Source organism: Diabrotica virgifera, chromosome 4 (assembly GCF_917563875.1).
Source record: "Diabrotica virgifera virgifera chromosome 4, PGI_DIABVI_V3a".
NCBI classification, from domain to species: Eukaryota; Metazoa; Arthropoda; class Insecta; order Coleoptera; family Chrysomelidae; genus Diabrotica; species Diabrotica virgifera.
Genome location: NC_065446.1, coordinates 260,068,145 through 260,356,502, shown reverse-complemented (window position 1 = coordinate 260,356,502; position 288,358 = coordinate 260,068,145). Strand labels below are relative to the sequence as shown.

At 33.7% G+C, this 288,358-nt stretch overlaps 1 protein-coding gene across 1 annotated transcript; it reads left to right on the top strand.

Annotated features, from left to right (window-relative positions):
• The first annotated feature begins 108,067 nt into the window (after positions 1-108,067).
• On the top strand, positions 108,068-281,885 carry LOC114325680 (T-cell leukemia homeobox protein 3). The gene is made up of 3 exons (XM_028273813.2): positions 108,068-108,628; positions 202,544-202,772; positions 281,308-281,885. The coding sequence occupies exons 1-3, from the start codon at positions 108,175-108,177 to the stop codon at positions 281,522-281,524; spliced, it is 900 nt and encodes a 299-aa protein (XP_028129614.1). The 5' UTR covers positions 108,068-108,174; the 3' UTR covers positions 281,525-281,885.
• The last annotated feature ends 6,473 nt before the right edge of the window (positions 281,886-288,358 follow it).

The following is a 288,358-nucleotide window of genomic DNA, read 5'->3' as shown; positions in this document are numbered from 1 at the left end:
TTGCATCGAAATACTGGTCGGACTACGTGTTTAATGTTAAAGATTAGGTAAAATGTTTTCGAACTCACTAATGTCCCAGCGATTATGCCTAAAAGCAATTGCCTATTAATACTATTTAAATGCCTCCGAAGACATTCATTAATGCCCTGACAGGATATTACGAGGTCGGTAAGATTCGTATATTATCGTGTGTGGCTTTAAGGCATAGTAGAGGAGATTGTTCAAATATTGGTATAGCATGAGGTAAAACATATTTTGTCCACTCGGGCAGTCTATAACAGGCGGTTTGTACCGGCTTGTACTAAAGTGAAATTGTCTTTAGGTAGTTTTTTAGCATCTATCCACCTAATGTCTTACACATCCATCCTTGGAAATAGGCGTCCTCCTCCTTCTTGCATGCCTCTCTATCTTAGCCATTTTGCATTAATTTCGACCGGGCGTCTTTCTTCAGATCATCTGACCATCGAATTTGTGTGATGTTTTTAGCATATGTACTAATAAAGTTGTTTTAAGATAATGATGATCATTATTTTCCATATTTATTGATTATATTTATACATTCCCCATTTAACTTCTTAGATTATCCTCTTACCATAGTTAGAGGTGCTACAGAGAATAGAGATTCATAGAGGGTTCCTGAGCAGATCTGAACAAAATCTGACGTGTCTACTCCAATCATTATTGAACTAATCTAGAACTTATATAGAACTAATATTTTTGTGTGTGCAAACCAGTGATTTGTTTGGACCTCCTCATGAAGTAAATGTTACATTTGATTACTCTGCAGACAAATTAAAAAAAAAATATATATTTTCAAAATGTTCTTGTACTGTAGGATCTTCTGGTACGTGCAAATATTGTGTTATGCTTAGTAAAGCAAGTATTAAAATTTGAGTTTTAATTTTATTACATTATACTGATTATTTCATTCATAGGAGATTCTGACCAATAGAAAGCTACAGAAATGCAAATTAAGGTGATAATTTTTGATAATATCCCGTCGTTAAGCATATTACGTCAGATGCTCTTCGTTGCTACGAAAAAATACATTCAGTGACATTAATGACAATTAATGTTTTAAAAATTATAAAAGTGATGACTTTCAATCGTCATATTATATTTATAAAAACTGTGTGTTTAATGGTACTTTGTACTTACATAAATAAATTACAATTCAATTTTGGTTTTGAACAGTTTTATTCATGAAATAATCTCAACAAATTGCAAACGATCTCTGAAATGAATATAGAATTTTTGCTCTCGTGACACTTTGACATAATTTCACTCGCCTTCGGCTCGTGAAATTAAAACTGTCAAAGTGTCACTCGGGAAAAATTCAATAATTTCAGAGCTCTTGTGCAATTACTACTGATTATTTCATTCATAGGAGATTCTGACCAATAGAAAGCTACAGAAATCTGAATTAAATCGATAATTTTTGATAATCTCCCGTCGTTAAGTATATTACGTCAGATACCCTTCGTTGCTACGAAAAAATACATTCAGTGACATTAATGACAATTAATGTTTTAAAAATTATAAAAGTGATGACTTTCAATCGTCAAATATTTATAAAAACTGTGTGTTTAATGGTACTATTTTGTACTTACATACATAAATTGCAATAAAATTTTGGTTTTGAACAGTTTTATTCATGAAATAATCGCAACAAATTGCACTCGAACTCTGAAATTAATATAGAATTTTTGCTCTCGTGACACTTTGACATAATTTCACTCGCCTTCGGCTCGTGAAATTAAAACTGTCAAAGTGTCACTCGGGAAAAATTCAATAATTTCAGAGCTCTTGTGCAATTACTACTGATTATTTCATTCATAGGAGATTCTGACCAATAGAAAGCTACAGAAATGCAAATTAAGGTGATAATTTTTGATAATATCCCGTCGTCAAGTATATTACGTCAGATGCCCTTCGTTGCTACGAAAAAATACATTCAGTGACATTAATGACAATTAATGTTTTAAAAATTATAAAAGTGATGACTTTCAATCGTCATATTATATTTATAAAAACTGTGTGTTTAATGGTACTTTGTACTTACATAAATAAATTACAATTAAATTTAGGTTTTGAACAGTTTTATTCATGAAATAATCGCAACAAATTGCAAACGATCTCTGAAATTAATATAGAATTTTTGCTCTCGTGACACTTTGACATAATTTCACTCGCCTTCGGCTCGTGAAATTAAAACTGTCAAAGTGTCACTCGGGAAAAATTCAATAATTTCAGAGCTCTTGTGCAATTACTACTGATTATTTCATTCATAGGAGATTCTGACCAATAGAAAGCTACAGAAATGCAAATTAAGGTGATAGTTTTTGATAATATCCCGTCGTCAAGTATATTACGTCAGATACCCTTCGTTGCTACGAAAAAATACATTCAGTGACATTAATAACAATTAATGTTTTAAAAATTATAAAATTGATTACTTTCAATCGTCAAATATTTATAAAAACTGTGTGTTTAATGGTACTAATTTGTACTTACATACATAAATTGCAATAAAATTTTGGTTTTGAACAGTTTTATTCATGAAATAATCGCAACAAATTGCACTCGAACTCTGAAATTAATATAGAATTTTTGCTCTCGTGACACTTTGACATAATTTCACTCGCCTTCGGCTCGTGAAATTAAAACTGTCAAAGTGTCACTCGGGAAAAATTCAATAATTTCAGAGCTCTTGTGCAATTACTACTGATTATTTCATTCATAGGAGATTCTGACCAATAGAAAGCTACAGAAATGCAAATTAAGGTGATAATTTTTGATAATATCCCGTCGTCAAGTATATTACGTCAGATGCCCTTCGTTGCTACGAAAAAATACATTCACTGACATTAATGATAATTAATGCTTTAAAAGTTATAAAAGTGATGACTTTCAACCGTAAAATATTTTATATCAACTGTGTGTTTAACAGTACTAATTTGTACTTACATAAATAAATTACAATAAAATTTTGGTTTTGAACAGTTTTATTCATGAAAGAATCGCAACAAATTGCACTCGATCTCTAAAATTAATATAGAATTTTAGAGCTCTTGTGCAATTACTACTGATAATTTTTACTACTTGATATTTTTGCTTAAACCACAAGCTTCGATCCATAATACTTGTAACGTTTTTTTAACTGGACAATAATGCAGAAGTACTCCATCAGCAGATTTTTTTACAAGTTTCTATCATCGACGCCAACCTTTATTGAAACGTGAAGATTGCATGTTAATAATTTTTATATCAGCCACCAGTTTGTAAAAATATACAATGAATATTTTTTCAAAAAGAAGAAAAACACCGTCAATATTAGTTCAGCCGAAATCCACGAGAGGTCGTCATTGTGACTTCACATCGCGAATTAATGTGTCCTTTTAGCTTTTTGCTCTAATTTGTATAAAAATTTTTCCAATTGAATTTTCTAAAAAAACGGTTTGAATATAATATAGGCAGTTCCACTTTAAGTTTCAAGCTCAGAATATAGCCTAATTGGCAGCTAGAGTACCAACTCAAAATGTACTAGTTGTAGTCTTCCACTGTGATAACCTCGGGTGGTAAATTAGAGCCGGAGACAAGATTCGTTTAAATTAAGACATTCATTTTGATCTAAGCATCCAATAAAAAGAGATAATTACTATCGTTAATTACTTATTAACTGAGTTATTCAAATATAATCATGATCTACATATAGGGCTTTGGTAAATCTCAGAAGGTTAGTGTGACGATATCCGATATATGAATAATAAACCGACGACCGAGGAAATTAATTAAGAGAAGAATTAATTATGAAGGAAGGAAGCATCTAACAACGCGTCAGATAGTAAGGTAACGATAACGTTCAGCACACTTAGTTGTTGGGTAAGATGAAAGTCGAGGAATTTATCGATTTCGTTCAACGCACCAAATCGACTGGGTTCGGAACACGTTCAACTTACTTGTTCCGATGGTTAGTTATCCTCCGTTTAATGCACAGAGAATGGCCTAATGGATTTCTGTTCGGTCTTCTATACTGTCAGAATATGTTTTGTTGAATACATAGGAGTACTGTAGACTCTAGATTCTAGATGATAAAAGTATATTATCATCACACCCCTCTTAAAAATTCCCAAGAACCGAATTGTCCCAGAAAACGAGTTAGCTGGTCGAATCCTCCGAACTAACAAAGATTTTAGACAAAATCGAATTCTGAGTTGTTGGTAAGAGACTGTCGGCGGGCGCTAATGCACTTCGCATGTAAATGATTATTAATCTGGGACCGTTTAAGGCTAACAATACACCAACAACCAACAATATCGTTACAGAACGTTTTATACCTCGCTCTTTTATTAAGTTATTTCGCATATTTCGTTCAGACCTTTATGTTACTCATTATCAGCGATAAGTTCAAGTGAGTAAAGACCAGATAGCTGGTGTAAATAGGGCGTTAGAGGTAAAGCTTGATGATATTTTGAACCAGAATATAAGTTGGGTGTTATACATAATATATATTCTAAAATCTGGTACGTGGTAAAAATGTGACATATATGCCTGGTTGCACCAACATATCTTAAGCTTAAGACGTGTCTTAAGCTCAGTTTACTAAACATACGCATTACACCATTGAGTCTTAGATCAATTTTCAGATTGCCACAGTGGATTGCCACGTGGATTGCCATCTTATACTTCGTCTCAGTTAAGACGTGCTTACATAAAAATCGAAAATTATGAATCTACAAGCTGAGCTTAGCTAAGCTGGAGCTTAAGATTTGTTGGCGCAACCAGGTGCACACAAAATTTTTCCTGACGTTGATATATTGAATGTTTCTGTAAGTCAAATTAACTTTGCAGTTAAAATTCAGGGCAGTACTAGCATGGAGAGCTAAAATAAGAGAGTCCATGTCCATCTGTACATGAACAGATGATGGACTTGAAGGAGTACATGAAGTATCGACTCTGACGACAAAGGCAAGCCTCTATCAGCATCAAGAATGGTCATATCTGATTTTATCCATAGCCAGCATCGCCCTATTCTGATCAAAATCGGCATTATTAACATTCCGATTATAAGATCGTAAGATGGTTTCCACGCCTTAAATGGAACTTCAAGAAAGCTGACTGGCCTGCTTTCTCCATTAATCTTGATAGTATATGTTCAGGTTAGATTCCATTAAAAAGCTTAAACTGGGTACTGCAAAAAGTACATTCCTGGATGCAGTGGAGGTTCTAGCCCGGGGCAGCTGCCCTCCCAGTTGTTACAGGACTTCTGTACTATAATCTTCGTAACACTGGCAACAACGCTTAGTACTTTTAATTTGTAATCAAGCAATAACGCGTAGTAGTGCAAGAAGAATTTGATGAAACTTCATAAATACGTAATAACAAGAAAATAAAATGTCATTAACATTACTTACGTCAATTTCCTTGAAAGTTATTATCAGGTTTTCGATTGCTTCGAAATGATTTCAAAGGGAATAAAACGGGTTTTTATTTTGATTTATGTACTTACACAAGTATCCTGAGCTTCTAAAATTGGCCCAGCTTTATTTACATTACCTGTAACGAGTGCTGTACGCTGTAGCTGAAACAAGTTTTTCCACCTACCTCTACTGAAAGTATACTTTTCCGGACCTGATTGTAGGGAGCAAAGTTGTACTTTTCCTCCCTAGGGAGGACATAAAACCATATGTATAACATGGGAGTAAAGTGCCTTTTCCTCCCTTGAATGATTACTGCCCTCCGCTACGCGTCGGGCAGTAAACTTCATTCTCGGGAGGAAAAGTAGCACTTTCCTCCCTTGTTATACAAATAGCTATTTCCACAATGAAAATAGTCAAAACTTATAGATAGAAAGAGAAGAAAGTGAAAGGTTGATGAACAATCCAGACCAAATTATAGACATTTTAAGTAATGTTGGCCAGAGAAGATTAAATTTGTAAATATGTAAATGTAAACCTTGTCAATAAGAAGTAAATCTGTATAAAATAAAATGTCTTGTTACAATTTCTCATTTATGTATTGTTTAATATATTTTTATTTAAAGATATATGCTGAATTGATGTTTTTGGAGAAGGATTGATAGTTTTCATTTATCAATTAATCAATTTTATTTCATAAGTGTGCTGAAACGGATGGAATTTCGAAAATTCAATTAATAACTATCTTTTTGTAGAATTGATTTTTTTAATGTTTACATCCCCTATCAATGATTGGGGTTTTTGAGAACCAAACGAAACCACCGGTCACTCAAAATCAATTGTGACTTGCCCCCCACCCCCTCCCCGTTTTTTTGGTCTAGAACCGCTACTGCCTGCATGGTCTGAAGAGAGTGAAAAACTGGATGAAAAATTCAGAAAATTAAAAATCCACTTGTCTACTTAAAGAGTTTTTCAATCCTTTTACCTGTGAAGAAATCACGGAAGGTCTTAATAAAATGACTAGGGAAAGCTAATGATTTCGCAAAAAATTACCTTTCAATTGCACTTCTAAGTATGGTCTAAAAATTTTTGAAAGAACGCTATATTATTAGTCAAACAATACTCTAACGTATACCTGAGGAGCAGAGGAGAGGATTTTGACCAAACCAACAGACCAAGTCCTAGCACTGATTAACTATGTAGAAATAGCCTGTCAAAAGCCACTTGGGTGGACCAAAAGTCAGTTAACCGTTTTGTATATTAATAAAAGCAAAAATAACTGAAGTAAAAATAATGTTTATTGTTTATTGTAAATGAGTAGATACAAAGAAGTGCATGCTTTACATTTTATGTTCAAAATTGCTTATACACAGTGAAACAAGTCTTTCTACAGACTTCCAAGTTGGCACGGAGAACTTCAAATTGGCAAAAACTTTATTTTTAAGTACTCCCCACAAGGCAAAATCACAGGGTGTCAAATCTGGCGAACGCGCAGGCCATTCAATTGTGTCTCTTCTCCCTATCCAATCACTAAAATGCAAGTATTGTATCGAGCTTTAATTTAAATAACATTTGCACCAATTTAATATAACTACCAGAAAATTTAACTCATGTCCATCTCCTAAAAAAAGAAGTGGTTCCAACAGAAAATTTACTAAGACGTAAATTGGAGCTGGAGGGTCAGATAATAGAATAAATCATGCAGTTTAAATATCTAAGCTATCTAGCTACGGTAAGCTCGAAGCAGAAGTGGAAAATCAAGTAAATAGAACAACCAGAGAGAGCCGCATCTTGCTTAAATAAAACTACGATGAAATAAAAATATCGGAAAAGAAATGAAAGGCAGCATTTACAAAAGAGAAGGCCACGAAAACGATGGAATGACAACTTACTGGAGGCACATTGAAAAACACACAGAATCATGTCTACACAAAAAGAAGAACGAGAGAAAGAAGAAATGAAATAAAAATAAAACTTAGTTTTATCAATAAATCTAGTAAGAGTTTATCAATAAACTTACACATTTTATCCAATTTTTGCCTATCATTAGTAAAGATTGTCAGAAACGTTTTTATTAATAATTATTTCATAACATAACGCAACTTCCGCAACAAATGCACCTCTTTGTCGTCCAAACAGTTCTGTTATTCAGCTATAATTAATTGCGTAATCTCTCTGTACTATAATTATATCCGGAAATATCCCAAAAAACACGTAACAGTAAAATCCTGACATGCAAATTGCTCTCAAAAAACGAAGAAATGAAGACACATCTGCCTCGGATCCAAAACCAACAAATTCGACCAGCAATAATTAGGTACATACCTGGCCACTTTGCAGCAGTGTGACAGTTGCGCACATAAACAATTACGATGGAATTTTCGTGTAACTTTTACCGGTAATTCTATATATCTAAAAGGGGGCTCCGGGCCATCGGAATTAGAGTTATTTGTTCTACTAATTATGGGTTATAGGTTGTGAGTTGTGACATCATTTTAAAGAGATGGGAGAGACGAGAGAGTCGAATGAAGACTTTTTATTGGACTGTTTTTCTTTTAAACAATGTGTGGTGTGAAAAATGTCTTTCGTATTAGGTAATTGTTGAGCAGTGGCAAACAAAGGCAGTATTTCAAATGATAGCGTGCAAAGAATTTTAATTCAAGATAGGATACGAAAAAAATATGGTGCAATGGGTACCGAAATCATTAACACAGGAAAAATAACTGATTCCGTTTGGTTTTCTTCACAATTTTTTATGTATTTTATCTCTACATAAAAGACTTTTTGCCCTTCCATTTTCTTTCCTTAAAAAGAAAATGGAAGTTCTTCTTCGAGTGCCATCTCCGCGACGGATGAGGTCGGCAATCATCATAGCTATTCGGACTTTAGAGATGGCTGCTCTGAAAAGTTCATTTGATGTACATGTGTACCATTCTCTCAGGTTGCGCAGCCACGATATTCTGCGTCTTCCTATGCTTCATTTTTCTTGAATCTTTCCCTCGGTAATCAATTGGAGCCAGTTGTATCTCTCTCCACGTGTAATATGTCCGAGATATTCCAATTTTCGGTTTTGATTGTATTTAAGACTTCCATTTCTATCTTTTTTCTTTCTTTTTTATTTATCTTTCTCAGAACCTTTCTCAGAACCACCAGTGGCGCACCTAGAATTTTCCTTTGGGAGGGGTTTGACTTGGGCACAGAAATGTTTTTGGATAGTTTGTTAAAGACAAGTTATATTTTCCTACTATCCTTTATATATGTAAAAACATCTTCAGAGCTATATGGTCAAAAAGTTCAAAATACCACTATGAAGAAAGATGGATCCCATGTACGATATAAAGAGACTTGTATTTCTTATGCAGTTTTTAATTAAGTAGTTTCTATAATTAAAAACTGCATAAGAAATAGAAGTCTTTTTATATCGTACATGGGATCCATCTCTCTTCGTAGTGGTATTTTTAACTTTTTGACCATAGCTCTGAAGATGGCTTTAGAAGCCGAAAGCGCTCAGCTAGGAATTATTTATTTTACAAACTTCAAAAGTGCACTTCTCCATGTTTATCTGTATCCTTTATATGCCCTGGGAGGAGTTTTAACCCCCAAACCCCCCCTGGGTGCGCCAATCAGAACCACTGTCAAATTACATATACATAGTAATAGCATAAAAATAGAGCGGGACATGCTTTTAAGAATTTGGATTCGCTGTCAAAGGTAATAATAATACACTGGGGTGCAAAATTAAACGGACACCTTAAAAATGGGTCATTTTGATGTCTCGAATTTCCTAAACCTGTTGTCCGATATAAGTGATTTTTTTAATATATTGTAACGAAAGAGTTTCGAATCGGCGCAATAAACAGTCCCCGGCTTGGGAGAATTCCAACCGTCGGAATAACAGTAGCCGTGACGTCACAGAAGCGACGGCGCTGTGAGTGAAGATCTCCAGAATATTCATTAGGCCGAGGGATATGTAGACATTTCGAGAACAGGACCTATTGGCTATTTAAGCGGAGCGCGCTGTTATTAGAGTGGAGTCTTAAGCTAAAGTTGGTAAAGTAAACTTGTATAAATAAATAATAAAGTCGTATATAAATTACGAACCGCTAGTTTTATTGTAATTAGAAGTAATTACACTAGTCACGCTACAGTTGGTGTCGGTGTTCGGTTAACTTAGTGCGATATAAATAAGTGAATTACAGAGAGACTTTAAAAGACTTTTGAACTTTATTCGTCGGGAATAACCGGAGTGCGTTAATTGTTCGGTATTCGGAAAGACTTTAAAATACTTTTGGACTTTATTCGTCGGGAATAGTTAAAGTGCGTTGATTGTTCGGTATTCGGAAAGACTGTTAAAAGACATTTTGGAAAGTACGTGTGTGCCGACCAAAGATGTTGCTACAAGAACTTACAGTAAAACAGCTCCGTGAACAGCTCGAGGAACGGGATCTGGACAGCAGTGGGCTCAAGATAGTCCTACAAGCACGACTCGAGGATGTCCTCACGAAGAACGGAGAAGACCCAAAGACGTTCCACTTCCAGTCAGCAGAACAAGTAATCTTATCGAAATTAAAAACTGTTTCTGAAACGATCGATGAAACTTCTAGAAGAAGCGACGAGAAACTTGAAGAAGTTAGTAGAAGAAGCGACGAGAAACTTGAAGAAGTTAGTAGAAAAAGCGACGAGAAATTCGAAAATGTTGCTAAAAGATTCGATGAGACTTCTCAAATAATTAAAGAGGTCTGTAGGCAAAACAACGAAAAACTAGAAGAAGTTTGTAAACAGAACAATGAGAAATTTGAAGAAGTTTCTAGAACATTCGATAAGATGCAGAAAAGTGTAGAGACCGTAGAAGAAAAGATCAAACAGCTAGAGAGCAGGATAACCGATACAAAAGTACAACCATCAGTTAATGCAGCAACGTTAGATCCTTTAGTGAAAGATGAACTACCGAGAGACGAAACGTCGCATAATATGAGATTCAAATTACCACCATTTGATGGAAAGTCCTCTTGGTCCATATATCTTAGACAGTTTGAAGCTATTGCGACCGCCAATCATTGGACCGAACAAGAAAAGGCTGTTTCCTTGACTGCTGCTTTACGAGGTGATGCTGCAGATATATTAAGGTCAATTCCCAAGGGTCAAGAAAATTGTTACCAGACCTTGTTCACTCGTCTAGAAAAACGCTATGGAGATGCCCATCTACAACAAGTATACAAAGCACAACTGCGAAGTAGAAGTCAACGAGCAAGTGAGAATCTGCAAGAATTTGAAGCAGATGTGGCTCGTGTGGTGCGGTTGGCTTATCCAGAGGTGCCAGACAGCGTTTTAGAAGAAATTGCGGTAGACACCTTCGTCAATGGGCTGAAAGATAGTGAAATACAGAAAGCTTTACGACTAGCAAGACCGAAAGTTTTAGATGAAGCACTTGCTATTGCCTTGGAACACGAAGCAGCTAGCCAAGCTTCACGAAACAATGGAGTAATAGCCATGGAAAAAGGCGATAAGAGAAAAGATGAACGTTTGGTGGAAATGGTACGGAGGGTGATTCGTGACACGATGCCGAAGAGACGCGTGAAGAGGGCTGGAAGAGTTCGTTCAAATATAGATGCTTCCTCGATACGGCCATGCGGTGAAAGTTGTAATCACCGGCTTAGAGTAGAGGAACAGCGTTGCCCTGTGAGACGAACTACCGTAGTTAATGAACAATGGCAGCCCCAACAGTTACAACACGCCCAAGAAGATGATCCATGTATAAAAAGAGTATTGGATTGGATGCGTCGAGGTGAGAGACCTAGTTGGCAAAACATTAGTGCATGTAGTCCGGAAGTCAAGGCCTACTGGAGCCAATGGAATTGCCTGATACTAAAAGATGATCTTTTGTACAGAACCTTTGAGAACGATGATGGTACAGAATCTAAGCTTCAGTTGATTGTACCTAAAAGTAAAGTGTCAGAAGTATTGCGTCAGTTGCATGACGGTACATCAGGTGGACACTTTGGTATTACGAAGACTCTGCAAAAGGTTCGAGAACGGTTCTATTGGGTGAACTGTAAAGATGATGTAAGAAGATGGTGCCAGAAATGTGAACTGTGTGCATCCGGTAATGGTCCAGTTGGTAAAAAGAGAGCACCCATGAGACAGTACAATGTTGGAAGTCCTATGGAAAGAGTAGCAATCGACATTGCAGGTCCATTTCCAGAAACCGATGCTGGAAATAAATACATTCTGGTAGCCATGGACTATTTTACGAAATGGACCGAGGCCTATGCATTACCGAATCAAGAAGCTGCTACCGTTGCAGAGGTACTTGTTAAAGAATTCTTCAGCCGATTTGGTGTTCCCTTGGAGATCCACTCCGACCAAGGGCGAAACTTTGAGTCAGCTCTTTTCCAAAACGTTTGTAAATTGATTGGTGCCAATAAGACCAGAACAACACCCCTGCATCCTCAATCAGATGGAATGGTCGAGAGGATGAACCGAACGATGGGTAAACACTTGTCCAAAGTTGTATCTGAACATCAGCGAGATTGGGACCAACACATTCATTTATTCCTGATGGCCTACCGCTCGGCCGTAAATGAAACTACAGGTCAAACACCAACCTGCCTGATGTTGGGTCGTGAAGTTCGGTTACCCTGCGACCTAGAGTTTGGCTGCGGACCTTCCGAGGAACATGTTGCAGGCGAAGACTACGTTGACCGCCTGAAATTACGAATGAACAACATTCATGAACTTGCCCGACAACACATCCAGATAGCCAGTGACAGAATGAAAGATCAATATGATTCTCGATGCAAGAATGAAAGCTTCGAAGTAGGTGATCTTGTCTGGCTTTATAATCCGCAACGTCGTCGAGGCTTATGTCCTAAACTGCAAAGACAATGGGAAGGTCCATATGAAGTTAAGAAGAAAATAAATGACGTAATATATAGAATTAAGAAGTTGCCAAACGGTAAACCAAAAGTTATTCACATAAATCGTCTTGCACCATATGCTGGCTCAAATGAAACAGAAGAAGCACGAGTCCTCCAACAGGAGATGAAAGATGTCGCACAGCCAAGTTTTAATCAATTTATGTCAAATTACGCAGCGAGAAAGAGTGCTAGATTCGGCGTGACCACAGAAGTTCAGCAAGATCTGTTTGGTGTTCCAGAAAACGTCTCTCTGGCCCACTGTGTTGCCCAAGACCTCGAGATGACTAAAGGAATATCGTCCGTATTCAATAGAAAGTTCGGCCGCCTGGACGAGTTAAGAAATCAGCAGCCTAAAAATGGAAGAGTACTGCGACTGGAAGATGGTCCTCGATCTTTGCTGTATATGGTGACCAGGAAGTCTTATACGGACACGCCAAGCTACGAGAACATATGGCGTGCTCTAACTAATTTGAAGAAAATCGTGTGTAATTATGACATCAAAGATTTGGCTTTACCAAAAATAGGCCATGCAGTAGAAAATCTGGATTGGAAGATTGTGAGAAGCATGCTTGAGGTGGTCTTCAGAGAAACTGGCGTACGAATTACTGTGTGTTGCATGAACCCGAAGATGTCGGATCCTTTAAAGACAGTAGACTGTTATTTCTTCTTGAAGGGTGTATGCAAAGCTGGAGAGTCGTGTAGATTCCGCCATCCTGGGCCTTCATCTAGAGTTGCTGATCGGGACGCTCAGATATTAAGAGGGGAGCAGTGTAACGAAAGAGTTTCGAATCGGCGCAATAAACAGTCCCCGGCTTGGGAGAATTCCAACCGTCGGAATAACAGTAGCCGTGACGTCACAGAAGCGACGGCGCTGTGAGTGAAGATCTCCAGAATATTCATTAGGCCGAGGGATATGTAGACATTTCGAGAACAGGACCTATTGGCTATTTAAGCGGAGCGCGCTGTTATTAGAGTGGAGTCTTAAGCTAAAGTTGGTAAAGTAAACTTGTATAAATAAATAATAAAGTCGTATATAAATTACGAACCGCTAGTTTTATTGTAATTAGAAGTAATTACACTAGTCACGCTACAATATTATAGACCTATTCTTTAGCAATATCGTAATAGCATTGTTGCTAAACAGCTAAATTTTTATTGCATACGGGGTGTAAAAATCAAACTGTCTTTTTTTCTCAAAGTTCGCATCACCCTGTGGAATATTCTAGCATTTATAAAATACTGAAATTAAAATTCAACTAAAGCCTCATAGACAAAGCGAAAACGGCGGGTTCGTTGGAAAAAATATTCCCATGAGATTTTTTTACATAATCACATTCGTGCGACACCCCAGAATAAGGTTTAAGAAGTCGCCCACACGAAAAGTGGTCCAAATTTTTTTTAACAATTTTTTTTAACCAAATTGCAAAAATCAATATTTTTGGCCCGGACAATTTTTTTTTAGATTTTTCGAACCATTCCGGGCAAAAAAGATCTCTTGTAATTTTTCTCTAAAGTTGATCGTGTTCGAGTTAAGAGCAATTTGAAATTTGGCGAAAATGGCCATTTTTAAGACTTAATAACTCAGTTAAAAATTATTATTATAAAAGTCAGAAAGTGACTAAATCAAATTTAAAGCCACCCTACATGATTCTGAAGAAATTTGTATAATTAATTTATTACTAAGCTGTTATTTTTAATTAGTAATAATGAGCGGTAAGATCGTACTGAGTACTGACGCGGTTATTAATGTGAGTGCGAGTGAGATGCGCCATTGGACTGCCTGAATGACATCTCTTTCGCACTCATTATGGACTGCCGCCTATACGTGCATGGCGCTCATTATTATTACTTAAAAATAACAGCTTAGTAATCAAATATTGACAAAATTTTCTTCAGGATCTTGTAGGGGGGGCTTTAAACTTTCTTAGTTTTAGTCACTTTCTGACTTTCATAGTAATAACTTTTAACCGAGTTATTAAGCCTTGAAAATCGCAATTTTTCGTTTTTTTTTTTCAATTTTAAAATGCTTTTACCTCGAAAACTATTAACTTTAGAGAAAAATTATAAGAAACCTTTTTTATCCAGAATGGTCAAAAAAATCTAAAAAAAATTGGTCCGGGCTGAAAATATTGATTTTTGCAATTTGATTAAAATTGTTTTTTTTAATTTTGGACTACTTTTCGCGTAGGCGACTTCTTGAATCTTATTCTGGAATGTCTCACGAATGTGATTATGCAAAAAAATCTCATGGAAATATTTTCCCCAAAGAACCCGCCGTTTTCGCCTTGTCTATCATGTTTTCAAAAGATTTTGTTTTTTGATTCATTCGCTTACATTAGACCATAAAAAAGTTAGGTACTTTAACAACTAGCCATGTTTTTCATCAATACAGGGTGTTTTAAATAAATATGGGAACCTTTAAGGGGTAATTCTGCATTAAAAATAATGACAGTTTGCTATATAAACGGTATGTTCGCAAATGCTTCGTTTCCGAGATAGGGGTGTTGAAATTTTTCTTACAGACTGACGATTTATTTATTGCTTTAAAACCGGTTGAGATATGCAAATGAAATTATGACAGCTCATATTACCCGTATGCGCTCCAATGGTGAATATTAAACTTTTACTTGTATATCAAAAAATGTACAATAACTACGTCTTAAAACCCACCAAAAAAACATAATATATTACTTTTCAAAATTTCCTAGTCCCACCTCTAAATTTCATTAAACGTTCCAAAATACCGAAGATGTCAATTTCCTTATAATAATAATTATCAGTTTTGGTACGTAACAATAATTAAAACCTACCAATTTGGACTACATTATCATTACGATTCCAAGTCACTAACTGATGTTTGTTTGGTGTGGTCGAAAGAAAACAATTTCTTGCCACAACATTGGGGTCCTCTAAGGGTATTATTATTTTGTTTGCGTAATACTCGTAGCGGATGTGGGGCAATAAGATTTTTTTATTTTATTTTTAGTGTGTGTAACACAGTAGTTGCAAGCATTATCAAAATCCACATTTCAACTTATAGTGTAGGAAACAAAGGTTGAACCTTGCAAAATGGACACAAGTCCGGTTTTATTTTTTTTCTGGTATATCAAGGGGTGCTTATTATAAGACTAACTTTTTCTCAAAAAATTTTTTGGTATAGGTTTCACTTAAGGGTAATTGCCTTATTTTTAATTACAGGGTGTTACATTTTAAAAAACCCCTTTTTATACCATCTGAACCGTTTATGCTAGAGTAAAAAGACTTTCAGCGATTACCCATGTATTGGTGCTATTTACAAATTTGTATAATGCACCCCCATTTTTCCCCGGAACCAATAAAAAAAAAGAAGAATTAATAAATAAAGTGATTTTCTTGGAATCCTTCACACACAATGCCCTTTATTAATATGCTTTATACATCATTTTGTGCACGTTATTATTACCCATGCATAGACACCATGTATTTTAAAATGTAACACCCTGTAATTAAAAATAGGGCAATTACCCTTAAGTGAAACCTATACCAAAAAATCAGTCACTTATTTATAAATAATTGCCGCAGGATTTCTTCGTAACTTCCTTTACAGTTAGGGAAAAATATATATTTTTTAAAAACATCTTTTTTAAAAACTTGTCAACTTTGGGGCGCCACCCTCGCTAAACGTGGATGATAGACATATGCTGTCGGGAAATAAATCGTAGAAAATATAGTCCTCTTTATATTTCTGTAAAAAAAAATTTTTGGTAAAAGGTACAGAAAGGGCTACTGGGGTAGCCTTTTTGCTGCGCTACCCACATTAAAGAGCTGAATTGTTATTTCAGGCCTTACTGCAAAGGACTTGAGGACTGTGTTTCCAGTAGCGATGGTTCTTACAGGCTGAAGAATGGATGAGGTCACAGAATTTAGAGCAAAGAAAGATTACACAACTTTTTTATTTGCGATTGTTATATTATAATTAGATTTAAAACGTGAGGCTCAACATGGCCTTTTGCACTATGATTTATGATGAATCAGAAAACCTTTTCTTTCGTGATCATTTGAAAATAGAATTAGTGAAAATTCCCGCGTTTATAAGTGAAAACTATCGCGGACCGCGAGAGACGATCTAGTCTGGTGTGAGTAAGAATTACTACTACGTTGTTTTACATATATTTTTTATTAGCCGGAGGCTGACGAGCTTACAAGAAATTAGAGCAAATAATGATTTTACACTAAGAAAAAGATGAATGTAAATTAAAATTAAATATTCTTATTATTTTATATATTTTAAAATTAATATTATGTTTCTGGAACATAGACTGCCCGCGTTGAAGTATTTACTTCAAAATGAAAGAAAAAGTGATCTGAGAAAATAAGTAAACTTAACTTTAAAGTGATACAAGAAATAATTACATATTCTTAAACTAGAGCAATACATATAAAGATGTACTTAACAACAATGAAAATTTTAAGTTTCTACTTTGTCCACAGGAAGAGGACAGAGTTTTGTAATAGGTCTGTTAAAATATCCATCCCTAGTCTTTATTCTAACACTACGGACCTTACCGTCTTTACCAGTAAACAATTCTACAACTCTTGCTAATGGCCAGTGAAGGGGTGGAACTTTATCTTCTTTTAACAGAACTAAGTCGTTTACTTCAAGGTTTTTCTGTGGTGTTAACCACTTGGGGCGATTCTGAAGTTGATTTAGATAATCAATTTTCCAGCGTTTGGCAAATGATTGTTGAATCTTAGTGTAGTTTTGCCAAATCGTTAATCTATTGTCAGGTATTTCTGTCACTTCCTCTTCAGGGAATGACGTAACTGGTTTTAATATTAGGAAATGTCCTGGAGATAATGTGTCAAAGTCATTCGGATCATTTGACATAGCACAAAGAGGGCGTGAGTTTAGTACTGCCTCTATTTGTGCGAGAACTGTGCTAAAGGCTTCAAAAGTTAAAGTGGTATTGCCTAAAAGTCTCAAAATGTGATATTTGGCGCTTTTTATGGCCGCTTCCCAAATTCCACCTTGATGCGGAGAATGGGCTACAATGAATTTCCATTGGATTTCAGAAGAGGAGAGAAAATTTAGTATAGACTCAGAAGTTTCTTTTTGTTTAAGAAATAGTGCTACTTCCTTCAACTGATTTCTAGCTCCTAGAAAATTAGTGGCGTTATCTGAGTAGATAATTTGTGGGCAGCCTCTCCTACTAATGAATCTTTTTAAAGCAAGTAAGAAACTTTCAGTAGAGAGACCTGTGACTAATTCAATGTGCACTGCACGAGTAACCATACATACGAACAACGCTATGTAAGATTTTATTTTTGGGGCCTTTCTTAAATTAGAACTTTTTATAAGAAATGGACCACCGAAGTCTAGTCCAACATTGGTAAATGGAGGGGAGAAACATGAACGTTCCCGTGGTAAGTCAGCCATTAACTGTGTGGCTGTCTTTGCCTTAAATTTAAAACAATCGTGACATTTGTTAATTATTCTTTTTGTTTCCTTAAGACCATTTAGACACCAATATCTCAAGCGAAAATTAGAAAGTGTATTTTGAGGGCCTGCATGACATAATCTTATATGTTCTCTATGCAGCATTAATTTTACTATGTGATTATGAGAGGGTAGAAGTAATGGATACTTCTGGTCATATGGGACGTCTGAGTATCTTAGACGACCACCTACACGAATCATTTGCTGATTATCTATGAAGGGGTTAAGTTTTAAAATTGTCTTATTTGAAATTATTTCCTTATTTTCCAGACAAGAAAATTCTCGAGAAAAATGTGCTTTCTGCAAAAGTTTTATTATTAAATTTTCAGCATTTTTTAATTCTGAAACAGAGAAGGGTCCAAAACATTTTTCATTTGGAAACTTGAAATTGTGAATGTACCTGAGAATAAGTGCGATACTGCGTTGAAATTTTGAGAAATTTGAAAATTTGAGAGATACATTTTCAATGAAACTTGTAGTGTTTTCTTGTGCTACATGAACCATTTTCTTTTCCTCAGGTATTTTACTTACCTTTGGTTTTGAGTCATAACTAGATAAATCTAAGTCATAATTAAGTAGAAATGAGGGACCTTGAAACCAAAATGTTGAATTTACAAGTTCAGGAGCTGATAAGCCTCTTGACGCAATATCTGCGGGGTTTTGTTTTGACTTTATATATCTCCATTTAAACTGTGAGTTTCCTTGTATTTCAGAAACCCTGTTTGCAACAAACTGTGACCATCTCGAGCTATGTGAGCCTAACCAAGCAAGTACAATTTCTGAGTCCGTCCAACAGTTTATTGAATCTATGTGAGTTAATTTATTATTAAAAATTTCAATTATTCTTTTAGTAAGCTTGCTGCATAAAACAGCACCCATAAGTTCTAACTTAGGTAAAGTCAATGTTTTTAGTGGAGATACCCTACTTTTAGAGGTGATTAGTGTGGAAGAGACGTTTCTAGAGCTATAAGTTACTCTAATATATATGCAGCTAGCGTATGCCTTTTCACTAGCGTCGGAAAATGCGTGTATTTGAATACTACATATATTATCTTCAATAAAGAAAGGTCTATGAATTTTTAAGTGTTTTAGAGCTGAAATATCTTTGAGAAAATTTAACCATTCATTTAAGAGTGTTGGATCTAAGCTTTCATTCCACTGAATTTTTGAAAGCCAAATTTTTTGCATTATTATTTTTGCAGTCACTATTACAGGATTAATTAATCCCTTGGGGTCGAAAAAGCTTGCGATTATTGAGAGCACTTGTCTCTTAGTGTAGGAATCTTTTATTCCAATTTCTGGTACTGAAATAGAGAAGCTATCTAATTTAGAGTCCCAACAAAGACCTAATATTTTATTAAAATGATTTTCTGGAGATATAACATATGTATTGTCAGTTGAAAATTGTGAAATATTTTCCAAAAATTGTTGAGAATTTGAACACCATTTGTGAAGAGATATGCCTGCCTTTTGTAGCAGTGCAGTGATTTGCTCATGCGCAAGTGTGAGTGTTTCAATACTATTTATACCATATAATATGTCATCAATATAGCACGAATTTATGAGCATATCATGAGCGAGAGGATATTCTTCCTTATGCATGTTGGCGAGTTCAATTAAACATCGTGTACTGAGAAAGGTAGCTGGTTTCGTTCCATAGGTAACCGTTTCTAATTGTATACATTTTAATGGCTCCGAGGGAGAGTTACGCCACAAAATGTTCAACAAGAAAGTTTGGTTGGGGTTAATTCTGATTTGTCTAAACATCTTTTTTATATCAGATGTAAATACATACTTGAAAAGTCTAAAATTGACTAAAGTGTCAAATAGTTCTGGTTGTGTGGTATAACCCTTTAACATAATGTCATTAAGGCTAAAACCAGAAGTGGTTTTCATCGATGCGTCAAAAACTACACGCAAACGAGTTGTGAGAGAAGTGTCCTTTTCTACACTGTGGTGGGGTAAGAAATATTTGTTTTCTGAGTGTATATTTTGCAGAGACAAAGGAACATAATTTGCATGTCCTAATTCAACATATTCATCTATAAAAGATTTATATTGTTTATATAGAGAATTATTTTTTGAAAATTTGTTTTCCAAATTTAGAAATCGCTTTCGAGCCATTTGGAAAGAGTCACCCAATTTATTATTTTCATTAGGCGTGCATAGGGGTAAATCTACTTGAAACTGTCCATTCGGTAGGACTTGTGTGGCGTCTTCAAATATTTCCTCAGCCTTTTCATCGTCAGGGGTTAAGCGTTTTATTTCGGGAACTTCTTCAATGTCCCAAAATTTTTGGAGAAGATTATTTACGTTGTCTTCTTCAGTGTGAGATTGAATAAATAGGGAAATATTATTCGAGAGTGAATAATTGCAATTTGAGTGAGAATGCACGTTTTTCTTGGATGAATTTTGTGTAGATAGGTTGCCAAAAAGGACATATCCTAAATGAGTGTTTTGAAGCACTGGAAGACCTGCTCCAATATGAATTAAGCCATCTTTTAATAAATCACAGTAGATTTCTGCACCTAATAAGAGGTCGATTCTACCTGGGGAGGAGTAAGAGGGGTCACTGAGCTTTATGTCAGCTGGTATTTTTATTTTGCTACGATCTAGAGGTACCTGTGGTATTTTGCACGTGATTTCATCCAAAACTGCACATGATACTTTAAATTTCATATCTTTGTTTTTATATGGGAAAAATTCAATATTTACCATTTCATTTGAGATGGAACAATTTTGAGAGATTGTGGATATTTGTAATTTTTTATTAGTAGTAGTGTAATTTAGTTTATTTACTAAATCTTTTGTTACAAAGCTCGACTGAGATCCATTATCGAGAAGACATCTCGCGTGTACAGGTTGTCCACTTTTAGAGTAAATTGTTACCAGCGCTGTGGCTAGCAAAACTTCGGTTTTTGGAGTGAAAGTTGAGAGAGAAGAGATGCAAGATGAATTTTGACTTGGTGAGTTTGAGAGTTGACAATTTTCATTTGTCTGAGTGCTTAAGTGGGTAGAAGTGTTTGGTGATTCATTATATGAATGTGGAGTATTGTTTCTTTGAGTGACTTGGGCATTATTATTCCCTTGAGGAGCATTTAAATAATTTTGAGAGTTATGTGGTGTACTATGGCGAGTTTGTGAATCACCCTGTATACTTGAGGGTGATTGAGAGGTTTGTGGTGCATTAAAGCGCGTTTGTTGCCTATTGGGGTGACTTTGATTATCGTCATGTGAATTTGAAGCAGTTTGATTGTTTCGAGTGGGAGAGAATGAATTATTTTCATGAGTGCGAGAAAAATTGTTTTCATCATGGAGGAGTGTATTGTGTTTTTTATTGCAAATTTTACATGTGTATTTAGATATACATTGATTAGTAAAATGCTTAGTGCCAAAACAGTTTCTGCAAAGCTGTGCTTGCTTTACAAAATTAAATCTTTCTCGAGAATTTGAGTCTTTAAATAAGATACACTGATATATTTTATGACCAGTTTGTTTACAAAATATGCAATTTTCATATCTAGATTTATTATCATTTATAGTGGATATATGAGCAGTTTTTTGAGTGGTTTTATTATTGGACTTTGACTGAGTGTCAGAGTAATTAAGTTTTTCTAAAACATCGCATCTTTTTTCTAAAAAGTCAAAGAATTGTTTAAGTGTTGGAACATTCCTAGAACCTACTTCATATTCGAAAGCCTTGTGAGAAGCAAAATCTATTTTTTCTAAAAATATTTCTATTAAGAGCGAGTCCCAATGTTCAATTGGAACTTCGAGGTTACCAAGAGCTTGAAGCGTTTGCTTCGTTTGTACAAGAAAATCTCTTAGTACTTGTGGAGTGCATTTGACTAGAGATGGAGACTTTAGCAACTTTTTTATAAGAGTACTAATGACTCGTGATTTGTCATCATATCTCTCTTTTAGAGTTTTTATAGCGATAGCAAGATTAGCGTCTATTACCTCTAAACTGCTAATTAAGTTTAAAGGTTCTCCTTTGAGAAATGATTTTAAGTATATAAATCTTTGTATATTATTTAAACTTGAGTTATTTAAAATTAGAGTTTCGAATAGTTGAAAAAATTCATTAAATTGAGAAAAATTGCCGGTAAAATTTTTTATGCTTATTTCAGGCAGCTTAGCACTGGAAACAGCATTATTGTTTGAACTACGTGCTTCATTTTCTGTTGAGTTTAATTCTATTATTTTTCTTTGTAAACCTTTGAGTGCGTTAAAGTATTTTTCTTCCACATTTGCTCGATCAGTTGCTTGCTGTTCGCTGTCATCAATCTGTTCAATTTGTAATTGAATCTCTTCATATTGTGTGAAAAGATTGCAAAGTTTTTCTTTCCTATTTTCGAAATCCAGTATGTCGTTTTCTGTGTCTTTTTTGGCTGTAAGCCATTTTGAGATACGTGTAATTGAGGATTTAAGTGATTTTCGCGTTTTCTTTAAACCTTCCATTTTTTATTTAAAGTGAATTTATTCCGAAATAAATACCAAGAGAGTGAACAATTTTGTTCAGTGTAATTGTCTTTTTTAACTAAGACGTGATTCTAAATTTATATTTAATTTAAGAGAATATTTTAAAACAAAATTTAATAAACAAATAATGTTTTTCATAGAGAGCGTTACGCGAGACAATCGGTATAGTAATAATCAAATGCCGGTAAATACAATACTTTTCAGTGTCAGCTATCTTTAGCTATAATAAATACTGAGAAAGATCTGTGTCAAATCAGAGAGCCATTAGTTCATAAAAATCTGAAAATACATAAATAAATGCCGAATATTTACTACATAAATACGTGACTAAATACACCAATATGGAGCGTTTATATAATGATGTTTTCTCACTTGTATTTATTTAAAAAAAAGCTTTATTTCTGAATTTTACACTGAACTTATACAATAACTATAATTAAATGATTCAAACTAAAAGTTGACTGTTACAAGTTGAACTCTAACGTAAGAATGTTTGCATTTTTTCCTAGTTCCCTATTTTATAACATTCTAACTAATAAATTAAAAACTAATGGGTTCATTGCGTCTTTGCTGCGTCTTCCGTCCAGGTGGTCCAGGCGGGAGTCGTATCGCGTTGGTATCCATGAAGGGTGATATGGTTACATTTCTCCTCCTTCCTTGGGACTAAATTCCGACCTCGGAATTTCGAGAAGTTCTTGTAGAGCTGCTACTTGGTGTTGTGGCATTCTAGGTCCAAATAACAACTTGTAGATTCTCTTTTTCTTGCGAATTGCAATGTATGAGATGAGTGCTAGAACAGCCATAATTATTATTATGAAGGTGAGGCTGATGCTAGTGGTCATCAATGGTTGCAGATTTGGTAGTTCAATGGGCTCAAGTCTGTGATGGGTCTTTGGAATTTGCAATTTTTCCAATATAAGTGAATGTTTTGGATTAAGTTTCATTTGTATGATGTTGGGCATCTGTAGTTCTTGAATCGTTTGTGGGTTTATCTTTTGTCCCATAATAAATAGCGTTTCGTTTGTGGAAATCACGCTAGAGTGGTTGACAGTTGTTTCACCAATTCTGAGTGGGTTTGCTAATCCTAGCAGAACGACGTGGTCAGTCTCTATGATGAAATTTTCGGTGACGTGTGCAGTAAGGCATCTTTGGACGTCTGGTATTTGGCATTTTGAATATACTCTGTTTTGGCAAATAATAATGTTCGATTTTGGCGTGCAATCTTCGTACCATGTGTTGTTTGCGTAGTATTTCGCAGGTGGTATTACCATTGCTTGTTCGTCGTTAGGTATTGAATATATTTTGGAAGTTGGATAAGAATGGATGTGGAGAATAGGAATTTTAAGGATTATAAGCATTTTTGTCTGAGTTATACATACTACTGAATGTGAAGCTTCTAAGAGTTCATAGGGATGTTCTTCACTAAGTATTAGAGCGTCTCGAGAATAAATTTCAAGTAATTTATTCTGAAGATGGAATATCTCATGTAGAGTGAAAAGTTCAATATTTGGAATATTGGATTGTGAAATTGTTACTGTTCTTATTAATTTTTTGATATATTCGTTTATACTTTGGATTTCGAATATTTCATTAATTATGGCTAGCTGTTTGGAAAGGTGATCTAGTCCATTTGACAATAAGACATTGTTATCATTCAGCTTTTTAAGAAGTAGGTCGAATCTAGTATTAAAGGTTTCGCCATAAGAGATTTGATTATTATATTTTTTAATAATTTCATTTTGTTTAAGTTCGATTGCGGCGAGATGAGATTTGAGAAGTTCTAAGTCTGAGTCGTCAGGATTTCCAGTAATATATTTGATAGTAGTACCTAAGAAGTTGAAAAGACCTCGTTTTTGTATTCTTTTTCGGGTAATTTTGTGCAAATTATCTTCTGCTTCTTTGAGTAGGTGTGTGAATTGGTTGTTAAGAAGTTGTATCATAGGTACGTTAGGTGTGACGTTGTGGAAGTTGTTAGTGCAGTTTGTTAATGTTTGTTCAAGTTTGTCTAGGTCAATTTGTAGTATGTGTTTATGATAGTGAGTTATGATTTTTGAGTCGCCTATGGGTTCTGTATAGTAGCCGTTATTGGGTATCTCTTGGATTTTGACTAGTGCTTGCAGATGTTGAAGGGCCATCCTGCAAAAAGGATTTGTTGTAATGTTTTCGTTGTCTTTTAACGTATTTTAAGTGTGTGCTAGTTTTGTTATTTTTTGTTGTTAAACCAGTAATTTTTGTTTTATTTTGTGAAGTGGGGGTTATTGTCTGGTACAAAGGGTCTAATTTGGGTTGAATTTTCTTTTTTTTTTGCGTAAATTTTTTGTGTTATTGTGGGTATTTCTTCTGCGTCTTTATTTATTTTTTCTAGTGCTTTGTCTCTTTTTTCTTTTGTTTTTGTGTAAATGTGTTCAATGAATGGGAGTAATTCGTTTTTGTGTTGTTCATTGTAAGTGTCGTAAATAGGTAAGTCAAAGTCAAAGTTGATTTCATTTAAATAGGGTCCGTAGAGGATTGAGAATGGTGAATAGCCGGTAGAGCTATGAAGAGATTGATTGTACACAAGGACAGCTTGCGTAAAGGTATCGTCTAAGGAATTTTGTGGGTTTTGCGCTTTTAATGTGCGAATTTTTTCTAATAAAGTAGAGTGGAAACGTTCGACTGGGGAATTAGAAGAAGAGTTGTTAACGGTGGTTGTATGTGTCTCAATCTTATGTAGATTTAAGAATTCTTTTATAACTGAGGAGTTGAATTCTTTTCCACTGTCGAATACAATTTTCTTAGGGTGGTTATGATGTGAAAAATAGTGTCTAAGTTTGCTTAAAATTGATACGGATGCTTTATCTGGAAGTTTGTAACATTGGGCGTATTTTGAAAAGGAGTCAACTAATGTTAGGAAATAAGATTTGTTACATTGTAAGATGTCTATATGTAAAATATCGAATGGTTTTTGTCCTAATAGTGGGCCTAGTTGGGGTAGTTTGTAAGGTTGACGTTCGTATTTGTTTTGTAAACATATGTCGCATTTATTAATAAAATTTGCTATCGTGGTTTGCATTGAGGGCCAATAAAATTTTTGTTTTAAATGTTTATAAGTTTCAATTATACCGTTGTGATTCATAATGTGGTAAGTTTTTGTACATTCTATTTGTCTGTCTTCGGTTTCTATGTCTTGTAAGAGCTTTTCGCAAAAGTTTGCTTTAACACTGTTATCTATATGTGTTCTAAAGAAATTACATATAAAAGGTTGGAAATCGTGCGGAGCTTTTATGCCGAATTTTTGACTTGGCTTTAAAATAGCTTTAAATGCGTCGACGAGACAGTCTTGCCAATTTTCAGTAACTTTAACCGTATATCTGTATTTTTTAAATATTCTCTTGTAATTTACATCGTATTTTTCGCTATTAGGTATAATTATTATTTGGTTGGTTGATAAATTTAGAGGTTCTTCAGATATGGGTATGCCATTAATGGGGTCTTCTAAAGAAGTATGTTGTGTTTGAGTTTCATCGCAATTATTTTGGATGTTATCGAATGTTTCTAGAAATTCGTCTGCGTCAAAGTCATTGGTATTAGGTGGTTCAGCTATAACTGAAGATTTGGTGAGTGCATTTATTTGAATTCTAGATAGAGCGTCGCTAACTTGGTTATCACGACCTCGGCGATATTTGACTTCGAAGTCGTAGTCTTCTAATTTTAATCGCCATCTGGCTAAGCGAGATGTGGGGTCTTTTATTTTGTAAATCCATACTAAGGGATTATGGTCTGTTTCGACTATAAATCGGGATCCATAAAGGTAAGGTCGAAAATGTTTGCATGAATCTATGATCGCGAGTAATTCACGTTCTGTCGTGCTATAGTTTTGCTCGGCTGAATTTAGAGTACGAGAGTGATATGCAACGGGGTGACCGTCTTGAGTTAGGACAGAGCCTAATGCAACATTAGAAGCATCGGTTGTTAGTGTAAATTGTTTGGTAAAGTCAGGGTATTGCAGAACGGGGGAGTTTGAAAGTAATTCTTTGCATTTAGCAAAAGCTTCTAAATAATTGGAATTGGATGGGTCGATAGTTGCATTTTTTCTTGTGCATCGTGTTAGGGGAGAAGTGATTTTTGCGAAATTTGGGATGAAGCGTCTGTAATATCCGATTAGACCTAAGAAGGATTTTATTTCTTTCACTGTTTTGGGAAGTGGATATTCTCTTATTGCTTTAAGTTTCGCTGGATTTGGTTTTACTCCTTCGGGGGTAACAACGTGGCCTAAGAAGGTGACTTCTTTTGTTAAGAATTCGGATTTATCAAGTTGGACTTTTAAATTGGTTTCTTGGAATTTTTGGAAAATTTGTGAAATGTGAAGAAGGTGCTCATGTAGTGACTTGGAAAATATGATTACGTCATCCATGTAGACGAAACAAAATTTATTTAGAAAGGGGCGTAGGATGTTATCCATTAATTTTTGGAAAGTTGCTGGACTACATTTTAGACCGAAAGGCATTCGAAGAAATTCGAAATGACCATGGGGTACTGTGAATGCGGTTTTTTCTATAGAGTCGGGGTGGACTTCTATTTGATGGAATCCTTGGGCTAAATCTAGGGTTGTGAAATATATGGCTTTACCTAAGTTATCAAGAATTTCGTCAATTTTTGGAAGAGGGTATTTGTCTTCAATTGTATTTTCATTTAACTTTCTGTAATCAATTACCATGCGAAATTTCTTTTTACCGGAAGCGTCAGTTTTCTTTGGTACAATCCAAACTGATGCAGAGAATGGCGATATACTTGGACGTATAATATTATTATCTAATAATTTGTTTATCTGACGTGTAATTTCTTCTTGCATTGCTTTGGGGTGTCTAAAATTTCGGGAATAAATGGGATTTTCGTCTTTAGTTCTAATGTGATGTTTAATTTGGGATGTAAATGTTAGTTTGTCTTTTTCGTCGTAAAATATGTCTTTGTATTTGTGGCATAGTTTTAATATTTTTTCTTTTTCCTCTGGGTTTAAGTGTTCTGTGCGAATTATACTGGGGTCAAAATTGGAAGGTATGTTATTAGTTATTTCGTAGTTATTTAAATTTTCTACGTGTATGGGTTTCATTTGAATTGGATAGTCGAGAGTGATATTATCAATGTATCCGTTAGTGACGTGGTGAATGGATTCTGGGAAGATTTCATTATTAATTGTTGTCTCGGGAAATAGTACTTCGCCTTGTTCTATGTCAACGGGTATTTTAAAAGAAAGGGTTTGAAATGGTATCTCAATATTATAACGTAATAATGTTAATGTCTTATTGGTATAATTTAGAATGGCTTGAAAAGAATCTAAATCGTAATTTCCTAAAAGAATGTCGAAATCTTTGCTCCAGTCAGCGATGCGTGCGTCGATAAAATCGGGGATATTTAATTCTTTGAAAAGGGGAGTTTTGATATTGTCGGAATATTTAGTCGTTTTTTTCATTGATGTGAGCGTAAAATCTTTTTTGTAAATATGACGGGGATTGAAAAATTTGGAAGCTTTAGGTGAGATGATTGTATCAGATCCACCGGTATCAATTAGGATTTTTAGTCTGCTTTTGGGTAATGTGAAAAAGGGGAGTCTTGGATGATTTTTAATATTATTTAGATCGATTGAGGAGGAGGTTGTTCTTCTAATAAAGTGTCGTGAAAATTTTCGTCTTGGGGGAGCTCTTGGGTATTATCAATGTCATAATATTTGGTCTCTTGGGGGTCGAAATATTCTAATTCGTTATAATTATTTTCGAAAGGTTCAAGACAATTTTCGGATTCAACATTAAAATTTTGGGTCCATCTAGTAGATGTTGTCATGGGTTGAGCTTCTGTTTGAATGGTTTCTACACCGCTCATTGGTCTAGGGTAGTTTTGAGGGGTTTGTGGTTTTCTAATTGGATTCGGGTTTTGATATTTATTTGTTGGATTTCTATAGAAATTTTGATTGGGTGTAGGTCTTGAGTTAAACCTATTATTGTTGTTGTGCGTGAAAGTATTTCGATTGAAATTCGCGTTATTTTGTTGGGGAATTTGTCTATGTGGATTTGTGTTAGTATTTTGAGGAATTTGCCTGTTAGAATAATTTACGTTAGTGTTTTGAGGAGTTTGTCGAGTAAAGTTTGTGTTGTTATTATGTGGTCTAGGTTGAAAATTTGGTTTTGATTTCACTTGTTGGTTTTTCAAAAAGGTCATATAAGAAACTTGGTTCCTATGGTTATCGTAAGCTATACATTTTTGTAGAGCTAAATCGAGTGTATCTATTTGAAAATGTGAAAGGTATTCACAATAAGGGTTATTTATACCTGTACAAAATGTCTTAAGTGCTAAATTCTTAAAATAAGGTGACTTAAATTGTAATGTTTCCGCATTGTTATGCAGACAAATATGTTGCAATAAGTCGTTTAGATGGGTTGTAATTCTTTGATAGTAATCATCATAATTTTCGTGTGGTTTTTGAACTGTTGTAGTTAGTTGTGTGACTAGGATTTCCTCGGATCTCCTGTCGCCGTATTTAGCTAATAATGCGGGCCGAACATCGGTCCAAATGTGTTTATTTGAAAAATTCAAAAAATCTCTAGGTTCTCCTTTAATTCTAGAAAGGATATTTGCGTTTAATATGAAAGCTTGAACTTCGCTAGGATTTTGTCCTGCTAAAAATTCTATAAGTGCATCTACTGATCTAATAAAAGTCGATAAATTATAACCTGTGGTATATTCAGGGAGGGTAGCACATAGGCTGGAAATATCGCTATTTGAAATAGGCATTTTATCTTTCGGAATCTGAGAAATTTCTTTGACAATAGGAAGTCTACGTAAAGGGCTTCTATCGCGAAGATGATTTCGTGGGGATTCAGAGAGGATAATATTTAATTCAGTTTCAGTTAACTCAGAAAGGTTGCTCATAAAAACAAGTAAAAATAAAGATAATTGTAAAGGATAAAAGACTTACAGGAATACAAGCAGCTTCTGCATGTCTCGGTCCGTCGAATCTCGCTACCAAACAACTGAAGTTGACCAGGAATTATCGGCAATTCTGTGTAGGGATCCTGTTCGCAGCGCCAATGATGTTTTCTCACTTGTATTTATTTAAAAAAAAGCTTTATTTCTGAATTTTACACTGAACTTATACAATAACTATAATTAAATGATTCAAACTAAAAGTTGACTGTTACAAGTTGAACTCTAACGTAAGAATGTTTGCATTTTTTCCTAGTTCCCTATTTTATAACATTCTAACTAATAAATTAAAAACTAATGGGTTCATTGCGTCTTTGCTGCGTCTTCCGTCCAGGTGGTCCAGGCGGGAGTCGTATCGCGTTGGTATCCATGAAGGGTGATATGGTTACATTTCTATATAATGCGTAAATTAAAAAGAGTTATGACCTCACCAAAAGTGTATCCAATTGCACTTCACTTTCGGTTCGCGTTAAAGTTTCTGGGTCTACAGTACCGCGTACCGCGCACTTTTTACAAACACGTGTGTCTTATCTGGAGCAAAGCGAAGGCCGAACGCCAACTTTAATGGCTGTGTTTATGAAATATTTCCTGGAGAGTCCATTTTTTTATATGGGGTAACGGTTAACGGAATACCGGCTTTTGCAGTTCCTGTGCCTCTTCGGCGGTGATTTTTTGCTTCTTTGGTACCTCCTCCTTCTTTCTTCAGTCCTGTTTATCAAAGAATGCGGGATCGAAAGGACCACTAATGGGGTAGCCTTTTTGCTGCGCTACCCACATTAAAGAGCTGAATTGTTATTTCAGGCCTTACTGCAAAGGACTTGAGGACTGTGTTTCCAGTAGCGATGGTTCTTACAGGCTGAAGAATGGATGAGGTCACAGAATTTAGAGCAAAGAAAGATTACACAACTTTTTTATTTGCGATTGTTATATTATAATTAGATTTAAAACGTGAGGCTCAACATGGCCTTTTGCACTATGATTTATGATGAATCAGAAAACCTTTTCTTTCGTGATCATTTGAAAATAGAATTAGTGAAAATTCCCGCGTTTATAAGTGAAAACTATCGCGGACCGCGAGAGACGATCTAGTCTGGTGTGAGTAAGAATTACTACTACGTTGTTTTACATATATTTTTTATTAGCCGGAGGCTGACGAGCTTACAAGAAATTAGAGCAAATAATGATTTTACACTAAGAAAAAGATGAATGTAAATTAAAATTAAATATTCTTATTATTTTATATATTTTAAAATTAATATTATGTTTCTGGAACAGGCTACGTTCCGCAAAAACCACAAATTACTCCCTTTAAAGGGGTGAAAAGGGGGGTTCCGGGGCGAAATTTTTTCAGAAAAAGTTAGTTTTATAATAAGTACCCCTTGATATACCAGAAAAAAAATAAAACCGGATTTGTGTCCATTTTGCAAGGTTCAACCTATGTTTCCTACACTATTAGAGGTAAACAAAAAGCACAGTTTTCTCAATTTTTCTTATCTGGTTCTAGTTCCATATAATATACTTATCCTGTTCAAGTAGGTATTTCCCACGTTTTTATAATAAGAGCAACTTTTCTATTCCTTTTTGACCTTTCTTTTTTTTAACTTAAATTATAAATTATATGCAAGTGACTCCACCAAGAGTCTGGCTCAAGAGAATTCTGGACAAAAGGCGGCTTAAAATAGTGAAACAAGACACCATACATAATATGCGAAAACGAAATTTAAAATAAGCGAAAACTTGAGTAAAGTCAAAGAAGATTATAATTAGGAAAACTCTAACTATTGACCATAAATGGGAAAAAATCAATGCAAATCAAATCATCAAGATGCCCTTGCGTCAGTAGGAAAATGAACCCTCAAACCGCTTGAAGAAACAAGAAAACCTTCGAAGGCAGTGGAAATTTTTAAACTCGTGGAAAAAGGAAGACAACATATAAAGAAAAAGGCCTGAATAAATACAAAGAAATTCAGGGAAATACTGGAAAGAAAATTAAAAAGCCAAAAAGCAAAAGGCTCTCCGACAAATGCAAGGAGTCCTTAAAAATGATATAGGTGATATAATTACTGATCTGACGGAGAGATTGTGTTACTGGACCAATTACATCTAACAACTATTATATACAAGGGCAGCAGACAGAAATATAGACATGCAAACCAAAAAACGGTATGGACTTGGGAGTAGAACATAGACATTTTATTTTATATACATATTAAATGGAATATATTGTTGTGATCTCATTTATTTATATGTGATGATATTCTTATATGTAATTTAATTTAATTAATGCATTAGTGATAATCTAATTAATCAACCAGATCACATATCAATATGTTTTCAATCTCAGGGCGAATTATAAAATTACTTACTTACTTTCGTGACTTCTAAGTATTTCTTAGTGGTTCCTAATCGGGATAGGAAAAAAATAAAATAATACACACATATGGATTACAATTATAAATCAAAATTTTGTTTATTTTATATAAATGGCAATTACTGCTTAATATTTGTTAGATCTTATATTTATTTACTACAAACATTTAAAAATGGGAATCTTATTTCCTTTTGGTTTCCAATTTAAAACTTTTATTAATAATGAAACTATTAGGATTTATTAGCAACAAATTGATTTAAGTTTGATGAAAATCTTCTGATATTAGCGATTATGTTCTTCAATTTTTAATGTGGTATTTAATACAAAAACCCATACATTCATGTCTTGACAAATGAGACTGACCTTTATCTGGTGAACTGCGAATGTCCTCACACAAAACCCGTTTCCTCCTACCCTTGGTTGCGATGAAAAACTCGTCCTGGCCTCCAGTAATGTTCTCCTTTGAAAACAACCTCGTACAGCTCTCGTTCTTGCTTTTCTCGTGATGCCGTGTTCTACCTTTTTCGAACCACTTCAATCAGCCACCGGGACACTCTTTGCTCAAGGAGATTCTTTTCTCTCGACTCGGCCTACCTCTCGTTCCGATGGGTACTCAACACTCACGGAACTATACCGGCGTTTTCACTCTTCGTACACTACCGTCCACCACTGGACTTCACCTCTCTACCTCTCAAAACATTCTGATCTCTCATCCTCATTCATTTCCCTACTTTCTCAATATCCCTTCCAGATTCCTAAATCAACATTCCACCACAAATTTTAATTCGCCGTATTCCTCAATACCCAACTTTTAATCTTTCTAAATATGTTTAATGGATTTCAAGAAAAAATAATAATTTCCCAATTTAAACTTACTTTCTACTTTTTACAAAACTTAATGACCTATTATCTATTTCACTGAGTCTTATTTAGCGTAGGCTAATGATCGAATCTTCCGCGAACTCTATAATGGGCCGCGTCACTCAACTTGTTTATCTTATGCGCATTGTTATCGAGTTTCGTACACTTCTTCGAATCACTTTCTTATAAACTAAATATAATAATTTGTTGTATACAGGTTGTTCTAAACTTACATGCCCGTGGTTGAGAAAATTGAAGATCTTTTATATTAATTTGAATTTTGCTTATAATTATAAAATTTTAATTCTCATATCAAATAAGAATATAACAATATGTATACGGAGTATAGAATCGAAGCTAGGTGCAAATATTAAAATTGGAGAAGAATGATTAAATATATGATATCTAGTTAATTTCCTATTTTATTTGGGAAATAAGCCACCATTTAAGTTTAAAATTAATTTATTTGACGTTTCGACTTCCACTTCGGAAATCGTTATCAAAATACCTTAGATACCCAAAATGGGTATTTATTTGATAGAATTGTTGAGTTCCAACTATTTTTACAAGAAAAATATATTTTTCTTGTAAAAATATTTTTACAAGATAAATATATTTTTTTATTTTTATAATATTTTTACAACAAAACACAAATGTACCTATACAATAAAAAAATAATTCTTCTTGCGTTCGTCCTCTATATCGCCGCTTCGCAAGAACGTAGGCATAAGCCAAAAAAGACGATTTTAGAGGAGATGCATTTTAAAATTTTATAGATTATGATGATGGTCATAACTCCGAATAAGTTGTTACTTTAAAGAAATTACCTATACAATTTTGTTAGAAGTATATCTAAATACAATCTGTGATAACTAGATAAATTTATTAAATTTAGTTAAGATGGTCAAATTTTATCATTTTGTTACCCCTATTATAGGTCTGGATCCCGCGTATGAAAAAAAAGTTGATTAATAGCAAGCTGAAAATTTGTTAATAGCTTAAGGGTGTCTAGTCGGACAAACTTTGATATATGGGAACACTGGAACAGGGGAAGTTTTAATTGTGGAACAGGTTAAAAATTTGGAACGGTCAGACCTCGAAAACGGCACATGTATTTTGTCCGACAGAACAGACTTAAACTCTCCGAACAGAGATTAAACTCTCATGCAAAAATCAGACTGCTATTTATCACCAAATGGGCGTTTTAATGAGAGGAACATGTAGAATATGTCAAATGACAGGAATTATGACACGTGATAAATAGCAGTCTAATTTTTGCATGAGAGTTTAATCTCTGTTCGGAGAGTTTAAGTCTGTTCTGTCGGACAAAATAAATGTGCTGTTTTCGTGGTCTGACCGTTCCAAATTTTTAACCTGTTCCACAATTAAAACTGCCCCTGTTCCAGTGTTCCCATATATCAAAGTTTATCCGACTAGACACCCTTAAGCTATTAACAAATTTTCAGCTTGCTATTAATCAACTTTTTTTTCATACGCGGGATCCAGACCTATTAGAGTTGAGTCTTTTTTCCTGAGAAACATTTACTTCAATTTTGTTAAAACGCTGACCTAACTACAAAAAGGTTCCTTATTTTAGAGAGAATTTTGACAAAAATTAATCGTAAATATAAGAACAGTCGTTCTTGTCGAGAAGTGAACACACAAATTGCTTCATAATCTGCGGCGTAACTAACTTGGGTCTGTATTCATACGAAAATTTAAGTATTTAACTACTTTCGCGCCAAACAAATATAAGGTTTGTTCGTAGTACGATCCAAACGATCAGCAACCGTTGCCAACCATCAGACGCATGCTCAGTTAACAGTTGGCGCTGCGCAGTTAATAGTTAGAGTTCCTAGACTACGAACGCGCAAGCGTCTGATGGTTGGCAACGGTTGCTGATCGTTCTACGAACAAACCTATAGACACTTGGTGCCATAAGTATCGTTCGCGGTAACGATCCCGTACTTGTCCAGGACTACTTCGCATGCGCACTTTAAAAAAGAGCGGTCTCTTTTTTAAAGTGCGCATGCGATTTTTAAAGTGCGCATGCGAAGTAATCCTGGACAAGTACGGAATCGTTACCGCGAACGATACTATAGTAGCGTACAGACCGGTTTTCTCTCACTCGCTCTCTTACTCGGACCCAAAAACTTGGTTCTTGTTCTCAGTCTGGCTCTGGTATTTGGCCGTGTAATATCTAACATACGACAGTGGCTTGATACTCTTTCTAGCGTTGTTTTGGTTTAAAAGTAGTGAAGTTTTCATTACTTTTTATACTTTTTAACGACGGAAAACTGGCTGAAAAGTGGATCATGTGTTAAGAGATGACTGCAATCTACTGGCGAAGTTGATCTTATTCCTTCATCTTCTACCAATGACGCTAAAGTACCTCCAGTATTTTCAAATGTTAAGAAAGGGAAGAAAATGTTACGAAAATATTGTCCTGAATACCTTCAATGCGGTTTCACCTTCATAGGTACGGAAGAAGAACCTTTGTTTCAAAACCTTGGCTAAACCTTTCGAAAGTATGAAGCCTAAATAGCAAAAAATAGCGCTCCGCACACAGCAGGCGAGAAGCTCATTTTGCTCGGGGCAGAAATAATTTCGTCACTTCTGTTTGACGAAAAAGCGGATCAACAGATATGTAAAATACATCTATCCAACACAGTGAAACACAGTACAGTGAATTGTCGAATCAAGGAAATATCTGTTAACGTAAGGAGAGCTTATTACCGGCTATGAAAGAAATTGACTTTAATTCTTTACAATTAGACGAAAGTACAGATATTGCTGACAAAATTAATTTGTTATGCTTAGTAAGGTTAAGTTACAATGGATCAGTTGAAGAAGAAATGTTATGTTGAAGAAGAAATGTTATCTTGTCACACACTTCACACCACTACAAGTGATCAAGACATTTTCGATTCCTTGGATCGAACTAATTGGTCCAAACTTGGAACTAATTGGTCCAAATGTGTCGCGTTTACAACCGATGAAGGTGAAGGATGGGTCGCGAATATGGAAAAACATCAAAAGGTGGGTCGCCAGACATAAAAGGTAGGGAACCACTGCTGTAGATTAATCTTTGCAGACTATATTCATCTTGGGCTATCAGTATTGCATCGTCTGCGTTAACAGAGTATTTTTACTTCGCTGTTTCCCATTCTGTATCCGTTTCCTTTCATCCATGATTACATTGAAGAACACAGGGCTCAATGAGTCCCCCTGCCTTATTCCTCTGCCTATGTCTATAGATTCCGTAAGTTATCCTATTCTGACTTCCCTTGTATTGTTTTGGTAGCTGCTTTCAACAGTTTTTATGATATCTAGGGGATCTTTTCTATTATACAGAAGATGGATTACATCTTTGAGTCTTACTTTGTCAAATGCTTTCTTCAAGTCAATTAGACAAAAAAAAAATGAAACAAAATACTTATTTAAATAAAAATAACATATATGTAACGTTTATAACGTTAAAAATTAATTAGTCGCACATTGTCTACCTTTCTTCTTCTAACTCTCTCTCTCCAAAACCAAGAATTTCGTTTCAAATAATAATATAATCTACCGTTGTTCTAAATAACATAATTATCCATCAGACAAATCGTCCCACACTGTGGACGCGTACAAAATACGTCGAGAAACGCCAGAGTTCCCCAGATAATTGTGAAATCTTTTAAAATGACTGAGTAGATTGCGTTATTCTGCTCTTTTGAATAATAAATCGCCTGAAAATTAAATTGTAGTAAGTTCGTGAGGCAAATTAAAATATAAAAATGACTCTGGGGTCGATCTGGAGCGAAGCTTTGTATCTATTTCGTGGACAGGGACGGACTCACCCATTTAATTTCATCGTCAAAACAAATTATGAAATTTTTTTTAATCATACTTTATTTTTCAATCAGAATATATATTCTATAAGATTAAATCGACGGTTAAACTGCAAAACCTCGTAAGTCAGTTTTATGTAACTTTAGAGGGGAGACGAAAAACATTTTGGCTTCTGTATGTAAGATTCAATTTATTCGTTTTGTGTGTATAGGGTTCTTTTTAGGTAAAGATTCCATTACTATTAAGTAAAATTCAGTAATTATATTTTTTTGTCAAAGAGCAATTTACGAGGTTTTGTTACTTAAAATCTTAAACTATCATTAAACTTACGAAGTTTTGTCTCATAAAAATGCAACTTACGAGGATTTGTAACTTAAAATCTTACTTATGAGGTTTTTATAGATGTCGCTAGTACCATTAAATATAAATATTGACTTACAAGCTTTCGTAGTTTAAAAGATATGTAAAAGTATAAACCAATAGAGTATAAAAGTAATAATGGACCAAAAATCGACTTACGAGGTTTTGCAGTTTAACCGTCGAAATGTTGTTTTGGGAGCTGGGCTCCTCATTGGCGTGAAGGGATTACTTCCAGTGAATTATGTAAAAACTAGGAAATGAAATGAGAAAAACTACTACCCAAAGAATAAGTGATAGATGAAAAGAATATTCTTTGATAGTGAAAATGAGATTTTTAGACCAGATTGGGCATTTCCCTCATGTAAATTCTCATAAGAAAATCTAAGGTCGAACCTTTTTGTACCTCTAGTACAAAATCCAGAGGGCCCCGAGTCGGATGATCTGCTCTATGGATTCCTAAATCTTGCCTTTAGAATAGCTACAGGACAAGATTTAGGACTTCCTAGAGCAGATCATCCGACTTGAGGCCCTCTGGACTTTGGACTAGATGTACAAAAAAGTGCAGGTTGGGCCTTAGATTTTCATATGAGAATTTACATGGAAAACCTTTTTTTGTTCTGCGATACGTTTGCATATGACAACAAAATCTAACATAACCATGTATATAACAAACGAGTAGCAGAACACAAAAGGGCTTTCAATAATAGAAGAACAGAACCTACATACGCACCTCACCTTCTAGATCATAATCATTCTTTTAATGAACAGTATCAAATTCTCCATATTCAAAATAAACGTCTTAAGCTATCTTTATTAGAATGGATGAAAACTGCGAGTTAATTTGGAAATGCTCGATAAAAAGAGCCCTTGAACCGAACAAAATATCAATAACAGGGCTCTAAAGTATCTCACAACCAAAATCGATGTATAGAAGCCCATGTGACAATCATTCATAAACCAGCGAAGAACAGCATACAGAGACAGACCAACGTGGGAAAATTCCTGAAGCACAATTTGGCTTCACAACACAGCACTCCAGCGAACATCAACTACTCCGACTAACCGAATACGTTGCAGCTGGATTCAACGATGAACAATATACAGGAGCTGCCTCCATGGTTGTAAACAAAGCCTTTGACAAAGTATTTTATCAAGAGCAAGTCTTTAAAATGGGAGAACATGTATACAGCGAGGCCATGACAAGGCTAATGACCTCCTACCTCGAAGGCTCATTCTATCCAGTCCGAACACGGAATCCCTGAGGCCGAATTACCCAAAGAGGCAATATTGTCACCTATACTGTACAGCATATGCACAGTTGAAGTTCCAAGAAGACCTGGATCTCTACTCAGCCTATACAAGACGACGCTGCTATAGCGGCGAAAAATAGAAACCTGCATGTGGCAATGAGACAGCAATTGATACAATAAAGGATTGGTATATCCAATGGTAAAGCTAATCCAGAAAAGACCCAATCTTCAAAACGAGAAGGGATAAGCCAGAAGAATTAATAGTCCAAGACACACCCATCGAATGAAAAACCGAAGCCAAATAGCTAGGAATTACATTGAATAAAGGTCTAAGGTTTCTGCATATAACCGCAACAATCCAAAAGATTCACAGAAAGAAAAGGTAAATTGGTAACAAAAACAAAGATCAGACTAATACCATTGCTCACACGGCGACACATGCAAAACAAAGAGAAATAAGATACAATTAGTCCACAACAGAGAAATAGCAAGACTGTGCCCAGATATTTGCCTGAACGCTTACTGTTTAGAGACAGGAAGTAAGAGCACTGGAGATAATGAAAAAACAGCCAGGGAAAAATTCTGTAAGCTTGAACACCCAAACCAGATCCTCTCGAATCAATAGGGAATGATTTTTTTCATAGATAAAAACAGAGAAGACCAAAATGCTTAAACAAATAATAAGATGAAAAAATAACCACATAGCTCCATGTAAAGAATCTATGAAGTTCAAATCGCAAGAAGAGAAACACTTTAACCAGAATTAAGCATCAGGAAGATAAATAGATTTAGACACCTCCTACTGTACCACCACCTTATACTAAAAAAGTATAAAAAACAAACAAAAAACTAACAAAACAGCGCAAGTCACATAAAAAAATATTACTAACTAATAACAAAAACGGGACGGAGGGGTCCAAACTCTCGAGCGCCGACTAGCATCAGGAATAAAGCGCCTCAAACTCCCCAGGTAACTTTTAGAAGTATTTCACGTGGGAGTCATTTTACTCAGAACTTCCATCTGAACATCGAAGCTTCCATGCTCCCTAATGGCAAGCATTTTGCCGATTTCTAGCCTCTATAGCGCATCAGCATGCTATCAGGCTGTAGAAGATGGTCAGCATTGGGGTGAGGTGGAGTGATTCCTGATCTACTTGAATCAATCCCCACGTCCTAATGAATTCTAACAACCAAATGTCGTTCTCTAATAGGTGTGCATGTGTCACAGACTGGATTTGATTCTATTTCTTGCTGCCTTGCTTGAGACACACACTCTGCTCTCATCAACTTAACCAGTTAACGACTGTAAATGTAGGATAGAGCGTCTAACAAATTGCAAAACTATTTAAATTCACTTCAAACTTGGTTAACAAAATTGAAGATTAAAGTAAATGGTGAAAAGTCTTCACAAGTTACGTTCACAACAAGAAGGATCGACTGCCCACAAGTTCATATTAATAACATTCCTATCCCCTTAAAATCAGATGTCAAGTACCTGAGACTCCATTTGGACCGAAAGCTGACATGGAAGAACCATATCAAAATCACAGTATAAAGAGGGGCAGTAAAACCTCTTCCATGTCGGCACTTTGATCTCAAGAAGTAATACCGGCAGTACGCAATTGGTAATTCACCAGTGGTGGATGCGGGTTTTCCCTGTTAAAATCCGTACGTTTCTATGCGACTAGCAATGCGAAAGTGGGGCAAAAGCGACTGGGAACATTGCGCGGTCGCCATGCGCGACTAAAGATTTTTCCACGTACCTCTACCGAAAGTATACTTTTCCGGACCTGATTGTAGGGAGCAAAGTTGGACTTTTCCTCCCTAGGGAGGAAAAGTAAAAGTGACGTCATGAAATTATATAACTTATTGACGCCCTGTACAATATCTATTTTCTATTATGTAAGTATCTATACATTTTAACGTTTATTTAAAAACACCCTGTATTTTGCTAAATGGTAAAAACAGTAAATTATTATTTTGATTTAACAATATTTACATTAATAATTTGACTTATATTTGACAGTTAACAGTTATATTGTACCTACTTGTTAGTTTTAGTTTTAATAAATTGTGTTGGTTAGTTACATAAATAAATTAAGTAAAAATGAAAAATGACTTCTTATGTGAGGAAGGTGGAAAAACCATATGTAGAACATGGGAGTAAAGTGCCTTTTCCTCCCTTGAATGATTACTTCATTCGCGGGAGGAAAAGTAGCACTTTCCTCCCTTGTTATACAAATAGCTATTCCAATTTTTCGGAGAGTGGTTCTACTGTCCCTCTTTATACTGTGTCAAAACCAAGAAAACACATCTAAACTTAAAAGTCAGACAAATGTATTGGCTGCTAGGTAAAAGATCCCACAGTTATCATTAGAAAACAAAGTATTAATATACAAAATTATACTAAAGCCGATATGGAGTTATGGTATAGAGTTATGGGGCTGCAGCAAACCGAGCAACACTAAAATACTGCAAACTTTCCAATCAAAGACGCTGCGCATGATAGCGAATGCACCATGGTACGTTTCCAATATGTATTTTCATAAATCTATAATGACCTTGGGATACCATTCATCGAAGATGATATTAAACTACACGTAAACAAAGCCCAAGAAAAAAATTTCGCCCATGAAAGTCAAACTATTCAACAACTCTACCAGCCGCCACTTGTGGGAAGAAGACTGAAAAGGACATGGCCAGAGGACCTAACTGATTAGGTGTATTTTAGAACCATCGATGGATGGTGTCCAAAGCATGCCAGGATTCAAGACTGTTTGCTACTATTTGCTAAATACTCTGTGTTGTAATTATTAGTAAATCTGATTGTAAATTTGCACCTAATAAAATGATAAAAAAAAATGTAGACGCAGAGTAAAAATGCATGACTTGAGAAAGGCATTCTGCCGAAACAGCCATAGTGAATATAAATTGTAATAAATTTTGTGAAAACGCAGAACATAGAATTTATCGGTGTTTTAGAGTTAGATAAAATGAACTTCCATCAAGTAACAGTCGAATCCATCACTTACATTAGCTGAGATTTACTGTGTAGTCGCTTCGTGCGTTGTGTCCCAATCCGGCCCTGCCGCCTTGATTCCCCCATGGCAATGGCAGTCTAATTTCGATTTCGTATTCCGAAAGAGTATTGTGCAGTCGTTCTCTTGTTTTATTCCTGCCAGTTTGTACATGTGGTTGGTCTACGAGTCATAGCTCACTGGATCCTTGCTCGCCTCTATTTATCTCTCTCCCACCCGCTATCGCTCCGTATCCCGGGCCCGATCTGATTGTTAGTCTTTCGTCTTTGTCGACGTCACATCAATTTTTCAAAGATGGCGCGGAAACAAATGAGCAGCGCGGTAAATTGGAGTAAGAAATAGCGGTTAGCTTTTGTTTTATGCGATGCCAACTGCCAGGCTATTGTTATGTTTAAGGGTTTTTATAAATCTTTGAAAGGCACTGAATTGTTCCGAGTTGCTCACTTTTCTGTCTGCTTTTTATTACTCTGTGTGGAATTACTTTTCTTGCTGCTATCATTCAATGACGTACTTGCAGGAAATACGAGGAGAAATACATACAAACTTCATACCCATTCGGATCTTTTATCCCAAAAAAATCGTTTTATTTTGATATTTATAGACGACATCCAGCAAGGTAGTGACCAACTTCTTCTTCTTAATGTGCCTATCCATGACGAATGTTGGCGATTATCATGACAATCTCTATCTTATCTACAGCAGTGCAGAAAAGTTGCACAGATGTTGTGTTGAACCAGAATGTTTCTTCTTCTTGAACTTCGCTTTGCAAAGTTTTTTCCTTGCAGGATGGCTTGTACTAGTGCATATCTGGATTCATTTCGCATAATTTGTCCGAGGTATTGTAGCTTTTGAGATTTGATGATGGTTAGTACCTCTCGGTTCATCTTCATTCTTCTGAGGACCTCCTAATTTGTGGTCCGGTCAGTCCACAGGATTTTAAGTATTCTTCGATATATCCACATTTCAAATGCTTCCAATTTTCTCCACATATCGTCGTTCAAGGTCCAGTATTCAACACCATAAAAAGGAAAGCCAGCACGTAGCATCGTAACATTCCTACTTTTATGCCAAGAGTGATCTTGTGGCCCTTGAAGAAGGCCTCCATCCAATTGAAGGTGGATCTAGCTTTTCCCATGTTGCAGCTTTTATCTCTTGGTTGTTGGTCTATTCTTCATTTATTACGGTTCCTAGGTAGTTCGGTAGTTGTAGTAGTCCGCAAATACTACGGTGTCATCTGCATACCTGATATTGTTAGTGATTAACCAATCATATTGTATACCTATGAGGTGAGAATTCAAGATGGAACCTATGGAATCCTTCTTTATACCTATTACTTTTATTAGGTTTTTTATACTTAGAGGATATACACTGGACATAGTAGAGAAACTCGTGTATCTCGGCAGTAATATCAATGAGAGTTATTCATTTCTGTCAATGGGCGCAGAAATTAAAAGCCGAATACAACAAGCCCAACCTACCTTTGTAAAAATGAGAAAATTTGAGTACATTTAATGTACTCGTAAACGAGCAGTCACGGTCTTAGTATTGACCTTCAAGTTCGAATGACATATTGCTATATTTTTCCTGTTCTACTGTATGGAGTAGAAGCGTAGACTCTAAGTGAGGCTATGCTTACACGATTGACAGCCTTTGAGATGTGGATATACAGTATAAAGAGGGACGGTAGAACCACTTTCCGAAAAATTGGAAGTAAAATCTTTAGTGGCGCATGGCGACCGCGCAATGTTGGCAGTCGCTTTTGCCCCACTCTCATATTGCTAGTCGCATAGAAACGTACGGCTTTTAACAGGGAAAACCCGTATCCACCACTGGTGAATTACCAATTGCGTACTGCCGGTATTACTTCTTGAGATTGTGAGCGGCCGTGGAGTAACAGCAATACCGCTGGCCTCATACGCCAGTGCACGTGGGTTCGAGCCCTGCCAAAGACAAACCATTTTCATTTCCAATAATGACACGAGCCGTCTCACCGTGCCTCGGAGAGCACGTTAAGCCGTCGGTCCCCCTGGGCTAGTGTACATCGGCACTAGTTACTTGAAACAGGGTTAAAGATGTAAATGGCGCCGGAACTGTCCGAACGGATCTCCCAAGCAAAAATTCCATACGATATTATTATTATTATTACTTCTTGAGATCAAAGCGCCGACATGGAAGCGGTTTTACTGGTGCTACTACTAAAAATAAGCTGGGTCGACAGAGTGAGAAATGACGACGTTCTTTGACGGCTGAACCAAACAACACAACTGGTCAATATAATAAAGATACGCAAGCTGAAATACTTCGGTTACATTATGAGACGCCCTGAGTAATATGATCTTTTACGTCTGATCATTCAGGGAAAGATTCAAGGTAAACGTGGTCCTGCTAGAAAAATCACATCATGGCCGAAAAATCGAATGCAATGGTATGGAAAATTGACTACATCGTTATTCAGAGCTGCTGTCAATAAAGTCACGATAGCGAATGGTAGAAAACATGATATCCAACGATCGATAACGGTCATGGAACTAGAAGAATAAGAAGAAAATACGAGTACTTAGAGGCCCAATGCTTCAATAGTATTCTTGCATTTCTTTCTGTCATGTGCTAATTTTTTTAAATCTCTTTAAAACTGGAAGAAGGATTAGATCATAGTCAATTTGGGTTCAGAAACGGACTAGAAACTAGAGAGGCGTTATTTGCTTTTAATGTACTTGCCCAAAGATGCATGGATATGAATTACATTTCAAATGGTCAAGCAAAACATTTATTGTTTCAACAACTGCGTTTATTGATACCATGAACGCATTGATTGTGGTTATTAAACGCAGTAGTAGATTGATTAATGCATTCGTTGTCATAACAATCAGTTTACAGCTATGGAATAATCATATATTACTCTATATTATAACAACATTTGTACATTGTTTTAATGAAATCTGTACATTGTCACGATAAACCAAGGTAATTGCTTATCATCTACGAAATCAAGAAAGTGTTTTGCTGCCAGAATTACTATTATTTATTAAATATACGAAACTAATTTATTGGCTGAATAAATTAAGTGTTATTGATTAATGTACTCCAGTTATTTTAACAATTATTATTCAATCATTGTGACAATAACCAAATACATTGATCAATGTCTAAAAGTTCGTTGAAACAAAAAATTAAATTGTTGTTACAACGAAATACTATTTTTTAATAATCACTGTTAATCAATATTACGAACTAATTTTTTTTTGCGTGAATAATAATAAACCTGTACTGGAATCAAAGAGCACGATTGGATTTAACGTCGAAGAACTGTGGTCATCCACCAAGCCCGCAGGTCGACGCAAAAAAGTTTCCAAGATAAGCATAGTTTAATTACTGCCCCTACATTCACAAAAAAAGCCAATCGTTCCACTTTTTCCTCTAAATATCCATTTACTATCCTTTTATTTTCTTTCTGCCGGCGCGCCAATGTTTCCAATAATTCTTCTTCTTGGCACGGCAGTCGCTTTATGATCTCCAGTTGTTACGACTTGCCTCTTCCAAATTACGAATGACAGCTAGGTACATAAACATGCAGTTTCAATCTTATATTCTCCCTCTAATCGTAATTTACTGCTAGCTCTGCCTACATTTTATCCTTCTAGGATAAAATAGGGTACTTCTAGGACTGAAAAGGACTTTTCCAGGATATAAGGATATTTATGATATACGTTGTGAATCGTACGAAAATACTGTTATGAAATAATTTATGTTATATACCTATTTTTCCGTTAAGAAATGTCAGTTGTTTGTTTACTTTATAATACCGATAAATAATTATTACTAGACTAGGAAGGATCTGTTTTTAGGTGGATGTGAGAGGTGGCATTCGGATTTTTGCGGATAAAGTTAGGTGATAACTTCGTTAATAATAATTGATTAATCAATGCTCCTTCTCAAATATGCCCTGAACATTAATAAAAAAAAATAAAATATTTAAAAATTTCAAAAAATTTCGTTTCTTTTTTCTATTTTCTTCGTTTATAACTTTAAAACGATTCGTTTTGGAACAAAGTCGTATGGGAATAAAACAAAGATAATTAAATTTTCTATCAGATACGATTGGTTAAAAATGTCTTAATTTAAACCATTGCTGCAAAATAGCAATAAATATAAAATAAGGGGCAAAACAAGCCTGTCCTTATTCAATGTTTTTCCATCACTTAGGTTAAACTTGGAACCTTTCTAATTCGCTTACAAAATTTTTGTAATGTGCTAAAACAGTCCACCAAATTTCATTAAAATTGACTTACTAGATTTTGCATAATAATTTTGCAATCTAAACTTTTTTTAAAAAATTAAAATTTTTTAAAATTTTGCACAACAAAAACTAGAACATACAAAGATTTGTCAATTTTTTTACATAAAAAGAAGCACTCCACCTATCTAATTCACTTTACAGAATTAAAATCGGATTATTTAAGCAGCCTCAGCAATGTTTTAAAGTTATAAACAATGTATTGGCTTATAAACAAATTAGTGCTGTGTCCAGGAGGAGGTGCTACGGGCTCCTTTATTTAGATGGACTTACCCAAGTTTTTTTATGTATTTTGACCCGTAGAACACGAATTTTTTGAGTAACAGTTGATCCGGATGTCGATAAGATTGTTATAAACAAAGAACTTCAGGAATTACATAACATCGATTTTTCGCAAAATAGAACATTTTTTTGTATTTCTTGGGTAATTCTAAGCAAAAAATGTTCTTACAAGTTTTTTCGTAGGATGCATAGTTTTCGAGATAAACGCGGTGGAACATTCAAAAAATCGAAAAATTGCAATTTTTGAACGAGAATAACTTTTGATTAAAAAATAAAATAGCTATTCTGCTGACAGCATTTGAAAGTTTAAGTCAAAATGTACCGGTTTTAATTATTTGCATTGCTAAAAGTTAATTTTTTTATTATTAAACAAAGCTATTTTTTTATAAGCCAAAAAATTGTTTATAATTTTAAAACATTGCTGAGGCCCCTTAAATAATCCGATTTCAATTCTGTAAAGTGTATTAGATAGGTAGAGCACCTCATTATATGTAAAAAATTAGCCAACTTCTAAATGGTCTACTTTTGTTCAGAAAGATTTTAAAAAATTTGAACTTTTTAAAAAACATTTATATTGCAAATTTATTATGCAAAATCTATTAAGTCGATTTTAATGAAATTTGGTAGACCATTTAAGTAAGTTATAAGAATTTTCTAAGCGAATTACTAAGGTTCTAAGTGCCACCAAAGTGGTTAAGAAACATTGAATAACAACAGGCGTATTTTGCCCCCTTATTTTGTATTTATTGCTATATTGCAGAAAAGGTAATACCTTAAGACATTTTTGACCAGTCGTATATCATACAAAATTTAATTATATTTATTTTATTTCTCTACGACTTTGTTCAAAAACAAATCGGTTTAAATTTATAAGCAAAGAAAGCAGAAAAAAATCGATGGTTTTCGAAATTTTTAAATATTATAATTTTTTTATTAATGTTCCGGGCATATCTGAGAAGGAGCATAAGTCAGTTATTATTACTGTAGGTGTCACCTAACTTTATCTGCAAAAATCCGAATGCCACCTATTACATCCAAAAATACACGTTTTTTAAAGATTAGCCCTGGTCTATACCGAATTAAATATTAAATAATTATAACCGGTAATATAATTATTACAGAATTCACAATAAGTGTGAAGAATATCTGAGTCGTTCTCAATATGGTTTTAGAAAAGGCACAGGCACCAGGGAAGCAATTATGGGATTGACACTGAAGGCAGAAAGGTATCTTGAGGTTCAAAAACGGCTGTATGTGTGCTTTGTCTATTGGAGAAAGGCCTTCGATCGCATCAGACACGAAAAATTGATTGATGTGCTAAAAGAAGTAGGGTTGGATGGACACGACATAGCTACCATAAGTAATACATACTGGAACCACACAGGATGCGTTAGAACAGACAACGGAAACACCAATTATTACATAAACATAGAATGAGGAGTGCGTCAAGGGAGCATTCTGTCCGCTCTATTATTTAATGTCTATGCCGAACATATCATTAGACCTTCTCTTGAAGATCGCCCTGAAGGTGTCAGAGTCAATGGAATCATCATTAACAAATGTAACGTATGCTGATGATACCGTTGTATTAGCGGAAACAGAAAACCAACTAAAAATATTGATGAACATGTTATCAGAAAAAAGTCACAGGCTGGGCTTGAACATTAACTTTTCCAAAACCAAAATTATGGTATGCCACAAGAACCCCCATGAACAAATTACACCCAACATACAAATAAATGGTATAACCCTTCAGAGTTTCCAGAGCTTCACATACCCAACTTTGTTTAACGTGTACTCGGAAATAATATTTAACCAAGCCTTATCATGGCTGAAAGTATCGAAAATCTTCAGTTTCTTATAGATCGAGTCACTAGAGAATGCTCTAATAACGGACTTGGCCTAAATGCATCAAAGACAAAGTTACTTGTGGTTAGTAAACAAGATGTTGGACCTATGCAATTAATTTTCAGTGATGAACCAGTAACAAAACTTAACCATTTTAGATACCTAGGATGTTGAATAAACGAGACACTTAATCCGGATGAAGAAATTAAAACTCGTATAGAAATGGCAAGAGGAGCATTTATGAAATTTACCTCCTTTTTCTCGAGTAAACAATAACTAAGAATCAAGTTCGTAAAATATTATATGTATCCTGTGTTACTGTGATGTGAAACCTGGATCATGAAAGTTAATATTATGAACAAAGTAGAAGATCTCAGTGACCATATCGTAGAATGCTCAAAATATCATGGGTACACTCAATTTAAACATAGAAGTCAAACAGAATAGGAACAGAAAGGCGAAGGTGACTTGACGAAGATGATAAAAAAGAGAAAACTTGAATATCTTTCGAGGTAAAAGTGGAATTGGTAGGAAGCAATATTCATTACCCCGAAACCTTCGTCAATGGACTGGATTATCAGTGGATGAATCGTTAACATGCCGCGCAAGATCGAAGACAATATCGACAAATTGTCATGGAAGCTACCCACGCCTAAAATTTGGGCACAGTACTCAAAGCAGAGGAAACATTTTGAAATCTTCTCATTGAATAAGAGACATTGAAGAGATCAACATGCCTATTTCTCAAATATTTGTCTAATAGAACATAATGCAAATTTTTATTAAAATATCTCAAGCAATACCCTTTTGACCTGCCAATTTCCGTCTATATCAACTTTCGGATCTACTCCATTGTCAAGCCAGGTCAATTTCTTACTACACGTACATTATTATCCATTAAAATGTGGCAGAGGATCGCGTGACATTGTTGTTTCGAAGAAATAACAATCGCAATTATTCTGCGGCTTATCACACACAGCTACTTTAATTTGAATAATGACTTAATTAAAACATGCAAAAAAACATTTTAGTTACATTTTCATTTTGGTGTAGCGGTAGAACATTATTTGTAACAGTGTATGATTTTGATGATGACTATCGTCGGAGCGTGGAAAAATTCATTGTCCTTTCGTAAAGTCATGTCAAAGATACCGTGTTTTATATTTTGGTAATGAAAAAGTCGCCTTGAATTGCAATTATTAAAAATGAATTCCAAAGAATATTATTTTTATTGTTTGGTTCCGCAGAAGCTATAAGTCAAAATTTAAGTCGAAATTCGTTATTCGGTACTGACTATATTATTACTAGAAGTAGTCTAACTACTTCTTCTTTTAGTACCTTGTCCGATTATTGAACGTTGGCGATCTTCCATTAATAATTTGGAGGTCTTTGAAATGTGGACCTTGCGAAGAATGTTCCGCTTACCATGGACAGATAGGGTGAGAAACGAGGAAGTCTGAAGAAGATTAGAATACTGAGAGAGAATTAGATACCTGGGCCACATCCTGAGATGGCAAAAATACGCAAAAACGGTTACACGTAGGTATGCGCGCCATTGGTGAATATTAAAATCTTAATTGTATGTCAAAAATGCGTAATAACTACCTCTTAAAACCTACCAAATTTCATTCGCATATCTCAACCGGTTTTAGAGCAATAAATAAATCGTCAGTTTGTAAGAACAATTTTAACATCCCCTATTTCGGAAACGAAGCATTTGCAAACATACGTTTAAAAGCAAACTGTCATTACTTTTTCGTGCAGAGTAATTACCCCTTAAAGTTTGCCATACTTATTTTTTAAAAACACCCTGTATTGATGAAAAACATGGCTAGCTAAAAAAGTATGTACCTATTCTCTAACATATAAGCGAATGAATCAAAAAACAAAATGTTAAGAAAATATGAGGCCATAGTTGGGTTTTAATTTTAATATCTATTTTACAAGCTAAAATATTCCACTACTCCATTTCTTGGAGTAGTGTATATCACCAAACACAAACCAAAGTATATCAACCAAAGAGTAACAAAAGAACATTCGATTGATAAAGCAAATGACCAATTTAATTTAACTACAGAAAAAACTGTTATATATGTGCTTTTGTCTTGCATACATTTCACTGTAAATAATATTTCTTTGTTCAATGCCTCAGTAGACAGTATCTCGTTATTAATACTTTTAAGTATTAGCCGCATTCTTTCAGCAGATTTTGTCTAATAACTGAATGAGGTCATTGCACAATCAACAGAAAAAATATACATAATAGTCTTACTATTCTATATACCGATAAAATGTAATAGGTATATTTGTTATCAACTACATATTTTTAACGACATTATTGTCGGCATCGCAAGGTCGTAACGTAAGAATATTAATTTATAAATAAAGGCCGGCTATTCTCAAAACCTGGACAATTAATTTCAGAGCGAAGATGGGAAAGAATGTAAAAATATTTTATTTTTGCATTGTAATAACGATATCTGAGTACTTACGTCTCAAATGTGTCAAGTGTTATTTTAATAGATATTATTTTGATTCGCTATGTACGTTTGTGGTATTGTTCGTAATGCGCATAAGTCAAATTTTCCAAATTTTTGTTAAAAATTGTTTTTCCTCTCATAGTGTATCTAAGAATATACCCTAACTAATATACTCTCTAAAACGACCCTCAGTTCTAACTGCAAGACGCAAGAGTCTTGCAGGCTTAGTCTTGTTCTTGCTCAAATCTTGCACGGTAAGTCTTGGTCTTGGTCTTGCTCAAATTAGGCGGCCTTGGTCTTGGTCTTGCAAAAACGCAAGAACAAGACCAAGACTGCAAGACCAAGACCGATTTTGGGCAACACTATTCTGGAAGTTTTGCCATGTCTTATGAGATGTAGAAGTTTAGATCTCTCTGAACGTCTTATTACATAGCCGAAATTTTGTAACATTCGAATTTTTAAATGGGTTGCAGAAATAAAATTCAGACTTACTCAAAATCTGTTTTATTGATTCAAAAGGACGAACGGACCGGTCTTGGACACTACAATCTACTGTCCATCTTCAGGTCTTCGTTAAAGTCAACTCAAAATGCTAAAAGATGTTTAATCAAATTTTAACTAAAATAGTTTTAGCAGGTATATTAACAAGACGACCAAAAGTAGCAGATGTAGTCCAAAATATTCCCATGTTAAAATGGAACTGGGTAGGATACATAAGAAGAATGAACGACAACCGTTGAATCAAGCGAATTGTTGAATGGCGATCAAGAGCAAATAAGAAAAGTAGAAGGAGGCCTCAAACTAGATAACCTGATGACATCAAGCGAATGGCAGGTCACGAATGAATGCAAAGAACAACGAACAGAAATGAAGAGACACACCTAAGTGAGGTTTATGACTGACGATGGATGGAATATCCAGGGTGGGAACGCAAAATTTTGCTAGGTATATTTGGTCCTTGCAAGAACAGTGTGACAAATGAATGGAAGAGCAGATACAACAATGAGTTAGATATTTTCTTTGGGTGATAGACTAGGATGGGTACTATGGGCAGGACCCGTGGTATGGAGTGATGACGACAGACTGATTACTGATTAGCAATATGTTTTGGGAAAGACCAAACGGTAGAAGATCGGCAAGACGACCTAGCAAAAGGTGAAAAGATGCAGTCAGAGAAAACCTGGAGAAGATGGAAGTGAGAGCATGGGAAATAGTAGTAGAGATGCATCAAGTCAAACTAGTTTGATTTTATTCAACAAACTTGACTTGAAAATCAAACTTTTTTTGTAAAAAAAATTGACTTGACTTGATTTCGATATCTTTAGGTTGACTTGAAATCAAACTTCTTCAAACAGTTTGAATATCATATTGGCAACGTGTTTATTTCCAATTCTAATTGAGTGCGTAGGGATTGTGTTTTGACTTATTTGGATAGGTCTGAATGTGTACTCTGCTACTCCGCAAACACGAAACTACGGTTACTAAGAAAAACAAAAATAAACCAAGCGACATTCTGTCTATTAAGGGTTTTTAGTTTTGCATAACAAGACTATATTCATAACTGCCATTCATAACTGCCATATATTCATAACTGCAATTCATAACAGTTTCGCAATTGTAGACTAAGCGCCGACTAACCGTCTTTGGTCTGGTTATGCTAAACTAAGCGTTCGGTCAGAATAACATATTTGTACCCCTTAATAATGTACACATTAGTTTTGAAGTTTCGGTCAAAAAGTGATCGAATTTTTTTAAAGTGAAAATGTTATGTTTACGTATAATTAAATTGAAAAATACAAATAATCTATATAAAATATCTAGATTATATCTAACGTGCTACGTACTAGGAGTGTAAGTCATAAAAGGGACCTTTCGGGATTCTTCTATATTTTGAATTTTGAATGTTTAGTAATCATTTCTGTACTAAGAGTATAAGTCAATAGACTGTTTTTCATGTATAAATTTTATTTATATGTATAGATTTTATTCCAACAGTACAACTTTTAACTTCAAAAGTCTGCTTTGTATTAAGAGTACAAGTCAACTTATACTCTTATATAGTACCCACATAGTACAGTTTACTTTTAGTACCCACACCACACGTTATGAAATTCTCGGGCGTTTGTATTGAAAAAATGTAGATGATCCAAATTTGACCATGAAATTTCGAGGAATTAACACGCTTAAAAAGGGGTTGGTACAAAAACAGATTTTTGAGGTTCTTTGTTTCCTTCCTTTTTAACTTTCCTAAACCTTTTTTTACAACTTTCGTTCTGTCGTTGAAGACGGTGCCGGTGTTTATTGTTATCGGTTATAAAAGCAGAAAATTATAAAAATAGCTAGATTCCATTTAAACCAAAAACTGTTCATTTAGTATTTTTTTTTATTTAATTTTGTTGTGCGTGCTTAAAATAGTTTACTGTGAAAGTGTCAGTGTTCTATTGTACATACTTTTTAAAAATGGGTAGAGGGAAACAAATACTAAAATTATTGGAACTAAAGGATGATTTATATAACACTCAATGTATTATTAAATTTCTTATCTTAGTTGGCAACTGACATGTCTATCTCAACAAAAAAGTATATCTACGAAATAAATTATTTTTCCACCTACCTCTACCGAAAGTATACTTTTCCGGACCTGATTGTAGGGAGCAAAGTTGTACTTTTCCTCCCTAAGGAGGAAAAGTAAAAGTGACGTCATGGTATTTCATTCATGAAATATAACTTATTGACGCCCTGTACAATATTTATTTTCTATTACGTAAGTATCTATACATTTTAACGTTTATTTATAAAACAACCTCTATTTGGCAGAATGGTAAAAAACAGTAAATTGTTATTTTGATTTAACAATGTTTACATTAATAATTTGACTTATATTTGACAGTTGACAGTTATATTGTACCTACTTGTTAGTTTTAGTTTTGATAAATTTTGTTGGTTAGTTACATAAATAAATTAAGTAAAAATGAAAAAATTGCTTTTTTATTTGAGGAAGGTGGAAAAACCATATGTATAACATGGGAGTAAAGTGCCTTTTCCTCCCTTGAATGATTACTGCCCTCCGCTACGCGTCGTGCAGTAAACTTCATTATCGGGAGGAAAAGTAGCACTTTCCTCCCTTGTTATACAAATAGCTATTTCAAACTCTTTCAAACTAGTTTGACAAACAGTTTGAATTTTCAAACCTGTGCGATTGACCAGTTTGAATTGACTTGAATTATTTGTTAGAGGGATTGACTTGAGTTTGACTTGAAATTAAGTCAAACTCAAGTCAAGTTCAGACATTCAAGTCAAACTTGTGCAACTCTAAATAGTAGCACAGAATCGGACCCAATGGAAGACATTAGTAAACGCGGAAAAAAGTCACGAAGAGTTGTAAAAGCCAAATATGATGATAATGAATGGAACAGCTGTTGATCATGCTAATACTAATATAAATATGTGCTTCTAGATGTATTCTGACAAGGCCAGAATAGTCTAAGACCAAGATCAATAAAGTAATGTCATAATCCTGGCAGTCATAGACGTTCTGAGAAGAAGACAATATTTGCTCTGCAAAATTTACACAAATTTCGAAACAAACGAGTTACAAACAAACAATTAGGTAGCGTCCTGTTAAAGGAACAGGATATCGATACGTATTAATAATACTATTCAAACCAGAAGGAACAGATGTCAAAAAAGTATCTAACACCAGAATAATACTAGCCAGGAAAGCTGCTATATGATGATACCATAACGGAATTTTCTGGAACAAAATCTTTTACATCCGAAAATCCCGACAGTTTATTAGCATAAAAATTTAGATTTTTCAGGACACGATATTTTTACTATCTCTCGACTAAAATTTGGCCATGCCTGTTATCCCGCACATCTATACAGGGTGAGGCAGATAAAGGGCCTATTAGAAATCTCTCGAGAACTAAAGCTAAGAGAATGTTGAAAATTGGAATACAGGGGTTTTGAGGTATGAACTATTTAATGAAAATATTTTCTTCTCTTTGCTACTTCCGGTTATACCGGAAGTTGATTGTAACTTCGTTTTTTTAAATGGGACACCCTGTATATTTTTACATTTTTGGATTCTACTCGATTTCTTCTTTCTTAAAATATAAGGTTTTGTAATATTATACAGGATAGGTTAAAAGATAATTACGTTTCCTTATTAATTTCGTAGCAACATTAACACCCTGTAGGATTGTAGTAGATTGGCATAATAAACTATATTAATGTTAAAATGATTTTTAATATAGTCTACTATTGTTAAGAGTTATTGGTATAGTTAAATTTGTAATTTTAGTATACAGGGTTGGTCGAAACTCGGAATGAGTATTTTCTGAGTTTTTTTAAATGAAACACCCTGTATTTGAGTATTGTGAGTTATTGGTGATTAAACCAAACTCCTTTAACTCCTTTAATTTGTTTGTTATTGGTGATTAAACCAAACATTAATTGCAACACAAAATAGGTGAAATTGTATTAGGTTGGCCGTGAAAACATTCAGTCACAAATAATTTTTTGGAAATAAATACATATTAATCTATACTTATACTTAAAATTGCCAATAGTGGTTGAGGTATCAAAATACCATCGAAGTTAAGATTGTTGGTGCGATTAACAATTAGGCACAAACTAAAGCAGTTAGGTATAGGTAATGCTTAAGAAGTAAAAAGTACCATGAAATATCATTTCATTGCAATACTAAAATATAGGGTGTTCCATTTAAGAAAACTCAGAAAATACTCATTCCGAGTTTCGACCCACCCTGTATACTAACATTAAAAATTTAGCTACACTAATAATTGGTAACAATAGTAGACTATATTAAAAATCATTTGAACATAAATAGAGTTTATTATGTCAAACTACTACAATCCTACAGGATGTGAATATTGCTACGAAATTAATAAGAAAACGTAATTATCTTTTAACCGACCCTGTATAATCTGACAAAACCTTATATTCTAAGAAAGAAAAAATCGAGGAGAATCCAAAAATGTAAAAAGATACAGGGTGTCCCATTTAAAAAAACGAAGTTATAAGCAACTTCCGGTATAACCGGAAGTACCAAATAGATGAAAATATTTTCATTAAATATATCAGTCTTCAAAACCCCCTTATTCTAATTTTCATAATTCAGTTGTCTTTAGTTCTCGAGATATTTCTAATAGGCCCTTTATCTGCCTCACCCTATATAAAATCAATTTATTACAGTCGGATTTGTGCGAAAATTGCAATACAATAAGTGACTTGGATCATATATTTTTTGCATGTGAAAAATATGTGACACAAAGAAATCTATTGAATATGCAGCTAAGTGCAAGAAAACGTTTATCACCGTCACCGAAAACCGTCAATCTTTAGGATTCTTCTAGATTATGTTAAGTCGTGTAAATTGAAACTTTAGATCATAAAATTAGTCGTGTAAATTAATAATAGCCCTTATCCCTACTTAGTCTGTGGTTAGTCACCCTGAACGACATGGGTGCGAAAAGTTTTTTTTCCCTTCCCTACCCTTGATTGTTCGATTGGATTTGCTTTTAAGAAGTGTTGCTGGCTAAATGGGCGCAGTTCCCAAAGGCCAAAAAAGAAGAAAAAAAAAAGACAAAAAAGAGAAATTTTAATATCTATGAAACTCTGGTAAAATGAGTATGCTATTATACTATTGCCCTGTCCCTTAAAAGTTGAGAAAAATATTTTAGTAAGTTCTCATCAAATACAAATATTCTAAATATTCAAAGATTTTTAACAGCGTAGAAAGTATTTCCAGCAACAAATCCTCTGTAAAATAATCGTAGCAACTTTTACTACCCTATGTCCCTATGTCCGAATTTGGTCCAATAAAGAAATCTGGATTGTTTAGTGTCCAGTCCAGCGTCCACTTTTTCTGGCAGAAGCACCAACGCAGAGACGAATAAAAGTTTAAGGGAGGATAGTATGGCCCCCTGTGGCCCGCACTAAACTTTGATATTGTTGTATTTGCTGGCCTCTCGCGGGTCCAGCGATATAGTATCTGTCCATAGTATGGTACACAAACTGGGTTACAGCAAAGTTTTTGAGTAATGGGTTGCTCATTTGTTGTCAGAGGACCAAAAAAGCTTGCTATGGGGTTTTCTTTGCAACATCTTCCGGAATACAGGCAAAATGGTAATTACGTTCTTTCGTGAATAATTATTGCTGGCGACAATTTAGGCTGGCTTGTCATCAAGCAAGAAGACCAAGATGTCCAGATAAGTTTTCACATGTTGGCATTCTTTTGCACGACAATGCTCCGCTTCAAGTCGACAAAGTAGTGAAAGAAGATCTACAATGGAAGAGATGGAGAATTTTAGAGTATCCATCCTATAGACCCGATTTATTCCATTGTGATTTTTGCATCTTTGAGCCACTAAAAAAGGTGCTAAAGTAATAGTTTTCAGTCCGACGAAGAAGAGCAACAGCCACAAGAATTCTTTATGCAGATTAGTTATGCAGATGCTTTAACTGGAGTGGTTTTTATTTGTAGATATATTTATCAATAATTTGTTTCTAGACCAAGATGTGTTTTAATTGAACAAGCCTCGTATTGTTACTGTGTCACTTAAAAGATAATAAAACCTAGAATTACTAATTTTTTTAGTAAGACCTCATCAAATACAAATATTCCAAGTTTTTTTAACAGTGTAGAAAGTTTTTCCAGCAACAAATCCTCTGTAAAATAATCGTAGCAACTTTTACTGCCCTATGTCCGAATTTGGTCCAATAAAGAAATCTGGATTGTTTAGTGTCCAGCGTCCACTCTTCCTTCCGCCCTCTCCTCGACATTTCTGGCAGAAGCACCAACGCAGAGACGAATAAAAGTTTAAGGGAGCATAGTATGGCCCCCTGTGGCCCGCACTAAACTTTGATATTGTTTTATTTGCTGGCCTCTCGCGGGTCCAGCGTTAACAAAATTAGTTCGCTGGCCCTATTTGTATTCCAGAATTGCCTCCGTTTTGTTATTGCCACGGGAATAGCCCATTTTCGGTAAGAAATTGCTCGTCAAACCGATCCAAGGGTTTTTTCGGGAGTCTGAATGCGATTGTTTTTCGTACAAGTGGATGAATAGTAAAATTGGTCCATAGTAATATCATGATAAAATCATTTTCAAGAAATATATTAAAATACCTCAAATTTACTTAAGTATATCTTCTTTATTCCAGAGTTGAGCTTTTTGTTGCTTGTTCCGAAATAAGAACATCACTTAATTTTTTAAAGGGGCCTCCTACTCATCTTCTTTCAAAATCTCGTTTGAAATCTTGCTCTATTATATAATATTGTACAACAAAGAAACCTTTAGGAACTCCTACATTAAGAGTTAGGAGCGAAAGAATTAATCCCAGGAGACTAGTTTTGCACAGGTAGCCTTAAGATTTTGCACCTCCTTAAACCGTTCCAATAGCGCTGGATACTCCCAATGATTCTTCTTCTTCATGTATCATGTCCTTTCAGAACGTTGGTTACCATCATAGCTATCCTAATTTTATTCACTGCCACCCTAAACAGCATGCTTGTATCAACACCATACCAATCTCGCAAGTTCTTCTACCATGAGGTTCTTCTTCGTCCTGGACCGCGTTTGCCTGCTATTTTTCCTTGCATAATATTTTGTAGCAACCTATATTTGGGACCTCTCATTACATGTCCGAAGTACTCCAGCTTTCTCTGCTTGATGCTTTTTATGATCTCAGTAGTCTTGCTGAGACGTTCTAGTATTGTGGAGTTTCGAATCTTCTCCACCCAGGAAACTTTTAAAATTCTTCTATAGCACCCCATTTCGAAAGCCTCAAGGCGATTTAGATCGATTTTATTCACAGTCCAGGACTCGACACCATAAAGTAAGACCGAGAACACGTAGTAGCGAAGTAGGCGGATCCTCAATGCCAATTTTAGGTCTCTGTTACATAACACCTTGGACATCCTTCTAAAGGCGGCTCTAGTCTGCTCTATCCTAGATCTAATTTCGCCGTGACTTTCTGCGTTACAATTTAGTTGCTGTCCAAGGTAAACGATTTTATCAACTTGCTCAAGTTTGGTATTATTTACATATATAGACGGTTTTATATGATGCTGTTTACTTATTACGAGTATTTTGGTTTTCCGTATGTTCAAATCCAGACCTGCCTCCCTACAACTCTCAACGACACTATCAAGTAGTGTTTGCAGATCTTCTTGACTAGAAGCTAGGAGTACTGTATCGTCCGCATATCGCAAATTATTGATGACTTCACCGTTCACAAGTATTCCTTCTTGTTTTTCAGAAAGAGCTTTTCTGAAAATTCTTTCGGAGTAAACGTTGAAAAGCAGTGGTGACAAGAGGCATCCCTGTCGTACTCCTCTTTTAATATTAAGAGCCTGTGATTCCACACCATCTACTAAAACTGATGTTGTTTGATTCCAACATAAATTTGCAATTATTCGAACATCTCTGCCGTCCAAGCCTATGTCTTTTAGAGCTTCGATCAATGATTGGGAATGTGTAATCTTTGATGCACCCTTCTCAAGGTGGTTCTGTTGAAACTGAACTCGGCGGATCTAGACTGGAAATAGTCGATAAAGAATCCCCAGGCGAAGACGTAAGATACTGTGGTGAATGTTATAAGGCACTAAGTTAACAATGTCGCAAACAATTCCTTGGAGTCAGCAGGTCGCTTTCCATCGTGTTTTGACCTTACCCTCGCAAGGAGAGATCTGCGAGAAGTTCCTGAACCGTAAGATCTCTTCGTGAGGAATACCCACAGAGTGAGTTTCCTATAACTTAACTGTGAGGATGGCAAAATGTGAGGTGACTAAAGGAGGTGTTTCCAACCCTAAGAGGTAGGGTGAAGGGGATTCTGCCAGGGCTTTACAGGGGAAATATATACCCATGCCGCACTCATGCACTGTCTTCGTACAGGATGGATATTGGGAACGACTTGAGTAAAAAAAATGTTAATATAGACTAAGGATAGGTAACCATGGGCTAAAGACATATCTAGTGACATTTTGGGATAGCAAACCTTCAGACAAACGGGTTGTATATAGGGTGAGGCAGATAACTGGCCTATTAGAAATATCCCGAGAACTAAAGGCAACAGAATCATGAAAATTAGAACAAAGGGGTTTTGAGGGATGATCTATTAAATCAAAATATTTTCATCTCTTTGCAACTTCCGGTTATACCGGAAGTTGCTTATAACTTGGCTTTTTTAAATGGGACACCCTGTATATTTTTACATTTTTGGATTCTCCTCAATATCTTCTTTCTTAAAAGATGAAATTTTGTAATATTATACAGGGTATTTTAAAAGATATTTACGTTTTTTTATTAATTTCGTTGCAATATTCACACCCTGTGGAATTGTAATAGTTTGACATTAAAAACTCTGCTTACGTTTAAGTGATTTTTAATATAGTCTATTATTGTTAGAAATCATTAGTATAGCTAATTTTGAAATTTTAGTATACAGGGTTGGTCGAAACTCGGAATGAATATTTTCTGAGTTTTCTTAAATAGAACACCCTGTATTTTAGTATTGTAATGAAATGATATTTCATAGTACTTTTTTATTTTATAAGTATTCCCTATACCTAACTGCTTTAATTTGTGAGTTATTGGTGATTCAAGCTAAACATTAATTGCAACAAAAATACGTAAAATTTTATTAGGTTGGCCGTGAAAATATTTAATCACAAATATTTTTTCAGAAATAAATACATATTAATCCAGACTGATCCTTAAAATTACCAATAATGGTTTAGCTATCAAAATACCTACGTAGTTAAGATTGTTGGTGCGACTAACAATTAAGCACAAATTAAAGTAGTTAGGTATAGGAAATGCTTAAGAAATAAAAAAGTACCATAAAATATCATTTCATTACAATACTAAAATACAGGGTGTTCCATTTAAGAAAACTCAGAAAATACTCATTCCGAGTTTCGACCAACCCTGTATACTAAAATTAAAAATTTAGCTATACTAATGATTCTTAACAATAGTAGACTATATTAAAAATCATTTGAACGTAAGTAGAGTTTTAGTTGTCAAACTACTACAATTCTACAGGGTGTGAATATTGCTACGAAATTAATAAAAAAAACGTAATTATCTTTTAAAATACCCTGTATAACATTACAAATCCTCATATTTTAAGAAACAAGACATCGAATAGAATCCAAAAATGTAAAAATATATAGGGTGTCCCATTTAAAAAAACAAAGTTATGAGCAACTTTCGGTATAACCGGAAGTTGCAAAGAGATGAAAATATTTTCATTTAATAGATCATCCTTCAAAACCCCTGTATTCCAATTTTCATGATTCTGTTGCCTTTAGTTCTCGAGATATTTCTAATAGGCCAGTTATCTGCCTCACCCTATATAACTAATGGATTCTGAATCTCTAGAAAAGCTCCAGAATCTCCAAATGTCGCCCTTTTTTGAAGTTGGGATGTTAATTTTTCGGTCCAAGGAATTGGCCAATGTTTACTGCGGACCCACTAAGCAAAGACAGGAAAATGGTCAAAGCCATAGGTAGTAGGTCTACTAAGAGGACACTGTAAGCTGAATAGGCTGTTGAAGCTTATGGGATTGGTAGATGATGACCTATGCAGATTATGTCACCTAGAAAACGAAACAGCAGAGCACATACTGTGTATCAGACAGTTTAAAGATATCATCTACTGATGTGATCGGAATCGGAGCAGTTGTTTTTACTGTATTGGCATATCCATAAGGTCTATGATTTAATATGAAAGTTAGCCTGGAAGAATTTTTTACAAGCTTCGGAGTTCCTCCATTTAAATTTAAAATGTCATTATTTATCAACAGGTGTCAGAGTTTGGAGATTTGCAATCTTAATAGAAAGCTTACATCGGTCAAACCTGTACAACTTTTAGCAAACGTATAGCAGAACATGCAAGGGCTTTCAATAATAGAAAAATAGTTTCTTCACCTTCTAGATCATAATCATATTTTTCATGGCCAATTTCAAGTTCTTCATATTCAAAATAAAGACCTTAATAGAATAAAGACAGTTGTCCCCTCTACAACTTATTCAATTAAAGACTATAAAGTGTAGACTATAGACATAATGAAAGGTAGACCAGGCAAGGTATGGGTTGCTCTGTGCATCGAGGTGCAATGCTAATATTAATGGACAATATTCAGTTTGAGTGGTCTAGCCATCTTTGTCTGTCAAATGCGCGGGATCGCTTTGTAAAAAGAGATAGAGAGACAACCGATCGACTGCCCGCGCGTTACGCTATTTTGCTTAGTATGCCTTGTCTATCCTTATTATGTCTATGGTGTGGACGCAGAGTAAGAGTACATCACTTAAGAAAGGCACTCGCCGAAACAGTTGTAGTGACAATCTCTCTCTCTTGTCGTTTCTTCATTAATGAGGAACCATTCTTCCAATACTCCTAACAATGTTCCTCCATTGGTCTCTATCTTCAGCTGCTCTAAGAGCTTCGCAGAATGAGTTTCCAGCTAAATGTTTTATTTGGTCAGACCATCCAGTTGGTGATCATTCTCTTGATCTTCTCCCCGGAACGTTTCCAGAAACAATTAATCTCTCCAAACGTTCGTCAGCTCTGCAAACCACGTGACCAAAGAATTGCAGAATTCGTTGCAGACATATTGTGGACAGCCTTTTTTTAATATTGAGTTGGTTTAGAATGGAAACGTTTGTCCTATGAGCTGTGCAAGGTATGCGCAGCATTCTTCTCCAGCACCACATCTCAAAGGCATCAATTTTTTGGCGCTCGCATGCGCGAAGAATTTAAGTCTCTGCTCCTTATAGAAATATTGAGAACACAAGGGCATGCACCAATCCATCTTGATATTTTGAGAGATAGATCTGTCTTTCCAAACTTTAGTTAGGCGACTCATTGCATTTTTTGCCATACCAATACGTCTCCGAACTTCTGCTTTACAGTTACCATCGTTAGTTATACTAGACCCGAGATAGACAAAGGTGTTTACTATCTGGTTTTCCTGTATCATGTTAGTCAGTTGACTAGTGTCGAATCTGTCGACCACCATTATTTTTGTGTTAGCTTTATTGATTTTCAGACCAATTTTATTGCTTTCGTACTCAACTCTTCGCAGAAGATTAAACATTTCTTGCTCATTTACTGCTATAAGTGTAGTGCCATGTGCAAATCTTAAATTGGCGATTTTCATGGCGATGTCAACTGACTAGTGTCGAATCTGTCGACCACCATTATTTTTGTGTTAGCTTTATTGATTTTCAGACCAATTTTATTGCTTTCGTACTCAACTCTTCGCAGAAGATTAAACATTTCTTGCTCATTTACTGCTATAAGTGTAGTGCCATGTGCAAATCTTAAATTGGCGATTTTCCTACCAGCTACTGTTACTTCACCGGCCCATCCTTCTAAAACCATCCTCATGACATGTTCACCACAATTGTTAAATAAGTCAGGTGACAACTCGCATCCTTGTCTAACACCTGTCTCAGTCTTGAATTGGTTTGACAATAAATTGTAATAAATTTTGCGGAAATGTTGAAATTAAGTTTTCAGTGTTCTATTGTTAGACAATAAGGGTGCGTTCACTACGGAGACCAAAGGATGGTATCCTCGCCTAGAACAGAGTATCCTACTCTTTATATTAGTGAATTCTCGCATTTAAAGTAATGTATTTATTTTACATAGCGATCGATAATATAGTTTCGATCGCCAGGTAAAATAAATACATTATTTTAAATGCGAGAATTCACGAATATGTAAAGTAGGATACTCTGTTCCAGGCGAGGATACCATCTTTGGTCTCCGTAGTGAGCAAACCCTAAGAGTCTAACATCTGATTAGCGGATACAACAAGAAGAACGACAAGCATCATAGAGTAGACAAAACTTATTTTATCGCTGTACTCATAGTAAAATGTTCAATATAATTCAAATAGTAAATAGTCCTTCTTTTATTTATTCATATCGTTTTAAATAGATAATTTTCAATTAAAACTATTTCTAAACGCCGAAAAACCGATCAACATTAACACCTCCTGCAATATTAACCTCTCTCGTCCCTCTTGGGGATATTCTTTGCCTCGTCAGTGACTGACAAAAATAATTCTATCAATTCCCGAAGAAATAAATAACTAATAGGTAAAAGTTTATGAAATAGTAAAATTTGCCCATCCATCATTAAAAGTACCGAACAAAATGGTGGAGGACATTAAAACAAATCAATATTTGGTCGTTTACTAAACGGTGTTCTGGCCTTTCATCTTTTATGTTGTTTTATTGGATTAAACAAACTAAATAATGTATAGCATTCGGCTGTGGAGTAGACTGGTGTAGAAAAAGTTCTCATTTGATTATTTAAGAATGATATGATGTTAATTTCTATTTAAATAATAATTATTTAATTTAATTTCTATTACTATTACTATTTTTTCTTTAAAAAATAGTTGGCGCTCCCTCCTTTTCTTTTCTGTAGGCTAAATGCTAAATTGTCTGTTCTATTTTAACACAATAGCTAAATCAATCATAGACATGTATGTTCTATGCTTCTGTATCACACTTCATTTCAGTCACAATCCCACCTCCAATAATTCTGTCAGTCAGTCTCCCTTCTTAATTTCTCTAATTTTTGGTGACTACCAAGTCCACGTTTAGGCTGATAAATCCATTTTATATTCAACAATCAAATCTTGGGGTAAGATACTTTTTAATTTTAATACATATATTTAATGTTTCACCTATATTTTTGTTCTTATAATCATTTTTTTTACATAACCTCACTTTTCTCCAAAGCCACCTTTTCGATTTGATAATTTATAGGTATGCGTGTAGAAATCTTACAAAACTTTGCTTTATTTTATTTGTCCCAATCTGACTTTTCATTGTTCATATTTTTGATTGAGATAAAACGTATTTACACCTGAGATAGTGAGCTAGGCGACGCGTAGACGGTAGGCTCCCATAGTTAATTGAAGTATTATTTTACAATATTATTTCAATTCTTTATGGTAGTGTTGTTATCGCTACACATTGGCGCCCAACGTGGGGTTGTGGAGTAGACTGATGTAGAAAAAGTTCTCATTTGATTATTTAAGAATGATAAATAAAGAAATTAATTAAATTTTAACAAGTCTAGGCTCTATAACAAACAAGAATGTACAGGCAAATTTAAATCGACTTTTTATTTTTTATGTCAATAAATTCTTTAAATGAGTTGATGTCCATTGTCCTTTATTTTTACGTTATTATATGTAATTGAATTAGAGCAGATATTCGTACTTCAGAAAAGAGCTATTAGGATAATATATAAAATGAAATTTAGAGATTCTTGTAGAGGCATCTTTAGACAAAATAATATTCTTACAATTCCTGGTCTGTATATATTTTCGTATATAATGTACTATCCGACAAGCCAGAGGTGGCGCGTGACCTTGAGCGAAAATACACGGCGACAAATGCAGAATACGAGAAGGTCAGCCGCCAGTACTCGCTTGTCGCATTGTATTTACATTGCAAAATTTATGAATTCAATAAATTTCAATTTAATCATGTTTATTCAACAAGATTCAGAGACAATCACTTTATGCTTCCACAACATCGTTCTGTTTTGTTGGAAGGTAGCACACATTGTGCAGCCATAAGTTTCTTTAACAAATTGCCCATAGATATACGAATGAATTTACATCAGCCAAACTTTCGGAGGTGTGTACATCAATACATTTGTGACCTAGAGTCATATTCTAAAAATAACTTTTAAGTATGTTTTGTCGTATTTATTAATTTATATACTTTTAAGATGTACATTATATTATATGTCTGTAACTTTGACTTGTCTCATACATGTACAACTTTGTATAATGTCGCATGTGATGAATACATTTGACTTGACTTGACTTGATATACTTAAATTAATTACACTATAATTAATTAATATTTAAAAAATGACTTTTATAAATTCTACTAAAATTTCTTCGGCCCGGATAGATATTATTTAAAATTTTTTTGATCATTTGAAACAAAAAATGTCTTTCAATTTTTTTAAGTTGACGGAAAAAATAACGAAAAACGACAATTTTCAATGCTCAAAAAAACAAGTAAAAATATATATTTTTTTATCTTCAAGTACTTAAATTCAAGTTCAACTCTTCTTCTATCAGGCCCCGATAAGAATTCTGGCCATGTTTTAGTCTTCTTCTTCTTCTTCTTTTTATTTAGACATTACTCTGTCTGTTTTTCTATGTGCCTCCAGTAAGTTCTCATTCCATTTTTGTCGTGGTCTTCCCACTGATCGTCTTCCTATTGGGGAAACGTCTCTCGCCGTCCTTACTACTCTATTTGTTGTCATTCGGCTTATGTGGTCGTTCCATTCTACTCTTCTGCTTTTCACCCAGTTATTAATGTTGTCCACCTTGCATCTCCTTCGTATATCTGCACTTTTAGCTCTATCCCACAGCGTCTTACCATTGATTTTTCGCAATGTTTTCATCTCTGCTGTTTCTAGCATTCTTTTTGTCCTTTCTGTATCAGGTCGTGTTTCTGCCGCGTATGTCATTATTGGTCTGATGACTGTTTTGTAAATTCTGCCTTTCACTTCTTTTCCGATGTTTTTATTTCTCCATATTGTTTCATTCAGGCAACCTGCGGCTCTGTTTGCTTTATTCACCTGATCTTCCACTTCTGTTTCGAGCTTTCCGTAGCTGCATAGTGTGATGCCTAGATATTTACACTCCATAACTTGTTCTATTATTTGACCCTCCAGCTCTAATTTACACCTTATTAGATCTCCTGTTATAACCATGCATTTAGTCTTTTTTGGGGAAATTAACATGTTAAATTTTCTAGCGGTTATATTAAATTCGTGCAGCATACGTTGTAAATCATCTTCACTTTGAGAGATTAGTATTGCGTCGTCTGCATATTATGCATTTATTATTTTAAGTTGTTTTTCTTCCATTTGGTATCCTTTTTTGTTCTTACTTTTTTATTATTTCGTCCATGATCAGGTTGAATAACAGAGGACTCAGGGAATCTCCCTGTCTTATCCCATTGCCAGCTTTAATTGGGTCAGTTAGTTCCTCATCTACTTTTACTTTTATTGTGTTGTTCTGATAGATATTTTCGATCGTTTTAATTATTGCTAGAGGTACCTCTCTTGCATACAATAAATGGATAACGTCCTTTAATTTGACCCTGTCAAATGCCTTCTTAAGGTCCACGAAACATAAGTATGCCGGTTTGTTGTATTCTAAAATATAATAGTTAATAGTATAATAAAATATATAGTTTGTTGTTTTAGTCTAAAATATAATTTTTATTTTTAATGAGGAAGGTTCCTTATGGGACGACGGTTGATCCTGCATTAACACGTAAAAAGAATGTTTTAAAATAAAATAGACCCAAAATACTTATCAAGAACTGATAGAATAAGGTTTAAAATTATTGAACTTGAGGTTGAAGGTAACTTTAGTTACTTACTTAGGTAAGGAATTTCAAAAATTATATATTTTACTTATTTTTTGAGCCTTGAAAATCGTCATTTTTCGTTTTTTTTTTTCGTTTTAAATTATTTATAACTCAAAAACGATCAAATTAAGAGAAAAATTACAACAGACCTTTTTGTTTCGAATGATCCAAAGAATCTAAAATAATATCTGCTCGGACCGAAAACGAATTTATAAAAAAAGTATTTTTTTAATATTATTATTATTAAATAGTTTGGACAAAATTATATTTAGTAGCAGCCCCTTGTTTTTTACAATTTTTAACATACTTAATTACATATCAAATAATTTTCATCCATTGCATAAATCGGTGAAAGTCGTTCTTATATAGGATCTTAGACTATGTGGATTTTACGAAGAAATTCTTCCAGATTTATTTTTAAACTGTGTTTGCTTCTATAAAAATTAAACTGACAGCAGTCTGAGCAGTCCATTATTACGTGTGGTGTTGCCCAAATGCAAGACCAAGACGAGACTTGGACAGTCTTGGTCTTGGTCTTGCACCAGTACACCTGGTCTTGGTCTTGGTCTTGGTATTGCACTCCCAGTCTTGGTCTTGGTCTTGGTCTTGCAGCAAGAGTCTTGCAAGTCTCGCAGTTACCCACTAGCATATTGCTATTTATTAATAAACAACTCACATTAGGTGGGTTTGTACCCACGATCTAAACTATCCCTGCCTATACTCTAACTAACTGAGCTATCTACCATGTCCCACGGGAGTCAGTCTGTACATCTTCTTTTTTGGTTGACCATATCTACAATTGGTACGTTCCAATTAAACTGTTACTGCGATACCATTAGTTAAACACAGTGTTTTTAAACTTTTTTGCTTCTTTGTATTTTTTCGATAAGGCACCTTTTATCGAGATGTGGCTTCTTTTTTAATATGGTTCAAAATATACCTAAAAATGTAAATCATAAATAAATTTTCCTATTATTATCAAGTCTCCATAATCGTACTTAGCCATATACAAATATGTGGTGGATTTGACAAATATGCAAAATATCTCGATAAATACTGACTGTTCGAAAAAGTACTAAGAGGCAAAGAAGTTTTTAAAGCATTGTGTTTAACTAATGGTACTACAATAATAATTAAATTGGAACGTACACAAAAGCTAGGGGGGGTTTAAAGGAACAAAACCCCCATAAAATTTTTATGGGGTGTCTAAATGTCACTAGAATTTTTTCAATATACTACTGCCATAAGAATGCCACATGTTCATTTTCAATAAAAAATCTCCAATAGTTTTCGATATATTGGAAAAAATCGATTTTCATTTTGTAACTTCAAAGGGCTGTAACTTTTTCTATGTGCACATTTGTACTAAGGTAAGTTAGATTCAATGGAACTATTTTTGGTCCCAGAATATGTGATTAAATTTATGACCTGTATTTTTGTTACACCCTGTATTATTCCATAAAACAACACTCAATCCTAACTGCAAGATATAAGAGTCTCGCAGGCTTAGTCTTGTTCTTGCTCAAGTCTTGCACGGTCAGTCTTGGTCTTGGTCTTGCTAAAACGTAAGAACAAGACCAAGACTGCAAGACCAAGACCGATTTTGGGCAACACTATACGTGTTTGATGGAAAGTCGAATATTGCAGTGATGGCATACTGGAGGGTTTTCTGACGTCATAAGGTATCTGTGTGAGACGTCTATGCCCTATTCGTAGTGGGCGAATAACTCATTTTTCTTTCCTATTCATAAATGACATATTCAGGCGAGATAAGTTAGGTTCAAGTTCGTGAAGCTTAGTTTTTGTTTTATTCCACAGGTCTACCCATGATCTGACGATTTTTTGTTTAATCAATATCTTAAGATCCAAAGGGAAACTAAATTAATATACTTAAATTAAATAGTTTTATTAAGGAGTTAAATTTGATCACTATTAGTTACGATTTTTATAGATATTCAATCCCTAAACATTAGGTCCCCATATTTACCTGCCCTTTTAGTTCATAATTCGTATTTTGTCCAATTTGGCAATATCAAACAGTTTGTGAATAATTAATGATCGATCCTTAATTGACGTACAAATGAAACTGTCATTTTATTTTATTTTCCATTTGCGACCGATCAAAAAGGGGACTTTATTAAAAAGTATATTTTACTGTTAAACGAACTCCAGTCTGTTTCATTTTCATTGACAAATACAAAACGATGCGACTCGAGGGAGACGTTTCGATATAGTCGGGACCCCAACCCCGAATTTTTTACTCTGTTGCTGCTCCTGTTCAACTTGGCATTACCGTTTCGAGGTTTCGATATGGATATGATGGTAGGGGAGCAAAGTATGCTAAACTTGCAGTCACTCGAGCGTTATGGGGACCTATTGGGTTGTGATTATTAGGTCTTAAAACCAAAAAAAGTTAAGTAAAATTTTCAATTTTAGTGTGGACTTTCCATTTTTTAATTTAATTCAGTTCCAACAATCGTTTTTTTCGACTATAGCGCCTATCTATAATTTGAAAAAATTTCTCGGATAAAAGTTGCTTATTTTTACGTAAAGTAGCGATTCGACGTATGGGGTAGACCTGTTCAGTAGGTGTCGGTTTGAGGTAATGCTCTGCTCTATTATACGAACTGTTTCATTTAGAGCCACGTCGACGTTTTAAGCGTGAGCAGAGTTTGCCCACACTGGTGCTCCAAACTCCGCTGCCGAAAAACATGATGCTAAAGCAGAAGTGCTAAGAGTGTGTGGTTGTGCTCCCATTTTGTATTAGTTAGTTTACTGATGATATTATTTCTGGCACTTACTTTTTTCTTGATATCCTGTCAGTGGTATTGATAAGACAAACGTTTTATCCAGACGTACGCCAGCCAAGGTATTTTGGCGACTCGTTGTGTTTCAACATGTTTAAAGCACCTGGCTTTTGTGGGATTGAGTTTCAGTTGGTTATCATCGTAGTAGGTATAGTGCTGAGTCTCCCAGAGTATCTGGCAGTTTTAATTCGACTTCATTGAAGGTTCTTCCATGAGCTGCTACAGCTGTATCATCAGTGTCTTTACCTTTTTTGTTGGTTTATAGGTTGGTCGTTGGTGTATATGTTGTATAGAATCGGCGCGAGAACACTTCCATGTGGGAGCCTAGAGTTGCACAAGTTTGACTTGAATGTTTGAACTTGACTTGAGTTTGACTTAATTTCAAGTCAAACTCAAGTCAATCCTTCTGACAAATAATTCAAGTCAAGTCAAACTGGTCAATCGTACAGGTTTGAAAATTCAAACTGTTTGTCAAACTAGTTTGAAAGAGTTTGAAAAATAATTTATTTAGTAGATATACTTTTTTGTCGAAAATGACATGCTAGTTGCCAATTAAGATAAGAAAATTAATAATACAATGAGTGCCACATAAAAGTAACTTAATACGGAAAGCGATTATAATCAGAATAGGGTCGTAAATTTAAATTTCTTGAAAATGATTCCTGAATGCTTAAACTGCTTGCTGGCAAGTTTCGTTTTATCCATATAACTTTTTTATATCTAAGTGTTACTAGATTAAAACAAAGAATTCGTTGGATAGTTTTTTATCATACAAAGTGTAATTTAATCTACTTTGGGAGCGTTCAGGTTCAAGTATTACGTAACGCAAGTTGGGGGGGAGTCATGTAAAACGTTACGGCGCGTTACACGGGGAGGGGGTAGGATGGTTCGAACAGCGCATTACGTAATAGTGATGTAACAAATGCCATTTTTTGAACATTCGCGAATACGAATGCGAATGCGAATATCTAATAACGACATTCGCGAATGCGGATGCGAATGCGAATGCTCAGTTTTTTTAATTTGTTTTTATTTTTGAAATGTTTTCTAAATTTGTAATGAGAAGTTCATTGATATTTAGTGTAAATCAATCTGAATCTTAAGCTTTATTACATTATGCCAAATAATAAAACAACGTGAAGGCTGATAATCTGATTATACGAGGTTAAGTTACCTTTTTTTAATAAAAAAGATGAGAAAGAGAATGGATTTTGATTTTATTAATCTAACTTTATTTTCAAATTATTATTTCTCTTCTCTGATATTCATATTCGCAAAACATTCGCACAAATTTTGCGAATGCGAACGCGAATGCGAATATGCAAAAAGATGCGGATATTCCCGAATGCGAATACGAATACGAATATTCATTACATCACTATTACGTAACATTGTTTTTTTAACTTTAATAAAAAAAAAGCTACCGAATCACAATCTTCCACCTTTTCAACTTTCGTTTATATTTTACATAGAACCCCTGGATTGTATTCTATTGCCCCCTCACCTCCGCTCATGTTACAATTGGACAAAATAGTATTCAAGTGAAAAAATCTTAAAATTTGTATTTAGCAGTCAACAGTAACATGTGTCTCAATGGACAGCTCAAAATAAAATGATTTGGAATTTTTATGACTTTCTTTTATTAAAAAAGGCATTTAAGGGCCAGTTAGAAAAACATCTGGTTACATACCAATCTGCTAGTTCACTCAAAAATACAATACAAACGTATTGCTGTATATTTGTTGGTATTTCTTTAAAATTCAAAACTAACCATTGGGTTATTAGACCTGGATCCTGCGTACCAAAAAAAGTTGATTAATAGCAAGCCGAAAATTTGTTAATAGCTTAACGGTGCCTAATCGGACAAACTTAGATGTATGGGAACACTGGAACGGTGGAAGTTTTAATTGTGGAACAGTTTAATAATTTGGAACGTCAGATTACGAAAACGTCCCATGTATTTTGTCGGACATAACATCCAATTGATTTGTTACCCTTTCATTAAACTCTCATGCAAAAATCAGACTACTATTACTAACCAACATGATTCCTGTCATTTGACATGTTCTTCATGTTCCACTCATTAAAATGCCCAGTTGGTGATAAACACCAGTCTGATTTTTGCATGGGAGTTTAATGAAAGGGTAACAAATCAATTGGATGTTAATCAATCGGAAGTTCTATCCGACAAAATATATGGAACGTTTACGTAGTCTGACGTTCCAAATTTTTAACCTGTTCCACAATTAAAACTTCCCCTGTTCCAGTGTCCCCATACATGAAAGTTTGTCTGACTAGACACCGTTAATCTATTAACAAATTTTCAGCTTGCTATTAATCAACTTTTTTTTGGTACGCGGGATCCAGGTCTATATGGTTTTACCTACATTTATCTACAATTTAAATTTCTTTCGGAGACAGGCTACAAATGTTGGGTTTAAATTTTTTAAAAATTAATGTATAAATATGCATTAATAGTATGGTATAACTTATAACTAGACCCAAACCCAGACATTCAAAGTGAAAGTTATCCTCCAACACCAAATTGTTCTATATGGTCCACATAATGGTAAGAAAAAAGTCACACACACCATTTTCAGCGTCGGGTTTGGGGGGAGAGGGGGAAGAAATCGGTAAATTCGGCGATTTTTACGTTTTTCGTCAATATTTCTAAAACTATGCGGTTTCTAAAGGATTCTACATAAAATTTAAAACAAAAAGGTCCTATACATATATGTTATAAAATCAACGGTTCCAGAGTTACGGAGGGTGAAAACTGGAAATTTTCGATACTTTTTATATTTATTGGGAAATTTATAATATTATTATACTGACGAAAGAAATTTTCTTTAACAGGATTGTGTTTTGTAAATAAAATTTGCTATTTCAGTGGCATGTTAGTGATAAGCCCTCGAAGAAACGTCAACCTCACCACCCAAAATCATCATCAATTGCCCAAAAAATATAAAAAATATCGAAAACCTCCACTTTTCACTCTCCGTAACTCTGGAAGCGTTGATTATATAACAATTATATATAGGACCTTTTTTGTTTTAAATTTTATGTAGAATTGTATAGAACATTGTTTACGCTAAAGTATAGTTTTAGAAATATTGACGAAAAACGTAAAAAAAATACTAATTTACCGATTTCTTCCCAATCTCCACTCCAACCCGGACGCTCAAAATGGTGTAACTTTTTACTGCACAATATGTGGACCATATAGAACAATTTGGTGTTGGAGGAAGACTCTTTCTTTGGATGTTTGGGTTAGGCCTTTTTTTGACCAGTTATACTATACTACCTCCGTAACTTTGGAACCGTTCATTTTAGAAGGATTATGCAATGGGCCTTTTTTTATTTCAAATTGAATGTAGAACATTTTTGTATAAAAGGTTGTTCATGCTAAATCGCATAGTTTTAAAAATATTGACGAAAAACGTAAAAAACTACGAATTTACCGATTTCTCCCCCCTCTTCCCTTCAAACCCGACGCTCAAAATGGTGTGACTTTTTTCTGAACATTATGTGGACCATATAGAACAATTTGGTGTTGGATGATAACTTTAACTTTGTTTGTCTGGTTTATGCCATTCTTTGGATCAATTGTATCATACTATAAAACGCTATAAGCTTTCTTAATAATTATTATCCTAACTGGCGCGCTTATTGGGTTTTATTTGTCTGTCTGCGGTTTAAATATCATATCAGCCAATACATTTCTGTTTATTGAAATTTGTCAAAAAAATTTTTTTGGGCCTTGTTGGGATTGGGGGATTTCCCCTACCTCTCCCCCACCCATTACTCCCCCCCCCCGTTGATCCGCCACTGAACAAATAAACACGTTGCGTAATATTCAAACTTTTCAAACTGTTTGAAGATGTTTGAATTCAAGTCAAACCTAAAGATATCGAAATCAAGTCAAGTCAAACTTTTTTACACAAAAAGTTTGATTTTCAAGTCAAGTCAAGTTTGTTGAGTAAAATCAAACTAGTTTGACTTGATGCATCTCTATGGGAGCCCATTATATTGGTCCCTCCAGCGAGTGTTCTTGAACTGGAACGTTACGTATAAGTATCTATTCTGGAGGAGACATTTCACTAACCTTAAAAGTCGGATATCCTTTGTAGTTTCGTAGAGTTTTACCAGCAGATGTTGATGGTTAACTGTGCCATAGGCGGCAGTTAGGTATATGAACGCTACTCGTTATTTCTTTCCGTTCAAAACCATCTTCAATATGTTGGGTGGGATTAAGGATTTGACTGCAGCAGCACTTTCCGGATCTGAACCCTGCTTGTTCTAGAACCTTTCTGGAATATTTCTGTTGATTTAATGTTATTTGTTCACATTTTGTTTCTGGCTTTGGTACAGTGAATAATACGGGCTAAGTAATCCAAATAAGAATAGAAATATTAAAAGAGGAGAAAGGGAAATTCTTCTTCTTCTCGTAGTACTACAACACTATACACATGGACACAATAAATTCCATGAATTTAGCATAATTACAATGTGTAATTTCCATGTCATTTACCATAAAAAATTAACCAAAAAATACATAAGAAATAAATGAAAGACTAGGTTTTGACACTGACAACTCAAATCACAAACAAGCAAGTTGTTTAAATGCTCAAAAAAAAAGCAGACCACATCCTCTTGGAGTCCTTTTGGAGAAGTACAGAAGAAAAACCAATTATAAAGCAAAAAATATTGAAGGTATACCAGCAGAACGCACTAAGTCAATTTTTTTAGTTATTTAGCTATTAATGCAGTCGTATATAAAAAGGTATGCTCTATATATTGCAAAAACACACTAAGTCGTACTTATTATAATAACAGATAAAAATTTAATACTTACTAAGTCAGTTTGAATGTTTCATTTGCTAGCAGAATGCATTAACTCTTAATGCAGTCTGCTTGTACTATTTTTGCGAAAACCGAACATACAATACTGCATTAACATTGACTTAGAACATTCTGATTGTACAATATGTATACCTATCGTTAGGTTTAAATCAAAAGGTTAATGTACGAAAAAGAGAAACCTTTTACCTAATGAAAGGGCCATAAATGTGACAAATCATAGATCAAGCCGTGCTAATCAACTATTTTTGAATATTAAAAATTTTCCAAAATTGTACTCTACGACGATTAAAATTAGTTGTGTCAAAAATAATGAGTTAATGCAGTTATGCGAGAAGAAGGTAATACCAGAAGCCAGAAGTATTTCGCAGGTGGTAGGTACGAAGATTTGCCGTTTGATGAAAAAATTATCAATGTTCTGCCGGAACCTGATGTCTATGATTCAGATTAGATCATTTAGCACTAAAATCACCGGAGTAAATAGATTTTAAATACAGCACCTAGAGACTTACAACTTTTTGCATTGTGTTCAGGATGATGTCGGGAAAAAGTCTACAATAGAAAAACGGGTGGAAATGTATAATTGCATTTCAAACTGCATAAAATGTATTCAAAAGTGCATATATGTCAAGAAAATTAAGGGCCAGATTTTGTCACTCGGGGGCTTTTGTGGTCGCTGAATACGAATTCGTCATCAGCACCGACCCTCGGAGTACCTAGGGCACAGTTTCACTGCTAAGGCACATCATCTTCTGGAGTTTAGAGGGTTTTCGGCATTAAATTGATGCAAGCGGATTACTTATTTTGGTGTGCTGAAGACGAATACACCTTCAGAACGGACACCGGGTATTTAGGGTCACGCCACTGTCGAAGTTTCGAGGGATTTTGGCACTTAATGCATGCAAATAGATTACTAGGCGGTTTTGGAGTCACTTAGTATGAATAGCCATCAGAAACGAACCCGGACCACCTGGTGCCCAAGGTCACTGCTAGAGTTGCACAAGTTTGACATGAATGTTTGAACTTGACTTGAGTTTGACTTAATTTCAAGTCAAACTCAAGTCAATCCTTCTGACAAATAATTCAAGTCAAGTCAAACTGATCAATCGTACAGGTTTGAAAATTCAAACTGTTTGTCAAACTAGTTTGAAAGAGTTTGAAAAATAATTTATATACTAGATATACTTTTTTGTCGAGATTGACATGTTAGTTGCCAACTAAGATAAGAAAATTAATAATACAATGAGTGCCACATAAAAGTATCTTGATACAGGCAGCGATTATAATCAAAATAGGGTAAATTTTTTGAAAATGATTCCTGTATGCTTAGAATTGCTTGCTGGTAAGTTTCGTTTTATCGATATAACTTTTTTATATTAGAGTGTCCCTGGATTAAAACAAAGAATTCGTTGGATAGTTTTTTTATCATACCAAGTGTAATTTAATCTACTTTGGAAGCTTGAAAGTATTACGTAACGCAAGTTGGGAGAGGGTAACGCAAGTTAGTAAATGGACTAATTAAACATCTAAGATCTAACAACATCACGTGAAGAATCAAATGGAAAGTATACAAAACCCTGATAAAACCGGTCCTTATTAATGGATCAGAGACATGGACACTGTCGAAAAGCGATTATAAGGGGGTGAAAGAAAATGACGTATGGCGCAGAAGATATAATTTTGAACTATACGCAACATACAACGAACCCGACGTCATAACATCCTTAAAGATCGGACGTCTGCGCTGGATGGGCCATGTTAAACGGATGGTGGAGACCGAAACACCAAACCATATAATGAGGCAAACACCAGTAGGGAGAAAGTCAAAGGGAAGACCCAAATACCCAAACTTAGATACATGAAACAAGACCTAAAAACACTTGAGATTACCAATTGGAAGAACAAAGCAAGGAACAGAACAGAATGACGGAAAGAACAAGCCAGAACCCAAAAAGGGTTTTCGAGCTACTGATGATAAGTTGGGGGAGGGGGTCATGTAAAACGTTACGGCGTGTCATACGGGGGGAGGGGGGTTCGAACCGCGCGTTACATAACATTGTTTTTTAACTTAAATAAAAAACTACGGAATCACAATCTCCCAACTTTTCAACTTTCGTTTATATTTTACATAGAACCCCTGGATCGTATTATATTGCCCCCTCACGCTCCGCTCATGCAATATGACAATAGTATTCCAGTGAAAAGATCTTAAAATTTGTCTTTAAAAGATCAAGCACAGTAACACATGTTGGCAATAAATAGCTGGACCGTTCTTCACAACAAAAGATGAAAAGGTACAGATGGGATAAAGAGGTTGTAAAATTGTGTTACGATACTTGAACGGCCCCTTTAACAAAATTTGTGAAGGAACAACAAAATATTATATTTTTGATAGACTGGGTTTAATGATTTTTTTGCGACTTTGCAATGTCGTCTTAAAGAATTAGTTCACTATTTGTCATTTTATAACACTGTTCTTTATTTTTACATAATACAAGTATGTACTTTTCAATTTTCACTGTTTTGAAATCACCTGCCGCAATATCAAATAAATCAGCATATTTATTTTTCTTAATTAATTCTACTACAGATTTTTTTCTCTTAATTTTTGCAGTGGAAGAAAAGCGATACCTTCAAAATCAGACTCAATTTGATCTGGTACTTGTTCTGAGCCGAAAAATATTCAAGTTCAGATATTATTTCACAAAGCACACACTTCAAAACGAACGTAATAAACAAGCCAAGCACATACTTCTTAATATGAACTACAAACTAATTTGCGGAGTAGCAGAGTACGGATTCAGCCTATCCAAATAAGTCAAAACAAAAGTCAGTAGGTACGCTCTTAATTAGAATTGGAAATAAACACGTTGCGCAATATGATATTCAAACTTCAAACTGTTTGAAGAAGTTTGATTTCAAGTCAAACCTAAAGATATCGAAATCAAGTCAAGTCAAACTTTTTTACAAAAAAAGTTTGGTTTTCAAGTCAAGTCAAGTTTGTTGAATAAAATCAAACTAGTTTGACTTGATACATCTCTAGTCACTGCTAAGGCATGTTACCTTATAGATAGAGTTTGGAGGGTGTTTGTGTATCGGGGTCGGTTCTGATGTCGTATTCTTATTCAGCGGCCCCAAAAACCCTCGAGTAATCTGTTTGCATCAATTTGCCGAAAACCCACGAAACTTCAGATTATGTGCCTTAGCAGTGAACCTGGGCACCTGGTGCTCCGGTGGCCGGTTCTGATGGTGTCAGAGACCAAAAAATCATCAAGTGACAAAATCTGGCCCTCAATACACTTATTTGGATATGTTTATGCGCCTTTGGATGCATTCTTTGCACTTTTAAAATGCAAGAATTATGCATTTCCATCCATTTTTCTATTGTAGATTTTTTCTGACATCATCTTGACCACAATTCAAAAAGTTACAAGTTTCTATGTGCAGTATTTAAAAATCCTAAATGCCCTGGTCTAGAAAAGAAGACTAATCATCTATTTGTTTTTTGTATTTTTTTTGTATCCAATAGTTAAATTTCTGAAAATTTCTTTTGTTCTTTTTTATTTTTATTTTTCAACAGGATTTTTTTAATGCCGAAATTCTAGTTGTCTAAGATTATAGGATAAAACATTAATGGTAAAATTTATACAACTAAAATTAACATTAGAATGGGATTACATAGTTCTGTGTAAAATAGTAAAATTATGAACAAGCAGAATGAACTATAAGTCACTACTAAGTCAGTTCATTAAATATTAAAAAAATAATTAATAATTATTAATAAAAAACAATAATGCTCAAAGCACCAACGGGATGCCTCGGAACAGGACGGATACACAGATGACGAAAACGGCGAGAATCAGGACAAAGAATAGGAAAAATATACTCAGAATTGCAACATGGAATATAAAATCATTGAACAACAGAGACCAGGAGTTAGAAAAAGAACTGAGAGAAAATAAGATAGAGATATGCGCGATCCAGGAAACAAAAAAGAAAGGAAAAGGACAGATGTGGCTTGGGGAATACTTCTTGGTCTATAGTGGTGTACCAAAAAATATGAGAGCCAAAGAAGGCGTGGCCTTAATGATACACAAAAAATGGGCAAATAACATATATGAATGTCAATATATATCAGAAAGGATCGTAGTTACTAAGATCAAATTAGAGAAGCAAAAAATAAATATCATAGGAGTTTATAGCCCAGAAAACTGCAAACCTGAAGTCGACAGAGTCCACTTTTATAACGAGCTTCAACAAACAGTCGACGAAATACCAGCCAATGAGATAATATACATTTTAGGAGACATGAACGCAAGAGTCGGTAACATAATTATACCAGGAATAAAGCAACGATTCAATGAAGGAAACAAAAATGAAAATGGAGAACTACTTATTAACTTTTGCTCTCAGAACGAATTTCGAATAAACAATACGTTCTTCAGACACAAAGATCAACAAAAATATACATTCCAAAATACAAGAGGACACAGATCCGTTATTGATTATATATTGACAAACAGAAACATCCACCACTCTCAAGTACTAGACATACGATGTTTAAGTGCAGCTAATATTGGAAGCGATCACAACCTAGTACTTGGAAAAATCAGAATAGAGCTACAAAGAAACAGGAAAGAAGATCCTGTTGAATGTGAGACAAGAATAAAGGTAGAACAGCTACGAGACTTGTCAACACGAGATCTATACCAGAGAAGATTGCAAAAAGTACTGAATGAAAACTACATTACACCGGATGAAGACATAGAAGAAAGTTGGAGGAAGATCAGAGATAATATCAAAATGGCAGCAACGGAAGCACTTGGAGAACGTAAGATAAGTAAACATATACGAAAGAAAAGGAGAACTCCATGGTTCTGTGAAGAAATAAAAATAAAATGCCAAGAAAAAAAGAAAATCTACCTAGAATACAAGTCCAAAAGAACGAGACAAACATATGAAGAATATAAAAGAGTACGAAATGAATTAAACTCAATAGTAAGAAGGAAGAAAACAGAACATTGGGAAGCATTTTCAAAAGAGATGGAGCACGACTTTTATGGGATGCAAAGGGAAATGTGGAAAATGATAAGAGGTCAAAGAGCAGAGATGGAGGAATTGATAGAAGTAAAACATATTGATACAAATACATGGACAACTTACCTAAAAAACCTTTATCAAACAGCTAATCACAAAGAACTGGAAACACCACGATTAGAATCGGATGAGAAAACAGAAATTAAAGAGGAAGATATAAAGAACGCCTAAAAAAAGATGAAAAATCGAAAAGCTCCTGGGAAAGATGGAATAGCTAATGAACTTTTAAAGTACGGAGGAGATAGACTTCACAAAGAACTGAATATCCTTATAAGTAAAATAATAAATACAGGAAGAATTCCAGAAGAATGGAGAACCACTCAAATGATAGCGTTATTTAAGAAAGGTGATAGGGCAGACCCCAGTAACTATAGAGGGATAAATTTACTGAGCACTATACTGAAACTCACAACAAAAATACTTATGGAGAAAATAATGGCGTGCATAAATATATCGGATGAACAACAAGGATTTAAAAGTGGAAGATCATGTAACGATGCAGTTTTTGTGATAAGGCAAATAGCGGAGAAATCATTAGAATATAACAAACCAGCCTTTTTCTGTTTCATAGACCTAGAGAAAGCGTTTGATAGAATCCAATTAAAAGATGTGGTACACCTTCTATATGAGAAAAATTTACCACTGGATATCATAAAACTGATAGAAAACATATATGTAAGAAATAAAATAGAGATGAAAGTCAATGGAATAATAACAGAACCCATAGAAACAAACACAGGAATCCGGCAAGGAGATTCACTAAGCCCTCTACTGTTTAACATAATATTGGATGCAATAATAAAACAAGTGAAGAAAAAAAGAGGGTACAAAATGGGCAATAGAGAGATAAAAATACTCTGTTACGCTGATGACACCGTGTTAGTAGCAGAGTGCGAAGACGACCTACAAAGATTATTGCACGAGTTCAACATTAACGCAAAAGAAATGAATATGAAAATATCAGTCCAAAAAAACAAAAAGCTTAGTAATTGCCAAAGAACCAATAAGATGCAAATTGGAGTTAGACAATCAAATTATACAACAAGTAATGACTTTCAAATATCTGGGAATTAATCTATCAGCCGACAACAATATCGAAGAAGAGGTAAAAGACCAAATAATTAAAGCCAGTAGATCGGCCGGATGCCTAAACGACACAATTTGGAAAAACAAACACCTAAGATTGGAAACAAAGGCCCGAATATATAAGTCAGTTATTAGGCCAGTTATGACTTACACGGCCGAAACAAGACCAGATACAAGCAAAACACGAAGACATCTGGAAACCAACGAAATGAATGATCTTAAGAAGGGTTGCTGGAAAAGGACTACAGGACAGGGTAAGAAGTGAGGAAATCAGACGCATATGTGGAGTAGACAATATAAATACCTGGGTAAAGAACAGAAAAGAAGAGTGGAATGAGCACATGGAATGGAGAAGTATAGGACGCCCAAGGAAAAGATGGAATGACAACTTAGGGGCAGAATGAAAGGCACCGTTGAAGAAAAACAGGCAGTACTGCCTATATAAAAGAAGAAGAAGAAGAAAAAACAATAACTGTTGTTGTAATACATATACCACATTCTTTAAAATACCATTACTATTTCTATACAAGTAATAGAATTAAACTAAAAGTAATACTTTTTGTGTAATCTTGATTTATATTTAAAAATTTTACTAAACTTGATTTTCTCAAAACATTGATTTTTTACTTAGTGCAATCTGCTCGTATACCCTCGATATGTAGGTACACAAAATCAAAAATAATTAGTGAAATTTCTATTTGACACTTTAAAAAATCATATATTCAAAGCTCTTCATTAAAAGTCTCTTAATTCGTTATTTATTCAGAATTATATGGAAAACACTTAACACCTAGCGTTTGGATGCGAGGCATTAATAAATCCTTCTAACCACATCGCCATCGCCTCCACTTACCTCGTCCGAATAACAAAACATTAATTCAACAAAACACTTCATCGTAAAGCAGGTAGTTAATACTCCGGTGAATACGCAGAGAAAATTATTCAACCCCAAAAGTTTCCTAACGAGATTAGAAAAGAGTAATTCGTTTATTAAACGGTTTAAACGGGTAATTGGACGGACGATCTGGCACAATCAAAATGGCTGACACGAAGAAAAAGAACAATGGGTAGGGGATTAGTTGGAAAGGGAAGGATTAAAGTGTTTAGAGGGTAAATTAGTAGAAGATTTTTCACAACACTAAGCACACTGTTTAGCTGTCATTGTAAATATTCAGAACATATATTATAGGTATACTGAAGGCCAAAAAAAAAGAAGGTGTGTGTACTTTGTACGCACGTAAGAAGTTATACTTCTATTATATAATTTCAACGAAATTAATATACTTTAAACAGTTTATTTATATTTTATTTAAATATTAAACCAATTTTAATACTTACTACTTCTCAAAAAATTTTATTAAAATAGTGCCAAAAATTAAAATAATAAAAGAATAAAACACACACAAACAAACTCATTGAAAAATGCCATAAATGAGTTCTGAACAATGTAGGAAAAAATTTTAACTAAATACGTATTTTCTGAAAAAAATATATAATAAATAAACTTGCAATCATAAAATGTATAAAAAAAATAAAAAAATAAAAGTTTCCATTGGGGTTCGAACCCGCTTATCAGCGCAGTTAGTACTGAAATTCATTCACCTTAAACTTTTACCCACGGAGACCATGTGTCATCACGTGCGAAGATCAACTAACTAAACGGATTAAACTTTTGACGGTTCTGAATTTAACCAAATTATTTTGATTTTGAATTGAAATTATTTAGAATTAAATGAAATTGAAAGAAAATACAACAAAACATGAGTAAGAAAACAATATATTAGGTGAATATTGATAGAAATTTTGATGGTAATCAAATTATGTAAATCAAAGCATCACGTAGGTACTATTTTGGTAGGTTCTTTTTAAATTTTCCTAATAGGTAGGTACCTGAAATTTTTCATTAGGATACTGAAACATTTACAATTATTACGTACCTGTCGCTTTTAAAACTATTTAAAAAGTCACTACAATATTACTCGACTCTCTGATTCTTTAGTTTTGTATGAGATCGTCCCGCTTGATTGATGTTATTCACAGATCTCTACGCCTTCGAGATAATCGGTTTTTATCAGTAATTTTGTGATTGAAAACCGCAGTCACAGAATAAAACTCCACTTCTCTGTTTGATGGGCTTCCACACCTGGCATCTTTTCTATGTTAATAAGTCCAAAAATTTATATGAAAACTATTTAAAAAGGCAGTATAACTATTAACTAACTTTTGTCTGTTGTTTCTCTTTTCACACATTTTATAACACAACAGCCATAACCACAAAAATAGACCACATCAAACCACAGCTGTGCTACATCCGCCATATTGGATAATTTTTGACATGTCATTTGAACACCCAATCACAGCAAAAGTATAACGCGCGTGCGTCTGACACTAAGGATTTTAATGTAAAATTCACTCCCATCGCGCCTAAAGAAGTATAACTTCAAAAATCCAATATTCGTAATTTTCATCAAAAAATTTATAATGCGTGGCTCCTTTTTGATTTTCTATACACTCAGTTCTATGAGGCATTGATCGAATTATGTGGCCTATATCATATTACGGAATATTCATCCAGATTTTTCTGGATGAATAGTCTTCGACATACCCTACAAAATCGAAAAAAGACAACAAACATAGGGTGTCAAACGTGTCAAAATCATATTGCATCTACACTGATAGCCTCAAGGCTCAGGATGCGGTATATACTCCAGATCACTGAACATTGATATAAAGTGGGGTATGGGTAAAAATTCCAGCGTAATTTAAACTGAACTGGCTGGTATATCCATAGCTGCAAAAAAGATAATCCGGAAAGGTATAGCCGGTAAAACTATAATAATCTGCGCAGACAGCAGACAAGCGCTACTAACCCTTAATAGACCACGTTTCATATCAGGGGTAGTAATGGAGTGTCATGAGATGAGTCATTAGCCCAAACTTCGGATGGCAACAACATCATCCTGAGGTGGGTTATTAAAGGACACAGCGGAAATAAAGGCAATCGCCCAATCGCATTGTTGACCACACTGAAAAAAATATTGTACATAGTACCAATGAACGCCAATCATTGAATTTTTTTACATTGATTCAATGAAAATTTCGTTAATACTATAAACACGTAGTCATTAAGTAATGACCATATTCATTATTACAATGTAATTCTATTCATTAAAAAATAATGAATAGAATCTTTAATTCAACGAATCGTTTTATCTATCCAATGACTTTTTTCATAATATTAATAATTTGTTCATTGTCTATACGAAACTATGCATCAGGATTATGCGGTTAAATTAATGAATATAAAACGTTGCACTAATGTACAGTGTTCATTAAATTACGAACTCGTTTATTGAATCAATGTTTTCCTACATTAAATTAATGTTTTCGTACATTAAATTAATGTTTTCGACTTTGATTAATAACTCGATACATTGTTTTGATGTAACGCAATCATTGTTTTAACGTAATATACCTGAATCAATGATTAATACATTGTAACAACAATCTTGTACATAAACCGATACATTTCTTAAAACTCTATAAGTGTTTTTATTGGTGTAAAAAATCACGTGACAACAGTTGTAACCTCCTAGCAGACAGTTACCCTGCAGCTGCAGACTCTGAAGAGCGGTGTTTGGCACTAGTGATTTGGTTGATTTTTCTAAGGTATGTATTTACATATATTTTTAACTATTTATAAATTATTTTGTTGGATTTCTTTAAAAAAGAAGTTGTACTTCTATTTCCACTTTTGCAGATTGATATGGACTTTGGAGTGGCATTTGGAAATGGAAATGGACTTATTGATGGATGGGACAGCAATTTCGAAAGAATTATCTCCTTTCTTTAGTGTGAAAGTCATATCAAGGATAAAACAAATAAATTTTTATTTGAAAAGATTACCTGCCCATGAAGACATTACGGAATGTAAGTACCTATTTCATTATTCAATGCTACATATCTAGTATTAATTAATTTTTTTTTATTTACCTGATGCCTCGACAACTAATGGCCATTGGCATGGTAGGTACGGTGCATTTTTTCAGTCAGATACTCAGTGTCATGTGTAGTGTGTGTGTTGAGTAAGTGTCTTGTTACTTTGAAAAGTCGACGTCATTGACTTTGCAAAGAGACGCTAATTGTATCCGAACGTCTGCGGTCCCTCCGGTGAGTAATTAATTTTTGTTCTCTGTAAATTTTTTGAAAAGCTAATTCGACAAATGAATCGCTTATTTATGAAAGGACTCTTGTCACAAAATGTAAATTTTGGGAAACAAGAAAAAACTGTTTAGTTTTATAAAAAACGATTTTATACTTTTCTGATTTTTCGAAACATTTTAAGGACCTTAAAACTCAAAATAAATCATGTTATCACGTTATCAAAATAATAACTCAAAATAAATCATGTTATCAATCACTTTTTAAAATCAATACTGTATTTTTTTATTATTGAAAATAGCTGACAAAAGGCCTTTCATAAACAAAAGTGTTGTTTTACGGGAAAATTTTAATTGGTGGCTGAATGTACACCGTGTTTATTTATAATTAATATTACTTTATTAAATTCTAAGACAATACAATTAGCTAAAATTAAATGTCATTTTATACATTTTTGCTCATTTTTTGGTTGCAACTGTAGGCCATAGGGCAAGCTCATCGTAAAACCACTTGTGTTCTTGAAGGACGTACTGCAAAAGTTTCTTCAGGTCATTAATTTTTTCTTGATGAGTTGTTGGTACCTTTGATTCATGAATTTTCCTTGCTAATGACGAAGGGGAAGATGGCTCAGCAATAGACAGTGGATTAAATAATAACTTAAAGGTTTCGCTAAGAAATTCACCTATAAAATCAGGTACAACAACCACTCCTTTTTTAAATCTTTCGCAAGTAAATTCATAGTAGGAAGAAATAGTTAACATTTCCTTTTTTTGTTTTTCTCAATTTTACTTTCTTCTGAAACACTATGTTGCCAACAGTGCTTTTATTTATGAAAAGCCCCTTGTCATCGACATGAGGCTTTTCATAAGTAAACGATGTGCGAATATATGGGTTATCATTTTCTAAGTTAAACTAAAATTTGAAAAAAAGTGACACGAGGCCTTTCGTAAATAAGCGATTCAAATAGGTAAAATAAAATAGGAACCATTTGAAAATATTTCTAAATGGTATAATCTTAAAAAAGATTAGGAAATTAAATCTTTAGATGATTAAACTGTAAATGATTGAAAAATATTGTTAACTCTTGCAGTCGGCAGTATCTACACTGAACCAAAAAAGTACGTAAATATAATGAAAAAAACATTGATTCAAAAACGGGGAGCATTAATTTTCGTCCAAAGATCAGTATCGTTGGTCGAATGTAAGTAGATACATTAACTAATGCTCAAAAACATTAACTTCTATGAACTAGTACGTTCATTTAATGTACTTTCTAGTTAAGAATTAATGTACCGATACATTGATTCAATGTACCGATCCATTGATTCAATGTACTTTCTAGTAAAGAATCAATGTATCGGTACATTGAATCAATGTATCGGTACATTGAATCAATGAATCGGTACATTAATTATTAACTTGAAAGTACATTGAATCAATGGATCGGTACATTGAATCAATGTATCGGTACATTAATTCTTAACTAGAAAGTACATTGAATGAACGTACTAATTCATAGAAGTTAATGTTTTTAAGCATTAGTTAATGTATCTACTTACATTGGACCAACGATACTGATCTTTGGACGAAAATTAATGCTCCCCGTTTTTGAATCAATGTTTTTTTCATTCTATTTACGTACTTTTTTGGTTCAGTGCAGCTAGCTAGGAAGGCGGAAGGCCTAAGAATCTTAGGACCTGGTGATCTTTTTGGATGGTCAGCTGCAACAATCGCGGAAATTGCCAAATGTCACTCTAACACGCAAATCGTGAAAAGATGGGAAGAAGGGCCAGGATGTAGACTTGCCAAGGTAACACTAAGGAACCTTGGAAAGTCAGCATCAGAAAAGTACTTGAAAATGACCAGGAAAAACCTACGCTTGACAGTTGGTGTTGTAACTGGCCATTGTCAACTAGGCAAACACCTCCATACACTGGGGCTAGTAGACACACCTCTATGCAGGAGGTGTGAACGAGATGACGAAACTGTCGAGCGTCTTATGTGAATGTCCGGAGTTATCGTCAATATGAGAATAAGCGTTCGGCGAGGTTTGGCCTACACCTGCCGATATAAGGGAGATGTCTCCTAAGGCCCCTGGTGATTTGTACACCTTCCTAGAAATGGAAGGATGGACAATGAGCTAAGGACGACAACCCTCTGGGAGGATGCACAATGGGTCAATTGTGGCCCAAGTACTGTTGGGACTTGAATCGCCTTCCCTACTCTACAGATACAGATACAGATATTCAACCACAAAAGTTTCGTAACGTGATAAGAAAAGAGTAATTCGTTTATTAAACGGTTTAAACGGGTAATTGGACGGACGATCTGGCACAATCAAAATGGCTGACACGAATAAAAATAACGATGGGTAGGGGATTATTTGGAAAGGGAAGGATTAAAGTGTTTTGAGGGTAAATTAGTAGAAGATTTTTCGTTACACTAAGCACAATGACATTGTATACCCTATTCCACGAACATACGCCTATTTTGGATTAATTCGACAACGAATATTTTACTGTGCAAAATAAGAAGAACGAAAGTAAATTGCAAATTACATTGTTGTTTATTGGAATAATTATTAGCGCCATTTACTTTCGTACTTCTTATGTTGCACAGTAAAATATTCGTTGTCGAAGTAATCCAAAACAGGCGTATGTTCGTGGAATGGCCCATATATAAGTGTCATCGTAGATATATACAGAACATATATACTGATGGCCAAAAAAATTCAATATTCGTCATTTTCATCAAAAAATTTATAATTCGTGGCTCCTCCTTAATTTTCTCTACACTCAGTTACTTTAGAGGCCATTGATCGAATTAACTGGTCTATATCATACTGCGGAATATTCATTCAGATTCTTCTTATGGCATGCCACAAGTCTTCTAAGTTTGCTGGAGGACGTGGCTATTGATTTATGTTTCGACCTACCATATCCCACACATGTTCGGTGGGTGCCAAATTAGCTGGTCTTGATGGCCTCTTCAAAGTCTCTATACCAGATTCTTGTATAAACCCTATGATTTCTATGATTTCATGGCCAATATGAGGTCATACGTTATCCTGTTGAAAAATCGCATTTGAAATGGTTTGTAGATGATACAATAAACCCGTAAACAATACACCCCTAGAGGGAGTACAGATAATATATTATGCTATCTGGGCTGCAATATTAAGGATACTTGGGATCATAGCTAAGAAATAAAAAGAAATAATAAGTATTGAAAAAGCCAGAAGCTCTTTTAACAGTCTTATAGGAAAATTCTGTGCAACTTGTCTTTAAGTATCAATATGCGCATAAGAATTCTTAGATGTTACGTCTTTAGTGTCCTCCTCTACGGAGTTGAAAGCTGGAGCCTGATAGAAGATGCCATAAAACAGTTAGAGGCGTTTGAAATGTGGTGCTATCGACGTATGTTGAGGGTCTCATATATACACCACACAACTAATATAACTATTCTCCAGAGGCTAAGAAAAGACAAATAAATAATTAACACCGTAAAGAACAGAAAATTGGCTTACTTCGGCCACATTATGCGTAATGAAAAATTCCGACTGCTACAGTTAATTCTACAAGGCAAGATTGAGGGCAGAAGAGGCTCTGGACGTAGACGTATATCCTGGCTAGCAAATCTTAGGAAGTGAACTGGTCTAACGTCAACTGATCTGTTTCGAGCTGCCGTAAATATATAGAATAAGATGGGTCAGTGTGTTCGCCAACATCTCCAGAAGATAGGCACTTTTAGAAGAAGTAGATGATAAGTATAAAAACGGTTGCAGTATCGACGATATAAACCAAATATATCGTCGAGTTGTCAGAGTGACGTTAATAAGAACTAGAGGTGATCTGCTTCTCGAAAAATCCGAAAATATAGCACCCCATACCATAATGCTTGGTTTTGTTGCTATATGACGATCAACAGCTAAGGGCCGGTATTTTCAACCTCACTTAAGCCAAAGCTTACTTTAAGCCTTTGCTTAAGCTTAGATGCCTGTATTTCCACTTCAATTTGAGGCTTAAGCCTAGGCTTAAAGCAAATAATTTTAAGCTCGCGCGGGAGTTGGTTTAAGCCTTTGCTTAAAATTTGTTTTCCGTTTTTTGAGATTAAGTAATAACGTTATTATTGGATTATTAAATAATAATCTATTAATGAATTAATCGTAGATAATAACGATTATTAAAATTCTTACTACTTTTGGAAGGTGTAGGCATATGAAAATTGTTTATTTCTACAATGCTTGGTAGGTATATTTATTTTACAAAAATAAACTTACATTCCAATTTGACATTTTAAGGAATATATCCAATAAACAAAATTACAAAGACGGATCTATTGCTTATGCAAAATAACAATAAAAATATAACCAGAGAAAATATAGACAATAAACTAAAAACACATGTACCATGTACACAAAATTAAGTGAAGTAAAAATAACATTGATATAGATGACAAGATAAAATTAAATGTCAACAGTAGTGGTTTTTACCTCAGAACAGTTAGCTCTGGCAGTTTGACGTATTCAGAGGTACCAAACCAATTAACTTTACAGCTGAGCATCAGTTTAGTTAAGAGAATGATGGAAATACGGCACCCAGCTTAAGCTTCTCCTTAACTTTTGACACAGGCTTAGCTAAGCAAAAGCTTAAGTAGCTATTGAAATACCGGCCCTAAGTCTATATTTCGTCTCTCACCTCGAAAACGTCTTACCCTTATGCGTCCATCAGAGCCGCCAAAACAAAACCTAGATTCGTCACTAAAGTAGACAAAATTCCATTGGCCATTCCAGTTTTGCCGAGCTCTGCACCATTCTAAGCGTCGAACATTAGGCTGTGGTGTCAAAGTAACAACAAAAGCGGACGGTAAACTTTCCGTGTAATAATTCCAAGTAATCTGTGATTAACTGTTCCTCTTGAAAATAATCTTCCTTGGCTACAACCATACTATAAATATACTGCAACTGAATAATGATGATAAAATTACATTAAAAACTACTTCTATCAACATTATCAAACATGACTAAGTGGGTCAAAACTACGAGGAGCTACAAAGGGAAATACTAGAATACAGGAGGAAGATATAGAATATCAGTGAAAAACAGAAAACTGGAGTATTTTGATCAAATAACGGAAGGAAAGATAAAAGGCAAGCACAGTATTGAAAAAAGGAGAATTTCTTGTCTTAGAAATTTAGTATTCAGGATATCTGTGAATAAAAAAGTTAGAATGTCATGATTTCCAATTTCTGATTGATGGATAAACTAGCAGATACTCCCGCATACACTCGCATTTAGAGAGTTTTCAGTAAGTATTAACAACTTTTCACCACCCCTTTTTATAAGAAAGTCCTGCGCATGGTGGTAAAAGAATCTTCTTCAGCGTAGAACAGTGAATAAGAGAAAGCTGAAGGAGTATTTTGATCAAATGACGGAAGGAAAGATAAAAGGCAAGCACAGTATTGGAAAGAGGAGAATTTCTTGTCTTAGAAATTTATTGTTCAGGATACCACCTGTCCTGTGAATAAAGTTAGAATATCATGATTTCCAACTTCTGATAGAAGGAATGATGGATAAACTTACAGATACTCCGAAATACACTCGAATTTAGAGAGTTTTTAGTATTAACCACTTTTCACCACCCGTTTTTATAATAAAGTCCTGTATTCTGATTTATCGAGAAGTATTTTTTATTATATTTATCAATTAAAAATTCGTTGTCTTTCTAGGGAATAATAGAGAAGATAGGTACGAAAAATACGGAAGAAAAGAAAATCCTTCTTCTACTTTAACGAGAAATTTCAAATTAGCTATCGGAAATGATTTTTAAAAAAGGAAATCACATCTATTTATTCCTTATAAAAATTTCAGGAAGTCTTTCAGTTAAAAGCGTTCCTAATCGTTAGCAACGGCCAAAAAGAGTGACAACTTCCACGTTGCAAATTGAGACAAGGTCCCTAATGAGTTGGGCGGTATAAAACGTCATTCAAGTCTCAAAAACTTCTATTAATCCAAAGTGTATAAAAGTTTAAAGTGCATCTCTCGAACAGAGTTCGACTAGGCCCCTAAAGTCAACGATAAAATATTCATCCACCCCTTTTTTAGGCTGATCGTCATTTCCATTTTAATAATTAGGGGAATATCTGGTCGCAGGAGACTGAGACGAACCTATGAAGTCGACTCTTTAAAGGTACCGTTAAATATTAACCTGACCCTTTTTAACTTCAATTAGGAAAGTCTGGAGAGAACGGTATTATCGGTGATTTAAGCCGTGAAATTATTTAGGTAAGGGCGGGAAGATAGCGAATTCTGGAACGGTTACTTTTAAGATGTTCTAATTCGGCTTCTTACAAAACAATGGAAAAGATTAGAGGTAATACGAGACAAGTATATTAAAATTACTTTTATTAAGAAATTATAATAAATGGGCAAAATCTTAGAATGTACTAAGTCCTAAGTCTTAAAAACTATTGACTAAAGAGCTATAATATTTATTTTCCGCAAATCGCCAGGAAATTTTGACATTCCTGTCAAAATTTCTTGAAGAAAAAGTCAGGACTTCCTTACTGTAAGGAAATGTCATTTCCTTACTGTAAGGAAATGATATTTCCGTACAGTTGTTAGTGTTCTACATAAATGATAGAAAACACATTGCTATTAAAACCTTGTAAATTACCTTAATCATTAAATTTTCTTTATCTGGAGCTTCCTGGATAAATTTTTCAATTTCTTCCTTCGTTAAAATCTTAGATTTCTTTGCCCTATAACCTTGAGCTTGCCGTTTCAATAAAGAACGAAGTTTTGAGTATGTAGATATATCTACATTGTGTTTAAGTGTAAGGGTTGACTTCAGCATTGAATAATTGGCCCATAATGTTGAAGATTTCATCTTTAAACAAAGGTCTAGGAAGTATGCCATTACAACATTTTCTGAGAAAGAACTCGTATTTTTACTCATGCGATAATCCATAAAACGTCTGTATGCATTTTCGTACTTTTCTCTTGATTTCTTTGGCAATAATTCTAATGAAGCAGATTCACTGCCTCAACCAGCTCTGGAGGAGTCCCAGGAATGGAAATTTCATCATCACTTATCATTTTACTTTCGAGAACACCAGCAATTAAATTTATAAGCGTCAAGTTTGACAATTCAACCTCAATACGTTTCCATAGTAACCCAAGTAATTTTATAATTACGTATTTTTTTATGGGAAATAAGCCACAATTTTACTAAAAAATTATAAAAATGCCACAAGGAAATAGCTTCAGAACAACATCAAGTAATTTTATTAGGAATTTCAAAGCACTATTTATTTGGGAATAAAATTATCGCGTTTTTTTTAAATCAATCAATATCTGTCGAATTTTAAACGATTTGCGGAAAAATAGTATGTTTACCGGGTAGGAAAAGCTTAACATTCCTGGACGACTGTGAAGATTGCTAAGTCGAGGCGCAAGCCGAGACTTAGCAACACAGAGTCCAGGAATGTTAAAATGTACTATTAATATCACTGGTTGTTATATTATGACGAAATAAGTTATAAGTAAAATTTATTAATCAATAGGGAACTTGCATAAATTTTTAAATATTAAAATGATATTAAAAAACATAAGGTAACATGATCTTAAAACTCTTGCATGCAAAAAAACAAATATCTTAGGAGGCTCTTGAACGTCCTTCTATTGGTCCGACGTCACGGGCCACGGTCAAACGGGCTAGCAGTCGGAAACAACGCGATTAGGGTAGGTATCACGGGTATATTACATTTTAATCGTCTTTAATGGAAAATTCCTAGGTATTATTTATATTCATCTTATATATTGTAATAAGTAGTTCCCCAATCAGCTTAGTTTTAAACTGAAATTGATAAAGTTGAGTACTACTTTGTAAAGAGTTTAAAACGCATAATATGACGGACGAGGGTAAGTCTGACAACTTACCTACCGTTGATGTCTTCATGGTGGCAACTTTTATAAAAAGTAGTGAAAGCTATTCTATTGGAGAAATGCGAGGTGTCAAGGCAAATAAGTAAGAGTTATTAATAAGCATGTTTAAACCGTTTATAACAATAGTTTGCTACCATTATATTATAGTACACGGTTTACCTCGTGGGTTTGATCTACCTACCTCTAATCGAAGGTTTTCGTATATCCTGGAAAATATTACGGTGTAATTTGCATTATAATAAAAATTATATTTTATTGTAATGTTTATTAGTACCTACTGGAGCCTTTCATTATTGTGTTCAAAGCCTTCTGAGAAAAGATTATGGTGATTAGCAGACGTACCGATAGAACGTGTACATAGCCAACAAAATCCTTCTTTACAAAGTTAATAATACGCATAAATAAGAAGAATCATTATTGTAATTTTACAAGTTAATATCTTTATCATCTCAGCTTATACTTACACCGCATCCCTCGGTAGACCGCAAGCTATAGTAGAAACCCGACGGTAGACCGCATACTATAGTAGCACCAATACTTTTTAGTTACTCTTACTTTTATTACTAAAAGTTTTGTTTATTTTTAAGTTACTTGTTTCTTCTTTGTTCTTCAACACAAGAAACGACAAAAGTAATTTCATATAAACGAACTTTTTGATAAATGTCAACAGAGATAAAGTGTTAATATTTTGTCTGTCACAGAAAAAATCATTTTTGCCACAGAGTAAAACAAAATATTTCAACTATATTATTTATCTATGGGCAAACTGCAATAGTCCACCGAACGATACGAGTGGCCTATGACGTCAGACCCCACCTCTCGCTTTTGAAGTTGTTTGAAACGGAAATTTTAGGCGCTGAACTTTGATCAGATGTGGTACGTACACTATTCATTGTTAAGACGTAATATTTTGAATATAACATTTTAAAACATAAATTAACAATTTTATGCAAAAAAATTTTTTAGTGCAAGTTCCCTATTGAGTGGTATGTGTATGTAAATTATGTTACGGTACCTTTGATGATGAACGGATGCCTTCTTCGTGAAGCGACTTCGAAAAAGGACGCATTGTAGGCATGAAAGATGTCAGTTTTGGTTTACGGATAATTTCACTAAGAGTTGAAGATAATCTATCAACGGTGTTAAGAGTTTGGAAAATGTATTCCAGTGATGAGACTTATCGGATCGTGAAGTGTCTGGGCGTTCTAGAATATTGCAAATTGCAAGGCCGTGATTCGTGATTTTCGCCAGTTTAGACATCTTGCTCTCAGAAATATACAGAACAGTGTACCTACATCAAGTAGGAGATGATTTAGTAGCAGCTACAGCAAGGGTAGTCTCAATAAGAACAGTTAATCACATATTACTTGGAATTAGACTGTGTTTACTGTGATTACTTTTTGTGTTACCTTTGACACAACAGCATAAGACTTGATGCTTAGAATGGTACAGAGCTCGGCAAAACTGGAATGGCCAATGGAAGTGATGAATCTAGGTAATGTTTGGGTGACTCTGACGGACGCATAAGGGTAAGACGTTTTCGAGGTGAAAGACGAAATATAGGCTTTGTTGTTGAACGTCATCCAGTAAGGCAAGCAAGCATTGTGCTATGGGATGTTAATTTGTGAAGCAGATCACCGTTAGATCTCAATAAAGGCACTCTAACAGTTGGACCATATAATAAGTAAACTGTAATAATTTGAGAAAGTGAAAATGAGATGCATATAGGTACTCGCACGTTGAGGACAGAGATCAGGCAGGGTTGTATACCTATTTTTATTTTTTGTCATAAAAATAAAGTTATTTAGCAAATTTCAAAAAGTTAAATTGTATTTAAAAAATTTATGATGAAATAACGAAATAACGCAAATGTTCAATTGATATACTGGTGAGGCACTGCTTCACCTGGCTCATAGGACCAGCCGCCACTGGATAGGAGTATTTTTTAACGTAATTTTATCCTCAGCATTCGTCCTGATATTGTTGTAAAACAGAAGTCTTTTCTTCCCTTTTTCTTGTCAAGTTTTGTAAAATCTTGTCTGATATAATATGCTTTTTGTCACCAAGTAGGTACCTACTGCATAGTGCATATTCGACACTGAAGAAATATTTGCCGTGAACCACAGATGATGATGCTGGGATATAAGTATATATTTATTTACAATCGTATTTCCTGTGTATAAATTAAGAAGTTACTCTTCGACTTCTTCTTTCTTTTTTATTATTAGTAAAAAAAGTGCAAACAATAATTAGAGCTGTCATCAAGCAATAAATCAGTCAATGATTCTTCAAGAGTTGTAAAATATTTTATAGGTAGTTCACACCTGATAAACACCTATTTTTATTACCTATTAAATAATACTAGCGAACTACAAAAAGGAACTGGTATTTTCCGTCTTTTTTATAATAATATACAGGGTGTCCAGAAACTCTACCGACAAACGAAGACAGAAGATTTTTTAGATAATTTTAAGATAATTAAACCCAATTCACCTAGTCCGAAAATGCTTCCTAAGGGAGCTAGAGCTCTTTGAAGATGGCGTCATGTAATCAGTTTTTCTTAAATAACTCCAGAACACTTCTATTTAGAAAAACGAAAATTGGTATGCCTATTTACTTTCCAGAAATCAATCCATTCCATCTATTGTGAATTTCTAGTACCGGTCATAGGCGTCCGTTTTGGGTAGGGCAACGGTTATTTTATCGCATAACTTTTTTGTCTTTAACTTTTAAGCATTTTTGTCACTGTATTATTAAATTGTGAGGTATTTTAGTACTAAAAGGTACTCTTGATTTAAGTCGGTAGGACACACCGTTTTCTAGAAAAATGGATTTGAAAGTTTTTCGTTTTGGGAATTTGAAAAAAATGGAAAAAAAAATTCAAAAAAAGACGATGTATTGTTATATTTCTATTTGATAGGAAAATTAAATTTTGATAATTCTAAAAAAATACAATTTAATATAAAATATTTTCAATTTTCTCAACCACGGGCATATAAATTTAAAACAACCTGTATACAACAAATTGTTATATGTAATTTTAAGAAGTGATTAGAATAAGCGTACGAAACTCGGAACAATGTGCTTAGATAAACAAAGTGAATGACGCGTACCATTATCGTTCTTCTCGGAAGGTCGATCATTAGCCTATGCTAAATAAAACTCAGTGAAATAGATGATAGTTCATTATCGTTTTTCGCGGAAGGTTTCGATCATTAGCCTATGCTAAATAAGACTCATTTGAAAGAGAGAATAGGTCATTAAAATTTGTAAATAGTTAGAAAGTATTTTAGAATGGGAATTAAATATTTTCTTTTGAAATCCATTAAGCATATTTAGAAAGATTAAAAATTGGTTTTGAGGAATATTACGAATGAGAGTTGGTGGTGGAAGATTGATTTGTGAATTTGGAAGGGATATTTAGAAAGTAGGGGAATGAATGACAAAGTGAGATCAGAATGTTTTGAGCTGTCGAGAAGTGAAGTCGAGTAGTAGACGGTAGTGTACGGAGAGTGAGAAAGCCGGTAGTTCCGTGAGTGTGGAGTATCTATCGTGGAACGAGAAGTAGGCCAGGTCGAGAGTAAAAGAACCTCCTTGAGCCAAGAGTGTCCCGGTAGCTGATAGCAGTTTCGAAAAAGGTAGAACACAGCATCACGACCGAAGCAGGAACGAGAGCTATTCGAGCTAGTTTTTCAAAGGAGTACATTACTGGAAGCCAGGACGAGGTTTGATCGCAGCCAAGGATAGCAGGAACGGGTTTTGTGTGAGGACATTTTCAGTTCACCAGGAAAAGGTCAGTCTCATTTGTTTGGACATGAATGTATGGGTTTTTTCGTATTAAATTCCACATAAAAATTGAATAACATAATCAATAATATCAGAAAAGCTTCATCAAACTTAAATAGAGTTGTTGCTAATAACTCCTAATAGTTAAATGTTAATAAAAACTTTCAATTGAAAACCAAAAGGAAATAAGATTCCCATTTGTAAATGTTATGTTTAAGAATAATAAGAAATAGCAAATATTAAGCAGTGATTGCTTTTTTAAATAAAATAAAAAATATTTTGATTATAATTGTAACCCATATGTGTATTTTTTTTACTCTTTTCTTTTCTATCCCGATTAGGAACCATTAAGAAATATTTAGAATCCACGAAAGTAAGTAATTAATTTATAATTCGCCCTGAGATTGAAAACATATTGATATGTGATCTGGTTAATTAATTAGATTAGTATTAATACATTGATTAAATTAAGTGACATATAAGAATATTATCTCATATCAATAATCAAGATCACATCAACTGTCGTCCAACGTGGAAAGCATTGTAAAGTATTTCTAGTGGCAAATTTGAAGGATAGAAAGAGTAAAGCCGGTATTTGAAAATTTATATGCATGTGGTAAAAAGTGAGATACTTACATTTGATAACATAAAATTTTAGATCTCTTTAGGTACAAATTTACATAACTGATTTAATATTTTATTTTTACGATATTTACATTTGATATATTTATTGACAATTTATAATATTTGGGTGAGAAAAAGTCGTCTTGGTAACATACTAGTAAAATTTCATATTTGGCGGGCACAGTACTTCTTGAAAACAAATGTCTGTGACAAGAAGCCAAAGCAAGGACAACAAAAAACAAAAAGAACATTCAGACCAAGAAGATATTTTAGACAAGACAATCATGGCATCAGAACAGCAAGAATTATCAGGAATAGATAAACTATTACAACTGATGCAACTCCAGTCAAAAAAAATGGATGAAGCAAAAAGGACAATGGATAAAAATCAGGAGGAAACAAAACTAGCAATGGATGAAGCAAAAAGGACAATGGATAAAAATCAGGAAGAAACATCAAAGAAAATGGATAAAGTGGATCAAAAAATGGAGGAAACACAACAAAAAATGGAACAGAAAATGGATAAAGTGGAGAAAAAAATGGATGACAATCAACAGGAAACAAAACAAGCGATAGAAGAGAACAATAAGAAAATAGAGGAACGCATAGAAAAGTATGAAATGAAAATTAAAGATCACATGCAAAAACAAGAAATGAGAATGAAGGACCACATGAAAGAACAAGAAATGAAAATTCAAAATAAAATGAAGGAGTTAACGAATTGCCAGAAAAAAGAAATGGAAAGTTTGGAAAACAAGTTGCAAAACGCTATTCAAGCAGACATAGAAGAAGTGGAAAGAAAGATTGCGGAAATCAATACGCAACAAAATGTCGGAGAAAGAAGAGAAATGGTTATACATAGCACAGATGACGTGAAGATAAGGTTTGGCGGGGATGTAAGAAGATTACACCCAGTGCCGTTCATAAATAGCCTGAAAAAGAAAATACAGCACATCGGAAATTTCGAAACAGCAAAAGAAACTATCAGAAACCATCTCAAATATGAAGCAAGCCTATGGTTCGATTGCAAAGAAGAAGAATTTGACAGTTGGCAAGAATTTGAACAAAAATTTTTGAATTATTTCTGGGGAAAAGTCCAACAATTGGAAATTAACAAGGAATTGCAAAATGGGAAATACAATGATAGGATGGGTATATCAGAAAGGACATATGCATTACAAATTTACTATAACGCAAAACATTTACAATATAATTACTCATCGGAACAATTAGTCGAACTGATTGCAAGACATTTCGAAGAAACGCTGGAAGACCATATCACATTGCAAAACTACAAAGACATAGATAGTTTATGCCAATTCCTACAAATAAGAGAATTGCGTTTAAGAGAAAGAAAATCAAGAAGGTCGCGAGAAGATTACAGGTCCCGAGAAACACAGGAGTACAGAGATAGAAATGAAAACAGGAGGGACTATACAAGACGAGATTTTAATCCCAGAAGGGAAAACGAAAATAGACACAACGGAAGAGGAAACTATGAACAAAGAAATAGGCAATGGAATGAGGACAGAAATCGAGAATACCAGAATAGAAACACCACACGCTCAAATCAAGAAAACAGAAATAATGGTAGACAAAATGAACAGGGATATCGAGAAAACCGAAACAGATCCGACAGACCAAGAGAAAATAGAAGAGAAGTAAATAATACCCAGACAGATGGATATGACGGAGAGAGACATTATGACGAAAATATAAACAACGATGAGCAACCGGCGTTTTTTCACGACGGCGCTCACTAAAAACCAAAAATCAAACAGGAATCTTTTGTAACCCCAAGGAGTTTATTAAATTGGCAAGAAACAACGAAAAGAAAAATGGAGTTAATTTAAAATTTGTGGATGGATTTATCAACGAGAAACCAATTAAAATTATGATAGACACTGGATCTGAAATAACATTGGTCAACAGAAAACTAATAGAAGAAGTTAACTTAACAAATTTAATTTATAAAATACCTAGGGTAAATTTAGTGGGCGCAAACAAACGGACATTGGCAACTATAAATGAAGGCATACGAGTAATGGTACGACTGGGTAAGAAGATGTATGCACTACAATGTGTAATAATGCCAAACATGTCACATGACATGATAGTAGGAGTTAACGAATTGGCAGAAAAACATGTAGTGATAAATTTTAAAAATAATACGATGAATCTAACAGAAGAAAAAGAAGAAGAACAGGACAAGGAACAGGAGAAACAAAATACGGACGAATCAGGTAAAGAACAAACAGTGGAAATGAATTTGGCAACGAAGCAAGGACAAAGAAGAAAAGGGAGAAAAAGTCAGAAAAAGACAAAAGAAAATGAAACCTGTGGCTCCTCAAAAGAAGAGTTGAGCCCAGAAGAAGAAAATTTGAGAGTATCAGAAACAAAGGAAACCTGGGATTCCTCAAAAGAAGAGACGAGCTCAGGAGAAGAAGAAATAAAGCAAAAAAATGAAAGCGAAAAAGATATGATCGAAACAGTGGCATTTGAAGAGGAGGCATATGAAAACGAGGATGCAGAATACACGATAAAAGTATGTGAAAAATCTGAGGAAAAAGACAGAAGATTAATATGGGAAAAAGGGAAAGACAACATAATAGCCGACACTCTAACACAGGATGAGGACACTGAAAATAAGGAAACAATTACTCTACAGGTGGGACTAATTAGAGTAATACAAGAAGAAGGGGTATAAGACGTAGATTAAAGTAAGGAAATATACAGGGAGTTGGTTTTGCCTCAAGAAAATTTACTTAAAAATGCAGATAAATTTTATCGAATACAAGGCGGGGATTTGTTATATTTCTATTTGATAGGAAAATTAAATTTTGATAATTCTAAAAAAAATACAATTTAATATAAAATATTTTCAATTTTCTCAACCACGGGCATATAAATTTAAAACAACCTGTATACAACAAATTGTTATATGTAATTTTAAGAAGTGATTAGAATAAGCGTACGAAACTCGGAACAATGTGCTTAGATAAACAAAGTGAATGACGCGTACCATTATCGTTCTTCTCGGAAGGTCGATCATTAGCCTATGCTAAATAAAACTCAGTGAAATAGATGATAGTTCATTATCGTTTTTCGCGGAAGGTTTCGATCATTAGCCTATGCTAAATAAGACTCATTTGAAAGAGAGAATAGGTCATTAAAATTTGTAAATAGTTAGAAAGTATTTTAGAATGGGAATTAAATATTTTCTTTTGAAATCCATTAAGCATATTTAGAAAGATTAAAAATTGGTTTTGAGGAATATTACGAATGAGAGTTGGTGGTGGAAGATTGATTTGTGAATTTGGAAGGGATATTTAGAAAGTAGGGGAATGAATGACAAAGTGAGATCAGAATGTTTTGAGCTGTCGAGAAGTGAAGTCGAGTAGTAGACGGTAGTGTACGGAGAGTGAGAAAGCCGGTAGTTCCGTGAGTGTGGAGTATCTATCGTGGAACGAGAAGTAGGCCAGGTCGAGAGTAAAAGAACCTCCTTGAACCAAGAGTGTCCCGGTAGCTGATAGCAGTTTCGAAAAAGGTAGAACACAGCATCACGACCGAAGCAGGAACGAGAGCTATTCGAGCTAGTTTTTCAAAGGAGTACATTACTGGAAGCCAGGAAGAGGTTTGATCGCAGCCAAGGATAGCAGGAACGGGTTTTGTGTGAGGACATTTTCAGTTCACCAGGAAAAGGTCAGTCTCATTTGTTTGGACATGAATGTATGGGTTTTTTCGTATTAAATTCCACATAAAAATTGAATAACATAATCAATAATATCAGAAAAGCTTCATCAAACTTAAATAGAGTTGTTGCTAATAACTCCTAATAGTTAAATGTTAATAAAAACTTTCAATTGGAAACCAAAAGGAAATAAGATTCCCATTTGTAAATGTTATGTTTAAGAATAATAAGAAATAGCAAATATTAAGCAGTGATTGCTTTTTTAAATAAAATAAAAAATATTTTGATTATAATTGTAACCCATATGTGTATTTTTTTTACTCTTTTCTTTTCTATCCCGATTAGGAACCATTAAGAAATATTTAGAATCCACGAAAGTAAGTAATTAATTTATAATTCGCCCTGAGATTGAAAACATATTGATATGTGATCTGGTTAATTAATTAGATTAGTATTAATACATTGATTAAATTAAGTGACATATAAGAATATTATCTCATATCAATAATCAAGATCACATCAGTATTTTACTAACTTAAAGCAAGAGTAACTTTTAGTACTCGGATACCTCATAATTTAATAATCTAGTGTCAAAAATGCTTAAAAATTAAGGACAAAAAAGTTACGCTATAAAATAACTGTTGACCTACCCAAAACGGACGCCTATGACCGGTACTAGAAATTCGCAATTAATGAAATCGATTTATCTCTGGAATATAAATAAATGTACCAGTTTTCGTCTTTCTAAAAAGGTTTTTTTGGAAATTTTTTTTGAAATTTAAAGAACGAAAAATTTTCAAATCGATTTTTCTAGAAAACGGTGTGTCCTACCGGCTTAAAACAAGAGTACCTTTTAGCACTAGAATACCTCACAATTTAATAATGCAGTGTCAAAAATACTTAAAAATTAAAGACAAAAAAGTTATGCGATAAAATAACCGTTGCCCTGCCCAAAACGGACGCCTATGATCGGTACTAAAAATTCGCAAAGGATGGAATAGATTTATCTCTGATATTTAAGAAAAACTCATTACAAGACGCCATCTTCAAAGAGCTCTAGCTCCCTTAGGAAGCATTTTCGGACTAAGTGAATAGGATTAAATTGTCTTAGAATTATTTGAAGAATCTTCTGTCTTCGTTTGTCGGTAGAGTTTCTGGACACCCTGTATATTCTAGGCGCCAAATAGAGGTCACAGTGTCCTTTTCAATTCTGATGGACAAACTCAACGGTTTCTTATGGAGTTTTGGCTGCTTTCGATCCGAGTAGTCAAAAGATTGTTATAAACAATTTGATTGTTTATAAGGCTCTGGCTTATAAAATAAAACAGATAAAAAAAATGTTTCATATAAAATTTGTTCCTTAATAAAAAATGAAGAAAAAAATGTTTACCAAACTTAAATCCAGCAATTAGAACTCAAAATATTGTAAAATTAGTGCACAATGCAAATTGCAAATTGCAAAATAGGTATTTTTCGAAGCTTTACCCATCGTAACTCGGCTTCTACGCATGCAAATGAACCTTAGAATGCTAGGAGCTTAGGAGCCTTAGAAGACTATTCACCAATAACCTCAGCTATCTATTTATTCAAGTGGCCAAAGAGGGCCGCCAAAGAACTCTCGTACCTGGGCTCAGATAGGTACCCTAAGAACGACCCTGTATGACAGTGACTAACATTTCAACCAGAGGAACGTTTATTCCAAGGCCTGCTCTAATTATGATTTTTTTTCCTACACAATGAATGTGTAGAAAGGAAAATTTACGCACTACTTTCACCGATTATACTTCAAATTGCGCAAATGAATTAAAATAAATGTATATATAAAAAAACTAAGTAAATTATCTAAAACACGTGTAGTTTTCATTAAAACAAATGAATCATGCGAAAAAGTGAGTGTAACTTTCGAATTAACATTTGATAGAGTCACTTGCTCATTAACGCACGACTCGATTGATTGACAATGACAAAAATCGATTTTTTTATTTATAAAACTTGTTCGTATTATCTGTTAAGACATCGATCGTTTTAATTGTTCAATAAATAACTAATTACACAACATAGAACAATTAAAGCACTTGTTGTTTTATTCAATTATATTGCTATTTATAGTTCTAAGACCTAATAGACCAATACCTAGTCTTTTTGACATTACCACGTTTATTGTGACCATGCCAACGCTTTTGATTGTGTAAATCACGACATTTTGATAAAAAAATTACACTTCTACGGAAATCGAAGTCAGTATTTCTTGCATTGCCGGCGGGCGACCCTGTTTGGGGGGCGCCAAAATGAGCACCTTTTTCTGCTGGTGTTACACAAAATCATAGAAAAATTATTTTCTTTCAAATTTTTCAATGCAATAGAATTTTATTCACTGCTCCAGTATGCGTAGTGTGTGACAAACACTCATTTTCAAAATGCTATGGATTTTAAAATTTAAAATTAAAAATTTTAATCCGGAAAATAATTTTTTTAGATAATAAGAATTAAATAAGATATTTACATCCTAATTACATTTTGTACCATTGCCAGAAGATAAAATATCTAAATATAGGTACCTAATTAAACCGAAGGGCGCCTTAGCTAGTATTGCAGGCGGGCGCCGTATACCCTAGCACCGGCACTGGTTGGTTCCAATCTTACTTGGATATCAGGAAACAACACTGGTTAGAGCAAATTATTTACTGACTCTAGTCTCAATAACATTGTATGTGGAATGTAGAGTTCAGTATTGGGTCCTCTACTTTTCTTTATATTTATTCATGACATCACTAATGTAAAAATTGATGGAAAAATTCTTCTTTTTGCTGATGATACCAGTAGGTGTTACCTGAAGCAACTCAAATATTGCAACTCTTAATACAACTATCAATTCTGATTTACTTACAATAACAACCTGGCCCGATTTACTCTCTTTTAATATGGTTAAAACAGTAGCGAAGTAGACGAAGAAAAGTCAAATATTTGGGTCACCTGATGATAGGACATAAATATGCATTACTTCAAAATATAATGCAAGGAAAAATAGAAGGAAGACGGAATCCAGGCCGTAGAAGAATGTCATGGTTGTGGAATTTGAGAGAGTGGTTTGGCTGCACCACTAATGAACTTAGCTGTAAACAAGGTCAGGCTAGCCTTGATGATTTCTAATCTCCGATAGGAGTGGCACAAGAAGAAGAAAACAGTAGCATTATTCTATAAAGGAGCTCTTCAACCCTTATTTCTTAATAACAGCCGGATCAGTACCGTTGATTATGTCAAATTTCTTGGTATATTTTTAGACTGCAACCTTAAGTGTTCCCGTCATATCGATTTTAATGTCAATATCATGTCTATTAGTAAAGTAAGAAAGCTTGATATGCAATAATATCTGTTTCGAATGAGATGAATTTAGCATCTTCAAAAATAACATAATTTTTCTTTGTTCGAGTCTCATTTTCGATATGGTCTTCCTTTTTTGGCGGGGTTCTGGTCCAGCTGGCCAATCCGATGTTATTTTTAAATTACAAAGAACAACAGTGCCTGTTTGTCCTCAGAAGAACAACTACTTCAAAGATTACGGGATTTTAACACTTTGTTCTTTACCTATATGTTTTAGAAATTGTTTTCTCAATTCTTAAACACCTACTTACATGTTTTTCCAGCAAGATCTAATCATAACTACTCCACCAGAAATTTAACCTTTATTGTCTATTCACCGATCCCGTCCACTGAGTTAGTAAAGAAATCTATATTATATTATTCTAAGAAAAAACTATAGAGGAACTGGTCCGAATATGTCCGGTATTCATCATTTGTTTTTTTTATTGAAACTTGCTTATTATATTTTGATAATACTGTTTAAATGTCATGTATACATGCTATAAGACCTTAGAAATAAAACTGCTGACTATGTATTTTTTATTATAAAGCTTATTTATTTTACAGGTAATAATATGAAGTGGGGCATTTTTTTCTAACCAGGCCAGGCTGTCTGAAATATGGGCCCCATTAAAAAACTATCGAAATTTTTTTTGACAATAAAAATACGACATAACTTAGCCAACAATTCATGCTTAAGGAATAATAAATATCTCTGAAAAATAAAATACAATTATCTATACAAAAATCGCAAACGTAGATAAGAGTCTCTTTCAGCTCCGGAACACTGTTCATGTGCCCAGAGATTGCACATTAAACATTGAACCAGTTTCTTCTCCATTATCTAGTATCATCAGAAAACTGTTTTTTACATACATAATAGACATGTGGCTCCACTGCTTTCAGGAGATTACTGTCCTATCTGCGCTATGTCAAGGTCTTCATCAGCGGGCAAAAATTCCTCTTTATCTTCTTCATCACGAACTGAATTTGATTTTGTTTTTTCTCTGGGATTTCTTTATATTTTTCCCCTATTAGCTTCCCCTTTCCTTCCTTTATCTTTATATTTTCTTTTAATTCAACTGAAAATACTGTTCTTTTTTCCTTCCCTTCTTTTGATTGTCTTATATTCTCAATTGATAATTTAAGAACCAATTTATACGGAGATAAAGTTATAACTTGAGAACCGAGAAGTTTTAATTTCTCTTAAAAACGCTCGGTTCGTAACTGATGGGACAGGTGAATGAACGAATGGACTGATGAATATTTTTGAACAATGTTCTGGCATACTTAGTTGTTGCGTTCGCTGTGTTCCTTAATGGTCGATCTGGGTCTTTAGAATAACTTGGTCATTCATCTTCTGAACGAACTGTTATATTTTCTAAAGAAATGGTTTCTGCAAGGTGACCAGTCAATCCTTCCGAATAAATTCCAGTCGAGTTACAAGTTTTCTCAAATTCAAGTTTCTCAGCACCGAAATCAGCATCAGAAAAAATGGTTATATTTATTGTACCTAGTCCTGTTACTTTAAACCCATTCTTAGCTATTTCTGCCGTCTGGCATTTCAGAAAGGCTTTTTCCAATAGTTCTTCTAGATTCTAGATCAATGCGGGCGGTCTAAATATGAGCCCTAGCCCATATTTACGTCACACAAGGGGCCCATATTTCAAAATATGTACGTTCAAGAAAAATATTAGCTTATAATTTTGTAATTACTTTTTGGTCAAAATCTACATTAACGCCCTTTTCTTCCCTCTTTCTGTCGCACAAGCAAAATATATCAATTCCGAAATAATGTCCATAAACACAAATATCACTTTATATAAACTTACCCAATAAAATTTTTTCAAGAGTCAAAATCAAACGGTCTACACTGTGTTACAACAACATATGCACTGGTGAAGGAATCTGTAAATATATGACAAGAGAGGGGCCCTCTAGTATATTTGGGCATTTTCTAACAGATAGCACTAGGTACTTGTTTCCTAGGTAGTGTGGTGGCCCATATTAAATACATAGCCCATATTCGGACCAGTTCCTCCACAGCAATCTCTGGTTACTACTTAAATCTATACATCTTTTATAAGCTCTTATAGCAGCTGTAAGATATATGACAGCAGACGAAGAAAAATTGTTCTATCATGCATTTTCCAAAATTCCAAAAATTACACCATAATAAAAAAGTACTTTTATAATAACACGGTTTTGTTATATACAGGACACAACATGTTTCGAAAGAATAAAATATGAATTTTTAGAAAATTATAATTCCAAAAATTACACTAATATAAAAAAGTACTTTTTATAATACCACGGTTGTTTAAAATAGTAGGAATATATAATATTTATATATAATAATTAACTTATAAAATATGAAATTTAATTATATCAACTTTTAATTATTTATTAAAAAATTAAAAAAAGATACGCAATAGCCGTGTTCGAACTAGGGAACTCTCGATCTGCAATCTAATGCCACTGACCCACCATCAATTTGTAGATATCGATTTATTAACGTACTTTAAAATATCATTGCATTAGTCACATTTTTAAAATAGTTTGAAATAAAAAAAAATCGATTTATCCATACAGCGTGATTGAATAGTGGGGTAAAGCTCCGTAGATCCGTTATAGTGATAGATAGCAATAAAAGTTAATAACAAAAATTTTAGCCAACTTTGATTACAGTTTGATAATCAGTAATCGTAAATTGTCAGTTTTAGACAATTCAGCTATGGCTTCCCTAAAATTTGGATAGATTTAGACCCGTAATAATTATTAATAAATGAAAATATCTGAAAAATGAAAATATCTCGAAAACTAATAAATTTAGACATAGGGAATGTTATATAAAAATTAAAGTAGGGTAATGGTACTTTTCCACAGTGATATAAAATATAGGGTGTTTCATTTAAAATTGCTAAGAAAATAATGTAGGTATTTGCGTTTTGACTCACCCTGTATTCGATATAAAGAAAATTAGTAATATCAATCATTCATGAAAATTTTAACAATAAATAACAAAATACGGTGTCAATAAACCATTGCCGTTGTGCTAATTTTTATTTATACAGGGACTCAGGGAGTAAAACTTGTTACAATTTTCATATACCTTAAAATTGGTTATAACTTTGTAAATACCTACCCTATATAACATACTAAACCTTTATATTTTTGTAATGGAGAAGTTAAGAAGATTTCGAATATAAAATAAAATACAGGGTGTTCCATTTAAAAAAACATAACTTTGATCTGCCACTATGTTATCGAACACCCTGTAACATTCTAACTAATTTTGTAATGTGAAGTTCAAAGTTGGCTACAATTTTTGTTAATAACTTTTATCGCTGTCCAATATTATAACGGATCTACGGAGCTTTACCCCACTAATCAATCACCCTGTATAAAAGCAGTTAAACATTACATTGTTAGCTAGTTCTAAGCTATTCTGAAAATTTCAGGTACCTAGGTAGCCTAGAACTATTTTTAAAATGGATTACAAAATTTGCGAAGACCGTGACAACAACCAAGCCAAGTATATAAAAATGTTTTAAAAAGAGCAAGTCGTATTGTTTTTACTTTAATTGTAATGAAGCATGCACTACAAAAAACACAGTTGACTATTAACTAGATGATTTTTAAAATTTAAATACATATCTAGTTAAAAATTTAACATTTAAAAAAAATTAACGCAGTTTTTTTATGAAAGGTGTAAAATATTTACGGTCCATACAATTTTCCAATATTTTGACACCATTTAGACAATATTTGCGCCACAAAAACCACACAACATCTCGAAACAAACTTATATACCTACTTAATTAAATTTATTATCTTATTACTTCGTTAGTAGGTTCATCTATTTATTTAATTTTAATATATAATCGACAAAAAACACATCATCTCATGATATAACCAACATATTTCCAGAAGAGTTCTCTTTATGATAATACTAGAAGCCGTTTCTTTAATCTAATAGATATTACATTAATTAGAGTCTTCAACTCCCCGTCAGACGTACGTCTTTGTTAATAACATCCTCCGATAGCCTTAATGAGCCATTATTCCAACATTCTTTTTATTTCATCGAGAGTCCATGGCAATCGAATCGGCAACAACCAAGACGAGACCGACCGCTTCTTGATCCCCGAAAAAAAATTAAACAGGAAGATATTCAATTTAACCGGAATCACTTTGGTCCAATGGGAGCGATGGAGGGAGGAGTCGCTACCACCAATCTGGCCAATGATTGGACCGGAAAGCCCGACGCTGGCGATGCCATGGCAACCGGTTACTCCGTCGGCAGTTGTTCACCGATACGGCCAGCGGCAGAAGGGTGCTCGACTCGTAACTGACAGTTCACTTCATTTAGTCCACGTGCTTTGCGGGCTATGAACTCTCTGTAGTAGTGCTTTCCTCGCGATCTTTCAACATGTCAGACCACGAGTTAACCGAAGACGACCACGAAATCAACGTTCTGGACACTGACTCGCGGTTGTCGCATAGTGATAGTGAAGCACGGAGTTCCCGAAGTCGTTGCAGTAGTCCCGAAAACGTCACGACCCCCCACGGATCCTCCAGCACTCTCCCCTTCAGTATATCCAATCTATTAGGTAAAAACTTTGAACACAAACAGGACAATGAATCAGAGACTCTGTATCAGAATCCCGCGGGAATCTTTCAACATAGAAGTGCTCTTGGGTTGGTTCCGACGGGGTTTTACGGGCAGGGTGTTTTGAGGGTGCCGGCACATAGGCCTTTAGGGGGACCAGCGAGTCCTCCGGGGCCCATGTTCAGTCCTTGGTCGCTGGGGTTGGATCCGGTTCTACAGAGGTCTGCTGCTGCGGCGGCTTTTGCGACGCAAGTTGTTAAAGATAGACTAGCTGGTAAGTCGACAATATTTTTGGTATATTTTTAAACCCATTAGTGCATAGCATAGCCTGAACATAACCACATTTTTATGTCAACCCCCCTATGAATTTGTACCCGAAAATTAGAAAATTTTAAGTATAAACCATTCACAAATATAGTAGAATACCTATTATTATATTATAGTGCTTATTGCTTATTATCCTAAGGCCTCTTAAAAATTACAGTAAAAAATAAAAATAATCCCTTCTTACAAAATCTTCTATTGAAAATTTGTAAGTTATCAGAACCGCTTTAGATCCTAATATTAAATAATCTTCTTAAGCATCCGATTTGTATATTGATTGGTTTAACGCTTAAAAAACTATGCTCAAGCACTATAGGTAGGTATAGATGTAGAAGTGCCTTACAAATACTTCACGAATAGGACTTTTCATTCACAGTCATTTGTTTCGAGCTTCTGTCATAAATATATGTCGTATAATCCGTGTATATTAAATATACCTACACAGATCACAGATTATACAACATAATATGACAGAAGCTCGAAACAAATGACAATCGATGAAAAGCCCTATTTGCGAGTCCGTTGGATTAGAGATGATGACAAAGTTAATTGCAGATTCTCAAAATATTTGACGCACTGTCGAAGACAAACAAAATTAAGATTTTAACGGATTATGTACATTTTACATTCATTTAGAAAAATATACAATTATTAGTGCAATAATAGAAGAAAATTACAACTTCTGTTGTTGCTTAATTCTAGTTTCAGTGGCTGCTAGTATGTAGGTATTGATAAAATAATAACAATATAAGTCTGTTCGCTAAACTCAGACGCAACTTTCTAGATACGTTAGTCGGTAATTTTGCCAATTTTAGTAAAATTGGCAAAAAATAATTACTAAATAGTTAATAATCACTAAATAGTTAGTAATTTTGCCAATTTTTGTAAAATTGGCAAAAAACAAAAAAATTATCGACTAAAATATCTAGCCAGTTGCGTCTGAGTTCAACGAACCGACTAAACTCTCAAATACTCAAAAATGCAAAAATACTCAAAATTCTTAATGAGAAAATGAATACCTAATATTACCTTACAGTGTAATCAAGAATTTATACTTTGTTTTTAAACCAGGAGGAGCACCTAAACTAAAAAGACAGATTTAGTAGAGGATCCATTCATCCGATATAAGGTCGATTTGCACGGATCTGTTTAATGGATAAAAATTATTGGATACGTAATTTAGAATGTTAACAATTACAAAAAATAAGGGTTGCCCGATCTAATCTTGTTCTAACTATAATTAATTAATAATTAAAAAATTACATATTATTTATGAATTTAAAAAAAAATCGACCCGGGCAGATATTATTTCAGATTTTTTGGATCATTCTAAATAAAAAAGGGCTTTTGTAATTTTTCTCTAAGTTGAGTTATAAACAATTTAAAAATGAAAAAAGAACGAAAGATGACAAGTTTAAAGGCTCAAAAAGACAAGTAAAAAATATCATTTTTGTAATCATCACGTACATAAATTCAAGTTCAAACCTTTTTTTATCAGGTCTCGATAATAATTTTAGCCATGTTTTATTCTAAAACATATTTTTTTAATGTTAATAAGGAAGGTTTCTTATGGGGAGACGGGCATTAACAACAACAACTAAAAAACAATGTTTCAGAATTAAATAAGTCCAAAAGACTTATCAAGAACTGATAGAATAAGGTTTGAACTTGAATTTAGGTACTTCGTAATTTCAAAAATGATATTTTATACTTATGTTTTTGAGCCTTGAAAATCGTCATCTTTCGTTCTTTTTTCAGTTTTAAATTGTTTATAACTAGAAAACGATCAACTTTGGAGAAAAATTATAAATGACTTTTTTTGTTTAGAATGACCTAGAAAATCTGAAATAATATCTGCCAGGGTTGATTTTTTTATTTATCTAATGCCTCGACAACTATAATGGCAATGGCCATTGGCATGACAGGTACGGTGAATTTTTGCAGTTATGTACCTAGTGTCATGTATAGTGTGTGTGTTGAGTAAGTGTCTTGTTACTTTGCAAAGTCGACGTCATTGTCTTAGCAAAAAGACGCTAATTGTATCCGAACGTCTGCGGTCCCTCCGGTCAACTCCGGTGAGTACCGATCCCACAAGAACAGAAACTATTTTCATTTATTAATTTATAATAAACGAAAAATTTCTGACCCTGATGAGATTCGAACTCACGACCATTCGAACCTTTCCATCCAAAGGTAGGCGCTCTTACCACTGAGCCACAGAGGGGGTAATTTTTTTTTTTTAATTATAAAAAAATGTATTTTTTTAATTGTAAATTTGTAAATGTAAATTTTTTAATTATTAATTAATTATAGTTAGGACAAGATTAGATCGGGCAACCCTTGTTCTTTGTAATTGTTAGCATGCTAAATTACATATCCAATAATTTTTATCTATTAAGAGGATGGGTATTTTCGGCTGCAATGCTATTCAAATGGGGATTCATTTTTTTCGAATCCTGAGAAAACTAATTAGTATTTTTTGGAAAATTTAAAATCAGAATGAAAGATTACGTTATTAGCGAGGGCCGAAAGTCCCTGAGAACTTCTATATAATGTTTATTTTAATAAGTTACAGGGGTGAAAAACTAAGAGCAAATTTAATGTGATTTTTAATTTCAAATATCTCATTCAAAATAAACTTTTTATTTATTCTAAGGGATTTTCGGCCCTCGATAATAATTTAGGCTTTCATTCTGCGTTTAAATTTTTTAAAAGTAGTTATTAGTTTTTCAGGATTCGAAAAAATGGACACCATGTCCGTGGTAATATTTTCCAAATTTATCTTTGTCTTACAACGCACTCAGTCGAATAGAATATTGTCAGTCAGACATTGACAATCAGTGACAATTTTAAATATTTGACATGGCATCGGGAATATTTTAAGTTGTTGATTAAATAATATTGATATATAGTGTATTTGATAAATAATTTAATTTAAGACGTGAACTTAATAAAAAGTTATTTATTGTATATTATTTGTGGAAGATCCAAGCAGAGAATGCATCAGGATAATATATTCTGTGATCAAAGTATTTTGTTGTTAAAGATGTTCAAAATTGTAAGCGTTCCATAGTAACAATATATTATTAAAAAATCACTTAAATGTTTTTCCTCTTTTCTAGATTGAGTATTAGTTTTTGTTGTACATATATAAATTATTACCATCACTGAATATATTACAGTTAGTGAAAAAAATATCACATTTATTAACTGAACTAATAATTTGCAATTATATAAATAACAGTTATCCAAAAACATTCAAAAGCCATCTCTTTAACTTTTTTTTTTAGAGTTGTATGACTACGGGCCCTTCAAGGCTCATTCGCCGATTTACTCTTAACTTAATGATGACATTTTCAAGTAGAATGACATTCTAGTAATGTTTACATATCCATACCAGTGTGAATTTTACTACACGTAATTTGCCGTGTAAAGACAGAAAAAGTAGAGATAGCCGTAAAATATTTGCGAATTATGTACAAATCGGTGCAAATCGACCTTTATATCGTATGTTAGACTAATTCATACCCAAGAAATTCACTAGAAAAATCACCAAATACATCTTCCTTTTTGGTTGATCATGTCAGCCTTCGACGGTAATCCATAAATATTAAAAATATATTATACGTCGCTAACGAGTTTTAAAAATAACTGTTTTTTTTATACAACAGCAGACTAAAAATTAAAGGAATAACGCAGAAAACACAAAAAATCGCCGATATAATTTAGTTAACCTATGGAATGCTAATATTGTCAAAATTTCATAAATGCCAATCATGTCAAAATTTTATGGAGTAGGTAATGCTTGAGGTTGGACCACGCCAGGTACGATATTGCGCATGCGACTATCAGCTGACCGCGTTCTGTGGACGTCACAATGAGAGTAGCCGTTGCTGGAATACATACGTTTATATGGGAGTTTTACCGACTTTTTAGCTTTTGGGGAGATTTTTGTGAGATTTAAGTTGATCAATAGGCTTGTTAGTGTGAAAAAATTATTATTTACCCCTTAATGTATTGTCTCCAAAATTAGTTTATTTAAAAAACAACTGAAGGTTATCTTAAAATAAGTTTGTTGTAGTTTAATATTCTAAAATGTTTGATAGTTTAAAATTTATTGTTTATAAAGTATAGCTTTCTTAAAACTTTTGTAAATGGATAACGTTAATAAATAAATAATGTACAAATTAGTTTTTTGAAATTTCATTCGGTCAACAAATTATTCAATTTTACAGAAATGATTGAAATTTAAAGATGGATAACTAACTATATACTTATGTATAACATTAGTGATTTGATGGTTTGAAATTTTATATAAATTTATCTAATGTTCTTAAATACAATTTACGCTATATATGTCGGTAAATACCTACTCAATATTTTTCCTATTAGTCCTGTCGCCAAGGGGGGTACAACGGCCTCCTGTATTCAGATGGACTTACCCAAGTTTTTTTATGTATTTTGACCTGTAGAACACGAATTTTTTGGGTAACAGTTGATCCGGATGTCGATAAGATTGTTATAAACCAAGAAGTTGAGGAATCACATAACAGCGATTTCTCGCAAAACAAAACATTTTTTTGTATTTTTTGGGCCATTCTAACCAAAAAATGTTCCTACAAATTTTTTCTTAGGATGCATAGTTTTCGAGATAAACGCGGTTGAACTTTCAAAAAATCGAAAAATTGCAATTTTTGAACCCGAATAACTTTTGATTAAAAAATAAAATAGCAATTCTGCTTACCGCCTTTAAAAGTTTAAGTAAAATTTTATCTGTTTTGAATATTTGCATTGCTAAAAATTTATTTTTTGATTGTTAAAAAAAGCTATAAACACATAGTGTTTCCCGTGCCTAATACATGCGTTTTAATGCATGCTACGTAGAAATAGCGCCGCTTGCACTTTTACCTCCTCTACCTACTCATTCGATTTTAAATGAGAAATCATTGAAAACATCACTCAAGCACTAGGTGTTTATAGCTTTGTTTTAAGAATAAAATAATAAATTTTTAGCAATACAAATAACTAAAACCGATATAATTTGACTTGAACTTTCAAATGCGGTAAGCAGAATTGCTATTTTATTTTTTAATCAAAAGTTTTTCGGGTTCAAAAATTGCAATTTTTCGATTTTTTGAAAGTTTAACCGCGTTTATCTCGAAAACTATGCATCCTACGAAAAAATTTGTAGGAACATTTTTTGGTTAGAAAGGCCCAAAAAATACAAAAAAATGTTTTCTTTTGCAAGAAATCGCTGTTATGTGATTCCTCAACTTCTTGGTTTATAACAATCTTATCGACATCCGGATCAACTGTTACCCAAAAAATTCGTGTTCTACAGGTCAAAATACATAAAAAAATCTTGGGTAAGTCCATCTGAATACAGGAGGCCGTTGTACCCCCCCTGGCGACAGGACTATATGCTAAATATGTAGTTCAAATGTCAAAATTGCTGTGTATAGTATTTTATATTGAAGACCAAAGTAATACCTAATTACCTATTCATCAAATTTTGCCCTATCGCAAAACAAAATTCTGATATAAATTTGTATCAGTTATCAATAGTTCCGACTGAACGTTATTAGAAAAAAATTAATATCTTCTTACAGTGACTCAACCCCGGCTGGGCATTGGGCAATAAAAAAGGTACCTATTTAGATACTTCCACATGTATACCTATATTTACTGCCATTTAGGTATTTATATTATACGTTTCTAGACCTTCTTCGCAAGTGCTTGAAAAATTTTAGGATTAATAAGGATATTTTCTCAGATTTATCTGACGATGCAGAAAAAGAAGAAGTGGACGCAGACGTCGAAGAATTAAACCAATTACAATATGCATTGGAATATGTCAGTGGGTATATCTGCATCTGCAAGAAGTTAGATTTGCCTGAAAGTACGGATACTTCCACTTACACGTGGATTGACCAAGTCTCCGAAGGGGGCCTAAAGAAACCTCCAGAAGAATTGGTGGTAAAAATGCATCAACTGGATACTATATTTAGTAATTTTAATGGGTCTGGACTTCAGTTAAAATCAGGGAAAAAATATTTGCAAAGACTGATTGATTTGTCTGAAAAGATTGAATGTGATTACAAAACCAAACACCTGTTCTTTCGGTCGCGCATGTATTTTAGGATTAAGAAATTAAACTTAACACTTAATGAAAATATGAGAAATAAGAGAAAATTAAAGAAAATTGTAACTTAAAGTCTTGTTTTATTTGTTTTGTGATTTTGTTTCAGACATCAATTATTTTCATCTGTTTACTTGCAAATAACTGAAGGCTCGATTCATAGGCGCCCATACATATGGGTAGGGGGCATGGCCCCCCATGGCCTTTCGGGTGCTTTAAACTATATATTGTCATCCAAAGTATACAAAATGTAATGTGCAACATCTTCAAGTCTAGCCCCCCTACAAATTTTTATATGCACGCCCATGGCTCGATCCCCTCCTTAACACTGGAGCCAAATAAGACAAGCCAATCAAAAACAAGCTCGTAAAATTTATTTAAAAAGCGACGAATACAAAAAAATTTTTAAATATAACTCGCAAATTTATTTTAGAAATTTATTTTGTTCATTGTATTGTTAATAAATTTTTTAAATCAAAATAATAAAACACCTACATTTCAATAAATCCGAAATAGTTAAACATAAATTATATTAATCTATTAAAATGACTCTTTATGACCAAGTTAAAACTAATTGTGTTCCGAGCGCTAATGTTTTAATGGGGAATATTTAAAATCACTCTCATTGTGACGTCATGCGCGAACTCATACGAATGTCGGATATTCCGGCTATCGTAAATACCTGGCGTCTTTGTACCATGGGTTGGACCAATTACATACAAGCATGATGACGCGGTAAATTTGAATTACTCCTCCTGGTTTAAAAACAGAGTCTAGTTCCATACTAATCACTGTCGTCGGTATCTTCATTTGGATTGTATGTGTTTGTGTTTTATTGGATTGTAAATGATGACTTGGTTTACTTAATTGATTCGTTGCGATTTTCACACATCCAACACAGGTACCTACATCCATTAACTTTTCACATTTCCACACACTTTTTCCCAAATTGCAGGAGTAGTAGTAATTGAATGCTTGCTGCCATGTTTCGAATTCGTTGTGGCGTAGAGTGGACCATTGGGCTTCATTTTGGTTTTTTGAAAAGGTTTGTATACCCTATTCCACGAACATACGCCTGTTTTGGTTTACTTCGACAACGAATATTTTACTGTGCAAAATAAGAAGAACGAAAGTAAATTGCAAATTACATTGTTGTTTATTGGAATAATTATTAGCTCCATTTACTTTCGTACTTCTTATGTTGCACAGTAAAATATTCGTTGTCGAAGTAATCCAAAACAGGCGTATGTTCGTGGAATGGCCCATATGTGCTTTTGAACAGATAATACGGTGATTTTAAATCGCGACATTTTTAAATTCCGAAATCATTATTATTTCACTCATTCATTTTTTTTTTGAAATTTCCCAAAAAAGACATGATTACAATTATTCCGTGCGGTGGCACTGTTTTTCCTTCAGGTTTACGTAGGTACTAAAGAACAAAAAAATGGTCCCAAGAGTACCCTCAAAATTCAAAATCAATGTCTTTTGCATCAAAAAGGTGGATATTTTCTGTGGAATTCAACATATTTATCTATTCTTAAACAAAATCGATTTATAAACATACCAAAAATACTGGTAACAAAGGCAACAAACAGTTGCGACTAATTCAAATGATAGAATTATTTTAGAAATCGAAACTTTTATCACCGATTTAATAAATCACGGATTTAGAGCTGTCGATTATTTGAAATTTTGTCTTTTTGAGTACCTAATGACGATTTTTGAAGCTAAGTGGAACAAAATAACCATCACTTTTAGAAACATTTACTTTTATTAATGACCGTTCAAACTTTTGTATTAACTTAGCCAGTACAAACAGTTATTACTATCGATTGGTGAGACTAACAAAAGTTATAATAAAACAGGGACGTAGATACATAAATAAAAATTTTGATTGGACGGTAAATATTTTGAGTAGGTACCTATGCTAATACCTTGCTTTCCATCTCTTATGTCGAAAGCAACCGAGTTATGTCTTTTTTTTATTGAGAAAATTTGGGTGTTTTTCAATCTCAATAGCTTCTCGTATAATTAAAAGACTAAGTTTTCAATCTAATGGCATATAAAACAACATAATGTTACTCTACATCCCACCAGACTGAAAACAATGGGAACCTTCTCTGGTTACACCTCCGAGGCTTCTACAATTTGCAAGCCATAACGGATGCTGAGACTAAGGAAGATAAGGGAATTTTACAATTTATAATTCACGTCCCATCTGCTCAGCGCGGTAAAGTTCCAACGAGAATGGTTCCCTTCATACTCCAATAAGAGTAAACAGGTAAATCAAAAATTAATAACCATCTTCAATTTCTTTGCAAAACGAAAATACAGCCGCACCATATTCTAGTATTCTAGTCCAATCAGAGAGTGCAGTAAGCACCTCTACCGGTTTCGAAACTTATTAGTCTCTCATCAGGAGGCACATATGCTGCTCTCTCTGATCCAACCAAAACAAACCCCGGCGTGTAGTCACGGATTGCAACGAACGAAATAGCATAGATGCCCTAGCGGCAACTGCTAGCAAAAGACTAAGTTTTCAATCTTATGGCATATAACAACATAATGTCGCTCTTATTGGAGTATAAAGGGAACCATTCTCGTTGAAACTTTACCGCGCTGAGCAGATGGGACGTGAATTGTAAATTGTAAAATTCCGTCATCTTCCTTAGTCTCAGCATCCGTTATGGCTTGCAAATTGTAGAAGCCTCGGAGGTGTAATCAGAGAAGGTTCCCATTGTTTTCATTCTGGTGGGGTGTAGAATAGCATTATGTTGTTTTATATGCCATTAGATTGAAAACTTAGTCTTTTGATAGTAGTTGCCGCTAGGGCATCTATGCCATTTCGTTCGTTGCAATCCGTGACTACACGTCGGGGTTTGTTTTGGTTGGATCAGAGAGAGCAGCATTTGTGCCTCCTGATGAGAGACTAATAAGTTTCGAAACCGGTAGAGGTGCTTGCTGCACTCTCTGATTGGACTAGAATATGGTGCGGCTGTATTTTCGTTTTGCAACGAAATTGAAGATGGTTATTAATTTTTGATTTCGTATAATTCTTTGTTTATAGAAATCGATGGGGGCTATAGCTCTGGAGTTTTAAAATTGATTTTGTTACCTGTATGATGACGATGATCTAGGGCTAGGGCTAAAACTGAAAAGAAATTGCGAAAGAAACTGGGATGTTCATAAATTCTGTTATGTATTCTTCGATTAGTTTGGCCTATGTAAAATCGTACACAAGGAATTTCATAAACTACGTGCTATTCTTTTGATATGTAGCTTTTAATGTAGTTTGATAAGAAATTAAAGTTGTTGGTGAGGGGTAAATATTATTTCTATTCTCCATGGTTTGAGATATTCATCGATTTTGTCAGTGATGAGATATAAGAGTTTATGAATGTAAGAAGAAATTTTTAAAACGACTGTGGACACTGTGGTTTATCCTTTGTCAGCAGAAACAATAATTAGATTTGGATTGAATTGAAGGTGTTTTCTCTCGAATTACCATGTTTTTCAGTTGTTTCTATCACCTGGCACGCTTGATATTAAAGCATTTGCGTTGTGCAGGTGCTTTAATGACATGCATATTAATACATTTTGGTTAACTCTTGAATTTTCTCTCTATATAAGTACTACTTATTTGATATTCACCCTATTCTAATTACACCCCAAAGAGGCTACGCCCCTGTTCCAATCGGCATGCCACACAGAAGTAAATATTTCATGTAAATAAGTACTTGAGCGATCAGTTTTCGAATAATATTCTAATAAATGCCTTATTGCATGTCAAGATATAATAATAGACTACTAACGAAATGGCGTCTTCAAAATGGCTGTTCTACTCGATAATATCCCCCAATTATGTTACGCTTTTTTATTTTTATACTTGGAAAACAATCGATTTTGGAATTACGAATATCGAAGACCGGTTCAGTCTTGTAATTGGTGGATGAAAAAAACTAAACGAACGAACGGTAGGATTGAATGTTGAAAGATAAAGAAGAGTTCTTTGGAATGGTGGTTCCAAGAAATTAATTCTAATAATTTAAACGATACTAGAGAATATTTTTTAAAAAACTGTTGAACATTAATTAATATTCTTCTTCATGTGCAGTGCTCGATTATCGAGCGTTGGCTTTCAAATTGGCAATACCTAGTAATTCTGTTAGGCTAAGTGCTACGTTTTCTTGACTCTGTTTTACGGAATAAAAGCTTGGACCTTGAATGATGCATCAATGAAAAAAAGAATGTGTGTGTACTTTGTACGCACGTAAGAAGTTATACTACTATTATATGATTATAAACGGAATTAATATACTTTTTATTTATATTTTATTTAAATATTAAACTAGTTTATACTTACTACTTCTCAAACATTTTTATTAAAACAGTGTCAAAAATTAAAATAATAAAAGAATAAAACACACACAAACACATTAAAAATGCCACAAATGACTTCTGAACATTAATTGTCGGAAAATTTTTTAACTAAATACGTATTTTCTGAAAATAAAATTATATAATAAATATACTTACAATCATAAAATGTATAAAAAAAATAAAAAAATAAAAGTTTCTATTAGGATTCGAACCAACTTACCAGCGCGGCTGGTAGTGGCGTTGTATTGGGGTTCACTCGCATTAAACGCTTCGCCACGGAGACAGTGTGTCATTATGTGCGAAGATCGACTAACTAAACGGATTAAACTTTTGACATTTTTGAATTATGTAAATCAAATTATTTTGATTTTGAATTGAAATGATTTAGAATTGAAAAAATACAACAAAACATAGAGTAAGAAAACAATATATTAGGTGAATATTGATAGAAATTTTGATGGTAATCAAATTATGTAAATAAAAGTATTACATAATTACGTATTTTTTATGGGAAATAAGCCACAATTTTACTAAAAAATGAATTTATTAACGTTTCGAAGCCCAAATCGGGTTTCGTTGTCAAAATACAAAATACTATTAAAATAAAACAAACATGTTGCTAAGTAAAAAATCTTCTGCTAAGTCTTCTAATAATTTATTTAATCTGACTCATTTATATTGGCAATTCAGATTATATTTTGACAACGAAACCCGATTTGGGCTTTGAAACGTTAATAAATTCATTTTTTAGTAAAATTGTGGCTTATTTCCCATAAAAAATACGTAATTATAAAAATGCCACAAGGAAATAGCTTCAGAACAAAAGTATTACATACTATGTATTTTGGTAGGTTCAAATAGGTAGGTACCTATGATACATTTACAATTATTACGTACCTGTTGCTTTAAAAACTATTTAAAAATCACTACAATTATAAACTTTTTTGTTTCTGTCCTCACAACAATAAAACTAATATATTATACATTTGTTTACCTTCATATTGAACAATTATTTATTATTGACAGATCATTTCAACACCCAATCAGAATCCGTATAACGACTAATAAATTTCGCAATCACTTGCATCGTGCAAAGTGGCTATGTTTAAATATCATAATAAAATTTGATCAACTATATTTAAAACACTTACCAGTGTAAGATTCTTTAGCTTTGAATAAGCGAGATCGTAGATCGTCCCGGTTGATTGTTGTTATCCACAGTTCTCTACGCCTTCGAGCTAATAGGTTTTTTATCAGTAATTTTGCGGCACTCATACTAGTCACAGTTTGATGAGCTTTCACATTGGCATGCAACAATCATCTCTTCTATGTAAATAAATCCAAAAATATAATATGAAAACTATTTAAAAAGGCAGTATAACTATTAACTAACTTTTTGTTTGTTGTTTCTCTTCCTACAAATTTTAAAACGCAACAACCATACATAACCAAACCACAGTCCCACAGCTGCCATATTGGATAATTTTTGTCATGTCATTTGAACATCCAATCAGAACAAAGTTGTAATGCGACTGCGCCGGGATCAAAGGTTTTAATCCTATTAAAATTCACCCTCATATCGCGCGTAAAGAAGTATAACTTCAAAAACTGGAATCATTCGAGATGTGGGTATATAGAATTCTGAAAATATCATGGACAGAACACGTCACAAACAAAGAGGTTCTGAGAAAGATGAATAAAGAAATGGAAGTCTTAATTAAATACAATCAAAACCAGAAAATTGGAATATCTCGGACATATTACACGTGGAGAGAGATACAACTTGCTCCAACTCATTGTGCAAGGAAAAAGAAGCATAGGGAGACGCAGAATATCGTGGCTGCGCAACCTGAGAGAATGGTACGGATGTACAACAAATCAACTTTACAGAGCAGCCGTCTCTAAAGTCCGAATAGCTATGATGATTACCGACCTCCGTCGCGGAGATGGCACTTGAAGAAGAAGTAATTTTGTTGACGGCAGCTCGGAAAAGGGATGCAGAAGATCTGTTAAACTATTCATTCTCTAAGCCATGACATTAATCTTCGACCTGGCCCTTTTCTTCAGTATACCTTGCCTTGTATTATTGAATGGAGTATATCAAATTTCTCCGAGTAGCGCATAGCATGGCCAAAATATTCCGTAACTTTTTCCATATGATGCAAAACAACTTCGTTGCGAAATCTATCCATCCAACTTATTAGTAGAATCCCCCGATATTCTTAGATTTCAAAGGTTCCAGATTCTTAACAAGTGTATCCGTTAAAGTCCAACCTTCGGCACCATACAAAAGAGTAGAAAACACATACCTAACATCTCACTAATCTAATTTTCAGACTTAAAGTAATATTGTTTCCACATAACAGTTTCTTCATATTAAAGAATGCAGCTCTGGCCTTCTCTATACATATTCTAATTTATTTGATCATGTCCCAGTTCTCATTTAGATTTAGATTACAATCCAGGTAGATGATACTGTTAGTTCTCTTCGTCTTCAGTTGTTTACGATAAGCTGTTACCACTTCTGGTTGTATTGATGTTTTACTGACAACCATCACCTTTGTCTTTGCGGTGTTTAGCTTAAGTCCATATTCATTACATGAGGTAATCCTATTAATTAGATGTTGAAGTTCCTCTTAGTTGCTTGCAATCAACACCGTGTCAACCTCGTATATCTTACATTATTAATATTGATGCCATTCGTTTTGATACCACATCGAACATTGTGCACTGCTTTATTGAAAACGAACTCAGAATAGATGTTAAATATTAGTGTGGACAATATGCAACACTGGTTTACTCCTTTTTATATGTGAAGCTCTTCAAACGTGACCTCGCCAATCCTGATGTTTGCACGTTGATGCCAGTGAAGATTTTAATAATGCGTAGGTCTTTATCATCAATACCTACCTGCTGAAGAATCCAATCATTTCAGTAGATATGTTTAACTCAATCAAATGCCTTCTCAAAGTCAATAAAACACATATACACCGAATGTCCGAGATCTCTGCATCTCTGTACTAAATAGTCCTGAATACTAAATAGTGCTTCTCTGGTTTCAAGGTTTTTGCGGACCCCAGTGTGTCACCAAGTTGTTCTAGAATTCTTGGTAGGCACATCGTAGAGTGAAAATTCGTAAAAATTTATTTAAAACATGACTCAATAAGCTGATGGTTCGGTAGTCACTACATATTTTCGCATTTGCTTTTTTAGGTATCGTCACAAAAGTTGACAGCAGCCAATCTGTTGGTATATAGCCAGTTTCATAAATGTTATTAAAAAGATGAAGGAGAGATCTTTTACCTGAACTTTCGAAGAGCTTTATTATTTCACTCAGTATTTCATCTGGTCCCGTAGCTTTTCTGGTCTTTGCTAATATTATTGCTTGTTCAATTTCATCTATAGTTAGTTATGTTAGGTCCAACAATTTCGTTAATTTCAAGCTCGGACCTTTCATCATTAAACAGTTCCTCAATATATCTTTCCATCTATCTATTTTATCCAAATCAGTGATAATCAGTTTTGCGTCGCTATCAACGATATTATTGGCATGTTTTTTGTTTTGACCTGTCACTTCTTGTATTTTTTTTCATATTAAATGAATCATGTTTTCCCTGTAACTCTTCAGTTTCTAAACATTTGTTTTCGAAGTTTGTTTCTTTTGAAGCCCCTATTTTAGTCCTTCATCAATCAGCCAATCGCGTCCACTGCTGGACATGGGCCTCCTCGGTTCTTTCCAGTGTTCTTTACGCTGTCCTTATTTATATTTTAGTCCTTATCTCTTTAGTAATTCGTTTATACATTTCGACGTTTTGGTTCTTAAATTTAGTTACGTCTTTTTTCCATCAAAATTCAAAATCTCATTGTTCATCCACAAAGAGCTAATAAGTAAAAGAAGACAGCTGACGGAAAAGGTGTTTGAATTTAGATATGAGATATTAACCCTTGTGTGGGTTGATTTTTGTCAATTGTTTAGATTTTTTCGATTTGTTTATTTAATTTCGTTGTCTTTTATATATTTTTTCAATATATTTTTACTTCGGAAACATAGAAATACAACTAAAGCTTTTTTCCAAGGAAACGAAGGTTTCTTTTGTCCCTTTCCACCCACATATTAGTTTTATTTAATAAAAAGATAAATAAAATACGCTGGTCAATAAAAATAGCCTGATTATTTCTTGAACAAAGGCAGCACGAGACAGAAATATAGCAATTACCTCATACAGTTGATAGAAAAACGATACTATCTCGACCATGTTACTCTAATAAACTAGGTTTAGTGGCTGGAAAAAAATATGTACTTATATATTATTATACCGATGAAATGGTTTTGTTATAACCGGATTCGGTAATAAACTGGCTAGAAATAATTGTTTTTCACGCCAAATTTAGCTTCGTAATTAAACTTTCAACATTTTTAGTATACGTACAACAACGGTACGTATAATTGAGCCGGTTGAATTCAGTGTTAGTCCGTGTTGTGGGTTTGTGAGGCCCCTCCCATATGAATATTTTCCGATTATTCTTCTTTGCGAATTCCTGTTAAAAAATGCCCCCTTTAAACAAATCAGAAGGATGCCGAGCGAAATTTTAAACAAAGTTTTTGAATAAATTCAAAAAAACCACCTTTTTTGCTCCGAAATAATTATTTACGTTACAAGACCGGAAAGTGGTGGTTTTCAGGTCGAGCCAAGCAGGTTTCAGGGCGAGCTCTAGAAGCTTGGGGAGACCTGACAATAATTTTCGGTCGCGTGATTTTTTTAAACCCACCAGAGAATGTACACTTTCTGGTTAATTTTTTGTCTAGAAAATACCGTTTTGCCGGTCAAGACCGAAAAGTGACCGTCAGGGACCGTCAAAAGTTTTTCCCGGTCCCTAAATTTTATTTTCCAATCGGTAATTCATAACACAAAGTGCCTTGATTCCGTTACTATGACAACGACTTTGCGATTTATTATGAAGTGGCAAGTGACATTTGATTTTTAATTTGTTGGTTGTCAAACTTGTTTGGTGAATTTGCAAATTTAAAAATATGGATTCAGATTTTGAATTGTTCGGCACAGAAAATGAAATTCCAGAGGAAATATTGGAAACAGCAAAGAAAGCGACTTTTCAATATGTTGACAGAAAAACAAAACTCCGCTACGATAAGTCGTACGAAACATTTAAAAATTGTCCTTTTGTCACATTTTGCTCAAAAATCTCAAAAACTGGCATCTTCAACATTATGGAGCCTATATTCGGTGATTAAATCTACTCTGGCCATAAAAGATAATGTGAACAGTAATAATTTTGTCAAACCAATAGCGTTTATTAAAAAGAAGTCCATTGGCTATAAACCGAAGAAATCTAAAATTCTGTCAAGGGAACAAATTAAAACGTTTCTGACGAATAATTAAGACGAATACCACCAGAACATTTTTTATTGTAAGATCCGAAAAGCTTTGCAACTTACAGGAATTATTTGCAATTGAGACCAGAGCATATCAACCATAAACTTCTTCTTCTTCTGGTAGCACTACAACACCATTGTTCTTAGATCTGACCATATATTGTCTCTCCATCGCATTCGTGGGCGTCCTAAGGGCCTTCTTCCTGTAGGGGCTTCCTCCCAGATCAGTTTGGTAAGGCGTTTATTAGGGAGTCTATGGATATGGCCAGCCCATCTTAGACTCTGAGATTTAATTTCTTGGACTATGTTAGTCGCCCTATACATCTGGTTGATCTCAGCATTTATTCTCATTCGGTATTGGTTACTATTAGGGTCGTGCTAAGGTCCAAAGATTCTTCTGAGGATTTTTTCTCAAAACATCTTAAGTTTTCTTTCAATTGCTTTGCTCAGAGTCCACGTCTCACACCCATACATGAGCACCGGTCTAATTATACTGTTTTATATATTCTGATCTTTGATGCTCGAGTTAGGCTCTTAGATTTAATAGTATTGTGGAGGCTATACATACATCTGTTTGCTGCCTGAATTCTCCCTTTAATCTCTTCCGTGATATCGTTATCTGCAGTGATTGTTGCTCCGAGGTATTTAAAACTCTCCACTCTTTCAAAGTTATATGGGTCTATCATAACATTTAGCCCTCTCGTCAACCATAAACGACTATTTATTTTTTTTAACGGCAAGTGTTCAACCCAAGTAGTAGAATTGCATTCTGTGGGAAAAGCCCCTAGCAAAATCGCCTCTCATGTTAAATTTGAAAATCCACAAGAATTCAAAGGTCACTGCTTTCGTCGAAGCTCAGCAACTCTACTCGTAGGAATGGGAGGTGATGGCACGTAGGATAGAAATCCTCTACTGTAGCAGAAGGCTACCTTGAAGATTCAATAAAAAACAAAGTTGATAAAGCAAACAAAATCAGTGCAAGATATTCCAAAAGCAATGTAGATACAGGAAACTCCATAAAATTCCCTGCCCAATGGAAAGTTGCCGAGCTTATACTTATTCCAAAACCTGGAAAACCAATAAATGAAGTAATATCATACAGACCAATCAGCCTGCTGCCAGTTCTTGGTAAACTCCTAGAAAAGCTACTCATAACCCGACTGACTCCCATAATAGAAGAAAACCACCTGATTCCTGAACACCAATTCGGATTCAGAAAGGATCATAGCACAATTGAACAGATACACAGAGTAGTGGACGAAATAAATGAAGCATTTGAGCAAAAAAGTTACTGCACGACTGCTTTCTTAGATGTGAGTCAAGCTTTTGATAAGGTTTGGCATAATGGACTACTATTTAAATTAAAAAAATCACTCCTCCACACACTGTACATTATTATGGAATCCTACCTAAAATAAAGATATTTTACTGTAAGGTATGGACAGACAACATCAGAAATCACATTGATAAAGGCAGGGGTACCACAGGGCAGTGTTCTTGGTCCACTTCTCTATCTTATGTACACAGCTGATCTTCCAGTAAGCAACCAAACAATCACAGCTTCCTTTGCAGATGATAAAGCGATAATGGTCAAACACAAAGACCCAGTCATAGCCGCAAGAATTCTCCAACAACATCTAGTGAAAATACAGGACTGGACAAGAAATTGGAGAATCAAAGTCAATGAAGTACAATCAGTGCAGGTTACATTTACCAAATGCAGAGGTACAGTGCCACCTGTTACACTAAATGGACAAGATCTGCCTCAATCTGACAGCGTTAAGTATTTAGGGATGCACTTGGATAAAGGACTGACCTGGAGAAAGCACATTTTTAACAAACGAAAACAACTTGGCTTTAAACTCAGCAAATACTACTGGCTATTGGTAAGACAGTCAAAGCTTAGTTTAAAAAACAAATTATTGGTGTATAAAGTAGCCTTAAAACCAATATGGACATATGGTGTACAACTATGGGGTACGGCTGCAAACTCAAACATAGAGATATTGGAACGCTTTCAGTCGAAGGTACTACGGACGATAACAAATGCACCTTGGTTTATACCTAACAGAGAAATCAGAGGATCTTTAAGTAGCCACAGTAAAGGAGACAATGAGTGAATACAGCAGCCGCTATTTGGTAAAATTAGAAAACCACCCTAATAATCTTGCACTAAACCTGCTGGATAATAGTGAGCAGACTCGGAGACTGAGGAGGCACAAACCACTGGAGCTACCACATAGGTTCTAAGCAGCAGTGAAGTGAAGTGTCGTGCAGTGCAGTGAACTATTACTACTACTACTACTTACTAAGTGAACTACTTACCCTTTCAGGGCACAGTTCAATAATTTAAGAGGCTAGTGGAGTCTTTGTTATCATTGGATAACAAATCCAAATTTATACTTACAGCCCTTTGAACAAACAACTAACATGCTTATAATTTTTTTGTTTATTGATTGCATGTAGTGAATAACCTATAATAATAAAAAAAAATTTGCATACGAGTTTTTAAGCTTCAAAAACCATCAACACAATTTCTGCCCAAAAATTTCGCCCGGTACCCTTCTGATTTGTTTAAAGGGGACATTTTTAAACCGAAATCCGCAAAAAAAAAACAGAATCAGAATTTTTTTCATACGGAAGCGACCTCACATCTTGGACTAATTTTTATTATAATATGTACAACAACCAACGGCCGTTTGAATTGAGTATGACTATTAGTTGTCAACAATGGTGTCGTAGATTACGGGTTAAATTATAGAGAGTACAGTGCTGGGAAATTGTTTTTAAGTAAACCACAACTGGAATAATAGCCGGTAGGGGCGTTAGGATATTACAATGCATTTATGCACTATATAATCGGTCGGTTAAAATGTTTTACACAAAACAAAATGCCAAAACAAAATAGTTTGTTTTACATCGCGATCGAGCTGCTGATCGCGTGGTAAATTAAAGTTTATTGGTGGTTTTTAAACCACGTGACATTCGCCGGAGATACGGCTGGTGTATTTATTCATTTCTTGTTGTAATCAGGTTGTGACAAGTTTTGGTTATATGGAAACCGCAAAGAACACTAAAAGGAAGGTATCTTCGATATGTTCTGCCCGTCATCGATGTAAACCTTGACCGCGATCGCGACCTACACCGCGCTCATCCATGTATCTTCGGCATGTTCGTACCCTTAAGGATCGGTGTAGGTCGCGATCGCGGTCGAGGTTTACATCGATGACGGGCAGAACATATCGAAGATACCTTCCTTTTAGTGTTCTTTGCGGTTTCCATATAACCAAAACTTGTCGCAACCTGAACCTGATTACAACAAGAAATGTATAAATACACCAGCCGTATCTCCGGCGAATGTCACGTGGTTTAAAAACTACCAATAAACTTTAATTTACCACGCGATCACCAGCTCGATCGCGATGTAAAACAAACTATTTTGTTTTGCCATCGACATAGCTGTAAATCGCGATGATAGGTCGCGAGGGTGAACGGGTGACACATCCTTGGTAGGTGCGATCTCAAAAGAAAACGAAGGTTTGTTTTGACATCGATGTAGCGACCGCGATCGCACATCCATGTATCTTCGGCATGTTCGTACCCTTACAGTAGTAACCATAAAGACGTTGAAAATATTGAGACCCAAGCTGAGATAATTCGAAATATGACAGCAATTGTATGGGAAACTGGTAAAATGCGGTCTTTATGAATCGGAAAACGTTAAAAGAAGTTCTGAATCGATAGATCTATATAATATCGTTCATAACATCAACAAAATAGTATGTATTTATTATAAATATGTTTTACCACAGAAAATTGATAAGGGAATCGAGTGCGTGCAGGTAATAATCGTTTACTGATGATGTCGAAACAAACGAAACACAAACCAATTAAAAATGAGTTTTGTTATAACATAACATAAGTAAATCGTGTCGTGGCATATGTTGTATTAATAAAAAATAATAAATTACCTCAACCGTACAGATCGAGCATAATTACCTCGATTCGTTTGTGTTTTTATTATTGTTCTGTCGACTTTTTTGCAGTGGCGGGACTCACTTTTTTCTAAATCCTTAAAGGATATTACTACAATTTGCTCACACAATTTGTTAAATACAGAAAGAAAGTTGGAATACTTGGGTCACATTGGGTAAATATTGAGTACTTCAACTAATTATCCAAGGGAAATTAGACAGCACAAGAGGTCCAGGGCAGAGGAGAAACTTGTGCCTCCAAAATTTGCGGCAATTGCAATGGTTTCGATTGTCATCTTCCGAACATCTAGACTTTTAATATACACTTTAAACACTTTTTATGAATTTCAGGTGGTTTTGGCTTTTTTCGACCATTCTGACATTTTTTGACGTGTAAAGCATGTTTTCATACCTTTGTCTTTTCAAGGGGACTTAGACGTGTTAGAGATAGTTTAACGCCTTCTATGCTTCTCATTTCTGGTCCTTTTTGATAACTTTAAACATTTTCAGGCAAGAAGCATTTTCATGCTTTTGAAGCATTTTCGATGGTTTTTACATTTTTTAACGCTTCTTGATTCTTTTGGATGCCTCTGAATCTTTATAGATATTTTTGGTTGTTTTTATGATACGTTGGCGGTTTTCAACGCATTTTATTCGAAGAATTTGACACATTTTCGACTTTTCAAATACGATTTTTACCATTTTTAGATCCTTTTAACTTTTTCCGGCTGTTAAACGCTGTTTACACACTTTTTGTTACGTTTTCGACTTGCTGACGCTTGTTCGCGATACTTTTGACGAATTTTCGATGCTTATTTATCATTTTTGATATACCTATTTAACGCTTTTATACGCTTTTTTATCGTTTGAACCTAACTGGCGATTTATTTACGTATTTTCGAAAATTTTGATGCATTTTCGATTTTTAGGACACACTGATCGATTTTTATGATCTTCAGATGGTGTCTTTTTTCGACAATTTTTGACCCTTTTTGGCGCGTTTAATGCTTTAGCGCTTGGTTGACGCTTTCTGTGCTTTTCACGAATTTTAGGGGCTTCTTTTACTTTTTGGTGCTTTTGAACTGAACGATTTTATAGACTCTTGTTCATTGCTTCGACTTTTTTTAGTGATTTTTGAAGTTCATTTTGAAAGCGAATATTCGAATATTTTGTCCATTCACTTTTAATCTTCTCCGCAATTATCCAGAACTTAACTATCGTCGGTATATCTAATATTGTTCTCGGCTACTCCATTTTCCAATAATCGTTGTCTCCATTAAGGCTTCGTTGAATATTTCTTCTGATTACGAGTTAAAGAGTAAAGGCGATAGTATACAACCTCTCTCTCCTCGTATTATATTATTTATTTCATCCGACAGGTCCTGTTCAACTTTTATTGTTTAACTAGCTTGATGCCAGGATAAATTTTTAAATAAGTATTAAAAACTTATGCTAAAAACTAATATTTTGTTATGTTGGACATTGTGAAAAACCTTTTCAAAATCGATTGCGCAGATGTATACATTTTGACTTATATCTTTATTAGTATATTATTAAGTACTTTGATACTGGCTTCTCTCGTATCCAAGTCAATTCTAAATCCGAATTCTTCTTCTTGCAGTACCGTCTCCTATCGGAGGTTGGCTACCATCACAGCAATCTTAACTTTGTTAGCTGCAGCTCTGAACAACTGTATTGAATTGCACCCATACCACTCCCTTAAATTTCGCAACCAGGAAATCCTCCTACGTCCCATATTTCTCTTTCCCGAGATTTTTCCTTGGATTATGAGTCTTAGCAGAGAGTACTTTTCTCCTCTCATTATGTGGCTTAGATATTCCAGTTTTTTCGTTTGTATGGTTTTTATGACTTCGCATTCCTTCCCTATCTTCAGCAAAACATCTTGATTCGAATTGAGTATTGTCAATTCTCTTCCTGTCCCTATAATATCGTTTATAATATTGCTATATAGAAGGATCTTCAAAACGTGTTGTAGACTTATTGTCCAATAATCAATGCATGCCCTTGCATGATGTTTCTTTGGTATTGTGACAAATGTCGACTTCAGCTAATCAGTTGGTAATATCCCAGTAAACGCTGTTAAGAAGACCACACAATGCTTAACTCTGCATGTTCTCTTAAACACTTTAACATTTCAGCTCTCACGTCATCGGTCCCAAGTGCTTTTATATTTTTTGTAGTTTTTTGCCCGTGTAACCTCACTTTCTGTTATAGATAGCCCTGCTATGGCATGTTCTACTATTAATAATTCAGAAATGAAGTTTTTTCATTTATTTAACTATTTACTGTCATTGATATCAGATCTAATAGTCTGTGCCCGTTTTTGTCTTCTAAACTTTAGGATAATTTTTTCCGTTTTTTCTGGCCATCTATTTTACTTTCTGGTGCAGATAAAATGTATCGTGTTTCTTTCCATAATGTTCAGTTTCCTTACATTCTTTTCTATAACATTGTGTTTTCGGGTGTCTTATCTTTTGCCTGATTGTTGCGTCTTTTGTATTCGTTTTTACCTTTATTTTTGACTTGTCTACTTTGGTCCATGAGTCTCAGTATTTCTTCTCTCAACCACCCCTGTTTTCTTCTTGTTTTCACTGCACTTAATTTTGTTTCTTGAAGGGTCTTTAATATATCTTTAATTCTCATCCAATTTTCCTGAATACTTTTCTTTTTGTTGGATGTCAACGTTTTGTTATTTTTTGTAATTATGATTAAGAACAATAAGAAAAAAACGAGAATAATAATTCAGTGCATAATCAAAAATCTTCAAATGCTTTGTTTAATATAGTTTTATATTTTTTTTCTGTTTTGTGCCCCCTTTTGTTTATAATTCTATGCATTATATTTTCTTCTCTTTATTACGATCAGCAGTGTATGTTAAAAACTTATTAATTTTTTTGCTTTATTGGCTTAATTAATGTACCTATCTAATTATTTATCGTTGGTAGAGGTTGTTCCGTGTGATTTTTCGGTAAGAACCCCACCGGCGGCGCACCAATGGTTTCAATTGTTACGTTATGGGTTAGTTACATGCCTGTCAGATGGTTATCTAAAATTTCCTATTACCTCAAGCATTCCCATTGGCCGATTCCTTAATGATGTTTTTACGTGTGGTTGATAGAGACTCGGGGCTCGAAATGGTCTTTTTTATTATAAAATGCAATATGGCGGATAATTATATGGTGCGTTTAGACGTGAATGCTAGAACCTTTTGAAATAAATCCTTATGAAAATCGTTGCTTGGGCATAATTGGTAATGTTCGGACGGACGTGGCGCGTTTCGTTGGAGTCGTTGTAACTGGTCGAGGCGATTGAGATGGTGTAATTTTAGCTTTTTTTCTCTTATTTAAATGCAGACCGGTTGCATAATGATACGTAATGAGAGGGTAATGACAATTACTTTTCTTCTTATAAGCGATGAAGGATGAAGTAAACCTCGTTTTATACACTTTGAAATCACCCAGATATATCAATACGATTAGCGGAATAACGAAACCACTATGTAATTTGCTCTTAATTTAAGTAGAACATTACTTTCAATATTTGTAAGGCTTTCCGTATTCCGTATGACGGATGACCAAGGTTTTTTTTATTTTATTTAACAGATTTTCCAATAATGTAAGGAAAAAGTAGAGAAGAAGAAAGTGAGCAATATGCCATATTTGCAACAGGATAATGACGTAGAGCCGAATGAAAACTACCCAAAGATAAATGAGGAGACACCTGCAAAGCAAGAAATAACTGAAACAATCCTAATGGTAGGGGAGCCCAAGCGGGGATTTCTGCAGTTACTCGAGCGCGTCAAATTATTACATGAGGAGAAACCTTGTACCCTGAAAATGTACCTCTACCATATATTGGCTCCTAATGCAAGGGAGTTCGTTAAGGAGGGGCCGCAAAAAAAATATATCCTTAGAAAAACTCAAAATGGTCAGATTAAATAAGGTAAGTACATGCAAAACTGGGGAAATGGGTGAGTCCCAAAGTTTCACAAGAAAAATGAATGACATATCGAAAAACTAAAAAATACGTACTCAATATTTTTCAAAAATCTATCGAATGATACCAAACACGACTTTCCACGGAGAGAGGTGGGGAGTAAATTTAATATTTTAAATACGAATCCCGCGATATTTCGCGAAATGAACATCAGATCGAAAAACTGAAAAATACACTTATTCAGTATTTTTGAAAAATATATCGAATGGCACCAAACACGACCCCCCCACGGAGGTAGGGTGGGGGTTACTTTAAAATCTTAAACGGGAGCCCCCAATTTTTTATTGCAGATTTGAATTCCTTACGTAAAAATAAGTAACTTTTATTCGAGACATTTTTCGAATTATGGATAGATGGCGGTATAATCTAAATAAACGATTGTTGGAAATGGAAAATTAAAAAAATTCCCCACTAAAATGGAAAATTCTACTTAACTTTTTTTGGTTTTGGAACCTACTCTTCACAACCCAATGGCAATAAGTCCCCATAACGCTCGAGTGACTGCACATTTAGCATACTTTGTTCCCCTACAATAAATATGAAACTAAATATTTTATATTATTTAAACTTCATTGATTTATTTAATTTTTCGTTTAAAATTTCATCATCAATAAATGACAACGGCGGATCCGGCAACCTTGCAAGGTTGGGGCAGTGAAATAAAAATTTTCTCGTGACTGGCGTACGCAGGATTTTTTTTTCGGGATGGGCTGTTATTTTCTTATTCTTCATGTACCATGTCCTTTCAGAACGTTGGTTACCATCATAGGTATCTTAATTTTATTTATTGCCACCCTAAATCAACCATGAAATTCTTCTTCGTTCTGGACTGCGTTTGCCTGCTATGTTCACTTGAATAATATTTTGTAGCAACCTATATTTGGGACCGCTCATTAAATGTCAGAAATAATCCAGCTATCTCTTCTTGGTGCTTTTTATAATCACAGTAGGTAGTCTTGCTGAGACATTCTAGTATTGTGAAGTTTCGAATCTTCTCCATACAATAAACTCTAAAAATTCTTCTATTGCACGATATTTCGAGAGCCTCAAGGCGATTTAGAACGATTTTATTCAAAGTCCAACACTCGACACCATACAGTAAGACCGAGAACAGCAGCGAAGTAGTCGGATCCTTAATGCAAATTTTAGGTCTCTGTTAGCGGCTCTTATTCGAGGGGTTTTGTTAAATGATCAAATTACCATAACATAGCACCGGCAATTACTATTTTTATCTGGTCTTTGACACTGAATTGAATAGATGGCAATAAACAGATTTATTGTAAGTCTTTTTCATTTATTATGTTCCAAAGAATTTTAATTTTCGATTCCAAGGAATGCTGCCATATTTATGTTTCAGTTATTCAGTTATCAACAGGACACAAAATTCACTATTTATGTTCAATCGTAACATCTTTCTTAAAAACAGTATCAGTAGACACCAGGCGAGGTCTCAAGGAGGGGGCAATTGACTTCATTGACCCCCCCCCTTGGATCCGCGCCTGTCAAATGATGAAAAAGAGTTACAGTTCCTAATAAATAAAGTCAATAACAAGTCAAAACTATTGTCCTGTCAACATAAATATAGAGATCGAGAGTATCAAATAATCGAGTGTTAAAAAATTAGTAAAGATAAAAAACTATTGATAAAAGTTAAGCAAAGAAAAGTAGTTTATTTTGGCCATATCTTTAGAAACAATAACTACGGTTTTGCGCAGTTGATCGTTGAAGAAAATATCACAGGAAGACAAAGAATCGGAAGAAAGAAGTTCTTTTGGTTGCGAAACTTACGTCAATGGTTCGATATCAGTGAGTCCAAGTCCAGCACAATAATTAAACGATTAGCACAAGAGAGAGAAGAATTAAAGTTGATGGTCGCTAACCTCCGATATAACGCACACGAAGAAGAAGAAGAAGAAGAATGTAATAAAACTATTCAACAAGTTCGTTTAAAGTCGAAACTCATTTCGAATAACCTCAGTGGAACCTAAATATATGCTTAAAACTCACTCATATATTTATTTGTTTGTTTAAAATTTCACCATAAATATAAAGTTCTTGATTAAAGTCCTTAGATTATTGTTTAGTGGTGACATAGTCGAAAACGCCATAACAATAATTTAACAAATACAACACATGTTTTTCGAGCTAACTGGAATTTATTGCTATATTAGCGAATAGAAAACGTTGATAAGGTTGCTCAATCGTCGGTAAAGGTGATTTTTAAATGATTTCAAGGTTTTTGTTTAAATTAAAACCATATATCTTAAATAAAACTGTTACATAGTACAGTTAAACAACAAAGCATACCTGTCATGGACATTTTTTATTTTTTTTATTGAAATCTTTGTCTTTATTGTAGAACTGTTTATTGTGGCACTTTATAATATGAAACTAACTGCTTTATAATCGACAATAGGGAACTTGCATAAAATTTTAGATTCGAAAAAAATGTTATAAATCACAACGGAACATAATTTAAAACATGTATCAAAGATAAAAAAAAAGTTGTTTTTGTGTTCCGTTTGGCCCCTAAGGGAGCGTTTAAGTATTATGTAACGCAGTTTGAAGGGGAGGGGGGCTCGTAAAACGTTACGGCGCGTTACATGGGGGGAGGAAAAACAAAAATATACAGGGTGTTTAATTAAAATTAAAGATAATGGACTATTCTAGACTTGAGTGAATCACCCTGTATATTCAAATTTATGTTTAAATAGTCCATAGTTGAATTTAAAAGTTGACGTATCCTAGCGTTTTTATAATTTTCTAAAATAATGACACATGACAACAATTTTATTCCATAAGTGGTTTCCATAAATTATAATTTTAAATGATCACCCTGTATTATTCATAAAGACCATGAAATCAGATTGTTAAGCAGCTTTTAAAAATATGAAAATATACAGGGTGTTAAAAAATAAAGCTTATGGACTACGGTAGGCTTGCATGAATCACCCTGTACATTTAAATTTATGTTTAAAAAGCACACATTTTTATATATGAAAATCTACGTGTCTCAGCGTTTTTTAAAATTGATTAAAACAAGGACAGAAATAATTTTATTCTTAAGTGCCTTCTTATATGTATATACAGGGTGTTTCAGAAAAAGGTAACACGATCTCTAAGATAGGTGAAAAACTGAAAAATAATAATTGGGGTTTGCTTAGTATAAGATTTTTGTAACGGCATGCGTTTTCACGATACAGGGCGTTGAAGAACAAAAAGTTTTACTTATTTTTTCTCTATTTTTCCGACACTACTGGCAATATCGTATATTATTTGTTATACAAAAATTTTTACTAAGCAAAATAAAATATTGAAATAATAAATATGTTATTTTATTTTAAGTTTTTATTAAAAAAGATAAAATAGAAGAATACATGAGAAGAACAATAAAGGATGAAGCGAAAAATGTATGTAAGGATGGGGCCAAGCAGGGAAAATGTAAATGTAAATGTAAAATTAGTAATGAAAGATTATTATTCTAAGTTTTGGACATATTTCATGTCATGGGACATGAAATTACGATTGGCACATTGCCAGGGATAACCAGACACATGAACTAAAAAGAAAAATCGTTCTTGGTTGGGCAGCATTTGGAAAACTGAGAGAAACTTTTAAAAGTGAGTTGCCCACATGCCTAAAGAGAAAGGTATTTGATCAGTGCGTCCTCCCAGTCTTGACGTACGGATTAGAAACACTTACCTTACCTAAAGCCTCGGCTACCAAACTAAGAGTAACGCAGAGAAGAATGGAGCAGTCAATGTTAAGAATAACCCTGCAAGACAAAATCAAAAACGAAGAAATCAGGAGAAGAACAAAGGTGATTGACGTCATCAACAGGATAGCCAGGTTGAAGTGGAGATGGGCAGGACACACAGCCAGAATGACAGATGGGCGATGGACGAAAAGGTTATTGGAATGGAGGCCAAGGGAAGACAGGAGAAGCGTCGGTTGACCGCCTACAAGATGGACAGACGACGTAAGAAAGCTAAATAAAAACTGGATGAGAGCGGCGCAGGATATACGTGGTTGGAAACGAGGGGAGGAGGCCTATGTTCAGCAGTGGATTTTTGAGGCTGGATGATGATTGTAAGTTTTTATTATTACCTCAAATGCGATTAAAATTGTAATAACAAAGTTCTTTTACCGGATTTCCGGTACTTTTCGTAACCTAGTTTTCCATTTAGGTTCAAATGGTCACTTGGGTGTTACGTAACGTTTAGGTAGGGGAGGGGGGTACATAAAAACGTTACGGTGCGTTACATGGGGGGAGGGGGTCAAAAATTTTCAAAAATTGCGTTACGTAATAGTTGAACTCTCCCTAAAGACGATTCTAAATTCAAATTATTGCAGCTAGCCCAAAACGCGTCATGACGTCATATGATTATATGTTCACATTCTACACCAACAAAGTAAACAAAATTGTATATAATTTTAAATTAGACGTTATAAACGTTAGTAGAAAATACGTTTGATCGTTTAAACTATTTTAAATCTTCTTTCCTTTCCTTCAAAAATTGTATCAAACTCCAATCTCAACAATAATATTACAATGACATACGATAAATGTCATTAGAATATAAATATTTTTCTCTTATTCCGCAACGATGTACGTGGAGACCAATAAACTAAAGAAGAAGAAAAGGATACACCTAAATATAACCATAAAGATAAATATAACCGTAAAATTAAACTATGTGACGTCACGGGTCGTTTGAACTATTTTAAAATACAGAAGACTTTAAACTTGTACTTCTAAGTTACTATGAGTTTTTGAAGCGTTTTTTTAATCTCATTTTTAAACAAAACAGAACAATATTATATAATAAAAAAAATGTGCAAGTTCCCTATTAGTCGAAGAAATAAACCACTGAACCTCAGAAAAAAAAAACGGCAAGACGAATCTTATTATTATTATTGTATTCGATTCGTGAATGTGCCAGGAACCTTTGTGACCCCCTAGTCATGAGATAATATTAAAAAAACTGCATTTGCGCATACAAAAAATGCATTCTTAAAGGGCATCTCAAACAGGCAATAAAAAAAATTCAGAACTCGTCAGTATCAGCGGAAATAAGTTCAGTTTTGTTACTAGGGGGGGTTTTGGGGTCGCTGGGACGGAAGCGATCTCCGGAGAACCTGGTGCCGAGGGTACCTACTGTTTACCTCGTCTTCTGGAGTTTTCGACAAATTCATTAAAAAATTAGTCAAAAATCATTACTTGGGGGTTTTTGGGGTCGCTAACGACGAAAATGACATCGGAAGTGATCTCAGGAATACCTGGTGTCCACGGTACCTACTGTTGTTTTCATTACAATAGTACTATTGTAATGAAAACTGTAATATTGTGAAGACGTAAGTAAGTCTTCAAAGCTATGGTACATACCACCGCATCTTTTTTCTTTCTTCCCTGACCCCGTCTGATCCAAAAGATCTGAAGCTGAATATTATTTTGTTTACTGCCCATTGTTGTTTACTACACCCAGTCTAGAATTTTTGTACCCTGTAGAAGTTTATACAAATATCTTTTGCTAGGTCTATCTAAATATAGCTGAATATTCTCTTGGTTGCCCATATAGTTAACGTTTCTGGTTCCTTGTCGCAGAGTTTGCAGTTAAGGTCTCCATTGTAAATGCCTCAATTGTTTAGAAATTTTAGGACTGGTGCATGCCCGGTCAATATTCCTGTTACTGTTCTCAGTTTGTGCCTGGTCTCTGGTCCACCAATGAAAATCTTCTTATGTATTTTTTGGGATTCTCCCGCAATATTGCTCATGACTTTCTCGGAGAGTCCTATGAACTTCAGCCTTTGGTACTTCCAAAATCACAGCTGGTCTCTTTGATTCGTTCGATCAAGTTGTTATGCTTTTTCGTTACCTTCGATGCCCTGGTATCCTGATAAGCTGAATCTTGTTCCATTCTTTCAGTTCATTCAATTCTCTGATGCAGTCTAGACGTCACTTTTCAGTGCCATTTTATTGTCAGACAATATATGGATCTGCTCTTTTTTAAGTGATCTCTTAATATTATTTCCCTTTGCACATTGTAGTTTCGCATAAATCTCTGTTGGAAAAATGGTGCAATTCCTCCCCAAGACAAAGCTTTTGCTAATACTTAAATTTTTGGAGTATATTCCTACCACCATATCCTCTCTAGTCTTCATGCGCCTATGTACCAGATATTACCCTGTTTGTGTTGTGATAATTCTTGTTTCTATTTCTCTTCAGAAAGACATCTTTCGTCACAGTCGTCGTGATTCTCAGATGCCGTGGCCTTCATTGCGAAGTTTGATCACCATGGTGTACACCCAGTGCACCATGTACGGTTTTCCAGTTCCACCCAGTTCCAGCTAAGTTTCGAGTTTCATATAATCCCGAGATACTTCACCTCTCCTTTCTTGTCCCAGTAGCTTAAGAGAATCTGCTCGCTCAAATTTCCATTTGCTGTGAAAGCGACTATGGTAGATTTGTCGAGACCAGTGTATCCTTAGCTAAAAACCTACGTATATTCCAGAAGGTATCACGTGGACAAGCTTTATTTTTTTAATATTCCACGTGTTTTCACTAGTAATACCACTAGAGGTCAAATTATTTCCGGAAATTTTTTTGAGATCATGAATATTTTGAAAATTTCCCGAGTCGCAGACGAGGGAAATTTTCTAAAAATATTCATGATCAAAAAAAAATTTCCGGATATTAATTTGACTTCGCGTGGTATTCGGTAAGAAAATTCCACACCAAATTTGCATTTGAAAATCCAAAGCTGCATGAACAGATTAATAGCGCGCCATAGCTTTATCAGCAATTATTTAGGCTTTCAAATTCGTAATTTCTACTCATTGTAGTTGCATGGGAATACCATTTCAAGATAGAAAATAGTATATTCTTCAATTTTACATAAGTTTTGAGTAACTTACAAGTGATAGAAAATTATTTTTTGGCGTTTTTCTTAACGTGCGTTATGCGCGTTTTAATGGTATGGAATTCATAACCATAACCAGCGTCAGCAAGCATCAATCATAGGAGGCTGTGATCATTATATTTTGACACTTCAAAACATCAAAAAAAAAACTCGCGTTTTGTTACAATAAATAATATTGCACAGTCAGTAAAACCAATAAAATTTTTTGTTTAAAAAATGAATCGATTTGAAAATCATACAATATGCAAAATATGCGTGAAATTATCTGATGTAAAGATCAATCATCGTACCATGGCTTATTTATTTGAATTAATAGAGGATTGTGGCTTCAACTTGAAGAAAGAAAATCTGTTCCAAATTGTCCACGAATATTTGCGACTAAACTACGCAAAATTGAAAGTACTGAATGGGAAAAAGGTAAATAAATTAGTGTCTAAATATTATATATATTTTATTAGACATAGAAACTTAATTGAAAACATTCAAAGTCCTGCATTTTCGCCATTAAGAAGAAAGGAGGTGTCCGAAGAATATAGAAAACATCTTAGCTTTGTAACTAAAATGAATCAAAACTAAATTATGTAAACAAATAAAAACCAGTCTGTCAAAAATGTTCTGTTATTGTAAACGTCAAAAAATTTCAACTATAATTCGCTGTTGGGTACCCCACGAGCAAAAAATTTCCGATAAAATACCTCCGTTGCCATGGTGATCTGTCAAAATAACGTATTTTGATTGGTTAAAAATTACAGGTGTGGAATTTTCACTAGTAATACCACTACAGGTCAAATTATTTCCGGAAATTTTTTTGAGATCATGAATATTTTGAAAATTTCCCGAGTCGCAGACGAGGGAAATTTTCTAAAAATATTCATGATCAAAAAAAAATTTCCGGATATTAATTTGACTTCGCGTGGTATTCGGTAAGAAAATTCCACACCAAATTTGCATTTGAAAATCCAAAGCTGCATGAACAGATTAATAGCGCGCCATAGCTTTGTCAGCAATTATTTAGGCTTTCAAATTCGTAATTTCTACTCATTGTAGTTGCATGGGAATACCATTTCAAGATAGAAAATAGTATATTCTTCAATTTTACATAAGTTTTGAGTAACTACAAGTGATAGAAAATTATTTTTTGGCGTTTTTCTTAACGTGCGTTATGCGCGTTTTAATGGTAAGGAATTCATAACCATAACCAGCGTCAGCAAGCATCAATCATAGGAGGCTGTGATCATTATATTTTGACACTTCAAAACATAAAAAAAAACTCGCGTTTTGTTACAATAAATAATATTGCACAGTCAGTAAAACCAATAAAATTCTTTGTTTAAAAAATGAATCGATTTGAAAATCATACAATATGCAAAATATGCGTGAAATTATCTGATGTAAAGATCAATCATCGTACCATGGCTTATTTATTTGAATTAATAGAGGATTGTGGCTTCAACTTGAAGAAAGAAAATCTGTTCCAAATTGTCCACGAATATTTGCGTCTAAACTACGCATAATTGAAAGTACTGAACTGAATGGGAAAAAGGTAAATAAATTAGTGTCTAAATATTATATATATGTATTTTATTAGACATAGAAACTTAATTGAAAACATTCAAAGTCCTGCATTTTCGCCATTAAGAAGAGAGGAGGTGTCCGAAGAATATAGAAAACATCTTAGCTTTGTAACTAAAATGAATCAAAACTAAATTATGTAAACAAATAAAAACCAGTCTGTCAAAAATGTTCTGTTATTGTAAACGTCAAAAAATTTCCACTATAATTCGCTGTTGGGTACCCCACGAGCAAAAAATTTCCGATAAAATACCTCCGTTGCCATGGTGATCTGTCAAAATAACGTATTTTGATTGGTTCAAAATTACAGGTGTGGAATTTTCACTAGTAATACCACTACAGGTCAAATTATTTCCGGAAATTTTTTTGAGATCATGAATATTTTGAAAATTTCCCGAGTCGCAGACGAGGGAAATTTTCTAAAAATATTCATGATCAAAAAAAAATTTCCGGATATTAATTTGACTTCGCGTGGTATTCGGTAAGAAAATTCCACACCAAATTGTGGTGGGAAATCAAATATTTTTAAAATTTATTCCAACAATGCAAATTATTTTCTTCATCAAGTCACCAGTGAAACATAAAATGTGTGGTCGACTTGATTGTTGAGTTGCTATGGTAACTAAGTGAGAACCTAACCACGAAATTATTATTTCGGGAAGCTGCATGAACAGATTAATAGCGAGCCATAGCTTTGTCAGCAATTATTTAGGGTTTCAAATTCGTAATTTCTACTCATTGTAGTTGCATGGGAATACCATTTAAAGATAGAAAATAGTATATTCTTCAATTTTACATAAGTTTTGAGTAACTACAAGTGATAGACAATTATTTTTTGGCGTTTTTCTTAACGTGCGTTATGCGCGTTTTAATGGTATGGAATTCATAACCATAACCAGCGTCAGCAAGCATCAATCATAGGAGGCTGTGATCATTATATTTTGACACTTCAAAACATCAAAAAAAAAACTCGCGTTTTGTTACAATAAATAATATTGCACAGTCAGTAAAACAAATAAAATTCTTTGTTTAAAAAATGAATCGATTTGAAAATCATACAATATGCAAAATATGCGTGAAATTATCTGATGTAAAGATCAATCATCGTACCATGGCTTATTTATTTGAATTAATAGAGGATTGTGGCTTCAACTTGAAGAAAGAAAATCTGTTCCAAATTGTCCACGAATATTTGCGACTAAACTACGCAAAATTGAAAGTACTGAATGGGAAAAAGGTAAATAAATTAGTGTCTAAATATTATATATATTTTATTAGACATAGAAACTTAATTGAAAACATTCAAAGTCCTGCATTTTCGCCATTAAGAAGAGAGGAGGTGTCCGAAGAATATAGAAAACATCTTAGCTTTGTAACTAAAATGAATCAAAACTAAATTATGTAAACAAATAAAAACCAGTCTGTCAAAAATGTTCTGTTATTGTAAACGTCAAAAAATTTCCACTATAATTCGCTGTTGGGTACCCCACGAGCAAAAAATTTCCGATAAAATACCTCCGTTGCCATGGTGATCTGTCAAAATAACGTATTTTGATTGGTTCAAAATTACAGGTGTGGAATTTTCACTAGTAATACCAGTAGAGGTCAAATTATTTCCGGAAATGTTTTTGAGATCATGAATATTTTGAAAATTTCTCGAGTCGCAGACGAGGGAAATTTTCTAAAAATAGTCATGATCAAAAAAAAATTTCCGGATATTAATTTGACTTCGCGTGGTATTCGGTAAGAAAATTCCACACCAAATTTGCATTTGAAAATCCAAAGCTGCATGAACAGATTAATAGCGCGCCATAGCTTTGTCAGCAATTATTTAGGCTTTCAAATTCGTAATTTCTACTCATTGTAGTTTCATGGGAATACCATTTCAAGATAGAAAATAGTATATTCTTCAATTTTACATAAGTTTTGAGTAACTACAAGTGATAGAAAATGAATCAAAACTAAATTATGTAAACAAATAAAAACCAGTCTTAATGTTGTTCTGAAGCTATTTTCTTGTGACATTTTTATAATCAAGTATATTCAAATGGGAAATAAGCCACAATTTTACCTAAAAATGATTTTATTAACGTTTCGACGCCCAAGTCGGGTGTCGTTGTCAAAATACAAAATAATACTAAATAAACAAAAATGGTGTTGCTTAGTAAAAAATTCTTCTAATAATTTATTTAATCTGACTCATTTATATCGGCAATTCAGATAATAATTCAGATAATAAATCGGATATTCTTGAGTTGGGATTGATTTCATGTAATCGAATGAACTATCTTTTAGTAAAGTCGTCCCAGGAACGCGACTCATCAATATTGGAAATATCATTTTAAAGTCGTCTACTTTAAAATGTATAATACGTGTCTGAATTGCCGATATAAATGAGTCAGACTAAATAAATTATTAGAAGAATTTTTTACTAAGCAACACCATTTTTGTTTATTTAGTATTATTTTGTATTTTGACAACGACACCCGACTTGGGCGTCGAAACGTTAATAAAATCATTTTTAGGTAAAATTGTGGCTTATTTCCCATTTGAATATACTTGATTATAAAAACCAGTCTGTCAAAAATGTTCTATTATTGTAAACGTCAAAAAATTTCCACTATAATTCGCTGTTGGGTACCCCACGAGCAAAAAATTTCAGATTAAATACCTCCGTTGCCATGGTGATCTGTCAAAATAACGTATTTTGATTGGTTCAAAATTACAGGTGTGGAATTTTCAGTGTAACACATCTGAAAATTTGTTTTGTATTTGTTTTTCCGTGAGTGGATACATTACCGTTATTAATGTAGAGTAATGTGCCTCCCAATTTCCCTCACTAATAGCCGACTAAAAATAAATCCATAGAAATTAGTAATAATATGATTATAAGGCCAGTTATCAAATTATCGGATATTGCAGGCAAATTCATATTAAAATTTTGTTCAATATTGATATTTCATATATTCTCTTGGGCTGGAAAATTGTTCAATAAATTTCCCATTCAGTTTTATTACATATTTATATTAATTATTTTATTGGAGATTATTATTAGATTTTAAATAGATGTGACAATTAAATAATTGATATTGTGAGAATTTATTCATTATGCGAAATTTCATATTAAAATTATTGCGAATGTGACATCAAAAGACGTCAAAACAAATTATGCGATGAATTTATGTGACAAAAACCTTTGTTCTATGTTTTAACTATCTATTTATTTATATATCGTTAGTTCATTTATAAATTTTCAATGTTTTTGGTACAATTATAAAAATATAGTCCCTCAGAATAAATAAACACGGTGAGAAGAAAAGAGAGCTAAACTTGATATTAATAAATCTTGAGATGGCATACGACACAGTTATTAGACTAGAGCCATGGAGATATATGAGGGAAAAATAGGTTCTTAATAAAAACCATTGATTAATAACTACTACACATGGGTAGGTACTACATAATGGGTAGCTTTTAATCAATGGAAATTAGTCTAGTCGCAACATAGGGGGTCCCGTGGAAAATTCTACCTCTCCGTGATTTGATGGTGGTATTATAGGTTTTTTGGGTCGCTGAATCCAATGGAAGTAGTCTGGATGCCCAAATATGGTGCGTTGTTATTAACAAATTATGGTAAAATTAGGTGTTTTTCAGGAATTATTAGAAGCCCTGTAAATAAATTGATAGTGTTAAGGTCTTCTCTGGTGTATTTTGGTCGCTGAATCGAATGCGACTAGTCGCGATTACTCAAAATATGTTCTTATCTTTTTAATAACAAAATAATTGTTTATTCGCAGAAAACCTCGAAATAATGCGCTATCTACAGCAAGTTTGTAGTCTTTTTCATAGTATTTTTTACGTATCAAAAATTCCACCTCCTTGTACTGCTAAACAGATTGCACACTATCATACCTATTCTGTAACTCATTTCGATGATAGAAGTCAGTAAAATCGAATAGAAGTGACCAAGTCGAATAGAAATAGTCCAAATCCGTATTCCATAACTACTTCGGAATCTCTACAATCGTAATGTGAATAGAAATCACTTCGACAGCATTTACCCTGTCGAGATGAGATTTCGATTATCGGAATTGTGGTTGACGCAAGCGCATTTTGTTTTGTTTTGACGTTTATATTTTATATATAAAAATAATTAATTACATACTACTTATTTATAATTATTTATAGTATTTGTACCTTTTTTTAGCTGCTTAATTTTTAGTCTGTGGTGTTATTTGTTTAGAGAACTATATATATTTCATTTAGACATGTTGTACGAGTATGAATAATTGGACCTAACCTTATTTATTTGCTACTTGGCGTCTGAATGTTTCCCATTCACATTGTTGCCATATTTTGTTCGTATATTTCTTGTACAATTGCAATCAATGGTATAATGCACAAGAATAGCTTGATAAATAAATATTATACCAGTATACTTGTATATTTATCAGTCAACGCTCATAGCCTGAACAAATTATAGAAAAGATGCCATTTTTGGGAAAAGTTGTTTAGCAGTTATTTCAACTGAAATCGAATCTTAAAGATTGCATATTATTAGTAATATCAATTTTAAATAATTTATTAATAATAATGAATTAATAACATCAATTTAAATATCTTTGATTTAAAAGCATTTATACTTCTTATCTTCACTTATCTTTTTTATTTATCAGTTTATCTTCTTTTTTATATCAATTTTAATTAACTTTAATTTAAAACCATTTATCCTCTTTTAAGCTTTTTGCATTCAGTATTTACACGAATATTTTATTTACTTCTCAAAACTTTGAGGATAGTATGAAGAAAGTATGAAAACATTGAGGAAATGGCAACGGTGTCATATCTCAAGTAACAAAATAGGTCACAGAACACAATTTCGCTGGTTACTGCGCGGCTGCCACCTCCTCAGAACCGCGTGAAATAGAAGTCAGAGATTCCGATTACGATATGAGTTACAGAATACCGATCCAAACACAAAAATGACGCGATAGATATCAAACATTCCGATTTTGGGTAATTACGATTCGACTTGGTCATTTCTATTCGATTTGTTAAAAGTTACAGAATAGGGCTGTATGTCAAGGAGAAACTTGGTACCACCGATTTTATTCGATGCTTCCCATTGCTGAGGGATACGGATAGACCAGACTCTGACTTTAAGATCGGTGTTGAAAATCAAAGTTTCATCAAGTTGCTGAAAGATCCAAGTTTGTGGCCGCCTGGTACTGTAGTAGACAACCTTAATGACAATCCTCCAGCGCAGTGGCGGCTCGTGACCTCAGTATGCGGGTAGGCTACACATATACTTCGGGTAGGCGACAAAAAATATCCTACAGTTTGTAATACATTTTGAGCCGTCTTGCAATACTAAATGTAATCTATGAGCGCAACAATGTGTAAAAATTGCCTTTGGAGCATCTACTTTAATTTTTGATTGTAATCCGTTTAAAGAGCCAGCCATTACACTTGCACCATCGTAAAATTGAGCAATTAATTTATTTTTGTAATCATATGGCTCAAGCACGTTTGAAATTAAACTATATAGAGCGTCTGCAGATCTATTATCGCTAACATCAAAAAACCCTAAAAATATTTCTGTTACCTGACCAACTTTGTTAACAAAACGGATTGTTAAAGTACACTGTGATTTTTCGGTTATATCAGTAGTATCGTCAGCTAGTATAGAAAAAAATTGACTTTCATTAATTTCTGTTGAAATTTCATTTTTTACGTAATCGGCAAGACAATCTATTAAATCATTTTGTATTGTTTTTGACAAACCCGTGAACACCCCTTCTATTTTTTAACATGATCCTGGATTTCCTGATCGCGTTTAACTACTAAATTAAAAATTTCTTTAAAATTACCCATGTTTGAGGAATTGTGGCTCTCATCACGACCGCGAAATGTAAGTTCTTGTTTTGCTAAAAGAATTGTAACATCAATTTCTTCAACTTCTTCAATCTTTTTCAACTTCTTCATTATATATTTTATTAGATAGAGAAATATGTCCAGCGAAAGCACTGTCAGTAGTTTGTTTATTTTTTTCTAACCGTTTTAAATCTAAGCAATTGTTTAAATGTTCTTTCGAAGATTCATGTTTTTTTACACTAGCTGATAATTTTTTCAAATCTGAATATCCCTGACTCACCCAAACATTTTGCTTCAAATTTGAGAGCAACAGACAAGGCCAACAGAAAAGTGAATTTTTAAAATAACTTCCGCTTAGCCATTTATGATTTTCATACCATATTGTTTTAAACGATCTCGAAAATGGTTGATTGTCTTTTGTCTTATCTGTGGATAAAATTGTTAAATTTTGTAAAGGCCGGCCCATTGAAATAATTACTAATCTTTCTTGATTTTGGCTCCTTGAAAAAGGCGTCTCGATCAAACTGCATATTACATCGTTTAAAATATTCATATTCGATGACTAAAGTTTTTCCACCAATAAAACTAACACACCTACGTTTCAACAACGTCAAATATTACTTATTTTATTTATGTATCAAATAATAATTTACTATTCGAATAAATTGATAAGTTAACAATTAACCTCGCTTTAAATTTTTAATTATCTATATAATCTAATAACACATTATTCAGTTTTCATAAACAAATTTAAATTGTCCTACCTAGTTTTATTCAATACTTAACCTACTAATAACAGCCAAAATCAAAAAACAATTATTTTAAAACAGTTTCACAAGACACAAGAGAAGCAACTGATAAAATTTTGTAGGTCCGGCTATAAGACTCTGTGCCTATCAACCCGTTCAAAATCGTAGAATACGGTCGCTAAGACCTGCAGGCTCGCGTAAACAGAGAGAGATCGCACGTTAATTCGGTGTTGGCGTCGTTCTATTTCAGGCTACGTTCCCGAGTGCCTGACCAAGGAGAATTATAGAATCTATACAGTACTACTGATACTACAAGGAGCGTACAATAATTATAACTACGGAGAAAATTTTTTGGATATTTTTAAAAATAATTTGGATAATTTTTGCTATTTTATTGTAGATATTGTGTCAAAATTTATAAATTACAATTTTGAAATAAGTAATTTATATTAATAATTTATATTATTGTACTACATTTGAAGAGGGTAGGCGGTGCCTACCTTGCCTACCCCGACGGGCCGCCCCTGCCTATAGTGCGGCTATCTCGTACTGCGGATGTGGAAAATAGTCGTTACTTGTTAGCTAGACTGAGGGACCCTGGAATTTTGAATCCTCTTCGACTCTTCCTTGCCTATCTCCATGATCAGCCCTCGAGTACGTGTTACGATGGGCACACCAACACCACCATTAAGTTGATGCTGGCTTCAGAGGGACTTCCTACTGACGTGGATTCCCTGCGTAAGCTGTATCACAGATTCCATGAGGCTTATGCTATTAGTACTGCTGAAGTTGAAGCAGATCTTTCGGCTTTTGGAACCTTCTTTTCCACTGAGACACGCCTGACTCCAGAAAATTAGGGAATGTCAGAATAAATATTTTTCGAGTAATTCCCCATCTAGCAAAAATTTTTTTTAAATAAATTGACGCGTACAGAAGATCAAGCGCCTTCTGATAATTTGGACGATAGCAAGCTAAGTTTATTTCTTATTAACATTCAGTCCTTAAGACACAAAACTGATGAATTACTTCTATTACTAGAAGAGCTAAATTTTCCTGAGATTGTTGCCATAACTGAACATTGGTTAAATGTTGATGAACCTGTGTTTATTAAAAATTACACTATTATATCCAGATTTAACAGGAGTAGATTATCTCATGGGGGTACTTTGATTATGTCTACACAAAATGACTTTTCAGCAGTGACCAAATTTGATAATTTATTAATTGAAAAAGTTTTTGAATTCTCCATAATTTATCAGAAATCTTCTGACCTCTATATTATTTGTATTTATAGAACTCCCGATGCGGATGTGAAGATTTTCTTACAACAACTACTTAGCTTGCTAGAATCTATTCCTTCAAAAAGTAAATTAATTCTATGTGGCGATCTAAATATTGACTACTCCAGTGTGTGTGCTGCTCAAGAATCTCTTCATTCTATCTTTGATTCCTTTGGTATAGGTATGCATGTAAATTCCCCAACCAGAATAACTAAAACTAGCTCTAGTATCATTGACTATGTCGTATCGTCTTTAGCTCCAAATTCTACTGACTGTACTGTTTTCAACTCAGGTTTCTCTGATCATGAAGCAGTATTGACTACATTTTGGTTAAAATCAAAAAATAGTAGTGAAAACACGCAACGAAAATTGTTCCGTGTCTTTGGAGAACAAAATTTTCTAACATTTAAACACCTATGTCAAACAACTGACTGGGACTTCCGCTCTGTTGATGTCGACATTGAGTTTTCTAGATTCATAAAGTTATTGTCTGGTCTGGCATACGAATCCTTTCCTCTTAGGCCCATCAAAACTAAACATCGTAAACCCTGGTCAAATCATCGTACCATTATCGTACCTAAAAAAATTCTCGGACAACATATCCTTCCATGATTACGTTAGGCTTTACAAGAAAATTTACCATAAAGCCATAAAGGCCGCCAAGGAAATTTATTACAATGCGAGACTGGCTAAATCAGGTAATGTTGCTAAGGAAACGTGGTCTATCGTAAATGAACTGAGAGATAAGACTTCTTCTCCCACCACAATCCCGACTTCTCCTGAGACCCTGAACAATTACTTTGTAAATGTGGCAAAAAATTTAACAAATACTATACCTTCTTCTCAGGATCCGATTTCATATCTTTCTAATAGGAATGTAAATAGTTTCTTTTTTACACCCATAGTATTAGGTGAAATACGCTCTACAATAAATAACATAAAAAAAATCGTCATCTGGGACTGATGGCCTCACTCTTAAAATGTATACTGCTCTACCTGATTGCACTTTAAACCATTTTACTACCTTAATTAACAGGTCATTCGAAACTGGGGTTTTTCCAAGCTGCCTTAAGACAGCGATAATTATTCCTATACACAAAGGAGGCGATAAAGATCTTGCTTCGAATTATCGCCCTATTGCACTCCTGCCCACGTTGTCGAAGATAATTGAAAGTCTGGAAAAAAAAAGAATCTTATCTTTTCTGTTGAAATACAAATTGCTTACTCCACATCAATTTGGATTCCTTAGTGACAAATGCACGAATGATGCTATGTTCTTCCTTTTCGATCATGTTTACTCCAGTCTAAACAACCATCACTCTACAGCAACAATTTTCTGTGATTTCTCTAAAGCATTCGATTGTGTAAACCATAACATCTTGACTGACAAATTACAGCGCTACGGATTTAGGGGAAAGGCTCTTAAATGGCTTAAATCATATCTTAATAAAAGAAGTCAGTTTGTAAGGGTTGACATGAAGATGTCATCTTGCATGCCATTAGAATGTGGGGTACCTCAGGGTTCAGGTCTAGGCCCTATATTGTTTCTGATATACATAAATGACATCTCTAGTCTGAACATTAAAGGTAAAATATGTCTCTTTGCAGATGATACTAGTATTACTTGGAGTAACACGGATATTATGGATCTTCGCAATACCATAGCTACAGACCTAGTCACCATTAAATCGTGGTGACAAATTTTAAAAAATCAACTTGATTGACATGAAATTTGGTATACATATAGCTAACATGTCAAGCAAAACAAGTGCATGATATTGTACCGATGTGTGCTTTCACCGTGGGGGTGACTTTCACCCCTTTCCGGGGGTGAAAAAACAATCCTTTAAAACAAGTCCGGAAGTGGATAACATGATTAACTCTAAGCAACTTTTGTTCTATACAGTTTTTTCACTAAGTCAATACTTTTCGAGTTATTTGAGAATGAATATGCTCATTTTTCAACAAAAAACCCACGTTTCTAGACGGTTTTTCGCAAATAGCTCAAAAAGTAGGTAAGTAAGTATTTAAAAAAATTCTTAGCAAAAATATTGTATATGTGAGGTCCGTTGACCCAGTAGAAGCGGAGTTGTAGCTAATGAACAAAATGTTCATATTCGTCAAATTCCAAATCGAATATTTCAACATAAAATAACCAAAAAATGAAGCACTTTTTCAGGAAAACTAATTACAACTTTCTTAAAGCTTTAAAAAAAACTTTGTTCTTGTTTTTTTTTAAGTATCTAGTATCAAAAATAAGCAAGTCACATTCAAAATAAAGCTGGCCCCTTTTTTTTGGTACAAAAAAAAAACGGGAAAATCACCCCCTAATTAGGATCTCAAATAGCTTAAAACGCATTCAATATATGCTAAGGAAGATTCTTAACATTTACTGGCCAAACCTCATATCAAACCAAGACTTACGGACAAGAACTAACCAGGAGCCTATATCTAAGACAATATGCTAAAGGAAATTGAGTTGGATGGGGCAATAATACTAAGGAGACCTGACAGACATAGCGAGGCAAGTCCTAGAGTACACACCACACGGAGACAGAAGACCAGGTAGACCCTTAGAAACGTGGAAAAGAAGTGTTGAGAAGAAAATTAATGCTATTGAGAAAACCTGGGCAGAAATAAAGATCAGTGCAAAGAATAGGATATAATGGAGGCAGACTGTTGACGCCATTTGCTCCGCATGGAGTGAAGAGGAATAAGTATAAGTGAGTTAGAGTTAGAAATGAAAGATATGCTTAAAGTATGAGGCAAAAGTAAATCCATATTGTATAAATGCCGTCTAAGATCTTATATGCTATTTTCTTTGATAATTTTTAAATAGTATCAAAAACATAGACAAGAAAAACATTTAACAAAAAGTGAGAAAAGAAAATACTTACAAAAACTACAGTACCTAACTGATAGAATAACAAAAAAAATGGCTGAGATAAAGATCTTTAGTGTACGATCCTGATGGAAAGATCTCAACATAGGGCTGGTTCTTCTGGTTTTATGAAGGTGGTTTGACACCGGATTTTTAAACAATATAAATTTGAGAGAAATACAAAATAATGGAGATAAATCGATTTGAAAAGAGGTCCACTTACCGTTTAATAGTCGTACTTCCATCCAGACCTCCGAGGGCCATTGACCTCAATGCGGATAGTCGACAGTCGACAATAAACAAGAAGACCTCCTAGGATAGGTTTTTAAACACCTGCACACTCGCTAGCCGTTTTCAAGCAACTGACTTTTTGCTTTTTTCAAAAAACACAAAGGCTTCATTTTTTGAGCCAATTTGAAGTGAATCTCTTTAGGTTTGTTCCAACTCGACAAAAAACCGTTCTTGAATCGTTGCAAGCATGCGCAATAACGAATAATTATGCGCAGTAACACAGTTTTCGTTACTGAGCACAGTGGCGGTCCGTGAGGTAGTGCCATAGAGCCATGGCACTACCTTGCTAACTATCCATAAACATATTTTTTATGTTCAAAACTTTTTAATTCCTGTTAATTTTTTTGTGTGTATTTCTTTTGATCTTCATAAATTATATAAAATATGGCAACTATGGGCGCAATACAATCCCTGCCGACAGCAGAGAGTATTCGACAGGAGAATCTCCTTCGCGCCGAAGACAGTACTGGCACGACTAAAGAGAGAAAGATTTTACGAGCATTCTATGTAAGTGACAGAGAAAGAGCTATATTGGACTATTAGTATACCTTAACATTAGAATCTCTGTGCCAGGCACGAGGGTATGAAGCCAGGTCTATTTATTTTGAGTTTCTTTACGTGCTGGTTTGTCGCTTTTATTATGTATATTTTCTGTTAAAAAGCTTTTGTATTTATAATTAAACTTTTAGTGCATCATGATCGTGGGTATTTTGATAATATTTTGATTATTTCTTAAGTTTAATTTATTAATTGACAACAAAGATTGGTATTTTAAAAAATTTTTGGTGGTTTTTCGCTAGAAAAAGAACTACAAATATTATAAGGTGTTGTGGAGCTTTCGAGTTAGCTTTAAGAGGTCACGACGAAAAAGAAAATTAAGAAAATAGAGGCATATTTAAGGAGCTGGTCAATTTTAGCGCCGAATTAGACAACGACTTAAAGGTTCATATTATTCAAAGTACCAGATCTTTCAAAGGTCTACCTTCTCCGGACATTTAGTTGCTTCTAATTTATTTATGTCGGAGAAGTTTTCTGCTTATAAGCATCAGTTCTCCGAATCATTTCTTAATGAAACATGGAGACAATTTTAATTTTTAAGCAAAACTCGGTTTAAAACTGAATTAGAAGTAGGTACTGTATTAGCGAGACGAATTAAGTACTATCTCTGGGGCTGTTTCGCTATCAGTTTTATTGTAGAGGGAAGGTTTAAAAAGCACATTTGAAAAAACTAAACTTTTAAGTATTTTAGTTACCATTCCTATATCAACATCTGAAGCAGAACGCTGTTTTCCGATGTTTACATCGAAACCTAGTGCTTTAGGTATGCTATCTGCAGAAAAGCATTTTGTAAATTGTATTGATAATTTTAATTATAAAGTTATTGAAAACTTTGCAACCAAAAAATAGAAGAATGAACTTCATATATCGTAAACTTTAAAAGTGACATTACAAAAATTTGTGCATGTGTGTGAATAATGAAATAGTATTATTTTTATAAATTGGTAAATAGAGACTAAATCGTAATAACAATTTTCAAGCACTATCAGCAAAATGCCGGTGGTAGGTTAAGAGGTTTTTATTATTAATTAATTTACAGAACTGTTTTGATCAATGTTGGACAATTGCTTGGCACCTCAGATCAATAAACTTAAGATAAAAGTATCCGCACATATTTTTTTTTTAGTTTTTGTTGTCAGTATACCTTTTTTTGACAATATCGTGAATCCGTCACTAAAAATTTTGGAGGCTGCCCGAGTTGTGGCACTACCTTCTTAAAGTGGTACGAGCCGCCACTGACTGCGCATACTCGTAACCGTTCAAGAACGGTTTTGTATCGAGTTGGAACAAACCTTTTAATACATCAGGATAGTAGGCAACCACGAAAACAAAAGAGTAAGAGTGTTGGACTGGTTGCCTTCCTCGTATAAATAAGTTAAAATTAATGAAAATCCAACATTCAGAAAGAAATAGAGGGCTAATATTGCCTTTTAAATACTTAATCCACCACTCTCCACAAATCTTAAACAATAGGATATTAATAAATGAAGAAATTAATTAAAAATGACCGATATTATCCACTTTATAATGTAACATGATTAATTTATTAAAATATAATAGTTTTCCGGTTGAACAAACTCTAATTGACGATTGTTTTGTTTGAATTGTATTTCTTTACATAATTTACAAATATAGATCAGTCTATTAGATAAATGAAAAATAAATGAAAAATGTTCAATTGGTCACGCCCTGATAATTTTTACAAAACCAACATTATGAGATAAAAACATGAAATTTACAACGGTGGCAATTTTTTATGTTGAATAATAAATCTACGGAAACGGTCAATGCGAGAGAAAACGAACGAAATGGAAAACGAAAGACCTACTAAGGGTGACAACATGAACATTAAATTATTAAACAACACAAATCATGAAATAGAAAACAATAATAAAAAATGTGTATCTTCAAGAACATTAGCAGTCATAATAGAAATACAGGTGCGTCCATAAAAAAACCCCATAAATTCATTATTTCGTAAGCCGGCGACTTTGAGGAAAAATCCCGAAACAGGTCGATTTTTATTTTTAAATTGCGATTTTTTGGCATATATAATATATGATACTAGTGACGTCATCAATCTGGGCGTGATGACGTAAACGATGATTTTTTTAAATAAGAATAGGGGTCATGTGATAGCTTATTTGAAAGAATATTTAATTATTCTCTATTCAAAAATATAAACATTAACATAATGATTTATACAGGCTTCGTAACGTATTTTTTCCAGATATTTTCATTTTCCCTTCCATACCTATATTTGACCTATAATTTTGTTTCTGGTCTCTATCAGTCCAATAACTAAAAGTAAACAGGAATAAGGATATAAAATAGTAGAAATAACGAATGAAAACATACAGTGCTAAAAAGTAGCAATATTGAATATTTCCAGTTTTCTCTGAAAAAATCAAACTACTTGGCAACATCGCGAAAAGTAAAGTTTCATTCCCATTGCGATAATAAATGAAGTTACATACCATAATGTCTGTGGGAATTTTAGTCAAAGGTAATTGAAATAAGTAGGTACGTAAAGCATAGAAGAGTGCATTAAAAATGTAGTAAAGTACATTAAATGGGCTAGCATTATCTCGTTAAAAGGAAGACAACGTGGTTATTAGCCATATTTATGTGAAAATGGGTATAAATAACATGGAAATAGCATAATAGTTCAGAATGTTCTGTTTCTCTGTTGTTGCCTTTCCGTCTTTGTATGTCAGCTTGTATATTTCTTTTTTATTTTTTGCGAGTTCTCTTTTCATTATCTTTAATTTAAACCTTTGTTTTCTTCTACTGTTTGAGTGACTACATTAGTATTATATCTTCTTACATCTTTTCTACTGAAATTCTATAATTTAGTTTTCTATAGGTTTGTTCGTAGAAAGATCAGCAACCGTTGCCAACCGTCAGACGCAAGCGCGTTCGTAGTCTACGAACTCGAACTGTTAACTGCGCAGCGCTAACTGTTAACTGCGCATGCGTCTGATGGTTGGCAACGGTTGCTGATCGATTGGATCGTACTACGAACAAACCTTATATTCTTCTTTGTTTAGGTACCTTTCTCTGTACGTCGAGGTTTCGTTATATCCTTATTAGAGTTTTTTTTTGTATCTTTGCTAATATTTTCACGTTTTGTGTCATTTTTCTTGCAAAATTTGAGTTGTGCGTTTCAAATCGGGTCTGTTATTAATTTATTGTATTCGCCGATACTCAGATGTTTGGGATTAATATCTGACTTAAACCGAACAAAATGGCGACGAATTTTGTATTCACAGAGGATTTTATAGCCAAAGATGATAATGATGAGTCTCTGACTTTGATTTCAAGTATTTTTTCCAGATATTTTCATTTTCACTTCCATATATTTGACCTATGATTTTGTTTCTGGTCTCTATCAGACCAATAATTAAAAGTAAACAGGAATAAGGATATAAAATAGTAGAAATAACGAATGAAAACATACACTGCTAAAAAGTAGCAATATTGAATATTTCCAGTTTTCTCTGAAAAAATCAAACTACTTGGCAACATCGCGAAAAGTAAAGTTTCATTCCCATTGCGATAATAAATGAAGTTACATACCATAATATCTGTGGGAATTTTAGTCAAAGGTAATTGAAACAAGTAAGTAGGTACGTAAAGCATAGAAGAGTGCATTAAAAATGTAGTAAAGTACATTAAATGGGCTAGCATTATCTCGTTAAAAGGAAGACAACGTGGTTATTAGCCATATTTATGCGAAAATGGGTATAAATAACATGGAAATAGCATAATAGTTCAGAATGTTCTGTTTCTCTGTTGTTGCCTTTCCGTCTTTGTATGTCAGTTTGTATATTTCTTTTTTATTTTGTGCGAGTTCTCTTTTCATTATCTTTAAACCTTTGTTCTCTTCTACTGTTTGAGTGACTACATTAGTATTATATCTTCTTACATCTTTTCTACTGAAATTCTATAATTTAGTTTTCTATATTCTTCTTTTTTTAGGTACCTTTCTCTGTACGTCGAGGTTTCCTTATATCCTTATTAGAGTTTTTTTTGTATCTTTGCTAATATTTTCACGTTTCGTGTCATTTTTCTTGCAAAATTTGAGTTGTGCGTTTCAAATCGGGTCTGTTATTAATTTATTGTATTCGCCGATACTCAGATGTTTGGGATTAATATCTGACTTAAACCGAACAAAATGGCGACGAATTTTGTATTCACAGAGGATTTTATAGCCAAAGATGATAATGATGAGTCTCTGACTTTGATTTCAAGTATTTTTTCCAGATACATATTTTCATTTTCACTTCCATATATTTGACCTATGATTTTGTTTCTGGTCTCTATCAGACCAATAATTAAAAGTAAACAGGAATAAGGATATATAATAGTAGAAATAACGAATGAAAACATACACTGCTAAAATGTAGAAATATTGAATATTTCCAGTTTTATCTGAAAAAATCAAACTACGTGGCAACATCGCGAAAAGTAAAATTCCATTTCCATTGCAATAATAAATGAAGTTACCATAATGTCTGTGGGAATCTTAGTCAAAGGTAATTGAAACAAGTACGTAAAGCATAGAAGAGTGCATTAAAAGTGTAGTAAAGAACATTAAATGGACTAGCATTATCTCGTTAAAAGGAAGACAACGTGGTTATTAGCCATATTTATGCGACAATGGGCAAAAATAACATGGAAACAACATAGTTGACCGTAAAACGGCTATTAAACTTCCATCATTATCAAGTAGAAATTAATCATGACCGTTTTAAGTTGGCCATAAAGTAAGACAAAAACGTGATGCCGATAATCAGTTGTTTAATGCAAACAACATAAAGCTCTCAACATTGATAACAACTTTCTGCTTCGAGTAAAAAAACGAGACGAGACTTATAATCTAACGACTCTCCTTTAAACAAAAACTTCTGCCATAATCTTATTAATTGTGCCTTTTAAAATACCTTTCTGACCATTTTATTTTGACTGAGCATCGGCGTCCCCACACATATTTTTATTAGGAAGAGAGATGCATCCGAAAACTAACAAAAATTACTATTTACTTACATTTTATTTGAAAATTATTGATAGCATTGATGAGGAATTTAACACGGATCTGAAAACTGTATCTTCTTCTTCTTTGTGTGCCGCGCTTGTTTTCAAGCGTTGGCTATCTTCATATTAATGCTGATGAAATGTTTCTCGGTCGGTAGATCGATGAAACAATTCCTTAACCCTTCGATCTTTACATTGTCTAATTTTATACAGCCAGGATAGTTTATTTCTTCCTACCAAATGTCTTTCTTCGACTTTGCCCTGAATGATCAACCGGAGTAAGCGATATTTCGGTCCACTCATTATATGACCGAAATATTGCACCTTTCTCATTTTGAGGATGTTCTTCAATTCTTGCTCTTTATGCATGGTTTCTAGTACATGTTCGTTAGATATGTGTGCTGAATATGCGAAGGCAACACCACAACTCGAACGCTTCTAATTTGTTAAGATTTTTTTATTTTTGTTGTACAGGTTTATCATCCATAAAAGAAAGCCGACTAGACGTAGCACTTCAATACACTGGTCAATGACAGCAAGCCAAGTTTGGAAAGCCAAGTTTTTGCATCGCTGTCCTCAGTCTAACTCTGCATACTGTATCAAATGCCTGTTTAAAATCTATGAACATCACGTTCAAACTCACAGCATTTCCATTATCTGTTTATCAACATTTATTTTGCCTTATGCCTATGCGGGGTCGGCTTCCCTAATTGCATTTCTTCACACAATTCTATCTTGAATCATATCAATGTTAATCCTCTTTACCAGCATGTCCTGCCTTATCGTCTCCCCACGTCTTCTTTGGTCTTCCTCTCCTACTCCTACTCCTTCCAGGAATCTGCATTTCAGTTATTCTTCATATTGGGTGATTAACGTCTCATCTCTTTTCCATTACCTGTTCTATTGTGAATATCTGGTCAAAATAGAGCGATCCGGTCTAATTCAGCATTGATAATCTCCAACGATTTCTTCTGTGTATATTTTGGTTCTTTCCAGCAGGATGTTTGCAAGGACTTGTAGGTGGTTTGTAGGTGGTATTTAGGGGCGTTATTTCCCCTTAGTTAGCACGTTTCTTTTTGTTTCCTTTTTGCGGATTAGTACAATAAGCTATTTTTCTATTCATCTGGTATTGTTTCTTCTCGCCAAATGCCTTTAATTAGCTTGTATTTAGATCTCTACAACACTTCTCCTCCGTGTTTTAAGCACTCTGCGGATATACTATCGCTACCTGGTGCCTTACTATTTTTAAGTTTTTTAATTGCCTGGGTTACTTTTTCGTCTATTGGGCATTGATCTTCTCTTTCAGCAGTATATACTTCTATGTTTGATGTATTTCTGCTAGATTTGTCGTTCAATAGTTGATAGAAGTATTCCTTCCAGGTTTTTAGGGTTTCCTTATTATCAGTAATAAGCGTCCGCTGTCGTTTTGAATATCTGGGTTAATCTTGTACATCTGGGTACTCATATTAATGAAAGCTGGAACCCTAGTACAGAAATAAAAAGTAGAATTGCCAAAGCAAGAACAAGTTTTATGAAATTTAAGAAAATCCTGTGCAGTCATGATCTAAATTTGGAACTTTGCATAAGAATGGTCCGATGTTATATATTCCCAGTACTACTTTACGGGGTTGAAGCATGGACACTGACAGAATCGCTTTTAAAAAACCTAGAAGCATTTGAAATGTGGGTCTACCGCCGTATTCTGAAGATCAGTTGGGTAGAAAGAGTCACAAACGAAAGGGTTTTGCAACGTTTGAATAAAAGTTGCGAAGTAGTGAACACGGTTAAAAGGCGCAACTTGGAATACTTTGGTCATATAATGCGTCACCCAGAAAAATATGACATACTTCACCTTGTCATGCAAGGTAAAATAATGGGAAAAAGAAGTGTGGGCCGCCGTACAACTTCTTGGCTTAAAAACCTACGCCAATGGTTTGGGAAAACTAGCACTGAACTATTTCGTGCGGCTGTAAATAAGACAATGGTTGTTAATATGCTGCGCAACATGAGAGCCAACGATCGACAAGCGGTCTCGGCACCTTAAGAAGAAGAAGTCGTTTTGAAGGAAGTTTCCTATTTGTATATTTTGTGGGACGCTGCAATGTCTATTAATCTTTTTCCATCATTGTTAATTAGATCATAGAGACTAAAGTTACCTATTGCTAGTCTAAATGCTGCTTTCTTCTCAATATTTACATTGTAGTTTCCCAAGATAATGTGAATGTATTGTTTGGGGAGATTATTTGTCAGTTCCTACAGTTTTTCTTATATACGATATCTTTTACTTGCTCTTCCTTTTCCTCTGTCGGTGCATGGACAGCAATTAGGGAATAGTTATGTAGTTGTCCTTTCAATCTGATATAACAGAGCCTTTCATTAACGGGTTTGAAGGATATGATTGACTCCATAAGACTTTTCTTGACTATGAGGTTAGTACCGAATTGGTGCTCGTGTTCATAATCATTTCCGTTGGAAAATACTAGATATTCATTAGTTTTTAGTACGCTTTCTCCAGTACATGCAATCTCTTGTTAGGCAGTTATATCCATGTTTCTGGATTCAAGTTCTTTGATCACGTTGGTTAGGGCTCCCGGCCGATATAGGTTTAGTACGTGCCAGGTTCCTGGAACCCTGGGTACGATTTTGTCATCCGTCAAAAGATCCGTCCTTATCCGAGGCACGTATTTTCATAGCTGGTTGTCTATTTTTACAAAGCATAGTTAGTCCTTTGCTTAACCCTTCTCCTTTCTCCAGTGGTGGCTCGTGATTTTTACAATAGGGGAGGCTATCTATTCCTGACTGTAGAATATCTAGACAAATTTGCATTACCAAAAAAATGCGCCAAAAATATAATTTGAGGCACCATTTTTTTGACCATTTTTTATTTACATTTCATAATATCATAATTCATAATTTCATAATATAACAATTTATAAATAGTTAGTCTATTTGTAAAAGTTTAATACAAATGTTTGTGTCGTTTATTTGTTAACAATTCCATCTTTGTAAGTAAATATACATATCAAAATAAATACAGATTTGAAGTTTTGCAGTCCATATAGGTTGAAGGTTCACATTTTTTAAGATATTCAACTTAATTTTTTTAATTCTAAACGCGGACTACTGGGAATCCAAAAACACGATAAATTACCGATATTTTGCTTTGCGTTACAGATATCGGAAAAAGTTATTTGAACAAGTGGTTCCAAATATTATTTTAACCCCACATATCAAATTTCATAACAAAATTCGCACTTTTAGTTTTTTCATTATTTTTAGTTAGGACCCTAAAATTCGTTGTCCCGAAATGTTTTACCAACGGAGCCGAGAAGCTAGTTAGCCTCCGTTGGTAAATCTCCGGGCAGCGTGTGATGGCACCGTGATGCCACTGTTAGGAGACCGGGTCTCCTTAAACGCCTGCTGGACTGCGCAAAGCATTAGCAACGGAGGCTGGTCGGTTTCTCGGCTCCGTTCATGCATCTCGGGATAACCCAGGATCCTGCCTACAATATTAATAAAAAACTGAGACGCAATCATGCGTTCTAATGCTAATGGATATTTGGTGATAATATGGAATTTAGACGTTGTATAATAGTGAGTGGGCTTGTTGTTTTTCGCGATTCAAGATAAACCAAATAGTGTAGCGTGTGTAAAAAAGAATGTGTGTGTACTTTGTATGCACGTAAGAAGTTATACTTCTATTATATGATTTCAACGAAATAAATATACTTTCAAGAGGTTATTTGTATTTTATTTAAAGATTAAACTAATTTTTACTTACTACTTTCCAAAAATTTTTATTAAATCAATACCAAAAATAACAAAAAAATAGAAAACACACGGATTCGAACCGGGGAGCTCTCGATCTCCGGTCACACGCTCTACCACTGAGCTATATTCCCTTTGCTTTGACAGGTTAAAGATTTCTCATACATACTGACAAATTTAATAGACCAAGTGAAGTATACAAAAATACTTTAAACGTACTTACTATTATTATAAAATATCTTATTCCCGAGGAAGACAAATCCAAAGACACAAAAATTATAATAAATATATTTACTAAAATCACTAATAATATATTCTTTTCACGCACACCTTATTTGCGCTACATAACTTAAAAGATTAAAAGATGCGCCGTGGAATGTAAAAATTCACCATCGTGCCTAAAGAAGTATAACTTCAAAAATTTATGAGGAGGCTAAGCCTACCTTGCCTCCTCTGACGAGCCGCCACTGCCTTTCTCGTCCTGGACTTGGGACCAGGCAACGTCAAAGTTGATGTAATAGTTTGGTTCAGTAAATTTGTTACACTTGCTAGAGAAAACATTACTAATAAGTTGCAGATGAATGTGTAAATGCTAAAAGCGTATGACACCTACATGATATTAAGTTGCAAACCGAAAGAGAAAAGTGGAGGATGTCATAACAAAAGATGGCCCCATTTTTATAATCGAAACAGGGAACAAATGCTTAAAAAACATCGACTCAAAACAACATTCAAAACATCAATTTTGAAGAATGGTGAGTGTATTTTATCACACCAAATTTTGGTGGTTTGAAAACGAATCTTCTGGTTACAAAATCAAATGGAATGATTTGGTCTGAGCTTGAAGCAACTATTTACAGCTACCGTAAGTAAAATAAGAATTGTCATGTTGATATCCAACTTTCAATGGAAGATAAAACGTTAAGAAAAAGATATTTTGGATTTCGTAAAATTTGAAAAAATTCAACGGATATTCCAGTCAGTATGTTTCCTGAAATAGGACGCCTATGCAGTGAATCTAGTCACCGTATTTACTTACATCTATTTTATTCTTAATTCTCGAAGCCCATGGGATTAATAGCCTTTATCTAAGATCATTTATTAATAATTCTAACGACACTATTCGTATAAATAAGCTACTAATGCGTCAGAGAAAGTTATTAAAAAGATACTATAACCATAAATCCGATATCGATTAACTACACCGTACTATTAATAATTTTTTTAATGTTCAGAGTTTAAATAAATAATCTACTATAATTGGCAGGTATCGATAATTAGTTGTGTTGCATATTTAATGACCGTATTTTGTAAGAACAATTGTATTCTCGCTGTTATTATACGCCTGTGGGGGTTATTACCGTATGACTGCACGAAGGTTGTGGTCTTTAATTAACAAATCTGTGATTAGATCATTAATATGAGTAATCAACGATACTTTCAAAGTTTTGATTTAATAAGTGAGTTTTGCTAATATGTTCTCATTGTATGTGCCAATTGAGTCCCGATCAAATTTACGTTCCAAAATATTGTGGTCAATTTGGTTCCGGAATTTCACGCGTCTGTTCACGTGAATGTCCAAGGAATAAACTTGCGATGCGAAGCTGTAACGAATAGCGTCTCACCTGTAAAGGCGCTGGGTTATTCGTGTAATGATAAACTACCACAGAAAATTGGAATACTATTGTAAAATAAAATAAAAATGTATACCATTTTTATTCAATTGCAATGCGAAGGCAAAACAATCTTATTTTTCACTTAAAACAGGGAGCGCAGTCCAGCACTCTGAATGGACGATTTTTGATTCTTATTAATTTTACATACATTACTACCTTTTATTGTAAAATAATATTTCAATCAACTATGATATTTGTCTTTTACACTCAACGAAAAAGGTTCGTAATATCAATAAAAATGTTAATTCAGACAACAAACGCAATACTTAAAATTTGTCCAATTCTTGGTTTTATTGGGACAACAAAACGATGTTCATCAATTCATTATTTTCGTTCGTTGAGCCAATGTATTACGTTTATTGAATGGATGAACATTCATTATGTATACCATAATATCACTTTATTGGTATTACGGACTCTGTTCACTGAGTCAACGAACACTATTTATTGATATTACGAACTCTGTTCACTGAGTCAACGAACACTATTTATTGAAACAACAACGTCGTTAATTGACCGACGAAGACTATTCGTTGTGTCAATAACAGTGTTATTTCTCCTAACGTATTTCGTTTATTTCTACAATTATTTCCGTTTATTGTTACAATTAATTCCGTTCATTCCCACAATAAATACGGTTTTTCTTACAATCAATTCTATTTATTCTTACAATCAGTTTCGTTCATTCCTACTATGAACGTATTTTATATTAATAATTACTGAATGCAATAGCCCAATGTATGATATAAATTGATTAATAATAATTTTTTAAATCCCCCTTTTTTGTCCTTAACCTAAAGGACTTTACACTGTGTGATTTTTCATATGATTTCACTTATACAGTGTACTGGAATAAGATTTTTAAAATAATCAAAGTATATTATAACATCAATGTTTCGAACTTTACACGATCCCTCTTCAGGTGACAGGCGCGGCGTAACTTTGATTTTTTTAATGGGAAAGTACGTCATGTGTCAGCTTATTTAAAAGCGTTTGAAATAGTGATTCCAAAAATGTATAACACTTTAATCCTTTTTGAGAGCTCACGTGCACAATTTCGATCGAATTCTTTTTAAATTCATTCATTTTTTTTTAATTCTGAGAAAACTAATAAGTATTTTTGAAAAATTTAAACGCAGAATAAAATATTACATTATTACCGAGGGCAGAAAGTCCCTTAGAATAAACAAAAAGTTTCTGTTAAATGGTATGCCTATTTGAAATTAAAAATCATACTAAATTTTCTCTTTTTCACCCCTGTGACTTATTAAAATAATCATTATGGAGGTTCTCAGGGACTTCAGACCCTCGATAATACTGTAATATTTTATTTTGCATTTAAATTTTCAAAAATAATAATTATTTTTCTCAGGATTCGAAAAAAATGAATACATTTAAAAAAAGTTCGACCGAAATTTCACGATAATAGACACACAAAAACTTCCTTCTACTACGGACTACACTTGAAAACGAAATGCAATTTATTATTCGGCACTTCGGTAACACAGAGAAGCTAGGGGTATCACGATAAGGAAAAGCCGTTAACTTTCAAATGGTCAAGCAAAACATTTATTGTCTCAACAACTACGATTATTGTCACAATGCCCGCACTGATTGTGGGTATTAAATGCAGTAGTAGATTGATTAATGCATTCGTTGTCACAACAATCAATTTACATCTATTGAATAATCATATATTACTCTATATTAACAACATTTGTACATTGTTTTAATGAAATCTGTACGTTGTCACGATAAACCAAGGTAATTGCTTGCCATCTACTAAATCAAGAACGTGAGTTGCTGCCAGAATTAACAGTATTTATTAAATATACGAAACTAAGTTATTGGCTGAATAAATTGAGTGTTATTGATTAATGTACTCTAGTTATTCTCACAATTATTATTCAATCATTGTGACAATAACCAAATACATTCGTCAATGTCTAAAAGTTCGTTGAAACAGCAAATTAAATTGTTGTGACAACGAAATACTATTCAGTAATCACTGTTAATGAATATTACGAACTAAATTTTTTTGAGTGTACGCTAGACTAGCACAGTCTGTCAGGTTTTGAGTACGCCTTGTCGTAATAAAAAATATGAACTATGAAGATCTAGATGGAGGCAAATAAAACAATAAATTAACTAATCAGGTTTATTTTTCATTAAAAATATGAAGAAAATATGATGTCTTAGATTCAATGATATAATATGTATATTCAAAACCTTGCCAAAAGCTAAAGATTTGGTTAAAATACTTATGGCCTTTGTTGTTTGACGATAGCACAGTATATAGAGGTTCCACAGTAAAACCACTCCTCTGTCGGCGCTTTGATCTCAAGAAGTAATACCGGCAGTACGAAATTGGTAATTCACCAGTGGTGGATGCGGGTTTTCCCTGTTAAAACCCGTACATTTCTATGCGACTAGCAATGCGAGAGTGGGGCAAAAACGACTGGGAACATTGCGCGGTCGCCATGCGCGACTAAAGATGTTACTTCAAATTTTTCGGAGAGTGGTTCTACTGTCCCTCTTTATACTGTGACGATAGCTTCTTGATGTCGGATGGTACAGCTGTTGACCTGATAATGATGGTCAACCAGGTCTTGTATTGCAACTACAGATGGTGGACGTTGCTTAGCTGCTACAACCGTAGATGGTGGACGTTCCTGTCTAGATGCATTGTGTTGTCCGTGTTGTGATGCGTGTTGTATGTGATGCCAACTAATTTTTGAGGGAAACCAGTAAAACAATAAAAGAAATTAAGAAACTAATGAATTATTAAAGAAAATAGCAGAAAATAATTACGTGAAAATAAAATAACTAATAAATGTGACGTTTATAACGTTACCTAGCCAAAAGCAATTTATCTTCTTACAAGCCTCTCTGATGACGGGCAGACCTAGAAACACGTATCAGAGGGTCTATGTTTATAAAAACGCAACCGTCTATGTTTATTTTTTTAAAAGCAATTTACTTAGTTACTTACTTATGTACTTGTCCATGGCTTCACAAAGCGTATTGTTTGCCGTTTACGACATCTCAATCGTCGTTTATTCTTGTCGCATATATATTCTTCAGCAAGGTCTTTTTTCATTCCTGTTTGTATTTTGTCTTCTCTGATCTTCAATCTCTATCCCAAAAGAAAATTTATCAAAGCTTTGTACGAAACTGAAAAAGGTATTCTAGTAAACGGGTACCGACTAAACAACACTCAACGAAAAATGTACGTAATATTAATAAAAATGTTAATTCAGACAACAAAAGCAATACTTAAAAATTTTCCAATTCTTGGTTTTATTGGAACTACAAAGCGATATTTATCAATTCATTATTTTCGTTAGTTGATCCAATGTATTACATTTATTGATATTACGAACACTGTTCACTGAGGTCAACGAACACTATTCATTAAAACAACAACGTCGTTAATTGACCGACGAAGACTATTCGTTGTGTCAATAACAGTGTTATTTCTCCTAACGTATACTGCTTCATGCATTCAATCAATTTCGTTTATTTCTACAATTATTTCCGTTTATTCTTACAATTAATTCTGTTCATTCCCACAATAAATACGGTTATTCTTACAAGCAATTCTATTCACTCCTACAATCAGTTTAGTTCATTCCTACTATGAACGTATTTTATATTAATAATTACTGAATGCATTAGCTCAATGTATGATATTAATTGATTATTAAAAATTTTGCAAATCTCCTTTTTTGTCCTAAATCTAATGGACTTTACACTGTGTGATTTCTCATATGATTTCATATAAGTGTTACCCCCTTATTAATTTATTTATTTTTAGCACATAATCAAAACGCTTGGACAGGTCGATTTTTAAAATAATCAAAGTATAATATTATAACATCAATGTCACTCTTCACGTAACAGGCACAACTTTGATTTTTTTTTTAAATGGGAAAGTACATCATGTGACAGCTCATTAAAAGCGTTTGAAATAGTGATTCCAAAAATGTATAACACTTTAATCCTTTTTGAGAGCACAGGTGCAAAATTTCGATCGAATTCTTTTTAAACGCATTCATTTTTTTCGAATCCTGAGAAAACTAATAAGTATTTTTGAAAAATGTAAACGCAGAAATAAAGATTACATTATTACCGAGGGCTGAAAGTCCCTTAGAATAAACAAAAAAATTTTGAATGTTATATTTGAAATTAAAAATCATACTAAATTTTCTCTTTTTCACCCCTGAGACTTATTAAGATAATCATTATAGAAGTTCTCAGGGACTTCAGTCAGACCCTCGATAATACTGTAATATTTTATTCTGCGTTTAAATTTTTCAAAAAAACTAATTAGTTTTCTCAGGATTCGAAAAAAAATGAATACGATAATAGACACACGAAAACTTCCTTCCAGTACGGACTACACTTGGACAGTGGCGTGCTGGAACTTTTCAAGCGGCCCGGTGATTTTATAGAAAAGCGGCCTCCCATCCACATTTTACCTTTTATTAGCAGGATGTTTTATTCGGTATTTAAAAAAACAAAAAAAAAACAAAAATATAAATTATTTTTGAATCAAACATAAAACTTTGAATTCAATGATTTTTTTCTTAATTTGCTATATTTTTTCATTTAAGAATAATAAATCTTACAAATAATAATTGACATGTATGACAATATTGTATGCAGTAAGGCAGAACCCATAATTTCCTAAATCAATATAATATGAATTTGATGTAATTAAGGTACAAGTAAAATAAAATTGAGAATTTTTCAATTATGTATTAAGTTGCATTTTAGTAAATCAATTATACACCAGAGTACAAATACAAGTACAGTGCAAATACTTTACTTTAACAATATTTAAAAAAATGTTAATACAACGCAATAAACTAAATATTTTATAAAATAATTGCTTAACCCTCATTAATTAATTTCCGCATTAAAATAGACTTTTGAGCAAATTCGTCAATTATTTCATCATTTTTAAGCTCATACAAAGCTTCTTTTTCTATAGCCATTAGCATAAAAGTGATCTTTTGTTAAAGCACTTCTTAACCGATTTTTTATTTATTTTAATGTTGAAAAGCTTTTTTCGCAAGATACTTGTGTCACTGAAAGAGTTAATAAATGCATTATATTATACTATTTAAATTTGGATAAGCACGCACTGATATAAGTTGTACTTAAGCAAAACAGCGTAACAGCAAGCTATACAATCTTTACACTTTTAAATACCACAGGGAGGTGAGGTTTTCACGATATCAACATTGACATTTGTTACTTCATGTTCATTATCACTTGGATTATTAATATCATCCTTCATATTTTCTGTAGACTGAACATATTCAACATTAACTCCATCTTGTATACTCTCAGTATTTTGCAATATCCAATTTTAATACAATCCATTTATCAGCAATGATGTAGAGTGCTTATATCATCATAAAACGATTTGATTTGTCTTGATCAAATCGTTTTTAGATACTTTCAATAAGTCGGCCAAAAATGAGCAAGACGTTTTTCCATTTTTTAATTCTGCAGAGTACATACATGTTTGAAGGAAATTGGAAAACCATAAATATACTTGTATGTATGAAAATAAATAATATTATCTGTAGCAATCTATTTGTGTATTATAGACTATAGAGTCTTATTCATTTACTTAAACTGCATTTCACAATCAAAAAATTTGATTTTTTTAAATGTTTTATTAATATTATTAGCAACATTTTTGTGGAAACCTATTTGACCGTTTGGCCGCGGCCTCTCGGTGATTGCACCGATTCATTTATATGACCAGCACGCCACTGCACTTGGAAACGAAATGAAATTATTCGGCACTTCGGCAGAAGTTTAACACATTGTTTAACAAAGAATTATTTTTTAAACAATGGTAACACAGAGAAGCTCAGGGTATCACGATAAAGAAAAGGCCGTTACATTTCAAATGGTCAAGCAAAACATTGTTTCAACAACTGCGTTTATTGTTACCATGAACGCATTAATTGTGGTTATTAAACGCAGTAGTAGATTGAATAATGCATTCGTTGTCATAACAATCAGTTTACATCTATGGAATAATCAAATATTACTCTATATTAACAACATTTGTACCTTGTTTAAATGAAATCTGTACGTTGTTACGATAAACCAAGGTAATTGATTATCATCTACGAAATCAAGAAAGTGGTTTGCTGCCAGAATTACCATTATTTATTAAATATACGAAACTAACTTATTGGCTGAATAAATTGAGTGTTATTGATTAATGTACTCTTGTTATTTTCACAATTATTCACATTGTGACAATAACCAAATACATTGATCAATGTCTAAAAGTTCGTTGAAACAAAAAATTAAATTATTGTTACAACGTAATACTATTCAATAATCACTGTTAGTCAATATTACGAACTAAATTTTTTTGAGTGAAAGCAGATGCCACCATAGTATTGGCGGACAACCTAGAAGACCTACAAGTACTTATGAACAAACTCACGTATTACAATCAACAATATTCACTCAATGTAAACGTAATGGAGATAAATAAAGATTATGATCATTAACAAGAAAAAGATAACAGAAGGTACCTCTACTTCAACCAAACGCCTGGTTGGTTACAGACTGGTCTTTGGTGGAAGACATGAACTGGTCTAAGGACGGCGAAGTTGTTTTGTAATTTTTTTCATTGTATTAATTAACCAACTTAATAAAATTTCTACAGCCAACAGTGGTGGTGTATCCTAGATACTCGAATGGACATGTTCCATCGAAATGGTCCGACTGAATTTATCAAAAAGTAAATGTTTATTAGTTTCACAGTATAGTGGGGTGTCAACTTTCGCCGACGAAAACTGGTGAAGCGTGCCACGCCGCACTCCATCGGATCTCCGAGTTACAAAATTAGCAAAATATAGAGAAAATAAATTGAACGATGTCGCAATATATACATCACTAAAAACGTGACAATAACAACAACACACTTGTTACACAAAAGACAATAAATATTTACCTAGAACACCGCAAGTACAACTCGAATCGTGTTACACAAATATTTAATTCGTGTACCGACAAAAAGCGATTATTTAAAATAATCTAACTAATTGCCCCTCTAAAGGCAATAATGTTATATCATGGAGTCTTGTAATACACGAGTTATGAACATCAAACGGTGACAAACCATAAAAACACATTAGCCAACATTGGAAAGTCAATTAGGCCGTGACGTCATCGAGTTTTTTTACCTTCGTTGGACATGTATATTTCCTATATCGCTGTTACTGGGAATAAGTTACTGTTGATAAGTACATTACTACTAATACGTTGCTGTGATGAAGTCAGCTGTTTCATTGGTTTAATTGAATACGTTTTGCCTTTTTTTTTTAAGTGGAAAAGCTTCCTCAGCTCACTTCAAAAATCATGATAAAGCTTAAGTAAACGACTATAATGATGAGTTTCATTCTTACAAAAAAAAATTGTAGGTTTTTTGCATGTTTTAAAAACTGTAAGGTTACATAACATTTAGAGCAAATTTCTTAAGAGAAAACCAACAACTACCACCAAACTATAACGTTTATTAATTTAATTGTCCGGTGAATATGGGATATGATGTGATTCTTATTCATTGTGTATGATGAGAGAGTGATACATCTGGCTTAAGTTATCCAAATTATGAAGTCAGTTATTGTATTTAGGGTAAATGGACGTTTGAGATAATGGCACATTTCAAGGAGGGATCTCTTAAGATAATTTTGTTATTCGGACAGTATTTTGAGGTTTCTTAACTAGACTTGACGTTTAGTAGAAATGGTGTGTTTTGGAAGGGCATAAGAGCGTTTGGAAATCCTAGTATCGCTATTGTGAGAATTTAGACGACCTTGAAGAGAGTGGCTGGTTTGACCAATATTGCAGTAGTTGCACTCTGCACAATGTATATAATAGACAACATTAATCTTCTTAAGGGGTAAACTTCGAAAGTAACTTTCCTACAGTTTTGGTATTTTTCGGAGCATTTTAACGGGTAGATTTTTAAAGAGTTTACTAAACTTGTTCATGATTTGGGGGAGGTATAGGAGAGAAGCATATTTTGTGGCTCGATCTGGGGTGAACGGGGAATTGTTTGACTGTAAGTTATTAGAAATGGACACAAAATTTTAACCATTAGGTGGTGCTGAAAATTTCAGAAGTATGTTTCCACCACGGTTCATTAGTTTTGGATTATTAGAAGGTTTAAAACTTAGTAGGACAAAAACAGATTATTTGTAAATCATTATGAAAAGTAATAGTTTTAAGTATCTATTACAGTTTAATGGGGAAATAGATGGAGATGCATGCAGTGGAATTAGGATAGGATGGATGAAGTGAAAGAAAGCGAGTGGTGTGTTGTGTGAAAAATTCCAATGAACTGAAAAAAAATTCAATAAAACAGCTGTAAGGCCAGTTATGATGTACGGAACTGAATGTCGTGAAGGTAAAATGAACTATAAACAACGATTGTATGTCGTGAAAATGAGAATACTTAGATAAATGAGTGGAGTTAAAAAGTTAAAATTACAGTAGAACCCCGAACATCCAATCTAATTGCAGTGGCGTAACTAGTCTGACCTGCGCCCCAATGCAAGTATTCCTCGTGCGCCCCTATTCCCAGACTTATTCTCCACCCCCCCCCCCAACCTCCAACGAAACTAACAACGACATTTCTCCAGAGAAAGATTATACAAAGAAATATAACAGTAATTTTAAAGTTAATTATTAAAAAGTTATTATTCAAAAAATTTATTGAAAGTAAAATTAAGGGGCTACCCTAGTGTAAAAGTACGAAATTCACATACTTTTTTTTAATTTCTAAAATAAAAAGAACTGTACCAATATGAATTACCAGAAGTATGTTATATGAATTTTGTACTTTTACACTAGGATAGCCCCTTAAGTTACTGAAGATTTCCAAATACTAATAATATAACTGAAGTAAGGATCACATTATATACTTACAATTAATTAATGTACCTTTTAGGACGATAAAATATACACTACTTACTTTACTCAACATTTTTTATTTATTCAGTGCCCTATACAGTATAGTATACATGATATCGCAAGCAACAATATAATGTTTATGTTCCGTTTCTCAAACTTTGATTAATTTTACTAGATGATGCATTCTTACAGTCAAACCTACCTACAGCTCATAGGAACAACACTGTACGTTAATTCCTATTCCCTGACAAAGGCCCTGCGGCTCTTTGTTTCTAGGAACAGTCTTGCTAACTTTTCTGCATCTAAAGACCGAGCTCTTTCATGTTCAATACTAATTACACTAAGATCACACAGTCTAGTATTGGACATAGAGTTCCTTAAGTAGTTCTTTATTATTTTTAGTTTAGAAAAAGATCTTTCACTACTTGCAACAGTTACGGGTAATGTAAGAAACATTATTAATGCTGTACTTACGTTTGGGACACTTGATGCAATAAATTTATTCCTAATCAATAGATAATCAGCCAAAAGGCTGATTTTGCTTATTTGATTACTTTTGATATCGTCTTTGACTACATTTCTAAAGCAAGTTACTTCATTGGTCAAAGCATGAGTCACATCAGATTCATATTTTTTACAAAACTCAGAGGCTGACTTTACAAGTTGTTCGTCAGAAAAATGTAATAAATTATCTGGGTTTAAAAAACTGAACGTGTCAGTTATACATACCATAGATTTAAACCTTTCGTTTAACTGTGAAATAAGAATATCAAAAGCTCTCAAAAATACCTTAACTTTAAAGCAATGCACAGAATCACTAAACTCATAGTCACTAGAAAGTTCGTCAAAAAAAGTCTTTACTTTTCTTTTGCGTTTGGAGGTCATTGAGGAATCAATATTCCACTTCGCAGCTAACTTTCTGGCTTGATCCAGGACATCGTCGAATTCTCCTCGCAGTTCGCTCAGTCTTTAAACACTTCTGAAGGAGATTCTTTGCATCATCTAGATTAACATCGGATCCCTGTAGGGTTTTCGATGTAATCTGGATTCTTTATAAAATTCGACTTTGAAACACTAACATCAAAACAAAATCAAATGAAGACATTTGCTTTATAAGACCATTTGCTTCTGCAACTTCATTGTTCTTGTTCGAAGTCAAAATTATTTTTGTTAGAAATTTCAGCACTGCTACAAAATTTACACTGATTGATAGCAAAGCGTCGTACCTCGACGACCACCTAGTAGGACAGAGTTTTTTCAAGGTTAACTTGATAACACACGAGTCGGTTAATTCTTTTAAATATTGCCATTTTGGTAGGCTTTGGCCGAAAAATACGTATACATAATTACTGTTTATTGTATCATAGAATGATGAAATCTCTGAAATCGATTTCACACTGTCTTTTAAAACTAAATTTAAATTGTGACTAGCACAATGAACATACTCAGCGTTAGGAGACTTTGATTTTATTCTGGTCTGCAGTCCTGTGTAAATTCCACTCATGACAGAAGCGCCATCATATCCCTGACCTCGGCACTTATCAAAAGGTATAAAGGTATTTTCTTTTCTTCTATAAATTTAACTACAAGCTCCTCTAGGCCTTCGGCTGACTGGTCTAGTACTTGCACAAAGCCTAAAAAGGATTCCGTTATCTGAAGCTGATTTAGGTCTGGTTTGTATAAAACATATCTTAAAATTATTGATAACTGATCAATTTTTGAAATGTCTTGTGTAGTATCTAAAATGAAAGAAAAAAATGGAGACTGTTGAACATCAGTCAATATTTCACTCAAAATCTGATGAGATGTCAATTGAATAAGTTCGTTTTGAATTGAAGGGCTTAAGTATTTTACCCTACTATCTTCGTTTTCCAGGTGATTCTTTAAAATAGGGTCGTATCTAGAAAGGAGATCAATAATATTCAGAAAATTTCCTGACTCACTTTGAACATTTTTTATGCTTTCAGACCGATGCCCTCTAAAAGCTAGATTACAGGTTGATATTGTTATGATAACATCAAAAATTCTCTTTATTACTTTAACCAGTTTTTCTTCTTTGTCATAAAAAAGCATTTTGATATCTCTGTTATTTTTTCTCATTCCATAAGCGATACATGCATTAATATGGCACTTACTCAATTCGTGGTCTTTAATTTTTGTTGACAGATTTCTCCAATCATTGATTTTCCCCGTAGTCCATGCATTGTTAAAGTTTTTATCAAGTCTGTTAGCGAACAACCAACATGGTTCACAATACACTCCATTTAAAGACGGAGAGTAGCAAAGTCAAAAACGCTCAATTTTTTGACCAGTTTTTGTTTCGAAAAAATAATAGTCTTTTGAAAAAGATCTATTTGTTTGAATGTCTTTAGGAAATGGCCCTTGAGGTCTACATGGTTTGGAGTTCAAAATACGAGATTTCAGTTCATCTTTATTCATATCTTCTGAGAAAAAAGCTATGTCTGTATTCTCTACATTGCAGATTATACCTATGTCATCAGTATTTTCTTGTACTGTACTACTTATGCCAGTTGCTGATGTAGAAGGAGCTATATATGTAATATTTAAATCAGCAGACTTACTCACGTTTTGGTGGACTTGAATTTTGCTTATCGGCAAGAAAATGCAATGCGACGATCTCTTCTATCGTGGATATTTTGTCCCCACGCTCCCATTCACTCTCACCAACACCATCGTCACCTGATTGACTTTTAGAAGTATCAGCAAAATCCTGTTTTTTTAAAAACATGTCAATCTTTGGTAGTTTTTTCACTTTTTCATCTTCTGTTTTTTCCTTTTTCGGAACTCAGCACCACTAGGTCTTTTTCTTTTATTTCCGTTCATTTTGTTCACACTAAATCCACTAAAACGCACAAATAAACCGTCCACTTATTTCAATTGTATAACAAATACACCGACAAAATTTGTTTTGTATTTTTATGTAACAAATAAAGCTACTGAACCGTACGATCTTACAACAAGGACTGACACATGACAGGGACACGTTGTCCTAGTTACTAAAATAATACTAAAATATTTTACCTGAATATCTTCGTAGCTAACAACGATAAATAAACAAAAGCAGTTGTGATGAGAAAGGCATAAACACAGATGTGCATCGTCGCGCCGAGGAGATAAGATAACGATAATAGTAAACAAAAGAGTCACCAACATTCTGTTGTGACTGAACGGAAGTGAGTGAACGGAATAAAATACCACGAATATTTTTTTTACATTTTTTATTTTCGGGAAGCTACAGGGAGTTTTGCTTCAACATATTTTTTGCTAAATTTTTTCCAGAATATCAGTTTTTGCGCCCCCCTAAGGCCTGCGCCCCAATGCACCGCATTGGTTGCATTGGCGTTAGTTACGCCACTGTCTAATTGGGGGGACAGCCTGTTCGGATTCCGTAAAGTTCGGATTATCCGAAAGTTAGCCTAACTAGTATTTATATTTTTGGACTCAAGTTGACTACGAGAGAATCGAAGTAAGTTTGTTTAACCTTTATAAGTAAGTCTGGCTAATTGGTTTATGCCAAAGCCAATTATAAATAAAAAAAAACCTTTATAAGCACTACATATTAAAGTACGTCTTCATTTTTAACACATTTTAAATGCCAAAGTTCTATTAATTCTACATTTTTCAATTTTCTGGTTTTACTCTGTATAATAAACATATTTTTAAGTTTTTGTCTTGAATTTTTTAATTTTTTTCACTTTCCGTTGGTTCGGATTTGCCGAACGTTCGGATTAGCGGGATTCGGATTTGCGGGATTCGGATTTGCAGGGTTCTACTGTAATTAATTAATCACCCAATACGAAGACCTGACCAGCGGGCTGTGGGGACGCTCAGGTAGGACATGTTGGTAAAGAGGATTGGTATTAATGTGACCCAAAATAGAAACTTTTAGAAAAATTAAATAAAAGAAAATTTAAAATTTTTTAAAATTTCCCACCATTAATATTCTTAATAGATATGAAAAATCGACTAGTCAGATGTATGTTAGGTCTCCCTACTGAAAAAAAAAATTAATTATCGGAAGGAATAATAGAATTAATTATCGGATACTAGTAGTAGTACTTTTCAAATTGTCACCTTGTAGATTAAAATATTATAAGTAAATACTTACCAAAATCACACAACCAAAACAAAATTGCTTGGGCCATTGTTTCGCAGCTAAATTACAAAAACCAACAGATTGTGGTTGCGTTATTAACGGTTCTAAAACAATAGGTAATATTAAGAATTTTTTTTATAGAAGGTCCAAATAAAATAATTAATGAAATTAATTAAAATCAAAATAAAAAATTAAATTAAATGATAAATAATTCAATTAAAATATACATTTTTACATACAAAAAAGTTAATGTTTCTCAAATGTGTGGAAATTAACTTAAAAACGTGTCTTTCTTGCTTTATTATTGTTCTCAAGCACAGTCTTTTCCAAAACAACCATTTTTATTTTGTTTTTCCTTTTTTCTATTGGTTCTGTCGCAACTTAAGAAATTGAAATTGTATAGAACAGATCACCATTTTACATCGCGGGAGGTAGACATAAAAGCTTCCAATTAGATACACCTATTTTCTTTAATAAATTTTAGTACCTCTATTTAAATCAGGGGTTCCCAAACTGGGTGGCGCGCCCCCGGTGGGGGGCGTGAGGACATATCAGGGGGGGCGCGAGACAAGTTAAACATTAAATTAAATTTAGTTATTTTTCTAGAATTCAAAATAAACCGCTTGTTAAACTGTGTCTGGTAACGCAGAGTAAGCAAAAGTTATCTCAAATACTTATCTCTTTTTGAAAATACTGTGAAACGCCGCATTGATTATACAGAGAAGGGCTAAATTATGGAATAAATTAATTTTCTCTAAAATGGACGACTTTGGAAAAAAATCCCGAAACAGGTCGATTTTGATTTTTAAATTACAATTTTTTGGCATATATTTCATACTAGTGACGTCATTCATCTGGGCGTGATGACGTAATCGATGATTTTTTTAAATGAGAATAGGTGCCGTGTGGCACCTCATTTGAAAGGGTGTTCAATTCTCTATTCAATAATATAAACATTAATATCATTATTTATACAGGGTGGCCAAAAAATAAATTTTTGAATTAAATTAATTGACGAAAAAAGAAGAATGTATGCAATTTATTTAACTCAAAATACATTCTATCACTTTCAGAAAATAGGAAATAATGTTTATTTGGCAAATAAACATTGCTTTTCGCTTAAATTAAATGTTCAAAGTGCCAAGTGGTAGGTGGGAGGCTGTTTGTGATTTAATTTAAGCGAAAAGAAATGTTTATTTGTGAAATAAGCATTTTTTTTATTTACTGACAGCAATACAATGTATTTTTAGTTAAATAAATTACATACATTCTTCTTTTTGCGTCAATTAATTTAATTCAAAAATTATTTTTTTGGTCACCCTCTATAAATAATGATATTATTATTTATATTACTGAATAGAGAATTGAACACCGTTTCAAATGAGGTGCCACACGACCCCTATTCCCATTTAAAAAAAAATCATTGATTACGTCATCACGCCCAGATGGATGACGTCACTAGTATGAAATATATGCAAAAAAATTTTAATGTAAAAATAAAAATCGACCTGTTTCGCGATTTTTCTCCAAAGAGGTCCATTTTAGATAAAATTAATTTATTCCATAATTTAGCCCCTCTCTGTATGACCTAAGACATACAAAAACAGGTAGCTGATGCAGTAAAATAATCGCCATTTTTTGCTATTCAGCTAGACGAGAGTACTGACATAGCCCAATGTTATCAGTTAATTGTTTATGTTCGGTATATTCAAAACGAAAGAATGAAAGACGAGCTACTCCTTTCTACAGAGTTGGAGACAGGAGACCACGACAAAAGCTATTAATGTTATGAAAGCAGTGTGAGAGTTTTTTGACAAACATGAACTCTCTTAGCAAAAAACTGATCAGTTTATGTACAGATGGCGCACCTTCAATGCTTGGTTTTAGCTCAGGCTATTTGCACTACATTGTTTTATACATCGACAAACCTTGGCAACAAAAACCTTTCCAAATGAACTTCTGGCTGTCTTAAAGTTGTGTATTAAAGTAGTGAAGTACATAAAAAAACAGTGCGTTAAATACTCGACTGTTTAAAGCTCTTTGTGAAGATTTAGAAAGTGATCACACAACACTACTACTTCATACAGAAGTACGATGGCTCTCAAAAGGAAACATGTTGGCAAGATTATTTGACCTTTGAGATGAAGTAATCACCTTGGAACATCAAAAGCAAAATGAGCTAAATATGGCCTTCAAAGAACATTGTATCCAAGTAATATTGGCTTATTTGTCAGACATCTTTGACTCGTTGAACAGCCTTAACCTAAAACTGCAGGGTGAAGACTGAGAAATATAGTTACTCATTGTGATGGAGACTTAGTTACTCAACTTAGGAGGCGTAAAATATCAGAAAACCCCTGAAATTATTCAAATTTATTTACAGTAGAGCCAATCTCAGAAGAAACACGCTTGAAGGACATTTTTATGAAGGATCAAGTTTTGAAAATCCAAATATCAAACCATTTGGAGAGCATAACTGAAGAGTTCCAGAAATACTTCCCAAACATTTGTGACAATTTTATTTAGAGAATGTTAACTGATCCATTCCATGTCAACATAGACTCCCTGCCTGAATCACTTCAAGAAGATGCTTTGCAAATAAATCCAAATGATTTTTTGCATGATTCCCCCGCCAAATACTTTGTTATAATGGACAAACCTTCATTTTGGTTAAAATATTTCAAATTGTATCTTAGTGTATCACGGGAAGCTCTTCATTTATATTTGCCTTTTTCAACACTTTTGGCAATTAAAACAAAATATCGGAATAAACTTGATGTTGCTAGTGACTTGTGCTGTGCACTTACTAAAACTCAGCCACGAATAGGCATACTAGTAAATAAAATGCAAGCACATCCATCTCACTAACCAACCTAATCTATTTTTCTTTTATTAATAATTTTTGTAGTTTATGGAAACTGATATTGTTGTATCTTATGGCAGAATAAATAAATGTTTTGTTTTCAAGCAAATACTTATTTGTTTTTGTTTTGTTCCTATTTAGGCGCATAAAATTTATTGTAAAGGGGAAGGGGGGCGCGAGAAGCTTTCATTTCAACAAAAGGGGGCGTGGTACAAAAAAGTTTGGGAACCCCTGATTTAAATTAATAGTTTGAAAGTTTGACCACCAATATTATAACTTTAAAAAGGGTAAACCATGTAGTTGGCTGTATACCTTCGATGAAGCAACGTGGAATGAAGTAAACACTTCTGTTGTATATAGGTATATGAATTCATTAATATTCTTAAAATTTATCCACGAGGAAGTGGAAAATTTACAAAACGTTTTCGGTCAAACTGACCATTATCAGTGTACAAGTAATTGTAACTAGCGCGCTAAAAGTCTAGGCTGACGGATCATGGCTTGCCGTTGTCGCCCCTGATTTTGATCCTGAGTAAGCCTTTGTCATATTCCTAGTCATAGTCCTATTATAGTTTCTCTGTTTCTCTTTTTGGATACTCTACTATATGATTATACGACAATATCATACATTCTTAAAAAAAAACCGTATAAAAAATTTTTTCTCTGTAACTTTGTTACATTTTAAGCAAATATACAAAGTATTTCATAAAATGTAGTATTCATGAAGTTAAATAAAAAAAAACTGTTGTTCGTTTTAATAGTAGTTTAAAAAACACGCCTATAGTGTTATTATTCATACATGTATTTATTATTCACTGTAATGCTAACAAAAGTTTTAGCACGTCTAACATTACCTGCATTTTAAAGTAACACAAAAGTGAATAATTTAGCGCCTAATTCCTTCAACAATTAGCCACTTATCCTGTTAATGTATCAATTAAGTGGTATTAATATGAGTGGCAATAATAGTAAATCAATTTTTATAACCTAGGCTCGAATAAACACAGAAATTAATCAATACAGAGAAAGTTAACAGCCATTAGGCAAATATTGTTAGGCGTTTTAATGTCTTTTTTAAGAGACCCACTCCCACTTGCCAATTTGTTTTGGTAATTTATGGTTTTCCAATTTGTTAATTGCTGTTTAACAGTTGTTGTGACATATATGCAAACTATTGTTGAAAAGTATATAGCCGGCACTCATGATACTGCGGCGTCGTCCAATTTTGTCGAATTCGACTAATTGACAAAAATTTTGATCGTGTGAGACAGTGCATCCAACAAAATCGTTACAATTTGACCATAGAGAGATTGGGTTGTCTGCTGCATTACTGCAGAATTGATATCATCGACGATTTTGCCGCACGACACCGCAGTATCGTGAGTGACCGGCTTAAGTCTTGTTCTAAGGTGTAGAGGTGTTCTATTTGTATCAAAAAATCTTAAAAATCTTCTGGGTATCTTTTCCATTCCAGAAACTAGGTATTTGTTGACTATTCCATTTCTTTTCCAAGGGACGTCCTGCATTCGTATAAATCTTGGTTTTTCTATAATTAATTGTACCATGAAGTAATTTTTGTTAGTAGACTGCCCTTTTCGAAAACGGTATTGTTCTCCGCCTATAACGCCTTCAATAGTAAAAACATCTAAAATAATACCTAATACTAACAAATACAATTTTCAAACTTCCAAAGCGTCGTCTTTACATCTGGAGATCACCAGTAGATCCAGCTGACTGAACCAGTGGCTTGTAACCAAATAAACTTCAAATGTATAAATAACACCGCTGGCGACAGCGGAACATTAGCTCTCTTCACTGCCTTTTTCGCTTGAACGGAGAATACTCGAACCTTTGTCTGGGTTCAATCTCAATACCAGTATCAATACGTGTTGACCAGTAAAGGCAACAGAAGTACAAATATGTACATATCTCTTGTGTTAGCTTTCGTTGGAAACACATCTCTTCAATATAAGACGATAATCCGTTAATCCGCCAAAATCAGTTAAAGCTCGTACGATATGCAACCGCGTGTGAAACCGGCATATGTGTTTGATCGAGACGCGGATGAACAACAGTGACCAAATAGTGACTTTGTGTAAAATTTTTTACGAACTTATAATATTGTCTGCAGACCTAAGAAATAAAGAAAAGAATAAGATTGGCCTGGGCAACATTCGGAAAACTGTCTTATGTTCTAAAGAACACAAAATACTTGCAATACTCAAAAACAAGAGTCTTCAATCAATCAATCATTGTATAGTACTTATATATACATCAAATACAGAAAGGTGCCTTGTTTTGGACACGTAGTAGGGGAGACCGGTATAATATTCTTCAATTTATTATGATGGGTAAAATCGAAGGACGCAAAGAAATTGGTAGAAAGCAGGCCTCTTGGTTGAAGAATATCAGGGATTGGACAGAAATACTCAAATATGGCTCTCAGAAATGAACGTTTACAAAGGAAAATATGGAAAAAATAGCAATCAATGCTGAATACATAGAAAGAAAAATGCTGAACATTAATCTACCAGACAGGAAAAGAAACGAATGGATCCGTAACAAAACAAAAGTGAAATATGTCTCAACCCTAGTAGCAAAGCAAAGCTAAATAAAATGGAAGTTTGCCGGACATACTCTAAGACACACGGATGAATGGACCGAAGAAGATGCAAATCCACTAATGGATGTTAGCGATCACATTTTCCATTAACTCTCTGTTTCTTGTAATTGTATGTCGTTAATCCCTGTCCATTGCCTTAGGTTTCGAAGCCAGGACATTTTCTTGCGTCCTAGGATTTACCCTGGATTATAAGTTGAAGGAACTAGTATTTTTCGTTTCGCATGATGTGACCCAAATACGTCGTTTTTCTTTTCTTTTCTTTTAGATAAAAGATGTGGCGTTAAAGCCACATTTCGAAGGTTTCTAATCTGTTTATATTCCTCGCTTTGAGTGTCCAACCCTCTATGCCATATAGCAGCACCGACCGTACGTAGCATTTAGTAATCCTTAGTCTCAGTGTAAGATCGAACTCTGAACAGGTCAGTACCTTCCTGAATTTTACGAAAGGTTGTCGAGCTTGCTCAATGCGACATTTTACTTCCCTGTCCGATGCCCAGTCTTCAAAAAGTAACGTTCCCAGGTACTTAAATTTGCCCACTTTTTCAATGGACTTAGTATTTAGTGTTATGTTGGTGTTTTCAAATACATCCAAGTTTCTGGAGATGATCATGAATATGGTCTTTTTGGTATTAATCTTTAATCCCATTCGCTTACTGTATTCTCCGATTATAGTGACAAGTTGTTGAAGATCTGCTATGTTGTCACAAATTAAGACAGCATCATCAGCATATCGTATGTTGTTGATCAATACCCCATTCACTTTGATTCCCATCTCTGCATCTTCCAAAGACCCTTGAAATATGGCTTCCGAATAAATGTTAAATAAAAGAGGGGAAAGCACACATCTCTGCCGAACACCCCTTCTGATATGTATGGGTTTGGATATAGAATTGTCTATTTTTAATTGTGCTGCCTGATACCAGTACGAATTTTCAATGTATCTTATGTCTTTTTGGTCTATATCAAGCTTCTTGAGGATCTGCATTAACTTGTGATGTTGGACACGATCAAACGCTTTCTTGTAATCTAAAAAACACAGGAACACGTCCTTCCTCTGATCGTAGCAATTTTGGACCAACACCTGTGTTGTTACTTATATTATATAGATAGATCATAATCCCTCTCTAAATTCCGCTTGAACCAACAACCTAAAAACATACAGTCCACACATTTTTGTACATGCCTTAATTGTACTAAAACACAACTAATATTTTTAGTACCCCACTAAGTACATTCCGTCAACTCAACTCCATCATAAAACACTGTGTTCCGGAACATATTCCCCCTTTTTGCTGGTTTTTATTATCTAAATACCCCGTCAATAGCTCTGACGAGTTTCGGTAACAATGTAAACAAACGATGATTGCTGCGAGAGGAAAACAGGCACTAGACTTGTAATTTTACCTCCATTTTTGGTCTAAACTTATGACGTCGTTATGACGGTGATATCGTAAAGTGTTTCGGAACATTATCCCGCCCCCTGTTAACCACTAACTACCAGATCACCGCAGTGGCGGAGGTGATAGCGACGAAAATAGGGTTGGAGACTTGAATTCTAAATTTGATGTTTTTTTTATTATTATTGATTTACTGCAAATTACAATCTACTCTTCTTCTTCTTGTAGGCAATCTGTACTCTGTACACACTGCTGATCTGAAAAGATTTGTGATTGTTGTGTTGAACCATGTACGTAGATTTTTCAGCCAGGAAATCCTTCGCCTTCCTGGTCCACGCTTTCCTTCTACTTTTCCTTGCAAGGTTAGTTGCAGCAGTCCATATATTTCGCTGTCCTTAATGATGTGACCGAGGTATTTCATTTTGGTTGTTTTTATTGTGGTTAATAGCTCTTTTTCTTTTTGCATTCTCAACAAAACACCCATTAGTAACGTGGTCCGTATATCTTCAGGATTCGACGATAAATCCAATTTTCTTGCAGGTGGCGTCTGTGAGAGTCCACGACTCAACTCCATACCACAGTATAGCATCGTGGTAACCTGATTTTTTTGGGTAGGTATTGATAAATCATGACATTTCAATAGATTAGTCATTTTGACTAAACACAGGGTAACTTACTTAACATAGGGTAATTAATAAATATGTTGTAAGTAAGAATAGGGCTTGTAGCAGGTACCATCCACTGATAGTTCACTCGAAATAGCTTAAGTCTTCTGGCCAGAGTCGTTTTAATCTTCTTGCTATCAGCTGCTTCCAGAGTTCTGTTATCATCTGATTGGTGGAGTGTTCCGTGCTACGGTCTCTATATTTCTCCGCAGCATGTCTGATATCTTCGTTTACATCTGGAATATTTAAGTCATTATGTAGTGTCTGATTTGAAACATACCATGGGGCGCCAGTAATGGTTCCCAGCATTTTTTGGTCCCTCATAATTTGATCCCGTGTGTCCATATAGGTGTTAGCTGGCCCTAGCATTCAATGTAATCAACATTTAACAGTGCCCATTTTAAAGGTCTTTTCAAGCACTACATAAATTATTGTCGGCATTAGACTCATAAAATCGACCAGTTTTCTGTTATTTCAAGTTGAATACACCGATTCGAGCATGCACAAAAAAATCTTATGTCACCTACCATATCTCTCTTTGTATTGTAACTACAAAATTTACGAAGAAACGAATCTCTTGGTTTTTTCATAAGCTACAAAAATGTTACTTATTGTTTTTTTCGTTAGGTGCATGGTTTTTAAGATATTCGCAAATGACCGTCCGAAAAGGTGTCATTTTGTAATGAAAATGGCAAATTTTCAACAACGAATAACTCAAATAGAACAGTTTTTGCTTAGAATTAGGTTTTTTACCCACTGCCGTGATTATTTTGACCAAAAAATGTTTACCATCCAGATAAAAGCGTATTTTGGAATAGGGTAGACTTTGTTTCTTGAGCTATTCACTAGGCCCTTACTGTGAAAATATCAAGTAAATTAATGGATTAGAACCCGAATGCCCTCGTTAACTGCACTACGTGTGCTATTTGGTACAAAAATCAAATAGTTCAGAGAGTTACTGCCACTAACTAGTTTCAAACTTCCAAGCTTTGTTAACTTTGGCTTAAATTAGATGATACCCTTATATAAACGTCATTTTCCAGCAATTTATCCAGCAGCAGTTTCCAGAAACCTTCTGTGCAGCCAATGGCTCTTCGCTAAGAGCCGAAATTTCAAGCCCGCGTTGACATATTGTAAAGAGTAACCACAAAATGCGCACCCCGCTCCTTTGTTTATTGGTTCGGCTTTTATTGTCACTGTACGAGTTCTGCTCGGTAATTAAGAGAAGGTAATCAAGGGGGAATTAGTGCCTTGTAGTTTATAGGATGTGAGGGTAATTTGCATGAAACGAGGAGGAACTAATGCCAATGAAGTAAGACTTAGATGATGAAGAATTTATATCAGAATGAAATATTGGAACAAAAACAACGTACTGTGATGTTTTAATTATTATTAAACTCATCTAATAGTTATTTATCTACTCTATCTCATATTATGTATAAGTTCTTAGTTTGTGAAAACTGTCATTATAGATAGCAGTGCGTGAAGGATTTAAAGTGTGCGTAAAGTAACAATGTATTTTTTCTACAAATGTGTTAAAAATGCAACTTTAAAATTTTTAAGGCACTGCAGTTAAAATTAAAATGTCAAATTTTGAAAACAAACGTCAACATATTTTTTATATTTCATTTAAGTATTAACATTAATATTAACAGTACAACTTGCGCAATTTGAAAAAGGTTTTTTAGGAGGTTTTTTAAAATTAATTTAAACTGTTTTATTGGATTTCTAACACGTTTATAGAAAAAACTATTAAAATTTGTGAGAATATACAAAAATAAAAGTAGATGTTATTCTATAGTTGTTATGTTTTACGTATTGACAGTGTAGGCAGTTTTGATGTAATGTCAAAAAAAAATATAAAAATGGAATGTCAGTCAAGTTCAAGTAAAAGTTTTTGTAGGTATTGTCCTGTAATTGAAAATGAATAAATTATAATTGTTGATATATAAGACGTTTGTAGAAAAAATATTGTATGATTATGATATACGTGTTAAAATTACATTCACTCATGCACTCATGTGAATTGCAGAATTCGCTTCGCTCATTCTGCACACCTTCTCATGCGTGCCTTAAAATTGTATTTTTAACACTTATATCATAAATAACTATTAAATGGGATTTACTTTTCCGCACTGTTTTTTGGCACACTTTCATATAATCAAATATCCTTCACTTTCGCGCGTTGTCATGGTGATGACATGTGGGCAATAAATTACAACAAAAGTTTTGACAGTTTTGTGGTTTGAAAGAAGCTAGAATTTTTAAATGTAAAAGTTCTAAAAATTGTAGAATAGTAATGAATTCCAGTGACGAAGAGTTACAGTTTTTTTATTTGTTTATCGTAGATAAAATTGTATGAAACTGTGCGTGAAGTATTTTTTGCGAACTTACGCGATGTATAGCACTTGCTCCGTCTCGCCCCGCTGTCGCTCGTGCTCTAAACATTGCGTGCGTGCGCAAAAAGCATACTTCACGAACTGTTTCATAATAGTTATTTATGCTATACATCGCGTAAGTGCACAAAAAGTACTTCACGCACAGTTTTTCATATAATATTTTATCTACGATAAGCAAATAAAAAAACAGCAACTCTTCGTCACTGGAATACATTTCTCTTCTACAATTTTTAGAACTTTGACATTTAAAAATTCAAACTTCTTTCAAACCACAAAACTGTCAAAACTTTTGTTGTAATTTATTGCTCACATTCACATGTCATCACCATGACAAGGCGAAAGTTAAGCATATTTGATTATATGAAAGTGTGCCAAAAAACAGTGCGAAAAAGTAAATACTATTTAAAATACATTGTTACTTCACTCACACTTTAAACCCTTCACGTACTGTTATCTATAATGACAGTTTTCATAAACTAAAAACTTATACATAATATGAGATAGAGTAGATAACATTGTTTTTAACAAATGACCGGATGAAACGGCCAGATAAATTATAAAAACAAAAAATTAGATTAGTAGGCAAGAAAGATAGAAAATCACATAAAACAAAAAAAGAAAGCATACCAATAGTAGCTGACCACAGGAGATCAAGAATACATAAGAGAATGTAGAAGGCAAACTTATGAATTAAAAAAAGACATAAACAGAAGAATAAACAAGTTTTGGCAAAAAAATGCGTGACACGTCAAAATAGCCCGGTCAAAACAGCCCCGTCAAAAAAGCCCCGTCAAAATAGCCCGAACACAAAATAGCCTCGACAAAATAGCCCGCAAACAAAATAGCCCCGACAAAATAGATCGCACACAAAATAGCCCCGGTCAAAACAGCCCCGGCTAAAATAGCCCCGGCTAAAACAGCCTCTTATAAACAATTACATAATTATTTATACAAGGTGTCCAAAAATTTTTTTTAATTTAAATTATTTGACAAAAAGGAAGAATGTATTCAATTTATTTAATTTAAAATTCATTTCACTGTTGCCCGAAAACAGAAAAAAATGTTTATATCATAAATTAACATTGATTTTCGCTTAACTTAAATGTTCAAACTTCCAAGACACAGGAAAGACAGGACTCGAGTTCTCTGAAAAGACAATTTTTATTTAATGAAATTACCATTTCCGAAAAAATGTATTTTTAAGGAATTATTTCATGATGAATTCTGAAGGGAGCTTTTTTTTCGGGGCTATTTTGTCGGCGGACTATTATTCCGCGGCTATTTTGTCTGCAGGCTATTTTGTCGGAGCTATTTTGTGTGCGGGATATTATGTCGGGCCTATTTTGTCAGAGCTTTTTTGACGGGGCTATTTTGACGGGGTACCAAAAATGTAAATATACCTAGCTTAATCGGAAGCTCAAACTCAAGTTAGGCATGAAAAATCCATGAAATGGTAAAGATAGAACTTTACAAAAAACAAATGGGTAAAATATTAGGTACTATGAGTTATTAGTTATAAGAAAAATGATATCTATATACTCCCATAACAAAAAAAGAGATAGACAAACACAAGTTGCAGATATATCTGGAAACGAAATAAGAAACGCGCTAGAAAGAATTAAAAAAAAACATATAAACTGTAGAATACAAAAAGCTGAAATGGTATGCCCTTGTCGAAAGGATGAATGATGAAAGTTGGCCAAAGATAAAGTTACAGTGGATCCCCGCTAACTGTAGGAAAAGAGAAGACCAAGAAGATTGTGAAGGCAAGCAGTGAATGGGGCAATGGAAGATAGTTGTCTACAAGCAGATGACTGGAACGAAGGAACTAGCGTTGAAAGTTAGGATGCGAGAAACGCTAACTGCTGTAATAAACTCGTTACAAAGGTACTGGCCCTGGAGACTTATCTGTAGAACTGCTAAAACACGTCCCATCGACATTAATACGAGAATTAAAACAAATATTTAAATATTTAACAAATGCTTATTCCTTGGAAAATGGGCTGCTTATATTTTATGGAGTAAAATATCTTTTCGGAGAGTCTTTTGAACGACTTACAGTGGATATTCTCGGTCCACTTTCGATGACAGAGAAACGAAACAAGTAAGTACTTAATGGTGTCCATGGATTATTTTTCAAAGCGTCCTAAAATTACATCCCTTATTACCAAAGGGGACGTTTTCTCCTAGTTCCGTATGGTCCAAATATTCAATGGTAAAGAAGAAGACTTTAATGGTAAATAAATATAGTAATATCACTAATTACCATAAGTTAAGCGAATATTTGAAACCAGGGTCAAACGGATGCCAGACAAAATAAAAAAGTATAAATTTCTGTTTAGAAAAGTTTTAAAATTTATCTAATAGATAACGAGACGTTTTTATGAACAAAGTTGCATTAATATTTGGTGTAGATGTCGACGGCAAAAACTGGTGAATATGCTTTTTCACTCACGTAGAAGATATAAAATCAATTTTTGTGGTATACATCCTACGTACCAGAGGCACAAACCGACAAATGGCGCGTTTTTATAATTATTATAAGAGATTACATGTCTTTAGATCAACGTAGTTGTTCAGAAAATAGCTATTTGTATAATAAGGGAGAAAAGTGCTACTTTTCCTCCCGAGAATGAAGTTTCCTCCACTACGCGTCGGGCAGTAATCATTCAAGGGAGGAAAAGGCACTTTACTCCCATGTTATACATATGGTTTTTCCACCTTCCTCAAATAACAAGTCATTTTTTCATTTTTGCTTAATTTATTTATGTAACTAACCAACAAAATTTATTAAAACTAAAACTAACAAGTAGGTAGAATATAACTGTCAACTGTCAAATATAAGTCAAATTATTAATGTAAACATTGTTAAATCAAAATAACAATTTACTGTTTTTTACCATTCTGCAAAATACAGAGTGTTTTATAAATAAACGTTAAAATGTATAGATACTTACGTAAAAATGTAAGATATTGTACAGGGCGTCAATAAGTTATATTTCATGAATGAAATACCATGACGTCACTTTTACTTTTCCTCCCTAGGGAGGAAAAGTACAACTTTGCTCCCTACAATCAGGTCCGGAAAAATATACTTTCGGTAGAGGTAGGTGGAAAAAGATTTTTTCGACCTACATACAAGGTCACTTTAGTGTACAACCAGTTTAAAAAAATTTATTTGGAAAAATCATCTTCATCATTGTATCTTGGTTTGAGTGATCCTGACAAGTATACAGATTACTGTATCGAACATCGGCAACTCCTCTGGCAGACTCTGGAGCCAGTATGACAACGTACAACGTTGAAGCGGCATGATGCTGATAGAGGCATACCTTCTGGATTACATAAACTTGATATCCAGACAATGAAATATGAAGAGCTGCTCTCAACCTATCTATCACTGGATATTTCCAAAATTGGCAGTTTTATGTGAATTATGCTAGATAATATTTATTATGTAGTTATAATAATATAATTCCATATTTTGTAACTTTAAAGTGTACCATAAGGTGCACAAGTATACTATTATAATGTATAACTAGGTTTACCATACGTCCCGGTTTCACCGGGACGGTCCCGGTTTGAGATCCCTGTCCCGGCGTCCCGGCCGGTTTGCATTAGTGTCCCGGTCAAACTTGAACAACACCGACACCCAAGCCATTGATTAAGGATCGTCTAAAGTGCTCAAAACACAAGTCCAGCGCAAGTACCATTGCAAACTCATCTACCATAACATCGTTTTTCAAAAATGCTGAACCCGTAGAAAATGAACTTTCCATTGCTGCTAAAGAAGCTACTTTTGCATTTCATATAGCAATCCACAATAATACATAAATTTAAGACATCTGATTGCTCCTCAAAATAAATATCGAAGCTATTTGAGCCCAAATTGGGGTCTACACGCACCAAGTGCTAAGCGATCATTACGGGAGTGATTGCACCTCGCACCGATGGCAAGAGATGAACTACACAACGAGCTAAAAGAATGCAAATTTTCGGGCATTTCAACAGATACATCAAACATACATGATGTTCAATTTACAGGCACCAAAAGTTGTTAGGTACTTGGTACCTGAGACAGAATATCTGTCTGTCAAGTTACTCGATTTTTAATTTGTCGCCGGAGAAACGTCTGAAATCTTGGCAAATCACATAATGTCGATAATAAAAAAACACTAAATAGAAAACAAGATGGCAGCTTTCTGTGGTGATAACTGTAATACGAATTTCGGAGGGAAAACTGGCGAGACACCAACAACGTCTATTCCAGGTTCAAGGAAGTTATCGGCGTTACCATAAAAGGCATTTGTTCCAGCGCACACATCGTTCACAAAATAATTCAACATGCAGTTAATGGTCTTCCTGTCGAAATACAAGCAATCATTGTAAAAATATACAAATATTTTTGTATATATACCGTATAGTACGCGTTACAAACTTACAAGGGTTTTATGAGACAGCTGTCATCGAGTTCAAAAAATTAGTGAAACATGGAAATACAAGATTGCTGTCTTTATTACCAGCTGTGGAAAGGATACTGCCACTACACTAATGCTTGAAATCTTATTTTCTTGCTCAAGTAAACTGCCCTCTCGCATTGCTAAATTTCTTCACAACAGAACTGGGAGCACTTTACTTTTGGTTTGTGCTCGGACAGTTAAATGTATTCAACAAAACCGTTTAGTCTATGGAAAAGACTAACTCAGCTGTGACAGATGTAGGTATGGAGTTCACAAAAGTTAAAAAACAATCTTCAAAACAGGATGAAAAACAAATTTCTTCCACAAGCAGCTAAACAACTCTTAAATAAATTGAATGATAATGTTGAAATGTCGATAAATGTCGAAAACTTCATTAGTGACGTTCACGCTTTCTATCAGCGCTGCATTTCTTATTTAGAATTGTGGGAAAAGATCTTCGGCGGAGCCGAAGATTTTGAGTAGTTCTGCTTGAAAAATGAGCTTAACTGGAGTGACATCGAAAAAGCAGCAAAAAATATAAATAAAATGCAAAAACCTCAATCGAAAATCCAAATAAAGATTGATGAGTTATTTGATGAGGTGTTAATGGTAAAAGGCACAGTATAAAAAGGGACAGTAAAACCACTTCTCTGTCGGCGCTTTGATCTCAAGAAGTAATACCGGCAGTACGCACTTGATAATTCACCAGTGGTGGATGCGGGTTTTCTCTGTTAAAACCCGTACGTTTCTATGCGACTAGCAATGCGAGAGTGGGGCAAAAGCGACTAAGAACATTGCGCGGTCGCCATGCGCGACTACAGATTTTACTTCCAATTTTTCGGAGAGTGGTTCTACTGCCCCTCTTTATACTGTGGTAAAAGGCTTCTTCCAAAATTCTAATGAAACTAGTTATTCCGAGAAATGGGTCCAGCTATTCACCCATTTTCACAAGTAGCGTATTGAGGTGCTGAATTAAAAAAATTATGGAGTTTGCTATGTGTCTACCCGGTACTTCAGCGCCACTGGAGAGAATTTTTTCACGGATGAAAAAAATGTGGTCTGACGATCGGGAGGAAGAATATGCCTTGTTTACGTGCAAACTCAACTTGAACATGTCATGTACTGAATTTTATGGCAAATATAATTTTATAAAAATAAATAAATAAATAATATAACTGGTCAAATTTTTAGTGTTGTTTGTATTGTACTTTATCTCTTTTTCTCATAAAAAATATATTCACATTTTTTACACAAACTAAACGAAAAGCAAAACGAAAATGAGCCTCTTCATCTTCTGCGTCCCGGTTTGGCTCTTCGTAATTATGGTAAGCCTATGTATAACTCGTATGACATATTAATTAAAAAGCTAAAAAGAAAAATGGTAATGTACTGTTTATATCTATAAGTTAAAAATGAAATCCCAGACAGCCATATTCATTATTTAGACATCGCTTGAAGCTAGAACGGATGTGAGTAAAGCATACTACGATTATACCTCCATATATCCTCGTACTTTCCTAAAAGAGCCCCAGTAACTGGGAATATAAAAAGGCCCATTTGCATCGCTTTGCTCAAACCGAGAGCATAACTTGAGAGAATTTTAATATAGCGTTCCAGAATATTCAAAGAAGCGAATTACTTCTTAGTCCATGGTGTGGGACAGCTCCCGTATGAACAATTTTCTGATTATTGTTGAAAAATGTCATAGTAGTAGTAAATGTAGGGAATGGAGTCGAATTTCAAGAACGTGGAAACCAAAACCAAGGCAGAATTGCAATTAATAGTAGGCTTGCCAATAAGATTAACAACAGAAGCTGTATATAAACAGCTGAAGAGGAACAAAGCACCTGGACCAAAGGATATACCCGGAGAATTGTTTAAGTAGGAACGAACAACTTGTACGAACATCTTCGGCAACGATTTCCAGAATGCATAAATACAAGCGAAATCCCTATGGAATGGAAAACGAAAACATCATACCTCAGTATGCTAGTACTACACAAAAAAAGGGTGATAAAGTAGTTGTGAAAATTACCGAGTAATAGTTGTAACCGGATCTACTTATGAGATGAATATATGGAAAGGTTTTAAAGAATCTAATCGAGAGACAATGCTTAGAGTCTGAGGCAGAATAACAAGCAGGATTTCGTACGGGTCGATCCACTATTGACCACATTTTCTCCTTAACCCAGATAATAGAAAAAAAGACGGCATAGAATCAAGAAATTGTCATCGATCTACGGAAAGCCTACAATAGCGTTCCACTGAAGAAGCTGTGGCGATCAATGGAAAACACGAGTATTAATATAGAATTGATAAAAGCCGTCAAAATGCTATAAGTACAATCAACCCATAACAAAAATAAAAACAGGGACACAAATAACAACAGGATTTGCAACATCAAAAGGTTTAAAGTAAAGTAATGATGTTGCCTGTCCCCCACTTTGTTTAATATATACCTCGAAAGTGTTTTTAAAAAGATGGAAACAAAAATGTAGAACAATGGGGATACCACTCATCAACACTATGGTATATACGCTCAATTTTGCAGACGATCAAAAGTAATAATGACTCAAGATTATGACCATTTAAAATATATGGCACGAAAATTAATTGAAGAGAATAATATATGGGGCGTAGAAGTAAATAAAAAGAAAACCGAGTAATACTTGTACGGTGGAGGAGAACAAACAGATCTCTTATTAGACAACACTACGATAAAGCACTACTTTGATTACAAATATCTAGGTATAGTCGGTTCGCTAAACTCAGACGCAACTGGCCAGATATTTTAGTCGATAATTTTTTTGTTTTTTGCCAATTTTGCAAAAATTGGCAAAATTACTAACTATTTAGTGATTATTAACTATTTAATAATTATTTTTTGCCAATTTTACTAAAATTGGCAAAATCACCGACTAAAATATCTAGAAAGTTGCGTCTGAGTTTAGCGAACAGACTATATCAATGCTCAGTATAGAGACCGATGAAAGGAGTTGGGAGAGGCTTATGTCCAAATACGTAAGATAAAAGGCTAATAATAAAAAGAAGATGCTGATGATACAGTCATTATTGCTGAAACTGAGAAAACCTGCAAACGCTACTACATAAACACAATTATTTGTGATATCTACTGGAGAACAGTTTGATTTAACAATAAACATAAAGAAAACAAAAAACATAGTTATCAGTAAGGGGGCAAAGTCATACAAAGGATCCAGATAAAAAATGAAGATATTGAACAAGTAGATAAAATGAAGTATTTAGAAGTGTGGATTGCGGAAGATCTAAATCCGAAATCAGAAATTTGATCAAGAATAGAGCAATAAAGAGCAGACTTTTTAAAGATGAGGAAATTTCTGAATAACCAAAGACTCAATGTGCAAATCAGATATTGGGTAATAAAATGTTATCTCAACTCTATTTTTTTTATGGGGCCGAAGCTTAGACTGTTAATTTTGAGTAAATGAGAAAGCTGGAAGCTTTTGAGATGTGGCTTTTTAGGAGAATTTTGAAAATACCATGGACTGATCATATTACGAACGAAATGGTGTTGCACTGAATGGGAAGAGACAGAGAACTTTTGTCCACCACTAAAAGAAGAAAGACAGCAAATTTGGGACATATACTTGAAAATTATAATACAAGTTGTTACAGCTAATTATAAAGGGTAAAATCGAAGGAAAAGGGGTCCTGGTGACAACAAAATATCGTGATTGAAAAACATTCGCGACTGGACCGGGTTAAACACACAGACGCTTTTGAGAAAAGCAGAAGATAGAGACGAATTTGTAATGGTTATAGCAAACCTTCATTAGTGGAGTCGGCACTAGAAGAAGAAGAAGAAGAAGAAGCAGAAGAAGGACATTTGAGAACGGGAATCAGCAAAGAAATCGAATCAGATGTTTTTTCACACGAGAACGGCCTCATAGCATGGACTATATATGGCCTTCCAGAATATTCAAAGAAGCGAATTACTTCTCCGACCAGAAGTTTAAACCGGCGCTGAGGCAGCCGCCATTTTGTCCCCGGAGGGAGCTCACTTTAAAAGTTCCGGTGCTCCGGAACTGAAGAACGAAGTAGGCTGAACAGCATGGATTTCAAGTGACTTCATATTACATGTAATATGTATTGATCTACAGCTTTTCAGCTTTTTATATCGTTGAAAAGATCGGCCTGCTTTTTCGCGGCCACATAGACGGCGCGTTCGTACATATTTAATGGGGACGGAAGAACTCAAAGAATTTTAACTTCCAAGTTTTTGATTTAAGTGTAGTGATTTTATCACTTAGGTAGTTTCATTTAATATTGAATCACACTAAGATATGGCTAATTTATATAATACATTTATATTCATATTTCCCCACTTGAAAAGCGTGCAATTTTATACCCAGTTATTATTCAGACCGCCTGAATGATTTAAATTATTCTGTATTTATAATGTCAAGTTATTCTTGAATTTCGACAACGACCTCTTTAGAGCAGATACCTGAGGAAGAAATATAATGGCTACGCACAGACATGGTGGTGTCTCTGGTAACCACCAGCTTCTGGTAGAAATTTCTCGATCCCAGTTAGAGATAAAGTTTATTTGGGATCACATTAATAGAGTTATCTAGTGGGTCATTGACAGGTAGCTAAAGTAAGATTGTCCCCTCCTTAAGAAATGGTTCCTCCTGGAACCTGGTCGGGAATGGAACTGGATACTGGTATCGGTAACAGGTTCCTCTTATACAATTCCCAGTTATACAGGGTGTCCCGAAAAGATTGGTCATAAATTACACCACACATTCTGGAGTCCAAAATAGTTCGATTGAACCTACCTTAGTACAAATGTGCCCATTAAAAAAGTTACAGCCCTTTGAAGTTACAAAATGAAAATCGATTTTTTTCAATATATCGAAAACTGTTAAAGATTTTTAATTTAAAATGGACATGTATCATTCTTATGGTAGGATCATCTTAAAACAAAATTATAGTGAGATTTGTCCACCCCATAATAATTTTATGGGGGTTTTGATCCCTTAAACCCCCAAAGTTTTGTGTACGTTCCAATTAATTCATTATTGTGGTACCATTAGTTAAACACAACGTTTTTAAAACTTTTTTGCTTCTTAGTATTTTTTCGATAAGCGAGTTTTTATCGAGATGCGGCTTCTTTTTTAATATATTTACATAAAAATTTTATTGGAGTTTTGTTCCTTTAAACCCCCCAAATGTTTTTGTACGTTCCAATTAAACTATTATTATGGTACCATTAGTTAAACACAGTGTTTATAAAACTTTTTGCCTTTAAGTCTTTTTTTTTGATAAGTCACCTTTTATCGAGATGTGGCTTCTTTTTCAAAATATACCTAAAAATGTAAATTATAAATACATTTTCAGATTAATAACAGGTCTCTATAATCGTACTTAAACCATATACAAATATGTGGTAGATTCGATAAATATTCAAAATATCTCGATAAACAATGGCTTATCGAAAAATTCCTAAGAGGCAAAAATGTTTTAAAAACAGTGTGTTTAACTAATGGTGCCACACTAATAATTAAATTTTAACGTACACAAAAGTTTGGGGGGGGGGGGTTTAAGGGAACAAAACCCCCATAAATTTTTTATGGGGTACACAAATTTCACTTTAATTTTTATTTAAGATTCTGCTGCCATAATAATGCCACATGTCCATTTTCAATGAAAAATCTCTTAGAGTTTTCGATATATGAAAAAAAAATGATTTTCATTTTGTAACTTCAAAGGGCTGTAACTTTTTTTGTGTGCACTATTGTATATAGGTAAGTAAGGTTCAATCAACCTATTTTTGACCCCAGAATCTGTGGTATAATTTATAACCAAGCTTTTCGGGACACCCTATATATAAGTGGCAAGGGATGGTTTTCGCTCCTCACCCGATGTCGGTCTCTTTAAAAATTCCCTCCACCATATTTTGGACAACCCTTCAATCCTAGTGGCAGCATTCTAGCTAACTTGTGCACGTTGGACTCCAGCGCGTGCTCTCTCAATTGAAGTAATGCTCCCCATACATCTTGGTAGGTAGATTGGTTATAGAAGTGTCTTTTGTTACCAGATAGAAAAGGTAACGCGATACCTCTTGGAGTTTCAAAGCCTTTCCGGAAGCTGGCAGTTGGTGCTGAGCTTCTGCAGCTTGACCAAATGTCTTTCGAACGACGGATGCCAACCTTTGCACGTCTTTAATACTAATCAGCATGGTATAGGCGGCCAGTGAGTAATCATCCGGAAGTAGATCCGGGAGTAGATCTTGCCTTTCTTAAGTTATAACACCATATCTTGCTTTACAGGTACCTCCATATGCCCCATGAATTCCTCAAACATCAGGTCAGATACTTCTTGGACTGACAGTTCTTCATCTACATCGTGGTCTCCTTCGAATCACGCCAGCCGGTTATGGTGTACCTAGTACTAGCATCAGCTTTCCCCTCAAAATCTTACTTATTCGGTAGATGACATCGTTAATCTTCTCCATAATGAGGTACGAAATCCCAGAACTGCTGCAAAATGGGAGAACAATATTTTTGCTTCTTTGGATTATAGAGCCAGATTTTCCCGTTTTTTCTTAAAACATCTCTTTTCCGTTTGGGTATCGTACCATTTCTTCATTCGGTCGCTAGCGATCTGAAGATGGAAACGAACCAACTCGTGTATATCATCTATTCTTCTTCGCAATTCGTTCACGTAATTTTCACCAGCAAATCTACCAGCATATAAAACCTTGTATGAATCTTTGCACTAGTCTACAGTAGGTACCGCTGTACCCTGTACCACTTATTTTTTGTCTTCTTCTTCTTCTTATACTTGTTGTAGATCTGTCGATCTGTTAATTCCGGCGTTGAAGTATTTCTTAAGAGGTAGACTGCTAGCTATCTCTCCATCTTTTTGGTGGTCTCCCCGGTGGACGCTTGCCTGCTGGTTTTCCTTCTAGAGCCATTCTTGGTAGTATGTGCTCTTCCATTCTTTTTGCATGACTCAACCATTCTCTTCGTCTTTGCCTGCCGCATCTGACTACATCTTGCACGCCACATTGTTCCCTGATGATGTTGTTTCGTATTCTATCTCTTCTTGTCTTCCCTGCTCTTAGTGTCTTCATTTTGGCTGTTCGTAGCATGCTTTTTGGTTTTATTGGTGTCTTCTCTTGATTCAATGCCATAGGTCATAACAGGTCTGTAAATATTATTTATTTTTTGTAAAGTTGTGAATTCAGACATCAGACATCAACCATTCCTCTGAGATTTCACCAGTTGAGTACACATGATTAAAACCATTAACCAACATTTTAATGTTTTCTTCATTAATTACTTTTATCATATCTGTCGAGATGTTATTAGGCCCAACAGTTTTTCTGTGCTTTGCCAAAAACAACATCATTAGAGGAAATCTCTAGAGAATCTTTTAATTAGCAATGAGCTACGAGCTACCTGTAAATTCTCTTAAATACATCTGATACATCCCCGTTTTTGAACTGTCCCCAATTGGTTTCGAAACTTACTTTTACTTCTAAATGGTATCGAAGTTATTTCCACGTCTCAACTGCACCTGAATAAATAATTTAAATTTGGAGATGATTTGTTGTAATCCTCCAGTGGACGAATGAGGCCTGTCAGATATCACCAATATGAAAGTACAACATAAACTTGGTAATTTTTTATCGATAAAATTGAAACCTTAGAAATTTTTCTATGCAATGGAAATAAAAGACAGATGTTTGCAAATACGCTTGAAGGATAAAAAACGTAACGAGTGGATTCGAAATATTACAAGTTGAAGGATGTGAGTGAAAAAGTAGCCGAATCTAAATGGAAATTTGCTGGGCACAACATCAGATACAGAGACGATAGGTGGAACAAGGAAATACTACACTGGAGACCATACTGATACAAAAGTAGAGGAAGACGGGTTGATGAGATGGGTTGATGGATGAACTTATCTCAGTCGTTATCTCTTTTTCGTCCCAGATGGATGAACTTATCTTAGGACAGATACAAATGGAGACAAGAAGGGGAGGCCTACGTCCCAAAGTGGATAATATGGGCTAGATAGATAGATAGATGTTTTTCTACTAACAAAAAGATGGTTTCTCTGCAAATTTTGAAAAAAACATGTACAAGGAACTTGAAATATACTGCTAATGGTCCTCACAGGCCTCACCCGTGTGTTCGTGTAATTTTATTTCGTCCATCCGCTGGAGGATTTTAAAAGTATTTCTGCATATTATTATGCTCTGTATTTTCTCTCTGTTATGAGATTGATCAGCATCTCAGTAATTCGATTAATTAATTAATTATTTTAATTGCTACTCATGAAAACAAAACCAAATTTAATAAAACTTTCCAATAAAAAATATTCTCAGGGCTAATTGATTTTAATGTATTACCTTTAGTTTGTGGCTTCTAGTATTTCTCGTTGCTTACTTTATTCAGGACAAAACAGGGAAAATAAATATATGTACTCAAAATCATATAAATTTTATAACTATTATTTATTTATATACTAAAAGTATGCTAAACTTTATTCTGTTGTAAAAATTTCTTATCTAATAAAAAAACTTTAATTCTACTACATATCTCCTTTTTCTGAACCATAATTCATTCAAATGGTTAGGTAGACTGTTCTTATTATTATAAAAAAAATTTAATTTTCACTTTTTAAACAGATATACTTATATCTTCTACGAATTTATGAATGAATAAATTATGCTGTAAAACTGTTAAGTTGACAAAAAACAAATATGGTAAGTAATATAAAACAATTCTCTCTTTTCACAAATAATTTGACTAACCTTTTCTATCTTCTTTACTTCTTCTCATGGATTGTGTTGTCCTCGGTTCTCCCACAACGTGTTCCTCTGATGCTGGGACTGTCCTTCTCCTTCAAACTGTTTCACAAACAAAAACAGCACTCGCTCGAATTCTCTCCTCAATTAAATCTCTGACTCGATACAAACAATATAAATCTCTATTATTCCAAGATTTCTTCTCTCGGCTCGATATGTCGTGCAAGTTGATATAAACCGGCTACTCGTTCCAGACAGAATCTGGAATCTATTTGGACACAAGGAGTTTGTACTTCTGGACTTGATCACGATTTCGTCTCAAACACGAATCTGCTTGCACGGCCACGAAATTAACCACTTTACACAAAAATACAACTTTCGAACTGGACTGGTTGCTTCCGATCTTAATTACACAGTGAATTATTTTTCCCTCATCAATCCGAAAATCAACCACTCTATTCTCCCTCCATTGCTCTCCTCGCCAATCACGAGCATTCTCCATACATCATATCTCTACTTTTTTCTTAAGAACAAATAGTATTGTGTATACAAATTTTTATGTCTTGTCTATTTCCAGGAGATATTATAATTAAATTTTACTTACATTCTAAAAAAATCCCTCCATTCTAAACTAAACAAAAATGTTTACAATCGTTTCGTTCTACGAAACCATTTAGAAACATGGTCTATTGTTCATTCCAAAGCGGCTCATTAACTTTCTAAAACTACCGTTTTCTCTTTCATTGTTTTGAAATGTATTAATCCGTTCGTAGAAATTTTACCACTAAACTTTTACACTTCCACGAAACACTGCTTACGGCTAATTTATTTAATTTACAAATTTTGGTCATATACAGGGCGATGAAAATTTACGATCTCGTGGTCTTTGACACAAAATTTATTCTCTAAATTTTTCCCATAAAAATTATTTAACAATAATATTATGTATATCGATATATAAATTGCCAATGATATGTTCATTAATAAATGTTCATCTATAAATTATCGTCTCAATGTAACGCCCCTGCCAATTTTTTCCCAGCTTGCTTTCAACTTTTCACTTAACGAATTCTCCTAGATGATAAATATTCTCGGGCCGGATAAAATGCCACTTTGAATAAACATTTTCGGATAAAGAACGAGTGAAAAAATGGCCGGAGAAATAGGCTTTGAAAGGCTACATGAGAGGGGAAGCAATTTATCGGTCTTTCATTTTGTGCACCGTTTAAAGTGTGGTTTTTATGGCAGCAGGGGTAGATATCACCCCGTGGGTGATATTTCAAGGAAATATTGATACATACTTAGGGAAATATAGAAGAATCTGTGGGCGATGTGCGATATAGTAGCGAAATAAAACGGGATCTACTATAATGGTAATACTGAGTAAGTTTTGGTCATAACTAGGGAGCGGATTTTATGCTAAATGCATATTGCATGCATATTTCACATATTTGAGAACTTTACTAAATTTTGCATATTTTTAAAGAAACATGCATATTTTGTGCCTATTTAAAAACATTTAAGTCCAAAAAAATTTTAAATTTTTTTTCGACACAAAATATTTCCCTGCACAGGCTGTCGTATCTATTAATTCGAAAACTACCTGAAGAGAGACGGCTCATGCACTGCCTTTCATTTTTTCTTAGAAAATACCCGATCTTTACACAAAGTACTTATAGTGCTTTTAGTACGCCGTTATAAAATGATTGTAGGATGTTAAAGTGATGAAGGATGGTGTACCCCACGTTTACCCGGAAATCCGAATTTTATTTACTTTTATATTTTATTATATTTAGTAGGTACCTATAATTCTGGTGATTCTTTTAAATCCTCTATTGTTGAGAGAATTTACACCTTTAACCATAGTTTTACGATTTTCTAACGGAAATTAACAAGTTATTTTAAATACGCCCCAATTACTTCTATTGATGTTGAAAGGAGTTTTTCAAGTTATAAAAATATTTTATCTGATCAAAGAATAAATATGTTTTCTCGTAAAGAATTTGAAAAAACACATTGTAAAGTGAATTATAATCGAAGATATAATATTTATAGTGATATTGTTGTTTTATTTTAAATAGGTAACTATTGGTAGCAGTTTTTGTAAAAACTGTGAATAAATTGCATATATAAAAAAATGATTTTATTTGAAAGATAATAAATAAGATTGCCGCCCCCCCCCCTATAAAAGAACCCCCTAGAATAGAATAGAACAGAAAATTTGTGGTTTCTCGAAATGCGCATTTTTTGAACTTTTGTGCATATCTTGCGCATATTTCGTAATTTTTTACCGCATATATATGCGCATATTTCATCAAAATTGATCGCATATAAATCCGCTCCCTAGTCATAACAATATTTTTACCAAAAGTCGGGTTTATGGGCAACAAAAATTAAATAAAAACGGCGACTATATAGGCAAATAACCTGTTAGTTATACAAAGTAAATTAACTTGATATTAACTTAACCCAAACATACACTTAAGAAATAAACCTATTCTACGAATTTTTTTAATATGTTATAGCCTTAATCTTTAACAATATCGCTGTAATAATATTATTGCTAGACAGGTGAATTGTTATTGTGAGGTATTGGTATTGTTATTGTTATTGAAGTTGGCAACACCCTGTAGAATATTCTACCATTTATAAAATACTGGAAATTAAAACTCAACTATAGCCTCAGATTTTCTTAACATTCTGTTGTTTGAATTATCCGCTTATGTTGGATAATAAAAAATTGGATATTTTAACAACTAGCCATATTTTTCATCACAGGGTGTTTTTAAATAAGTATGACAAACTTAAGAAGTAATTCTGCATGAAAAAATAATGACAATGCTTTATAAACGTATGTCCGCAATGCTTCGTTTCCGATAAACTGACGATTTACTTTATTGCTCTAAAACCGGTTAAGACATGCAAATGGAATTTGGTGGGTTTTAAGAGTTAGTTATTGCGCATTTTAGTAAATATGACCCGTATGGCCACTATCAAAGGTTAGTCTTCTTCGCGGTGCCTATAAATCTTCTAAAATTTACCCTTAAACATGAATGTTTGTTTCAGCCACCTTTCCCATGACAAGGAGGATAGGCCACCCTTATCAGAATAGGACGCCGCCCAAAAGAAAGAAACCCCGAACCTCCTTCACGAGACTACAGATAGCAGAATTAGAAAAAAGGTTTCACAAACAAAAATATCTAGCGTCAGCGGAGAGGGCGGCCTTAGCGAAAACCTTGAAGATGACCGATGCTCAAGTCAAAACGTGGTTCCAGAACAGGAGGACGAAATGGAGGTAGGAGATTGTTTTTAAGTAGTTTTAAGAGTGGTTGTTCATTCTGAGCCTATTTGATAATTGCGAAAATACGGTAAATGTTTTTTTTATTTGGTGGAAGGTGGAATATTTGATTAATACTACTCGTGACAATGATAACAGTAGTTATGACAACCCACTTTACTATTTTCATGACGTTCAAAGATTTCGTTTATCCTATCCTTTTCACATCGATCATTTTATTCAGCTACAAATTTGAGATGTTTGCTATGTATTTAAAATTTGTATCATAATTCAGCTCTCCATGACTAGAAGGCCTACGGCTTGATTTACAATTTTTTCTATTCGTTCCTGCTTGCTGCTTTACTTTTTCAATTTGAGATTTTAAGTTCTCCTATGTCTCTTTCAACATTCTTTCTTCCACCCGGTTTTCAGTCTACCTTTATTCTTCTTTCCTCCTATTCCCCCTGTTTGGATTCTTTTGGGAAGTTTCGTGTTTGGCATCCTCTGGACATATACCAACCACCTCAGTCTTTGTGATTTTATGATCTCTACTATATTCGGTTCTCCATACATCCTCTCTAGTTTTACATTTGGTTTTTTATCCACATTCTATTCCATAGCTTTCCGCCAAATATTTTCCTAAGAACTTTTCTTTCTTACACTTTCAGCATAACTTTTGTTCGGGTTTTTTTCGTCGTCCATGTTTTACTGGCGTATAATCCTATATAGATATAGTCACGGTCTTATAATATATTCTTATCTTAGCCCTTCTAGATATGTTTTTACTTCACAATAAGTTGTATAGAACAAAGATGCAACGATTAGGTACCAGCCATAATTCTCACTTGGATTTCTTCTGGCATAGTTGGTCTTCTAGTGATTATTGCTCCGAGGTATTAGAAACTTTCTACTTCTTCGAATCCATTTTTTCCTTCTGTGATTATTGTCAGGTATTGTCCTTGTATGTATTCTAGTTCTGTCCATTCCACGTATTTAGTCTTTTTAGTATTTCTTTTACTTCTTGCTTACTTACTGCCATCAGTAGGTACTATGTCATCGGCTAATGCCAAGCATTGGTGACAATTTTAAGAAGAATACCGAACAATAGTGATGGCAGTGGATCTTCTTGTCGCAAGCTGCATGGATGAACAACGAATGCCAAAGGAAATAATACAATGGGAACCAAAAGGAAAGAGAAAACGAGGTAGACTGAGAAAAAGTTGTAGCGAAGTATTAGCTAATAAAAAGAAACAATTTGAAATATGAAAATAAGGATCCAAAAAGTTTAAGATAAGAGCGGAAACAAGGATTACAATAAAAACTGTAAAAATCCTTATCAGTAGTTATTGTAACCTTTAGAATGACTTAAAAAAGAATATTCTTTTATCCACGTCTATAAATCCTAAATTTTGTTTTTTGAAAGACATATTTGATGTTACATGTAGAAACACAATAAATAATTACTCCGTTAGCTGATGTAAACGTTGACAGCCAGATATTTTCCATACTAACTTGATTTGTCTTGAATAAAAAACGACACCCCTTGCCCTTTTCTGCGTACTCACAAAAGAAGCAAGTGACTGATACCTGATATACAAGGTGTTAACCGTCCATACGTCTAGCAGGTCCATGAATAAAAAATAGATCGGAAAAGAGGTTTCTAAAAGCGAGGAATTATTAAAAGCTTTTGAACCACGGCTGTCAGGACTTCGGGGCGCTGTCAACGTTCTGGAGTGATGAAATTTCCAGTCATTCTTAAGGTTTACGTTTTCTTTTAAAATTGTTCGCATACATTTTTTACCGCTCTTTGAAATGGAGTCGTGTTCAGTCAGAAAGTTTCCATTCCGAATTTTTTGTCACGTTAAAAATCGAAAATTGTGTGGGATATAAAGAGAGGGAAAAAATTATTTTCGAAATGAAAAAATATATGATAATGTTGATATGGGATTGAGCCACTTCCACTTGTGTTGGTGTAATGAAAATTACATTTCTTAATTAACTAATGTTTGACGTTTCGATTTCCACTCCGGAAATCGTTATCAACATTAATTGAAAGTTCTGGGAAATTTCATAATAAATAAATTTCATGTCGAAACAAAATTCCATTTAAAAAAAAATTGAAAAAAATATTCTACAATTATATCACTATTAAAACGCTTTGAAACAGTGTATATTGTTTGGATATCGACACTTTCGTGTAATGGATTCTTTATCTATAAACTATATTTTTTATGTACAGGTACCTATCTATTTTCTGCCGCTGCAGTTCCATAACAACAGAGCTTTTTTGTTTTCAAAGCTACTTTTTATTGTCTACTCGCCGTTGGCTCTATGTGAGACATTGTATAATGCCAAATTGCAATATTTGTAATCGCTTTACCTTTGAATATTTGAAACACTATGTATTGTTTGCGTATCTTTTCGTGTAATATGTTCTTTATCTATAAATTATTGTGTTTAGGTATATCTTATTGCCGGTCGCTCACCGTTAAAGCTTCTTTGTTTACGCTTATTTTGAATGTCGATTTACCCTTAGCTTGAATGAAAAAACCTAATCTGTTTTCAAACAATGAGTCTCAACAATTTTAATCTATTTTTCGACTTTGGTTTATTAGAGTTTATTAAGTTTATTATTTGTATCTATATTTGGGTGTGTGCAAGTACTTGGAAGGGATACGCGAAACGATCGTGCGCGAATAGAGGAGAAAAAATTTGCAACTTTTTTAAATAATTCATATTGTCAATTGAAATTGTCAAATTGACGTGCATTTCATACCTATTGTCATTTAAGAAGAAAAATTATATATTGCTCCACAATATTGATATGATATGCAATTATTATATAAAGGTAAATTTAATTAATTGTATTTTGCTTGCTGTACTGCATTTTAATAACTAATTTTATTTGTTACATACAATTATTTACGTTTTAATAACATAACCTAAATCTTATTTTTTCTTCTTATTATTTTTTTTGGACCATGGCCTTGACAATTATCCAGTAACCAGGACCATATGATTGGCTAATATAATTAAAAGTGCGAATAAAAGTGCAGAGCGTAGAAACCAGGTGTCGCTATTCCGAACTTGCACGGTCCCAATGCCCAATACGCAACGCAGAACTTATTAGTTTCTGACGTTGTATTATGCAATTGGCAATTTAATTAAATTTTGCAATATACAGGGTGTTTCATTAATAATTGGAAATATTTTAACTGTAGATACCGGGGCTCAAAATATTAAGGTTTAACCCAAATCAAATAGTCCAAAAATGCTTCCTAAAGGAGCTTGAGCTCTTGGAAGAAGGCGTCTTGTAATTAGTTTTGTTAAATACCTCCAGAACGCTTCTATTTAGAGAAACAAAAACTGGTACGCCTATTTATCTTCTAGAGATAAATCGATTCCATAAATAGCGAATTTCTAGTACCGGTCGTAGACGTCCGTTTTGGGTGGGGCAACGGTTATTTTATCGTATAACTTTTTTGTCTTTAACTTCTAAGCCTTTTTGAAACTGAATTAATAAATTTTGAGGTATTCTAGTAATAAAAGGTACTCTTTCTTTAAGTCGATAGGATGCACAGTTTTCTAGAAAAATCGATGACCGGTAGTTACGAGAAATTCACAATTTATGAAATCGATTTGTCTCTGGAAGATAAAGAGATGTACCAGTTTTCGTCTTTCTAAATAGAAGTGTTCTAGAGGTATTTAAAAAAACTAATTAAAAGACACCATCTTCAAACAACTCCAGATTTCTTAGGAAGCATTTTCGGAGTAGGTGATTTGGGTTAAACCTTAATAATTTGAGCCCAGGTATCTAAAGTTAAAATATTTCCAATTATTAATGAAACACGCTGTATTGTTTTGTTTTATTTCATTATCTTTTATATGGTATGTAATAATATTGACGATGTACGTAATTTCAGTAAACTGTATTTGTTACTGTTTTTTCCTACTCCTTGTAAGCTTCGTCCATAAAATTGTAAAATTTTCAATGGCAATAAAGCATAATATTGCTATTCTATACTGCGAGGCATAAGTTAGGGATATAGAAAATTATGCTCATTTTCATAGTTGATTTTTTCGTGAACATATTAACAGATTCCTCTAATTTTTTTATTATTTTAGATGTTTCTTTAGTATTTAGACAGTTGTGCAAAGGTTTACTCAAACTTCTTTTTTGTACTTATACCGGGTGGAAGAGAAGAAGTGTTTTCTTATGTTAAGTTTAAGACACCTTGTAGGAAGAACGAGATACAAATGTGAGTATACATCGAAATAATATTGTAGTCTTATGTTTTGTGAACATTTTGGCTTTTGAATGTCTCTGATATCTTTAGAAACAAAGAAAATATACGGCTTTGTAATATTTAACATGTGTGTTTTAACCGAAACAAAAGTTTGAGACGTACTATAGGGAGGAAAAGGTACAAAGATATATCGATATTATGTTGTAGTCTCACATCTTGTGAACATTTTATTTTTTTAATTTCCCTTATATCTTTAATAAAAAAGAAACAAACGGTTTTACTCTTTAATATGTGTTTTAACTGATGAAATTCGATAAGTGATGTGGCTATGTCTTATCATATCACTAACTTAAAATTATTTCCTATATATAGTGCTAAATAAACAGAGTGTTCAAATAAAAAAATATGTGTAATTTACCCCCCGCTATTTAAAGAGCATCCACCTAGACACCAAATCCGTACTTACTGTCAAGGAAATTCTTCCCCAAAACATCACAGAGCCTCCATTTCGTCTCTCGTATATTGCGCTATGCATACCGCTTACCTGGTCGACAAATAACTCTTATAGGTGTCGAGAAAACTGTTTACGTTATGTGCCTTTCTGTTCTTAAAGTTTTGTTAACTGTTATTTTTTATTGTTAATTTAGTTGTGTTTCAGTTAAAACACATGTTAAAGAGTAAAACCACCTATTTTCTTTATTTCTAAAGATATCAGGAAGATTCAAAAACAAAATGTTCACAAAACATAAGACTACAATACGATTCCGATGTATACTCACATTTGTACCTCGTCCTCCGTGTCTCAAACTTAACATAAGAAAAACATTTTATTTCTTCCACCCGGTATAAGTACAAAAACGAAGTTTGAGTAAAACTTTGCACAACTGCTTAAATAATAAAGAAAAATCTAAAATATTAAAAAATATATAGCGGTATCCGTTAATCTGTTCACAAAAAAATCAACTTTGAAAATGAGCATAATTGTCTATATTCCTAACTTATGCCTGGCAATGTATTTTATACAAGCGTTTTTGCTTCTTTTGTTAAATATTTTTTTAGCATTATGCCAAATCAGTGGTGAAAGAGGGCCCCGCGACAAACTTTGATATGGGACCCCTGTGGGGATAGCTACGCCACTGATGTAAGGGTGCGAACATGCCGAAGATACACCGCGCTCATCCACGTATTTTAGGCATGTTCGTACCTTTAAAGAACAATTTTGGTGGTTGCCGTTTTAACTGAAAAAAAGGAAAAGTGTTAAAGATAGCAAAACAATAATTGCTAATTTTTATTTCCAAATATGTTTGAAATCCGGAGATAAAATACTGAAAAGAAATAGTTCCAAATGGGAGTATGGACCAGTGGCGGCTGGTCTGTAAGTGAAGGGGGAGGTCATATCCGGTGGTTCAAGATTTTTTTGGAAAAACAAGATCTACAAATCCCATTTCAAATAATTTCTTATTCCATCATCTGTATTGGTTTCTTATAACTTATTTTGCAATATGTTGTTTAAATTTAAGCGGATCTTTATTTGACAAGTAAATATGAAATAAGTAAAAGGAACAAGTCTTCATTACTAATTGTCAAATAAATCAGATAAATAGTATGATATGCTATGTAATTATAACAGCCAGAATATCAACAAACTACTTAAACTCAAAACCTAAAATAAATAAAAACTTACATTTTTATGCGGATTTAAAAAGTAAATCGATTCTTCTGGCCTTAGATTTTGCGAAATGATCGATCACTTGCTCGTTGAAATTTGTTAAAAACGTCTTGATGCGTTTTAACGTAGAAAAGCAACGTTCACTTTCCACTGTAGTCATCGGCAAAGTACATAAAACGTTCAATAATTTTAGACATTCAGAAAAGGTATCACATAAATTGTTATTTATGAATAACTACAGAATTGAAATAATCCCGCTGTTTTTATCAAAATCTTCACGATCATACATCACTTCAAGTTCGGTTTTCAGTTTGAAATAGTTTATAAGTGGATAGTTGACTTTGACTAACTTTAGTGTATCTTCGGAAAATTTTTTCCTGTAGTCTATAAACCTTTCAGCATAAAAAAGTTGAGCAATCACAAGATGTTCACTAAAACTGAATCGATGTTGAATTTCTGATAAAACGATATCACACACTTCCAGTGAAGTTTGACGTTTTGAGTCCTCATGTCTTGGCCGTTTATTAGAATCTGTCGTGCATAACGATGAGGGCTGTGAAGAATTGCTTAATACTTTGGCTCTGATTTTTTCAATGCACTCTTTAAACTTGGCAATATAGTTTTTAATATTTAAAACATCGATATTACGTTTCTGAAGTTGATTAAACAATATGTCACAATGCGGCATAATCATATGGAAAAAAATCTAACCAATATAAGAAATCAGTATCTTTTAAGTAATTTTTCAATCCAATGGCTTGACTTAAAGTATTATTATCGTCTTCATTTTCTATAATTTTCTCCAAGCAAGCTAGAATATCTTTTTAATATAAAAATACAGTTTCTACGCATCGTGCATTAAAGTACCATCTGGTTGGCGCTGCTTTAGGTAGTCTTACCTTCACAACTTCGTCCAAAACCGCTGTCCTCTTAGGAGATTTTCCAAAAAATGACGAAAAGCTGTGTAAACTGGCAAAGAATACCTTTACACTCTTGTTCTGTCCAACCGCTTTTTGTAAAATTAAGTTTAACTGGTGGGCATAGCAGTGTATGAAAGTAGCTGAGTGATATTTTTGTCTTACTTTGTTTTGAACACCACCAAATTTTCCACTCATAACGGAAGCTCCATCGAAACTTTGAGCGACTAGTTTTTCTGGAGTTTTATTTATTTCTAAACTGTCCAATTCATCCATAATAACGTTCATCTGTGTTTTTATTTGAACTATCTGTAGTCTCATCTGCTTGAACGGCAAGAAAATCGGATTTTTGAATTTCAGATTTTATTTTATGATGTACGAGAACCAACATTGACTCTAGTAAATCATTTTGTATTGACTTCGATATACCTTTAAAAACTGAACTTTTGTCTAGATGTTCTTTAAAAATCGAATCCAGTTCTGATACGAAATTTACTAAACCGCGAAATACACCGGGATTTTCAGATAATTCCGTTTCATCATGGCCTCTTAACGCGAGTTCAAACGCTCCGCAGAACTTTATACAGTCAATAATTTTATTTAAAATGTATCGGTTTTTTGTTACATTGTCATTAAAAATTTTAATTGATTGTCTATACGCACTATCTAATTGCATTCGGATGTCCGCACGGCCCAGAGTTGCAAAAACATGGCACTTTTCATGTGATTACCAGAAAAAAAATGTTTTTTTATTTTATCTTTCAAGTGTTTTAAATCAGTAACCCCCGTTTTGCACCACACTGGATCGTTAGAAAATAGTAAACACGGAAAACAATAAAATGCATTCGATACCTGACATCCACAAAGCCAGTCTGACAATTCATACATATTTTGGCGAAAATACCGATGAACAGGTTTATTTTTGTCCACTGTATTCTGTTTGATTTCAAGACACGGTTTTGGAATTCCACAATCTTTAAACTTCAAACGTTCATTAAAATTTAATTTCATTTGGCGTTGGAGTTCATTTATACTAACCACTACCGACATTTTACAAAAATCTATAATAAAATAATTTAATCTCACGAACGCACTTAACTTAACTTTGTAAATTCCGAACTAATTTTACTCCCTGCTTAGATAAGATAGAAACTGAGAGATTTTAGTCTCAACAACGAAAACGATACCTACGGTCTACGGTCAATGACCACGATTTAGTACCAACTTACATATAAGTGCGTAATTTCGTGAACGTTCGGATTCCCAGTGCTGTATTCTCACAGTGAGGTCAAATAAATTTCTTGACCATCGTGAATGTTCGTATTTAGCTGTTTAAGAGTAATATTGTAGTAGTTTCAGTCAAAGATAAATTTGGCTTTTCGGTACCGTCAAACAGCTCGTATTTCATGTTTATTTATCGGTAATCTTTTGGCGGCATCTTTGTCGCTATATTTTACAACAACAAAATGACTGAAAAGTCAATACAATAAAAGCAAAATTTAACTTTGAGCGATACTATTGTATTCCGAACATTTTTAATACAGAAAATTTTCTTTTTTTAAGGAAATAATTACATTATAATCGTTTGATTGTACAATTATTACAGGGAGGTCATTGACCAATTGACCTAAAGGGATAACCGCCACTGGTATGGACTATAAAGAAAAAAAAAAACAGAAGAAAAACATGTACATATGGAATGTTACAGTGTGTTACGAAACCAGTACATGCATTACGAAAGATGATAGAGGGATGACTGTGGATTTATAATAAAAGGGATGTGTACATGCGAAATCGGCAGCAATTTGCAAAAGAGGAAATCCGCAAATGGGCAATTGATGTTCGGAGCCGATCCACTCCTAGCAGTAATTTGTCAAATGCAATATTCACACAACGTTTCAGCACTTGCCGGACACCCAAACATGCTTTAGATGTCAATTAAGGCTAACTAGAGCTAACTGCAAACCGAAATCGGTAAATCGGTGTACTCTGGAGTGCCATTAGGAACAAGTGTGTCCGAGTGTCGGAAACGGCCGTTGAACAACGACAAGGGTGGCAATAGTGCCAATTTGACGCCCTAAAAGCAACTGCATAAACCATGAGCCGACAGGGAAATACGCTCAATAATGTACGTTGACATTGGTCTAGTGTTTAGGACTTTAAATATTCAAGAACGTACTTCGACTGCTGTAGAAGTTGATTTTTTGAAAGTGTATACATCGTGTTCCGTCGATTCGATTCGACGAAAAAAAAAAAAATAATAGATTTGTTTGCCGCCTTTTTATGTCGACAATGTCATTTACCTGTTGAAAACAACAAAAAGTACTATAATGCCTATATATAATTCAATATTCAATATTTATGCCATTATCATCATGACATATAGTCTGGGCAGGTTATCGGAGAATAGGCCGTTTTTGGGAAAAGTTATTTACCAGCAATTTTATTGCTGAAATCGAATCTTATGATTGTATATATATATTATTAATATTGGTATGCAAAGTCCGCAGATAGTGTGCTACTTTTTTTATAAACAAAATGGCGCCCGAAAATCGTGTTTTTTTTTTCAATTTTTGCTCTATAACTCCAAAGATTTTAACTTTACACCAAAAACACCCAAATAAAAATTCACCGTAATTAAATTCTACATAGAGACGTGTTTTTCCCGATTTACCTCGACGAAAATTTGTCCCGGAAAAAACGGGTTTTCCAACAAACTTTTTATTTTTCTACTAAAATTTTAGATAAGTAATTGTTCATCAATAATTGAATAACTTAGTAATATAAAAGATCCTTTCGTATAAATTATAATTCCAAAAGCCGATCGAAATTGAATGAACAGTTTAGCAACAATTGAATTGTTAATTAAAAATTTACGGTCGCTATAATAACCACAATAATTATGATACATAAGGATAACTTTGATTTTTGTATAAAAAGGTATACCTATCTAATGTACTTTACGTAATTAAAATTGGACTATTTAAGCGGTCTCGGGAATATTTTAAAATTATAAACAATTTTTTGGCTTATAAACAAATAGAATATCTCGGGAAATATTAAATTAAATTAAATCATGAAAACGGTATTGGAAAAAAAGCGACAGGACGCTTCTTTTAAAAGAAAAAACGTTTAATTAGGATGAGTGGTTCCTGAGATACAACCGGTCAAAGTTGACCGGCATTTATGGCAAAGATATAAACAATAGGGCACCAGAAATCTCAGCATTTCGTGTAATAAAAAGGTTCTAAGTTAATTTTTACATAAGTTATGAATATTTATAAAAACCCAAAGTTTATGGTTTATTTTACAATTTTGTAAGAAACCAATAAGGATAGACATATTCAGCGAACGCCATATTGAAGTTTTTTTATACGATTTGTGAGTTTCTTACTTTCAAAGTTTAAAATGCTTAGCTTTTTGGTAATAGACGAAAAAAGCGAAAATTTACCGTTTTTTATCTTCATTTGTTTATAACTATGTATATCGTCAAAATCGGCTGCAAGAAACATATAGGTTATTATTATTATAGATGTCCATACTATTCAAAAAATTTGGTTTCGGCCTGAAGGGGGTTGTGTCACCAATAGAATATTTTTGAAGTTATACTTCTTTACGCGCGATATGAGGGTGAATTTTTATATGTTAAAACCTACGATCCCGGCGCATGCGCATTATAACTTTGTTCTGATTGGATGTTCAAATGACATGTCAAAAATTATCCAATATGGCAGCTGTTGCGAAGCTGTGGTTTCGACGGTTGACGGTTTGGTTATGTATGGTTGTTGCGTTTTAAAATTTGTGGGAAGAGAAACAACAAAGGTTAGTTAATAGTTATACTGCCTTTTTAAATAGTTTTCATATTATATTTTTGAAGTTATACTTCAAAATGTTTTAATTTATGTATGTATCAGTCCAGAAAAGGTGTGGAAAGAATATATTAGTGTTTTTAAATATATTTTTCTACACACGTGTTAAAAATGCAATTTTTAGGACTCCATAGGAGCGTTAAAAATGCTACTTTAAGGCACTAGTGCTTTAAAATTTTTAAGGCACTGCAGTTAAAAGTGAATTGTCAAATTGTGAAACGTCAAAATATTTATATTTCATTTATTAACATTAATATTAATAATTCAATTTGCGCAATTTGAAAAAGGTGGTTTAAAAGGTTTTTTATTATAATTTTGTGTCTTTGGATTTGTCTTCCTTGGGCGTAAAATAATAAAACATCTATTTTTATATTCCACTTGTCACCGTGATGTATAATTATGTATATCTGAAAGGTAAGTAGCATGCAGCTTGATGGCCTTGTTGGTAGAGCATTGGACCAAAGATCAAAAAATCGCGAGATTGCGGGTTCAAATCCCGGACTATTCATATTTTTTTCTTTTTTTTTTTTTTAATATTTGGCATTGTTAAGTTTTGGTTCATTTTTGGTAATTATTGTTAATTTTTTGTATTGTAACTGTTAAGTAGGTATATTTATTTCGTTGAAATTATATTATAATAGAAGTATAACTTCTTACGTGCGTACAAAGTACACACACATTCTTTTTTTCCTTATTTCTCTAAACTAATAGGTATACATAGTATTCGTCGATTCGATTAAAAAAAAACAATAGATTGGTTAGCGCTAAAATGCCGCCTTTTTATGTCGGCAATGTCATTTACCTGTTGGAAACAACAAAAAGTACTATAATCCCTATATACAATGCAATAATTCTCGTTATATTTTCATTTATATAAGGCAACAAATTAGTATTTAAATTTCCTTATTTAATTATTTTGCTCAACATACCTTCAAGGTTTAACACATACAATGTTACAATAGTAGAACATAGAATACTACATTCTATTAATTACAAAATTGTAGATTATTTCATTAAATTTCTACACTATATACTTTTCTTTGTTCTTCTCTACATTTATTTATTAATTATTTCCATTATGTTTTATTCTGTGCATAGTTTTAGTTAGTGTTGTTCTTCTCTAATGTCATCTTTATCTTTCTTGTTTCCTTTTTCTTCTAGTTTTTACTGGTTTTCTCTTTGCGTTCTTTCTCTTTCACAGAGATATACATCCATCAAAAATGTGTCGACGTAAGATGTTTTAACTCAGCAACTGTATGTAGCGACCATAGGCTAGTATTATATAAAATAGGAATCATCATAAAATACTTCACACAAAGAGAGCGGCACAAACACAAACAAAAATCAGAGTCGAAGGAATCCACGAATTACTTTCTTCTATGTGGTCTACTAGAGCAGACCACAAGCCTCTCTGAAGATTCCAAAAGGGTGAAACGTACATAAGAGGGCGGTGGTTGCCTCTGAAACGAAATGAAATATTAACTTTCTTTCATTTTCACAATACAGTGGTACCTCGACATACGAGGGTAATTCGTTCCGTAACCTTGCTCGTATGTCAAATTGCTCGTATGTAAAAGCAATTTTGCCCATTGAAATTAACTGAAATATCAAAATCCGTTCCAGTCTAAAAAAAACCACCTCAGTAGTTACTCGTACACCTTGCTCATGTTTTTCAATGATTTCACGTTTTAATTCAATCAACATCATCTTCTTCTTTGAACCCATGGTTATAAAACTAAATGTGAAACAACTTTATCAAAAATACTTCGAAAACAAGCAAAGCCGACAGACTGAGGTCTAGGTTTATACTAAAAATTTACAGTGTAAATTACACAAACATCGAGAGTGCAATATGGTTGGATGGGAACGCGCAATACGAATTTTTGTCGGATTTAATTTACAATGTCTATTTAATTTGTCGGTCCAAGTAATAGCCACGTACAGACCCGTAAAATGATCTTTATGGCGGCACCGCCAGTTTTACCAGTAAAACTACCTTTTGTTTTATAATACAAGTTAAAAGAAGGTAATCATAAAGAGGCATGAATTTTAATAAAAAGCGGTTGCTCTTATCTCAAATTTTGCTCTCATCTCAAAGCAAAACCAGAGAACAATATGTGGTTATTGTTCTCTGGCAAAACATTGCTCGCTCGGCGGCTCGTATCTCAAAAACAGTCGTATATTAGGGCGCTCGTATATCGATATCGAGGTACCACCAGAGAACAATACATACCACTGTATGTTAAAAGTTTTTTTTTAAACTGTCGTAAACTTTCGCGTTTCTTTACACATGTACAACATTGAATACGTTGATAGTCAATCAAAAGAACCTCAAAAGTGTCAGAAACCAGTTAAAATCATAACTTCGCTGTATTTCTATTTTCCTCCCTTTTTGTCTTTTTAGAATTACCCCCAAAATTTTTGGCTCAATAAAGCATTTTTCTTTACCACATTATTTTTAATTTATAATTTCTTTATTTCTATTGTTACTTATTGTCTAAACACTAATACTGTGGTCACATTGTTAGGATTTTTCCGTCGACTAGACAGTTTTATCTTCTTCTCTAAAGGGTATTAATCCATAAATCCTTAACACAGTGGTTTTTTGATAACGTTTTAATACATTCTATCAAAATATTGGTGATAACGGATTGTTCGTAAGCCCATTAGTAAATTCTTGGCCGATTAATAAACCCGAAGACAGGGACGTACAGTCAGATGGGTTAGTTTGTCAAAGGGTTTTAAAAATGTTAAAGACGAGTTAAAAAAAATCTATACTGCCAAATACTTTTTAGTTGAAAGACCGATAAGGTCTATAAAAAATTCTTTTTATAGATGTAAATAAAGCAAAAGATTGTAGTCAGTTTAAATGTATCACCATCACCTAGTCTAAACAGATTATCAAAAGCCACAAATTCGTAGATTTTGAGAAAACATACAATAGTTCTCGTAGAGTGGTTCTGAAGAAAAAGGTGATTGATATTAGTATCATGTAATTATGTACAGAAATATAATTTACCAATAGCGATAAAAGTTAAGACAATAATGAATGACAATGAAGGGCTCAATTGATGAAAAATGGTTAGTCCACTTAAAACAACCAAGAAAAAAAAGAACAGTTGAATTGGACTTAATGAGAAGATGTCTACAAATCACCAGAGAGAATAGAATAAGAACAGAGTAAATAATATTTAGAACAAAAGAAGAGATAAGGAATAACATACGTAAATTAAACAACAGAAAAGCCCCAGGACCCGATGGGATACTAAATGAACTCCTAAAATACGGAGGAGAAACCTTAATCGAAAACATAGAGATTCTCTTTCAAGAAATAATATGTAGCCAGCGTGTACCAGACCAGTGGAGGACGAGTATTATAACAATACCTATAATACACAAGAGAGGAAACAGCAAAGACCCTAGCAACTACCGTGCCATCACCTCGCTGAGCACAACTCTTAAACTTTTAACAAAAATACTTGCTAATAAAATAAATGAAGAATGCACAATTAGTGAGGAACAACAAGGTTTTCGGAAAAATAGGTCCACAATAGACGCCATATTCATAGCCAGACAAATTGCTGAGAAAGCACTGGAAGTAAACCTGCATTTATGTGCTTTATAGATCTGACTAAGGCCTTCGATTGTGTCTGATTGGAAGATGTGCTAAGATTGCTAAATGAAAAAAAATCAGCCCAACAAGATGATAAGGATAATTAAAGACATCAATACGAAGAACAAAACCAGAATAAAAGTCGAGAATGAACTAACATCGGAAGTAGAAATCAACTCGGGAATCAGACAAGTGGATAGCTTGAGCCCATTTCTTATGGACAAAATCATAGAAAACATTAAAGGTACTCGAAAAGGATATAATATGGCAGAAAAACAAATAAAAATCCTCTGTTATGCTGACGACGCAATCTTAATCTCCGATAACGAGGATGAGGATAACCTACAGCGAATGGCACAAACTTTCAATACAGTGGCGAAGAACTACAACATGAAAATATCAACAGCCAAGACAAAATCCCTGGTAGTGTCAAGGAAACCCATAAGATGCAAATTAGTAATTAACAACGAACTAATTGAACAAGTCTTGAGATTCGAATATTTGGAAGTCTAAATATGTAGTTATGGAGATGTTAAAGAGAGCGTCCGAAGGCAAGCAAATAAAGTCAATTACTTGTCAGGATGTCTTAGGGATGTCATCTGGAAAAACAAAAATATGAGGCTGGAAGGAAAAGTACGCATATACAAATCATATGTAAGACCGATCATGACGTACGCGATAGAAACAAGATGTGACACAGGAAAAACCAAGAGGATACTAAGAACATCAGAAATGAGAACGTTGAGGTCAATAACTGGGAAAACACTAAGAGACAGAATACCGAACGACAGAATAAGAGATCTCTGTAACATACAAGATATAGTACGGTGGGGAAGACAGAGAAGACGAGAGTGGAATCAGCATGTGACGAGAATGGACAGCGAGAGAATAGCCCGTATAGCCAGGGATTCGAAGCCAACAGACAAGAGACCAATAGGAAGGCTTTTTAAAAAGTGGCGAGATAGCTGGCAGTCAACATCACAGCTACGAATACAAGCTCAAAATCGGTTGAGAACAGGCCACGAGGCCTAATATAAGAAGAAGAAGAAAGAAATATGGAACAGAATGGAAGTAGAATGCACAATTACAGAAAAGTTGGACAACAGCAGTTGGGAAACAGAGTCCAGCGGTAGAACGAGCATGAACAAAGAACACCAGAGCACAGGTGGCCGAAAACAATATTGGACTGGGACCCGCCGCCGGAAAGAAGACGGAGGGAAACACCTACTACAAGATAAAAAGGTAGATAGTAAATGGTATGATAGATAGAGACTTTAGAGAGGCTGACTAGGGGACTAGGGTGCTGTGGACGACGAAAACGGCGAATTCATAATGGGAGAATGTGGAAGAAAAAGAAGAAGATGAAAGCGAGGATAAGGCAATTTCGGCTAAAACATAAACCAAAAATAAAAAGTTGGCAGTGACAACAAATTAAAGACAACAAATAAAAAAAGATACGTTGCTCAGTTGAAGAAACAAAGTGAAAGGAAATAAGAAAATTAAATACTACGACAGTTTCAAAAATAGAAATCGTAAAAAATTATGATAAAAGTGCTCAGTAGGTTTAAATAAAGCGAAAAAAATTCAGAATAGAAGATCCAGTCATGAAATACAACTTAAGATAATCAGTCAAAAAAAAAGGATCATTTGGAGTAAAAATAGTAAGTACCAAAAAATGATAAGAGAAGATATTAAGTGAAGAGAAGAAAAGGTTTTGCATAAAACTGGAACAAATTTTTGTAGATACATTGTGGAAGGTAATGGTGTAAAGGGAAGTACCGTGAAAGCTGGTAGAAGTAGCCCAGATATGTGTAGAATTTATGTGTACGGTATCAGAATTGGCAACAGTACATCAGATGAGTTTCAAATCAAAAAGGGTCTAAGACAAGGCGATCTACTTTCCCCATTGTTATTCAACTTTGTTTTAGAATACGCAGTTAAGGATAGAAAACCAGAATTAACAAATTGCTTCGATGCCCAGGGAACGAAGGTATTTCACATTTCCACAATTCCCCAGAGACGCAAAAGAAGCATTTACACTTTTTGAAAACGGGACCAGGAAAATTCGCCTTAAGATTAATAAAGATAAAACCAAGTACATTGTAGTTACCAACAATCCAAAACAAAGAATTAGACAAATATTTCGATAAATGCGCCCATCAGAATCAAAACCTGCTAAATCCTAAATTTCATTCTGCTAAATTCAAACTAAAGTACAAATTTCTGAAGATGTAAGGGGCATGCAGAAAAATGACAAATTAGTGTGCCGTGTGCCATCTTATGATGTTTATTGATGCCCCTTTGATTGAAAAATGCCGGATACTTTTTGGAATATATACATTTTTAATGTTTTTTTAACCTCCTGACAAAATTTCACACATGGTTCTAGCAGGTTTTGATTCTGTAGGCCTCAAATAATACAATTTCGAAGTTGTGAAAGAATTCAGATGCATGAGAGCAATGATAACAGCCGAAAACGGTAGTTATGAAAAAGATGTCGTAGAATTATGCCAAGAAATTGAGGATATTAGTCCCTAGGAACGCTATTTAAATCAAAATTGCTCTCAAAGACACGTGAAATAACAAAATTATTAGTGTTGTTCTGAAGGAATTATTCAAAAATAACAATACCATATATAAAAGGACTATCCGAGAAACTTAAAACGATAGGAAATAAATTCAACATTTCAACAACATTCAAAACAACAAACACATTGAGATCTATTCTATCTAAAACTAAACCTAACAATGAACAAGAAAGAACAAAGAATTGCATTTATAGAATACCTTGTGAATGCGAACAATTTTATTTAGGTGAAACATCAAGACCATTAAACGTTAGAATAAGTGAACATCAGTCTTATATTAAAAATAGAGAATTTGATAGATCTCAAATATGTCAACACGCATGGGATAATGAACATAGAGTTCAGTGGAGAGATTCAAGTATAGTCCTGAAAGAATCAGATAGTAAAAAGAGAAAAATCAAAGAAGCGGCTCTAATTATGCTAAATGAAACCAATTGTGTCGCAAATTCCTCGGTAGAATGCAGTAGGATGTGGTTACCCATACTGAAAGAGGAAGTCAATAGAAAGAAAATACCACGATTAATAAGTCAATAACATATCGAGTTAGTACAAATTTTATATTTTAGTATTACTTATTGTATATCTATGTAATATTAATATTATTTATAATTTAAACATATTAAAGTCAGAATTTGGTGTTAGTTTTTTGAGGGTAGATTAAATGCAAGACCAAATACTTACGATGTCGGGATAGTATCACGAGGTTTTTTCCTGATTTTCCCTCGTGATTTACTATGGAATCTCTAACGCGAGAATTTTACTGTCATCGTTGCATTTGGTTGTCTTTTTAAAGACAGATCACATGCTATGATTTTTTTGCGACGGATATTCTTGAGTTGGGATTGATTTCATGTAATCGAATGAACTATCTTTTAGTAAAGTCGTCCCAGGAACGCAACTCATAAATATTGGCGATATCATTTTAAAGTCTTCTACTTTAAAATGTATAATATACATCTGAATTGCCAATATAAATGAGTCAGATTAAATAAATTATTAGAAGAATTTTTTTACTTAGCAACATGTTTGTTTATTTTAATAGTATTTTGTATTTTGACAACGAAACCCGATTTGGGTTTCGAAACGTTAATAAATTCATTTTTTAATAAAATTGTGGCTTATTTCCCATAAAAAATACGTAATTATAAAATTATTAGTCTCGCAGACAGAAGAGTCTGATGATCTTTGGGCCTTGTAGAGACGAGTTAACAGAAAGTGAACTTGAAGACATAGCAAGGAACTTCAAGCACTCTATGGAGACGAAGATATAGAAGATATACGATAAATCAGGGTAAATCATTAAGATGATCAGGACGTGTACTGAGAGCGGATGATGAAATACTACTAAATACAACCTTCTGGGAAAGGCACGATGGCACAAGGTCAGTTAATCACCCAAAGAAAAGATGGAAAGATGCAGTACCAAGTGATCTACTTTTGATGAGGGTACAACAATGCAGTATGCAGATGCAGTAACGAGTGGTCTACGTTAGATGAGGATTACTGCATAAGATCGGCAAGAGGGGAGGAAAATAGTAAACGCGGCCAAGACTAACCTAAAGGTGTAGAGCGAAGAAAGAAGAAAAAATAATACTATTGGATATAGAAATTGAGTCAATACTCGCAATCTTACAGTTTATATTTGTTAGGTGTTACAAATTAGGGGGCAACTGGTTTCGAGGCTTACATTATTTGCCTGATCATCAGGCGTAGTACATACAGTCTTCCACAATTACAAACTACCAGCTAAAAATCACAAAAAGACAAAAATGTACATATATGTATAAAAACATAGTATATATTTTTTTATACATTTTTTATTTTTGAAGTTATACTTCTTTAGGCGTGATTGAGAGTAAAATTTCATAATACTGCGCGCATGGGCACACAGACAGTATGGCGTTTAGTTGCTAAATCTTTCAAGTTATGTATAAATATGTCAGTGCAAGGAAAGGTGTGAAAAGAATATATATTAGTGGTTTTAGTAAATATATTTATTATATTTTTAGTGTCTTTGGATTTGTCTTTCTCAGGAATAAGATGAGTATTAATAAAACATTTTATTGTATATTTATTATACTTCACCTTGTCTGTTTGTTACCGTGAATTGTCATTAGCTACGTCCGAACCGATACATACACTGTCCTCGTAGAATATTTGGTATAGCATTCGGCTAGAGATCGAGAGGTCTTGAGTTCGAAGCCGGAGCAATTCTATACTTTTTTTTTTATTTTTTTGAAAGCGGTAAGCACAAAATTGGTTTGGTGTTTAAAAAAAATTAAAACAAACTGTTTAAAGTATATTTATTTTTAAGAAATCATATAATAGAAGTATAACTTCTTACGTGCGTACAAAGTACATACACATTCTTTTTTTATACATACATTTTTGTCTTTTTGTGATTCTTAGCTTGTAGTTTGTAATTGTGGAAGACTGTATGTACTATGTACTGGGCCTGATGATGAGGCATATAATGTAAGCCTCGAAACTGGTTGCCCCATAATTTGTAACACCTAATAAATACAAACTCTAAGATTGCGATTATTGACTCACTTTCTATATCCAATAGTATAATGGACTCGCATTGGCAACCATTTCATCATTTAAAAAATAATAATACCAAAACACGACCAGCGACATCATACTGAAATTGGAAAACAAACCAATGGATGATGAGGAAGTAAATTTGGTTACAAAAATGAAGAAAAACGAAATATAAAAGCACCAAAAGTAAAATAAAAGTAAAACAAAAGGAAATAGTGAATAGACTTTCTGGATGAAAATAAAGAACTTAAAAGCCACCATCAAATAGCCTATATTTGTCCACTGCTGAACATAGGCCTACCGTAAAATGTTCCACTTATTTTAAATTTGAACTTCTTGCATTCAACTTCAAATCCACTTACAATAAAGTACAGTTTTTATCGAATAAAGCGATTAAGTAATTCTGTTTGATGAAAAGGTTCTAATAAAATCGGGAAAAAAACGTTTAATTGAATGCGCCACTGGCCCATCGCATACTCGATCACCTCGGCCTAATCAAAGAGTTAAAAAAACGAAGAAAAAAAATCGAAAACACCCCGTTTGAAAAGCGTGTAATCGCGCTGTGGGGCGACTGTCAATTGTCAGTGATCGGCGCCACTCTCGTGTTCAACACGGTATGTCCATTACCGACCGGGCAATTAAAAATCCAGCCACTCTTTTAACGAACAACCACTACGAAGACATAAGTCCGGTTTTAAACGACATCGAAAAAAGATGTCACAGACTTTGGACTACTTTATACTCGATCGGTATTGTTACTAATCTATTTGAGTCACCCGGTGCAAGTAAACATTCAAGATTTATTGGCCGCCGAGACTAAATAGTCCAGAGAAATAAGCAAAAAAAAAGACTCTGTTCAGGAATTTAAATAATCCAGGTATCCCACATATATGACGTATCGGTCATATGATTTCGGTCATGTAATGAGGCATCCCAAGAACTTTCTACACCTCATAATACAGAGCAAGATCGCGGGAAGAAGAGGGCCCAGGCCGAAAAAGAACATCCTGGCTCAGAAATCTCCTGGAGTGGAACTATTATTAAAATTAACCCAGAACTTTGGTATTTTAGCCAAAGTTCGATATTAGGTTATTAACGAACCCTCCAAATTTAAGACTGATCAATCAACTAGTTTAAAAGTTATTCTATTTGTTTATCCCAGAGACATTTTTGTTGCAATAACATGTCAGAAAATATTGAAGATAACAACTCTACGCATATCAAATAATGAATGTTTGGTTAAACTATCAATATGTTGTATCAAAAATGTTAAAAAATAGTTATTTATGCACAAAATCAGTAAAATGACTCTTTATCGAACGAGTCTGATATTACGAGGAGAGATAGCGAAGCGAGCGAGGCGAGTAACAGACGAGTTCGATAAAGAGTCTTTACTGACGTGGTGCATACAAAATTTTATCGCCAATCATAAAACACATTAACACTTAATTACATCCTTCATATGAAAAAAGTGTGTGTACCTACATTGTACGCACATAAGAAGTTATACCTACTTCTATTTTTATGATTTCAACAAAATAAATATATTTTAAACAGTTTAACTGTATTTTTATTTAAATATTTAACTAATTTTAATACTTAAAATAATACCAAAAATTAAAAATAACGTTAATAATTACGTCATTGTTTATGAATTGTAGCCTTCCGCAGTTGCTTTTCCCTTGATGAATCGTAGAAAATCTAAGTAAATAAATTTTATCGCCAATCATAAAACACATTAAAACTTAATTACATCCTTCATATGAAAAAAGTGTGTGTACCTACTTTGTACGCACATAAGAAGTTATACCTACTTCTATTTTTATGATTTCAACAAAATAAATATATTTTAAACAGTTTAACTGTATTTTTATTTAAATATTTAACTAATTTTAATACTTAAAATAATACCAAAAATTAAAAATAACGTTAATAATTACGTCATTGTTTATGAATTGTAGCCTTCCGCAGTTGCTTTTCCCTTGATGAATCGTAGAAAATCTAAGTAAATATATTTACTAACAAATTATCAGTAAATATTTATCACCGTCCCATATAATATAATCGAATTAACAAGAACGCCATTTCACACTTTATTTGCATTAATACCCAACTTAAAAGATTTAAGAATTTTTTTAATTTTAGACGAAATAAAAATTTCGTATGACAGTAATGTCAGAATGCTTTTGCATGATGGCCTGTTTCGATGTTTAATCGATAGTTGTTATTAATATTGAATACCTAATTACTAAATCTGTAAAGTTTTGATTTATGTTGTATGAATATAATTGCAAAATACTACAGAAGTTCACTTTCTGACATAAATTGAGTCAATAATAACGTAAATTTTGTACAATATTTTTAATAATTAAAGTAAATAAATTTTAAGTTCACTCAAATAAATAATCGATTACTCGCAGCGTTTCCCAACCGGTGGGTCGCGACCCACTAGTGGGTCGCGGGCAGATTTCAGGAGGGTCGCGGCGTGGCTCTTACAGTAGCTGAGTGACGTACAGAGTACAGAAGAGCGTATCATCATGGGCGAGGGATGGGTCGCGAATATGAAAAAATATCAGAAGGTGGGTCGCCAGACATAAAAGGTTGGGAACCACTGGATTACTGCCATCGACCACTTACATTCAATCTCGGTTAATTTGATAAATCGCGACAGGTAAAGTAAAATTCTTCTTTCAGTACAATGAAGTGTTACTTTACTGCCGCAAATGAGGGCAAATGAGTAATAATGAATGACTTTAGTGACGGTTGGCGATAAAAACATTTTTATCACCAAAATTGTTTTGATTGATTCTTCTTATTTTTCAATATCTAAAAAATTTTCAAAAACGACCATTTGGTAGCTATTTCAATGTTGTAGTAAATCAAATTTTGTAATTTTATTTCAACTACATATCGCACCCCCGCTCAAATAGTGTCACAACTCAAAAAAATAAAACGGTTTTATTGCACCAACAGTTTAATAAAACTACAAACTATTGTCTCAAAAAATGTTACGTTTATAGTTCAATTATTTGTCGTTGAATGACACTGTGTCATTATATGATTAACCAAAATCAATGGTGAACCGAACATAAACAGTGTCACATATCGACTTGTGCAAAGCATTTGTCCATCTAAGATGTGTATAAAGCGTCGTTTGTCGAGTTAAGACAGTATATGTGATTACTTTATTCAAAACAATCTGTGTATGTGCTTAAGAAAAGTGACACATTTATCACTTATTAAGCTTTCTTTTTGCAGTATTTTGTGTTTAATATTGTTGCCTGTATCTAAAGTAACTTCATTAAAAGTATAAGTCTGTTAACCAGATAATAATAATGATATTATATTCTGTACTGCAAGAGCCGCTTTTGATGAATAATATATCGTAAATTTTTCGTTATTTTATCTGTATAGTGTCACAACTCAAAAAAAATATGTTTTTTAAATATTTTTAGCAGAATTATTGCACTATCTGGTAGAACTTCTAAAACCGTTGTAACTGACTAAGATAATTATTATACTAATTTTAATAGTTTTTTAAAAGTTGTAGCAAAAATTTTAAACGCCGTTTTCTCGATATTTTGCTTTTTTGACTTATGACACTGTTTGAGAGGAGGTGCGATATTTAGCTTTTTAAAAATCGCGTTTTTACACTAAATTGTTAATACTTACTTAAAAAACGGACGCGAGCTCTAGGCAGGAAACAGCTAGGTTTTTTTCTATAGGTCTACAACGACTAAAAAGTTGTCAGATACCTAAATTATTCAAAGTCCTAAGAAAAATCTTACTTACCTGGACTATTTGTACTACTTTATACTTGATCAGTATTGTTACTAATCTATTTGAGTCACCCGGTGCCCAAACATCGAAGATTTATTGGTCGAGACGAAAATCTAGCGCCCATGGTGGCATTTTAACAACTATAAATTACTTTAAATGGTATTTTACATGAGGTTTCCATTTAAGTTTTGAGACACTACAATTATTATATAGGTACTTATCACAAAAGAGAAACCTATTAGATAGCTAGTGATACCAAATGAAGGACAGTAAAATGATCATTTTTGAAGTTATACTTCTTTAGGCACGAGGGTGAATTTTTACATTCCCTGGCGCTTGCGCAAACCGACAGTATGGTATTAGTCGCTACATCTTTTAAGTTAGGTAGCGCAAATAAGGTGTGCTTGAAAAGAATATATTATTAGTGTTTTTAGTAAATATATTTATTATCTTTTTTGTGTCTTTGGATTTGTCTTCTTTGGGAATAAGATATTTTATAATAATAGTAAGTATATTTAAAGTATTTTTATATACTTCACTTGGTCTATTAAATTTCTCAGTATGTATGAGAAATCTTGTAACCTGTCAAAGCAAAGGGAGTATAGCTCAGTGGTAGAGCGTGTGACCGGAGATCGAGAGGTCCCCGGTTCGAATCCATGTGTTTTCTAATTTTTTTATTTTTCTTATTGTTTTAATAAAAATTTTTGGAAAGTAGTAAGTAAAGATTAGTTTAATCTTTAAATAAAATACAAATAACCTGTTGAAAGTATATTTATTTCGTTGAAATCATATAATAGAAGTATAACTTCTTACGTGCGTACAAAGTACACACACACACACATTATTTTTCTTGCTTAGACAGTGTGGCAGCAATGTTCCGAGTCGCTATTAATTTCGTCCGAAGGTCCGAAGGTTCATCTAATTTTTTTTTCTATCAGTTCTCGATTTATGCTTTTTTCCAACTAAGGCGGGTATTCCTCTGTTGCTTCTACCATGAGGGGTCCACGTTAGTTGTTTCGGGAGTCGTTCTTCGGACATTTTTTGAACATGTCAATAACATCTATGTTATTTGGTAAGTACTAACATCATCTCTTATTGTGTGTTTAACCTTCATTATTTCTCTTATTCTGTTGTTGACCCTCTCTAATCTTGATTTTCCTGCTGAGAAATCCATCTTAGGGTTGCTTCAGTTTTCTCTTGTATCTTTCTTTTATTTGTCATACTTCACTGCTGTAATAATAGATTATACCCTTAACAATTTTATTGTATATCCTAGGCTTGTTATTTTTTTATATTGACTGATCCCATAGGATGCTATTGAGAAGGGTAATTGCTTTTCTTCCCTGGTTGTTTCTTTCTTCTATCGTCTGGTCTACGTTTCCTTCTTGTGTGATGATACCCAGATACTTATATGCGTCGCAATGTTTAATATTTTCCCCACTCCCCAATGTAAGGTCTTGCTGTGTACCGATACACATATATACGGTATTTTTTCAGGTTTTTGTACTCCTTGATTAATTTCCTTGTCATATATTCTATATCATCGTAGGTATTCTTGCGCTAGTACAAGTTGGTCGTCTGCAACTGACAATGTATGTATTGTATTGTTGTTGATCGGTAATCCCATATTTCTGCATTACGTTTCCAAAGTTTTAGAGTTTGTTCGAGGTAAATCTTAAATAATGTGGGCGAACGGCAGCACCCTTGTTTTAGGCTTTTGCTAATTTGACATCCTCTCGATAGACCGTTTCCAACATTCACTCCTGCTGTAGTTTTGGTATACAATTGTTTCGTCGCTGTTAATAAATTTGCGCTAATGCTAATTTTCCCTAATGCTTCCCATAGTTCATTTTGTAGGATGCTATCATACGCTTTCCTCAAGTCCACATACAACAGATGAACCTCCTGGCTGACGGCCAGTTTCTTCTCAATAATTTGCGTAATACAGAATAGATGGTCAACCGTTGATCTCCATGCCCTGAATCTTGTCTATTTTTTTTATACTTTTTACTATATGTATTTACTTTTCTTCTTTCTTCGTACATTTATTTGGAAAGTTCTTTCCAGTTATTATAATATAACTAACTTCACTTTTAGCTCGCTTTAAATGGAATAAACCAAATAGGGACTTCCCATTCTAAGAAACCGTCCACGAATAAATCGCTCTAAAAGACAAAATCCTCCCTCTCGCCTCACAAACGGCACAAAGAGGCTCAGTCTTCCCCGCCGCGAAATTAATTAGCTCAAATGGGCAGAGCTTGAGCTCCAATTCGAATTTGGCGCTCCGTTTCCAGTTGAGCGGGAGAGATATAGTCCGTTAATCGCACCTGACGTTCAATTATTAACGAAGCACTAACTCGGCAGCGGCGGCATCCGCCGGAGGTGGCATTCGCCGCCGCCGCCGTTGCCACCTCCGGAGGCGGTGCGGTCCCGGGATATTCTAATTGTGATTTACTGATCTTCCGACACGGCGGAATTGTCGTGCGATATGAATTATCCTGTGTTATAAGATGCTGAGACGTCATTAGCAATTAATTCAAGGTAATTAACTGCCGAGTGATGTTTAATTGATTTAGCCGAATGTTGACACAATAGAGATATCGATCATCGTGTTTATCTAAAGTAAATGGTTAGCTCCTCATTGTCGAATACTAATTGTCATACAAAAGGTCTAAAATTCTTTGATATTTCTCTTACAATTTTAAAAATATGTGTATTATTTCCATTTTTGCATAAACAATGATTGGTTTGACGAAGAGTGTCATGCGATAGCAAAGGAAAAGAAGAATGCCAGATAACGATTATTATTAATAGATAATATAGGTTCTAAAAAACTGTAATTGAGTTGAAATTAAAAGATATAGAAGAAAATATCAAAACCAAAGAAGTGAGGTCATTCTATCCAGAAGTTAAGAAAATGGGAAAATGTTATCAAAGTCACTGTAGTTACCTATATCAATGAAAGGCAAAGACGGAAATTTAATTAGTAATCCGGTAGAAATCATGACATGACGGAGCGAAAAAAGAAATAGAAAAGTTATTGAATGGTGTGGTGGAGCGCGAAACAGTAGGCAACTGGACAGTGGACAGTTGGAAAGATGAGAAACTTAAAAGGCAACCTACAGGAGGTGGAATGTTTGCTGGAAATTTACGAAAATTTGGTGTACCTACATCTACATTTCGGTTGAATTCACAGTTTTTTTTTCTAATATTAATCAGATCGTAAATATTTGGTATATTGTTGATCTTTCAGCACAAATGCCGCATTGGTAGTCCCCTAGAATATCTTTCGAATACGGAGTGAGTCCCTTTATAGGGGAGTGCATATAGATTTTCACTTCGGAAAAAATCAAACAAGATAGAACTTTTTGTAATTTCATTAAGAAATGTTTAATAAACAACATATCAAAAAGTTCTACTCGAGAAGTGGGTGCTTCATTTTTTATTAAACAAATGAACTGCGAAAATAGATGTTTTTTAAATAACTCCGAAAATATAAATTTTTGAAAAAAACTGACTAATTTTTCTAAAATTAAATGTGTAGCTTCTATAATTTTTTATTTATAACGCTAAAGTCACCCTTCTCACAAACACTGGCGCACGGTTGAGTTTTTTTAATGTAATTCTTGAACTGATCGATCAAATGAAATTTTACAAATTGAACATGAAAAAAGAATAATTAAGCTATCTTAGAGTTATAATAAAAAGAAACAAAATGTATGAGCAGAAGTAGGGTGTGGGCTGAAAATGAGACTTACATGAATTTTGTTTAAAAATTATTTAAAAATGTGTAACTAATACAATTTTTCTTATAAAACTCTCAATTTTGCAAAACTTACCTTTCAATCGTCTTACTAAACGATGTTTCATTAAAAAAAATCTCAAAAATTTAATTCAAATGATACTACGCCTCAAAAAATGTAGTTTTTGAAAATTTCATAGTTTTACAGAATTAACACCAATTTAAGACGGTATTACGCAATTTTCAACAGAGCTATCACAGTTTTATAGATTTTTTTTAAAGCTCAGGATGTATTCTTTAAAATGCACTAAATTATTTTACTTTATAAATGAAATAAACTATTTCTTTTTGAGAAAATTAAGAAAGATAACAAAAATGTAATACAAAAACCGAAAATTACCAGCTAAAAAAATGTTTATACAAAGTGATCAAAACTTTTTTCTGTAAAATTTATCTAAAATACATTTAATAATAAGCTTCAACAATAATAAATGTTCAACAAAAAAAATTTTTTTTAGCTCTTATACAGTATGTCTGCGTAACTTGGAACCTATTGATAACTTTTTTATTACCAGTCTTACGAAAAAAAGGTATTCTTTATAAAATACTCTGCATCGTATGTAATCTAAGATGCAACCATCAAATATAAAATTTTAGTAATTTTATACGAGGTATGTCAAAAAATATGAATTTCACTCAAGAGTAAAGTACCTTCATTTCACAATATCGAAAATTGTGATAAAGAAAAGTTGTTTGGAATTAAAAAATATGTTTCAGTGTTCAATTACATCCTTCTAATTAAAATATTGTGAATAATAAAGGCACTTAACTCTTAAGAAAAATTCATATTTTTACATACCTCGTATAAAACTGAAAAAGTTTGATATCTGATGGTTGTATCATAAATTTTAGACCAGGTAGAGCATTTTATGAAGAATGACTTTTTTTCGTAAAATTGATAATAAAATAGTTACAATAATTGTAATAAAATCATGATGGGTATCCGTAATTTGAGAAACAATTGAATTTTTTTTTTTCGATTAGAATAATGTTATTGTATATAAAAACATAGTTTTTAATTTCAAACAACTTTTCATAATAGCATTTTTTGATATTCTGGAATCAAAAGGTACTTTACTCTTTAAAGAAATTCATATTTTTGACATAACTCGTATAAAATTGATAAAATTTGATATCTGGTGGTTCAGTTTTAGATTTTTGTTCCATGTTTTCCATGTGGTTCCTAGGTACGCAAACGTACTGTATAAGAGCTTCTGAATGAATTTCTTTTTAAGTAGTGAAAAGTAAAAATGAGATGTGGGACCGAAAATACGCAGAAGTGGATAGGTATATGGGTGGAACAAGAGTTGGGCAAGCGTGGAAGGTAATAAAGTCTCTCCGGAGGGAAGAAAAGGAAAAATCTAACATAAAGTTAATAAATCTGAAACAGTGGAAACACCATTATTAGATTTTACTGACAGAAGATAGATGTAAATTCCAAGAGATCGAAATGGAAGAATTATCCGCACATACACAAATACTTGAGATAAAAACCGGAGAGTTAAGCGAGGCCCTCAAAAGATCTAAAAACGATAAAGCAGCAGGACCTGGAGACATCCCAATTGAGTTGGTAAAGTACGGACCAAACATATTACATGAGATGTTGGTTCAACTATTTAATAAATGCTTAAAAGGACAAAATATCCCTGATGATTGGAATGTTGGATACATCAGCTCAGTATACAAGAAAGGGGTTAAACGCATATGCTCTAATTATAGAGGAATAACTGTTACCAGCTCCAACAGTAGGGAGGTTGTACGGTCGAATAATAAAAAAAAAGGATAGAATCAGAATACGAAGACATGAAAGAACAAAGTGGATTTCGTGCAGGAAGATCGTGCACTGATAATATATTCGTTCTGCAGCAGGCAATAGAAAAACGGAAGGCAAGGAATGCATCTATTGTTTGTAGATTTGGAGAAGCCATACGATACGGTATTACCTTTGAAAAAACTGTTTCAAACATTGACGAAGGTAGGTCTCAGTAGAGAGTATGTGGATGCTATAGCAAATATATACAAAAATGCAAGAAGTGTCGTTAAAGAAGGAAACTTTATATCTGAATCATTCCCTATATCAAAGGGGATTAAACAAGGATGTTGTCTGTCTCCGACTTTATTTAAAATATATATTCAATCATCGTTAGAGCAGTGGAGGAAACAAGTATCCGGAATGGGAATAGACATAGGCAGTGGTAAATATCTAACAACTTTGTTTTTTGTAGATGATCAGGTAGTCATAGCGAATGATGAGAAAGACAAGGACTACATGTTTAGAAAACTAAAGAAAGAATATAAAAAATGGGGCCTCAATATGAATATGTCAAAGACAGAGTATCTTAAAATAGGGGATGATGAAGAAGATCCAGAGTTAGAAATTAGAACCACAAAAAGATGTAATGAATATAAATATCTCGGATCTATAATGTCTAAAGAAGGCACTACCAAAAGAGACATCGAAAAGAGAACGCAGCAGGGCAAAAAAGCGGTAAACATTCTAAGTTCTCTACTGTGGTCTAAAGATATAAGACAAAAAACGAAATTGACAATCTATCGTACCTTGGTAGAGCCTATTATGACTTATGGGGCAGAAGTTTGGCAGATGACAAAAAAGATAGACAAAGAATAGAAGTAGTAGAAATGGATTATCTAAGGAGAGCGTGTGATATATCTAAAAAAGATCACATCAGGAATGAAGATATTAGAAGGAGGACACATACTGTATATTCCAGTGTTGATAGAATTGAAACTAGACAACTAGTGTGGTATGGTCACGTGAAACGAATGACTGAAGATAGATGGCCAAAGAAAGCTTTGAATTACATACCACACCAAAGAAGAAGAAGGGGAAGACCTTCAGTTGCCTGGGAAGAAAATGTACGGCACATCATGAAAGATAGAGCCATCAAAGAAGACGAATGGATGGACAGAAAACGATGGCGGTCGAAATGCGAGAAGCGGCAGAGGCCGTAGGAACCTCGCTTATAGTTAGATAGATGTAGGTATGGGTATTATAACGCTTCCATTCGATTTTAAGAGATCGTACCCTGAAATGAATTCTTGCGTGTATTTCTTTACGACAATGTAACGCAGCTACGTATTGTTTGCCACAATCAAACAACTACATTTAACTACAAACGGATTCAAACTCATCAAGGCGTTGTCCGATCTAATGCGTTTTTCTTGATTAACAGAGCATAACCGATGTCCATAAATTAAAAATGATCACTTTGTTTTCCTTAGCACTTAGTGTGCCGTTAAGAATGGTTTGTTGGTTGTCTGTTTTCGCGATAGAGAATCTGTCGAAAACACCATTACGTCGCGGATAATGTTTCTTGTAATTACCAGAACGCGAACGCGAATTGATAAAGCTAATACCAGAAGTTCAGAGAATGCAAGCGATGAATAATGTAATAGTTTTTTTTTTCGCGCGAATGATTCGCAGAGCCATTTCATTACAGTAACTTCTCTATTGACTTTGCATTCATATTGTTACTCAGCTTATATTACAATACTTTTTATAACTTTTACACAATGAAAACTTATGTACCTCAAAAACTCAAATACAACAACTGTTCTATGAATGTCAACTTGCTATAGGTCATTTCAACAGGCTGTCAAAATTAAATCAATATGGCGGCTGGGAGGGAAATGTAAATGTTATTGTATCAGTTCTTAATGTATTTTAAATAATTTTAGTTGCGTTTCTTTTTTAATTTTGTTTTGAACAAGGATTAATTTAACATTTTCGCTGGAAGAATTAATTTAAAAAGATAATATGCCTTATTTCTGTTGTGTTTTGAAGTATGGAATGCGAAGTAATCATGGTAAAGTTCAGTTTTATCGGTTACCATCAGTGCTACATGTTTAGCATAAAACTGAACTAAGTTCAATAAGAGACAAAAACAACAGTTAAATGCTATAAAATGTCTTATAAAAATGTTAAATAACTAACTTTGTCCATGTTACTTACGTTTAAACAACTGTCTCCACTGTAGGTTAACTCAGACTCCTTCAGGGAAAATGAATGTATATTATTCATTTTGCCAATCTTTTGCTTTTACAAATTGACAACATCTGTATTGTCTACCAACAACTTTCGAAAATATTCACTCATATTTTTTATTCACTACTTAAAACTGAATAAAGTCGTTCAAGTACTTCTACAACAAAAAACTATACAAAATATTCGGAAAATACAGCTAAAGAACTATTTAAGGTAAAAACCTTAAGAAACACAATGTCGAACTAATATAAATAAATACAATGCCTCCCAGCAGTGTCATAAACGTCAATATCTTGGAATGCCCTATTGTTCTATGAATGTCAACATCCTATGTTTATATAAATTTTTTGACGTTCAAGACTTCATACGACATTTCTGGATGTTCGAGGACATCTAGAAGATTCTGGTACTTCTTATACGTCAAGGGACTTTTTGTATGTAGGATCAATCATACGGACCTGTCGTAACATTGCTCCCTATAGGAATAGAGGAATTATAGTATCCCAATATATTTGATTATCAATAACATTGACAGGTACATATTGACATATGTGTTTCGACCATTCTGTCTGATTGCGGATGAAGAGGTGTAGTGTGAGTTTTCTTAATACCCAAGATTTTCATTAATTCTTGCCATAATTCTGATTCAAAATTTCATATTTCAGACCCATCCATCATTTGATATTCCGGAGTTGTGGACTTAAATTAAAGGTTTGTTTTGTGCCAGAGAACATCTTTAACATCTGTTTTATCGGGAACGTCATCGTGAATAATATTTGCAAGGCTATATCGTGTATACTAAATATTTAAATAAAATCATAAACATTTCAATACTCATTTCAGTAGGTACTGTATAATTTGCCGCATAAGGTACATGTATTAAGATAAAAATAAAACTGCATTTACAACATAATGTTGTTAAACCCTATAAGAATTAACCCAATTGCACATTATCCTTTTCGACGGCAATAAAACAACCTCAAACATCCCCGAAATTACTTAGTTGTTGGTTAACGATTGGTGGTTGGCAGCATTGAGCGGGCGACACCAGATCGTATTAGTGTAATTGACTGAGGACCGCTTGTCTGGAACGACAACTCAACCATTGCGTTTCCCTCTAAAACAACGCCTAATCGAATTCCCGACTTTTCCTTATCCCATTTCCAGCCGTTCCTGTTTTCTCTCGCCGGTATTAACATGCAATCACTTTGGGCTCGAAACTACACATGTCAAGCGATGTTTTCGAAACTCTTTGAAAAGATTAACCAGAATGAGGACGTAATTGGTTCGGTTTTTTTTATTTGTGGTTGCTGAGCACGATTTAGAGTTAGAGGAAAATAACTGGCGATTTAAAGGAGTTTTATACACAGAGATGCACTTTGTAGATTATTTTATTTTATTTTATTTATATTTAATTTTATGAATTTTATGTAATTGTTTTCGAAACTCTTTAAAAAGATTAACTAGAATGCGGACGGAATTTCTGAGGTTTTTTTATTTGTGGTTGGTGAGCACGATTTAGAATTAGAGGAAAATAACAGAAGATTTGAAGGAGTTTTACACACAAAGATACTCTATAGACACTCTTTTTAATAATTTACTATTTTATTTGGGAATAAACCACAATTTAAGTTTAAAATTAAATTTATTTGACGTTTCGATTTCCACTGCGGACATCGTTATCAAAATACAAAACATTAATAAATTAGACAAATTTTATTTTTATTGCTTGGTAAAAAGATTCGTCTAATAATTTAATTTTATCGCCAACCTTCACTAAAGTCATTTAGTCCAAGCTGTGGGTGAAAAATAGGTAGATTTCAGGATATAATTCAGTAATTTTTGAAACCTATCAGGTGTTGTAAAGGACGATGCCAGGAATAACTTATATACTAAAATGTAACCAAAAATTTTGTGCGGTTTTTTATTTATGACGATTTTCATTTGTTAAATTTGCAATTTTTAAATATTTTTAATTTTGCAGCTTAGGATATTCATTTTAGAGAAAAACTTTTAAATAGAAAATTGTAGTAAATTAAAAAACCTACAATTTGAGCCATGGCAAGTTTAATTTCGTTAATGCGTTATTGCAAAAGAGCCTGCGAAAAGTCCAAAATGGCCGTTATTGCAATTGCCTTATTTATTGTAAAAATAACTTTTATGTATTTTTTTAACAATTTAAAATGAAGATCTTTCAATACTAACCATAAAAAAAATTTGTAGTGCCCGATTGGTGAACTTGTTGCTTAGATATTAGATACAATTTGTTTATCCCAAGAGGTCAAATGTCCAAGGCTATAACTTTTTGAAAAAAAATCGTACAGAGTTAATCCAAGATCCACTCTCCTTCTAAAGACTTATATTTTTATATTCTGATGTAAATAAATGCGTATAACATTTTTCAACCTCTTATTTCGGGTTTGAAAATAAGGGGGCAAATTTCGATATAAACATTTAGAACTGAAGCAGCCCCTGTACATCCTACGAGTTTCTAACTTACACGTTATTGTTGCCGAAGACAAAATAAAGATTCAAAACCAAATAAAAATTTTCTACGACCAACTGAAGCCGAGATAATTGATTTTGTTTTCTTAAATCGTAGTGACTTTATTTATAACAATTAGGAAATTATTTCACCGTCATTGACTAAAGAAAGACTATATCATCTTAAAATAAAAATTATTTTAACCGAAAATTAGATTTAATTATTAGAAATGATTTTTAAAGCGTAGTGGAGATTTATTTTTCGTTACGACTGTGATTTATTGTGTCGGTTTCCCTTAGCAACGGCTAGCAACTTATAATACATTGAATCACGGTTTTTTGCTTTAAATTTTAAAGCACCGCCTGGATTGACCTGAAATTTGGCACACACATAGATAACATGCTAAAGAATAAAAATGATATTGGGCCTCTGTGTGCTTTTGTCCGGGGGTGAGTTTCACCCCTTATAAGGGGTGAAAAAATATATGTTCAAAATAAGTTTGAAAGTGGATAAAACGTCTAATTCTAAGCACCTTTTGTTCTATAACATTTTTTCACCAAGTTAATACCTTTCGAGTTATTTTCGAGTAAATACCTTCATTTTTCAACAACAAAAAGACACGTTTTTAGGCGGTTTTTGACAAATAACTCAAAAAGTAAGTATTTTATTAAAAAAAAAGAGTTTTAACAAAAATATAGCAAATTAAAAATTGAAAAAAATGATGTATGTATGAAATCTCTAGACCCAGTAGAAACAAAGTTCTAGCTAATGAAAAATAGGTTCATATCCGTGAAATTTCAAAGTGAATTATTTCAACGTGAAATAACGAAAATATCATGCACTTTTTGGAGAAAAATCATTACAACTTTTTTAAAGTGTTTAAAAAATATGTATATCTGTTTTTAAAAAAAGTTTATAGCATCAAAAGTAAGCAAGTTACGCTGAAAATAAAGTTGATCTCTTTTTTTTTTTGGTCAAAAAACTCGGGAAAGTCGCCCCCTAATTAGCATCAAAAATGAAATTAATCCATTTTACTTCAATGTTGTTTTACTCGTGTATGTGTCGTTTATGTCTGTAAGTTTCATCGGTTCAAAGTGCTTATTTTTGAAGGGGCTGCAATTAAAAGGACTTGAACTAGTCAATAATCACGAGTGTATGCAAATTTAGATCAACCATCTTAACAAATTTTTGCCTTCCAAAAAAAGCAAAAAATACAAAATATTCGTAACAGCAAAAACTACATTTTTTTACTCTTTGTGATTTTTGGTTACATTAATAAATTTTAAGTTATTTAAAAAAAACATTTTTTTCCAAATTAAAAATTAAAACAGATTTACTTTAAAACCATTTTTTTAATAAGCCCTTTGAACCGATGATACTTACAGATCATATAAATGATACATGAGCAAAGTAACTTGTGAAGCGGTAATGAATAATTTGATTTAAGATGGTAATTAGGGGGTGACTTTCCCGAGTTTTTTTACCAAAAAAAATTAGAGATCAACTTTATTTTCAGCGTAACTTGCTTACTTTCGATGCTATAAACTTTTTTTAAAAACAGATATAAATATTTTTTAAAGACTTTCTACAACCACTATTCAAAGTGCACTTTTCTGCACGGTTTTATGTTAGCAAACTTGATATTTTCTCACAGTATAAGATATTTGACATTAGTGTGCAGAAAAGTGACGTTTCTGTGCCGCAAAGTGACGTTTCTGTGCCGCAAAGTTCTTTTCTGCACAGTTGACTACCTCATTCTGAGTAACGTTATATTCTGTTTACATCCGTGGACTACCGCATTCTGAGTAACGTTATATTCTGTTTACATCCGTGGTTAAACTTTAGACAAATATATAACCTATAAGACAATTATTATATTTAACTATAGCATAGAAACTAAATTATGGATGTTACAACTGTTTTATTTTACAATTTTATTCTTATTAAACATTTTATAATTATCAAATAACCAATAAGGATTTAGCAACCTGTGCAAGAGACGTCGAATGAAGTAGGTTTTGTTTAAATCCATGACTGCATAAATATAATGTCAATAATGTGTAATAATTGTTTAAATTTAAACAAATTAAGGCAGCGCATTAATTTTTTAACTGATTTCTGTGCAATTTATTTAGGTATAAGGAATTTAAATTGATTAGTAGGTATTAATTAAATACAGTTTAAAATTTATCACATAGGTACCTATTATAATTAATCGTCGTTTGGAAATTGTGATTTTTATTTTTAGGAAAAACTGTGCTTGTAGAAAAAGTATAGTGTGAAACACGTGCAGAAAGGTAATTTCTCACTCGTTTGAATTGCGGCACTCGCTTGCGCTCGTACCGCAACTTTTCAAACTCGTGAGAAATTAGTACCTTTCTGCACTTGTTGCACAATATACTATTTCATTAGCTAGAACCTCGTTTCTACTGGGTCTAGAGATTTCATGCATACATAATTTTTTTCAATTTTTAATTTGTTATATTTTTGTTATAACTCTTTTTTTCAATAAAATACTTACTTTTTGGGTTATTTGTCAAAAATCGCCTAAAAACGTGTTTTTTTGTTGTTGAAAAATGAAGGTATTTACTCGAAAATAACTCGAAAGGTATTAACTTGGTGAAAAAATTCTATAGAACAAAAGGTGCTTAGAATTAGACGTTTTATCCATTTCCGAACTTATTTTGAACATATATTTTTTTTTCACCCCTTATAAGGGGTGAAGTGAAACTCACCCCCAGGACAAAAGCACACAGAGGCCCAATATCATTTTTATTCTTTAACATGTTATCTATGTGTTTGCCAAATTTCATGTCAATCCAAACGGTGCTTTAAAATTTAAAGCAAAAATCGTGATTCAATGTATTATAAGTTGCTAGCCGTTGCTTCATCATAATTGGAACCAGGGCCCGCGGATCTATCAGTACGCTACTGCTATTTCGTATAATTCCTAGTCCAGAAAGGCGTTAAAATCAACATAAAATCAACATAAAATCAACAAAGTGGATAGCAGTTGGAAAGATTAATATGGATCAAGGTCTCCTTTCTCTTAATGTAGAGGAGATATAATGGGTAAACCATTTCAAATACCTTGGAAGCTGGTTAAATGTAAATTGTGACTCTGATGAAGAGATACTAACCAGGATCTGATTATTACGTAAGGCTTTTATGACTTGGAGAGCAGTTTTGTGTAAAAGAAACCTGTCGATGAATATCCGCAAGAAGGCACTGAAATGTTATGTGTGGTCTATCCTATTGTATGATTGTGAGACATGGACGTTAAATATCACAATGCTAAAAAAATTAGAAGTATTGGAATTGTGATGCTATCGACGGATTCTAAGGGTGTCGTGGGTTTCGCACACTTCTAATGAAGACGTTTTTCAAATGATGAATTCAGAACGTCTGCTCATAAACATCATAAAGAGAGGAGACACAAACTATTTCGGCCATATTTAGAGAATCTAATACCATCTAATGATCATGAACCTAAGCACCAGCAAAACCAAGCATCATCAGCAAGCAAAACATAACTGGAGCAAATCTGTATGTGAACCAAATGAGAATTGAACGTGTCTCACAATACAACTATTTGGGAACTATAATCAATGAGTCGTGGCACAATACTCAAGAGATTAAATGTCGCATCGGAAAGGCAAAGAGTGCATTCTTGAGTATGAGATCTGTGCTCAAGAGCCATGACCTCACCCTAGAAACAAAAATAAGGCTCTGTTTGACCCACAATTAGTTTACCGTGAGTATAGGTTTATTAAATATTACTTTAGCAAATTAAAATAATATGCGACGACACTTTTCGATAGAACTCTTTATTGATTGCTATACGTGTTTACAGATCTAATTTTCGCTCGCTACTGAATACTACTAAAATTACAAAACGGCTCTCGACCAGATGTCCCCTGGTGGTGGGGAAAACAAAAAATGTCTATATTTGTCCTACAAAATTTCTCTTTGGAAAAAACGTAATTAACTAATCGTCATCTCTGTCCTTCTCAGAAGCTGACAATATCGGTTCACTCGCATAACTTTACAAATACCTACTTTCTAAAGAGGATTATGATAAATGTTACCCAGAAATATGGGTAAAAAAAAAAAACAGAGATGGATGACTTCAGAAATCCTAGAGCTAATGGAGGAAAGAAGGAAACATAAAGGCAGGAGTAAGGCAAAATACAAGGAAATCCAGAGATTAATAAGAAAGAAAATAAAAGAGGCCAAATCCACCTGGCTGGCAAATCAATGTAGTGAAATAGAAGAATATTCTAAAAAGTATGATAGCTTTAACATGCACAAGAAAATTAAGGAAATCACAAATACACAGCGAAAAAAGAGAGATGGCCTTCTTAAAGATATAAATGGAAAAATTATTATAGAAGTCAAAGAGAAATTAAAAAAGTGGAAGACATACATAACAGATCTGTTTGAGGATAATAGACAAGAACCGGAAGAAATCGACAGCGAAACGGGACCAGAGATTATAATGGAGGAAATCGAACAAGCAATACGAAACGCAAAAAACGGAAAAAACTGTAGGTCCAGACGAAATACCTGCGGAATTACTGAAATGTCTAGACGATGAAACTCTACCGGTACTACTGGATCTGTTTAATGAAGTATATAAAACCGGAAAAATCCCTCAGAAATGGTTGGTGTCCACCTTTGTAACAATACCAAAAACAATATACGCCAAAGATTGTTCGGACTACAGGACAATATCACTAATAAGCCATACCCTCAAAATATTTCTAAAGGTGATTCATGGAAGATTATACAGAAAGCTAGAATATGATATGGATGATACCCCATTTGGGTTCCGCAAAGGACTTGGAACAAGAGAGGCATTGTTTGCGTTTAATGTCCTCTCTCAAAGATGCTTAGATATGAACCTGGATATTTACTCCTGTTTCATCGACTTCGAAAAAGCGTTCGACAGGGTCCGACATGAAAAACTAATAGAATTATTGAAAAACAGAGATATAGACAGACGAGATTTACGAATTATCATCAATCTGTATTGGAATCAAAAGGCCAATATAAAGATAGAAGAACAGGAGTCCGAGAATATTGATATAAAGAGAGGAGTAAGACAGGGTTGTGTTCTGTCGCCGCTACTGTTTAACCTGTACAGTGAAGCCATATTTCAGGAAGCGATAGCGGAGCTAAGTGATGGAATCTCTATAAACGGAACAATAGTAAATAACATAAGATTCGCGGATGACACCGTTATAATGGCAGACACCCTGGAATCACTACAAGAATTGCTAAATAGAATTAACGATTATTGCATTCGATACGGACTAAAAATAAACAAGAAAAAAACTAAATTTATGATTGTCTCAAAAACAGAACATGGAAATGAAAGGTTAATGATAGAGCAAACCCAAATAGAAAAAGTTAAGACATACAAATATCTGGGAACCTGGGTTGATGACAAAAATGACCAAAGCAAAGAAATTAAAGTCCGAATTGAAACTGCAAGGCAAGCATTTATAAAAATGAAGACACTGCTTACAAACAAAGACCTTCAGTTGCCTCTCAGATTGAGGGCTCTAAGATGCTACATATTTTCTATATTGCTATACGGAATGGAAGCTTGGACATTGAAGAGACAACACATAAGAAGAATAGAAGCGTTCGAAATGTGGTGTTACAGAAGAATATTGAAAATTCAGTGGGTTCAAAGGATTACCAATGTTGAAGTGCTACGACGTTTAAATAAGGAGTTAGAAATTATGAAAAGTATAAAAACTAGAAAACTGGAATATTTGAGTCACATTACCAGAGGAGAAAAATATGAGTTGCTGAGAATTATTATGCAAGGAAGGATCCAAGGAAGAAGAGGCATAGGAAGAAGACGCATCTCCTGGCTGAGGAACCTTAGAGAATGGTTTAACTGTAGTTCATTACAACTATTCAGAGCAGCAGCCAACAAAGTGACCATAGCCATTATGATATCCAACCTCCGATCGGAGAGGGAACTTTAAGAAGAAGAAATATGGGTAAGAATGGATGTATTTTAATCTTTTAAGAGATTTCTGGAAAATAATTTATCCAAACTTTAAGATTGGTCTGATATGAATTTACATCGTAATATAAAATCAAAAAAACTAAAATTAACTAAACTATAAGGAGACGGAACAGGCTCCTTAAATCTTCCTGAAGATATCATGGACAGAAAAAGTCACCAATGACGAAGTACTCTGGAGGATGAACACAACCGCAGATTTGGTCAACATCGTGCAGGGTCGTAAGCTGCAGTACTTGAGACATATAATAATGAGGAATCAAGGCAGATACGAGTTACTGCAATGCATTTTGCAAGGTAAAGTTGAAGGGAAAAGGGTCCCAGGATGAAGAAGAATATCCTGGCTTGTTAACCTGAGAGCATGGTATAGAAATACCTCAACACAACTACTTCGTATAGCAACCAACAAAATCATCATAGTCAGAATGACCGCTAACGTTTGGAAGGAACAGGCCCCCTAAGAAGAAGAAATACCATCTACTTCGCCTTACAATACAAGAAAAAGTGGAGGGAAGAAATGGATTGGTCTAAAGAAACTTTCATGGTTGCGTAGTATTAGACAATGGTGTGGTTCCACAGTAGAAGAATTATTTCGCGCAGCAGCCGATAGAGAAATGTTTAAGGAAATTGTAAGCATGATGACAGCCCACGTCTGAATGCAAACACGGCACCTAAAGAAGAAAAAGGTCACCGGTAGGTGTAGCTTCCACTTTGTCATTTTTTCTATTATCTCTGTCAAACATAGGTACTTCTTCTTCTTAAAGTTCCCTCTCCTATCGGAGGTTGGATATCATAATGGCTATGGTCAATTTGTTGGCTGCTGCTCTGAACAGTTGTAATGAACTACAGTTAAACCATTCTCTAAGGTTCCTCAGCCAGGAGATGCGTGTTCTTCCTATGCTTCTTCTTCCTTGGATCCTTCCTTGCATAATAATTCTCAACAACTTATATTTTTCTCCTCTGGTAATGTGACCCAAATATTACAGTTTTCTAGTTTTTATACTGTTCATAATTTATAACTCCTTATTTAAACGTCGTAGCACTTCAACATTGGTAATCCTTTGAACCCACTGAATTTTCAATATTCTTCTGCAACACCACATTTTGAACGCTTCTATTTTTCTTATGTATTGTCTCTTCAATGTCCAAGCTTCCATTCCGTATAGTAATATAGAAAATATGTAGCATCTTAGAGCCCTTAATCTGAGAGGCAACTGAAGGTCTTCGTAAGCAGTGTCTTCATTTTTGTAAATGCTTGCATTGCAGTTTCAATTCGGACTTTAATTTCTTTACTTTGGTCATTTTTGTCATCAACCCAGGTTCCCAGATATTTGTATGTCCTTACTTTTTCTATTTGGGTTTGCTCTATCATTAACCTATCATTTCCATGTTGTGTTTTTGAAACAATCATAAATTTTAGTTTTTTTTTCTTGTTTATTTTTAGTCCGTATCGAATGCAATAATCATTAATTCTATTTAGCAATTCTTGTAGTGACTCCAGGGTGTCTGCCATTATGACGGTGTCATCGGCGAATCTTATTTACTATTCTTCCGTTTATAGAGATTCCATCACTTAGCTCCGCTATCGCTTCCTGAAATATGGCTTCACTGTACACGTTAAACAGTAGCGGCGACAGAACACAACCCTGTCTTACTCCTCTCTTTATATCAATATTCTCTGATTCTTGTTCTTCTATCTTAATATTGGCCGTTTGATTCCAATACAGATTGATGATAATTCGTAAATCTCGTCTGTCTATATCTCTGTTTTTCAATAATTCCATTAGTTTTAACATAGGTATTGGTTGTTATATTGATAACAGATTGCAATAAATAAAGGAAATTAAATAAAATAGTTTTTGAGATTTTCGATATTTAAATTTCACCTCAAATTACAGTAGGTAACTAAAAGGATAAAAAAACTATAATCCTATTCCCACTGTAACGAACGAGGTGGCCGGAAAAGCGCATTATGAAAATTCTCATTAAATTTCCGGACCTCTCCCTAATAAATAATTCAAGTTCAATGAATTTTCCCGTATAGAATTTCCCACTATTTCGTATATTTCCTAGTCAGGTGGCGTTGAATAAATCATAACATCTCTGGAATAAATCAACATCAGTATTAATTTTGAAGTCGTTTGTATTTGGAATCTGCTCTATCTGCCTAGTTAATTTCACTCGAGTTTGTGGAACTTTCGGGCTTTATATAAATTTACCGCCACCAGCTAATGCCACCACAAAAACAAATTTAACAATTTCACGAAAATTACCAGCGGTGGGAGTGGGAGGCGGGTGACGCCCACCTCATTTCAGTGGCGAACGGGCCATTTTATTAGAGGATTTATGATGTAAATGACCTTTTTGAATCCACAGCTAAACAACGAAATTATAAAAGACGAGAACGTTAAATCAAATAATCAGGCCTAGACATATACAATCCATCCTTGGACATAGTTCTCCTCTTCCTTTTTCCATACCTCTCCATCTTGGGCATTTTGCATCCATTTTCACCTGGCGTGATTCTTCAGGTGATTTCCCCTTTTTCGTTTGGTGTTCCACGGTCTCTAATGTATAATCATCTTAATATTAGTCCATCTTTCATCCTTCTGCCTTATGGTATGGTAGACGAACCTTTATTTAAGCTTTTCTACGTGGGTTGAGACATCTTTCACTTTTGTTTTGTTACGGATCCATTCGTTTCTTTTCCTGTCTGGTAGATTAATGGTCAACTTTTGTCTTTCCATATATCTTTCTCTTTTTGTTATTTTTTTCCATAGTTTCTTTTGTAAACGTCCAGGTCTGAGAGCCATACCTATATGAGGACAGGGAGTATACATATACATCGACTCTTGGTTTTAGGTATGGGGGTATTCTCCGTTGTTTAGAATATAAGAGAGTTTTATGAATGATGCCCTTCTTCTTCTTTAAGTTCCATCTTCTATCGAAGGTTGGAAATCATCATGGCAATGCGAACCCTGTTGACTGCCCCTCTAAATAGCTCTTCACTACTGCATTCGAACCATTTCCGTTAGTTCTTAAGCCAGGATGTTCTTCGTCTTCCCCCATTTCGCTTTCCTCGGATTTTGCCTTGCATAATAAGTTGTAATAATAAGTATTTTTGCCCTCTCATCACATGTCCCAAGTATGTACTCAAGTTTTCGTCTTTTGATAGTTAGTATTATTTCCGGTTGATTTCCTATCATTCTAGTTACTTTCACGTTTGACATTCTTTGAATCTATGATATTCGTAGGATTCTTCTGTAACACCAAAATTAAAAGGCGGCCAACTTATTCAAATGGACTTGTTTCAACGGCCACGCTGTTTAATGAATGATGCACGTGCTATTTCAATACGTGTCTTACTTTCTTTGGTTTGGTCTACATTTGATGTTATCCATGTTCCTAAGTACTTATTTGTAGTTATCCACACTTTCAATCACAGTATCTTCAATAGTTAATTGGATGTTTGCGTGTGCTGATTTAGTTATTATTTTATTATCATGCATTTAGTTTTCTTTAAATTCATCTTCAGTCCGTACTCACGACAGCGTTCATTAAGGCGTTGTATTACGTTCTGTAAATCATTGTTGTTATCCGTTATTATTACTGTATCGTCTGCAAAACGTAAGTTGTTCAAAACTTCTCCATTGATAGATATACCTTCTATTGAATCTGAGAGCGCTTCTTGAAATACCGCTTCACTGTAGACATTGAAAAGTAGTGGAGACAGCACGCAACCCTGACGGACTCCTCTCTGTATTTTGATATCTTGGGTATCCTGGTTGTCAACTCTTACCTTGGCAGTTTGACTCCAATATATATTAGATGCCCATACCAATCTTATTCTTCTCTTTATTTCTTCAGTCTGATTTTCTTCATTTTTAGTAATTTGTCCTATGTATATAGATTTGTTCTATTCTATTCTATATATTGTTATGATCTGCTTCTTATTAATTTTATATTAATTATTATTTATTTGATTAATTATTTAATTGTCGCAAATCATACATAAAAAAAACAATAAAAATCTGGCTATCAGTTCTACTATCTGTTCGGACGAATAATTGTAGTGTAGGTGTTTTGCATTGTTGTATAATTGTAGCGCGTATGTTTGTTCTGAAATGCTCATTCTATCATGGTACCTCCCATTTTGCAATTCCTTGTTTATTTTTAGCTGTTGTATTTTTCCCCAGAAATAACTCAGGAACTTATGTTCGAATTTATGCCAATTGTCCAATTCTTCTTCTTCGCTATCGAACCATAAACTTGCCTCATCTTTAAGATGGTTCCTTATCGTTTCTTTGGCTGTCTCGAAGTCACCGATGTGTCGTATTTTCTTTTTTAAATTGTTTATGAAAATTACTGGGTGTAATTTTTTTACATCCCCGCCAAATCTTATTTTCACATCCTCTGTACTATGGATAATCGTTTCTCTTCTTTCTCCGAAATTCTGTTGATTCTTGATTTCCTCCATTTGTCTTTCTATTTCTCGTCTGTCCTCTTGTAATGCGTTTTCCAACTTTTCTAGTTCCTTTTTCTGGCAATTTGTTAACTCCTCCATTCTATTTTGAATTTTCATTTCTTGTTCTTTCATGTGATCCTTAATTCTCATTTCTTGTTCTTCTATCTCGTTTTTCATTGTTGTCAAACATCCTTTTACTTCATTTTCATACTTTTCTATGCGTTCCTCCATTTTCTTGTTGTTCTCTTCTATTGCTTGTTTCATTTCCTGTTGATTGTCATCCATTTTTTGTTGTGTTTCATCCATTTTTTGATCCACTTTATCCATTTTCTTTGATGTTTCTTCCTGATTTTTATCCATTGTCCTTTTTGCTTCATCCATTGCTTGTTTTGTTTCTCTTTGATTGTCATCCATTTTTTGACCCATTTTTTGTTGTGTTTCATCCATTTTTTGTTCCAGTTTTTGTGACTGGAGTTGCATCAGTTGTAATAATTTATCTATTCCTGATAATTCCTGTTGTTCTGATGCCATGATTGTTGTTTCGAAAATGTCTTCCTGTTCAATATGTTCTTCTTGTTCCAAATGTTCTTCTTGTTTTTTGTTTTCTTTGCTTTTGCTTCTGGTTGTTATCGACATGTAGTTAAAATTTATCCCCGCCTAATATGAAATTCGAAAATACCTTGTATGCTGTCGAGACGAAAATTTTTCTCTCCCCAAATATAATCAATTTATCCCACAAATTTTTAAATATTTCAAAATTCAAATCAATCAAAAATAAAATAAATACGTAAAAACTGTACCTAGATAAAAAATTAAGTCATACAAATATTTCAAAAATTTTAAATATATCAACTTTTTCCGACGGGCAAATAAATTTTCCTTCACCTGTTTTTCCGTTTCCTATTCCCTTCAAATTCACAACCAGAGATACTTTAATGTCCTACGTTGGCTCGCCATGTTGTTATGATCTGCTTCTTATTAATTTTATATTAATTATTATTTATTTGATTAATTATTTAATTGTCGCAAATCATACATAAAAAACAATAAAAAATCTCAGGGTGCCTTTTTATACTATTAAAAAAAATCTAAATTATCTCACGTTATACTTATCTTCTCTCGTGGGTTCAGTATCTCTTAGTTGATCCTAATCGGGATAAAATAGGGAAAAGAAATAAAGCAAAATATTAAAATAAAAATACAGAATTGTCTTTTATTTATCAAAATCAATACTCTAAAATCTATCAAATCTAAAACCTGTGGACACAGATGTCCGAATGAAATTTTTACCACTTAAATTTATTTTAGTTAAAGAAAAAACAATTTATCGGTTTATTCCCGATGACTTTGGTAAAACAAACTAAACAAAACAAATTTATGTATTCGCAAGATTACCTATATTTACTATTTACTTTTTGAAATATTGGAATTTTAATTCATATGCTTTTTACTCAAAAATTTAGTTTCCGAACATAAAAATCTCTTTCACATAAATTGACTGACCTTTTGCTTCACTCACTCTGATGTCTTCTCGTGACCCAAAACAGCTCTCCCTCGTTGACTATGTTAAAGGCTTCTCATCAAAGCCCTCTCCGTGCTCCAGCTTCAAAACTGTCAGCATACCAGCACCAATTCTCCAACAAGCCGGGCCTCTTTTGACACGTACTCGATTCAAACAAAACTCCAAAAATTCTCTGCTCTCCTTCTCACAATAATACAGAATCAAAGAGGTATTTCGTCTCAATTTGATCTGTCTCTCGTTCCACTTTTCAACACTATTCTCCACTATCGAACAAACCACTGGTACTTGCTAACTATCTATCCACGAAAACGTCGAACTGCTCTTCAGCGATGCCAAAAACATAATGACTTCTTTTTCAAACTCTCTCAATCATTCAATCGACTTTTCCCCTTCCAAGTTGCCAAGAATCAGAAACATCGACTTTTCCATTCGACAAACAAACAGTCATTTTCAAAATTATTCCGACCATCCTAATTACTTTCGGGGAACCCTATAAACATTTACTCGGGTTGAAAGAAAGATATTAAAATTCCAAACTTTCTTTTACACCACTTTCCCAGAAAGTGATAATTACATCTACCTGTGTATTCTATAGTTACCGTAGTAAACAATCTTTTTCCATTATAAACCTAAATACATCGTCCTTTTCACTTTAATTATTCACAAAAGTCTTTAATGGTTCATCGGAAAACTCATTAAAAAAGAAATCCACTTACATCCAAACTAAATTCTAATAAATATTTACAGATCAATATACAGGGTGTATCAAATTTATGTGCCCGCGTTATTTAAAAAAAATTTAATTTAATTTTCATTTTGCCTTTGATTGATAAAATTGCAAACACAATAATATATAGACTCTTTTATTTGTTCTATTCTTGTTTGTGCCACTGTAATTATTAGTTGTTCTTCTTAATTGGTCATGGTTTTTGTTTTACTGTTATTAATACAATATCATCAGCATATCCTAAGTGATTCAGATATTGTTCGTTTATGTTAATACCCCAGTTATCCCAGTGCAATTAATTGAACGAATCTTCTAGAGCTAGGTTAAATAGCTTGGGCAAGACAATATCTGCCTGGCTTACTCCTCGTTTTATTTTAAGAGGCTCCACTTGTTAAGAGGCTCATTAGTTGTTGTTGCCTGGTTTATATATTTGTAATTAAGTCGGTAGGAAATTCTTCACTATCCAGTGTTTCACACTGTCAAAGACCTTTTCAAAGTCTATAAATGCCATGTATAGCGGGATATGATTTGTGTTGTGTGGGAGTTTGTGGAACTTTCGGGCTTTATATAAATTTACCGTCACCAGCTAATGCCACCACAAAAACAAATTTAACAAGTTCACGAACATTTCCAGAGGTGGGAGGAGCGTAACGCTCACCTCATTTCAGTGGCGAACGAACCGTTATTATTAGAGGGTTTGTGATAGTAAATCTCTTCTTTACTGCTCCAAATAAAATAAACTTTATTTTTTCAAAAAAATTATGAACTCGTACATAATATTAAAAAAATGGTGGAGGTTCTTACAAAATTATTTAATAACCTGAATTACAAAATTAGTCATTTTGGTTCTTTTGTCTAATAGTTTCGATGTCATCAATATTTTATTAGCATAGTATGTACGATTTCCACAGGAACTACGTACATTAATTTCACTACTTACGGAATTCTTCTGATTGATTTCTGTGACCAAAAGTAGAACTATAAAAAAATAGTAGTCGATATTTGAACTAAATGATAGTTTTTACACACTATCAGTTTCTTGAAAACATACACCTGTTGCCGTTTTGATTTATATAGTCAGATTATAGTTTTGATTTATATAGAAGTGTGTACAAGCCATACAGTCTTTTTATATTGATATTTAAACTGTTCGTATAACTTTGTGTCGATTGCTATACGATTTCACTAATTTTTCATTTGCCAAAATTTCGGTCATAAATTTTTATAACCAGAAATGACATCAAAACTGGAACTAATTATTTAAGCTTGACTTTTCAATGCGCGATGATTGATATATTATCACGGACGGGGTCAAGTTCGCTCCCAATGGTAAGAATTTTACCTGAACTAAAAAAGGTAGAGTCCGAATTGGCTCCCATAGACAAAATTTATTTTACCTAAACATGTCGAAAATATCACCCAGCGTTGTCACTTCTTTCAAATTTTCTCTTTTTGTTAGAAACAGGTACCTTCCTAGAAGTATCTATGGGAAAGGAGGAAGACCTAACCCTTCGGTCCTAACTTAACTTTCGGGTATTAGAATGTAGAGCGCAAACCGGCCGATTTCAGGTAAGAGCGCAAAACGGTCGAGCGCATACCGGCCGACACCGATAATTTGTGTTAAAATTGCCACATATGCCAATGTTGAACTAAAACAAACTCTAAAAGTATTTGTCTATAATTTTCCTATAAAGAGTCTATATCACTATGTAAATTTCCTAAGCAGTATAAATATTACACGATTTGGCAACAATGTCTAATGTTTCCGCGATTATATGAGAGCCTACCCGCATTCATGCGGGAGCCAATTCGTACCCTTCTAAAATATACCTGAACGAAGCGGAGCGAACTCGACTTCACCCATTATCACATGTACTATTTCTGCGACTACAATGTGACTCCTCTGATTACGCCATTTTAACCGGAAGTGATATAAAAATTAAACGTATACATTTGTTCTCATCGTTCTAAGGCACGTCGAATAATATATCGCTTATACTATTTCGGCGGCTTTAAAGCAGTACTTCCAGTTGCAACTTTGCAACCAGAGATCCGAGGTTAAATTTCTCATATGTACTTCCATTGAGTTATAATCACTCACTCGACGCCTCATCTGTTATACTCGAGGACAGATAGACGGAAGAACAGACGTATGGTTTGTTCAACAGTAAATGGTTTGAGTTCAATTAGTGCGGTCGTAAATATTATTAAATTTATCTGACCTGGCCCATTGTTAAGACCCACCCGGAGCGATAAGCAACCGAGGTAGACAGAGTTGGTCTTTTGCAATTAACACTGACTAGACGGTACTCCCATAATAAAGCCTAAAATAAATTTTACCTGAAACCGGGCCTTTTATACTATAATCGGTTAATGCGGGCTGTTTATAGTGGTAACTAATTGAACTTAACCATTTACTGTTTAACATACCATACATGAAACCCAAAGTTTAAAGTTTCCGTCTTGCTAAGGCGCGTCGAATAATATATCGTTTGAACTATTTCGGCGACTTTAAAATAGTACTTTCAGTTTTAACTCTAAAACCGGAAGTCCTAGATTAAATCTCTCACCTTAAGTACCATCCGTTATAAGCTTTCATTTGATATTCGACACCTCATTTTGTCATTCTATATTCTATCCGGTCTAATGTCGGAGGAGTGTTTAGAAAGTCTCTGGGACAGACAGACATGGAATTTTGTCAAAAAGGGTGAAAACAACAAAAAATATATATAAAAATTGATTGAATCAAATAAATATAGCAAATTACATTGTAGAGTGTGAAAAAATAGTAGTTGTTCTAATATTTAATTAACATATTATTTTTTCTTCTTAGTTTTATATTTATTTAGCTGTCCAATTTGCACGCAGGTTCATCATCCATTGAATATTTGCAGAATTTTTTTCTTCTTTTCCCGTAATTTTTATATACTTCCATGAAAATGATTCGTATATTCAGATATTTTAAAATTCTGCTCATCAATGTGATATTTTAAAATCACTATCTATAAGAAACTTTAAATTTATGTGTTAAAAAAAGGGGATAGAAGTGTCATTTTATAAGAAACTATAAGTAAGAAGATCAAGAATAATTCTTGTTTTAAAACAATGAGAAGTCTTAGATCTGAAAATCTATTATTAGAATCAACTTCAATCTCTTCAGTTGTCTTATAAATGCCAATAATTGTGAATGAGCTTAATGAAATTATTATAATAAAAATTATTGTTAAAAGTTCTTTATCCAATATAAGGACCGCCTCTGTATATTTGCTTTTATAAAAGACAATTTCGTAACAGCTATTTGTAGTGGCCTAAAACGACCACATTTTTTTTCAAAAAATTTCACGTTAAAATGGGCGGAAGCTCTGTTCTAATCAATAAAACATTCAAAAAATGCATTAGTTATACAAAATGAAAAATACACCCATACTTTTCACAATCAATTACCAACTCGAAGCTATAAATTACTGTTATCCTTGTTTAATAGCTTCTAAAACGGTGTGTTTCAATAAAAATCCATCGCCTACACGTACCAAAATGATTTACTATAGCGCGTTTTAATTAATGACTCTAATAGTAAGCAATTAAACGTCGATAGATAATAACAACATTAATTTAATTTTTATGCGAGAGGTGCCACAATATGCTTGAATAGGCGAGATAATGGCAAGGAGATTTGGATTTTTAACATTCCATTCAAGTCAAACAGTAACATAGACTTAACATTTTTATATTTGAGAAAAAAGATTTGTAGCAGTTTTTAGAGTGATTTCTAATCCAATTCTGTTATTGGTTAGCATTGGACCTATTCGTCGTCTTGATAATTAATTGTCGTCAAGGTTTTGCCTTTCTTGATACACTATTCTCAAAGGTCTTGTAGTCTGTTTATTGCGGTGAATCAATTTGTAACATTTGAACGAGCCATTAGAAATGGTGGGGGCCAATGTGTAAAAATATATCTCCAACCGTTGATTGAGGTATATTTCAATCAACGCTCCAACTAAGTTCTTCGTATGTGCCTTGTCCGTTCCGAACGTTGGCATTTACTATGACTATTCTAACGGTTAAAATTTAGAACAAGTTGAAAACTACAACTATCTTGGCACAATAGTTAATCACACAAACGATTACTCCAAAGAAATCAAAGTTCAAATAGAGAAAGTACGAACAAACTTCAATAAAATGAGAACAGTACTCTGTGCAAGAGAACTTAAATTAGACTTGAGAGTTAGGCTGGTAAAGTGGTATATTTTCTCGACTCTATTTACGAGATAGAAGCATGGACACTTAACGTTGGAAGCATTTGAACTGTGGGTGTATAGAAGAATCCTGAAGATATCATGGACCAAGCATGTAACAAACAACGAAGTCATGAGAATATTCAACAAAAGAATGGAAATATTGGAAACCATCAAGACACGAAGCTGCAATACCTGGAGCATGTTATGCGTAATGAGAGATACAACATACTTCAATTAATTATACAAGAGAAAATCCAGGGCCAGCGAAGTGTAGAAAGGAGAATAATCTCATGATTGCGTAACTTGAGGGAATGGTACGGATGCACATCAACCGAACTATTCACAGCATCTAAGATCAGAATAGCCGTGACGATTGCCAACCTTCGTCGCCGATGGAGGAGCAGCTGCAGACTTCAGAAAAACGCGTTTAAAGTTTTGGCAACTTAATTTTCAATTTATTTTTGTCTGCCAAATCGTAAAGTGATGCATATAGCCCAGTAAATGAACGGGAAATGCGGCGATACCGTGTAATTTTCAGGGGCAACTCCGAATTGCATGAAAATTTGGATTTAGGTTCTACTTACCCTCCACTTCAAAGTTGAAATTGTGCCGTTGGTTGCTTTTACTTGGAGGGTGACAGTCACCCCTTCTCGGGGGTGAAAAAGCATACGTTCAAGATAAGACCGGAAATGGATAAATTGACTGATTTTAAGCAACTTTTGTTCTATAGAGTTTTTTACGTAAGTCAATACTTTTCGAGTTATTTGCCATTGAAAATGTTGATTTTTCGACAAAAAAACTACGTTTTCAGACGGTTTTTCGCAAATAACTCAAAAAGTAAATATTTTATCGAAAAATATATTCTTAGCAAAAGTGTAGCTTATAAAAAACAAAAAAAAATGGTATATCAGTAAAGTCTATCAATCAAGTAAAAACAAAGTTTTAGCTCATGAAATATACGTTCTTATTTGTCTAATTCCAAATCGAATATTTCAAGGTGAAATCACCGAAAAATTAAGCACTTTTCGGGAAAAACCCATTTAAACTTTTTTAAAGTGTTTATATAAAGCTTTATTTTAATTGTTAACAAAAGTTTTTAGCATTAAAAATAAGCGAATTACGCTCAAAATAAAGTTGGCCTTCTTTTTTTTTTGTAAAAAATCATGAAAATCTCCCCGTGTTTAGCTCCTCAAATGAAATTAATCGCTACCGCTTTACAAACAATTTACTTACCTATCTATTTTTTATATGATCTGTCAGTCTCACCGGTTTAAACTGTTTATTTTTGAAAGGGTTATAGTTGAAAAAGCTTGAATGGGTCACTAATCACGAGTGTATGCAAATTTTGAACAGCCATATCTTAACCAATTTTTGTCTTACTGAGAAACAAAATGAAACTATCATATTTATAATAGCAAAACCGATATTTTTTACTGTTTCAGATTTTTCTTATCACTAATACTTTTTAAGTTATTTTGAAAAAAGGAAATTTTTCAAAAATTTTTAAAAATTTTTTTTTACTATAAAACCAGTTTTTTTTCAAAAATAAGCACTTCAAGCCAATCAAACTTACAGATCATATAAACAATACACATACAGTTAAAATAAATGGTAAAGCAGTAACGATTAAATTCATTTAGGGTGCTAAATAGAGGGAGGTTCTCACGATTTTTTTACCAAAAAAAGGGGCCACCTTTTCTTTTTAGTGTAACTCGTTTATTTTTGATGCTGGAAACTTTTGTAAAAACAAATAGTAAGCTTTTTTTAGATACTCTAAAAATATTAATAAGGTTTTCCCGAAAAGTGCTTCATTCTTCGGTGATTTCGCGTTGAATTATTCGATTTGGAATTAGACGAATAAGAACGTATTTTTCATGAGCTACAACTTTGCTTCTACTCAATTTGTAGACTTTACTGATACTTCATTTTTTTCGTTTTTTTATAAGCTACACTTTTGCTAAGAATATTTTTTTCGATAAAATATGTACTTTTTGAGTTTTTTGTCGAAAAATCAACATTTTTAATCGCGAATAACTCGAAAAGTATTGACTGACGTAAAAAACTTTATGGAACAAAAGGTGCTTAAAATCAGTCAATTTATCCATTTCCGGTCTTATCTTGAACGTATGTTTTCTCACCCCCGAGAAGGGGTGACTCACCCCCCAAGTAAAAGCAAGTAAAAGCAACTAAAGGCACAATTTCAACTTTGAAGTGGAGGGTAAGTAAAATAACTAAGTAACCTAAATCCAAATTTTCATGCAATTCGGAGTTGCCCCTGGAAATTACACTCCAAAACGGTCATTTATTGGGCTAATAGTGGAATATGTTTTTTAATCGCTGAGAAATTTACAAAAGGGAAGGGCAACAGCTGATGAATGTTTCTCACTGTGCTCAAACATGCTGGCGCGAAGCTGTATTCAACAATGATTTTGCACCGATGAATTTGACATTTTCGAAGAGTCTTCTTGAAGTTACATGCTTTCATTTAAAATAATAATTAAAAACATAACCCCCACTTAAAAACTTGCACCAGTTTATATAATTGATTTTCAGAGGAAACAGAATATGAACCGTTTCTACCCTTATATGTTTTCCCAAAAATACTTTTTTATTTTTCATACCTAAGATTTTCATTATTTTTTTCAATTCAATGTTTTGCCGCATTTGTTGTCTTTTATGTAATATAAGCTTTCCTCAACCCATTTGCTTTTTCTTAATAAAATTTCCGAGTGTATCTGTTGCAGGCCTCGCTTTTAAATCTAAAAATACTTTTAATTTGAACTGTCCTCTAATTTTAATTATCGAAAAAAGCAAAGATTCGCTGACTCGAATAGAAGAGTCTAAAATCTCTCCTCTCTGAGGGAACTCGGTTATTCCATTTGGAAATTAGTTTAGCTAAAAAGCGCTTGTGCAAGAAAGAATACCGGCTAATTATTAATTGCAGAGCACTAATTAAAATTGTTGGGTCTCCGGAGCTCTCCGACGGATCAGGACCGTACTTGGGATGAGATCTTACTCAGTAGTTACAGTGACAGCTAAATAATATCACCGTTGCACAGAATTTACACGAAATTTAGTTCAGAGAAATAAGGAAAAAAATATCCTGTTGATGACACAACCCTCTCCAGGCCGAAACCAAATTTTTTTAGTAGTATGGACATCTATAATAATGACCTATATGTTTCCTGCAGCCGGTTTTGATGATATACATAGTTATAAACAAATGAAGATCAAAAAACGGTAAATTTTCGCTTTTTTCGTCTACTACCAAAAAGTTAAGCATTTTAAACAAATTTGAGAGTAAGAAACTCATAAACCGTATAAAAAACTTCAATATGGCGTTCGCTGAATATGTCTATCCTTATTGGTTGCTTAGAAAATGGCAAAATAAATCATAAATTTTGAGTTTTTATAAAGGTTCATAACTTATGTAATAATTAACTTAGAACCTTCTTATTGCACGGAATGCTGAAACTTTTGATGCTTAAATCATACCCTTTTCAAAGCAATTGGTCAAATAGTTTAAAAGTTATTTAATTTGATTATCCCAAAATAATTTTTTTTGCAACACCATAAGTCAGAAAATGATGAAGTTAAAGTAATACTTTGGATAGTTTATGAAAGAAGAGGATTTACACTATTAATTCAATTAAAAAAAAATGACAAAAAATAATTCTAAATATTGCAAAATTATTTTGCAAGAACATGTGAATTAAAAAAGGGGGGGCTAACTTCGTCCCTAATTGTCCTAGGGCAATTATTTTTCTTTCTAGAGGTGTATACAAATTCACTATTTCTAAATATGAAAAAATAATTTTTCTACGGGTAACGGTTAAAAAGTTATTCTAATTGTTTATAAGTAAGCAAAAAATCGACATGTTTTTGCAAAATAATTTTACACTTTTTAAAATTACTGTCATTTTTTTTTAATTAAGGTAATAGTATAAATGTTCTTCTTTCATAAACTGTCCGAAGTGTTACTGCAACCTCATAATTTTCTGACTTATAGTATTACAAAACCCAAAAGACTGGCAAAGTAACCTTATAGTGCCAATATACAAAAAGGGAGAACACGTCAACTGCGAAAATTATAGAGCAATATGTTTATCATCGGTATGTTTTAAAATATACACGAAAATAGTAGAGAAGAGGCTAAGACAAGAGGTAGAAAAAGAACTGGGAGAAGAACAAGCAGCGTTTAGACCAGAAAGACAGACAAACGATAACATTTACATCATTAGAAATATAATAGAAAGAAGTATTGACTCGGGGGGAAAGCTCATTCTAGCATTCATAGATCTAAGGGCAGCATTCGACTCTATAGAAAGACAAATTATATGGAAATGCTTGCAGAACATGAAAGTACCAAGTACACTGATAAGAATAATTGAAAATATATACGGAGTAGTAAAAGGACGTGTACAGATAGCAGGAGAAAGATCTGAAGAATTCAATTGGGAAAGAGGTATCAAGCAAGGAGACAGTCTTAGTCCGCTACTATTCATAATAGTCATGAATGAATTGACTAGAAATACTGGAGAAAGAACGAACCAAATACAGACAACAATAGGATACCAAAGATTACAGCCAATAAAAATAGAAGCCCTATTGTATGCGGATGACATAGTCCTTATAGCAGATTCCGTGACAAAAATGCAAAAACTCATAAATATATGGACAGAAGAAATAGAGAAATTAAAAATGGAAATAAACATCGAGAAAAGTAAAATAATGGTCATCGGCGAAAAGGAAGAAAATGAAGTAATTATAAAATGCAAAAATACTCAACTGGAAATAGTTACAGCATATGATTATCTTGGAAGTATTATTACCAATGATGGGAAAATAGACCTCGAAATAACAAACAGAACTAAAAAATCAAATAAACTGTACTACGCACTAGCGCCAATTCTGAGGAAAAAAGAATTGTCCCACGAAACAAAAATTAAAATATATAATACGATTGTGATACCGACGATACTGTATACAAGCGAAAATTGGACTTTACAGAAAAAGCATAATAGTAGGATAAATGCAATTGAGATGAGACATTTACGTGCTATAGCCGGAAAGACCAAATGGGATAGAATAAGAAATGAGACAATAAGAGGGATAACTAAACAGGAACCAATAATGAATAAAATAATAAAGAGGCAATTAAACTGGTATGGACATCTGATGAGAATGAAACCTAGTAGACTAGCAAGGAAAATTCACGAAACAAGGAATATTACAAAAAAAAAAAAAAGGCAGGCCGAAGAAAAAATGGATACAGCAAATAGTAGAAGCAGGAAAAATCAAACAGAAAACGCTAGAAGAAATGAAACTAATAGCACAGGACCGAAAAGAATGGAAGAGATGGGTGAATATGTAGCTAAATTAAACCCAAATCCGACACCAGAAAGGGTATAAGGAAGGGGAGAAAGAAAGAAAGAAAGAAAGAAAGTATTACAAAAAAAATGAATTTGGGATAAACAAATTAAATAACTTTTAAACTATTTGACCAATGGCTTTGATATTTAAAATATAATTTAAGGACAACAAGTCTCAGCATTCCGTGTAATAAGAAGGTTCTAACTTAATTTTTACATAAGTTATGAACATTTATAAAATCTCAAAATTATTGACTTATTTTGTAATTTTATAAGCAACAAATAAGGATAGATATATTCAGCGAACGCCATATTGAAGCTTTTTATATAATTTATGAGTTTCTTACTCTCAAATTCGTTTAAAATGCTTCACTTTTTAGTAATAGACGAAAAAAGCGAAGATTTACCGTTTTTTGATCTTCATTTGTTTATAACAACCATGTATATCATCAAAATCGGATGCAGGAAACATATAAGGTATCTGAAGGTAATATCGCCAAGCTAAGGTTTAGAATTTTTTTGTTGGATAGTGGGTCATATTAAAAAAAATGTCACAACTTCAGCTGTTCAATGAACTACTTGAAATTACGTAGAATCCACTAAAAAAATAATTTGGGTATTTTTACACATTTACTGGACAGTTAAAAAAAAAGTCATCTTTGGCGATATTTCCAACCCGTGTTGGCAATATCGCCAACCTATTATTTCGAATGCAATACGGTCTAACAATTGAACATTATACATCATACTTCAAAATGATATATTTGCTGAAAAATAACAATAAGTAAGTATTTAAGAACAATAACCTTTTTGTACCATAATCTGCAGTGGTTAGCGTATCTGAAAATGAAGTGTCATGTTTTTCTTCATCTGATGTTTCCATCTCACTTAACTCTATATCATCAGAATCACTGTTGCTTGTTGATGACTTAATTTTTCCAACCTTGGACGTATCTGGAGAAAGTTGCCAAGGCAACCAAAACTCCAAGAAGGGATGATAACGCCAAGGCGTTATTACCATCCATTGTACTTGGCGATATTACCGACATGCACATAAATTGTTTGTAATTTGGTTTTCGACGATAAGCAAAACTATCTTAAAAATCTGAATGCATCATTTTATTTCTTAGGAAACAAAGTACAAATCACTAAAAGCAAATAATATTACTCATCAATAACGCCGCTCCAATCTAATAAAACAAAAGATGTAAAATTATAAACGGTACTCCTTCTACACCGAACACTGATACTCAACTGTCATAAACACCGCTGGCGAATCTAAGGTAATCGCAAACATGATCTCGTGATTTAGAATACTATGAGGAACATATCCATGTTGCCATTTATTATTTAACAAACATACTTTCTGAGAAATCACGAGTTGGCGATATTACCAACCTGGCGTTATTACCTGCAGATACCTTATGTTATTATTATAGATGTCCATACAACAGTACTCAAAAAATTTGGTTTCGGTCTGGAGGGCGATGTGTCACGAGAAAAATCTTATTTCTCTGGACTATACAGGGTGTAACAAAAATACAGGTCATAAATTAAATCACAACTTACCTTAGTACTAATATGCACATAAAAAAAGTTACAGCCCTTTGAAGTTACAAAATGAAAATCGATTTTTCAAATACAGTAGAGCGCCGATTATCCGAACGTCGATCAACCGAACGACCGCTTATCCGAACTCTCAACTTGTCACTTAACCATTAGTAATATTCACCAAGCGTTAGTAATTAACGCTTAAACAATGTTTATTTTGTTGCTAAGACTGCACTTTTTTGTTTAATAATTATTATCCTTTTTGTCATTAAAGATACACATATATGTATGTAGGTCTGTAAATATATGGCTTTCATTCACCTGTGGATAAATATGTACGGCTCTATCAATACAGTTCGGTTATCCGAAAAAACCGATTTTCCGAACATCCCTGTCCCCCAATTAGTTCGGATAATCGACGCTCTACTGTATATCGAAACTATTAGAGATTTTTTATTGAAAATGAACTTGTGGCAATCTTATGGCAGGAACATCTTAAAGAAAAATTATAGTGAAATTTGTGCACCCCATAGAAATTTTATGGGGGTTTTCTTCCCTTAAACCCCCCCAAACTTTTGTGTACGTTTAAATTAAATTATTATTGTAGTACCATTAGTTAAATTCAATATTTTTAAAACTTTTTTGGCTCTTAGTATTTTTTCGATCAGGCAGTTTTTACCGAGTTGCGGCTTCTTTTTGAATATGTTTACATAAAAATTTTATGGGGGTTTTGTTCCTTTAAACTCCCCAAATGTTTGTGTACGTTCCAATTAAACTATTACTGCGATACCATTAGTTAAACACAGTGTTTTTAAAACTTTTTTGTCTCTTTGTATTTTTACTATAAGGCACCTTTTATCGAGATGTGGCTTCTTTTTTAATATGGTTCAAAATATACCTAAAAATGTAAATCATAAATAAATTTTCATATTATTACCATAATCGTACTTAACCATATACAAATATGTGGTGGATTTGACAAATATTCAAAATATCTCGATAAAAACTCGACTTTTCGAAAAAGTACTAGGAGGCAAAAAAGTTTTTAAAACATCGTGTTTAACTAATGGTACTGATACTATGTACTATATACTCTTAAAGTCATATATCACCAACAGAAACTTCCAGGTAAAGTATGAGAATGAATACACAAACATACAACAAATTCTCGCTGGGGTGCCCCAAGGAAGTGTACTAGGACCTATATTATACCTTATATTCACTGCTGACTTACCGACAGATACACATATCACTACAGCCACATTTGCGGATGATACGGCAATACTATCATCGAACAAAAATCCCAAAATAGCCTCAGAAATCTTACAAAATAATCTAAATAAAATTCAACAATGGCTGACAAAAAGGAGAGTCAAAATTAATGAAAACAAATCGCTACACCTAACATTTACCACACGTAGGGAAACATGTCCGGCTGTATACTTAAACGGTAAAGGAATCCCACAAGGGGATGAAGTCAAATATCTAGGTATGTACTTGGACAGAAGATTAAACTGGAGGAAGCATATATTTACTAAGCGAAAACAACTGGGTCATAAGTTAAGAACCATATATTGGCTGTTGGGCAAAAAATCAAAACTATCAACTGAAAATAAAATATTAATCTACAAATCCATCCTAAAACCAGTGTGGACTTATGGGATAGAATTATGGGGAACCGCTGCACATTCCAATATTGAAATCATACAAAGATTTCAGTCCAAAATATTGAGATCAATACTAGGAGTTCCATGGTTCATAACCAATGAAGCCATCCATCGGGACGCCGGACTACCATACGTCAAAGATGACATCAAAAAGTGCGCGAAAAAACATACAGAGAAACTTAAAGTGCATCCAAACGTGTTAGCAAAAAATTTAGTGAATAAACCGCGTACTGTTCGTAGGTTAAAACGAAAAGTTCCGTTAGAGTTAAGTGAACAATAGGTACTAAATTAATGTGTATAAGTTTATGTCAGAAATAGTCAGTGTTGTAGGCTAAGTTTTAAAAAAGGGGTGCATCACTGGATGCCTCCCTACATGTCATTCCTAATTATTGTCAGTCCTATTACTTATTGTCTCTTATCTACCTAAACATTTAGGTTTAGATTGTATAGGTAGATTGTAATAAACGTGGGGTTAATAAAAAAAAAGAAAAAAAAACTAATGGTACTACAATAATAATTAAATTGGAACGTACACAAAAGTTTGGGGGGTTTAAAGGAACAAAACCCCCATAATGCTTTTATGGGGTGTCTAAAATTCACTATAATTTTTTCTTAAGATACTACTGCCATAAGAATCTCACATGTCGATTTTCAATAAAATATCTCAAATAGTTTTCGATATATTGGAAAAAATCGATTTTTATTTTGTAACTTCAAAGGGCTGTAACTTTTTTATGTGCACATTTGTACTAAGGTAAGTTAGGTTCAATCGAACTATTTTTGGTCCCAGAATATGTGATTAAATTTATGACCTGTAATTTTGTTACACCCTGTATTATTTGTATTTATGTATTTGTAATTTGTAATTTATAACGATTACCTACGGTTTTGTCAGTTACGCAAATATACGATACACTATTATATTTAGCCATACGGCTCACACTCCCTCTAAGGGAAAAATTCACTCATCCCAGATACATACAGTATCAAAGGGATTGAGCTCTGGCGGGACTCTTTCCATATTATCGAGCCCTAGGTGACTTGGTAGGAGTAGGTACGTAGATTAGGTATCTCCCAAAAATTTTCGTACACATCTGGTCGAGAGTAGTACAACTTTCTGCATGGTTTTAATAGAGACGTTCATTCAGACCCATCTTTTTTATAGTTTCTAGGAAGTTCTTCGGAATAAATGCAGTAGTAGAGAGAATAATAGGTATTGTCTGGGTATAAGACACACAAGAAGACTCTCATTCACACTTACAAGACCTTTATTCGACCCGTCATGGAGTACAAATCTTGCCTCTACTCTCTTTGCGCTAGAGCAAAACAAGAGTGGTTGTTGCGCGCTGAACGTAGAATCTTGAGTAGATGTAACTATGAGCACTGGCGATATCCCTCAAACGAAATCCATAACATCTCGAACATCCCCAAAATCACCGAGAGAATAAACTCTCTGAACAGGAACTTCACAATCAAAGTAATCAACGGCCCCCCTCCGACACACACGAATCTCTCAAATGTTCCTGTTCATCTTCCGGCCACGTACTCCACCGAAAGCCCAAACGCAAAAAGATTAATTTACCGTCCGCTCTAATGCAAACATGCATTGACGAACTCCCGGTGGAGTACGAAAACATCCTCGAGGCTACCCCGTTAGCCTACCGTACCCACCTTTAACATTTCCTCTTCCCTACCCCGAACAGGGAGAAGTTGGTTTTTTGCGGTTTCCCAACTTCATTGCACAATTATACCTGTTCGTCCCAAGAAAATAGCCGCAACTATTTTCTCCACTCGAACGCACACTGTCCACGCCGCGCTCAAAGCCACCTCCTGACCGCCGACGAGGGACGCAGGTTCGCCTGTCGTTGTACAATGGTTTCTAGGGAGACTGGTCGAGAGCAAAGCACGGACAGTACACGTAAATGTCTATGGAACCAACAACAATCCATCAAACTTTCTTCTCTGTTGACTTCTTAGCCTCCTGGACACCACCGTCCGGCATAACCCAGGATCCAAAAACACCAGGACACGGCGCTTGCCCCAGTGTGTTTTTCGGACTGTTTGCTTTTGCTGCCAACACTATACATTCACTACAAACCCTGAAGAGGACTAAATCCTAAACGGGGACAATCATTGATCGCATTTCCACATAGCATTATATCTATACACGCAAATCAAACAATGATAGTAGTCTGGGTATACTTCATTCTTCGTTGTCTTCATATTGAGATCTTTTAGATCTCTGTACCTACTTGGCGATCTTTTCAGTGTATTTAGCACCCAGGTTATTGTTGTTAGTTTAGGTATCGCCAGAACAATAATTAGTCTTGTTGGTACCGTTAATTTATTAACCTAAGTATGACTTTAACTATGAGTTAACTTTAAGTATGGGATCTGGTCTATGATGTGCCAAAGTGTGAGCACAGTCCGGTACCAGTATAGCTTGTAGTTGTCTCGAGCTTACCCTCAGCAATGTATTGATAATATGCGCGATGGTCCGTTTGGAGAAGTCCCAGTTTGATAGCAATCTTTTAATGCTATTCAGTTATTCAGTTTCAGCAAATGCAGTAAATTATTATTATTATTAAAAACTAAAATAAAAAAAAAATGTGTATGTACTTTTTACGCACGTAAGAAGTTATACTTCTATTATACGATTTCAACGAAATAAATATACTTTCAACAGGTTATTTGTATTTTATTTAAAGATTAAACTAATTTTAATACTTACTACTTTCCAAAAAATGCTATTAAAACAATACCAAAAATTAAAAAAACGTAAAGCAAGGCAACAAAATGAGGTGTTCCTAAAGCGGTCACCCATCCAAAAATAACCACAGTAACACTGCTTGATTACGGTTATCGGCCGACAACCGTGTACGTTAGTGTGCTATGGTGGTAAGATTTATACCATTATTAATTATTTTGACAGATTACTTTGTAATTTTTGTTTCATCATATTGTAATACTTATCGGAAGACAAATCCAAAGACACACAAATTATAATAAATATATTTACTATATACATACGTAACTTTATGGCCATGTTAAACGACACCCAGAGAGATATAATTTACTTCATTTAATAATACAAGGCAAGGTAAACGAAAGACGAGGGCCAGGTCGAAGACGAACGTCACGGCTTAGAGACCTGAGAGAATAGTTTAACATATCCTCTGCATCCATTTTCCGAGCTGCCTTCAACAAAATTACTATGTATAACCAATTTGATAGCCAACGCTCCAACTTGAAAGATTTAGCAACTAACTTCATAATTATTGTCTCTGTGCGCGTAGTTCATACTGTCGCACTGTGGTCCAAAAACCCGAAAAGATGGCCAAAATATGAAACCGTTTTTTGATTTGCATGAAATTAGACATCCAGGGGTTTTTGAGGTCGCTAATTACGAATCTGAAGTCTGAATTGCAAAAAACAAAATGGCGGATGTAATATTGCGGGTTTATGTATTTTAAATGTATGTAATACCGTCGAAATTTGATATCCGGGGGTTTTTGTGGTTGCTGATTACGAATCCGAAATCGAATCGAAAACAAAATGGCGGATGCCATTGTGTAGCGAAATCTGTGAAATTGTGATCGCAAATTAAATATGAAGTGGTTTAATAATTGGATACGCCTATGGATGACAGTTTTGCCATCCAGCAGCCATATTATATCACGTGATTTGGAATGCCTAATTCGATTATTAATCATTTGAAAGTCAAAACTAATTTTTACTTTATTTTTTAACAATACTGCACCTGACCCTTTTATCTACGATTTTACAATACCATACTGAAATAACTAAAGATCTACAGTCATAACAACTACTTGAAGGTTGCGGCATGATCTGTTTATTCTGCGTTGTTAACGATTCATATTGAAACACATAGCGCAGAACGCTTGTACAAAAAATTCTAGCAAGACCAAAGGGGCAGATAGTGGCAGCTAATTTTTTTTTACTCTTAAAGAGCGAAATATAAGCTAAAAGATGATTGTAGAAACGTCTTGGAATTCGATGGAATACATAACTATTTGGCTATCTGAAAATTTAATTTTTTCAAAATACATTCACCGGCACAAAATTCCGCCACCTAAAATTTTTGATTAAGTTTGACAATCTATAACTTTCTTAGCTATGCTCCGATTTTCAAGATTCTTTCATCAGTTTGTAGGTACATGTATTGATATAATTTGGTATTATTTCGGTAACAAAAAATTTTTGCTTAGATTGCATTATATGGGGGTGAATGAAAGCGTTGTATTTTCTTCTAACTTTAAAAAATTCCGTGGAAAAATTGGGGGGCTGATTTTGTTTCATACTCCTTTTGTATTATCCTGGAGGTATAACTAAAGTTTTGTTTTTTGAATTATCCTAATATCTGTTTTTCTGTAAGAGCTGTAAATAAAAACACTTCTTTAAAGGTTTTTTAATTAAACATATCAAACGCACAAAAATTGACAAAACAAAACAAAATTAACAACAAAACAAAACAGTTCAATAGCTAATATGTCCACCTTTTGCGGCAACGACTGATCGCAATCTGTGTGGCATCGAATGAAGATGTGCTATCCTTGCTTGAGGAATAGCGCGATATTCTTCTACCAGGGCCATAACTGTACTAAATTTTCTGGAGGCCTAGGATGACGCCGAAAAGTTTTTTTTAATTCACCCCATAAATTCTCACTACGATTGAGATCTGGGCTGCATGCGGGCCATTCTAATCTTATCAATCCAACCTATATTTTATGAGTCCATCAGTGTTTTTATTTACAAAAAATGGTACAGCTCTTACAAGAAAAGAGATATTCGGATAATTCAAAAAACAAAATTTTAGTGATGCCTCCAGGATAATATGACAGGACCATGTAACAAAATCAGCTCTTCCATTTTTCCATAGAATTTTTTAAAGTTAGGAGAAAATACAACGCTTCCATTCACCCCTGTATAATGTCATGCAAGCAAAATTTTTGTGTTACCGAAATAATTCCAAACGATATCAATATACATGTACCAACAAACTGGTGCAAGAATCTTGAAAATCGGAGCCCAAATAATAAAGTTATAAATTGTCAAACTTAATCAAAAATTTTGAGTGGCGGAATTTTGTGCCGGTGAGTGTATATACTTTCTTATTACTTAACTTTAACTTAAAATCTACTAAATATAACACATATACAAATATTTTGATATTATCGGCTTTTATTAAAGATGGCTCCACGAATATTCTCGATTTTGCAGAATTGAATTTGCACACTTCGTTTTTGAGATACACACACAAGACTTTGCGTATAAAATATTCGTTATTCTTAACTGCGCTTTTGTTCAGTACGAAGGTCAACTTTGAACTGAATTTGAAATTCAGATATAGGAGATATAGCTCTAGGGTTGCCAACACTAAATAGGTAATTTAATTCTCTTTTAGAAAATGTAATAATATTCTCGAAACGTTAATTTTTTTTTTACTTTTGGCCAGCTTTTCGGGTTTTTGGACCAATGTGTGTCGGTTTAAAAAAAAAAGAATGTGTGTGTACTTTGTACGCACGTAAGAAGTTATACTTCTATTATATGATTTAAACGAAATTAATATACTTTTTATTTATATTTTGTTTAAATATTAAACTAATTTATACTTACTACTTCTCAAACATTTTTATTAGAACAGTGCCAAAAATTAAAATAATAAAAGAATAAAACACACACAAACACATTAAACAAGCCACAAATGATGTCTGAACATTAGTTGTCGAAAAATTTTTTTAACTAAATACGTATTTTCTGAAAATACAATTATATAATAAATATACTTACAATCATAAAACGTATTAAAAAAAACCAAAAAAGAAAGTTTCTATTGGGACTCGAACCAGCGCTGATAAGAGCGGTTGGTATTGGAATTCATTCGCCTTTTCCGCTTAGCCACGGACACTATGTGTCATTATTTACGAAGATCGACTAACTAAACGGATTAAACTTGTGATATTTTGATATTTTGAAAATTGATCAAATTATTTTAATTTTGAATTGAAATGATTTAGAATTGAAAAAATACAACAAAACATAGAGTAAAAAACAATATATTAGATGAATATTGATAGAAATTTTGATGGTAATCAAATTATATAAATAAAAGTATTACATACTATGTATTTTGGCAGATCAAATAGGTAGGTTTATACCCATGATACATTAACAATTATTACGTACCTGTTGCTTTTAAAAACTATTTAAAAGTCACTACAATATTATAAACTTTTTTGTTTCTGTCCTCACAACAATAAAACTAATATATTATACATTTGTTTACCTTTACCTTTACCTACAAACCACAGCTGCCATATCGGATAATTTTTGACATGTCATTTGAACATCCAATCAGAACAAAGTTATAATGCGCATGCGCCGGGCTGATAGGTTTTAACATATAAAAAAATCACCCTCTATCGCCGGTAAAGAAGTATAACTTCAAAAATCACTCTCAACTTTTTCGCAATCGAGCCTAAAGAAGTATAACTTCAAAAACGAAGCCAAAAACTAAAAACCAACCTACATACCCTTCATAAATATTCCTTTCGCTAATTATACTTAAACGCTTTTGTATTGACCGTGTATCCCGTGTTTATCCCCTAAACCGATTCTGTCGTTTCGGCCTCCAGCCCAGCAGCATTTCGTGTTAGCCCGCTGAATATTCCGCTCATCCCTAATAAGGGTACTAATTACCGGAGCACCCGCGTAGTTTAATTATGGAGTTAATTAATTATGAAAGCTTCATTGTATCAACACCTAACGCTATTTAGATAATGTTCTCCTCCACCTCCATTTTCCTCCATTCGCAGCAACCCTTCGGGAAGGGTTAGAGGGGGAGAACTGCACGTAAAAGATTATGGTTATGCAAAATAATCAATAATCGAGGAAAAGACCTTCGTTTAATTATCAGAAAAAAGAGACGTTTTTTACCCAATTTGTCAATTTTCTTCATTTAGTCCTCTTCTTCTTGTGATATCATCTTCATTAATAATAATAATATCTTACCAGAGAAACTGATACGATTAGTTAAAATGACGATAACCAATACAGTCAACAAAGTCATGATCGAAGGTAGTCTTTCAACTCAGTTTAACGTCAATAAAGGATTAAAACAAGGAGATCCCCTGTCAACAGACTTATTCAACTTAGTACTGGAAAAGATAATTAGAGGAGTCAATATCCAGACAAGCGGTACGATTCTCAACAAAAGACAACAATGCATAGGTTTTGCATAGAAGCTAGAAAATATGGCCTGACGATAAACCAAGAAAAAACCAAGTATATGAAAATGAGAGGTGAAAATGCAGAAGAAAATAAATGGATCACTCTAACGACGAATGACAGAGAGTATAAATTTGAGAAGGTAACTGAATTTGAGTACCTTGGAGTAACCGTTACAAATAGAGAAGATGAAGAGAGAGAAATTGATAAACGGCTGATAAAAGCTATTGAAAGTTAGCAAAGCAGTAGGATCATTAAACCCACTGTTGAAGGCCAAAAACGTGTCTAGAGCAGCCAAGATTCCAACTTACGAGACAATAGTGAGACCAACGGTGATGTATGCATGTGAAACTTGGACCATGAATCAGAAACAAGAAAAAAAGGCTAGAGATTTGGGAGAGGAAAATCTTGAGAAAAGTTTTTGGTGGTATCAAGGAAGTTAACGGGGAATGGCGCAGAAGAACAAACCAGGAGCTAATGCAGATATATAAGAAACCCAAAATAACACAGAAAATCAGGGCGCAGAGAGTTAGATGGTTGGGACATGTTTCACGAATGCCACAAGAAAGAAACGTCCTAAGAGTTCTGTTAGCAGGAGAACAAGGGAAGAAAAGAAGAGGGAGACCACGAAGGAAGTGGTTGGATGCCGTCCGGACTGACAGAAGAAATGGGTACAAGAGACTGGAGAGAACAAGTGAAGGACCGGAAAAAGTGGAAGAATTTAGAAGACTATCGAAGCCAAGGGCCTCTAAGGCCTGTAGCGCTGTTATATACATATATAATATCTTATGACATTTTTTCAGGGGCAGATCCCTTCGGATTGTCTCCTTGCCAATTGCATCTTTAACACTGTTTCAGATAACTGGTGTTTGGTGTTAATGCACGCTTGTCCGGGTGGCATCTAAACATTCCGTATATGTATTTGGACCATAGGAGTTTTCTATTGGTTCGTTGCAGCACGCGGTAATATTTTAACCAATAGACGGCGAGGTTCCAAATGCATATATGGAATGTTAGTCGGTCCCAAATTCATATACGGAATGTTAAAATATCGTACACCGAAAAAGTTTTTTTAGAGACTTTTAAAAGGAGATTGATTTTAAAATACTTGTTACTCTATTATTAAAGAAAAATAAAACAATTATATTATTTCGAATGTTTTTTGGTGCGAAATTCATATACGGTATGCTAAATATTCGTAGAACAAAAAGACGATTTTTATTAAAACCATTTAAAATGAGACTGGTTTTTAATAGTATATTATGCAATGAGCATTTAATGATGGTCATTATGAAGCAAGTATAAAGGATACGAAACGAGTTTCGTATAGAGTACGAGCGTCATAATGATAATTAAATGCAAGCTGTATACACGATTTTTGTTCTATGATCATAAACAAAAAAAATATATTCAAATTTATTAATTTTGTAACGCAAACAAATTAAGTAGTTTGTCAGTCTGACAGTTTGTTTACATATTGAGAACTGTCAAAGCGTATGTATTTGACTCGCCATTGGTTACTGCGCGTGTGCCACCTTTATCGCGAATGTCATATCGCGATTCTATAGGGCTTTTCATTCACAGTCAGTTGTTTCGAGCTTCTGTCATATGTCGTATAATCCGTGTATATTTATTATATTACAAAGATTATACAACATATGACAGAAGCTCGAAACAACTGACAATCGATGAAAAGCCCTATTAGTTAAAAATCTGTATCTTAATGAAAATCTGTATCATAATAAAGTTCATTATGATACAGGTAGTGACATCATAATTGATATATAGGGCTTTTCATCGATTGTCATTTGTTTCGAGCTTCTGTCATGTGTTACATAATATTAATATATCTACGTCATATGTTTTTGTTTTGTATTATTGTATATACCAATAACGTATGTCGTACATATATTAATATTATGTGACACATGACAGAAGCTCGAAACAAATGACTGTGAATGAAACACGTGCAAGTCATTAAAAATTCTGAGAAAGCGAAACCTTAGTCAAATAAAGAAATATGTCTCTCAAATCTATACCATCCCATTTATGAATTTCGCACCAAATAGGTACCTAATCATTGTTTTAATTTTCTTTAATAGTACATTAATAAAATAGGTATTCTAAAATCAATCTCCTTTAACTAATTAATAAAAAGTCCTATTTTTTGGTCTACGAATGATTAACATTCCGCATATGAATTTCGCACCAAATAATATTCGAAATACTATAATTGTTTTATTTTTATTTATTAATACAGTAACAAGTATTTTAAAATCAATCTCCTTTTAAAAGACTCTAAAAAAACTTATCTTTTTCGGTGTACGATATTTTAACATTCCGTATATGAATTTGGGACCGACTAACATTCCGTATATGCATCTGGAACCTCGCCGCCTATTGGTTAAAATATTACCGCGTGCTGCAACGAACCAATAGAAAACTCCTATGGTCCAAATATATATACGGAATGTTTAGATGCGTCCGGGTGGACCGACCGCTTTACGTGCCCTTCTAAGTACGTGCTAACAGGGGGACAGCATACAACCATGCCTGATCTTTAGGATCTTACATTCTTCTGTCGACTTTCCATTAATACGAATGATCGCTGTTTGATGCCAATATCAATGATACTGGCGACAATACAATACGAATGATCAATTTTCAATGATACTGAAGGACGTGACGACTATCAACTCTTTTAGCTCTTAATGTTTTAATAATTAATTTGTGAAGAGGTACTGTATCGAATGCTTTCGAAATAAATCTTTACGTGATCTCAACATTTCTGCATCAAAAGCAAAGTGCTTCTCTAGCTCCTAAATCTAGTTCCTCTAAATTCAAACTGCGTTTCACCTTGATCTTCCTCACGCTCATTCCTTATTCTACTGTGAATATTAATCGTATAAGAGTATCCATTCGCTACTCCGTTGATCTCTACATATTCCTAATAGAACAGAAAAACCCATTGCTTCCCTTGTCCCATCTATTTCACATTTTCTAGCCCTGTGAAGTTAGCACCTCTAAATACGATTTTTTCAAAAATTTTTGTTTTTTTTAATTCTCCATCAAATGTCCACTCTTGTCCAGTAAAATTTTTTTTTGTCCACCTTTTGTTTACGAGATACTAAAAAAACGTGAAATAAGGCCCAACACCCCGAAGTCAAAAAAACGTCGTAAAAACTAATACGTTTGATTGTCCAACTGTTGTCCACACTTGTCCAGGCATTTTTTTTAATTGTCCACCTTTTATTTATTTAAATTAGCAATAATTATCGTTTGTTAGTAAAAATGCCAAAAAATGAGAATTTTTTGAAATTTTTTTTTCACGTTTGATTGTCCATCGAATGTCCACCCTTGTCCAGCAAAAATTTTTTTGTCCACCTTTTGTTTACGAGATACTAAAAAAGCGTGAAATAAGGCCCAACACCCCGAAGTCAAAAAAACGTCGTAAAAACTGATACGTTTGATTGTCCAACTGTTGTCCACACTTGTCCAAGCTTTTGTTTTAATTATCCACCTTTTATTTATTTAAATTAGCAATAATTATCTTTTGTTAAGTAGTAAAAATGCCAAAAAATGAGAATTTTTGGAAATTTTTTTTCACGTTTGATTGTCCATCGAATGTCCACCCTTGTCCAGCAAAAATTTTTTTTGTCCACCTTTTGTTAACGTGATACTAAAAAAACGTGAAATAAGGCCCAACACCCCGAAGTCAAAAAAACGTCGTAAAAACTGATACGTTTGATTGTCCAACTGTTGTCCACACTTGTCCAGGCATTTTTTTTAATTTTCCACCTTTTGTTTATTTAAATTAGCAATAATCATTGTTTGTTAGCAAAAATGCCAAAAATTGAAATTAAAAAAAATGCTTGGACAAGTGTGGACAACAGTTGGACAATCAAACGTATCAGTTTTTACGACGTTTTTTTGACTTCGGGGTGTTGGGCCTTATTTCACGCTTTTTTAGTATCTCGTAAACAAAAGGTGGACAAAAAAAATTTTTTACTGGACAAGAGTGGACATTTGATGGACAATTAAAAAAAAAGAAAAATTTTTTGAAAAAATCGTATTTAGAGGTGCCAACTTCACAGGGCTACATTTTCTATATAATCGATAATGAATTATTTTTAATTAGCAGAATGTTTAGATGTCTTATTAAGCTTATTAACATGAAATGTACACATTCGTTTACGTTGGTATTTTTTTTTCCTATAGAAATAAAGACTGAACTTGTGAAATCCTTCCTCATTGATATATATCATTTAACAGTCTTGTTAACATAGACTTGATCTTTTTTCACTAATTTCACTTCATTTAATTCCAAAACAAATTTATTAATTAATGCAAGTCCTAAAATCAAAGAAGATGGACAACAATGACCTCAGGATTATATCGAATTTATACTATAAGCAACGAGCAAAAGTACCTGTTAACGGTCAGCTGTCAGAGGAAATTTAAATCAGACGTGGGTGAGACAGGGATGCGTGTTGTCGCCAATACTTTTTAATGCCTACTCAGAAGAGATCTTGAAAAATGCTCTTGAGGATGAAATAGCTGGAATAAAGGTAAATTGAGTCCCCATTAACAACATTAGAAATGCAGATGCCACTGTCAGCTTAGCCGAAAATATTGGGGATCTTCAGAGGCTGGTGACAAGAATAGCGGAGTTTGGACAAGAATACGGTCTAACAATGAATGTCAAGAAGACAAAATTTATGAAAATATCGAAAACTCAAAGAAATAACGAGAATCTCTTCATAAACGGATCCAATGTCGAACGAGTCGAACAATATGCATATCTTGGAATAATGATCAACTCCACAGCTAATTACTTCCAGGTAATCAAAATCAGGGCAGAAAAAGCTAGAGCAAATTTTAACACAATGAAAATAGTGCTCTGCACAAAAGATTTGAAGTTGTTGGAACAAAGAGTTAGGTTGGCTAGATGCTACGTTTTATGGAATGGAAGCTTGGACCTTGAATCATCAATGAAAAAACTAGAATCATTCGAGCTGTAGATGTACAGAAGAATTCTGAAAATATCGTGGACAGAACCCGTCAGAAAGAAGGAGATTCTAAGAAAGATGAATAAAGAAATGGAAATCTTAAATACCATCAAAACAAGAAAATTAGAATATCTCGGACATATTACGCATGGAGAGAGATAAAACTTGCTCCAATTGATTATGCAGGGAAAAATTCAAGGAAAAAGAAGCATAGGGAGACCCAGAATATCCTTGGACGCTGTCCAAATGAACTTTCCAAAGCAACACGGGCAATGGCTGTTGTTTTGCTTTTGCTCCCTTTTCATTAATTTTTCTCTGAGAGTTCTAGTTCTAGAGCGTTCAATAATCTACAGGAGATTGAGTTTGTTTGAATTTTTTGTGAGCAGCTTTGTTAATTCATATAACGTTTTTCAACTATAGGAAAACCCAGGAGACTTTGAAAAAGTAAACTTTTGCACAATAACAAACAACTTGACTATGGGCCATTCCACGAACATACGCCTGTTTTGGATTACTTCGACAACGAATATTTTACTGTGCAACATAAGAAGTACGAAAGTAAATGGCGCTAATAATTATTCTAACAAACAACAATGTAATTTGCAATTTACTTTCGTTCTTCTTATTTTGCACAGTAAAATATTCGTTGTCGAAATCATCCAAAACAGGCGTATGTTCGTGGAATAGGGTGTACTATAAATACATTACATTGTGTTTACATACTGTACCTTAATTCCAGTATAGTACTGCTATAATTCGTTATTAACAGACATACTAAAATTATGCACAGAGTCAACTGGAAAGGTTAAAATCGAAGAAATTAAAAAAAAACAAGTATTTTCTATATGTATGGTTGATAAACGGTCAAAACACAAAATATGTCTGTTAAATGTTTGATATATTGTTTATCCTAGTCTTTCATCACAACAACATACTATTAATTCTCTTCTACAGGCACCAACTGCCATTCCAATTAACTGTTGTCTTCTTCAAGGTTTAACGTAGCGACGATATAAAAATCAATACATCTTAAATTGTGGCATTAAAGAAAACAACCGCAGCTGACGTGGACAATCAACAAAACTATATAATATAAAATTGCCTTCGGGTGTATTTTGAGACCTACCAGACCATATAATAATGTGGGAGGATCAGCAATTGCCAATTGACAACCATATGTGTTTCATCTGAATGAAATGAAGAGTTCTTCGACCGCATTTTACTTTGTATTGAGAACAGAAATAAAAAGTTAGCGAAACAAGTTATATTATATAAACAATTTTTATTTCTATACATCTATAATTTCAATTAATTACCCCTCTTCTGTGGCTCAGTGGTAAGAGAGCCTACCTTTGGATCCAAGAATTGTGAGTTCGAATCTCACCTAGGGAACTGCAGACGATCGGATACAATAAGCGTCTCTTTGTAAAGACAATGAAGCCGACTTTACTAAGTAACAAGACATTTACTCAACACTACACATCACACTATACTTGTGGTGTCGACTGACTTGACGAGGAGGCAACATCTGACGGCTCGTTGCTGACCTATTATTGCCCGATATATGTCCCCCTAGATGTACTAGGGCAGGGGTGGCGAACCTTTTTATATTAGAAGGCCAATTTTCATTTTACCATTTTTGAGAAGGCCGCATCATGTATATACGATTTAATTAAAGGGATTTATATGCAAAATTAAAATACATCATTTTCTTTGCAATTAAATAGTTTATTTTTTAAAATGACATACAATTAATAAATTCCAAAAAATTTGACATTTCATTTTACGATCCAGAAAATTTAATGGGATCTCTGTGGTTGTTTATTGGATGACAAAAAAGAAATATTTGGTTCAATTGACGTAGTACGTAATTTAAGTTGATCTTCCAAATGAACATCACTTATTTGACTTCTTAGGCGGGTTTTAATTTGAGTCATGTATGAAAATTTTGCCTCGCAAAAATATGTACTTCCAAAACATGAAAGAATTCTTCGTACGTGTTGTCTTAGATGAGGATAATTAACTGCAGTCTTCCATATTTCAATAGGAACTTTTTTTGAATCGAATTGTGATTTAAAGATATTATCTTCTCCTATCTCAAATGATTCCATTTGATATTCTTTGGACGCTACGTCGATACCAACAAGGTGTGGTTCGAAAGTTAATTTAAGTGTGACAACAAGTTTTTCAAAATCTGAGAACCTTTTATTATATTCTTCAATTAATATATCCAGAACAGAAACATACTCATCCAAATTTTGAGGGGAATAATTTTGCTCCATCATAATTTCCGATAATTGTGGGAAATGTTTTTAGAAATTTCTAATCGACTTAGTAAAGATTTAAAGAATAAAAGTATTTTTCAAAAAGCTTGAATTTTTTGCCACATTTCGTATATATATTTAGTTTTTCCCTGCAAGTTTAAATTCAATTCATTTTGCTTCATTGTCATGTCACATAAAAAGGCAGCATTTCTACAAAATTCTTTATTTGATAAATCGCAATATTTCTTTTATTCTTCAAAAAATTTAATTATTTGTTGATGCAGGGTGAATATTTTTAGCAAAACTGGGGGCCCTGGACTGAAATCAAAATCCACATTTTTTTACATAAGTTTGCTTTCACAGAAAAAAAATTATATTAATAATTCTTCCACTGATAAAAATTTTTAAATTGTGCAATGATTACTAAAATTTAAAATTAATTGACCCGTATTTTACTACAATACAATAGAAAACATTGTTCGATGTTTCTAATATATATTATCTTACAACTTACCTTATTCAAAAAATAAACAACATTTAGTAAAGTTGATACAGTTATACACCGTCAATTTCGTTGTCTCGACGTTACTTGGCTGCGTTCCTTTATGCAACTGCGAGGATAGTTTTCATGGACGTATAAATAAAGATGGACTAGGCATGCTCTACTCTTTGTTCACCGAAATTTGAAGCCAAACAGTTTATAGGCGCGGGGAAGGAATCGAGGTGATAGCAGATAGAATGTGACATTTCCTTCTTAGTCAGTGGCGTACCTTCCAATAATTGAACGGTATTTGAAACAATTTTTTTGTTTGAATAAATGCTTACTAATGGTATTTTTAGTATCGTAAACTTTTTTTATCGTTTAGTGTTGTAAAATTTTTATAATTTTTAATTTATGAAGAGGCCACAACTTGGGCAAGAAAAGGCCACATGCGGCCTTAAGGCCGCACGTTCGCCACCCCTGTACTAGGGACTTATGAATTGTGTAAGCTCGGTGAAGAGGCTATCGGTAGCACGGGCATTACCTCCTGCGGGGGCGTAGGTGTGTCTACAGAAGAAATCGAGATGTCTACAAAATTTAATCGCGCACTGTCACCACTATTTTTAGTTGACACTGTTTTCTTAACTATGTTCTTGCCTTTATTCTTCTTCACAGGAGGTTATAGGTGGAATGCGTGAGTTTCCTTCTAGCTTTTTCTTCTCCTGCTCCAGATAAGGTGTGTACCGCTCCTTATTTCGCCTTATTCTCTCGATTGTGCTGGAGGCGAGACTTGTTTCTTTCTCCAATTCTTTTAGAAACGGTGTATTCTTTGGCTTTCCATATGTTGGCGAAATCCCTGATTGCGAAATCAACTGTATCATGCCAATGGCCTTAGTTGTTGAGGCATTTAAGCAGAGTTGTTAAGGCATTTAGAAAAAACAATTATCAGTAATTGGAGATGAAGAGGACCGACAACATTAAAAGAATAGCGACAAACTGGATTGCAGCTGCACAGAGAAGGGTGGAGACATCTTGAGGAGGCCTATGTCCGACAGTGGACAAATTTGGATGTGTGATGATGATGATGACTAGACAACAAATCCTTCATGTAAGAAACATCATAGAAAAGCCAGAGAATCTCAGATTCCAATATTTATATGTTTTGTTGATTATACAAAGACCTTAATGTTAGATGAGACAAACCATGGAACATACTGACGACAATGGGAGTACATAAATACTTGACTCACCTTATTAACATACTGTACCAAGATAACTTGTCATATATTCAAATGGACGGATGCCTATCTGACGAATACACTTTGGAGAAGGAAGTTCGCCAAGGATGCGTTTCATATCCCTTATTATTATTTAACATCTATACAGAATTCATAATATGCATATTTTTGGATGGTTGGGAGGGAGGATTAAACCTAGGCAGTGTCAAAATATCTAACTTTTGTTTCGCAGACGACACTACAATTCTAACCTCTACTTGAGAAGAAATTCCTAACTTATTAAAGACAGAAAGTGTTAAGTGGACTCATGGTTAACTACAACAAAATCAAAATCATGGACGGCAGTGGAACGAAACATGTTCTTCTCTTTATCTTTCTTGGAAAGGAGCAGGCGATCTACAGTAAGGTTAGCACTCTACTGATATAGGTACTTTAAATCCAAATAACTCATAGAACCAGGATTATGGTTGTGTATTAATTGTGGAAAAAATCCCGTCTGTCGCGAACTATGGAATACATGACTGGTCTAATATTTTGTGAAAATACACGAGAAAATAAAAAACAATTAAAGCCAATGATAATCTAGAAGTTGATGAAAACTGAGGAGGCACTGAAGATGAACGATATACTATTATTAGAGTTGCACAAGTTTGACTTGAATGTTTGAACTTGACTTGAGTTTGACTTAATTTCAAGTCAAACTCAAGTCAATCCTTCTATTTCAAGTCAAGTCAAACTGGTCAATCGTACAGGTTTGAAAATTCAAACTGTTTGTCAAACTAGTTTGAAAGAGTTTGAAAAATAATTTATTTAGTCAGTATACTTTTTTGTCGAGATTGACTTGTTAGTTGATAATTAAGATAAGAAAATTAATAATACAATGAGTACATAAAAGTATCTTGATACAGGAAGCGATTATAATCAAAATAGGGTAAATTTTTTGAAAATGATTTCTGTATGCTTAGAATTGCTTGCTGGCAAGTTTCGTTTTATCGATATAACTTTTTTATATTTGAGTGTTACTAGATTAAAACAAATAATTTGTTGGATAGTTTTTTATCACACCCAGTGTAATTTAATCTACTTTGGAACCTTTCAAGTATTACGTAACGCAATACTTTTTAACTTTCGTTTATATTTTACATAGAACCCCTGGATTGTATTATATTGGCCCCTCACGCTCCGCCCATGTTACAATAGGACAATAGTATTTAAGTGAAAAAATCTTAAAATTTGTATTAACCAGATCAAGCACCGTAACACATGTTTGCAATAAATAGCTGGACCTTTCTTCACAACAAAAGATGAAAAGATACAGATGGGATAAAGTGGTTGTAAGAGCTTCAAAAATTGCGCTTCGTAATACTTAAACGGCCCCTTTAACAAAAATTTATGAAGGAACAACAAAATATTATATTTTTGATAGAGTAGGTTTAATGAATTTTTTGCGACTTTGCAATGTCATCTTAAAGATTTAGTTCACTATTTGTCATTTTATAACGCTGTTCTTTATTTTTACATAATACAAGTATGCAGATATTTTTCTCTTAATTTTTGCACTGGGAATACCTTCAAAATCAGAGTCAATTTGATCTGGTACTTATTCTAAGACGAAAAATATTCAGGTTCAGATATTATTTCACAAAGCATATACTTCAAAACGAACGTAATAAACAAGCCAAGCATATACTTTTTAAGAATATAACCTGCAAACTAATTTGCATAGTAGCAGATTCAGACCTATCCAAATAAGTCAAAACAAATGTCGGTACGCTCTCAATTAGAATTGGTAATAAACACGTTGCGCAATATGATATTCAAACTTCAAACTGTTTGAAGAAGTTTGATTTCAAGTCAAACCTAAAGATATTGAAATCAAGTCAAGTCAAACTTTTTTACAAAAAAAGTTTGGTTTTCAAGTCAAGTCAAGTTTGTTGAATAAAATCAAACTAGTTTGACTTAATGCATCTCTATATACTATGCACAGCATAAACCAGTAACGCAGAATTTAACAATTATTTAAATTTTCTTGTTACAATAATAATATAATCTTGAATATTGGAAAAAATAAAAAGAGCAGAAAAGCGAACATTTTTGTATAAAACTAAGAAGATACTTTAGATAGCTAATTAACCGTGATTCTGAGTGATATTATGGAGTAAAGATATATAAAGTATTTGAGCGACAAAAAATATTTCAATTTTTCTTTATCGGTTTATAAGGGTGCATAAATAAACCTTTTAGTTATTTATATGGCACTATAGCCACTATATCGGATTCCTAAAGTGTAAAAAAGCTTTCATGTAAATCACATCAGCAAACCATGTCACCACGTCGCGGCTGACTCACGCTAAGTAACAGGATATAAGACAGGTTAAATACCTATGTATACACTTATAAAATAACACTTTTCCATCATGAATGAAACAATACAATCAAATTAAGGAAGGCGACTATTAAAAGGTACATGCGGCGTTACTTAAGCACGACAAGACCAAATCGATGGCGGAAGAGGAAAGTTACAGTTTTAAGCCTTTTAATTGTTACTATGTGAGTAATATGAGGTGATAGTGTTGATTATTGAAAGATTTTAACAAATGCATTTGCAGTGGCGACGATAAACGAACGACAATAAGGTTTTTCTGACTAGTATTTCTATTTATTTCGTTTGAATGGGAATAAAATAAAAATCGATTATTTTTTTATACCCATTGGAGGTCTTTAAAAAAACTAATTACAAGACAATTCAAAGAGCTCTAGCTCTCTAAGGCAAGCCGCACACCAACGAAACGTGAAACGAAAAACATGAAACATGAAACGTAAAACACGTTTCATGAAAATTAAACACGGCTAAACAAATCTTGAAGTCCGCCTACCAATGAAACGAGTGTGATTCATGCTCATAACACATTTTTATTTTCGGAAAGTTTCATAAATGGCCGGACGTCTATTTGTTTAGCAGTGTTTTATTTCCATGAAACGTGATTTACGTTTCATGTTTCTTTGATGTGCATTTTGATGTCCTTAGGAAGATCCGGTCTTCGTTTTTCAGGAGAGTTTCTGGACACCCTGTATAATACCTAATAAAACGATATATAGAATACACTCACAGGTAAAGTATACAGTGTGGACCAATAGAATAGATATATTAGTTCTTAGTATCCCTGTAAATGTAAATAATTGTATTACGAGTTCTTTTTTGTTGCAGACGACAGACGGCAGAAGAACGCGAAGCCGAGCGACAAGCGGCAAACAGACTGATGCTTTCGCTTCAAGCTGAAGCTCTATCGAAGGGCTACATGAGCGAAGGACCACCCCCTCAGCCCGGTCCTGGAGACACGGCGCTCAGCGCCTTGCAGAATCTCCAACCGTGGGCCGGACCCTACTCTGCTCCCCAACCAGCTTTAGCGGAATCTATGTGTTAAAAAAGACTGTGGGTAAATACGAAAAGTGCAATAGTGCGAATTTTTATGTATATATGGGTTGAATTGTAGGCAGAATTATTTGTATTGAGCAATTCAGAAAATAAGTCATTACAAAAGAATCCTGAGAGCTTATATCTAAAAGTGAAAAATTATTTAACTCCTGTTTTAATTGATATAATTTTTTAATTAGAAATTAAAATTTAAAAATCCGAAGGGTTTACATAAGAACTGTTTAGAACGAACGTTTTGGGACCTTCCACCTTCAGTGAACTTTTTTACTTGCTAAATAGCCCCAGAACCAAACAGTGGTCGGATTTGATTTAAAAGTTACATTATAAAATTGTAAAAATAAAACAAATTACAGCCGATGAAACTGGATAACTATCCAGGAACATAATAGTCCCTACTCGACAATAGAAAATGACATATTGTAGTACGTATTGTAGTCCAGAGAGAGAAATAAGGATTTTCTCAGGATACTCAAAGATCCAGGTAGCTGACTACTTTTTTAGTTATTTTAGACCTATAGGAAGAAAACCTACCTGCTTCCTGCCTAGAGTTGGCGTCCGTTTTTTAATTATTAACAATTTAGTGCAAAAAACGCGATTTTCTCGATTTTTTGCACCCCATTCAAAAGCTAAATAGTTGATATAAGATAACAAAATTTGATTTCATAAAACATTGAAAATGCTTCAAAATACCGATTTTTGAATGTTAAAAGTCAATTCGTTACTTCGCAAATTACAAAATAAATGATGATCGATATTTGTTAATAACTTTTACTAAATTTAACTTTAGGGTTTCACCCAAAGTTGGGTAGTTTGGTACTTAACAAACCCTCAAAATTTGAGACCGATCCATTAATTAGTTTAAAAGTTATTCTATTTGTTTATCCCAGAGACCTTTATTTTGCAATAACATAACACAGAAAACAATGAACATAGGGCACTTCTGAGTATGCCAAATGAAAATATTTGACGACTGATATGTAGTATCAAAATGTATGAAAAAAAAAATTAATTATAATAATCAAAAATTTTAATGCGAAATTTTTTAAATTTTGTAGTTTATAAACATTTAGAATAACTTTAAAAATATTGTCCGTAGGAACAATATTTTTATATATTCGAAAATCTAGTGTTTTAACACGAATTTTCAAATAAAAAAATTTAGCCTGGGTTCAATTGGGACAAAGTTAACCATGTGTTTTTTTTAATTCACAGCTAATTTGTTTATAATAATTAAGCAATTCCATTGATGCCATTTTAAAAAATGGGATTTGTAATTTTTGTTAAAAAATTTGCTCAAAGATTGTATCTTCACAGCACCCTCTACGATTTTTCAAAAATGTAGTTCAAACGGTTACTAGGGGGAACCTACGAATCCACCGAGTTAAAATACCGAAAAAGCAATTTCAAACTGATACAATTTTCTGTATCTCCGGATCAACTCAATGGCTTTTGATCTTTCTTTTTTTAATTTGTATGTAATTTCTACGTACCTACATTACAAATATGCAATTTGTTTATAAATTTATTAATTAATAATCAGTCTAATATGTTTAAACAATTCTTAAAAAATATTTTTTTTACAAAAATCTATTTTTTAATCATAGTATCATTAATGATCATAGAAAAAGTTAAAGTATACTTTAATAAATAAATTATTTTTATTAGATAATTATTTATTGAAGATAATTTATTTATTAAAGTATACCTTAACTTTTTCTATGATTAATAGTGATAGTATGATTAAAAACATGGATTTTTGGGAAAAAATTATTTTTTCAAAAATTGTTTAAACAAATAAGACTGTTTATTAATTAATAAATGTCAAATTGCAAATAGACAAATTGCATATATGTAATGTACAAAAAAATTGCATACCAATTAAAAAAAGAAAAATCAAAATATATTCAGTAGATCCCGAGATATAGAAAATGATAGTAGTTTTAAGTTGCCTTTTTTAGTTTTTGAACTCGTGCATTTGTCGGCTCCCAACTCCCCCTTCACTTACCACGACTAGTCACAAATTGCATTAGATTTTTAAAAATTCGTGTAAAATACCAACTTTTCGAATATGTAAAATGATTTTTTCTACGGACAATATTTTTAAAGTTATTCTAAATGTTTATAAACTACAAAATTTAAAAAATTTGGCATTAGGATTTTTGACTATAAGATAATTTTTTTTAGTACGTTTTGATAGTATCTCTTTTCTACTTTTATTTGGCATACGCAGAATTTCCCTATCTTCATTATTTTCTGTCTTATGTTATTGCAAAATAAAAGTCTCTGGGATAAACAAATATAATAACTTTTAAACTAAGTAATGGATCGATCTCAAATTTTAAGGGGTTTGTTAAGTACCCCAATACCCAACTTTGGGTGAAACACTAAAGTTCTAAAGTAGTTTTTGTAAAAGTTATTAACAAATAACGATATTTTGCAGTTTGCGTAGCAACAAATTAACTTTTTAACTTTTAAAAATCGACATTTTGAGGGTTTTTCAATGTTCTACAAAAATTAAATTTTGTAGTTTTGTCAACTATTTAGCTTTTGAATGGGGTGCAAAAATCGAAAAAATCGCGATTTTTGCACTAAATTGTTAATAATTAAAAAACGGACGCGAACTCTAAGCAGGAAACAGGTAGGTTTTCTTTCTATAGGTCTACAATAACTATAAAAGTAGTCAGCTACCTGGATCTTTGAGTGACCGAACATGGTCTATTTCTAGCTTATTTCCCTGGAGTATTGGTCTACTTTCGTCTGCCAACTGAAATATTATTGTTGTTTAAAATCTTGATATCATAATCTGCTGAGTATTTCCTCCATAGTTAATTTATTTGTTCACCGAAGGATGATTTATTAACTCTTTCATATTTTTCGTAAAGCGTATATTAAAGAAGAAATGCTCACCTTGATCATTTCATTTGCAATTTTTCTCATACTTTATGTGATAAATGTGTTATAAAATTTGTTGATTAAATTTGGTTGATATAAATCTCTGTGCAATGGATCAATAATCATTAGTCCTCTTTAATTTATTTACTACTCATATTTTTTCGTGTATCTTTGCAGCACTGGTCATGTACATCCTTTTCTATGGTCCACCGTCCTTTTCTGGGTCTCTCTTTGCGTCTTTGTGTCTTTAGTTCAGGGAATTTCGTTTTATTATTTCTAAAAGTGCTTTCCTCATTATGTCCTATTTATTCTAGCAGTTGTACTTTTGTATATTTTAATATAGTTTATAGTTTATCCTCCAATTTCTTGTTCTATTTCTTTATTGGCTCATTCTTGTTTCTCCGTCATTGGTTATTTTTGCTTCTAAGACTGATTTAATTTTGTTCCTATCAAATATTCTTCGATTGTGGTCAGGATAGCTCAGGTGGTAGAGTGTATGACTTCTACGCAGAAGGTCGAGGATCGAATCATCGAATCCCAGCGCAGGCGCCAGTGAGAACATCTAGACTTTTTAAATATCTACAGGTCCCGATTCAGTCTGAATATAATGAGTACCTTGGGAAAACCAGGGGCAATAATAGGAAATTGAAGAATAACAGTGGCTCTTTTACTTTACTTGTATACCGCAGGCCCAAGAGATAGAAAACTACCCTGCTATATTCCCAAAATCATACTATTAGTATTATAGGGAGACTAATATTAATATTACTCTTAGTTCTTCATTTAGTTTTCTATTACATAAATAATTTCTTCTTCTTGCATTAAGCGTCTGCTGTAAAGGTTGTTGATCAATTTTGATCATTCTGATCTCATTCTAAACCATTCACGAAGATTTCGCTGCCAAGAAATTCTTCTACTTGACAACTTTTTTGCGGTAGAAATGGTACATATTTATTATCCTCATATACGATATAGACTTATAGACACAGCCACTCTGAGTAAAGCGAAGATAAGAAAAGTAAAAGTTTTCGAGATATAGCTTTGCAGAAGAATCGCGAGAATATCTTTCGTAGACAGAATCCCGAGTGAACAGGTCGTTCCAAGACTATCAAAAAAAGCATTACTGAATAATGAAATATAGATACGAAAACTACAATAGCTTGGCTACGTGATGAGCGAAACAAAATACCATCTTCTGCAGGATATCATGCAAAAAGATATTAGAAAAGGGTAGCGTTGAAAAGCGACAAATGTCATGGCTACGCAATTTTAGAGAGTTGTTTAATTACTACTCTAACTAGTTTTCTAGAGTAGCAGGGAACAGAGTTTAAATAATCATTAACTTTTGAAAGAAGACATCTTAAGAAGAAGAAGCATCAACGCTTACGTATTTCTATCTTTCTTTTTCTTGTACTTATACATGTATAGTTAGTCTTATGTATAGTTCTTCTCTTTATATCATTTTACTTATTCATATCTATGATGCCGTTAAATACTCGACCGCATTTTTTCGAAACTGTAGATACCAATCCCACAAAATTATTGACAAATGAAAAGAATACAAAAAATACTAAATATTTCTCCAAAATAGTTTTAACATAAACTACAGATCTCGTTTTGAAAAGGAAGTAAGTTTTTTTCAATAATTATGTCATCAATTATTTGCTCTATTGACTATTGTGTTTCAGAATTGATTGAAATGATTTTTCCATCGGCAGAAACATATAATTGAGGCTGTTTTTGATAAATTTATGATCCGAAAAATCCGTTAGTATTGGATCAAAATTGATTAGATTATCGTAAGAAAAAAGCCAATACAGTTAAAGTTCTCGTTTATTTGATGAAGGTTATAAGATACATATTGAAAGCACAAAGGAACTGATGAAGCAAAAAATATTAGATTAGATTTGAATTACTAAAAAAATTTCAAGTAAAAATTGAAAAAAATCGTATAAAATAAATTTGTGAGTAGGCCAATATGTGCACAGGAACAAAAATGATGTTTCACCTCCACAAGTACAGATTTTTTCGACTACATTCAAGAATATCGACATTTCTATATTATACCTCGGGCCCGCAATTAAAAAAAATATTTTCCTCATGAGATTTTTTTTATTCGGTCATTTATGTCGAGGCGGACAACTTTTTTGTTTCGGAAAAATTTCGAAAGTAGGACGTTTCGTAAATTTAGAGGTTTTTAAAGTTTGATTCGTCCGACAACTGGAGTACCTACCCTTAAAAATTTGTCGGACAATATTACCAGTAAATTTTAAGTATTTTTATCAAACAATCCTGCAAAAAAATCCTCATATATGACTCCATAGCCCCCATAGCCATCGCTCTCGTATGGAGGGGGGCGCACGCATCATAAAGAGTCATAAAATTTATACCCTTATAGCTGATTTTTACAGGATTGTTTAATAAAATTATTTACAATTAACTGGTAATATTGTCAGACAAATGTTTAAGGGTGGTCCCTATATTTACGAAACGACCCCTCCCGAAAATAACTGTATAAAGAAAGTAATAGGTAGATGGAGTTAATTTTTTTTAAATGATGGGCTCTCGAACTATTATACTAAATCTACTTGAAGTGCTTAAAACGAATAATTCTGCCTAAATTCTCATCACTTTTGTAAATATGTTCTAAAATGTTGAAGTTCCAAAGACAAAACCCCGTGAGAAGAAAATATGTACAGTACTTAGATTTTTAGTGAACACAGGAACTCTAGTGATAAATTTCAACTTTGTACTTAAATAAAAGAGTCCAAGTTCATTCATGTGTAAAATATATTCCCTATATCCTTGTACAGAGCGTCCTAAAGATCTCTATTTATTATTTTTTTAACTCTATTCTATTATTTATAATTAGTCGTAGAAAAAACGTGAGGTGGTGCTCGAGCAACTAGAATCTTAAAGTATATCGTTTCTGCTTTGGTCCCTGAAGCTGTTGTTCGAATGAACTTGGATTCTGGTTTAAATAAAAAAAGCAATTTTTCTTGTAAGTATATAAAAAGTAGTGTGATGTCTGTATAAATGATCTAACTGTAGATATGCGTTATTATTGTAAGCACTAGACTAAATGGCATTAAATAAAAACATTGCGACGATTACACATGACTTTTATTTTAGAAATACACTCGTGATCATAAAAAGCGGGTCACTCGATGAGTTATTCAAGTTAGATGTCTCGAATTTTCTAAACCTGTTGTCCGATTTGAGTGATTTTTTTAGTATGTTATAGCCTTATTCTTTAACAATATCGCTATAATAATATTGTTGCTAGACAGGTAAATTGTCATTGTATACCGGGTGTAACAATCATACTATGTTTATTCTTCAAAGTGCGGAACACCCTGTGGAATGTTTCAGCATAGATAAAATATTGAAATTAAAACTCGATTGTAGCCTTAGGCTTTCTTAACATTTTCTTTTCTGTTTTATTTGTTTATGTTGGATAATAAAAAAGTTAGGCACGTTAACAATTAACCATGTTCTTCATCAATACAGGGTGTTTCTAAATAAGTGCGACAAACTTTAAGGGGTAATTCTGCATGAAAAAGTAATTACCGTTTGCTTTATAAACGTATGGCTGCAAATTCTTCGGTTTCGAGATATGGGATGTTGAATTTTTTCTTACAAACTGACGATTTATTTATTGCTCTAAAACCGGTTGAGATATGCAAATGAAATTTGATAGGTGTTAAGAGGTAGTTATGGCGCATTTTTTGACATACAACTAAGAATTTTATATCCACCATTGGCGTGCATACGGGATGTATCTAAAATGTTTATACCCGTATGCACGCCAATGGTGAATGTAGAATTATTAATTGTATGTCAAAGAATCCACAATAACTGTCTCTTAAAACCTACCAAATTTCATTTGCATATCTCTACGGGCTTTAGAGCAATAAATAAATCGTCAGTT

Excerpts from the sequence above, each read along its gene's own strand:
- LOC114325680 (XM_028273813.2), top strand. The coding sequence starts at position 108,175 with ATGTCAGACCACGAGTTAACCGAAGACGACCACGAAATCAACGTTCTG. Across the intron at positions 108,629-202,543 it reads TGTTAAAGATAGACTAGCTG|CCACCTTTCCCATGACAAGG; the intron begins GTAAGTCGACAA and ends TGTTTGTTTCAG. Across the intron at positions 202,773-281,307 it reads AACAGGAGGACGAAATGGAG|ACGACAGACGGCAGAAGAAC; the intron begins GTAGGAGATTGT and ends TTTTTGTTGCAG.